This window comes from Arabidopsis thaliana, chromosome 5 (genome assembly GCF_000001735.4).
Source record: "Arabidopsis thaliana chromosome 5, partial sequence".
NCBI classification, from domain to species: domain Eukaryota; kingdom Viridiplantae; phylum Streptophyta; class Magnoliopsida; order Brassicales; family Brassicaceae; genus Arabidopsis; species Arabidopsis thaliana.
In genome coordinates this window covers 10,533,373-10,762,747 of record NC_003076.8, presented here as the reverse complement: position 1 = coordinate 10,762,747, position 229,375 = coordinate 10,533,373, and the positions used below count along the sequence as shown (strand labels likewise).

The following is a 229,375-nucleotide window of genomic DNA, read 5'->3' as shown; positions in this document are numbered from 1 at the left end:
GGAAGTGATGGAACGTTGTTTCTCATTATATGATCTTCATTTACAACCTCAATATTCTGTAAACCAAAGAAGAGTAGAGATGATGAACGAGGGTGTAGATAATGAAGAAGAGCATGTGAATTCAGACATAGATGGAAGTGATAGGGAACAAACTCAAGTTCCCGAAACACAAGAAAATGAAGAGGTGTATCGTGTTAACATTGAAGATGAATCACGTCTTTCAACCGAATCCACCCGGGATGCGACCCGAATTCCTTCTTCCATAACTCAACAACGGGGGAATGTAAGCTGTGCAAGTAATACAAAAAGAGGCAGGAAGCTCAAGAGTTGCTATCGCAAGTAGTTCCTGAGGTGCCCGTAGAAAACAAGCCTTTGAGACAACATTGACAGATACAATGACTGGATTTAGAGAATTCCAACCACAATCACATAGAGCCGGAGGATTATTCAACATTTGGGGAACCAAAGACTAGATTGAAATGAAAGTCAACAAAGTGGTTTAGAAGATGAAGATTAGTGTTAAAGCTTATGTTTTTGTTTAATTAACAAACCACTATATGTTTTATATAATGTTGTATGTTTAATAAATTTTTAATGAATGGTGTTTATTATTGATCTAATATTTCTTTTATTTCTTGTATATTGAATTACAGGCTTTTCGTATCTGTTAATTAAGATCACAAAGTTCACACACTCTAAGTTATGAATAGAGACTCGAGTTGTGGAATTTGAAAAATGAGCAATTTGAGGAGTTGCTAATTCAACCATCATTGAATTACTATGAACGATATTTTCAAAGAGGACCTGTTCAAACAAATTGCGGTCTAGGATGGAGAAACATTTGGTCTCGACTAAATGAAGATAATGCTGCTTGTCTACAGTTGCTACGGATGTCACTTGATGCGTTCACAACATTGTGTCATATTCTACAAACCAATTATGGATTACAATAACCATTGAATGTAAGCATCAAAGAGAGTGTTGCTATATTTCTCCGGATATGTAGGCACAATGAAGTTCAACGAGATGTTGGATTACGGTTTGGACGAAATCAAGAAACAGTGAAGAGAAAGTTTTTTGAAGTTCTGACAGCTACTGAATTACTTGCTTGTGATTATATCAAAACTCCAACAACACAAGAATGACATAGGATTCCTGAACGGCTGTAGTTGGATGACTGATATGGGCGATATTTTACTGGATTTGTTGGAGCTACGGATGGGATTCATGCATGCGTTAATGTGAAACCCGCATTGCAAGGAATGTATTGGAATCAACATGATATAACATCTTTTAACATCATGGCAATATGTGATCTAAATATGTTATTCACATATGTTTGGAATGGAGCACCTGGATCATGTCATGATACAACAGTTCTTGTGATGGCACAAAAAAAATGATCCTGAATTTCCAATGCCTCCGGCAGACAAGTACTATGTTGTAGATTCTGGATATCCATATATAAAAGGATTTTTGACCCTGTACAGATCTTTACGAAACAGGATAGTAAGTTATCATATGTCACAATTTAACACTAATCATCCTCCGAGGAATAAACATGAATTGTTTAATAGATGGCATGCTTCTTTGCGGTCTGTTATTGAGAGGACATTTGGTGTTTGGAAGAAAAAGTGGAGGATTCTTTCTAAGTTCCCTAGATATATTATTGAAGTGCAAAAATAGTGGTAATTGCTACAATGGGACTACAAAATTTTATTAGAATTTCAAATTTTCCAGATGAAGATTTCACTAAAAGAATGGGACACACTAAGAATAGCTACACAGACAATGCAACGAATCAAGATGAAATGGAAGCAGCAGAGGTAGAAGATGAAGATGTAATGGCAAACATCAGAGAATATATTGCATATAAACTATGGCAAGATAAAAATACTGTATAGTAGAAGTTTCAGTCATTTTCATGTGTTATTTTATATTTATTTTATTTATAATATTTCATATATAACATATACAAAACATAATTATATTTATCTTTTAATAAATCAAAGTTCGATATAATTACATCTGTCCTGAAAATATGTACATAATATTCTTATAATTAATGAAACAATCATTTTTATTTTTAGTACGAAATTGTATATTTGATATATATTAAAATAATTTTTAGTTTTAAAAAGAGAATTAATTTTTATTAATATTCTTTAATCTATTTTTTTTTAACTTAAAATATTAACTTTCAATATTTTGTAATTATTTTTACTACTGAAACCGCTTTTCTATCATTTCACCATTCAACATAGATTTTGAATTGTTTGATCCACACTTTTTTTACTTGATCCGCCTAATACGCTTGATCCACAATTGATCTGCATGAACCGCTTGATCTGCCTGATCCGCACCGCTTGATCCGCTTGCACCATTCGAAACCATAAAGTTCTAATACATCTAACATAATATTATTTATTTTATTTACAAGTATTATGGATTAGAGATAGAATACTCAAAAACCAATGGAAAACGTAAAGCACAAAACCATAAAGATTACGAGACCTTAAAACAAAAGACAAAGATGGTTTCATGTATGGAGGTATTAACGACGGAATACTTCGATTCGTGTATCACAAGACTTAGGCTGTGAGACCAAGTCCAGCAAGGGTTTTTAATGGATTTCTATAGAGCATTTCTAAGATGAAATGGGCCCAAATGAAAGAAAAACACAACAATCCGTTTAGGATCGTTCCCAAAAATGGGGTTTTTGAGATCCAATAGAAATCCTGACGTGGCAAATTTTGATTGGGTAAACAAGTTGACAAAAAAAAAAAAATATAGAAAACGCGTTTAATTTTTCTTCTTCTTCTCTCTCTTTTCTTCGTGTTTGCCGACGGAGAGACCAAAATCAATTCACTTCGTCGACGTTAATCTAGTGATTTGTTCATGAAATCAGCAACAAAAATATCACCTTAACGACTGTTTCAACCACCGGGATGATTATCGAAGATCCAAATCGGAGACAAATCAAAATTGATTCTTTGAACCAAATTGAAATCGAGGATCCAAATCGGAGACGAACTTGGTGACAATCGGAGACGAAACGGTAAGATTCCTCTCTGTTTCCTTTTGCATGTTAGTATTAGGGTTAGATTCTGTCGAAATTAGGTTGAGTTAATTTGGGATTTGATGGTTATTAAAATTAGGGTTATTGTTTGTAAACAATTTTAGGGTTCTTGTAAACGCAATTAGGGTTATGATTTTTGATCTTTGATATGATATGATCTTTGATATGATACGATTTTAGAGATACAATGTATTTTTGATCTTTGATATGATATGAATTTGATTATGATTTTCCTATAAATTTGATTATGATTTTGAAACGAATTTGATATGAATTTGATTAGGATTTTTGATCCTTTGGTAGATCGATATAATAATGTTTTTGTTTAAATTTTTTGACTTTGATCATGATACTTCTTTATCTCTCTATTTTGTGTGAGGTTGACGATTCTCAACAAAGGTGGTTGTTTCTTGATTGGATATAATGCAAGGTACAAAGGTGACAACAACAATGAGATCGAATGCAAGGTAATTTATCAATTTGTATTTATTTATGTGATCAATATGCTTTACTGTTATTTACTGTGATAAATGTTTGTTGGTTGATATAAATAGAAGTGTCATAGTTAGATAAACGTCAAATGCTTTTGTAGGTAAACATCAAATGCTAGTTCTTGTAGCATTTAAAACTGTAAAACCGTGATGATTGCTTGGTAATTGAAGTTAAGTTAATAGTATTTAGTGTGGGATTGATTGTGAGTTGTCTAACTTCACCATAATTTACCTTTAAAACACAGCACCAGAACCTTTAATTTTTAAAACACACAACCACAAACAAAGATATGGATTCAACGAATTCATATCATCATACTTCAAGCTTTATAAACCTTTTGAACAGTCAAGATGACAGTCACAATCTCTCACCAAATCCATATGAATGCTTGGAACTTGGATCAACAAATGTCCCTGTGTTTAGCACTGAGTGGTCTGATGATGATCCAAGTGAAGATGAAGCACTAATTGCTGGGAAGAAAGGGAAGAAAGCCAAGAAACCAAGGAGGAATTGGTCATCAATTGAAGATATTGTTCTCATATGTGGGTGGCTGAACACTTCCAAGGATCCGATGGTGGGCAATGAGCAAAAGGGGGCAGCGTTCTGAAGTCCAAAGCTCAAAGGTGTGGAGAAAAGAGGCCACATATGTTGTAAACACATGTGATCAAAAGTGAATGACACCGTGAACAAGTTTGTAGGGAGCTACTTGACCGCAAGCAAACAACAAACTAGTGGTCAGAATGATGATTTTGTGGTGTCTTTGGCACATCAGATCTTCTCGAAAGATTATGGCTGCAAGTTTACTTGTGAGCATGCTTGGAGGGAGCTTAGATATGATCAAAAGTGGATTGCTCAGTCTACTCATGGGAAAGCAAAGAGAAGAAAATGTGAAGCTGACTCTGACTCTGTTGGCGTTGAAGACAAGGAAGCTCGTCCCATTAGTGTTAAAGCTGCCAAAGCCGCCAAGCAAAGTCCGGTTGAAGGTGAAGAAACCAATGCTTTGAAGGAGATACAAAGTATCTGGGAGATAAAAGATAAAGATCACGCAGCGAAAGAGAAGCTAATCATTATTAAAGAGAAGAAAAATAGGACTAAGTTGCTTGAGCGTCTGTTAGGGAAAACAAAACCTCTATCTATTATAGAGATTGATCTTAAGAAAAAGTTAATCAATGAGTTGTTGGCTTGAGTTTAAGTTTTATGTTAAGTGTTTGTTTCTAGTTTATGTTTGTCTAAGTGTCTGTTTTAAGTTTGTTTTTATGTTTAGTGTCTGTTTTAAGTCTATGTTTTATGTTTAAGTGTATGACTATGTACTTTCATGTTTCAGTTTATGAGTAGTTTCAATTTCAGTTATGTTTTAATGTTTTTAGTTGTTTCAGTTTTAGTTTCAGTATTAATGTTTCACTTTATGAGTAGTTTCAGTTTAAGTTTCAGTTATGTTAACAGAACATGAGTTGTAGCAGTTTCAGTTTCAGTAATTATGTTTCAGTTTATGCGTAGTTTCAGTTTCAATTATGTTGACAGAACATGAGTTGTAGTAGTTTTAGTTTCAGAAATCATGTTTCAGTTTATGAGTAGTTTTAGTTTCAATTATGTTTTAATGTTTTTGTTCAGTTTATGTTTGTCTTATTTTTCAATGTTTGTGTTCAGTTTAAGTTATAGTTATGATTGATCTTTTTATTACATTTTGTAGGACTTGGAAACGACCACAAGTGCCGACATCATGTACTTTAGTTTGTCACAAAGGAGGGTTCTTTAGTACCGACATCAAGTACTTTAGTTTGTCACCACAAACTTGATTGTTCTTTTCATTTGTACCATTCATTATTGTTGACAGAACACTATTCTTTTATTTTGTATGAATGAATGTACACCGCATAATAAGAATCCGAACACCACTCCTTTATTGTTCTAGATATAATTCGTTCAACACAACTCTTTCTACACAATTCTATCATACTTCAATATTTCCATCAACTCTCTTTATCACAATAATAAACACTCTTTTCTATCTAATCATCTTTATCCCCTCTCTCTCTTTCTATAATTTTGCTAAAATGGCAGGTTCTTCTTCAAACTATAATCTCGATGACATGTTCGATGATAAGTTTGATCAATGTTTTGATCAAGCAGTTGAGAGTTATGGTAATTGTCAAAAAGTCAAGCCAAGGAAAAAAAAAGCATATATCAAAAGAAATCGTGAAAAAGGTCACATCCAATTAGTGAACGACTATTTTACAGAAAATGCAACATATCCTCCCCATATATTCCGACACCGGTTTAGAATGAACAAGCCGTTGTTCATGCGTATAGTTGAGAGATTCTCCAATGAAGTCCCATACTTTAAACAAAGAAGAGATGCTACCGGAAGACTTGATTTCTCGGCACTACAGAAGTCTACAGCAGCAATTCGTATGCTCGCATATGGTATTGCAGCTGATGCGGTTGATGAATACCTCCGAATTGGTGAAAGCACGTTGCTGGTATGTTTGGAACATTTTGCAGAAGGAATCATAAATTTTTTTGGGGATGACTATCTAAGAATACCCACACGAGATGATCTTATACGACTACTCCATATTGGAGAGCAACATGGATTTCCCGGGATCATAGGAAGCATCGACTGTATGCATTAGGAGTGGAAAAATTCTCCCACCGCTTGGAAAGGACAATATACACGTGGATCAGGAAAACCAACAATCGTTTTATAGGTTGTTGCTTCCCAAGATCTCTGGATATGGCACGCGATTTTTGGACCTCCAGGTACCTTAAATGATATCAATGTTCTTGATCGCTCACCAGTTTTTGATGATATATTACAAGGTCGAGCTTCGAAAGTGAAATACGTAGTCAACGGGAAAGACTATAATTTGGCTTACTACCTCACAGATGGAATTTATCCTAAATGGGCTACATTTATCCAATCAATTTCAAATCCACAAGGTGATAAAGCTTCTTTATTTGTTACAACTCAAAAAGCTTGTCGTAAAGATGTTGAGCGTGCTTTCGGAGTTTTTCAAGCTCGGTTTTCCATTGTCAAACATCCAGCTCTTTTTCATGATAAGGTGAAAATTGGAAATATTATGCGAGCATGTATAATACTTCACAATATGATAGTAGAGGATGAACGAGATGGGTACACTCAGTGTGATGTATCTGAATTTGTACATCCTGAATTTGCTAGCTCTTCACAAGTGGATTTCACGTATGCTACATATATGCCTTCAAATCTCGGTAATATGATGGCCACTAGAGCCTGAGTTCGTGATCGGATTAAACATGAAGTATTAAAAGCTGATTTAGTTGAACATGTATGACAACATTATTACCAGAATCAATCTTAAAATGTAATCGTTATTTTTTTCGCTTTTTAATATGTTTTTTTTCTTCTCTTTCTATATCATGTATGTTTAAAATTTTATAGTTCCTAATAATAATCATATTTGCTCAAATAAAAATATTAACAAATTTTCTTTTTTAAATTTTCTTTTTTTGTTTTAGAAACCCACTTAAGGATTCCACCAATGGACCATAAAATTTTCTAAAACTCTAAACAATTTCTAAATTACAAAACTATCCAAATTTATTAATAAAAAATAAATAGAAACCTTACTTAGAAATTAATCACTATGGTTGCTTTGAATGGCAATAATAAAGCGGTGCGGTTTTCAAAACTTTCTTAAAAAATGCTTTCAAATCACCAATCACAGTTTTTTTTTCTTTTTTTTTTTGCATTTTTTATAATAAGAAGATGAATTACGTGCACGATTTTCTATACCTCACAAAAGTGAAATCCACTTTTAATTTTCTATCCGTATGCAAACAATTATGGTCCAAAGAAAATACTTTATACTCTCTGGTTTTTTTTACAACAAAAGTATTATATTTACTTAATATTTTAAGAATAAAATAAAATAAAATATATATAAATATATATATATATATATATATATATATATATAAATATATTAAAGTAGGTTATCTGTATGTTGGTACACTTATATGTTTTTTTTGTTTTTTTTTAGGTTGGTGCATCTATTTATAAATAAATATTATGTATATAATAATTTAGTAAAACTAATATGTGGTGAAATTAGTCAACTCATGTAACGCTATGTATGTTACAAAATTAAATTTATATTTTTATCAATTTTTGTATTAGCGGTTTATAAATATCTGTTATTGTTTATTTATTAATACAAAAAATAAATAATTATTAATATATATATAATCTATAATCCGCACCGCAAGTAGTTTGTTTCATCAATCAAACATTATTCTATACTGCTTATTTTGTACAAACCGCACTTGTCTCCCAATTTCTTCCGCACGTACCACAGTTAAACCGAACCGCACTGTAATAACGCTTTCCCCGCAAAATAAAAACTGTGGTTACCATTCGGACCCTTAGCTTTGATATTTCAAATATGAAGGACAAGTTAAACCAACTTGCAAAAGTTATGCAAAAACAAACAAGGTACAAAGTCATCAATTTATGAAAATAATATGTATTTATTTGATATTTATGAATTTATTTTGATCCAAATATTTTGTTTTTACAAAAATAGAAAAGCAATTTGAAGACTTTTTACGATAAAGTAAAATCAGATTCTTCTGTCGAGATATTGAACATGACACCGACCAAAGAGAACAAACACACCCAAAGAAAGAAGGATACCGTTGATATGCAAATAGAAAATTATGGTTTGTTATTAGATATTGGTGAAGGGATGGGAAGAACCATAAAGGTTGTGAACTCAGATCAATATGATCCATTTGCTCTAGTAGATGAAAGCACTGCTAACTGACTTGACTGATGGTTAAAGATAGACATGTATATACTTTCGCAAAAAAATATTCTTTTTTTGCATTAATAGCCATTAAACCCATGTATAATTGATTGCTGAAATAGAATTGTCAATTTGGGCACCATAAAAGTAGACAAGCAATTTTTCGTGAAGCTTATTGATCCACAAACTTGGTTAAGTGAAGATGTAAGTAAATTGTATTTTTTATTAATAATAAAACATTTTCTTTACATAAACTAACTTACATATTTTCTGTGGTAGCATATCGATGTTGGCATGTCATTGCTTAGAAACAATTAGGAAAAGTCTCATGTCCATTTCACACTAAACGTGGCGTTTCTTGATGTTCCATTTATTGTGCACATATCCAGGAGCTATGAAAAGTTTTTGGAAAATCCAAAAAAAATTGATTGGAGCTCTGGATTAATCGACTATTACAACGGTGTTTTGCCAAAATGTAATAGGACCAACAAAAGAATGGGAGTGGATGTTGATGAAGTCTTCTTGGTGTTAAACATCAAACATGTTCATTGGATTGCTTTGGATATATCGATTCTTCACTGACACATTGATGTATACAATAATATTACTTCGATTGCTAGCGATGAAGAGATTAAAGAGTTTGTGTACGCACTTTTGGATCCATATCTTATCAAAGCTTTTGTTTCTTCTGCTGAACAAGATGACTTAAATGATGCTGGTTACAAAATCAGAAGATGTGGAGAAATATCACAAAACAAAATATCGGGTGATTGTAGAGTTTATACTTTGAAATATATAGAGTGACTTGCATTAGACGTAGATATGAAGATTGGGGTATGTGATGCAAACATCAAGGATATTCGAAAAAAGTTGGCAACCGATATGTTCATGGAAGGTAACCATTGGACGGATCTCTAGTTGATTTTCTTTTGTTTTGAATTTGGTTTTGAGGTTTAATTTTCTTTTTATGATCTTCTATTAAGCAGCTTTCTTTACTTATGATATGTTACGTTACAATACACGTTACTCTAATACTTTATGATATTGTTCTTTGTTATACGTAGATAATAGAGAAAAGAAAGATACCTTCTTATTACAAAAATAATAATATTTTTTGTGGAAGTTGTTAGCTTTATTCCACTTCACTAGTTGCTGCTGTTAACATATCTTTAATGTTATGAGTGCCACGGATCAATAGCAGGATATATTTTGAAATTGGTATTTTGTATAATCGTGAATGCAAGCTGCATAATCTGCACGGTTCCCAAATTCAATTGTTTATGGTTTTGGATATAAACAAAAACAAAACAGAGCTCAAAAGTATAAAATATTCAACCACCGAGCTCTAATTAAGCGTCCTAACCGTATCCTAATCAATCTAACCACAGTCTCGTATCAACAGTATGATAACCATTTTATCAAATTTACAATTCAACTGATAAAACTCTTTGTAACAAATTATGTCCAATCTTTAATACATGAACAACAATGGGGATCAATCATTATTGGGAATATATATCTACAATTATTCAAATATCTATGTGAGACAAACTCTTTCTAGCCTTCCAAAACATATGTTCATAGGAGAAGCTATCCAAAAAGTAAGAATTTATATTGTTTCAAAATTGAAATTCTAGTCTGGAAAACAAAGTATCTAGTTACTATAAACAAGCTAATCACAAGTAATAGCACGAAGAAAATCACATTAACATGACCTACCATTGCTTTATGCTTCCCAAGAAGGACATCTTCATGAATATAAGTCTTCGTTGTTCAATGTTTTAATCACATCAGCCTTGTTTAATTCCCCTATAACCAGCAGTCTCCTAAAACACTGCAAATGGCTTTTTGGAGAAGAGTATATAGAGGGTCAAAAATCTCAGTAACTTTGTCAACTCCATGCTAATCTCTGGTCCTTTTAAATCTATACAATTACTTCCAGGATAAACACTAGTAGATGGAAAGTTTCCCTGAAATAAAAAGAAAAACGCAAGAATCAACTAGACCCATCACACACACCAAATTAACAAAAAAAAACTATTATTGATGAGCTAAATTCTCAAAAGAAAAACAAAAAATAAACCCCAACAAGCAAAGAAGAATCCAGATTCAAATACAAAATGCCAGTTTTTCAAATAAAAACGTCATAAACTCAAAAGAAAACAAAAACCAAAGTCACATGTTGCACGATTATGTCCCAAATGATGACATTGTGAGCAAGCTTGTTGTTTTCGTGCCTTTTTCTTCGTCATGCGTTCTCCAAAACCTTGATATCTTCTTTTTTAGGTCTTCCTAGTCTTTTGTTGGACCTCTAGATGAAGACAAGTCTGACCAATAACATCAGAAGGTATCTTGCTCAAATCTGAAAGTTCATCTATACGCTTTATACTCTCAGGATATGCAACATACATGTGAGACTTTGTATAGTAATGATGCACTAATAACCCATCATCTATGTCTTGACTCATTACAGCCTTAGCAACATGCTTGCGAGGGATCTTCTCAATATCAAACACATGACACGTACAAGTCATCCGTTGTAAATCAACCACAAAATTTTGTGACCCATCAGTTACTTGGAACTCATGCAGATTTATAGGTTGCACCTCAAAATTATATGACACATCACACCTTTTATAGAGCTCTTTTTCAATTCTAGGGGTGAGAGATGTACAAAATTTTGCAACGCTTTCTCGACGATAAAAAAACTATTGTGTATGTGTATTCCTTATTACCTCAAGCAATGATAGAATGGGTAGCTCACGAGGTTTTTTTAACACATTATTTAGTGATTCTGCTGAATTACTTTTAGTAGTGTCATATTTGTCTCCGGAAAAATAAGCACGTGACCACAGTCGAACATTTGCTTCTACCAAATATACGCCCAACTTGTAATTTTCACGCCGTATCTCACCAAAAATCCCGTCAAATTCATTTGAAGTGTATGCTTTTGATGTTGTCTGTACGAGTTTAGCAATCTTACTTCCTCCCGACTTAGTGATGACATTCTTTTTGAGATGATAAGTGCATATTCCTCGATGAGCCATTGGATACACGTTTGAAATGGCTTTTTGAATTGATGATTGTTTGTCTGATATCATTACTAATCTAGGATTATTTGATACAACAAATTTCAACTTGATGAAAAACTGATCCCATGATGCATCATTCAACGAATCTACTATTCCAAATGCAAGAGGATAACTATGAGAGTCGCCATCCTGAGCCGTTGCAATCAGCAAAACGCCACCATATTTTCCTTTCAAGAAAGTCCATCAACTACTACAATTTTCCTCATGAATTCATACCCTTTGGCATAAGTAGCAAATGATAAGATAAAGTACCTAAATCTCTAGTGATTATCAATCTCAAAATATGTTATGGTACCCGGATTAGCCTGTTTAATCTTGGCAATGAATACTTGCATTTGAGCATAGTTTCTTTTTGGAGAACCCAATACCTCATCATGAGCATCTTCTCTATATTTCCATGTCTTCCAGTATTTTGAATCAATACCATATCGTTTCTTCAAAATTGTCAAGATCAAATTTGGTTTCATACTAAGACCGATATTTCTAAAATTATCCAAAATAAGCTTACTCGTTACTTTGGAAGAAGCTTTTGGTGGACCAATGATTCTACCGAGACATGTATGGTTGTCGATATACTTTGTTACCCAGAAATACTCGCATGTCTTCTTCTTTGTACATTGAATCTTCCATTTACAGTTCTTGTCAACACATTTTATAACCAACAACTTGGGCTCTGACTTGTAAATAGTAAATCTGAAATTTCGTTCACATGCAAGCATCCGTATTTTCCAAGACAGGTCTGATTTACTCTTGAACCATTGCTCCTTTTGAATGACATTCTCATCATGCAAGTTAGAAAACTCAACTTCAGTCAGCATTACTATTCTACCTGCCAACATTATTATATGATTTTCCAATCATGTTCTTACCACTTTCTCCAAAAAACCACAGAAATCTCACAAAAATTTAAACTTTGATCTTGATGCTCTTGGTTTAGAATTCTTTACAGAGATGTAAAGACGAACATGCATCGATCTGCAAATTCCAAAGGAACTATCCAATTGCCTATCATTATTCACAAAGACTGGAAGAATATCTTTCAGCATGTTTTTCATCATCGGTTCAGGCAACGCATAGCTAAGTTCTACCTCATGAATCAACTTATCTATACCAAAATCTTCGCTAACCATCTGAAAAATATCATCAAACTTCAAACCATCCCTAATGTTGAATTTTATTCACCTTGAATTTCCATGAGTCCTTGTTCACCAACAATTCTCCAAAAACACTAGTTATATGCAACATTTTCTTTCCCTAAAAAAACAAACATATAGCCATCTCATATAAGGTTGGAATGCTCTTGTTGCCTCCTCACTCCATGCAAATCCATTTTTCTTCAGAAGTTCAGTGACATACCAAGAAGCATAACCAACAAAAATAACAAGAACCATAAACAACATGGATTTTCGATAGTTTTTTTTTTTAATCCCAAATACATAACTAACAACATAATAATCCTTATCCATCACATGTTTATGATGGCCACACTTGAAAATATAACATGTTTCCCTAAAAACATACCAAAAAGAATCCTTCAACTTACCCGAGAACATGTAGAAACATACAGAAAGCCACACATGTGTTCACCAAAAAAATCACAAACACATGTTATCTTGCAAAAAAGGTTCACCCTTTCAGAACCACACTTGCAAAGATGCATAACTACCGATTTTATGTTATAACATCCCAAAAACTATCTCTGCTCTAATCCAAAAGACACACATTTATTAAGGCATTATGTCAAACCTAACCAAAACCATACGCAACCAAAATAAGGTTCTCTTTAACATCTCCGTACAAATCTTGGCTGGCTCCTACAGTAGCAATAGAAAACAAGAAAATAAACGAGTAGTAAATGTACATTCTTCATATGATACCAGAAAATAATAAAATTGAGCTAAAGAGAGAAAGATAAAGAACCCGTAGGAAATGGGAAAACAAAGAAAATAGAAACCCAGCCAAAAACAGGAACAAGTACCGCTTAAACGTTAAATATGATGCCCATATGTCCTCCACCTCTTCTTCATTCTTTTGTGGCTTAGCTTTGGTGTTTTTTACCATCGGCGGAATCAGCCTTCTGAAGTTACAGGAACCAAAGGCAAAACAGATATCAGAAACAACTTCATAAGTTTTTAATCTAGAAACTGATTAAATGTTGGAGATGTGGTAGGAAAATATTTCAGTTGCAGCCTCGGAGAAAACATCATAGGCATCTTCGGAGAAGGCTTTTCATGCTCAACCATCTTCAGGTATTCTTCTACCTCCTTGTTTAACTCATCCTTCATATGCCTTCTCTCGGTTTCTGACCTGTACAGAGAATATTTTACATAGGCCAAGGTTGGAGTAAAAGCAAGCAAGAAGGGTTACTTCTCCTAAACTCTAGGAGTGGCCTGTGGTAAACATATCATCAATAAAGAGGAGAGAGCGAATAATTCACTAAGCCAAGATTGTCCTAAATTGAAAATTCACACCAATAGTATTAATGTATGTTTCTTTATATAATTTTAAACCTCCTGCCTATATATTGAAACACTGTTTATTAATGTTATATCCATTTTGATTGCTTTGTCTTATTTGAACTTGAAGAAAATTTTTGGCCTGTTGCACTTGCTAAATAGAATAGTATCATCTTCTTACCCTGGATAATCGCCGTCGATCGCCTGAAAAGATTCATAAGTCACCAAAAAAGAGTCGTCGGTCGCTGGGAAAGAGTCCTTGCTCGTCGGAATATCAGGAGGGCTGAAAAAGTCTGATTATACGATTCATCTATTTGAGAGATTTGACTTTTAGGGTTCCACAGAGGCAGCTCAAACTCAGGATTTTTTTTTTGTTTTAAGTTCAAACTCAGGATTTGGAATTCTAGAGATCTAAATCTGATAAACCACATAGCAGATTAGACCAACAACCAAGAAGATAATAAAATAGTATATGGAACTCATCTTCTCGAGAGATTTGGGAGAACAAGAGAATTAGGGAAGAATCTAGGATTTTTAAGCTATTTTGATTTAATAATTAATTAATATAGTATTTATTTAATTGTTTAAATTTTTTCATAAAACTTAATTGACAGAGAATTTTAGTAATAAATTTTGTTGTGTTAGAAAATTAAAAGTAAAACATTTTGATAATATATCTTTAGCGAAAAGAACCGATTACTAATGAATCTAACAATCCAACTTTAACGAGAGAGCATTAGTTACTTACCTAGAGCCTCAAAATCATTTCTAACACTCCAACTTTAACAAGATATGTTTTTTTGTTTTCAATTATTTTTTCTTATAATAAATGTGAGAAGATGTCTCTTCACACCATGACCAATAGTAAACCATATATATATTTACATTTTTAAGTAAATTTTAAAAATAACCTTTTGTCTGTACCCAAGAAATTACTTACAAAAAGGGCGGGAATTAGAGACACACTTATATCCAAGCCTTAGTTTTCTCTTCACTTTTTTTTGGTGCAACCCAATTTTCTCTTCACTTTTATACTCTTCACAACCCACTTTTTTGCAACCCAGGACGTAGTTCTTCCTCCCAAAAATTAGTCACTAATGTCCTGTAAAAAATGAATACAATCTTGTTTGCACTCTTTTGTAGTTTTAGTTGTTTTCTTGTGTAGAGTCATATGAAACAACGAGGCCAATTCCAGCGAGGATTTGCTACCAAAGAGATCGTTGGCGACCTTGACTTCACTACCTCTGGCGGCGACCTCTTCTCCTACCTCTTCTCTGGGACCCCGTCTCCACAAGTACACAATAGATCTCTATTAGGCCTGAATTTTAACATTACGCTTCTCATAATCTGGTAGCTCAGGTTTCATCGCTAGCAAAAGAAACAATGATGGAATAAATACTTGATTTAGCAAATATTAGCATTGGATGCCTAATTACCACTCATTAACTGAGGTAAATATAACACCCGTCCCGCCATATAGGCCAAAACGGCATGTTATTCATCTGATCTTGCCAAAATGTTTTCTTTAAAATTCACATACGAACAAAACATTGCACATAACTCCTCACGCTTACTAACCTGAGGAAAAAAAGGAAAAAAAGGGTGAATAAAGAATACTTAGTGAGGGGAATCTACTCTGCCCACTGAAACATAGAACACTTTCTAAAGCTATACAATGATCATCATAATATATAAACGTAGACACACGCAATCAACCTAACATGTTTTAACTTCTAACAACACATTCATAAAAATTATCTTATATATATTAATATAAACATACACATCGTTAGGTCCAGTCATCCTCGTGATGACTAGAAGCTCATGAGTGGAGGCTGGCCCTCGTGGCTGAGACACTCCCATCCCGGGCTCGTCAGCTTTTCTTGACCAGGTGTTAAACTGTCGGTCCATCACTGTCCACATCACTAGGGAGACCACGGCCCATAGCTCGATTCTCCCACTCATACATTCATCATACATACATACTCATAATCATACTTAACATACACATACTTATAATATCATACATAACATCACATTATCAAACATCATACTGAACAATCATAAAGTCATATCATCATGTAATCTTATCCTATACAATCAGATCTAAGCCTACATATCATGCGTCAAGAAGCATAACAAAAGAAAATGATACCATGCTTCGCAAATACCACCCTCACCTTAGCCTAGTTGAAGATGAAGACTCCTTTCCTTTCACTTAGGCAATCTTTATTGCAACCACATGCTCATAAGCTCTAACTTAGTTCTCCTTCAACCAAGACCTGAATCCAGAAGTCATGAAAGCTCCTACAAAGCTTCAGCTCAAGCCAAGTTCATTTGCACCATCAAACTATAAAACTTTGATACGATTTACTCTCTATAAATCTGTCTCGAAAACATATGCATAAGTCAAAGACTAACCGTTATAAACGTAATCCCACCGTTAGATAGGTAGCCAGTAGTATCATGAATAAGTCCACGAAGTTTCATCCCGATCGGACTTCACATAAATCTCCCACGTTCTTCTAAATGTGCTGCATCAGAACTGATATCTAGGTTTCTACAACTTGAGATGATTTTGGGCAAACTTTCAAGGTCAAATACGGATGGATCTTAAATCCGATGGACAAGCTGTCAGCTACTCTGAGTTCCTTGAAGCAAGAGCTTTGCATAGACGTCTTGATTGTGATCTAATTATTTCTACTTCATCGGGAAAACGTGATAACACTGTATTTTACTCATTTTAGGCATGTATTTATCATCATTTAACTTAGTGATCACTCATTGTATCATATCATTTTGCATCACATTTAGCTCATTTTGCATACTTAGGCAATTAGGATCATCTTGCATTCATATTGAATTTTTTGGTGTGTTTTTAGGTGTAGAAGGAGCTTACAAGGAAATCTACTCGACCCTCTACTCTATCAAACCAGGAGGGAAGCAGCAGAGCCATCTACTCGACCAGTTTACTCGATCCAGGCAGCCACAGAGGAGGCAACAGATTCTACTCGACCCCCTACTCGATCATATACTCGACCAGTTTACTGGATCAAAGGCAACCTACTCTACAAGACTTGTTGATCATTCAAAGCGTCTTCTGATCCTCCTCATTCCCCACTCAACCAGACATATGAGCATAAGAATAGGAGAGAAAGAAGCGACTACTCGACCAATTTATCACTTGGAGCATGGAGGCAAAGGCGCAGACTTTACAGCACCCTCTTTACTCTATCTCGAAGATTGAGCATTCATCCAAACCGCCTCAAGTCTCTTGTCTTCTAGTGAATCTAGGGTTTTCAACATTTTAGTATAAATAGGTCACTTTGGGATTTGTCCAAAGGACCAAGCTTTTATCTCTTAGTTTTTCTTTGTGTTCTTGAATCTTAAAACCTTAATTACTCTTAATCTATTTTGTTTTGCATTTAGTTCTTTGAGCAAAGTTGTTTATCTTGTTTAGATCTACATTTTGATATGATTTCAGTAATTTCTGGGTTGGTGTTCTTCATTATGTTGCATGAGTAGTGATTAGGGCTCTTGAGGATGGATTAGATTAGGGAAATCTCTAGGTTAGTCAGGTGGTTAAGATTAGGCTAGATCCCTTCTGGATTCGTTGGCCCCTATGCGGTTTTCGCTGGCTAATGTGGGAATTCGACCATAGGTATCCAGCGTCCTAAAGACGTTCAAATGGATGCCTGATCTACGAATTTCAGAGATTTGTAGACTATTGCCCAAGAGATTAGATGTTTAGACTGCTTATTGACTTTGGTAGATTGTTGCTTAAACCCTGCTCTGCTATGTTTCATCAACGAGAGTTGAGATTCGAAAGTGGTAGAGTTATGGGGGTCTCTGTCACGAAAGTGGATTGACCCGGTTTTTGAATCTATCGTTTACGGTACCTGCCTTTCGCCTTTTAGCCACCTGATGAACCTTAGAGTTGCCCTTATCAATGAATCCATCCTTAGGACTTCTATTCTTCTTAGATTTATTTGTATTCATCCCCTGATTGCACTTTTATTTACCTGTTATTTTATTCACCTGTTGATTGCATTTTAGTTCTTAAATTTGTCACATGTTGGTTCTACTCGACCCAATGATCTTGACCTAGGATTGTTACTAGAAACCAACCATCATTATAATCTGGCTTGACTTAGTTGCTTCTGTACACATCTTGATTGCTAGCAATAACAGTGGACTGGATTGACACCCCCTATAACTGCATCGACATGTTAATGTTTAAGGGAAATTGAACTGAACACACCACACTTCAACACATAAGTAGGCCTAAAAACCTACTTATCAATTTGGCGTCGTTGCCAATTCATTGTTGCATTGTTACATTCAAGATATCAGAAAAAATTAAGATCAAGTTCTTTTACATTTATCAAGTTACTAACTCATCTTTTCATCTGCTTGTTTTTGTGGTACATGTACTAATCTTTGTGCATGCAAACTCGATCCAAAGGTTTTGCACACCTATTACCTTTCAAAGACAGAATTGACAGAATAGCTCGTGAGTTACAAGAAACCAAAGCAAAGGTAGCCTGTGATCAGCAAAGACCAGCTGCTATGGATCAATAGAACAGACAAGTTGATGTTCAAGACCCACCTATAGTTGATCAACCAAGAAACATTGGTGCTGGTGATGCCCCAAGGAATCATCACCAAAAACAAGGGATAGTGCTACCACCAGTTCAGAACAACAACTTTGAGATCAAGAGTGGTCTCATCTTCATGATCCAAGGAAACACATTTCATGGTTTGCCTATGGAGGATCCCTTGGACCATCTTGACAGCTTTGATAGGCTCTGTGGCCTTACCAAGATCAATGGTGTCACTGAAGATATGTTTAAGCTCAGACTATTTCCCTTCTCTTTAGGAGACAAGGCACGCTACTGGGAGAAGACTCTGCCCCTAAACTCCATAAATTTATGGGATGATTGTAAGAAAAATTTTCTTGCCAAGTTCTTCTCTATTGCTCGAACAGCTAGATTGAGGAATGAGATCTCCAGGTTCACACAAAAAACAATAGAACTTTCTGTGAAGCCTGGGAGAGGTTCAAAAGCTACACCACTCAGTGCCCTAATCACGGTTTTAAGAAAGCTTCATTATTGAGCACACTCTACAGAGGAGCTTTACCAAAGATCAGAATGCTGCTCGACACTGCCTCAAATGGAAACTTCCTGAACAAAGATGTAGTAGAAGGATGGGAGTTAGCCGAAAATCTAGCACAATCTGATGGGTGCTACAATGAAGACTATGATCGCTTCGTGTGAGGAACTAGAGGCAGTGAGGATAGACAGAGCAAAGATATCAAGGCCCTGAATGAAAAGCTAGAAAAGCTTCTGCTTGCTCAGTGGAAGCAGATACACTACATCACTGATGAAGAGCACTTCCAAATGCAAGAAGGGGGGAATGATCAAACTGAAGAGCTTTACTATATTCAGAACAAGGGAGGGTTCAACAAGGGCTACAACAACTACAAACCCAACCCGAACCTCTCCTACAGAAGCACTAATGTAGCTAACCCCCAAGATCAAGTGTATCCACCACAACAGAATCAGTCTAAACCATTTGTTTAATATAACCAAGGTTCTGTCCCTAAGCAGCAGTTCAATGGACGATACCAACAGCAGAATCCACTAACAGGATTCACTCAACAACCACAACAAGCCCCAGCAGTACAAGATCCTGAAGTTAAGCAACCTATTCAACAAATCATTCAAGGACAAGCTATTGGAGCTATGACATTTGACAAGAAATAGCTAAATTACACAACAAGATAGATTGTTCTTACAACGATCTAAATGTCAAGTTTGAAGCTCTAAATTCCAAAGTCAAGTATGTGGAGAGTCAATTGGCATCAACCTCTGCTCTGAAGCATCCTCAACAACTTCTAGGGAAAGCAGTTTAGAATCCTAAGGACTATGTTACTATTAATGCTAACAACATCCAGCAAGAAGATGAGTCTCGACCAAATCATCAGCCCCACAATACTAAGGACAGCATGGTTTAAGAAGGGGGGGGGGATTTAACTCAAATTGTTGCACCTGCCATCCAGCAATTCATCTGGACTATAGAGCACACACCTTTGCTGAATACTCACCATTCTGAAAAAAAATTCAAAATTGAAAAACTCAAGAAGGATCAGAATCAAGAGATGATTAGTACTGCCATCACCCAAGAAACTTACAAGAAGAAAGTTATCCAAGAAAAGCTTGATGATCCTGGTTCATTCCCTCTGCCATGCTCCCTAGGACCATTGACATTCAATAGGTGCCTGTGTGATTTGGGAGCATCTGTTAGCCTTATGCCTCTCTCTACAGCTAAAAGGCTAAGGATCATGGAATACAAGTTCTGCAACCTAGTTTTACTCTTAGCTGATGGTTCTGTTGCACACCCCCATGGTCTAATAGAAAATCTGTCTGTCAAGATTGGAAATGTTGAGATACCTACAGATTTTGTGGTATCGGACATAGATGAAAAATGAAAGGATCCTCTGATCCTAGATAGACCATTCTTTGCTTCAGCTGGAGCAGTCATAGATGTCAGGAATGTAAAGATTAATCTGAACCTTGAAAAATGCATGAAGATGAAATTTAACATCAGCGATGCTTCAGGAAAACCAACAGGAGAAGGGCAGAATTGCGAAGTGCATGACATGAATGTTGATGAAGAAACAGAAGCTGGAATCCCACCAAGATTCAACTATACTTCTCAACTCAGCAAGCTGAAGAGAACTTTTGACCACAAGAAGAAAACCTTAAAAGGGTTAGCTTAGACTGAAGATCCTACAGAAGATGACTGGTATGAGATGAGAAAAAAAAATAAATGTCAAAGTAGAGTCATAGAGGGGTTATCTTCAAGAGTGATGAAGCTGAAAGATCAACTTTGGGATTTTGAAAAAAGAGTTAATAAGTATTCAATGAGTATTTATCCAGAGAAGATGGAAATTGCACTAGCTATCCAAGAGGACAATGATTTTACAACAGAATGGTTTGCACCAGAAGATCAGAAAGGAGTTCATTCAGAGGAAGGAAGCTTAGAGGATGAGTTGTTCTCCTGAAGTGCCTAAACAGCCCATCAACCCCTCTACTGAAGAAGAACACTTGATTTTTGATTCTGTTGCTGGAGAACTTTTGGAACTCAGGATAGAGTACAAAGCTCAGGAGGATACCATTGGGAAGTTAACTAATAAGATGGAAGAGTTAAACAGCACCATTCTGGACCTTCAAGAAATGATTAAAGGCTACCCCAGTTTTGAAATTGAGAATTGGTCAAAGGAACGTGGTTCACAAGAAGAAGACTACTCTGCTGATCAAAAGGAAGCTTATTTTGAAGAAAAATCAAATGAGTACTCATCCTACCATATGTCAAGGGAGGATGTAGAGTATGATTCAGGCACTAAGATTCAACCACTGAAGATGAGGACTTCTCAGTTCCTCCCTTCAACCTTTTTTCTGACTAAGCTTTGTAAGAGTCAAGCTTAGTGACTTAAAATAAGCTCACTTGCGAGGAAGTCTTATGTCTATCCATGTATATAACTTTATATTTTCCTTGTTATTTTTAATGTTTTTGTTTTACGTGTTTCAGGTTTATTTCATTGACCATGAAGAAGTCAACGGTCGAGTAAACTCAAACCAAGTCAAGTGGTGATCTCCACCGTTGATCGAGTAACATTAGGTGGAGTGTCTTGAGTCGTGCGATTGAATGACGAAATAAGAGAAGCCTCATCACCATTTGATCGAGTAAATTCATGAGGTTTATTCAAGTCCGTTTGATCAAGCATTTTAAAGAATGGAGCAACCTCCACCATCTGATCAAGTATTACGCACTTCAAGGGATACTCGATCAATTACTCGAGCGGGAATGATTCGACGACCAAGGAGTGAGGTCGAGTGGCCCACATGTTCCCCTTCACTTCATTACTCGGTGGACAAACCAATTACCCATGCTCCTCACTATTTCCAATTGACTTTCCTATCCATCCAAAAGAGAGAACCAAAGACCATCCTCCTCCACCCATTGAAAACGCCAAACCATCCTTGAAACTCTCTCTTTCATCATCTCATTTTCGCGAATTCTCCATCTTTCACAAAGCTTCAAAAGTTTCATTCCAAACTCTCCCTATCACCTCTCAAGAATCCGTTCTCACATTCACCATACTTCACCAAAGTTACTCGATCATTCCCAATCCCATCCTCAAATTTTCAACCGGTTTTTAAGCTCAAATTCCATCACCAAAAACCGAATCCTTTCCAAATTGATACCTTTTGGAGAGTTGTTTTTGATTGTCTTATTGAAGCTCACCACCAATCTCCATGGATTCAAGAAGAAAGAGTTCATCTCGGGCTAGAAGATTTTGTTGATAACGAAGAAGTTGAGGCGTTTGACATGAGTGGCATGACTGAACACCAAATTCACCAAGCTCGCTGTGCTCAAAGATCAAGCTTGATTCAAGGGAGAAGTTCAAGTCGCTCAGCCATGCAAAGAGAAGAAGTAGCTAGGGGCAAGAGGGTTGTTAAGGCTGAGGAAGAACACCATGAAGAGGCAGTCTTTGAAGAAGCGGTTTCTGAGGAAGAGGTTGAGATCATCGAGGATGATACACTAGCCCCTGTTGGGAGAAGAAACCGGCCAAGGAGGAAGAGAGAGTCAACCCCAAGCGAGTACTATCAATACTTGAAGGAGTTGAAGTTTGAGGGAACTAGATACCCTCATAAGAAAAAGATGCAAGAGCTTGGTATTTGTGGAGATATGCAATACTTGATGGAATTGGCCAATCTTGCAATGTTCATGAGCTGCCAATGTGGGGGATTTAAAGAGGAGAGCTGCCAACTCCTTGCAACCCTCAAAGTTCACTTTTGTGTTGATGATTTAGAGAAAGAAGAAAGAGGAGGTCTTGGTTACATAACTTTCAAGGTTAGGGGTGTCGAGTATACTCTTGATATTAGCCACTTTGATACCATTTTTGGGTTTCCAAGTGGAAAACGAATCCGCCAAGACTATGACCAAGACGAGCTACACTCTCTTTGGACAACAATCGCCGGTCCAAAACCCTACTCGCCCGCCAAGAGCAAGACTTCTTCAATTCGAAGTCCAGTGATTAGATACCCCCACCGATGCATCGCCAACACCCTTTTCCAAAGAAGACCTGATTTGTTGATGAAGGAGAGCTATGCATGATTGATCAAGCTTTGGTCTTCATTCTGAGAGAGACCAAGGATGGGAGGAAGATGGCGGGTGATAAAGGAGACACTTCGTAGACTGTCGTTCTTTTGGATCACCTATTGAGCTATAGAGAGTATGCTGCAACCATCCATCGCTCGGGGATTCGCGGAAGTCTTTGTGTTGGTGGTCTCTTAACGCCAATCCTAGGAGCTGCAGGGATACAATTCCGAACCGCTGACGTGTTCCTCAAGTTCCTCGACCTCGATTATCTCAAGGGGAAGGATATTCTTGACAAGATAACTCCGGCGGATCACTACCTCTTCAAGTTCAACCATCCGGAGCTTGGACCTTCTTTGTTACCCCTACCTTGCGAGAACCAAACTTCTATTAAGACAAGGCGTAACATCAACTTCATGTCATCTCCCTCTGCCCTGAACATCGACATCGGAAGAGCTAGAGAAGATGAACCAGAGTATACTCAAGCTGAGTATGAGCAACAAGAGTATTATCATGTTGAGTTTGAGCAACAAGTCGAATTCGAGCAACATAGCGAACAACCGGAGCAAGAGACCAACGAATTCGAGCAAGCTCACTATGAAGAAGATGCTGATCAAGGAGGAGATGAGATAGCTGAAGTTCACAAGAAGCTCAGTGTGCTTGAAGAGCTTGGGAACCTTCACAACAAAACAATGAAAGGTTTCAAAAAGAAGATAAGAACCATGAAGAAGTCGCTGAAGAGTATGGCTGCTCAAATCAAAGACTTCCAGAGCAAGCCAAGGCCACCGTCTCCCACCCCCGAAGTAAGAATAAGCGGGTCCACAAGTTCTATTGCAAGAAGGGCTGAAAGGATCGATCAACCCAGAGCTTCATCAACCGAGTTGAGAGAGCCAAGGAGTAGGCAGAGAAGAGCATCCACACGCTCGACCAACTATTCGACTGGACAGAACGAGCAAAACCCACCCGCCTCAACATCAGTCTCTGCTTATACTCAAGAGAGTATGGACGATTACCTCTCCGTCTATTTCACCTGATTACTGATGTAACACCACCACCACCACCACCATTGTATATACCATAGCTTTTTATTTTTCTTTGTGTGTTTTGTGTTTTGGTCTTGAATTCTTTCTCAGATTTTTATTACACAAGGAACTGTGTAATTTAAGTTTGGGGGAGGGTTCAAGACATGTTTGACATTATGTTCTCTTTTCTTATTTCAAATTTTGCATAATCTAAAACATAGAACAAACCATAAAAATTTGAAAATTTTTCAGAAAATGATTTCACAAAAATAGAGTGTCATTTAGATTGCATTTCATTTTAGGATTGTATATAGAGTGTTTGCTTTTAGGATTGCTCATTTGCATAGGGGATAATGATGATTTCAAACTGTTAAGCATGTTTTGATTCAGCGAAGTAAGTTCAATGCCCAGGTTGTTAGTTCTCTGTTGCATAACCGATTGTATCTCTGTAGTAAGACCGCACCCTTCTTTGAATTTACAACTTGACTATACTGCTTTGATTCGAAACTCGCTAATCTGATGCCATTCCCTATCTATTAGAACTTGAACTGAATTTGCAATTATGATGTCTATGCATTGTTTGTGAACTAATGGCTACCATATACATACTTGGATTATCTTATTCACTTCACCACCCTTTGTTAATCCAAGTAGCTGACTCTCACTTTTAGAGCAGTTTCCCATACCCTGGGCCTAACCTTATTTCAAGCCAAAGATCATTTGTGTGTGATTGTGAGGTCTTTTTTCGATTGAGCTTGGTATAACGTGTTAGGTATGAACTGACAAGAGTAGTCTTTCATGTAGACCTAGCCCATGCTTTTTGGGTTAGCTATGACTAGGTGGAGAATTGTATTCGGGATTGGGATTGTGTATGGAATGAATGGAAAAGAGAATGGGAATCAAAAGAAAAGAAAAAATAGAGAGTAAGAGTTTAGAGTTCTTAAGGGGGATACAAAAGAAAGTGTTAGTCTAGTAAAGGGTTTGGAGTTCAAAGAAAAGGGTAAAACGTCCTCTATGCTAAAATTAGAAAAAAGCCTTAAGTTTGTCAAAGTTTAAAATCAAACCCGCTAGACTCTTGAATCGTTTTAAAGAAGCACCCCTTAGAACTTGAACCAAAAACAGAAAGAATGGGAAGAAGGATTGAGTTAGGACATCTATGGGATTGGGATCATCTTCTGAGCTATCATACTATATATCACTTGGTAGATGGGAGTCTGTACTTGTATGTGTCTGTTGGCTTTTACCTTTAGCATTCTGCTAAATCTCAATCTTTTCTATGAGAGTCCCCTGTTTCTCGACCAATTCATTAGACGGACCATTTTTGTCTCTTAGCCTAAGCCCAAAACCAAATGAGTTCATAACCATTGCATTGCTTGATCCAATGTTTGTGCTTAATAAATGTTAAAGGGAATTGGTTGATGTGAATGCTTGAATAGATTAAGGCAGATTGTTAGGTTGCATTGTGACGAGTATGGCAAAAAATTTTAAGTAAGGATCTATCACCTTGCAACCTAGAATTAGCTACCTGGACATTGATCTCACCCGCTCTATATACATGCTTCGGTTTTTGAATTCCTACCTTCAAACCTCTCCTTCAACTTAAGATTTTTTGTTTGCTTGAGGGCTGATAAATTTGATATAGGTCAAATTAATCTTAAGACCACTCTCTCAAATAAAGAGGTCAGTTGCAGCACTTAGGGATTCAATGCACAAAGCTCTCGGATCACGCAATATACTAAGGTTTTGAATTAGGCTAAGTAAAACAGTAATCAAAATAAAGAGAAACAAAAGGTAAGCAATAGAAATCGATTGGATGGAACTAAGATAAGATATTAAAAGCGTCAGGCTTAGGGTATTCTCAGGAAATAGATGATAGTAGATCTAGAAATAGCTAGGTTGTTATCGAACCGTTCTCGAACTCAAACTATGATTTTAGAGTAACATGTGGTGCTCCGCAAAACTCTCTATACTTAGAGCTAAGATAACCGGAGAAGCCGAGAAATCCTATACTAAAGTATGCATTATTATTAAGTTTGATTAGTTCACCTAGTATCTAAACCAGAGCCCTTCTATGAGCCTACCTGTTCTTTCTTAAATGCGTAGGCTCATCTATGATGGATCAAATAGCAAGTACCTATGGTGGGCATACATATTATCAAATATCAAGGTCTAGTGAGCTACTCTAGAACTAGCATTAAGAACAATCAAAATGAAGAATTCCTAGAGATAACCTAGCAAGGGGGCAATCTACTAAAATATCTAAATCCCTAATGAGAAACCCTAAACCTAACAAGTGGATTACTAAGACATGATCAAAGAAACACAAATCATAGTCTGAATAAGAAATAAATGATGAAAATAACAAGAGAAAAGAGTAAGAAAGATCTTCTCTCTAGGGAGTCTCCACAGGGTTTTGCTCCCAAAGTACAAAAGAGATAGAGAATAGCCTCTCCAAGCTTACGTCTAAACAATGACCCTAAAAACCTAATTATATGTCTAAAACATGTGATGGGCCTTCATTAAACATAGGAGAAAGTTCTGGGCCAAATTTAGAAATCTTCAAAAGATCAATAAGTTGCGTCTTCGAATTCCCGTCAGGTATTGGTGTCGCTCGACATGAGGTGGGTGTCGTTCGACACCTACGTGCATCTTCGTCTCTCCATTGCATCTGCAGCGTAAGTTGTTTGTTTTCCTCCAGAATGCTCCATAATCTCCAAATGCATCCCAAACATGTAAAGACCTGAAAAGGATTAGAAAAGACTTTAGAAATAACAATTAGACTTTAAAACCTATACCTAAAACATAGTTAAAATCGGTAAAAATAGGGATATATCAACTCCCCCAGACTTAGTTTTTGCTTGCCCTCAAGCAAAACACAAAAGCCGAACCCCTGGAAGGGGTTTGAAAACACAGGAATTCCCAACATTCTCTAGTCAGTTGCCATGATCATCCTAACCAAATCCATATGCATATAAAGTCTAATCAAATCCTAACTTACATGTACTTCTCTGCAAGCTTACATAACATTCTAGATTCCATACCTAAGTTCCACAACTATATCCACCAGGCTTTCATCGCTGGGTCTCATCAAACAAGCTAACATTCAAGATCTTTCTAAACTCATTCTTGTACTATACCATGATAAATCGACCATCCTTTATATATATATATTTTTTTGGTGTTCTTTCTCTCCTTCAGACTTATTCTTTTTAAAAAGTAAACAAATGGGAACTCGCATACTGGATCGACACCCTCAGCATTTTTCAAACTTTTGTAATTGATCATTCCAAATAATGTATAATTATGGGGTCATAGGAAACATTCCTACCCCTATACACCTTTTTAAAATTCCATTAATCTCCCATTAATCATTCATTTTTTCTTTTATAAGGGGAGATGAACACTTTCTTTATCACATTGGTCTCAGTATCCGGTATGAACAAGGAGTCAAGATCTATGAATGCTAACCGTTTGAAGAGGTAAAAGGAAGAGCAGTGAGATTAGCTCCGGCCTTAGTGGTTGTGTTGGAAAACTAGGATATCCTCAAGTCTGTTGGTTTGCCATCTAGATTTTCCAATCGTCGGATTGAGTCGAACATGCAACATTAATCACCCAGGCAATAATCTAAAGAATAGAGATCATAATTCCTAACAAAATTTTGACTCAATAAAACGACTCAAAAAGAAAAATAAGAATAAGAATAAGACTCAAAAAGAAAAAAAAACATAGTTCGTAAGCGCCTCCCCTAGACTTAAACGACATTGTCCCCAGTAGTATTCAAATCCAGAGTAAGCAAGAAAAATAAAAGAAAAACGAAAAATAAAAGAAAAAGAAAAAGAAAACCATACCAGTGGGTTGCCTCCCACTAAACGCTTGTTTAGAGTCAATACCTTGAATTTGGTGGAGTTTGGGGATGAGGTGGATCAGATGGAGGAAGTAAATACTTCCTAGTAGATCCTCACATCATCCAAGGTGGCGTATAAGCAGTCGGTGTGTGCGGTCTACCAAGGAAGTGAGGAATGTCAGCAGGGCAGGACAAATGTATGGCTGGTATACTCCGCTTTCCTGCACAATCATCAAAAGAAAGAACAAGCGCTCGACGAGAAACTCGTGGCTTGCTTAACCGTAAAACTGTTTTTGGAGATTTTAAAGTCTTATTGATGAAATCAGGAGGTTTAGGAGGGGGAGATGAGTACCTTTGCCGTTTCGGAGGTGGATCAAAAAGTGGAGGTAGAGTGGGAGACGTGACTGTAGTGCCTGGAGTATCAGCAGTGAACTCATCCCAAAAACTAGCTCTAACAAAGAACTCCGGCTCAGCCTATGTGGGGTGTCGATTGACAAAGGTGGTGGTGTCGATCGACACTATCGCTGTAGATCCATTCTCAACAATTAGATCGTGACTTGCTTTTTGTAGCTGCCAGCTTGTACCATGAACCTTATCTATCTCAACACCAGTGTCTATGGAGTGCTCTACAGAGAGTGCCTGACAATCTATGGTGGGTAGCTTCTTCAACTTGTCCATGTCAAGAGTCATAACCACATCACTCTCATTCAAAGCAATTTGACTCTCTGTAGATACACAACTATCGAGTACACAGCTTCCTGGATCGGGCATCATGGCATTGACTATTGTAGAGATAGGTACTGCCAGCTTGTCTTTTATCGTCTGTGGAGCATCATACATCAGAAGTGCAATGATTTCGGCGTTAAGCAAGCTTGCGTCCTTAGCACTGATACCTTTCGATAGCATCTCCCAGATATAATCATAAAGTACATACTCTAGGCTCATGACGTCAACATAAGGTAACTCTAATAGAAGTTGTCTACACAGCGTGAAACATCTGTAACATCGAGCTTTAAGGATATGCTGCTCAGTCATTACAACCGCTGGAATCTCAACATAATATGGTGATGTTCTTGTCCATTGTTCATCGACACAATCGTCTGTTGTCGATACTTCAGTATCGAGCCCACTCGATTTTGCTCCGTCAAACGCTGAAGCATTGTGTCTTCCAAAAGAGTGTCGATCGACATCGAGGTCATGTCGGTCGACACTGTGACTTAGTGTCGATTTGTTCTGCAAATCAGTGTGGCAAGCAGTCGTGAGTGGTTACTCTAAGGTCTGGTGCTGAATTCTACTCTCTGACTGAACTACACTAACATCCTCTATGTTGATCCGAGCATTCAAGTCCTGAACATCATCGTACAGACTATCAATCCGTTGATTCGTCATCACTTGGCCCTTAAGAATTTGTTCTAGCATGTATTCCATCCTAATCGTAGAAGTGGGTGGAGGTGTCAATCGACACAAACCCCAAATTCCTGCAGCTATTCCTCAAGCTTTGGAACCACGTCGTACTCTCGGGGATTTCAATAGGCTAGACATGTTCTATGCTAATCGTTCAGCGATTGTACCCCCACCCTTTCAGAGGAACGACTATGAGCTTAAGCCTGGCTTATCTCATGAGCAACCAATGGACCATATCGAGCGTTTTGAGGTCCTCGTTCTAAGCATCAAAGCTAATGGAGTCTCAGAGGACTACCTATTGTGCAAGCTCTTCCCTTATCCACTTGATGGAGAAGCCGCTTCTTTGCTGAAACAACTAAAGGCAGGTTCCCTCAAGACTTGGAGAAGCATCAAGATAGCTTTCTTGAACAATTTCTATGATGATGCTAAGTCTGAGGAGCTGAGAAACAAGCTGTCTACCTTCACACAAGGTCCAGCTGAAGCTTTCAAGGCCGCTTGGGTTCGCTTCAAGGAGTATCAACGGGACTGCCCGCATCATGGCTTCAGTGAGGTACAACTTCTTGGTACCTTTTTTAGAGGAGTATGATGCGGACATCCAAATCAAACCAAACCGGGAGCATACCAAACCAGCACAAGGCATAGGGTTAATTAATAAAGCGATTGATGAGGAGCATTTTGGAGGACTTTTGCCCAATTGGAGTCTCAATCAGGCACAAGGCCTAGGGTTAATTATTCACCAGCAAAATAATCCTAAGAAGACTAATGATGATTCAAGAAGGGTCAAAGATCAGTGAGCCGAGTCACCATATTGTGGGGATATGACCGTTGCACTCTTTTTCCCTTATTTAGGGTTTGTCCCAATGGGTTTACATAGAAAGGTTTTTAACGAGGCAACATCAAGTCATCAAGGAATCATTTACCAAGCAAATGATTCGAAGATATCACAAGTACATATATCTGATGTACTTGCTAACCTACTTGCTGAACTACCCGCTGAACTACCTTCTGAAGTACCGCACGAAATGAAGCCAAACAAGGAAATCTTTCTTATTCTACACTTGGACGCACCTTAAAGCTACATATGGAAACCAGGAGAACATCTAGACCACACAAGACATGTACCACACGAACTTTGGTACCTCTTACCATATAAAAACTCACGGAGTTACTACTTGCCATATATGGAGCCGAAGGAGATCAATTACCAACAACTCTTTCCTTCTTTGTTTGTGCGCTTATGTGAGAATATTGAGACCTTCCAGAACCTTCCAAGACGTCAAAACTTCCTCCCCAAGTTGACAAGATACAAGGCACACCTCACTTGCCTTATTTGGACATATTCTACAATTAATGTCCAATATTTTCATTAATGTTTTGTTTCTTTCTTTGAAGTCTTAGAACGTTGTACTCAGCTCTATATAAGCTGATTTCCGATATGTCTATAATTTGCATGTTTTACACATCCTTTTATCACCATTTTGAGTCTAGTTTCATCCATCTTTCATAGCATTCATCATCAGTTTTGTACATTTTGCATCTTTAGTCGAGTCTAGGACTAGTCTTGCATACATTCTGCTTTCTGGAGTTGTTTCAGGTACTTTGGAGATATTGGTGATCAGAAAGAGGAAAAACAGAACATAAAGTCCCATTTCCACCAACATACTCGATCACCAGTAGTAGAGAGGGAAGCAGCCATTCTGTCACCAACCTACTCGACCACCACCTCGACCCTCTAATCAATCTGCACACAACCAGACAACCTTAGCAACGGAAAGAGAAGAGAAGAGAAGGCCCATTCGAAGCCCATTCGGAAGCCTGCTTTGAGCCGACACTCTTGATCACATCGTCCATGGGCCGTTAAGTGGGCTTGGAGCCCGCTTTCTTATCCTTATCGTTTTTAGTATAAATAAGCCTCTAAGGGTTTTGCCCTAGGGAGAGACTTACACAGACTTTTTTACAGAGATTTGCTGCAACTTACTCAGTAGCCGCTTTTCATTCCTACAACTTTGTATTTCGATTTTTCTTCTAAGTTATTCAGATTTTGCTTTCATTTCCTTTAATCTTTTAAGTATGCAATCTTCAATCGTTTCTATGTTGTTGTCTTTGAGCATGTTGTCTGAGTAGTGATTAGGATTTCTGAGGATGGGATAGAGTAGTTGTGGAACCCCTGGTCAAATCTGTTGGTTAAGTGTAGATTCATTGAATCCCTTCTAGATTAGTTGTGTTTACTGCTTATTCCTTTCTGATCCACTGGAATCCGAAGTTCCAGCGCTCAGAAGGCGTTTAATGGAACGTTGGATCTACTAATTCCAGTGATAATCGTCTCTATCCCAAGGGATTGGCCGTTTAGAGCGGTTATTGGCTTTAACAGTCGGTTCTTATTTCCTGCTTAGTTAGAGATCGCTAATGGGAATTAGGTCAATGTCTAGCTATGCTTGAGGATTTCTATCACATGAGTGAATTAATCTGGTGTTGAACTTCTTGTCTAGGAATAGCTTAATTGAGATTTGTTAATCAACTGAATCGATTAGGGAGACCACACTATTCGATTACCCCATCCTTAGGAGTTTCTCATCCAATTGATTTCTCTGTTTACTTACCTGCTTCATTCACTTGCTATTAGTATTTTTCCTATTTTCAACCATTCTACTCGATCACACCCTGCTACTGGCGGTGAGACTGTGTGATAGAGTAAACTGGTCCATTTTTCCATTTTTACTCTCTATCATCCTGTTGTACTCGATCACAGGGTCCCTTCTGGCAGTCGACCCCGCGATCGAGTATATCAGTCATTTCTGTGATTTTTTATTGTTTTCTGCATCAAACACTAGGACTGTTAGAAAACCAACCAAATACTGTTTGGCTTGACTTAGCAACTTCTGATCATATCTCATCTGTTTGCATCACACCCATTTGGATTGACACCTAAAATACTACAACGACAAGATAGTGTTTTAGGATTAATTGACTAAAAACCTATTATCAATTTCTCATTCATTGTAAAACACCCTTGATCATTTTAAAGTAGTAGAAACGTTTTCTTGTCAAAGTTTGAGTCTTTGTCATCGTTCTGTAGTTCTTTGTGAGTGAGTCACTAAGTACTTCAAGATATGCGGATTAAGTTTGTTGAGTGATTCAACATCCTTCATTCGTTCATTGATCGAGTGAGTCAATTACCCCACCGATTGAGCGAGTCAATCACACTTATATCCATCAATTCCCCTTGAATCGATCCCACACAAGAGAAGCGATCGCCAGCGTGTCATATCACCACCTTCATCATCCCACCTTCCATGTGGCAAGTTTGGAACTCCTGATCATCAAGTGATCAAAGGATGGATTAGCTCCAATTCTTGCATCAGAGTAGATTGGAGATATCAGATGGCTCTCGATGTAGCAAGCAATGGTAACTTCAACACCAGGTATCCAGCAGATGCTACCGCTGTGATAGAGAATCTTATTTGCAGTAACAACACCAAGAATGCTAACTTTGAGAGGAAGAAGATTGTTGGAGCTGTTTCAGACAATCAAATGGCAGAGGTAAGTGCTAAGTTGGATTCGGTTCACAACTTGCTTACAGGGAAGAAGCATGTCTACTTTGCAGTTGAGGATGAGACAATTGAGCTTGAATCTGAGTCTGAAGAGGGAGTCTTCTATATAGATGGACAGGGCTACAAGAAGTTTGGACAGCCACATGGCAACTTCAGTGGCAACAGGTTTACAGGGAACCAGAGTTCCTCGAACTACACTCCAAAGCCTGCCTTCCAAAAGACATTTCCTCAGAGCAACTTTCAGAGGAACTATGGTAATTCAGCTAACCAAGTTCCCCCCCCCCCCCCCCCCCACTCCACCCTCATCTGAGATCAAAATGGAATCCATGCTTGAGCAGATTCTTGAGAGCCAAATAAAGATCGTTGTGGAGTTTAATGGCAAGTTTGATGCTGTTTACACAGATCTTAATGGGAAGATCGACAATCTGAGCTCTCACTTGAAGAAGCTAGATGTACAGGTAGCTCAAACTACATAATCTACTAAGAGATAAGAGGGCTTTCTTCCTGGAAATCCTGATGCCAACCCAAGGAAGAGCTGTAATGCCATCTTGATCAGAGAAGGAGATGATGTGTGGGAAGAATTTGATACTGAAGACGAGTTGGAGCTCGCAGTTGCAGAGATGATGTCGACCGACACCTTCCAGTGTCGATCGACACCCTATGGAACACTCTTCTCTAAGACGATTCCATACGACGGTGTCGATCGACACTGGGTCCGGACTGCACCATATGAGGTGAGAATTGCGATGCAGCCCGAGTCTACCTATGCCCCTCCTGTTCCTTATCCGAGGAAACGTCGTTCTAATCAGGAGATTTATGCTGCTAAGTGCACCGCCATAATGGAAAAGATCCTCACTTCTCTTCCTAAGGATGTTTCTAAGACATCTTCTGCTCCACTCAACAAGTATGTCAAGCGACTTGTTGATAATGGAATTAGCTCAGATGAAGCTAACTTGCTGACAAGGGACATCAGTGCAATCATGCTGTCTTAGGTCAAGAAAGAGAAGGCACAGAGAGTGGACATTGCTGAGTACAACCATACAATCACTCCAGATTAAACCACTAAGAAGCTTCCAGATCCAGGTAGCTTTGTTCTTGATTGCTCTATCTCCACAAGCAGGTTCAGCTGCTCTTTGTGTGATCTGGGATCAAGTATCAACCTCATGCCTAAGTCTGTTGCTGAGAGACTAGGCATGACTAACTACAGGCCGACTAGAATCACTCTCCCCTTCAAGGATCGTTCCAAACGAATCCCTGAAGGAATTCTTGAGGATGTTCCTATTAAGGTTGGTAACTCCTTAATCCCTGTTGACTTTGTGGTTCTGGACTACGATAAGGAACCCAAGGATCCTCTTATCCTTGGAAGAGCATTCCTAGCTACAGCTGGTACTAGGATTGATGTGAAGAGATGTAGGATCTCTCTCAAAGTGTGTGATTTGGAGATGGAGTTTGGCATGGATGGTTCAGAGTTCACTAAGACTATCAGTAGAATTGCCTCTAGCACACACACACCTCCTCAAACTGCTTAGAATCCCCAGATAGAGCCACACACAACGCTCCCATCAGCTCAGCTCGCCAATTAGAGTTGTAGAGCAACGGTGTCGATCGACACCACAACTCCTGTCGATCGACACCCTCGGGATTCACAAACATAAGATTCTGCACAATTTCTTCAGCCCACACCTCTTGAGGCCCTCTGTGATAAGTTCTATTCTATCTCTTCTCATGTTTTACCTTCAATTAATTTTTTAGATTCTTCAAAGTCTGCTTCACAAGATAACAAGGCTAGAGTTCTTCGAAAGCTTTTTTCTCCTGTTGTTCTTGAAGGAAACTAGGAGAGTGTCGATTGACACCTGCAGCTGCCCAGACCGGATCAGTTTACACACCGCCTTGGAAGGCGAGGAGGCAGCAACAATCTTCCACCACTACATCCACATCCTGAACTCCGTCAAGTCAAGCTATTGACTCAAAACAAGCGCTTAGTGGGAGGCAACCCACTGGTTTGATTTTTCATTCCCTTTCCTTTATTTTCTTTATTTTTGATTTATTTTTCCCGCCGTCTTCAGATTAGAATGCCACTTGGGACAGTTTCGTTTAAGTCTAGGGGAGGTTCTTACTAATATTGCTTTTATTTTTTTATTCTTATTATTTTTCGTTTTTAAGTTTATTGAGTCATTTTCCCTTCTCAAAAAAAAAAAAAAAAAAAATGTTTTCTTTAGTTTAGTTAGGAATCATGATCTATATTTCTCTTGATTATTGCATGGTTGATGAGTGCTGCAGGTTCGACTCAATCTGACTATTGGAAAATCTAGATGGCAAACCAAGAGACCTTAGGATATCCTAGTTTCCAACACAACCACTAAGGCTAGAGCTAATCTCACTGCTCTTCCTTTTACCTCTTCAAACGGTTAGTATTCATAGATCTTGACACCTTGTTCATACCTGATATTGAGACCCATGTGATAAAGAAAATGTGTTCCTCTCCCCTTATAAAAAGAAAAAGAAAATGAGAGATTGACAGGATTTTCAAATAGTGTATAGGGGTAGGAATGTTTCCTATGACCCATTATTATACATTATTTTGAATGATCAATTACAAAGGTTGGAAAAATGCCGAGGGTGTCGATCAAGTATGCGAGTTCCCCTTTGTTTACTCTTCAAAAAGAATAAGTTTAGGGGAGAGAAAGAACACCAACAAAAAAAAAAAAAAAAAGAATGATCGATTTATCATGGTATAGTACAAGAATAAGTCTAGAAGGATCTTGAATGTTAGCTTGTTTGATGAGACCTAACGATGAAAGCCTGGTGGATTTAGTTATGGAGCTTAGGTATGGAATCTAGAATGTTGTGTAAGCTTGCAGAGTAGTACATGTTGGTTAGGATTTGATTAGACTTGTTAGGCATATGGACTTAGTTTGGATGATCATGGCAATATGTTAGAGAATGTTGGGAGTTCCTTTGTTTTCAAAACCTCTTCCACGGGTTCGGCTTTTGTGTTTTGCTTGAAGGCAAGCAAAAGCTAAGTATAGGGGAGTTGATATATCCCTATTTTTACTGATTTTATCTTTGATTTAGGGTTAGGATTTTGAGTCTTTATGTTATTTCTCGAGTCTTTTTAGTGTCTTTTCAGGTATTCTATGCAATGGGACAACAATGGAGATAAGGAGACATTTTGGAGCAAAAACTAAGGAAAAGGAAGCTAAGAACGATTTCAGTTCTAGATTCAGCGAGAGTGTCAATCGACACTAGTTTCGGCCCAGCAAAGTCCATGACGCTTTCAATTTTACATAAGAGGAAATTTGCCCCAGAAAACTTCCCTATTTGCATTATTAGTCCCTAGGCGTTTATAGGGTTTTTATATAGTTTTAGAGGTCATTGTTTAGACCTAAGTGTCTTTTATCAAGTTCTTTGCAATTCCTATTTTCAGAGACATAAGCTATTCATCCATTGTTCTTCAGAGATTCCTTCAGTTCTTAATACAGTGAAGAGATCCCTTCTTACTCTAATCTTATTTACTGTATATATGCTTTCTTACTCAATTATGTTGTTTGTTTCATTCAATATGTTTGAGTAGTTTGCTTGTTAGGAACAGGGTTTCTCAATAGGGATTCATATGGTTTAGTATATCACCCCCTGTTAGGTTATCTGTAGAATTCTTCATCTTTGATTATACATAATGCTAGATCTGAAGTAATTAACTAGATCTTGAATCCAAATAATAGAAATGCCCACCATAGGTATCTGTAGTTGGATCTATTATTTGATGAGCCTGGTTTATAGGTATGTAATAAGAATCGGCCTGTCTACTAAGATGAACAATTGAACTCGTTTAGAATGCATGTTTAGGTTAAAGATTTCTCGGCTTCTCCGGTTATTCTTAGCTATAGGCATAGGGAGTTTCGTGGAACGCACCCGGTTATTCCATAATTAGAGTTTGAGTTTGAGAATGGTTCGATAACAACCTAGCTTTCATTAGATCTACTAACCAATAGTTTCCTGAGAATTCTCTATTCCTAGCTCTTTCTTTCATCGTTTACAACCAATCAATCTGCTGTCTTTTTACTTTGTTCTCTTTTATTTTCAGTCATTCCCTGCTAGCTTAATCTCGACATTTAATTCATTGTGTGAAAAAAAAGAACTTTGTGGAAATCGATCCTTAAATACTGCAATTGATCTCTTATTTGAGAGAGTAGTTTTTAGGGTAATTTGAACCTTATCAATTGTACTACTTTGGAGTCGATTTCCACAAAATTATTTTGTTAACACAGACAGTTATAATCTCAAAATTAAGCTAAATCAAATACTTATAAAAGTTAAAAGAAACAAGAAAGCAGATACCAAATTTGATTTGTAGTAAATTTAGATGATCAAAGAGCTTGGTTTAGGGAAGTTCTCAAGAAATAGATGAATAATAGATCTAGCAGTTAATCATGATTTTTAGCGAACTGTTCTAGAACTCAAATCACTACCCTAAAATCAATCAACTCTTGTCTGTTTTCCTATTGCTTAAGAAATAGGAATCTCGACTCTCATTTGTAAATCCTTAAATACTAAAACATGCATTATAAACAGGTTTGATAAGTTCACCTAAGCATTTGAACAAGATATATTCGTATCTCAATACTTAATGTCATCTATGATAGTTCAGGTAATAAGCAGCCTCTGAGATCTTACCTATCACCTATGATCAAGTTCTAGTTAGCTACTGTAAAACTAGCATTAAGAACAATTAAGATGAAGAACTCTAAAGATATTCCTAACAGGTTATCGATCTACTAAATCATTTGAATCCCTAATGAAAAACCTTATTCCCAACAAGGAGATTATTCAGACATGACCATAGAAACAGAAAACATGTTTGAATAAGATTGCATAAAGAAATCAAAAGAAGAATACAGTTTAGAAAAAATCTTCTCTCTACAGGGTTTTGAAATCTCTGATGAAGTACTTTCCAAAATCTCAAGGAATTCTAGAGGAAAAGATAAAACTTAGAATGGATATGTAAAAGGTTAAGTCTAAACAATAACCTTAAAAATCTATATATAATGTCTCAAAAACGTGCAGGGACTAATAGTACAAAAAGGGAAATCTTCTGGGGCAAATTTTGGAAACTTCAAATCTTTAAACTGTCAGACTTCTTACTAGGCCATGAATGGTGTTGATCAACACTGATGCCTTTTTTAGACTGCACATTCGTTTTTTAGCTTGATTTCTTCAATTTTGCTCCCAAATGCTTTATAATTTCCAAATGCATCCAAAAGTATAAAAAACCTGAAAAAGACTAAAACAAACTGTAGAAATTATAAAAAGAATCTAAACATTATACTTAGATTATACCTGAAATCGGCAAAATTCGAGGTATACTAATATATTTTTTTGTTTTGTGAACTGTATTACATCAAATCTGGTGTAACACCACAACGTCAAATATACAGTTCGGTTAGAGCAAGTTTTATAATATATTTGGTGGGATGAAAAGTCCCATTGGAGTTGGTCTAAGCACATCTTTCAGCTAATTGAAAGGGAGATCAATTTCTCTTGAATTGTGTACTTTTTTAGAGCAATTGTGAAGTTGGGGAAGATCCATCCGTGAATGTGATAACTCCATACTATTCGTATGATGAAAATAGATGGATATTGTGAGAGTTTTCTGCTTCGTTGTTTCTAAACACTATATATAACTTTTAAGTTTTGGTTTTAAAAGCAATATGAAAAATAAAAACACCTTTTGTTACTATTTTCTTTCCTATTGGCATTTAATTTGAAATATTATACACAAGTAAAATATTGTCAAAATAATTATGAAGTCGAATCACAAAACCGTGCATGGCATGACTCTTGGAAGGTTATAAATATGGGAAACATACCTCAAAATAATCATCAAATCCACGACCATATATTAAATGTTAATAAGCAGTACAGAACAAGAAAGGGCTACATCTTTTCATCTTGTTCCCTTTGCACAAGTATGTAGAGAGTACGGTACGTAATCTCTTACACTCTCTCTATTTTCTTTCTCCCAAAAATTCTCTATCTTTTTCTTTGTTCAGAGAGATCCTACGAAGTAGGATTCTTTCTCTGTCCTATTTCACCCACGAAAGTAAAAGAATAAGTGTTTCAAGTTGAAACTTAAAGTCACAACATATACACTCATCAGTGAGATTGCATCAAAGAACATGCAACGGCTTGTGCCCAATGTCGTAATCTTTGCTTCACTTGTTGAGGATTGTCCCCTGCACAACTCACATTCACAAGGGTTGGTCGATCATACGAATTCAAATCAGCAATACAAGAAGATAAACTTGGAACTTGTGTTTTACGTACCTGGACATAAGATCTTTAATGAATCCGAGTCGGTTTTTGGACTACAAGGTATGCTGCTTGAGGAAACAGAAGTAGAAGACAAGGATCCATCTCCTCCATTGCTGCTACTAGGTGAAGGGAGAGGCGAAAGCTGCCTATTCACAGCAAAGTAAAGGTCCAATGCTGGTAACGTGTTGCACAACTTCTGTCCGGCTTCTTCACTGAAACCAAACCCTAACTCGATCGACCCTTTAAGCTCCCTTAAATCTTCATCAGTTAGATCCGGCGAATCGTTATCGTTTTCAGAGACGCTTTTTTGTTTCTTCTCCTGAATCTTTAACATCTGACGGCGCCTTTTTTCCCAAGCAACATCTCGAGGTGTCTCACGCATTGATAACTGCTTAGATAACCGTTGTTTTGGTTTATGAGGAGCCACTGTTTTAATATCAGGTAGTGACTCGGGAAGAGATGGCGTCGAAGACGAGATTGGTAAGGTAAGACCTTCTCTTCTCCTCACCATTTTGTATCACTTTGAAGAGGTGGCTTGTAATGCAAGGCAGAGGTTTTAAGACAATAGTTGGGAAATACCGTGTAGTGCAAATTAGGGCTTTTCGTTGATGATTTTCTTGACCTCTATTCTTTATGAGAATATCAAAGCTTTGGCTTTGCTTCAGGGTCTAAATGTATGTTCTTCATCTGATGGCCGCGTGCGACACCAATTTACGCGGCCAACAAAGAAGCTTCTACGGGTCGGGTTGATCAGAAAATCTTCTGTATACCCTTTTTACCTGAAAATTTTGCCGACCCGACCACATAAACTCTCACAAAAAGAGACTTAAGATGCTTTAATGGAGGATTGGTAAAAGTAGCTTTCACCATTGATTTAAGCAATGGATGGTCGAGCTATTTTCCTCCATTGTTTAAATTTGACACAAAGACTCATCCGATATAATTAGGGACCTTTCTTAGTTTAGATTCTTGACCCCCTAAAGAAAACGAGTTTCAGATTTATCATACTCTAGAAGAATATAGATTGACCAATCTAGTTAATTTCGGAATTCTACTATCAAAATCTTGTTGATTTTCCTATTTTAAGGATCAAGTCAAATGTAGAACTTTACAAGATATTTGACACAACATAGTTTAAAAGTTTCTATATTTGAATTTAAACGAAAAATGAAAAAGTATTAAGTCATAATGCGAGTTAAAATCTCAAAAGTATATAGTAATCTCTTTTAACAAATTACTAAACATAGCTTTCTTCGGCTAATCCTCTCCTCCATAGATTCTCCAACTACTTTTTGTTTCTCTTTCCGACACAACCACAAAAAACAAGCAGTTTTTGTCTTGTTGGGGGGTTTCTGCTTCTGTTTCCATGGCTTTGATCAAACATCGTTAGGTTGCAGAAACAAGCCTCCAGTTTTCTCTATTGGTGCTTGAGGTAATGTCTACATAGAAAACTAAGCTTCTCTTTTTTTTGTTATCAATTGTTTTCATGTATGCCTAAGAAATTAAAAACATGTTTCATATCTTTCAGCCATGAACGAGAAACTCCGGATTCTGTTCTCCTTCCTCTGTTTCTTCTATGTTCTTCTAGTTTCTCCATCTCAATCTAATGGCCAAGACATCTCCTTGAGCTGCGGAGCATCAGAACCAGCTGTTGATCAAGACAAGAAAAAATGGGAACCCGATACCAAATTCTTGAAAACACCAAACACGGTTCATGCACCAGCTACTTATCAAGATCCTTCACTTCTTTCAACGGTTCCTTACATGACATCAAGAATCTTTACAGCTCCAGCAACGTATGAGATCCCGGTTAAAGGCGACAAAAGACATATGCTCCGCTTACATTTCTATCCATCAACATACACAGGACTCAACATTCTCGACTCTTATTTCTCCGTGGCTGCTAATGATCTTACCCTTCTCAGCAATTTTAGTGCAGCTATCACATGTCAAGCCTTGACTCAAGCTTACCTCGTGAGAGAATATTCTCTTGCACCATCCGAAAAAGATGTTTTGAGCATCATATTTACTCCCTCGGATAAACATCCAAAAGCGTTTGCTTTCATTAATGGTATTGAGGTCATTCCGATGCCAGAATTGTTTGATACAGCTTCTCTTGTTGGATTCTCAGACCAGACTTCAGATACTAAGACCGCGAATCTTCAAACGATGTTTAGGCTCAATGTCGGTGGGCAGGATATTCCCGGAAGTCAAGACTCTGGTGGATTAACAAGAACTTGGTACAATGACGCGCCTTATATATTCAGCGCAGGTCTTGGTGTTACTTTACAAGCAAGCAACAATTTTAGAATTGATTATCAGAAAATGCCGGTTTCTACCGCTCCAGCGGATGTTTACAAAACAGCTCGATCACAAGGACCAAACGGAGATATCAACATGAAGTCAAATCTCACATGGATGTTTCAAGTTGACACTAATTTCACCTATATCATGAGGCTCCACTTCTGTGAATTCCAGCTTGCTAAAATCAACCAGAAAGTATTCAACATTTTCATCAACAACAGAACCGCGCAAGGGGATACAAACCCCGCAGATATACTCGGGTGGACAGGTGGGAAAGGTATCCCTACTTACAAAGATTACGCGATATATGTTGATGCTAATACCGGAGGAGGAGGGGAAGAGATATCGCTTCAAATGACGCCTTCGACATTTGGTCAACCGGAATATTACGATTCACAGCTTAATGGGCTAGAGATTTTCAAGATTGACACAATGAAGAACCTTGCCGGTCCAAACCCTAAGCCATCACCTATGCAAGCTAATGAAGATGTTAAAAAGGACTTTCAAGGTGACAAAAGAATCACAGCTTTTGTCATTGGTTCTGCTGGAGGAGTAGCAGCTGTTTTATTTTGTGCATTGTGTTTCACAATGTACCAGAGAAAAAGAAAGTTTTCGGGCAGCGATTCTCACACATCAAGCTGGCTTCCTATATATGGAAACTCACACACATCTGCAACAAAATCTACTATATCGGGTAAGAGCAACAACGGAAGCCACCTATCGAATCTTGCAGCGGGTTTATGTCGAAGATTCTCATTGTCCGAAATAAAACACGGAACTCATAACTTCGATGAGTCAAACGTAATCGGAGTAGGAGGGTTTGGTAAGGTTTACAAAGGAGTTATAGATGGAGGCACAAAAGTGGCAATCAAGAAATCAAACCCTAATTCAGAACAAGGGCTCAACGAATTCGAGACAGAAATCGAACTTCTCTCAAGATTAAGACACAAACACTTAGTCTCATTAATTGGATACTGCGATGAAGGTGGAGAAATGTGTCTAATATACGATTACATGTCTCTTGGAACACTCAGAGAACATCTTTACAACACAAAGAGACCTCAGTTAACTTGGAAACGAAGACTCGAAATCGCCATTGGAGCTGCAAGAGGATTACATTACCTACACACAGGAGCAAAGTACACTATCATTCACCGTGACGTCAAAACAACTAACATCTTACTAGATGAGAATTGGGTTGCTAAAGTCTCAGATTTCGGATTGTCCAAAACCGGACCAAACATGAATGGTGGTCATGTCACAACCGTTGTGAAAGGAAGTTTCGGTTACTTGGATCCAGAGTATTTCAGAAGACAACAGTTAACTGAGAAGTCAGATGTGTACTCATTTGGAGTTGTTCTATTCGAGGTTTTATGCGCTAGGCCAGCGTTAAACCCTAGTTTATCTAAAGAACAAGTTAGTCTTGGAGATTGGGCTATGAACTGTAAACGTAAAGGGACATTAGAAGACATCATTGATCCTAATCTTAAAGGAAAGATTAATCCAGAGTGTTTGAAGAAATTTGCGGATACGGCGGAGAAGTGTTTATCTGATAGTGGCTTAGATCGACCAACGATGGGAGATGTCTTGTGGAATCTTGAATTTGCACTTCAGTTACAAGAAACTGCTGATGGATCACGTCACCGAACGCCGAGCAATGGTGGTGGTTCTGTGGATTTAGGTGGAGGAGGAGGAGGTGTGACGGTGAACATCAGCGCCGGAGAAAGTGACTTGGGTGATGACTTGTCATCTGAAGAAAACAGTGGAATATTTTCTCAGATTGTAAACCCTAAAGGACGATAAGGTAATTTCGTAACTGAGCAAAGAGTTTACTTTCTTTTGTTTGTTTTCTTATGTGAAGTAAAGGAAATGGTGATTTGGTGTATTGTTTTGTTTTGAGTTGTGTAATATGATAGGCAAAGAAAATAATAAAAAAAGGAATATGGAGACTTTTGTTTTGTTTATTAATTTGCCTGAGGCTTTATTAATAAATCAAAAGTCAAACACACTTATATGTCCCTATGTGGTGTTATATGTTATGAAAGGTATTGTTGTAATGATGTTTAAAATTTAGAGAAAAGTTTTAGGCTAATAAGAGGTTGAAACTGAATGCATTGAGCACATGAAAACAATGAATTTTGTTTATGCTTTGGTACAAAGATTTGGTTCCAAATCGAATGAAAGTAATCCGTTTTTAGTTAAATACTAGATTCTGACCCGAACATACGTGCAGGATTTCGTATTTTAATAAATGTTTTAAAATAAATTTTTAGTGAAAGATATTATAGTATATAAATTATAATGTACACAGAAAAGTGTATAGTGTTATTTATTACACAATAGCTAATTTTGTGAACCGCACATTATGCAGGTTGTAAGTATTATCATATTGCTTTGATAAAAGTTTGTACTAATATTTTTTTGTGTTAGTGAATTATATAATAGTATATATATCATAAATTTATCAGTTCTCATAATATTTGAAAATAAGATGTGTGGAAAGTATGAAAAAAGTTTGCAAAAAGTTTTAGTTAAGATTTTGTTTTCTTTTTTGTGGTTAGTTAAGATATCATAATAGTAACATTTCTTTGGATTTTTCTTTTGTCCTTAAAATTATTTTGGTACACACGTTTATTTTCTGTTTTATTAGTTTTAAAATTTGAATAGAAATTTTAGTTATTTAAGGATTTAACAATTTTTGCATCATTTATTAGTATTTTATTTATATAAATAGTTTGGTTTTCCTGCATAACAAATAATTTTAACAGTTTCAGAAGTCTAATAGTTATAAACTTATAATAGAAATGTATATTTGTGAGAATAAGATTTTAAATAGTGTAAAATTTCTATGCAAAATTAGTTTATAAATTAAAATTTGGTAACTCAAAAAACCTCTCTGACAAAATTTATTTTAGTGGCCCATAATTTAAGCCAATTTTTTTAATGTGGGCCAAAATACATGTTAATGTAAACCCAGTTTGTATCTTCTGTCTTTATCATGACCCGGACGTACGTGCACAGTTTTCTATTTTTTAAGAAATATTGTAATAAATTTTTATCAAATATAGATTACTTTGTTATTTTGTGATATATATTGTAGTGTATAAATGATAATGTACATATAAAAGTATAAAATATTATTTATGACACAATATCTAATGTTGTGAACCGCACAATATCTATAATCTAATAATAAAAAACATACAACACAGTTAAATTGGTGCTCGTAAAGAACAAAAACATCTTCGACAAGTGATCGCTTAAATGGCTTTCGCAATATCCGAAATTTGAGTGAATACCATGGAAGCGTCTTCAATTATTTTGTAGGAAAACAAAAAAAAAGGTATTAATTCATGAGAAAAGAATAACATGTAAAATGATCACATATGGAACCAAAAAGAATTAAAAAAAACTTATTTCAAGAAATCTGCAAAAGTGTAACATGAACATAATCTACAAAAGAGTGATTTCAATGAAAAGGTTTCCAATAGATTTTAAAAAACGTAGAAACTAACAAATTATATGAACATAGAGAGACATGAATTAAGAAGAGTACAAAAGTAAATATAGAGATATGGTTCATCTTTTAGTTTGCGAAAGAAGTAGAGAAAAATAGTTTTATAGTGACGTATAGAAGAGTGATAAAGTTTTATTTAGATTTTTCTAAAAGTTATACTCGTAAAAGTTTGCTCATCTAAAACCAAAAAGACTACGAAATCGAGTTTATTAATCAATTACAAATTTTCTTTTCTATTAAAAATGTTAATAAGCAATTTACGATTTTCAAAATTAAGGATAAAAAAAACATCAATGGCATATCATTAAAATAAAGTAAGATACAAAAAACTGATACTGCAAAAAAGGAAAAACTTTTTGAGTTACCATAAATAATTTTATATTCTTTGACATATATTACAAATAGTGTTGATTTTGCTATATATATATATATGTGCATTTTTTAGGTTTACATATTAAGGATTCTTTAATTATATAAAGCAATGAATTCGTTTTTTCCAATTTCATCTAGCAATCTATTATTTTAAACATGAAGATCATGACCATTGAGTACTATTTTTATTTGATCTAATTATCTTATAAAGTAATGAATAATAATATATATATTCGTTTTAAATATTATTGGTTTGTTAGGTATTGATAAGAAAAAAATATTATAATATCTTATCAGTTAATTTATTTTTAATATGTTAACACTAAAATTAAGGAATTTTTATTAATTCACGGATTTATCATGTGCACAATAAGAGATTGAATCCTTGAAGGTATCTTTTTAAATGTTTTTAAAATTATTAGTGTAGTTTCTTAAGGAAGTATATTAAAATCTAAAATATATGATGATATTAAATTGATTTTTTTGTTTCCGGAAATATCTCAAAATATATTATCAAAGTTAAATAAGTTTCTATATATACAATTTCGAAATCAATAGCCTGATTTTTATGAAAACTAAATTTATTTAGTAGTAGTTAATTTACTAAATTACCCATGTAAAAATTTATTTAGTTAATTTTAAACTACCCTCATGTAGTTCATAAAATGCTTCCCAATTAATAGTATAGATGTACAATATATATGACTGAGTTTTGCGGATTAACAAGAGGCTGTTAAAGTTTACAAATATATCATAAATTAAAACACACAAATATCTTTTCTTGATTTTTTTTCCTTCTTCAAATTCAAAAAATATGAATAGCATTATAACAAATAATTTTATAAAAAATTATATTTTAACAAATGTAATAATGTTTATTTCCTTAGCTACATTTTCAATATTCTTCTTTCCCTTGTTTAATCATAATTAATTGGATTTTTGGAATATAATTAAAATTTTGAAATACACCTATAAAAGCAATTTATTTTTGCTGGATAATATGTTTTGAATGAAAAATGTATAATTAGTTTACATTATTTCAAAAGTTTGTTCAATAATATATTATGGATTTATTTAAAAAAAGATCCGGTTGAAAAAAAGAAAAAGTAAAACCCAAAATATTTCGAAATTAGTACGTACAATTTATTGTTTAGATATTTCTAAATGTAAGGCATAATGATAATTACTTTCAATTAATTATTTTTGTTTAATTTATAGTAAATATAAATCTTTGTAACATCTAATCTTGTTTTTAGAAATTTTGAAATAAATTTTCGTTTTATATTTCAAAATACTTAACCTAAAATTCTAAAATTGAATTTATTTATCTATCACAAATTATGATTTTTTATTCATGGTATCAAGCAAGTGTTATGATTTTAAAAATTTTAAAATAAAAACTAACTTCCAAAATGTTAGTTTAATAATATAGTATAATTTGATATCAAATCTTAGTTTTTCAAATTTTATTAGTTAACAAATTTTAAGAAATAAATTTTAATTTTTCGTCCATAATTAATAGGAAAGAGAAAGTGAGTTTAATTTTGGGAAACTAATAATTGCTTAAAAGAATATTACCATTTTTTATATTTAAATCTATTAATTTTGTGATTACTATTCTATCCTTAATGAATTTATTTAAAAACAATAACAATCAATGGCATTCTATGTAATATTTTACCCTTCATAAGGTTGTTTATTTTCAATGATTCCCAATTAATAGTATAGACTAGATTTTAACCCGCGGTATACCGCGGGACGATTTATTTTTTAAAGGAAATATATATTTAAACTTGCAAATTTGATTTTTATAAAATATATATATTTTACAGTTTATAATTGTTGTTAAGTAACGCTATACCACGAATCCATGAGACAATTGTTAAAAATCTGAAGTTTATAACCCAATTCCAAAATAAAACCCGTTCTGTAATTTTTTTACCCGTCCCGTGATTATTTTTTTAAGTAGTAAATTTTTAAATTTAAGAATTATCTATTATATATAAAAGTTTTGCAAATTGTATCATTCTCTAATACATTTCTATTTTATAGTTTAATTTTATATATAGTAACATTATACATACCACATAACATTTTTGGTTTTATATAACCTTTTCTAAATTAGGATGATTTGATATGTTTAATATTAGTAGTCTTAAAAAAAAAATCAAGATTTAACCCGTATTGAAACGGTGGATTAATTTTATTTTACTTTTTTTATTAATGTTGATTCAAAAATCCGTCCCACCAAATCCGTCTTGCCAAAAAGTCATTTATTTTATTAATATTAATTTTATTTATGATATGACTCTGAATTATAATCTAAACATTTTAGCTAATGTACTCTTAAGGGAATGTACCATATGACCCGAATGCACTTTTACCCAAATCCACCAAAAAAAGCCTTGCAAAAATGCTATAGAGATAAGAAACGATAGTCGGTTTTGATAGGTATAAGATTAGCAAATATATTAGTTAGCTTAAATTAGTTAAAGAATACAAATTGAAAAGGTATATTACACTTTATTAGAATATAGTATCAAAACTTATATAACACAGAGATTTGATAACTTTAATTGTTGAATACTTTTTTTTGTGCTAATTTTTATGTGATTAAGATTTAACTGATTTCATATAAAAAATATTAAATTGTTTTACGAACTTATTTGTTTATAATTTGGTAACAGATAGATATTTGAATATTCGGTATATTTTGCTTCAGTATAGGAAATCTTTGATGACCCGTCTTTAGATCCACTAAGCCCTATAATTAAGAATGAATATTGTTATTAAATGATTTTGGTAACTTTAATGACGTCATTAAAAAAATTGTTTTTGATTATATTTTTGTAATGGAATTGTCATGTAATTAACTACAAAAATTAAGGTTACATTTAAAATGTACTTCCTAAATAATATAGTAGGATAGTAAAAAAAAAGTAAAAATTATTTCAATTATAATTTAGCATTTCTACTTATTCGCCACTCTCACCATTTCTATAGATTCAAATGTAGAACTCTGGATACATGGATTCCTTCGTTAACATACATATCTATACTTGTAGGAATGACCAAAATCTAACCGTAACCAGACCGTTTTTAAACCGTAACCGTATAAATCGGTTAATAACCGTAACCGTAAAAATATATTATTTACGGTTAAAAATATATATTAACCGTAATCGTTAATTAACCGTAACCGTATCAAAATTGTATGGTTAACCGCACGGTTAACCATACGGTTTTTACGGAAAGCTGACCAAGTTGCATTATTATTAAAAAGCTGGTCATTAGTTTTGCATAATTAACAATGATAAATGATTTTAAAAAATCCTCAATTCTCATAACCCAAAGAAGTAGTAAAGTTTTTTCAAAACTGATAATTGATTGACTAGAGATGAAATGTGATTAGGAAGAGAAAACGAGAGAGCTAAGTGTGTGATGTCATCAAATGAAGATAAAATAAAATAAAATTTATGTGGCAAAACGCACGAGCACTTGAATGTTGCCGGATTGAAATAAAATAAAATTTCAATCTTTAAAATTTTATGTGGCAATCCGTTAGTTCATTTCAATCTTTAAAATTTATGACCAAGTCCAATCCTACGTGGCAAAACTGCAGAATTAGATCGTTAAAGACTTGAGCTTGACCCAGTTTTGGAACGTAGCTGTTTATGACCAAGTCATCAATGTTTGTTTAATTTAAAAAATTTTAAAGATTTTTTCCATAAATATAGTAACCAGTTTTTCTATAAATATTATTCTTCTTGCTTCATCCAACGTTAAAAAGATTTTTTTTTCATCATATTTTTGAGCTTTATTATTTTTGTTTAAAAATGTCTTCCGATTCATTTCGATCTAACATCGGCACATCCATAAAAGATGTTCATAACTCAACACCAGCCATCAATACTCAAGAAAGTGCAATGAAGAACAAGCTAACACAAGCTCAGGAAAGCAACGTCCGAATGCTTTCGATATTTTCAAGGTACACTTTCGAAAAGAAAAAATTGATGAAAATATGAAAGCTTGTTGTAATTACTGCAATAAAAGTTTGTACGATTACGACTTGAATCGCATATCGCTAAAACTCGTTGTTCACTCTTGACTCTCGTTTGATTGCAAGAAAGAAAGAAGACACAAGACTTTTACGAGTTCAGGCTCCAAATCGGAACCCTACGTCTCGCCGGAGGCTCTCTCCGGAATCCACTAAGTCACAAAGATTGTTCCTCGGTTACAAGAATCTCTCTCTTCTCTCTCTCTCTCTCTCTCTCTCTCTCTCTCTCTTTCTGTTACAAAACGAACTACAACAGAAAAAAACAGAGACTTGGATTATAAAGCTGATTCTCAGCTTTCGTCTTTCACACTTGTGTTCTCACGTGTTAAGCTTTGACTAACCCAAAACCGAAAACCTTCTTTCTTGAACAGAAGCTTTCCTATACGTAAGGATAATATGCATTTGGGTCACTTATTCACAATTCTCTACCTTGACCCTAATGCCATGACTTAGCTTTCTGGACTCCACCTCCGGACCTGGCTAAACCCAACCAGCTTTTACCACTTGAGTAAACTCACTCAACTTCTTATCTCTTGAGTAATCCCACTCAGCTTCATATCTCCTCAGTAAACCCACTCAGCTTCATGTCTTGGGGCTTAACCCCTCTTCTTAGTTCTCTGTAACTCTGAGAAACTCCAGAGCCTCCTGAAGTTTCCCCACTGGTACAACTTTTGTGAATATGTCTGCAGGATTGGTTTCTGTAGCAATCTTCTTCACTCTTATCAAACCACTGTAGATCAACTCCCTAATGAAATGGAACTTGATCTCTATATGCTTAGTCTTGTCATGATGAACTGCATTTTTAGCTAATGTGATGGCACTCTGCGAGTCATTATAAATGTCTACTGTTTCTTGCTCAAAACCGAGTTCATTCATGAGTCCTAGTAACCAAACTGCTTCCTTTGATGCGTCTGTCAACGCCATATACTCAACTTCTGTTGATGTCAACGCCATATACTCAACTAACCACGTTACCACCAACAGTGAATATAACTCCTGAAGTTGATCTTCTCCCGTCTTGCTCTTCACCATGATCTGAGTCACAATAGCCTTGAATTATGAAATCTCCCTTGTTACTGTAACACAACTTTCTCTTCAACAAACCCTGAATATATCTGAGAACCCACTTGACTGCCTGCCAATGTTCTTTAAGAGGTTTACTCATAAACCTGCAGACAAGACCAACAAAATGTGCTAGATCAGGCCTTGTGCCTATCATAGCATACATTAGACTTCCCACTACACTCTGACATGGAACTGTTCTCATTGCCTCGTACTGAATTTTAACTTCTTCATCTGTAGCAGACCTCAATTTGAAATGTATTCCCATTGGCGTTAAAACAGGCTAAGACTGATCCATGTTGAATGTTCCCAATAGCTTCAGTAGATAACCCTCCTGGGAGATAGAAAGAGTACCTTTAAGCCTGTCTCTGTTTATCTCCATACCTAAAATTTTCTTTGCCTCACCGAGATCCTTCATTTCAAATTCAGATCCCAGCAACTCTTTGAGATCACTTACCTGCTTCATGTTCTTTGAGGCTATCAGGATGTCGTCTACGTATAGTAATAGGAACACATAATCACCACCTACAGACTTCTTAAAATACACACAACGGTCATATGAGCTCCGCTTATAATCATGAGCCTCTATGAACTCTTTGAACCTGGTGTTCCATTGCCTTGGTGACTGCTTCAAGCCGTACAGAGATCTTTGTAGCAGACACACCTTTTCTGGATTCTTCTCATCAACATAGCCCTCAGGTTGCTCCATGTATATTGTTTCATCCAAAAAACCATGAAAAAATGCCTTTTTACATCCATCTGCTGAAGCTCCATGTCAAAATGGGTTACCATACTTAGAAAAAAACTAATGGAGACATGTTTCACTACTGGGGAAAAGATTTCTTGGTAATCTATCCCTTCTTTCTGAGAATAACCTTTGGCTACAAGCCTTGCCTTAAACCTGGGACTCTCAACTCCTACTATTCCAGCTTTCCTCTTGAACACCTTACAACCAATAGGTTTCTGTTCTTTATTCATGTCCACCAATATCCAGGTTTTGTTTTTCATGAGAGATTCCATCTCCTCATCAGATGCTTTAATCCACTTATCTTGATCAGCATCTTCTAAAGCTTCCTGAAAACTTCCTGGTTCTTACTTTCCCCCGTCCTCAATGACCACATAAGCATATCCAGCAACTTCTTCTAGTTCAGCCTCATCTGTAATATAGTCTTCTAGTTTGGCAGGTCTGACAATCTGTCTTTTTGCTCTGTGTATTGCTATCTAACGATTAATTGGAGTCCCTATTCTTGCCTCTGTTGTTGTCTCATTTGTATTCTGTTCAGGTGTGTTTTCTCCACCTTGATCAATAGCTCCGCCTTGAGATAAGTCCCTTTTTGTTCTATCTGTTCCTGCACTTTCACAAACAAACTCATCAGTAGATAAATCAAACAAGTTAGAGGACATACGTGATTTTTCTTGAGTTATGATGTCTTTATACATCACTCTCTCTCTCTGAAGACAACATTCCTGCTAATCGTGCATCTCTGGTCTTCTAGAAGCCACACTCTGAATCCTTTCACACCTTCAAGATAACCTGTGAAGATACCTCTTTTCGCTCTAGGGTTCAATTTTCCTTCATCAGAATGAATGAACACTAAACATCTTAACCTTCTGAGTCCTGACAAGTCTAGTGTGGCTGAAGTCCATCTTTCTTCTGGAATTTGGAAGTCAATCGCTGATGAAGGTGTTCTGTTGATCAGATACACTGATGTTGAAGCTGCTTCAGCCCATAACCTTTGACCGAGACCACTCTCGCTCAGCATACTTCTCACCTTGTTCATGATAGTTCTGTTAAGTCTCTCAGCAATTCCATTTTGCTGTGGTGTATAGGTACACGTCCTGTGTCTCACCATTCCCTCTTGTTTGCAAAAATCATTAAACTTATGATTTCAAAACTCTAGACCGTTGTCAGTGCGTAGCCTCTTCACCTTTCTTTCACTCTAAACCTCTACCATCTTTTTCCACAGTACAAAGGCATCGAATGCTTCGTCTTTGGTTTTGAGGAAGTATATCCAAACTTTCCTAGACCAGTCATCTGTTGAGGTAAGAAAGTACTGAAACTTACCAAGACTCAAAGGCACATTGGGTGATCCCCATAAATCTGAGTGCACATAGTCTAACTTCTCCTTAGTGACATGTTGAGCTTGCCCAAAGCTCACTTTATGTGTTTTTCCGAAAACACAGTCTTCACAGAATTTAAGACTTGAGACTTTATCTTTGCCAAAACATCCTTTCTTGGCTAATTCATTTATTCCCTTCAGTTCTACATGACCGAGCCTGCTATGCCATACCTGCGTTAGATCCATATCCGAATCTCCTGACTCAGCCACCATGGCTTCTGACTTCTTAGCTTCTCCTTGCAGGATGTATAGAGAAGCTCTTCGCAAACCTTTCATAAACATTGTATTTCCCTGCATTACTTCGAGTACACCATCATTTCCTTTAAACACACACCCTTTTGCTTCTAAAGTATCCATTGAAATGGAGACATGTTTCAAGACATTTCAGGCATGTATCTTACATCATGTAACACAAATGTAGTCCCATCTGTGTTGATGAATCTCACTTTACCAATTCCTTTTACCTCTGAAACTGAGTTATTCGCCATTCTAACTTTTCCTGAAGTCAGCTCCTCAATCTCAATGAATATATCTCTTCTTGGTGTCATATGAAAAGAACAACCGGTGTCCATAATCCATTCATGCTGGTCAAGCTGATTCTCACTCAGGTTTACCTCTGATGCTACTAAACCAACCAAGTCATGAGCATCATCTTTTGCCAGTCCAAATTCACCTGACTTATTCTTCTCTAGCAACTTATAACATTGCCTCTTGAAATGACCTTCTTTCCCACAGATCCAACATATCTTCTTACCATCTTGAGATCTTTATTTTGAATTGTTGTTCTGATTTCCTTTAACGTAATGGCCTTTTGCTGTAGACTTAGAACTGGATTCTGCCTGAAACTCTAATTTCTTAGATTTTGCTGCGCTTATTACCTCTTCAAGTTGTAGTCCTTCTCTTCCATATTTGGCTGGAAGAGAACTCAGAATCAAGATCGTGTGTACCTCATCGGGGACTTGGATCTGCAAATTACTTAGGTCTGATATCATCTTCAAGAACTCATCAATGTTCTCATCTAGTGTCTTCGATTCCTGCATCCTATAGTTGTAAACCTTGAGTTGAAGATACACACAATTTGATAAAGTCTTTACCAGATATAATCGTTCTAGCAACATCCATGCTTCTGCTGTAGTCTTGCAATGATCAATCTTTCTCAGTATCTTATCACCGACATTAAGAAATATAATGACCATAGCTTTCTCACATCGTTCAATTCTCCCAGTTTCTTCTTTGATATGTTTCTCCTTCTTCTCCGGATCTGATTCATCTTCCTCTTTCAGTGGTGGGAACAGAGCTTGTTCCACCAGAGTATCCTGCAAGCCTAGGATTCGAAGATGAGAGAACATGCGTGTCTTCCAAAGTGAGAAGTCACCACTTCCGTCGAACACCGACATCTTGATCAACGAATTCGTCATCCTTGTAACAACGATCAGCTACCACGAGAACCTGGAGCTCTGATACCAATTTGTACGATTATGACTTGAATCGCAGATCGCTCAAACTCACCGTCCACTCTTGACTCTTGTTTGATTGCAAGAAAGAAAGAAGACACAAGACTTTTACGAGTTCAGTCTCCAAATCGGAACCCTACGTCTCGCCGGAATTCACTAAGTCACAAACATTGTTGCTCGGTTACAAGAATCTCTCTCTTCTCTCTTCTCTCTCTCTCTCTCTCTCTCTCTCTCTCTCTCTCTCTCTCTCTCTCTCTCTCTCTCTCTCTCTCTCTCTCTCTCTCTCTCTCTCTCTCTCTCTCTCTCTCTCTCTCTCTCTCTCTCTTTGTTATAAAACCAACTACAACAGAAGAAACACAGAGACTTGGATTATAAAGCTGATTCTCAGCTTTAGTCGTTCACACGTGTTAAGCTTTGACTAACCCAAAACCGAACACCTTCTTTCTTGAACAGAGGCTTTCCTATACTTAAGGATAATATGCATTTGGGTCACTTATTCACAAAGTTTTTTTTGGAAATCGGGTTCAGGATATGGATCATATAGATATCATTTGGTTAAAAATCATCCTGACAAATATGGTGGAGAAACTCAAAATGCTACTTCTGCTAATCTTTCGAATTTTCATTATTCTGATAAAAGAAATCGAGAAGAATTAGTAAAATGTGTTGTTGTTAATCACCTTTCATTTAGCTTTGGTGAGAAACTGGGTTTTAATAATTATTGCCAAAAAGCATTAAATCCTCAAGCTAAGAGAGTTCCTCGAACTACTCTTACTCGTACATTAAAATCACTTTATCGAAAAACAAAAAAAAGATTTAGAATGTTTGTTTTCTGGTTTAGCTAATAATGTTTCAATATGCTCTGATATTTGGAGGGATCAGTGGCAAATTCATCATTATATGGGTATTACTTCTCATTGGCTTGATAGTGATTAGATTATTCAAAAGAGAATTATTGCTTTTCGAGTTTTTTATGAAAGACATACATCCAATAATATTTTTAAATTAATAAAAATAATTTTAGAAGAATATAATTTAACAAACAAAATATTTTCTATTTCTTTTGATAATGCATCCGTGAATACTTCTTCCATTGATGAATTAATAAATAATTGTAGTCCTATTTTAGGAGGAAAATATTTTCATGTTCGATGCATTTGTCATGTCTTAAATTTATGTGTTCAAGATGGTTTATTTGTTTCTCAAAATAATCTTATTTCTCCAATTAAAACTACTTTGAATTATTTATGGGGTCATCCACAATTAATGAAAAAATGGTTTCGATTTTGTAAATTGCATAATGTATCCCCAAAAGGTTTTCTCGAGATGTTCCTACTCGTTGGAATTCAACATATGATATGCTTGTTGATTCTATTGGTTATAAAGATTTATTGTATAGTTTTATTCAACAAAATAGCAGTTCTTTAACTTTATGGCCCACTCATTGGGATGATTGTAATGCACTTTTAAAGTTATTAAAATGTTTTAATGATGCAATGCTTTTATTATTCGGTGTTTATTATCCTACTAGTCATTTACTTTTTTTATGAATGTGTTAATATTGCTGATCTGATGCACGAACATGAAAATAATATTGTTTTGTCATCATGCATAACTAGTATGAGAGATAAATGGTTAAAATACTATAGAGAAATCCCACCTTTTAATTTGCTTGCATCTCTTTTTGATCCTCGAACTAAATTTGATGGTTTATATGATTATCTCGTCACATATTATGATCTATTACATTTGTTTGATAGTATTAATTAATGTTTCAAGCATTATTTCCAACTCAAGAAAAGACACAGAAAATTTGTATGATAAATATTATAGATTATATATGCATTTGGTACCACAAGGAACTTAATCATCTCTACAAATGATATGTCATCAACTTCTACGTTAAGTCTTCCAGAAAGAATGCGACGACGTAAAAGGCAATGACCATCACAAGGTAATAATTGCTGAACTTGAAAAATATTTATATACTAATTTTGAGTTTAGTGATGCAGATGCAGGAAATAACTTTCAAATCATTCATTGGTGGAAGAGTCACCAATCTCAATATTCAATTTTAGCCATGATCGCAAAAGACGTTCTTTCTTCACCCGTTTCTACAGTTTCCATCGAGCGAGCTTTTAACATGGGAGGTCAAATACTAGATGAAACTCGATCAAGAATGAGTCCAGATTCTCTTGAAGCTCAAGCATGTCTTGACGATTGGACCAGAGCCGGATATAGACATCAAAAATTCCTTCGAGAGAATGAAGAAGAATTAGAAGATATTGATAGTGATGTATCATCAACGAGAATTATTAAAGTTTATTTTTTATTATTTGTTTTAGTTAGCTTAATAAACATTGTTATAATTAATAAATATGAATTTTTTGGTTACTTCATTTTCCTAATTACATAATTATTTCACTTAAATAGTACTTTAATCATTTCATCGTTTATTTATTTACTGTAAAAAACTAGTTTATATAATTATTCTTTTAAAAAGAAAATTATTTAAGAAAATATTCGATTTTGCTTCATATATTAATTGTATTATAATTATCAAATAACCGTAACTATATTTAACCATAACCGTATTTAACTGTAACCGTATTTAACCATAACCGTTTTAACCGTAACCGTTTTAACCGTAACCGTTTTAATCGTAACCGTTTTAACCGTAACCGTTTTAACCGTGTATTCAGAGGTTAAGGTTAAGGTTAAAGAAAATTTGTAACCGTAACCGGTGGTTAATAAACCGTAACCGTGGCCATGCCTATATACTTGATGTATTTTTTATTAATAATTAAATTGATGAGTTTATAATGGAATACTCGATACTTGAGGAGTTTTAAATCAAATTCCTTACTTGAAGCGTTTCTGTTAATAATTTAACTAAGTGATGAAAATAGATTGCAGATAATTGAGAGGTTTTGTTGATTCAAAATTCATTTTTATATATTATATGATTATTTTAAAAGACAAATTTGACATATTTGAATCGATAAATCTAAGGTCAATCCCTATTACATGGGGTAACACGATTTGGTGAAATCAAGCTCCGGTGAAAAGATAGCAGAATTAAGTGGACTTAACCATTTGATTAAAAACACATCCCAATTATTATTTATTTAAATATACTGAAAATAGAAAATCTGAATAACTCTTGTGGAATTATTATCGGATGGGTTGGTATTAGGGATGGATGATGAATGTGAAGTTACGTTTACAATTCGATTTCGGTTAATATTTCTATGTAGATATATATAGCAATGCTAAGAATAAAATTATAGGTAAATAAAAAGAATACCAAATTGTACACTCCATCTCCCCTTCGTGGCCTGGACTTTTATCATTTCCGGGTATGAAGCCCATACAAATACATTTCATACCTATGTTTTACCTCTAAAAGTTAAAAATATAAGAAACAATTTGGGCAGAATTCTATATCATTATAACGAAAATAACTCAAAAATCAGTTTGTAGTGGCTTAGGAATTTGTCATTTGTCACATAGCACGGAAGTCAAATTATAATGATTACGATAATAGGCGTGGCTTCGACTAAACTAAATTATATAACACATTTCAATGGGCCCTTCACACATTTATCTATTTTTTAACATCATACTTGTATATTATAAAAAGTTTAACAAATACATAATCGTTATTCACTTGTTGTTTGCTCGTGAGTGGGCATACTGTTGTTAAAGATTTACTTGAACTTCCAAATTAGAGTTTCTCAGTTGGATCAGAGGAAGACAATAAACATATATAGCTTATTTGTACATTAATATCTCTTTTATATAATTTCTGCATATGTCCGGTTAAAACATAACACACATACAAAATAACATCTATGTGTGGTTGGTGAATTCATAGTTTGTTAGGGAATATAAAAAATCATAGAAAATGTCTCTTTCAAGTAACTATAAAAAATGTTTTGCCTAAAAAACTAATTTTTTGAAAACTCTAAAAACAAAATTACAAACCGGATATTAGAATATATATATATATATATATATATAATTGCTCAATAATTTTGTATTTGGCATCATATTTACATTCTATAGTATAGTGGATGTGGAACCGAAGTTATACACTATCAAAGTGGACGATGAAAAAATAAAATAATTAAATATAAATCTTTCTAAGCATAAAAAATGTCATAATAATCGGACAACCCAACTTGGTTAGTCTCATTTTCTTAATACAACTGAATCACCATACGGCACACGTCATTATTAAAGTTGCACATGCACATCTATACATGTATATGATTGGGTAGGTGTAAAATCAAAGAAAGGATTGGTGACAAGTGATAAGATAATGCATCATAGGTTTGATACAAAATCCAAATCTTAAAAGAGAAGAAGGAAAGCTTCATGCGTCAGAAAGATTATTGTCAACCAAATCATTGATTTGCTTTTTGGCTTTTGCTCCTAATGTTTTTGACGTTTTCGAGTACTTTAGTGGATCCATGTTGTAACATATATTTAAATCTTACATTGGTGGAGTTGGCCAATCTAGTGTGATGCTGATAGTGGGTTTTGTAGAAAGTTGACGAAAATGAAACGACCATGTCTACTTGACCTAACTCGTAGAAGACAAACATATAACGACAGATATATAAAAACGCATATGGTACATAAAATATTGCTTTGGACCATGTGAAAGTTGAATTTTAAAAATATATACAAATATTAACTATAAGAAAATAGTCTCTGACATTCAAATGAATGCTATATGAGGACATTCAAAAATGGTTTCAGATCTTTTATATTATGAAGCATTTAATGTAAAACATTTTTTTTTTTGATTAAATTTTATATTCTTAAAAACATAATAATGATCTAACACTATAGTCACAAATATTATATTTAAATGAAATTATCATAAATACGAAATACATCAATTATTTTATCATATTTGCCTGCTAAATTAATTTATAAACATCTACAAATTACAAAGAAATTATGATAAAATTTTATTAAATAATTACGTAATAAACACATATACAAGTGTGTATTAGGTGAGATAAAACTATAGATACTAAAAAAGAAAACAAATAAGTATAGAAAAACACATGGTCACACATGCCAACTATACTATTGTATTTTCGGTTAAACAAAGTAGATGTATTGCATATTCACATATATTAACGCCGAAGTCAACCAATCGGTGTACCAAAATTGTATGTTTCTGGTGTTAACCATATAACATAGTATAGTTCATATATGTAGCTATGCAATACATATACTTTGTGTAGCTGAGAATACAACAGTATATTTTGTATGTATGACCATATATTCTCTTATACTTTGTATAGTTAGCAATATTTTTTTTATTAAAATTAAAAACTGAGAATCTTATATTAGAGATGTACTCATATATATATATAATATATTTATATATTATAACTTCTTATCATTTAACAACAAATTATTATTTTTAATTAAATTTCACAATATTATCTATTTAAGTAAACCTGTACTAATTTTTGAGTATTTTTATACTAACGAATTAGTCTAGAGGTTAAACTACCAAAAACATAAAAGTTTAGAAGTTCTAGATTCGATTCGTGTTAATAATGATTTGTTTTATAAAACATAAATAATTATATAATTTGCTCTTCATCCGTTATAGAAAATGAATTTTCTAATATAAAAGAATCATTATTTACTAATAAAACTGAAAGTACTTTTCTTTATTAAAGCAATGGGTAGGGATGTCAAAATGGGTCAAGATTTTTGCGTCAACTCAACTCAACTAAACTTATGAACCTTAATAAGTTGAAAATTTTGACTCAAATGAGTTGATGAATCAAATGAGTTAGTGGGTCAATTGGTTTGATGAATAAAATGAGTTGATTTGTAATGGTTAATGGTTTTAATGGTTTACACAATTAACCCATCAAGTTTTGGTAATTTGAATTAAACCAATTAAAATCTCTAAACCAATGTTGATTTAAGTTTAACCAACACATCTAAACCAATATTGAGAAAACCACATGTGTTCCTCAGACTCTCCTCGACACAAAATTGAGAAAATATAGATTCCTTCGTCACCGTCGAGGTCAGTGTGATCTCGTCGTTGCCGATTCTCTTCGTCGGATCTCGTCGCCGGAGATCTCGTCGGATCTATCGTCGGAGTGTAGCAGGTTTGTTTCAAATCCCCTCTCTCTCTCTTGCGCGTTTTCTCACTTTCGCACCGTATCTCTCTCGTTGTTTCTCTTTGTATCCCTATACTTTTTGCAATCACTTGTTTGTGGGTTTACTTTACTTTGTTTGTTGATATCATTGTAAATCCGTAATTTATCTGCCAAAAATGTAAATCCGTAATTTTTCCGCCAAAAACGTAAATCCGTGATTTTCCCGCCAAAAAAACGTAAAGCCGTAATTTTTCCGCCAAAAACGTAAACCCGGGAGTTTCCTGCAAAAAGACGTAAACCCGTGAGCTTCCCGCAATAAAAACGTAAACCCATAATTTTTTCGTCAAAAATATAAATCCGTAAAAAAATGTGAATCGGTAAATATCCAAAGATTGATGATAATGAATTAATGATGATAATAATTATTTATTATTATTTTATAATAATTATTAATTAAATTATTATTTAAATGGGTAACAACTTAACCCATCAAATGAAATGAGTTATGGGTTGACCCAACAAAATGAGATGGGTCAACCCATAACTCATTTAACATTAAACTCATTTGATTATGAGTTGAGTTGAGTTGGGTTAGCCATTTTGACATCCCTAACAATGGGGAAGGATGAGGTTTTCTTTCTATAACGACAATCTCGTGAAGATACAAACAGTTCATTTAATGACAAGAAGTAAAGAGAATCTTTGTGAGGGTAAACTTAGGCTTCAAATGGTAAAAGCAGTTCAAGCGTTGCAGATCATGTAGATCTTGCAGAATATGTAGATCATGCATGACAAATGCATATCATGCAAATCAAGTAGTTTAAATATGAGTTCGAATGGTAAAAGCAGTTCAATATATGCAGATTAAATTATTAAATTAATAAATAAAATAATAATAATTTGATTTGCCCATAACATATCAGCAATATTTTCTCTTATATTTTGCCATATGATTTCCATCAGGTATACCACTTCTCTTCGGTCATCTAGATCATTCTCAGAATTTATGTTGTTGATATTTGTATCTCCTATTACTTCAACAAAATTCTCGTCAAAATAATTCGACATTCTGATAAAGTTATGTAGTCACATTGTAGTCGTTACCACTGTTTTTTGGACATCAATATCATATCTAGAAAATTCATAAAGAATCCTCCATTTTTTCTTCCAAACTCCAATTTTCCTTTCAATAACAGAACGTAAAGATGCATGACATCGATTAAACAACTCATGTTTATTTCTAAGAGGAGGACCATTGTAGAGCTGTGACATGTGATACCGAAAACTCTGTTCCGCGAAGATCGATAAGATGCCAAAAAGCCTTGTTTATTTGGATACCCAGAATCAACTACATAATACTTATCTCTAGGAGGCAAAGGAAATTCAGAATCATTATCTTGTGCCATCGTTAGAACTACTGTATCGTGGCACGATCCAAGTGCTCCATTCCAAACATATGTAAACAACATATTTATATCACATATGGCCTTGATATTAAACGATGTTCTATCGTGTCGATTCCAATACATTCCTTGTAGTTAATGCTTCACCTTAACACATACATGAACTCCATTTATACCTCCAACAAATCCACTAAAATATGACCAATATTGTTGATCCATTTATAGTTATTCAGGAATTCGACGTAGTTCTTGTGTTGTTGGCGTTTTGATATAATCACAAGCAAGTATCTATGTCGCTCTAAGGACTTCAAAAAATTTCTGATTCACTGTTTCTTGCGTTCGTCCAAATCGTAACCCAACATCTCTTTGAACTTCATTGTGTCCACATATCCGTAAAAACATGGCAACACTCTCTTCAATACTAACATTCATTGTAGGAATTAATCCATAACTTGTTTCCATTATGTCACATAATGATCTAAAACAATCCAGAGACATTCGTAGTAATTGAAGATAAGCAGCCTTATCTTCTTGTATTCGACGCCAAGTATTTTTCCATCCCATCCCGCCATCTGTTTGAATTGGTCCTCTTTCAAAAGTTCGATTGTAGCAACTCAATGACGGTTGAATTATTAACTGTTCAATTTGCTCATTTTCCAAATTTCATAATTCAATTCTCTCTTCATAATTTAGATTATGTACACCTTGTGATCGCAATTGGCATATACGGAATGATGCCATATCTACAATTTTAAAATAATATAAGTAATATTAAAACAAATAATAGTATACTAAATGATGTGTTGTATGACGATAAAAAATGTAATGTAAATATTACACATTTTTGTGAGTTATTCCAATAAATCTAGATGCATATGTGTTCCTTCTATACCAAATTAAGTAGATACTCACATTAAGTTAAACTTTTATGTTAACTAGATTTGACAACTCATCCAAGAGATATGACAACATATGTCACATTTTGTTTCTTACAAAATTCATTAATTTTTGCAAGTAACCATAAAAAGCACTATAACTTCTTATTGAGATTCCAAATTCGATTGACAAGATTTGTATGGCATATAATTTTTGTAATAATTTTTAATTCTTTTTGGTAAAAGTTATATACACTAAATATTTAAAATTATATACGTACACATGTCCTAACCCATTAACGGAAAAAAGGTAACCTCATCTCTTCTTTATATCCATTATACTCACCTTCTTCATCTTTCTTTGAACCCATTAACCGTAAAAAAAAAAAAACATGTCGAGAGATGATAGAGGTGGTTACTACAAATGAATCTCATACCTCTCTCAAATTTCGCCAAAAAACAAAGAGTGGAAGGTGTTTGTTAAGACTTAAGATACTAAGTTTTTTGCCTTCACTGCCTCATGAGGGATGGAAGACATACCGCATGATCTTGTGCTACGAGATTGTAAGTCTAAACTTAGAGTATTCATTGAATCTAATCTATTAATATTGCATGATTTAAACCTTTTTTTTAGGGGACAATGATTGATGCTATTGCTCCTTCTTACGTCTATGAACATAACATCCCTAGAGTTCTCGAAGAAGGAAGTTGGTTTTTTATGGAATACATTCATGTCATCAAAGCATCCGTCGGATCTCCTCCCTTTACCGACAATAAGTTCAAGATCAAGTTTTTTTAGAACACCAAAATATCTCATGTGGGTAGATTGGTTCCAAATAACTTTTTTCGATTTGCTTCCTTCTCCATGATCGACAAAAGACGGTTAGTTCTACAATTGCTCATGGTAACCTTCTTATTTTTATTTTTTTAAAAATATTTATTCTATTTATTTGTAAATGTAAAGCTTTCATGTTTTCGATTTTTTTTGTGTATATGCTTGTGGTGTTGTCGTGAGAGTTGAAAATATAACAAGACCCGATTATGTTCCTCAAAATTTCGAAAATCCTTGACTTTCTCAATTTCTCGAGTTTGAGCTTAAAAATATTTGGTTAATATTTCCGACTATATAGTTCCGCATCTATATGGTTATATATGTTTATATTAAAACATAGTAAATATTGTTATCTTTATAGGTGTCTTAATTTATAGAACTTAGATGATTGAGAGGAATAATTTTGATGTTCTTATTAGGGAAAAATCTCTGACATGTGTTGCAAATGGATATACTTGTGATTTGTTTATGGGTTTATGGAGGGATCTTGGTCTAGATCTTGATTATGAGTGGACCTTCGGTATGAATCCTACAACCTGTGTGTTTCGATTTTGGAAGATTTCTGATCACGAAGGTAAATATTAACACTCTTCTCATCGTATCTTTAATTTATCGAGCTAATGCATATAATAAAAACATAATTATTTTAGGTCGTCAATGTCTAATCTCACATAATGGTGCTTCAAGAATTGTATTCAATCAAACTTACCCAGAGATTAACATGACTCGCATCACGTAAGAACGTTTATATTTTCATTGTTCCTTTACTGATAAGTGTGTTATATAAAATTTTAGTCTGGACTATTTATTTCTTTTTTTGTTTTCCTACTTTTTCAAGACTCAATTCCTTGAACGGATGCAACCAGCTGAGCTAGATGAAATTGTTGATGAGAATTGAAGACATAAAGACCAGAATGCTTTCTATCTTACTTTATAAATCTACTATATTATGCTTATAATTTGTACTGTTAAGACTTTGTTTATGTTTTGATTTCATTTCCTATGCATGAATTTTGTAAAATATTAACTTTAATTATGTTTTGTTATATTTAATGCTTGCTAAATCACTATAGTTCCTTAAGGTTAGATAAAAATTTCAAAGTTTTGAGATTGTTATTCTTATTTACAATTTTGATTTAAAATTTTTAGATATTTAGATGATTGTAACACAATGTATTTAAACTGGAACTTTTGATTTCAAATTTAACTAAAATATATGTTAGATATGCATGGATTAAAAAATGGAAACAAATCTGCAAAACTTAGATTTTATTAAAATATTTATCCAATGAAAGATGCCTTTAAAACGTATGAGAATCTTCTAAGTTGGAAACAACCATGGTTTCAACGAGGAGTTTCCTAATCAAGCATTCCATAATTTGTGTTAACATTTGCACAATAATAAAATATAAACTAAATTAGTTTATAAATTTCGTATGTTACGCCATAATAGTATTATATTATAGATTTTGTGTTATTTCAATACATATTGTTTCCTAATTATTTGCATTGTTATGTTTATCATATTTTCTGTTTCTGAAATATTTCGACTTTCTACTAAAACCAAATTTATATTCTTTGTTTATGTTCGTCGTTTACAAAATGAAGAAAAAAAGGAAAATGATGAAAATGATGTTGATCAACAACAAAAAGTCTTCAAATCTCAAAATGATGAAAATGTTGTTCCATGAAACCAACTTTTCTCTAAAAAATCAAACAATTGGATCAAAAAATTTGGTTACCGTCAGTTATGTTTTTGGTAAAGTGCTTAGTGACATTACAAATGTCGACCTTACAAAAAGAAGTCAGACTCCTCATACTCCCGTGTCCTTACCCTTTTATTCGGAAAATAATAATGGGAGTTCCTCACCCATTACACCCATTAATTCGATGAAATCAATTCTTACAGGTAGTATGCTCATATATCCTCATCATTACGTATTTCGACTTTATTTTCATTCATATATTATTGTTTTATAAGGACACAGAATAAATTATAATACACCAAACACAAGAGGAAATATAAGTCAATGGATCCAATAGCTCAAAAGTATTTTGTCCAACTCATCCAAGAGATGCCGCAAAAAATAGGAAATCAGGTTACTAACTTATATATTATTGAATATGTAATATTATCATACAAATTTTAAATGTAAAAATAATATTTTTTATATGTTTTTGTTTTGATATTAATAATTTCTATTGCTGGAAATTTATCCAATACTAAAAGGATATTATCATCACTTCGAGAGAAGACCAATGATAAAGCAACCAAGAATTCTGAAATTGTTAACAAAACACCTATTCGAAGGTTGTCTGTTGTTCTAAGAATGGCCAGAGAAAGATCAAACGCATCAGGTTATAAAATTTTGTTTTGTTACAATATATATTAGTTAATCTTATATAGTAATTTTAATTATCTTTATTAATTTGTTTGTTGTTTTTTCAGTAGGATCACCAGACTTCTTAACTCCTAATCAAACTACCCTAAACGTATGACTTTGGAAACGTCTTATTGGATATAACAAATATATCGAGAAGTACTATGAGTGGATCCAACGTCTCCACCATTAGATTAACGTCGAATAAGAAGAAAGAAGTATTAAATGTGCAAAGTTTGATTTATATTTGGAGATTAGCTATTTATATTATGTTTTAGTAGGTTTGTCTAATTTTGATATATAGTTTGAAATTATATAATTACTTCCTTAAAAAAATTTAAAATTTTGATTTGGTGATTGTAAGGAGTCCCACATTCAACAAAATTACAATCGAAGGAGAATTCTACAAGTATTGTACGTGTCATTACCCTCAATGATGAAGAAAGTGATCATTCTAAACCAATATATTCTGATAGTGCTATAATGTTAATCATAATTATTTAGATGCTACCCTTATATAATCAGTTTTAAATTGTTTAAGTTGTGCTACTTTCATGTCATCTTCTATTTACAGATATGTTAGAGGAATGCGACGATCATATATTTGACTGTACTAGTCAAGAAGATTATGAGTCGGACAAAGATTCACCGAGCAATCAGGTTGCTGAACCACAATATAATTTCGACATGAAAGATTTGTTAAGAAGGAATTTAAACAAAGAGTTTGCTGCTGCAGCTTCAAAAAAAGTGGCAGCCAGTTCATCAACTAGAGGTAATAATTTTAAATAAACTTTATATAGATTAAAACGAAGGAAAAACCTATTTAACATTTTATCGAATAACTTTGGTATTGATTTTGTTCGATTCAGGTAACATAAAACACGACAACGATCACATCACAACGAGTGTCTAGATCATCCTCTCTTCCTTGCCACAATCCACAATCACACTTTGCCTTTACCTGCATCAACAATACAAATGAGATGCGTGAGTATTATCATAAATACTTAGTGAGGCGATCCTCCCATCTACGAGCTATACACACAAGTAAATAAAGGGTATAACCATAAATAAAACATAACAAACCAGTCATTGAACCGTTCACCCAAAAACACATTCACCACACCTACATATCATCACACAAAACAAGTCATACAAACCAATCGCTCAGATAAGCTCATGGTCACGCACTCACCATAACAAGCTGATTCTAACAACAACTATAACTAGGAGAGACTCTTCTTACGTCTGAAACAGTCCAGAAACGTCCTACAACAAGCCACACAACCAAAAGCAAACTGGACATAAAAATCAAAAACAAACAGTCTCAAAGACGAAAACCTAAACTAAAAACCAACCGTTAACTATCAAATCCCTCCGGTGAAAAGCTAGCCTAAGACGTCACGAAGTTTCCCACGACATCTCGTGCGGATCGGAAACCAGACAAGACCAAGATCTCAGTTACAATCTCCACTGGTCCTAACTCGCGTCTGAGAAAACGTGTCTCACGAAACTGAAAATAACTCAGCGAGTTTAAATCCAAATCCACTTATGTAAAATTTAGAATGACAATGAAAGACTTGGGAATAACGCTACCAAATTTCGTTATCTTTGACAACGATTTGATATGTCGAAACTGTTTCCTCCCAAACTCTAACGATTCTGGTCCTTCTCCGTCTCTCTCTTTTTCTTCTTTACAGAACGAAAAGTGGCTAAGCAAAGCCCTAATTTCGAGTTTCCTTCTTTTATAGGCATACTCTAAGATTTCTATTAACCCAACCGATTAAACCGGGCAATTTAAACACAAATCCTAACAGATTTTCCGGTTCACGGGCGTTACAATGATGAAGGTGATGCGGATCACACATGTGTGCATTGTGGTGCAACTTTCTGGTACGATAAAAGACTAAATAGAAGAAGGAGGAGTAGCAATCCGGTTTTTACAGGATGTTGTATGCAAAGACAGATTGTTCTACCTATGCTAAAAAAATTACCTGAATATATGTGGTGATTGCTTACAAGCTACCATGAAGATGCTAAAACTTTTAGAGCAAATATCAGACCATACAACATGTTGTTTTCAGTCACATCTATTGGTGGCAAGGTATATCGCTCAGTAAAAAAGAGACGTGGTCCATCTATGTTTGCTCTACAAGGAGAAAACTATCACTTGATAGGTGCGTTGAAACCAAAGGCTGACGATTATGCAAAATTCCAACAGCTTTATATCATGGACACTGAGAATGAAGTTGATAATCAAATTGAAGTTATGAAGTAAGTGTTAATAACTTGAACTTTATGAAACAATTTATATTTTGTGTATCACCAATACATATTGTTTATTATATGTCTTTTGTAATTATCCAAAATTGCAACAAAGGTAATAATGGTGGGAACGAAGGGGGCAAAGAAAAGTTCAAGAAAGAAACAGTTACAGCTTTGCTAGAAATGTTGGAAAAGATAAACCCTCATGTTGGTGCATTTAGGATTGCCCGTAATAGATTCAATATAGAGAAAGAAGAGGAAAATTTTCATATGAAGATTATATCTAATCGCCAGAAAGATGCAGAGTGTATAACCTTCCATCCGTAGCTGAAGTTGTTGCATTGATACCTGGAGATTTCGACGAGAATCTAGATAAAAGAGATATAATCCTACAGATAAAGTCTCGTAAGTTAAGGAGAATACATGACTGTCACGTTTCATATCTAGCACTTCAGTATTCATTGTTATTTCCCAAAGGAGAGGATAGATATAGGCTTGGAATAAAAAAAACTCCTACCAAAACAACAAAAGGAAAGAAGAAGCAGGAAGATGTTAGTACGAGGAAGTGGTTTGACTACCGTTTACAAGAGAGAAAAGATGAGAAGCACATCCTCTTTCGCTCAAAGCGTTTACTTCAACAATTCATGGTTGATGTTTTTACTATGATAGAGTCTAATCGGCTAAAGTATATTAAAACAATTAAACGAAGTTGCGCAGTACTAGCAAGAAGGCAGTTCAAGATGCTTTTGATGCTAAAGATAATGATCTTTCTAATAAAGGAAAAAGTTATATCATTCCTTCATCCTTCACCGGTGGTCCAGCTTATATGTAGCATAACTACTTAGATGCAATGACGACCTGTAAACATTTTGGCTTTCCTGACCTGTTTATTACCTTCACATGTAATCCTAAATGGCCAGAGATCACAAGATTTGTTAAAGAGCGGAATTTGAATTCTGAGGACATGCCTGATATCATTCGCAGGATTTATAAAATGAAATTCGACAACTTGATGGATGATCTAACAAAGAATCATGTCTTTGGAAAAACCAAAATAGGTACTAAATGATTTCATATTTTGAAATCATATATTTCATGTATTTTCATTTACAAGTGACATTAACTCATACTTGTTATGTTGAAACAGCTATGTGTACAGTAGAATTTCAAAAAAGAGGTCTTCCACATGCTCACATCATCGTTTGGATGGATCCTAGATACAAGTTTCCTACAGTTGATGATGTTGACAAGATTATTTTTGCCGAAATTCCAGATTAATCAAAAGATCCAGAGTTATATCAAATTGTGTCGGAATGTGTGATTCATGGACCATGCAGATTGGTTAATCCTAATTCGCTATGCATGGAAAATGATAAATGTTCCAAGTTTTATCCAAAGAACCATGTTGAGAACACGTCTCTTGACAATGAAGGTTATCAAATATATAGACGCATAGATACTGGTCGTTTCATCGAGAAGAATAAGTTTCAATACGACAATTGGTATGTTATTCCATACAACGATGTCTTCTTACGAAAATACAGGGCTCACATCAATGTAGAGTGGTGTAACCAATCCGTCTTTGTTAAATACTTATTCAAGTATGTTAACAAGGACCTTGATCGTGTAACCGTCTCTATCAAGCCTCATCGAAAAGAAGATGTCACCGAGCAAAACAATGTAGGAGAAACAAATAAAGATCCACAAGAACGAAATCAAGTTCATGATTATTATGATTGCAGGTATTTTTCATTATTTTATTTCAGTTTATGGTAAACATACTTAGGAGACTATTTTTAAGATGACACTTAATGAAAAATAACTCAAAAAATCGTTTTACCGATACGTATCTGCATGTGAAGCGATGGGGACGATTAAAGGCTATTCTATAGATTACCGACAAACATCAGTAACTAAACTTATGTTCAATGAGAAAGGCCTAGCAGCCTGTTTTTATGTCAAGGACGGTGAGACTACTGAATCTGTTTTGTATAAAGTGAACATGATGACACACAGTTTATGGCATGGTTGGAGCTTAATAAGCGTGATCCTGAAGCAGCAAAATTTTTATATGAACAAATACCTAATTTCTATACGTGGAATGGGAAAGATAAGGAGTTTCGTCTTATCTTTGGCAGCATTGCAAAGTTTTGAAGTTGACGAAGAACATGAGACATCTCCAAGATATATACGTAAATGAGGCACGCGAGATTGAGGAATTTTCCAAATGGATCCTTGCAGTCGGCGAGGGAAAACTAAATGAGCTAACGATGGAGTAACTCGGATACAAATATCAGATGATATTCTTATTCCTGAAGGAGACAACCCTATAGAATCGATCATTAGAGCAGTCTATGGTACAACCTTTCCTCAAGAGAAATCTCCTACGGTTTCCCAAGGTAGAGCTATTTTGTGTCCCATCAATGAAGATGTTAACTCAATTAACGATCATATGCTTTCCAAACTAACAGGTTAGTGAATGCCCTTTTTTTTATTACTCAAAAACATACATATAACTTTATCAGCTCTTACCAATAAGTGTATATGACAATGAACTACTATTCTTTTCAGGTGAAGAAAGGATTTATCAAAGTTCTGATTCTATTGATCCTTCTGACACACGTGCAGATAAGAACCCTGTATATATATGCCTGATTTTCTCAATAAAATCAAGCTTTCTGGATTACCTAACCATCTACTTCGGTTAAAAGTTGGTTGCCTAGTTATGTTGTTGCGTAATCTTGATCCGTATGGAGGTTTGATGAATGGTACAAGACTTCAGATTGTCAGACTTGGAGATAAACTAGTGCAAGGACGTCTATTAACAGGTACTAGAGTTGGTAAACTGGTTCTTATTCCGAGGATGCCCCTAACTCCTTCGGATAGTAGATTGCCCTTTACAATGCAACGGAGACAGTTTTCTTTATCCGTTGCATTTGCTATGATAATCAATAAAAGCCAAGGCCAGTCATTACCCAATGTTGGCATATATTTGCTGAAGCCTGTTTTCTCACATGGACAGTGATATGTCGCTATGTCTAGAGTGAAATCAATGGGAGGGGTGAAGGTTCTTATTAGAGACAGTAAAGAAAAACAGAAGAAAAAAACAGCAAATGATGTTTTCAAACAAATATTTCAAAACCTTTAGTAGATTAATTCTACAGGTATGAATTATTTAGTTTAATTCTTCTAAAATAAAACCATTCTACAAAATTTTATAACATGCTAATTTAAACATTTTTGTAGTTGCAGGTTGGAATAATTGTTATAAGACTTTTGTTTCGTCATTTTTTTAATGCTTCCTATTTTTAATACCAGTGAAAAAGTATGTAGTCTATTTATATTCTTCTTTGTTTTCTTTTATAATCATGAGTTTGAACAAAGGTATTTTTCAAGTATTAAATTGTCAAATTTTATAATTAATTTACATGTTAATAAAATACACGAAACTGTACAAATACAATGTGTACAACTACATATACTAAATATACAATTACGTACACAAAAGTACATATCAATATATTACTGAGGAGACTACATATAGTAAACAAAATACAAGCTGAGGAGACTAAATATATTTAAATGATACCATTAAGATATGATATACAACTACATATTTACTGACAAAAAAAATATAGTAGATTCGTAATATATACCAAATTCAAATTTGATGATTGAGTAAACCAAGGATACCGCGTGCAATATTTAACGAAAAGTGTATTTTGAGTTGCCCATAACATATCAACAATATTTTTTCTTATATTTGCCATATAATTTTCATCAGGTATACCACCTCTCTCCATGTCATCTAGATCATTCTCAGAATTTACGTTGTTGATATTTGTATTTCTCATTCCTTCATCAAAATTCTCGTCAAAATAATTCGAAATCCTGATAAAATTATATAGTCCCATTGTAATTGTTACCACTCTTTTTTGAACATCAATATCATATCTGGGAAATTCACAAAGAATCCTCCATTTTTTCTTTCAAACTCCAATTGTCCTTTCAATTGATTTTTCATGCATGACATCGATTAAACAACTCTTGTTTATTCCTAAGAGAAGGAACATTGTAGAACTGTGACATGTGATACTTAACAACTCTGTTCCGCGAAGATCTATAAGGTGCCAAAAAGCCTTGTTTATTTGGATACCCAAAATCAACTACATAATACTTGTGTCTAGGAGGCAAAGGAAATTCATAATCATTATCTTGTACCATCGTTAGAACTACTGTATCGTGACACGATCCATGTGCTCTATTTCAAACATATGAAAACAACATATTTATATCACATACGGCCATGATATTAAATGATGTTCTATCGTGTCAATTCCAATACATTCCTTGTAGTTTAGGCTTCACCTTAACACACATGAACTCCATCTATAGCTCCAACAAATCACTAAAATATGACCAATATCTTCGATCCATTTGTACTTTTTCATGAATTCGACGTAGTTCTTGTGTTGTTGGCGTCTTGATACAATCACAAGCAAGTAACTTTGTCACTCTAAGGCCTTCAAAAAATCGCAACCCAACATCTCTTTGACCTTCATTGTATCCACATATCCGTAAAAACATGGCAACACACTCTTCAATGCTAACATTCAATGTAGGTTGTAATCCATAACTTGTTTCCATTATGTCACATATTGATCTAAAACAATCAAGAGACATTCTGTAACAACCTGTCCCGTGGGACCCGCCAACAGGATGCCACGTGGCAGAGTGTGGCCACGTGGGCGGGTCCCACGGGACGGGTTGTTACTCTGCCACGTGGCATCCTGTTGGCGCTGCAGCGCATCGACCCTAACCTCTCTCCTTGGGCCACCAAATCCACCAGGTAGGTTATTGGTGCGCTTGGCGTTCCTCGAACCAAAGACCTCACCCTTTAACAACCTTCCCACAGGACAAGCTGTTCCCAATTAATCTGCAGATCAAGCCAAGGGCAATTATCGTTTCAAAGATCCTACACCCCTTAGTAGTGAATTTATAGTTTAACAAGGAGTTTAACTGATGCAGACACACATGTAGAAACCAAATTTTCTTTGATGGCATCATCAAAATGCTTTACTGGAGGTTGCCCATTTGATGGAGAAACTGATATATGAGAGTCCACTGCTTTAGCTGAGGTCTTGATTGGTAACATTAAATTGGCGGAATTGATTTTTTTTTTGAAAAACGCACTTTAACATCAATCAAGACAATTAAATAATATTTAACGTTTTTCGGAAAAAAATGAAAAAAACGCAAATTGTTAGACAGATAATGGAGTGGAACGCGTTTCAAAATCAGACCCATGCTTTTACTTGTGGTCCAATACAAAAGCGCCAATGAGTAATAAATATATTCTTTCTTTATTTTTTTTTATTTTTTAATATAAGAGTTTTCCTATTTATACACACATTTCTCTCTTCTGTATAAGAAAGCAAAAACTTATTTTTCCTAAACTATCTTCAATCCTCAATAACTAATTCTACATTTAAGGTAATTACTTCAAGATATCTCATTAATTTCCTTCTATTTAGACTAAATTAACGCCACCACCATGATTCTCTCTCTTGTTAATTTATTTATATAGTAATAATTAATTAGAACATTCATGTATTACTAGTTTAATTAATCTATACTTATAGCTATTATTTAATAATTATATTATATCTTTGTAGAATCTTATATTTCATCATCTCTATTAGATATATATATCTTTATTTTTAAGTTTCTAATAATTGAAAAGAAATTATTTGATTCCATATCTATAAATTTATGGTTTTAAATTCAAATTTTATTATAATAATAGGTTATGTATTTACTTAATTTAGAAAGAAAGAATGTTAATTATCATAGCAATTGTTAAGACAAATATAAATCGTGGAGTTTGCATGTGTTAGTTAAATTAATATTATTCGCTGATTTGTAATCCACTTAACTTGGTTTGTCTAAATTATACATGTCCGTTAATTACGTAAGCAATTTCAATTTTGTAATGTTTCATATCATTTCTTAGTTATTTTATATAAAATACGTTTATATATATTAAATATATTTTGTACTTGAATACATATACTTGAATTTATTAATAAAACAAAAAATAAATGTTAATAGCTTATCAAATTTGTTTCAAGAAAATTATTTCGATTTAAATGATTTTAGATATGTAATCTAATCGTCGACGGAACACAAATCCTTCCACAAGAATCGGTTCAACTCATCCTGAAGTTTCAGCTCCTCCCTCCGAAACAACAGTGCGGGTAAATTTACTTTTACTTCTATTTTTTGTAAAGAAAAATATTTATTAAAATTTGACATAATAAATTACATTGTATTCACTAAATTTGTAGAATAAAGACAAGTACAAATGGTCATACATTCAAGAAAAAATATTAATACAATTGTTCGACGAAGCAATTGCCATGAATAATTATATTCTTAAGCATCTTACTTCTATCGGTAGAGTATATGGTTGAAAAGTTTAATCAAGCGTTCGACAAAAATAAAACTTATGTTTTCTTCAAAAGCAACCTTGATGAATTCAAAAAAAGTTACAAGAGATGGAAGTTTCTTACGCATAAAATTGGCATCACTGTTGATCCTGAGACATCAATGATATTTGCATCTGACGTATGGTGAAGAGAACAAGACTTTGTAAGTACATATAAATTTTTTACTCATCAAAATATCTTTTAAAATTTTGGTATAAAAATCTAATTGATTCTATAATTTTAGAGATGTAAATTAACAAAAAGTATCCTTTTTTATGTGTAAAAGTAAAGCCTGAGTTACAAGGAATGTATTGGAATGGACATGATAATGCATCATTAAACATTATGGCAATATGCGATTTGAATATGTTATTTACAGATATTTGGAATGGAGCACCGGGATCATGCCACGATACAACTGTTTTGCAAATGGCACACAAAGTGATTCTGAGTTTTCTTTGTCTCCGTACAAAAAATATTATCTCGTTGATTCTAGCTATCCAAACAAATAAGAATTTCTGGCTCCTTATAGATCATCCCGAAACCGCGTTGTGAGATATCATATGTCTCAATTCTATTATGGTCCTCCTCCTAGGAATACACATGAATTATTCAACCAATGTCACACATCTTTACGTTCTGTTATCGAGAGAACTTTTGGAGTTTGGAAGAAAAAATGGAGAATTATTTCTGATTTTCCAAGATATAATGTTCACATTCAAAAAAGAGTGATAATGGCTACAATGAGATTACATAATTTTATGAGAAGTTCAAATTTTTTGGATTCAGATTTTGTAGATGTAATGACAGAAACAAATATAAACAACCGAGATTTTGAGCATGATGTAAGCGACATGGATGCAGCATAGTTAGCAGATGGAGAACATATGACGCAAATAAGAGACAATATTGAAAATATTTTATGGAAAAATCAAAGTAGTCGATAATATTTTTGTAAAAGTGATGTAATTGTTTTCTTATTCAACTATTATTTAACAATATGTACGTTAAAAATTATATATTTTATTTTATTTTGGATTAATATGAATATTTAAAGTTAATAACTGTATGACCTATTTTTTATTAACATCAAACAAATAATAATATATAATTATAATAATTATTGATATAATAATATTTAATATGTAATCTGTACTGCTTTGTTTCTTTTTTACCATTCAAACATTTATAATGTACCGCAAATACTTTATTTCACCAATCAAACATTATTTTGTACCGCTTATTCTTTAAAAACGGCACTTGTCCCGTAAATCTATTTCTCCCGCATGTACCGCAATTGAACCGTATCGTACTATAAAACCGCTTTTCCCGCACAACTAAATACGTTGTTACCATTCGGACCCTGAAACTGAATCTGTTGTATAGCCTTTATTAATCTCAGAAGTAGGTTGTGCTAACGTCAATGGTAAGAAAGGGAAACGAGTCTTATCATGCGTCATGCGTTGACAGTGGAGGCATCTTTTATGAATTCGTTCATAATCAATCCCAAACTTCACCATTGACCCACACAACAATTGAATATCTCTAGAATTTCTTAGCCGCTTCGAACATCAAATAGTACATGTATCCTCACAAAGTCCTGAATTTGTGCCTCACCTTCATTAAGGTGAAATCAATCACCTTACCAACATACAAAGCAACCGAAGAAATTGTAGGCCTAGTATACTGATTAACGGGTATATGCGAAGTCGTATCAAGAGAAAAAAGAAAATTGAGATAGTCCGGCGGAGGATCTTCAATCTGCATGTCCATAACAACACCCTAATCATCTTGGGTCCATACCCATGTCTTAAGCACCTCGATAAGATCTTTTTCGTTTTTGAAGATGAACTGAAAGCTATCTCGTGACAAAGAAACACCCATGACTCTATTGTACATGCGCTAGATTTGAGGCATCTCTAGAATCTATTTAGACATTCGTTGGTTATCTGGATTCAGAAATCGTCCCAACACACTCCGCTTATATCAAATTGATGAACTAAACGCTGGCATATCCAAATATAACTACAGGAATATCATCTTCCTCTTCCTCAAGCAACATCTCTTGTAAAACTTTATCCAACTGAAACTCCATAACAACCCGAGAAAATGAAAGGTCACGATCTAGAAGAAATCCAAACCCACAAAACTTGTGTAGAATCTTAAACACTAATTGTTTAACCGGACATAAAACTTCTAAATCTCTGGTAGAAGCTCCACCCAAAAGGATACTATCTGAGGGAGAAGTCCTAAAACCTAAAGAAATTGGGACGGCGTAGATGTTAACGGTGGTGACTAAAACAAACGATGCAGGAGGTAAAAGAGAGAATAGAGAGAAAATATCTTTTTTTGTTCTCGCTCTTTTTTTTTTTCTTTTTTCCAAAAGCGTCCTTTTTAATATATATCATCCATCATTAGAGAATCCAAGTTGGAGAGGCAAGTACAATATACAACAGGTAAATTTACAAGCCAAACAAACAAAAGAAAGTGCAACATTGTCTATCACTAAATAGAAAGGAGTAAAATAGTAGTTTGTTAATAGAAAACTCATAACAAATCACAATAAGATCAAACATGAAACTTAAAAGTTTACATCTGATCTTATCGCTTCTATATATGCTCGCATTATGAGTGCTTTTTGCTCACTATCTCAACACCAAAACCTTGTTTAGCAAAAGAAAGAGTTGAAACACCTAACTAAAACAAAAAAAAAAAAAATAGAAAGATAAAAGAAACAGACTCCTTCTTTATTCACTATGTCACAGAAGGAAGACCTTGACATTGTTTCAATAACCATCATCTTCCAACAATTCAAGTCAAAGGCTGATTCGATCTATTAGATCCAAAATCCCGGAATTTTGTTTCAGCATCAGAGACTCGAATTCCAGTGGATTCTGGAGAGGAAGCAGTCAAAACCTTCGAGAAAGACCGATTTCACAAACAAAACCAAAGAATGGGATAAGTCGGAACAAAGCCAGTGTAAAACTGGAATAGTGACGGCAAGGTTGTGACGGCAAAGCTAGAATATTCCGTATATCAACCCGGAACAAACCAAAATGTCAGGATAAAACAGAGAAATAGACGACTAAGATCTAGAGATCCGGTAACGGTGCTGGAAAAGTCACAGGACACCGATCACGGCTTAAAACAGACAACGATAACTATAAAAAAGGACAGAAATCCGCTTGAAGAAGTCATGGAACACAAGTGAAACGGATATTTGATTCTCTCTCTCTAAAAGATTTGAGAGAGAGAATAGAGAGAAATCGACCCCCCCCCATACCCCACACCCACACCCAACCCCTTTTATTATGTATGCTTTTTTGTTTTAGATGTGTTTTTCTCAACTTTTCTTTATCAACTAGATATTAAGAATAAATAATCCAAAAAAGAACAAAATTATCTGATAAACACGAACATGAAGATGTTAAAGTTGAGGTTGTAATATATAAATAATCTAATTATATATATATATATATATATATATATATTAAAAATTGAAAAAGACGTGAAACGCCCTTTGGTCCATTGGTTGACCAAGGGTTCATTAATGCTTTTATACCAAGAGGTCTGGGGTTTGAATCCTAGATATTGCGATTTCTTAACCAGATGTACAATTATAGCTGTTCGCCAGGATTCTATACAGAGAAGATCATTGAAGATGTCCATCAAGAGCATGGAAAATGAAAAGAAGGTATCGTCTGTTGTGGATCTAATAAGGGTCACAGGAACAACCCGTCCCGTGGGACCCGCCCACGTGCCTACTCTCTGCCACATTGCGTCTAGTTGGCGCTGCAAAACTTTGTAACAGTTCTCATAATTTGCAATAAATAATAAATCTAAGATGACAAGAAAGAATTGAAAAATATTTGGGTTCATCTTTAGGGGTGAACCCACCTTTTTTAGTTTAAATCAATCATTATACCATGCAATACAATAATTAAAGGAACAAAATATGTATACTTTTGATTAAACAAGGTTAATTATATGTAGGATTTAGATTTTAAAATTAAACAAAATTATATGTCGGTTTGGGTTTATAATAGAATGGTTAGGGGAAAAAAATAGATGTCGATTTGAGTTTATTGAAGAATGTTTAGGGTTTATATTGGGGAAAAATGTTGTTTTATACGTGAACTTTCAAAAAGTGGTCAATCAATACGTGAACTCTAAGGTCGGCCAAATTAAACATATAAAAACGTTAACTAGCCATTTTAAAAAAACAAAACATTGACCTTGCCAAAATCCCGAAACGTTAACTCGCATTAAAAGACCCATTAACAGACGTTAATGAGTTCTGTTAAAGCTGAAAACAGCGTCGTTATGTACTAACGAAACAAATCAAAATTCCCAAATCGAAATCCCTAATTCTCTCAACAATCCATATTGAGTTTTCGATTTGGAAATTTTGGTTGGAGACAAGAACTCAAGCCCATCACCAAACCTCAAATTGCCACCAGAAACGTCAATGATAGTGACTTTACTACTAAGAAACCGGAGAAAGTGTGGATGACGATAAGGAATCTGTCCGGATGATAAACAATGCCGTTAAGAGAGACAAAGTTATTATACCAACCAGGTGAAGTGAAGAGAGGGCTTCTAATAGTGTACACAAGCTTTCCATTAACATCAACAATCCATATTTTACCTCCTTTTGCATCAGATACATAAGCATTCCCTTGTGTATCAACAGCTACATCGTCTGCGTATGTTATCTCTTTACTTACGTTGCTCAAATTTGGCTAAAACAGAGAACATAAATCATTTGTTTGCTTAATCAACAAATGATTAGAGAGAGCTTACTATGGCTGCTAAGCACTGTGAGGAAGAGATGACGCCACGTGGACAAATCATAGGCAACTAAAGCACTATAACGATTTCCAAGCAAATCGCCGACAGCGAGGAGAAGACGGTTTCGGTGGCGGTCGATAACGAATCCGTTGGAAGAGTTATCGGCGAGGTCAACGTCATTGACCAAAGTGACTTCCTCAAGAACATTGTCGGAATCTTTAGTAGGAACAAGCTCGCCGATACCGCCGCCGCCGTCCATGTAGAAAACTAGGAATCTCCGACCAACGTCGTCCCATTTGGCGCACTCGCGGAGGAACTTTTTTACCAATTACCAAATTGAGTTTTCGATTTGGGAATTTAGCTTTGTTTTGTTAGTACAAAACGACGCCGTTTTCGACTTTAACAGAACTCATTAACGTCTGTTAACGGGTCTGTTAATGCGAGTTAACGTTTTGGGATTTTAGCCAGGTCAACGTTTTGTTTTTGTTAAAATGGATGGTCAACGTTTTTATCATGTTTAATTTGGCCGACCTTAAAGTCACGTATAAAACAACATTTTTCCCGTTTATATTTTACAATTTAACAAAATTATATGTCGATTTGGGTTTATAAAAAATAGGTTTAGGGTTTAGATTTTACAATTAAACAAAATTATATGTCGGTTTTGGGTTTATAAAAGAGGGGATAAGATTTAGATTTTATAATTAAATATAATTATAAGTCGGTATGAATTTGTAGAAATTTTATTTTTTAATTTAAATTGTTTTTTGTTTTGATTTATTTTTAAATGTAGTATGATATGACATATTGCTGTATTTTGATTGGTTAACCAAAATGGGTGAATAGGAGATATTCACTCCTAAGGGTGAATCCAAAAATTGTTCTTAAATTTGTAAGAAACATTTAAAGATAAAAATGAGAATGTTTTGAATGGTGATAAAACCGCACAGTATAGTGCTATTTCAATAATAACAAAAATCACTATATATATATATATATATATGCATGTATATATGTTCATTACTATTTGAATCGCACTGCATTTTATTTACAGTTGAATCGTACGTCTCTTTTTGGAATCTATATCAAACTAGAATAAAAAGCTAATATAGAAATAATTTATTATTGCTAATTTATTTTAACTAATATATTTATATCGATTATAATATTGTTAAAAAAAAATTATTTAGAAAATATATTATAAACGCAAGAAAATACTTATGCAGTGCTTAGGGGTGTCAAAATGGGTAACCCAACTCAACTCAACTCATAATCAAATGAGTTTAGGGTTAAATGAGTTATGGGTTGACCCAACTCATTTTGTTAAATGGGTTGGGTCAACCCATAACTCATTTAATTTGATTGGTTGAGTTGTTAAATGGGTTAACTCATTTAAGTAATAATTTAATTAATTATTATTACAAAACAATAATAAATAATTATCATTATTAATAATTATTAATCCATTATCATCAAACTTAAAATATTTACGAATTCCACTTTTTACGGATTTACGTTTTCGGCGATAAAATTACAGGTTTACGTTTTTAGCGGGAAAATCACAGGTTTACGTTTTTGGCGGGAAAATCACAAGTTTACGTTTTTGGCGGGAAAATCACGAGTTTACGTTTTTTGGCGGAAAAATTACGGGTTTACGTTTTTGGCGGGAAAATCACGGGTTTACGTTTTTGGTGGGAAAATTACGGTTTACGTTTTTGACGGGAAAATCACGGATTTACGTTTTTGGCGAGAAAACCACAGGTTTTGGTTTTTGGCGAGAAAATTACGGGTTTACGTTTTTGGCGGGAAAATCACCGGTTTACGTTTTTGGCGGGAAAATCACGGGTTTATGTTTTTTGGTGGAAAATTACGAGTTTACTTTTTCTCAATTTCATCGCTTGTACATTTAAAAATTTTGGAAAAATATTGATTTTATTAAATTGGTTTAGATGTGTTGGTTAAGCTTAAATTGACATTGGTTTAGAGATTTTAGTTGGTTTAATTCAATTTTACAAAACTTGATAGGTTAATTGGGTAAACCATTGAAACCATTAACCATTACAACCCAACTCATTTGACTCATCAAACCAATTGACCCAATAACTCATTTGACCCATCAACTCATTTGAGTCAAAAAAAAATAACTCATTAGAGTTCATGGGTTGAGTTGAGTTGAGTTGACCCATGAATTTTGACCCATTTTGACACCCCTAGCAGTGCTACATCAATTTTTCTTAATTTTTAATTCATTAAAGAGAACATAAGTAATTGTCTACTTTTGATTTAAGAGCAACTAGCTTTTAAATTTTATTAATCATTTATGTTATTTATGTATGAAAGTTTCCATTTTCATGATAAGACAAAAAATAGACAATATTGCATATTCAGTCAACAATCTTGCTACACGAATTACGAGTAAAAACGGACACACCTTGACATGTGTCCAGATCTTAACTGTCATTTCTCCAAGTTGCATACTCGAGATTCTGAAGAATAGAGAGGTGACGGTGAAACAGTTTCTACATCTCAAGTAAATTACTGCTAATTATCGAGAAAACTAAACAAATTTTAGTTGATATGATGCGGTATTAATATTAGTTGAAAAAGTACTACTTAACATTATCACATATATTATCATTTAATAGTATGTCTTCATTGGTGATTAAAATGAGAATGTCTTTAATGTGTTACCAATAGAGATTAAAGGGTGTAAAATATCTTTCTATTTCATATATATTATCATTTAAGGTCAAGCATTAGTTTAACCATATTATTTTATCCTTTGAAAAATTTTGTACTATGAAATTAATACATCTAAAATAAGACCCATTTTTTTCTAGCATGACACATCAACTTTTTCAGTTGTTCTCAACATAATACATCATTGAAATTGTCATTCATTAAAAATATTTTGATTAATACATTTTATTTGTTTCTGTTAAAACTTATTTCATTGATTTCAAAAAAAAAGAAAAAAAAAACTTATTTCATTATCTTAGACTTATTGTTTAAGAAGTGGGCTTATTAAAGATGATCTTTAGTTCTAAAAAGCTTACCTATTATTTCATTTTTTTTAAGCTAACCTATTATTGTCTTTGTTGATATAGAATTCTTAGGTTTATAATATACGGCTGTTGTATATTTATTTTGGAAAGATTAGTTGCTTAATTATTTGTTTGAGATATGTCTATATCAAACTAATGACATTATCTCTAGATATTTTAATAAAGATAGATAATTATTTAAATGAGTTAAAAATATCATTTAGATAATTATTTAAATGAATTAAGAATATCCTATTAACTAATGTTATTTTCGTTAATAACACATAAAGATAAAAATCTATTTTTCTTAAAATATTTCCTTTCTAATTACTTTTATAAAGGAGAAATCTTATGACTTTATTAATATTATATTTCATTAAAAATAAATATTGTATTTATTTAAAGTTTATAAAATGTTTAGAATATTTAACGAAAAAACGTTTATAATATATGAAATCTATAAAATCAAATAATCATTTCAAAAGAAAACTTTTAAATTAATTTGAATTATAAATCTTTTAATAAAAATATTATTTGAACAAAAAAGAAAAAATAATGTTTAATTTTATCAAACTGAATTTGGGTCGTACGAGATTAGATGGTAGGACGGGTTTGGATCGATAGTAATACGAAACGGTATACCACGGGTGAAATCCTAAATAAAACAATCAAAATACAATTATATTATCTTAAATATTAAACAAAACAAATAATATTAGTAAAATAAATATAATTTAAATTTAAATTATTTAGTTATAATCTAAATTTTAATTTAATGAATGGTATGTTATTGTTTCTACATTTTTAATAGTAAAAATCAAATATAATAATTATATATTTAATAATATATAGATATAAGAGTTATACATTCAGAAAATACATTTAGAAAATATAAAACATTAAATCATATATATTTTTAATCAAAAAAACAAATTAAATTTTTATTCTTAAAAAATAAAATAATCATGCGGTATACTGCGAATCAAAATCTAGTTAATATATAAAGAGTTAGCTAGTATACATAAATAAGAAATAATTAAGACACATTATCACAAAACTAATATTTATGCAGAACATTATTTGGTTGTCACCAAAAATATTATTATTTCCAAAGAAAAAAGAAAAGAAAAAGTAGATGCAAAGTAGGTCCAGTAATGGAACCCACCACGAAAATCTTTTACAGAGAACTCTGTTTTTCTCTCCTTTCCTCTGTGACTGTGATGAGTGACGACCATCTCCACTCTCCCTTCTCTCACCAATCTCGAAGCTTTGCTTTATACTGAGAGAAGAATATTTGTTTCTTCTTCTTACAGTGAGAGAACAATTTTCTGCTTTTAACCCTTGTTCTTGAGCTATTATTTTGATTTTTATGGTTTCCATGTTTGAGCTAGCTCATGATGATTATTCTTTTCTTTTGAAATAGTTTTTTTTAGCGTTTGAGTTTTGAGGTTTTTCGTTTTTTAAAAGTATCCTTTGTGAAGAAGAAAATGGAAGAAGTTGAAGCTGCAAACAAAGCAGCAGTGGAAAGTTGTCATGGAGTATTGAATCTCTTATCACAACAAACCAATGATTCCAAATCAATAATGGTTGAAACAAGAGAAGCTGTTTGCAAGTTCAAGAGAGTCTCCTCTCTTTTGTCTAGAGGGTTAGGTCAAAGGAAGATAAAGAAACTCAACAACAACAACTACAAGTTTAGCTCTTCTTTGTTGCCACAACACATGTTTTTGGAGAGTCCTGTTTGCAGTAATAATGCTATAAGTGGTTGTATTCCAATTCTAGCACCAAAGCCTCTTCAGATTGTACCAGCTGGTCCTCCTCCATTGATGTTGTTTAACCAGAATATGTGTCTTGATAAGTCGTTTCTCGAGCTGAAGCCACCCTCTTCACGAGCTGTTGATCCAAAACCTTATCAGTTTATTCATACCCATCAGCAAGGAGTGTACTCAAGGAGCAAAAGTGGTTTGAATCTAAAGTTTGATGGGTCTATTGGTGCTAGTTGTTATTCACCAAGTATATCAAATGGGTCAAGATCGTTTGTTTCATCTCTTAGTATGGATGGTAGTGTGACGGATTACGATAGAAACTCTTTTCATTTGATTGGATTACCTCAAGGTTCCGATCATATATCGCAACATTCTAGGAGGACTAGTTGCTCTGGTAGTTTAAAATGTGGAAGTAAAAGCAAATGCCATTGTTCCAAGAAAAGGTTGGTTTTGTTCTTCCTTGAGAAAAAAGTGTTCTAAGAGTTTGTTTATTTCAATGTTTTGGTGTTTGTTTACAGGAAATTAAGGGTGAAACGATCGATTAAAGTACCGGCAATCAGTAACAAGATTGCGGACATACCTCCCGATGAATATTCATGGAGGAAATACGGACAAAAGCCGATTAAGGGTTCTCCTCATCCTAGGTAAAATAACATTACAAGAAGAGAAAAACATTGGACTTTGTTTATATGTTTTGGTTTATAATTTGTTTCTTGTTTTTGTTGTTTGCAGGGGATACTATAAATGTAGCAGTGTGCGCGGTTGTCCAGCGAGGAAGCATGTTGAGCGATGTGTAGAAGAAACTTCGATGCTTATTGTGACTTATGAAGGCGAGCATAACCATTCAAGAATACTCTCTTCTCAATCAGCTCATACTTGATTGATTGTAGTAACGGTCTTCAATTGTATATTCTACTTTGCAAACTCGAATTTTTGTGCATAACAATTTGGCTTCAGCTTTATCTATATATAGGTTTAAGTTAGATATGCATAATCTAGAAGTTGTTTTGGTTTGGCTTTGTTGAGTTAAACTGGTGACTCATATAATTTGGTTCCTTTCCCCAATTGATTTTAGTACTCAAAGCCCATCAGAAGGTAACCATGCAAAATAATAACAAACTCTTTAAGAATTAAGTTTAATGGTACTGTAGCTGAAGTTAATCTTGAAACTAAAGAATAACATAACCCCATAAATGAAATGTAACCATCTACGAGGAAAAGCACCAAGTTTCGATGGCAAAGACTAAAGTTTCTTAAGAACACAAGAACAAGCTTTAAAAGAATAACTCTCTTTTATTGATGATTAGAAAACTCTCTCTCAACCTAAGAGGTGTATATAGGAGGCACAACTTTGCTAATCGTATTACAATTAGGACTTAGATAACTCCTAAACCTAATAGAAACTTCTAGGCCTTTCTTAGTCTTTAACCTCCTCATTAAAGACTACTTGGGCCTTAAGTTAACTTTGAAGTTTACCCAACATTCTCCCCCATAAGCTTCAAGTTAACTTTAGAGAGGTCTTGAACTCCAAACAAACTTCTCATTGTCTTGAACTTGATCTGTGTCAATGCCTTAGTCAAGATATCCGCCTCTTGCTCAATCTTGATTCCATCTTCTCCTTGATGTTCTTCAAAGATTTCATATTGATCAATACACACGTCTTCCTTCAGCTCTCAATGTAAGAAAGATGTCTTCCCATCAAAGTGATGAATCTCCCATCCATTTAAAGTGATGAATCTCCACTTAAGACCAATCGCTTTTATTTCACTTGTTTTGTCAACAATGAACCATGTCTTGTTCTTGTTGACTGAATCAATCTCTTCTTCACATGATTTCCTCCATTGAAAGAAGTCTTTTGCTTCCTTGCTGAATCTTGGCTCGTTATTGATTGAATGTTGAAGTCTCTCACGATCGACATACGCCTCGATCACCACAGTTCAAAGTTGAAGCTTGGAGAAGATTTGATCAAGAAACTCACATGAATAGAGTATAGATTTACTATCTCGGCTTGATCAGAATCCAAAAATTCACTATCTTAAATTTTTTACAAGAGAGCATTCTACAATATGGAGGTTTGTCAAAGATGATTTCAAGTTCTCAACGATCAAAGATTACAACATGAACATACTAATAAACCGGAGTTGTTTTTTCTCGGTATAAAATCTAGTGAGATCACAGTTACTATTTTGGTATTCTCTATAACTCTCAAAAAAATCACAACAAACGTATTATTAGTCCATACATATCAACGAACGATATAATCAACACTATCTTTAGCACCAAGATTCTTCAACACATTCAATATACAGTTTCAGATTTAAACGTTACGTAAAATTAAAACAGAAATCAAGTAGAGACAGACGTGAAAAACAAAAAACAATCAATAAATCGTTGGAGGACAACGATTGTGAAATCGAACAAATACCATAAATAACCGGAAATAAAAGTTTGGTTATCTCCGGTCTAGTAAAATTAGGTTATGGAAACCTCTTACTCCGTGGAAGCTTTTTGAGAGCAATCATTCTACCACACTCTGGCGATTCTGTGAGTTCGAATTCTCTTCACCAGACGAGGTAATCGCATCGCTGCAACTCTTTCTCCTGGACAGATTGAGTTTCGGCGACTTAGGACGCGTCAGAGGAAACTACATAAAAGAGCATTTCGTAAGTTTGCTTGTCACACAAGAAAAATGTTACATAATCTTAATTCCTAACAAATATGAGAAATTTTCTTGAAAACAATTTAATACCTTCTTAAGCTCTGGTTTCACGGGAGGTCGTTGGTAATAGAAGTCAGGAACAGGATTAGCCTTAAACTTAAGGTTTTTCCGAAGCTGTTTAATAGCTGCTTCTTGTTCTTCCTGCAAAATTGAGTTCCCATTTTAGATTTTCAGAATACATTTTCTTGGTTTAGTTACTTAAAAGATTCTTGCCTTTTGTCTTTGTTCGAGCTCGATCCTTTCAGCTTCAAGTGCTTGGTGTTTCTCTTCAAGCTTTTGGTAATACTAAAACCACAAAAAGACTTCAAAGTCAGTGAACAAAACAGAATATAACCAACTTATCATAGATTACTAGTTTATGTTAACACAAATGAAGTTACCTCTTTTCGTTTCTCAGCGCGCTGAGCACTCCTAAATCGTGGAGCGGTTCCATGAGTTACTTTAGACTTAGCATTCTTCATCGAAGAAGCAACAGAACAATCATCCTCTTCATCCAAATTCTTCTTCTTCGAATCATTCTGATACAATCAAGAACCAAAAGACTCAAAAACCACTTTTAAATCTCATTCAACTACCATCTCTCTCTTTATACAATACCTCTGTGATTACATTAGAAGATTTATGATTCTGAGAGAGAGAATTCTCCTCAGTGCATTCTTTCTCCTCATAATCTTGTTCCTCTGCCGCTATTTTGGGAGCCACGTGAACCCTTTCATTAGAAGCATTGGTGCTCACCGACTCAAAAACTTCTCTTCTCATTCCAACTTACTGTCATATTTCACCAAAATAAAAACAAGATTCTTCATTAAAGTTATTCACAAATATCATTTCAATTAACTCAAAATTCACCATAATTGAAAACAAGATCCTTAATATGAATAACTAAACATACTTCAATTAAATAGTATTGCTTAAGGTATCATCTATTTTTTTTTCTTAAATCTCTTTTTGTTCATATATATATAAAAGAACAGAGATTTTGTTGATGTTTAACCGCATAATAAAACCCTTTCAAAAACAATTTGAGGAAAAAAAATTGTAACAAAGAACTGTGAGATAATTTTCTTACAGATCTTGTCTGATTGAACAATGATTCTTGATAAGCTTACTCTTTCCGATCTGTCGTGAGGTTTTTTTCAGACAAGAACAAAAGATTTTTCCTTTATCTCTCTCTCTCTGAAGGAAATAAAGATAGGTTCTGTTGTTTTTGACCGGTGACTGTTTTGGAAGTGTGTTTGGTTTGTTAAGTTGTTGGATATTTATCAGCTCTATATTTTTCTTCTTCTGTTTTTAATTATTTCTTTTAACAGCTTTTGTCTATATCTAGTAATTCCTTTTTCGAAAATATAAATTCTTCATCTCGGGAATGGCTTAAATATTCCGAAAAGAAGATTGTAATATATCCAAAATAAGTTGTCAAAAAAAGAGTTGTTGAAGAGTTGAATTTCATGAATATTTAAAACAGTCAAACAGAATTATATAACTTTTTATCTTCGACGACTACAAGTCTCTGTTATATCTTAATTTACATGTGTCGACAAAATTGAATAGAAATATTGTCGTCTAAAATAAAACATCCTCGGATAACACGTGAATCATCTTTTGCTTTTGTCGTGCTTTTAAATTTGCGTCGTCAATGTTGACGACGTTAGTTAACGCCGACACACGGGAAAGAACACCCAACGACCAAACTCTCTTATGATTTCGAATCTATCTACGGGTCCTCTTGTCTCTAGCTTTTAAAAGTTTCTATAACTTTTTGGGCACTTTCGTTATGAAATGTTTTACAATTGTTTTAGGGTTGAATTTAATGAATTGTGGCTTGATATTTGAGTTTTTAGTAACACCACGATCTCGAGTGTCTCTTATTGGGCTTCGTCGAGGCTTAAAATCTTAACGTGAGGCCCAAGTATATCAACTCTAAATAGCCTAAGCCGCAGTATTACTTTATATACGGTGTGTGTTTGTGCCGTGATGAAAAGAAAAGAAAAAAATGGTCAGAACCCTAAGCTAAAGCCGAAGCCTACGTTAATGAAAAAAACAATTTGGGGTACATCTTCGTTTTAGCGATGAGATAGTGTATATGCTTAGCATGGCCGGCTCAATTTTTTTTTGGACCTTGTGCCTAAATTTTTTTTTCCTGAAAACTTAAGGTGTTATTTGCAAAATATTAAAATTTAGGACCCTTATTACAAAATCTTAAAAACTTATGACCTTAAATCATTTGAAAAAAAAATGTAGACCTCTAAGCTGGCCTGATGCTTACAAGAAACCCCCTTTTGTTCAAAAAAAGTTTTAAAGCTTACAAGAAAACCCTAAAATTGTCATGACAAGTGGTCTTATATATTAGAGGATCCATATAAAGCCCAAAAGTTAGTCTTATATCATGAGAAGCCCATTAGTATATAAGATTAAGTCTAAGAAAGTAGATACGTATATATAATTTTGTAGTGAACATTAAATTGTTAATCTAGAGAGTTGTAAGAAACTTTCCTCTTTCCCATTTTATGAAATCAAATTTAAAGTCTTTGGTGACAAACTAAATCTCTTTTTTTTTGTCTTTACATTTCTTGTTCAATACATCTCATATGAACTATATCTTACATCCTAGCATCTATCATAACAAAGCTTGAATCTTTCATTGATTTGACTTACATGGAATCAGGAGTGTTCAAGAAATCGTTAGGCGCTAAGCGGGCAGAGACCCTCCACCTAGCGCCTAGAACACTCAGTTAGGGTCTAGACCATTTTAGACGGGTTAAACGGTTTTAGAATAAAATGATATATATTTGTATACTATTACATAAAATATTGAGAAACACATTATAAAAAGCTGAAAATTATCAAATTTTTGAGAATAAATTTAAATTTAATATTATAAAATAAGATAAAATAAAATAATAAAAAGTATAGGCTTTTTATAGAAATTTAAATATATTATTTTAAAAATTCAAAAATATTAAGACACATTTAAATCCACGTAGCATGCATGAATCCGTTTAATGATCGTCTAATCTGTTTAATGACTGCATAGTCTGCCAAATCGATCATGCCGTCTAAAAGAACCGATTTTAAGAAAGTTGAAGCGGTAAAGGAGCGCCTACAGCCTAGGCGACACCTAGATGGCCGCCTAGCCCGCTTTCTTGAACATTGTGTATTAGCGACAACCAGTTGCTTTGATTCATGAGAAGCCAAAAATATAATACTCCCTCCGGATTTTAAAGATTGATCTTCTAGAATTTTATTATTGTATCAAAAAGATTGATTTTCTATAATTTTTATTTTCTAAATCAATAAATCATTAATGCTTTTTACATTTACAATACATAATTAATTGCAGGCATTTAGAATGAGGAGGTCAATAGTCCATTAATATTAAACATAAATTTATGAGCATATTCTATGATATAGTACTCCAACAACTTCCTATCTTTTATTTTTTTTTATTTTTTCTGAAACAATATGAAACAAGAAGAAGACACGAAGAGTTAAAAAATTGAAGGAAATGGAGAAAGTGGATATTCAAGAGATGTTTACATGATAAAATTGTACACTACCCATAAGTTTGATTTAAACAAGTCACATGATGAACAAGATGAAGAAAAGTTTCATCCCAAAAACGAAAAGGAAAAAGTTATGGTGTTGGATTTGTTGAAGAACTTTTACCAAAGACCTTTTAGTTTTTGTACTTCTCATAATTTTCGGTTGGGTTATTTAACTTTTTTTCCTATTTCGCACTCTATGTTCTCTTATTTGCATTCAGATGATAATAAAAATTTAAATAAAATGAGAAAACTACAAGACGATTATTAAAACCTTAAGTTGCTAAGCAACTTATTACATCTCGTACTAAAATAGGATCACAAGCCATTTGTGAAGGTAGATTTCCTTCTTTCTCCAAGATGACCTTCTTCAAATGTGGGATTTTATACTTGTTTGAGCTTCCGATTTTCATAATTTCTTACATGCATGATTGCAACGTCAAAATTTTTTGGTTCACTTGTTTTGATGGGTATTGATCAAAAGATTGTTTTACCGCAAGAACAAGATCTTCTATCGTCTTTGGATTCACCCGGTGCTATAGTGATTGGATGGCACTAAAAAAAATAAGATCTAAAATATTCAGGTCTGGTGAGTTTGGTGATTGACACATCAAACAAAAATCAAAACCATAACGAGAAGCAGCTTCTCAGAAGTCCTCATCTCTCGGATTAACGTACGTTTTTGCATTATCTTGTTGAATAAAAATAGGTTTTCTCAAATCTTTTTGTGGCCATCTTTCACAAATTTTCGGAAGAATTTTTTCAAGTAAAAACTCTTTTATATCTTCTCTTTTGATGGAGGTCATTGGCTTTAACTCCATAGTCCCTGCCTCCCAGTTTCTACTTCGTCTCTTAGTTGGTTGCATTTTAAGAAATGGAAATATTCCTATTTTACCAGAAATTTTTTCATTTCATTCTCCATCAATCTTGGACGAGCCATGACAGCTAAAAACATTACTTTTTCAATAAAGTTTTTACTCTGACATGTACGATGCAGCGGTTCTTCATCTGGCAGAAGATAATAAGACTCTTTCTTTTTGTCATATAAAATTATTTTTTATCGATATGTACAATATTGTACATATCAACAAACTTTGGGTGATTAGGCATAGTACTACTGTCGAGCATGGAAACACAAAATGCTAGTCGAGCTCTCATATTGTTATCTCTCAAACTTGGCTTGATGACATTTGAATGACGCTTAATAAACCCGTTATTTAACATATCGAGACAATGTCGCATGACTAATATTCAAAGAAGCTGCCAATGACCTTAGAGTTTTGCGATGTTGGAGTGGAATATCAGCAACTCGAGCGAAGTCAATTTGAATTTTCTTCAGAACACAATTACCCTTTCTCCTATGTGACACATCAACAATTTCGCCGTAAGGAGTATTTTTGGCCCGTCGCCAAATTCGTTGAACCTTTTGTAAAGGTAAGGATAACAACTTAGACACTTCCCTTGTAGTGGTGTTCTTCACGTTTCCGTTAACCCTTCTTTCCAACAAAGCGTGATAAACCTCTCTTTCACTATCTGTCATTTCTTCTTATGAACCGTAGCTTCTTGAGAATCTTGTAAAATCTCAATATTTTCTCTAGTCACAAATATTAATCAAATAAATAAAATACTCCTATTAAGTGAAACAAAGCGGTATGTTTATAGAATTAAAATATAAACTCATGGATATAATAATAGGTTGAGGCAATAAAATTGAAAATTGCACGTTCTATCAAACACATAATGGTAAAAATTCAATGTACACACCTTACCTAAAAAATAAAAATTCAACGTATACAAATACCAATTCTGAAAGAGAATTATTCTAAAATGTTGAAAAATAAAATAACTCCATCAAATTACTAAGAACATAAAGTATAATAATATAATCAAAATAAATAAATGAAAATATTAACCCTTTATTTTGAAAAGTTAATCTTATCAATTTTTTCAAATAACAATTTCTGCTTCAAATCCATGGTTGCATATCCATGTGTTTCGATTTCCTTCTTTAAGGAGAGACTTTTCCCACATTCCTCTTCTGTAAAAATATCACTTCTACAATTTTACCAAATTTTCGATTGTTCTTTGAAATTAAAGACGAGAGTTTCTAACACATCAATAACTATCCCTCATAGTGAGGTGTTTTTTCTCTTAAAAAATAGGATTATCTCTTCAGATATTAGTACGGTAGGGTATCATTCTCCCTCCAAAACTAAGAAATGAGGATCCTAGCGTGGAATTGTCAAGGGACGGGTGCAGACCTTACTACTCGTCGACTGAAAGAGATGTGTCTTATGTACTCTCCAAGTTTTTTATTTCTATAGGAAACAAAGAACGATCTTTTGCGTCTTCAGAATATTCAAGTATCATTAGGCTTTGATTCTCTTCAAACTGTTGAACCTACTAGTAATAGTGGTAGTCTTGCTTTTATGTATTCGAAAGACTATCCGGTTAAATTTGATTTTCTTAGTGATCGGCTTATTGATATTGAAACAATTATTGATGGAAACCTAGTTTTTATTACTTTTGTTTATGTTGATCTGATAGTTCAATACCTAAAATTAGTTTGGGATCGCTTGACTCGTATTGGCCTCACATGCTTTGAACCATGGTTTATGATCAGTGACTTTAATGAGGTTATAGAAAACCATGAGAAGAAGGGTGGTAAAAGTAGGTCGGACTCCTCTTTCCTCCCATTCTGATGTATGATTGAAAATTGTGGGATGATCGAGGTGGGGCACCAAGAGGTCTCATCAAACAACAAGGGGAATTAGACAAGGCGGTCCTATTTCCCCATTCCTCTTAATCTTGTGTACGGAAGCTTTGGTGGCGAATCTCAAAGATGCAGAATGGAATAGCATGATCCAAGGGCTTCAAATCTCACGCGCAAGTCCTTTCACCTCGCATCTCCTGTTTGCAGATCATAGCTTATTTTTTGTCAAGCTGATCCAACTCAAGGTCAAGACATCATCAATATTTTCCGCATTTATGGCGAGACATCGGGACAACAGTTAAATGCTGCTAAGTCGTCTGTAATGTTTGGTCTTGATGTGGACAATATGACCCGGAGTACCATAAAATCAACCTTGGGTATCCACCATGATGGGGGCATGGGCTCTTACTTGGGTTTACCTGAGAAAATTCATGGCTCTAAAACCCAAGTTTTCTCCTTTGTGAGAGATAGGCTCCAAATGAGACTTAATACCTTGTCAGCCAAATTCTTGTCCAAAAGAGGCAAAGAGATTCTTATAAAGTCAGTAGCACAAGCCCTTCCGACATATGTTAAGTCGTGTGTTTTATCCCCTGTTGAGTAGTGCTATTGCAAATTTCTGGTGGAAAACTAATGTGAATAGTAATAGTATCCACTGGATTGCATGGGATAAGCTTTGCATCCCACACTCTGAGGGTGGACTTGGTTTTAGAACATTGGAAGAGTTTAATCTAGCTTTTTAAGCAAAACAATTGTGGCATCTTATCTGATTCCCAAACTCTCTTTTGAGTAGGGTCTAGAGGGGGAAATATTTTTGATATAGTGATCCATTACATATCGGCGCCTCAAATCGTCCTTCTTTTGGATGGAGAAGTATCATGGCCGCCAAACCCCTTCTTGTCTCGGGACTTCGGAGGACCATAGGTTCCGGAATGCTGACTCGCGTATGGGAAGATCCATGAATTCCCACTATCCATGCAAAGCCTGTAAAGAGCATTCTTGACATAAGAGATTCCCTACTCTATGTCAATGATTTAATCGACCAAAACACAAAGATGTGGAAATTGGACCGTCTTCAAGCATTGCTTGATCCCGTTGATATTCCACTCATTTTAGGGATTCGCCCAAGCCGCTTGAGTGATGGCTTTAGCTGGTCTTACATTAAATACGGTAATTTTACTGTTAAGTTAGGATATTAGGCTGCGAGAGATCTATCTCGTCCTACTTGTGACCCCTCTTTTCAGGGACCAGGTGTTTCGGCACTTCAAACACAAGTATGCAAGCTTAAAACTACGCGAAAGCGTATGCATTTCGCGTGGCAATGTATCTCGGGTTGTCTAGCCACTTGTCAAAGATTGACATATCGTCATATCGGTACGGATAAAGGATGCCCCAGTTGCGGAGAAGCTGAAGAGACAATTAACCATCTCCTTTTTCATTGTCCACCTTCGCAACAGATTTGGGCATTATCGCCTATTCTTTCTTCGGGGAATATTTTCCCTAGAAATTCCCTCTTCTATAATTTTGACTTCTTTTTTTGGCGTCGCCGTGAATTTGGAATCAGAGAGGAGGTGTTGGAACTCTTTCCATGGATAATTTGGTATATCTGGAAAAGTATAAATCGTTTTGTTTTTGAGAACTTTAGGGAACCTCCCCCTGAAACTTTGGCTTTGGCACTCAAAGAGACAACTGTTTGGGAACAAGCAACCCGAAAAGAAGATGTACCCATATGCTTAACTCCTTTCCTAGATTCTTCTCAGATACCGCTCACCTTGCTTCCTGAATGTCAAATTGATGCCACTTAGCATGCAGAGGACCCGTTAAGCGGGCATGGATGGGCCCTTGTTCGACAAGACTTAATCCTCCATCTTGGCCTCAAGAGTGCTCGGCGAAGCTTATCACCGCTTCGTGCAGAATTTGATTCCTTCCTATGGGCAATGGAATGCATGATCTCTGTTGGCGATACTTCTGGCACTTTTGCTTCCGACTGTTCAGACCTGATTTCTATCTTTAACAATCTAGACGATTGGCCGACTTTTGCAGCGGAATTTGCATCCTATCGATCCTTAGTTTGTTTTTTCCCTTCTTTCCGTATTAGATTTCTTCCTCGTACTTCTAATACTCGAGCTGATTGTTTAGCTAAAAAAGCTCGGGCTCGAAATAGCCTTTTTCCCATATAAGCACATCGGTTCCTGAATGGCTCTCTCTAGCGGATAGTCTCTTCCCGATAACTTAATATAAATGGTGTTTTGTGAAAGAAAAAAATGAAAAATTTATCGAAGTTCATATGAGGATCATCTTCTTCTTCTCTTGGTGGATTGTTATTCAAATAAATCAAAAATTCTCTTTCATGATTTTGAGGTTGTAAATTTAAATTAAAACTATGGAAAGCCATAGATTGATGATTTTAAGTAAATGGTCTAAATATATGTCAATATATATAGAAAATTAATGGAACTTAATTGTACTGGCAGGACCGACCCATAACTTGATGATGCCTAAAGCATAAACAAAATTTGTTGTCCATTGAATATTGTTTTTCTATACATAAAATTGATTTTTTTACGAAGTAGAATATGCCAAATTTTACTCCAAATTTTTTAAGTTAAAAAATGGCAAGATGCAGTTTTAAACGTATTACTAAAATTATGAAAACCATTAAACTGATAGCAATTAGCAAGAGTCACACGTCAATAAATTACCAAATCAAAAAGTCCTTTCTCATTTAAAACAATTACAAACCCAATAATACCTATTTAAATCAACCAAAGATAGAGAGAATAACCCAATAGGCCCATGTTGTTAATTAAACAACTCAACGGATTCTCCAAGAAAATAAAATGACGATTCCAAGATCTAGACGTAGAAGATGATTCAGTGATCAAAACTTAGTTTGGCTCCATTCTAAGAAATTGTTGCCCTAAAATTTTGAAGAAAATTTGATGCCTAAAGCTTGAGCTTTACCAGCTTTAGGTCAGGGTCGGCTCTGTGTACTGGTTTTGGCTCCATTCTAAAATTTTAATTTTTGAGAAACTTAGTTTTGGCTCTTAATTTGAAATTTTTAACAAAAATTTAAAGTTACTCCTATAACTAAATTTGTAAACGTAAAGAGTATGATTTTAGTCTCTAGATGAAATGTAAAAGACCTCATTTATTATGTGGTGTAATTATAATTATTGGAAAGCAACATCACCTGACTAGTACCACAAAAGTAAATTGATTACTCCACCATTAATTATTTTTCTTAATCTTGGTGAAAATATTAGAAAATCAATCTTTCAAAACTGGAGGGATTATGAGTTTACGACATTGGAAAAGCACAACAAAAATACATATAATTATGAGATAAAAACACTAAATATTTTCATGCCTTAACGAAATAAAGAAGGGCGAAGAACAAGATTCTAGGCATTCTAGATAATAACGGAGTTTGGGTTGATAATGAAGAAGGAATCGAAAGAGTTGCTGTGGATTATTTTAAAAATCTATTCTCATCTTCGAACATGGTTGACCCTTCCTTAGTCCTTATGGATATCTCCCCATCGGTCTCTCCAGCCATGAACGAGTTCTTAGTCAAAGAAGTTACCGAAGAGGAAGTTAAGCGCGCTCTCTAAATCCGACAAAAGTTCCAGGACCGGATGGGATGACGGCCCTATTTTTCCAACGTTTTTGGAAAATAATAAAAGGTGATCTCACCAAAATGGTGAAGATTTTTTTGAGTTTTGATATTTTTGAATGAGACAAATATTTTTCTTATCTCAAAAGGTGAAAAACCGCGCGAAATGTCAGGTTTTCGTCCTATTAGCTTATGTAACGTAAGCTATAAAGGTAATTGATATATCCCTATTTTTACAGGTTTTACCTATGATTTAAGTATAAGTTTTAGAGTCTATTTGTTATTTCTAAAGTCATTTCTAGTCATTTTCAGGTCTTTGCATGTTTGGAATTCATTTGGAGATAATGGAGTATTCTGAAAGAAAACAGAGATTTTATGCTGTAGAAGTAATCTAGAGACTAAAAATCGCGTAGGTGTCGAACGACACCACCCCTGATGTCGAGCGACACCAATACCTGACGGCAATTCAAAGACGCAACTTATTAAAGTTTTGAAGATTTCTAAATTCGGTCCAGAACTTTTCCTTATTTCTAAAGAAGGCCCATCACGTTTTAGGTCATATATATATATATATATATATTTTTAGGTCATTGTTTAGATCTAAAATTGGAGAGGCTATTCTCCTTTTCTCTTTTATTCTTGGGAGCAAAACCCTGTGGAGACTCCATTTAGAGAAGATCTTTCTTACTCTTTCTCTTGATATATTGACTTTTGATTTCTTATTAGACTATGATTTGTGTTTCTATGATATGTTTGAGTAGCTTTCTTGTTAGGATTTAGATGATTTATTAGATTGCCCCTTTGCTAGGTTATCTATAGGATTCTTCATCTTGATTGTTCTTAATGCTAGTTCTAGATTGATCACCTAGAATTTGATCTTACATAATAGGTATACCCACCATAGGTATCTGTTACCAGAACTATCATAGATGGGCCTAAATATTTAAGAAAGAACATATAGGCTCATAGAAGGGCTCTGGTTTAGATACTTAGGTGAACTAATCAAACTTGATAATAATGCATGTTTAAGTATAGGATTTCACGGCTCCACCAAGAATCTTAGCTTTAGGCATAGTGAGTTTTGCGGAACACCACAAGTTATTCTAATATTAGAGTTTTGAGTTTAAGAATGGTTCAATAACAACCTAGCTATTACTAGAACTACTAATCATTTATTTTCTGAGAATAGCCTAAGCCTGACTCTTTTCCCATCTGATTTTCATCTTGATATTTATTGCTTTCTTTGTTTCTTATTTTATAATCTATTTGGTTTAGCTTAATTCAAAACCTTAGTCTATTGTGTGATCTGAGAGCTTTGTGGAATTCGACCCTTAAGTACTACAATCGATCTCTTATTTGAGAGAGTGGTCTTAAGGCAATTTGACTTATATCAAATTTGGCGCCGTTGTCGAAGATCTCTACGATTCACCATTAGATTAGGATTAGAATTTAGTCTAAGCTTTTGTTTTTCTTTCTCTTTTTGGTTACTTACTTTTTCTCTCTTCTTTTTCTTGTGTGTTTCAGGTGTTTGTCTAATCACAGAACCAGGAACAAGCGAGAAACACGAACGAGAATAGGATTGCCGGGTTAATGGCTAAGCTTAACGCAGTCCACAATCTACTTGTGGAGGATGTCAATTATGTTGGTGGAAGAAGTTTCAATGGGAATGTTCCAACTAGCTACACTCAGAATTCTCAGTTCCAGCAACCGCTACAGAATAGCAATAGTTTTACCTTCACAAGGAACTATGATCTGGCTTCTTACCAAGCCCCCTTCCACCCGCACCTAGAAGCAAGATAGAATGAATGCTGGAACAGATTCTGGAAGGTCAGCAGAGGATCTTAGAGAGACCTATCCCTAGATGGACTAAGAGCGGCCTCACTACTACTTGGCATGCTGCTTCGATGGAAAGTGGATATGAGTTTATGAAGGTTGAGGAGAGTGACGAATTTGAAGTTGTAGAGGCAGTTTAGATATTTAGGTGAACTAATCAAACTTGATAATAATGCATGTTTAAGTATAGGATTTCACGGCTCCACCGGGAATCTTAGCTTTAGGCATAGTGAGTTTCGCGGAACACCACCGGTTATTCTAAAATTAGAGTTTGAGTTTAAGAATGGTTCGATAATAACCTAGCTATTACTAGATCTACTAATCATTTGTTTCCTGAGAATACCCTAAGCCTGACTCTTTTCCCATCTGATTTTCATCTTGATATTTATTGCTTTTCTTTGTTTTTTATTTTATAATCTATTTAGTTTAGCTTAATTCAAAACCTTAGTCTATTGTGTGATCTAAGAGCTTTGTGGAATTCGACCCTTAAGTACTACAATCGATCTCTTATTTGAGAGAGTGATCTTAGGGCAATTTGACCTATATCAGTAATCTCGAAAATCTTGAGTCTGCGCCTTAAGAGATTTCTTCTGGATTTGATATCCGAGACACAATCTGCGTTTGTCGCGGAAAGATTAATTACCGTTGATCGCCCAGGGGAACTTCCATGCACGACGCTGAACCCGGTAAACCGAAAAAAGTTTATGGCACTAAAAACGGATATGAGTAAGGCTTACGACAGAGTGGAATGGAACTTTCTTCGAGCTCTGATGGAAAAGATGGGTTTCGATCCTAGATGGGTAAACTGGATAATGCAATGTATTACCTCAGTTTCTTACCGTGTCGTGATTAATGGGGAGCCAAAAGGTCGTATTCGGCCATTGCGTGGAATCCGTCAAGGAGACCCCATTTCTCCGTACTTGTTTATCGTATGTACGGAAGCACTTATATCTTAGACTAAAAAGGCCGAGAGGGAAGGCAAAGTTCAAGGTCTTCGAATTTCATATGTGAACCCACGAGTCTCTCACCTTTTGTTTGCTGATGATAGTTTATTCTTCTGCCAAGCCAATGCCCAACAAAGTAAAGAAGTTATTGCCATTATCCGCTCTTATGGCGGGGCATCAGGGCAAGAGATTAATCTCTCCAAATCTTCCATTATGTTTGGTAATGAGGTCCCATCGCCCCTAAGACAAGAAATCAAAACAATTCTTGGGATTTCAAGGGAAGGAGGGATGGGGACATATTTAGGCCTTCCTGAAAAGATCCATGGTTCAAAAGCCCAAGTCTTTGCTTTTGTGAGGGATATGTTACAAACGAGAGTCAACTCATGGTCTTCAAAATTTCTCTCAAAATGTGGCAAAGAAGTCCTAATTAAGTCTCAAGCACAAGTTCTTCCGACATATGTAATGTCGTGCTTACTATTGCCAAAAGCAGTATGCTCTAAACTTACCAGTGCGATTGCCAACTTTTGGTGGAGTAATAAAGTTGACAGTAGAGGCATACACAAGATAGCTTGGGACCAAATCTGTAGTCAATTTTCAGACGGTGGCCTAGGATTTAGGAATTTAGAAGATTTTAATCTCGCATTGTTGGCAAAGTAATTATGGAGATTACTAAGATTTCCACAATCTCTCCTTAGTCGGGTCCTTAAAGGACGTTACTTCCGCTATTGTAGTCCATTAGAGATTACTGTCTAATCGGCCGTCGTATGGCTGGAGAAGCATGTTGGCCGCCAAAAATATTCTTAAATATGGAATCCGAAAGACTATTGGCTCTGGATTTGGAACGTGCATTTGGACTAATCCTTGGATTCCAGATTCTCCGGTTCGCCCTCCAAAGGGACTTACTATGCAAAGAGACCCATTGGTCTACGTCAATACTTTGATCGACTTTGGGACGAAGCAGTAGAAAATGGAGCATCTTCGGGAATTATTCCCTCAGAAGAAATTACCCTTCTCAGGGACCTAGTGTCACGGCACTTAAGGCGCAAGCTTGGAAATTAAAAACTACTCAAAAATTAAAACATTTCGTGTGGCAATGTATGTCAGGTTGTTTGGCTTCGTGTCAACGACTTTTTTATCGCCATATTGGTAGAGATAAATGATGTCCTAGATGTGGAACAGAGTAAGAGATTAATCACTTGATCTTTGAATGTCCTCCAGCTAGACAAGTCTGGGCCCTCTCCAATATCCCTCATCCCTAGCTTTATTTCCCTCACCTTCACTTTATAATAATCTAGATTATTTGTATTGGCGGGGTAAAGAGGTGGGTGCAGATGAGGAGAGCCTAAGAATATTTTCATGATTATGTGGTATATTTGGAAAGCGCGAAATCAAAAGGTTTTTGATAATTTGAGTGAATCACCTCAAGAAACCTTGGACATTGCAATTCAAGAGGAACCCTATAGTGCAAGTGACACCAATTCCAGCGGATAGACTGATATGCTTTATTGACGGGTCTTGGCTTGGATGGAGGCGAGGAGTGGACATGGTTGGCTTATTTCATGTGGAGGAAGATTGTTGCATATAAGACTAAAGGGATCACGTAGGAGTCTTTCCCCTTTGCATGCTGAATTGGAGACTCTTTTGTGTACATGAAGTGCTCTCTAGTGATCACGATGACTAGTATCCTTATTTTGACGGATTGCTCGGTTCTTTTAGAGATGACTTCTAACACCGATGAGTGACCTACTTTTTCTACAAAGATAAAGGATTTTGTGTATTATAGAGATTTATTCTCTATGTTTAGTATTAAGTATATTCCTCGTAATGGTAATACTTCCGCCGATCATCTAGCAAAATGTGCAAGAGTTCGCGGGTTCTGTTTTTCCCATGTAAGTTCGACGGTACCCGATTGGCTCTCTCTAGAAAAGAGTTCTTATCCGTGATTTTTTTTTTGTCAAACATCTGTAAAGTAATATATGGAGTTTGAATGTAAAAAAAAAAAAAAAAGAGAATATGCACTAGATGACTATGGATTATAAAAGAATCAACAAAATAACCATGGTGTCAGAGTACACTCTCTTTCTTCAATTGCAATTACATTTTTATCCATTTTTGTATTTTATATATATTACATGCTATTTTCCAAAATGATACAGAACACTTAGAATCATCTCATCTTTCTTTCTTCCACCACCACAACCACTACATCTTCCACCATCACAACCACCCGATCTTTTTTTCGATAAATCTAGGCTGCCAAACGTTATTTATATTGATAGATCATCTTTCCCTTAATTTGCAGAAGATTTGTCATTTTATTTTATTCGATTTTGATTCTTTCTTAGAATTTCCGTCGTTATGTTTTCTTTTTAAATTGTATGTTATTTTCTTTTATACCACGCTACTTTTTCGAATTACACGTGATAATTAGAAATCTATCTCTGTCAACATGCTACTTTTTCATATAACACATTATTTATTAAAATCACATGTAATTTCTTCTTAAAACATGACTTAAATGTTAAAACTTTCTCAAATCTATTATTTTATCTTCGTATAAGCTTGCTCCTGGCTCAACTTTTCAAATGAAACGATATTTTTTTATATAACATGCTATTTATGTAACATATATGTTATAAAATATCACTTTTTTAATATAAATATCGTGTTATTTTAACATGTTTCATGCGATTTGCTAAAAAACATCAAATATATCTGCATAAGATTTCTTTTGGTTCAACTTACATGGATAGTTTTGTATTTTCTTATACCGTCATATGGTTATTTATTCATAGAAAAACTGACAATGGTTAGTTACTCAATTCTTTTCAATTCTATAATTAGTTTCTAATATTAGCTAAAAAAAATAGGTTATCTAAGCAAGTGGGCTCTTATATATTCAAGTAACAAGAACCGTGAGACTAACCTAGTGAATTATCACTTTGAGCAACTCTCATATTTTCCGTTTTATAAATCAAATCTAGAGTTATTGTGTTTTCAGTGACAATTTAAATTGTTTATACTTATACCAAAAAAATATAAAATTAGAAAACTTCATACTATGTAATAGAACCAATAGTAATAATTTTTTAAAAAATTAAATTGGTTTTAGTGGGTATTTAAATTTTCATTGATCACAATTTTTTTTCAAAAGATATTATAGATTTTTTTTCTCAAAAGTAAAACTCAAAAAAGCCAGAAAAAGCCCTATAGCCTGGACCAAAATAAGAAATATAGGTTCAGAATTCTTAAGAATAAAACGGGATAGACTCAAATCTATGAGAGTTTTATCCTTTTTCTGATGGACTAAGTGGACTACTTTTAAAATGGGCTTAGTTCTTTTTCATTGGGTTCAATTGGAATCTCAAAATGGTAAGAACAATACAATAGATCAATGTATCAAAATCTTACCAAAAATAAAATAATACTTGGATGGTGAAACGTATAGATAGAACGATGGGTTATTAGCGTCTTTTAAATTCATCAAAGTTATAAATAAAATAAAAAAAATCATCAAAATGGAGATGAAGATGTGACGTTTCAATGAAGCTTTTACCCAAACCAACATGGCATGTGAATTTATGTACTTTTCTATTTTTCTTTTTCACCGAATTCAGTCCATGCTCCCTCTTTCCCTAATCCCTATCATAACCTCCAATCTCTTAAACAAGATAAGATTTGTCGAATTATTCTCAATTATTTTAGTGAATAATTAGGCTTTTTTTTTTATTCTAGTCTTTTTTTTAAAAATCATTGTCATATGTATTAAAGATATAAAGTCAATATATATATATATATATATAACATTTTGTTTGACTATCGAATTTGTAGTTGGTACCGTAATTTTATGAAAAGAGAGAGGTCTTTTGTGTTTAGAATAAAAATACAAACGATAAAATACAATTTTATAAAGCCAATAATGAAAATATTTATAACTATCCAAAACGAAAATACTCTTGATCTTTTAGAACATAGTAGATCGATTCAAATTGTTACTACTTACCATAGAAATAACAAATAATTATTTTGAATGAGTGATACAAAACATTACCAACTTTCATGTAAGGAACTAAAAGAAATATTTCTAAAAAATATTAGAACTAGTAAAAGTGTAAAACTGTTTGTAATTCCAGATTTGAAGTGGTTGAGAAAAATGAGATAAATTAATGTTTTAAACATCGAAGGAAAAAAAATAAAAAAATAGAATTTAGAAGTGTGAAAGAGAGGAATGGGTCGACTAGTAGGGTATGTTCTCCCTTGTGGAGATCCTAAATTGATTTGACGTAACTCACTAATCATTAATGCCTTCATACCCACCCACATGTTCCCTCTTCTTGTAATACCAATCAATTTGGTTAGACAAAACACAAACACAAAGCAATATCAATGGTAACAACTATTCTCAAAATCATTGTTTCTTACGACCCATTCACTTTCTTTACTCTTTTATCGTTACCATTACCAATGTTACTTTTCTTATTATTTTCATTACAACCGAACTTGTTTACATAACCAATGCCTCCTATGCAAGTATGGTTCAAGTTCAATATTTGTATTTTTCAAGTTATCAACATCGGTTTGTACTCTCCACAACTCACCAACCATAATCTATATACTTTTTTCTTCTTCTTCTACAATGTCGATATTGAAAAGTTAACATTATACCAATATCAGCAAAATAACGTATTAAAGGTCCGATTAGTAGTGTAAAATGGTATAAATGTTAGGATAAATAATATTGGAATAACTAGAGGAAATCATAAAGCATGGTTAAAATAAAGGTACAAAAATAATAGTGATACTATATTTGATTTCACTAACTATATATTTTTATAAAGGACAAAAGATATATATACACGATAGTTCTTTACAATTCCAATAAAAAATCATCAATCTAAATTTATATTTGCCGAGTTAAATAAAGAAAGTAGGAATAGACAAACAGAAAATTTAGAACTGAACTTTGCGAAAACAAAATAAAACATAAATTCGGGAACCTAATAAAAAACTCTCATGTATTTTCCATATGAAATGTGGAATATAAATGAGATGGAACGGGAACGAGAATTCGCAAAAAATATGAAAAATGACAATCATAAAAATAAAAATATTACTCCGACTTACTATTAGAGATACTAGTCTTCAATTGTCTGAGTCTTCTTCGTCTTCCTATCATTTGTCATACATAAATAGAACCAAATGAAAGATGTTAAAAGAAAAAGAAGAACTTTTTTTTTAATATATCATTAATAAGTTTTAAACATAGAAATCAAAGACAGCCACTATATTCTAGTCTATAAAATAAAAACCACATAGTCATTATAAAAATTTTAGAAAAATAAGCTTTCCACTTATAAAAGACAAAGTAGAATTTTAAATGATATCAAATATAATAGTATGTAACTTTGGTCACATTTAGAAACATATAAGAAATTTAATGTTCAGTTTGTGTGTAATATTCTATAATTTTATATTTTATTACTATAAAGTATATACAAAATATCATATTTAGTACATAACTTGCTTCAAATAGAATTTCAGGAATTTTCTTTCATGTTTTGTCTGGTTCGGTTCTGTTTCGAAACAAAAATTGAAAACTTATATTATACTGGAATGTATTTTCATATGGATCATAAATTTTGAAACGAGTGAAGTTCCAACGAGTAAAAAATACTTAACTCATACAAATTTTAAATTCGGATAAATACATATCCACCGTTTAATAGTACAAATATGAATGTATGTATTACGCAAAAAAGGGATGAAAGTGAAAGACTGAAAGATATGGTCTCCCTAACTCTTCCAATTTTCTTTTTACCAAAGAGACTCTATATATATAAGTCTTGAATGATAGTAGTTGTGCATATAATAATTGTGATTCCCACTAAATTTGTCTCCATTCAAGCTCCAAATATATACCGAACCACAAAATAACAAATATATATATATTTTTGTCATTATTAAAATTACACCGTACTTAATCCATAGTTGAACCGTACGTTTTTATTCATAATCAGAAAATTAGTTGACATGTATTTTAAATTAGTGTGTTTTAAAACAAAATAATAAAGTAGAAAAACAGTCATTTTTACAAAGAAACGTATTATGTGGACAAACACCATAAATAGTATGTTATCATGTGGTTAAGTGTTGTTTCATTTAAGTTTTTTAGGCAAATTTTTAAAATATTTAAAAAAATATGAGAGAGTTAATTATATGAATCAATTTCTTAGTTTTTCCTAAAAAGATTTGTTATCCAAAATACTAAAAAAGTTTAGGCTTGATAATTATTATATTTGCACTATACTGTTATAATCATCTTCAAATATTTTCCCTCGCCATTTAGTCTATACTAACCGTATTTATTTTTGTAAACTGCGTTTCTCTATAAAAAAGAATTATACTTAAACTATATTATATTATTTAATCTGTTTGTTCCATAACATCTGATCTGTTGTTATCGTTTGGAACTTATGTATAATATGTATTGGATTAATATATAAATTTGGTATGGAATACAATTTTCTCAATTTTTTAAGTTATTCCGTTTTATTCTGTAAAATAGAAAATTAATTTAAAATTGTGAGTTAAAATTATATCAAATATTATATTTGGGCGACATAAAGGTATTTTAAAATATGTACATAATCAAATTTATCATCTTATCTATTATATTATAAAAATATATATTTCAAATAACGTTTATTTCTTTGTCCAAAGACATTGCATAGAGATTTCGAAGTTGGGAGTAGTGCCATTGGATAAGTTTCTTTTATAATTCTTTATATTATTGTCTTGCTATATTTCTTAGGAATCTTATTCTAAAAGTATCAACTTTTAAAGAGGAATATTGTCGCTAGAGAAACAAATAAGAAAGAAAGAGTTTTGTCAACAACCTTGTTGCATAATGTTGAATGATGGATTGGACATGACTTTCGGAGATCATGTGAACTTTCGGGACCCAATTTCTTAATTATTGATCCTTCATTTCTCACATGTATAAATCTTCTTGTATTTGAAAATATGACAAATAGCACTGTGATTCTTTCTGCCATCGGAATTCGAATTTGACAAAACTAATATTGTTTTGAACAATGACACCGATAAATATATATATATATATATATATATATATATATATATATATATATATATCCCTTCCTGTATAATTTAGTGTATGGGTATATATATTTAGTGAATTTAGTGTATGAGTTGGTATCCGAGAAAATACATTTTGGCACTGAGAGATTTTTTTTTTCACTGAAATATTTTTTTTTTATTATAACTAAAATATCTTACAAATTTATTGTTTTTTAAATAGAACCTCAAACCGGTTAAACTAAGGGCTCCCTTAAACTAATCCTGCATTATAGACAACTTTTTTTTGTTTTTTTTTTCATCATAGACAATTTAAAGAAAGGGTGAATTGGCAACCCAAATAACTAAGGTAAACCGTAGCGGTGACGTTAACGATGGTAAGATTCTCACAAATTTTTTTTACCCATTTGTTAATCAATAGTTTAAATAGACAAACAAATCGAAATCGAATGAATTGGTTTGTTTGGTTGTAGGATAACTTAATGGAATTACAGAAACATTTTCTGGGCAAATCAAATAAGTTGGAATCTGTAATAGACTAAACATTGATGTCAAGGATATGAGCGATTGTCCGTTGGAAATTTTATGGCTTTGGTGATGCAAACGGATTTAGCGAAGAGATAATAAGTGAGTTGGGTAACCAATTATTTTCGCCAGCGAAGCCGTGGACGACAACGATAATACCGATTGGACGAGCGAAAGATCAAGTCGATCCGAATTGTTGGTGAATTGATCGAAATTATCAGAAGTAAAGTGATGGCAAATCAATGACAGTGGTACAATCAACAAATGGATTTAGGATTTTTAATGGGTAACAAAAAAAAGGGTTTAATAGGAAGAATAGATCTTTGGTAAAGTTATATAATCTAGCATTTGTTGCAGATGAAAAAGAATGAATCAAGTGAAAAAAAACAAAGAGGAGAGATAGGAGAAAAAGTCTATGTAGTTCACATAAGGCAATATTGTCATTAATACATAAAATACATAGAATATCAACCTTGTTTTTGTTTGATGTTAGTTTCTTAATTTATATTTTTTTGTTGGTTATTGTTGTAAATTTCCTTTTAAAAAAATTATTTCTCAAAGACTTTGAAAACCTGAAATCATCATGAAATCTTAAAAATATGTTAAACTTATTGTCTTTACTTGGTAAAAGTTAGACTTCAACAATGATGCATATTGCTTTCTGAAATTGGCATGACCAAGCCTCAATAGAAATAGAGATAATTCGTCAAAAATAGTCACAGCCGGTTTGTCGACTTAAATCATGTAAAGAGAAGGCAAAAACAAACTATATTTCGATCAAATCTGGTTGAAATATTTGGTGGAGGAAACTACCAAGAGACACCCAAACGACAACACCCATAACCAAACCCTAAAAAGACGGCAAATCAAACCAAAAAGGCCAAAAAGAGTATCACGGAGGAAAAAAATCTTTATCTTCATAATTAAAAGCATAGAGACTAATGGATCAAACTCTACATAGAAGCCGAATGGATCAAACTCTAGATAGAAGCCGACCAACCGTCGCTGACAAAACCGATAGGTGCCGGAAGCAAGTCGACTTACGTCAAAGCAAGGTTGTCGGAAAACAAACCATATATCTTTACTATTAAAGCCAGAGTATTTTGCGCATATAGCCGACCAACCATCATATAAGAATCATAATGAGAACTAGCGAAAGAAACACGGACAATTTTGTCATATTTTGACCAGAGGGCAGAAAAATTAGATTATTTCTCTCTTTAAAAAAATACTAGAGAAATAAGAGAGAGTCTCGTAACTTGCACAAATATTATACCATTAAAAATGTTTTGAAAATAAGAAACAAATAAAAATATATTTTTTGATGTTTATTCTTTATTTTGACTAATTAGAATGGAACTATATTACAAACTTTTATGTTGGGACAAGATAACTGTTTTTTTTCTTTTTCAGGTTTTCAACCAAAAATTTTCCTCCTCTCTTTGGTAAAGTAACGTATCGTAATCATCGATGTCCATGTTTTTCCTCTAAATTCTCTCTATTTTCTCCAATTATTCGAGAATTAATATCTTTATCACGCTCCTCTTGCTCAAGATATATAAGCCAAGATGGATTCAAGTCTACATCAAATTGGGTGTAGTCGGTGGTAGAGCTTCCCCATGTGGGCGCTTTTCGGAGAAATATTGAAGCGGTTCATCCTTTAGAATGATTTCTAATAATTCTAAATATTAATTAATTGACTAACAATTTTGATATTTTCTAAGAAAAATCTGAACCTACTTTTTTTGTCATTGAAAAGTAATTGTCAGAAACGTATGAACGAAGACAAAACACGGAAAAATATCATGTGGTAATTTGTATGATTGGTAAACAACTTTTTAAAGCCTCCAAAACATAACGGATCTACCATTGGAGAGGAATGGACCCCACGAATCCGAGAGAGGACGTGGATTCTCACAAATAGGAGTGGTCGAGACCCTACAACCGAATCAAAAAACGTGGATCCAAATGCAGTTTTTCAAAACCATAGATATGATCCTATTGGAGATGCATACATGTTAGGTATTCAAAACGAGATTGCAAATTGTTTTGGATATCTCGAAGTTATATGGTTTGATCGAGCATGTTTTTCTCGGTTTTTATAAATAGTTGGATGAAAAAAAAAAACTAGAAGAAGAGAAACATGAAGAGCAAAAGAAAAGAAATAAGGAGAAGCAAACATTATTGTGTTCTTTTTTTTTTGTAAAAAAAAATTATATTATAGTTTGTTAAAATTGGTGAGTAGATGTTGATTTATAAATATAGTTGATATATGTTTTATTTTAAAAAATATTTCTATAAGCATATATTATAAATTATATTAATTAAAAGAAACTAAAAATAATATAAGTAGAGGCTAATTTGGTAAAAAAAAAAAAATCTAATCACACTCAAATCACATCTAAATCGTTTTGCCATTTAAAAAATATGATGTAATCGCATCGCACCCAAATCGTATCTTCATTCACAATATTAACTGATCGTATCGCTCCAAATTCGCATTATTTCCACACTTAAATCACAATTGCACCTGAAACGAAATGACATTTTCGGTACCTAAAACAGGCACCCTAAGCTTCAAAAGCTTTTTGGGTATCCAAAAATGAGAAGAACAGTTGCAGGACTACACCAAATAGTCATTAGTCACAAAGTTTGTTAACTGAAATAATATTTTCTTTTATATGTTATAGTTAAAAATTTCATTACACTGTTGGTAGGTGGAATACCAAAAAAGAAAATAATAATATTTTGAGATAACAGTATTCAATATAGAGCATGTTTGCATATATTTCTTGTCAGACGTAGAATCTAACATTTGGTAAAGAGACTGCATCTACATACTAAAATACATTTAGATATATGAAAAGAGAGAGGAAAAATAGGTGGATTATTCTTGTTTTTTTTATATTAGAAACTGAAACCCAATAGCAATGTCACTTGCCATTAAGCATTTCACATTAGTTATATAAACCGACAATTAACAAAACTTGCCAAATTTTAGGCAAGAAAAGACATAAAATATACGTGGACATCACATGTTTGACACATCGGAGTTTTGTTGTTATGGTCGTTTCGTTTGCATGTAAAATGTGTCTTTCTCATTTAATTTTCGTGCTCTGCTCACTTTAAACTATAAGTCTATAATATAATGATTCTGTTTACTTTATTCTACTTTATATAGCAGAAGAAAATCTATTTTGGTCAAGTAAAATGTATACGATACAACACATTTTTGGTATAACCACGTTAATTATTTCCAACTATGTATTTTTTTCCTCGCGAGTAAAGTGAAAAAAGAAATCAGTTTCAGTTTTCTTTTTTTTTGTTTCTTACACTTTTTCTGAAAACAAAATACAAAACAAATCAGTATTATTAAAAGATAGCATAGGATGAAAAAGAAATTAAGCGCGTGGGGGTAATTAGAATCTCAATGTGATGTCATAACTGACAAGAAGTATTATTTGGACAGAAGCGGTCTTTAAAAGATCGACGCACATATTCTTGTTCAACGTGATTCCACTTTATACGTATAACATTTCATTTATTGTTACTAAGAAATTTTAGTACGTAATTTCATGTATCCCAGAACCACAAAATATCTCAGCTCAAAAACTGCAAGTTTCATTATTTATAAGTTCTCCAATATCTTGGTGAATATTCATATTAATCGGTCAAAGATAGTACAATAATAAGTTACAAGTTGCTGCAACACTTTTCTCTATGTAAGAGGATTCAACATCAACCTCACATTAACTATAAAATTTATGGCTGTTATATAGAAAATAAGGTAGTATAAAATTAATGTCGTAAAAATTTAATATTTCTTTTAGGTATTAACCAAAATGAATTGATCATTTGTAAGCGTTTCAGAATCCTACCTTTAACTTCATAATCTCAATTTACAGTATGCAAACAACTATATTGGTCTGATAAAAAAGAAGAAATGGTATTTTTAGTTTTGTTCCTAGTGTTTTTGGTTTGCTTTTAGATGGCATAGAAACACTATTGGTTTGGTTATTGTCTATAAGACATAATTAATCGGGAAAAGAAAACAATTCATTTATCCTTACAGATTACTTTAATGTTCATACATAATACTATAGTTAAACAAACAAACATTAAAAGTTGAGCCTCCGTGGTTCATATATGCAGAAGGAATATCTCGGATCCATTTTTGGTACCAACGAATAAAGTGTTAATTAATATTTAACCACATCTACAAGAGGGTTTAACGTGGAATTAAGTATAACCACGCAAAGATAATATAGCTGTTGAATCTTTTTCTTTTTAAATTACCGACCATCGAAACGTACTTCAAGAATTCGAACAAAAAGTTAATGAGACTTATCAAATAACTCCAAACTAATTATTATTATTTTCTTTACAAAAGCATTTCAAAAACTTTAGAGACCCTTTGGTTGAGAATCATCAATATTAAACATTCAAACCAAGTTAGGGCAGTGTTTTGATGGTCGATAACTCGTCTTATTGGTCGAGACAAGTGATCGAGTTAGTATTAACATATGTAAAAAAAAAGAAACATGTATTGATCATTGTTGAGGATAAATTTCATCTATTAAGATATCAGTCAATTATAATGTGTTACGTGATTCGATAAAAAAAAAAGACCAAAAAAAAAAAGAAGATAACTATTGGTAAGCGTAAGAAATGTGTTTACATTTTGGCATTTTGCCAAAACACATAAAGATGGTTAGTGATGAGACGAGACGAGTCATGCGCTACTTTTAAAACAAAATGAAAAACATCATTAAGCTAACAAACCAAACACACTTGTTTTGATAACATGTTCTAGGGAACTAGTTATGCCAAATCTAATCCGCATAAGAAGACTAAGTCACAACATAATTCAGTAATTTGGTTGAGATTAAATCCTATAAATATGATTTTAAGGTATAAGAGAGAAGAGACTCTTTTGATCAACACAATCAAACATCTACAAAGAAAATTATCTCACATAGCTACTTCTTAATCTAATTTTTTCATTAATCCATTTTATTTTAAATGTGAAGAATCGCATCTAGATGTGACCTCTCATGATAAAAAATTAAACCATTGTAAAAAAAATGTTGTGTAAAACTAAATATAATAAATTATTAAAAAAATACAAATTCAATCCACTAGGTTAAAAACTCCTATGTAGAACATTTTTTTATATTAAAATGTAAATACATGAATCTTATTTTTCGAAAAACTAAAGACATCTTTTTTTTATATATTAATTACCAAAACAAAATAAGACGACAAAAATATTCTTTGATATAGTAAAAGAAAACTAGAAAACTAGAAAACAATAAATTACCAAAACAATCTAGAAAACAATAAATCCTACTTTGCATTACTTTATTATAAAATCCCGAAATGAATCTATAAATGTAGAAAATATTATACAAAAGTTGTAAGAGATTTTAATATACATAATTACATATATATACAAGTAAATACACCGTATATACATACGAAGGAGTAAACAGTATTATTTGGTATATAGTTACGTCTCTATATACGAAGGGTTCAAACTTCAAAGTAATAATTTAATCAACAATGTGTACATATTGATAAGTAGTAGTATATATGTAAAGGTCTCACGTCTCTATAATAAAGTATGACTCGTCACGTGACCTCCTCTTCTTCGCAGAGACAGAGATAGGATGAGACAGAAAGAAACCAACAAAACCAAACCCCAAAACCCAAGAAAAAGAGAAAAACACTCTCTTCTCTTCTCTCTCTCTCTTTCTATTTAAGAGACTTCACTGTCTCTCTCAGTCTTTTAACGCAAAACAACTTTTGTGGAGGAGAGAAAGCGAGATAACACACACACAGAGATACACATCTTCAATAGTTAAGAGTTTTCTATATACAGAAGCATAGAGGAAAGAGAGAGAGACAGATACAAAAGTTAATATCTCTCTCTCTCACTTGGTGAGACTTCTCTTTTTCCTCTGGGTTTTGTGGTGGGGGTTGTCTCTATAAAAACTTATATATATAAAATATATAAATAAATAAGAAGGAATTATCAGGTTTTATATAAAATAGCAAAAGAAATGCAACAGCACCTGATGCAGATGCAGCCCATGATGGCTGGTTACTACCCCAGCAATGTTACCTCTGATCATATCCAACAGGTTCTCTTCTCCTTCTCCTCCTTCTCCTTCTTCTTCTATTATATTATCTCTTTCTTTTTTCTTTATTATATGTTTCTTTGAATTCATAAAGGAAAGTGAAGAAATCTCTCTTGCAAGTACCTTATAACTTTTTCTTTATATTATATAAAAAAGTATGTGAAACCCTTTTCTTCTGTTCTCATAACATAGATGATTTTTTTTCATTGGTTCTTTTTTGTTTGGTAAAAGAGTTCTTGTTATTCTTGTTTCCATGTCTTTTTTTTTCATAGAGAAATTAGTTTTAATACATGTGTGTTTATGTTTGATAAATTTGGTTGGTAGAGATGCTTTGGTCACTAAGATGATTCTTTCAACTTTTTTTCTTTTCCTTATAGATTTGGTGTATTATCAGTTAACTTTGATGCTAATTAAATGTCTAAAACCAGACAAAGTTAAGAAAGATTCTTTCTTTCAATGAAAATGAATGTTTAGGGTCCAGTTGTGTTTTGAGTTCTTGAAACATGTAATGAAAAATAACGTGTTCAAAACAGACAAATCTTGGGAACTGAAGATTTGTTTCACATATCTCGTTTTTTCTTCTTGTCTTGGTTTTCGGGTTCTGGAAGTTTCATTGATGGCAAAAACCACAAAGCCATTTATGTGAATATTGTGGGTGGTCCTGTTTAGATTTGTTATCATTATAAGTAGATCTATGTGTATTTTCCAGTCCAAGTGTTTCTTTTATTGCTTACATGACCAGATATACTTTGTGGTCCGAAACAACATCTGGTCCTTATCTCAGTTTTTTTTTTGTGTGGTCCTCAAAATCTTTTCGAAGAAAATCTTTCGTTACACTTTTGTGATATTTCAACATTATTGTCTTTTGAGATAAGTCGGAATTTAAGTTACTGGGGTCTCCTTTTGAGATTTTCTATGTCTTTATTACAACAAAAACAAAATAGTATGCAAATTTTTTGTTTGTAGCATTAGTAATGATTAATGAAAATGTTTGATTGTAGTACTTGGACGAAAACAAATCGTTGATTCTGAAGATTGTTGAGTCTCAAAACTCTGGAAAGCTTAGCGAATGCGCCGAGTAAGAGACAACATATCTCCTTTATGATTTCACTTGTGTTCTGTTGAGTAACAAGAAATGATGATTAAAATGGTTATAGGAATCAAGCAAGGCTTCAACGCAACCTAATGTACCTAGCTGCAATAGCAGATTCTCAGCCTCAGCCACCAAGTGTGCATAGCCAGGTGATTGTTTATACAGTGAAGTATTCCAAATTTTGTTGTATGATCAATTGAGAAAGTGATTTGTTTTGTTTGGTTATTAGTATGGATCTGCTGGTGGTGGGATGATTCAGGGAGAAGGAGGGTCACACTATTTGCAGCAGCAACAAGCGACTCAACAGCAACAGATGACTCAGCAGTCTCTAATGGCGGCTCGATCTTCAATGTTGTATGCTCAGCAACAGCAGCAGCAGCAGCCTTACGCGACGCTTCAGCATCAGCAATTGCACCATAGCCAGCTTGGAATGAGCTCGAGCAGCGGAGGAGGAGGAAGCAGTGGTCTCCATATCCTTCAGGGAGAGGCTGGTGGGTTTCATGATTTTGGCCGTGGGAAGCCGGAAATGGGAAGTGGTGGTGGCGGTGAAGGCAGAGGAGGAAGTTCAGGGGATGGTGGAGAAACCCTTTACTTGAAATCATCAGATGATGGGAATTGAAAGAGTGTGGCACAAGGAATCTTAATGATGAAGCAGCAGCAGCAGCAGAAGAAGTAGTAGTAATAATAGGAGTCTTGAAGTTAGTGTGTTTTGGTTTTAGTTGCTTGTTGAAGAAGCAAAGAACTCTTTATTTACTTCTTTTTAGTTTTGTTATTCTCTCTATGTTTGTTCCCTAAAACAGTGAACCTCTTTCGTGGTAGTGTACCATGTAAATCTGCTGGCTCCAAGTTGTGTCGTAATCTTAATATGTTATTTCTCTGAGTTAGACTCTTTTGCTTTAACCAGGACTGAAGTTTTGTAGATCATTGATGTTACCTATTTGGATTCTAAATCGTTATGTAGGCTATATTATTGTTTTTTTTTTCTGGCTGTTATACATAATTTTATTTTATAGTTGATAAAGTCCAACCGGTTCAGTCCAAGACTCATATGACCAGCCTTAGTGGTCCTCGCAAGGTCCCATACTGCTGAAGACCGGACCATAGCCACCCGAAGCTGCACTCAAACCAAAGACCATATTCGGGTCCATTTAAGATAAAGTCTCGTGAAGAAAAGAGGGTTTCAAAAATGTGTCTTTTGGTCCCTTTGCTTCGTCCTAGATTCTTCAAGTAGTATTGAGTGTGGATTTCCCTTAGTTGAGAGTTCCATCGACGATTGTTTTTCTAGTGTCTGGATTCCCCTAGGAGGCCAAGCCCAGCCCCTGCTTTTTACAACTCAATCACAAGCCAAGAGAAGTCTTCAGTTATTCTATTACTTCCTTCCCTTTGGCAAAACTATAAGCCTTGAAACAATATGTCACAAACACTAGTTAAATGTTTAGACCGCACCACCATAGGCCCCAAGTATGTATTTGACATGTTGGCTTCATGCCTGCTCTACTAGACTTCATTTTTGTCTAACTGGTAGTGCGCTATTTCGAAAACTAGATAGATTTGTCATATCTTCTTCTCATGACCAACACATTATTCTTCTTCTTTTGTTCACATTGACATGGTATTATAAAGGGTAATTTGCGGACCACACCCTTTGACCATGTTTTATTTTCAGAGATTGACAAAGTGAAAAGTGGTTTTCACGTTTTGTCTTTTCAGCTGAAATTTGACCCTTTTGCCCTTGCTGCTAGAGCTAAGAAACTGTTGAATGTACAGTTTAGTTAGTCAGGTTTAGTTAGGTACACTGTTCCGGTTTAGTTGAAGATATTTTTGTTTCACGTTGAGGAGTGCAGCTGTACAATTAGAAGGGAGGTTTTTTTTATTAAAAACGAAGTGACATAAACATTTAATGGCCCAAAAAGTTTAGACGTGACTGTTGTTATAATTAATGCAAAATCATTATTACATGTTATAATATTATAAAATTATTGATAATAATTGTTGAGTTAAAAATGAACCCAGGAAAAAACATTAATTGCGAACGTACATTGATGCTCAAGAAGTGTTTATCTTGTTTATTTACGAAGTTTGGAGCCAAGATAATCATTATCGTGTAAGTAATGAAGTTTTAAAGAATTTTTTTGTTATAACACACTATGATCTTCATTGTGTTCGAAATCAACTTTGTTTTTTATAGAAAAACCCAGAAATTTTTTATTTCCAATTTTGTTGGTTGAAAATGCTAAATGTGTAAATATTTATGTTTATAAGTGTGTATATCGAAATTCTATTTGTTTTTGTAGATATAATCATGTTTTTAGTTGCATTTAATGGGTTTCTCTTGATTTTATGATGCAGTTGGGTAATGGATATTCCCGTATTTACTATGGTCGGTGAGTGGAGATGCAAAGAAGAAGAATGGAAATTTAAACCAAAGGAAGACATGTTTGGTCGCTGTGTGCGTATTAAGGAAAACATTACATACACGGAATTTGTACGTACACTAAGCGAGGCTTTCAGTTTTAAGTCCACAGAGATCAATCCCATAATTAGTTACTAGATGTCGGGAGAGATGTTAGTCATGATAGATACTCAACGCCCTCTTGTCTTCATTGATAGTCAAGTGGGATTGGATACGTTCTTTTTGATTCGTGGTCGGTATCCTTCTCTCAACTTGTTTGTCTCTTTCATTACAACCGTCAAGACACTCGGGAATAATGTCTCTAGGACTCATGGTGACGATGCTGAAAGTGACCGTGTGTGTGATAGTGCTTCAAATGTTAATGAAAATAATGAGGCCATAGATGAGGAAGACGACGTTGAAGACGATAAAACAGATGAGGATGAAGAGGAGGGGGACAATGAAGACGGTGATGGGTATGATGATTATCAGGGTAACGATGGATCTATGGGGGGGGGGGGGAAGTACCCTCGATCCTACTATTGATGGTAGTTAAAGTAGTGGCGAAAATTATGATTACAACAAGTGGAACGATGTAGTTGTAGAAGAATATGGAATAGGGAATGTTGAGGAGAACGTCATTCTCACACAATTGACTGTTCAACATCCATGGAAATTCAGTCGTCTATTGGCAGAATGTACGTACACAAGTCAGCGTGTACCTGACGGAGATAATATTTCTCACTCGGGTGACCGTACACCAGCTGTAACTCCAAGAAGTATGTGTCAACATGGTTTGTACCAATGTACATATACTATAGATTGGGAAGTGTTTTTAACAACAGAAAAGTCATACAACAAACAATGTCTTATCTCACAATCAAACAATTTTTTTGCTACAAGCAACCTAGGTCATGTCCTACAAGATTGGAGATGGTATGCGTTGATGATACTTGTCCATGACATTTGACTGCTCAAGTCGTCAAGAATTCAGAATGTTTCAAAATTACATCCTATGAACGTCTTAGAATATATTTCAGCCACTGCCAATATTGGTTTAATATTGTATCAATAAATATTTCTTAATAATTTAATTCACAAACAAAGATATATGTATATTATTACACATGTACATACATTAATTTACCAACAAAAATGTACGTACATTATTACACATATACGTACATAACTTTTCAATATGAGGAACAAACATTACTTCACCATCTATTTTTAATTAATTATTATGTATGTATGGAGATTATTGAGATATAAGAATACGTAATAAAATAGCTTGAGTTATTAGAAATCGTACCATATACGTTTCAATAAATAATTTCGTGTACGTACACTGTAAATTGAATATACGTACACAGAAGAAATTCGATGGAGGATATAATTGTAATTTTCCAGTCATCTTCAACCTGTGTATCCTTTTCTGCAAACCTAATTTTGCGGCCGTCTTTAGCAGTTTTCTCAAAATCTCATTTTTCTTACGTTTTGGTTACTATTTATAAATAAATCTTGTAAACTTAGAGTATCTTTAGTTTGAATCTATGAGTTTTTTTTTGCATTTTGTTCATCTCGAAAACAAGAAATTTGTTCCTCAATTTTGGAGTTCAATGGAGAGATGTTGAAATATGAAGAAGTGGATAATGAATTTTGAGCTTCTTTCTACTTCTCTCTCAAATATCTCCATCTCTTTCTCTTTTTCTTCTTCGGTTTCTTCATTTCAGTTTTTTTTTTTTTCAAAACTGAACTGCATAATCTAAACCGAAACCAACTGCTGTGCGGTTTGGTTGCTCCCATTAACAATAGTTTGGTCCAAAAACGATTGAAAAGACAAACGGTAGAAACCATATCTCACTTTAACAAACTATGAGACCAATTCTTTTTTCATCAACTTATGTAAATTTTTTTTATTATAAATCACTTCCTAATAAGTAGATATCATAAATCGTTTTATCTCGATGAAAACATAGTTTCTTTTACGTGATATAAGCGACCAAATTAGTTATTTTCTTCATCTCCACATGCACGACTATTTTAAAAAACCCAGAGTTGATGTGAATCATATAGTTACCTCCAACAATATGAACCCATATCACTTCACATTCGTCTAAATTAATTTCTGATATCACTTATAACGTTATGACCGCCATTGTTAAAACCTGTAATGGTTATGATTCAATTTCTCATTGGTTTAATGGTTCAATTGGATCTTTGAGAATTGAGTCTGGTTATTGCTGGTTAGTGGAGTGGTTAAAACCGGTTCAGCAAAGTTGAAGGATCAGAGAGTCTCTAACTGCAGTGGAGGGTTTCTGTTACTTAACAAGATTCTGTTGTGAATCATCGCTTATATTCTCATTCTTTGTATCTTCTTCTTTGTTCTTGTATTCAAGTGAGAGAGAGAGCAGAGAGAGAGAGATTGATCCACCATTGTTGACATTGTAAGCTCTGGTTTTGAGCAAAACACTTCTTGATAGTGAATTTGCCGGATTGATTCGGCTCCGGACGTAAGCTTGATCACACCGATCAGCTGAACCGGGTTAACAAACTCGCCTCTTGTTTACATTTACTTCCGTGTTGATTCTGATTCTCAAGTTGCGTGTGTGTTTGTGTTGAAGACGTTGTTCATTTCATTGAGATTGATTGAAGTAAAGAGAGATCGTTTTATAACAGTCATCACCATGGTCTATGTAGAAGAAAGTATTGAACTAACTTACTTTATAAACTCACGAACATTGTGTATTTATACAAGAGGATCATTATATGTGATAAACCCAAACTCCTAAATTATAGGAACTAAAACATATCAAGAGTATATTCAACCTTATCCCAATACTCCCCCTCACGTTGGAGTGTGAAGATCCTGAACACCTAACTTGGAAATGAGGTAAAGAAACTGGGAACGACCAAGTGCCTTGGTAAATATGTCCGCTAACTGTTCATTTGTTCGAACATGATGTGTTGTTATGATGCCATCACGAACCGTATCACGAACGGAATGACAATCAGACTCAATGTGTTTTGTATGCTCATGGAAAACCGGATTCTTAGCAATGTGAAGAGCAGCTTTATTATCGCAAAACAAGCGGACATGAGTAGAGTGTTCGATACCCAATTCTTTTAACAACTTTCGTAGCCACTTGATTTCACGAAGAGCAACAGACATAGCTCTATATTCGGCTTCTGCGGAAGAGTGTGAGACAGTGTCCTGCTTCTTTGTTTTCCAAGAGATGGGGGAACCACCGAGTAACACAATATAAGCACTAAGAGATCGTCGGGTCTTAGGACATGTCTGAAAATCTGAGTCACAATAAACATCTAGCTGTAAATCCAGATCTGCTTTTAACAAAATCCCTTGACCTGGTAACCTTTCAAGAAACGAACAATTCTAATGGCTGCAGCTAAATGAGCCTCACGAGGAGCTTGCATGAACTGAGATAAAACATGAACGGAGTAACTCAATTCGGGTCGAGTATGAAGAAGATAAAGCAAACGACCAACCAGCCTCCGGTACGGCTTGGGGTCGGAAAATAGCGGACCGTCATCAGAGGCCAAATGATGGTTTTGTTCTAATGGGGTGAAAGCTGGGCGACATCCCAGGTTCCCACTGTCGGATATAATGTCAAGTGCATACTTGCGCTGTGATAAAAAAAATACCATCAGAGCCGCGACTAACCTCAATACCAAGAAAATATTTTAACTTTCCCAAATCTTTCATGGAGAAACAACGCCCTAAGTACTCCATGAACTTCTGGACCATATACTCATCGTTGCCGCAAATCAAGAGATCGTCAACATAAACTAACACACGAAATTCCATTCCTTTACGTGTATAGGAAAAGAAAGAGTAATCTTCATGGCCTTGTACAAACCCAAAACGTAAAAGAGCATCAGACAACTTCTTAAACCAACACCGAGGAGCTTGTTTTAAACCATACAATGACTTCCGAAGACGACAAACTTTGTCGGGGTGAGAATGACGAAATCCAGGAGGAAGCTTCATGTAAACCTCTTCATCAAGATCACCATGCAGAAATGCATTATGAACATCCATTTGATAAACTTCCCATTAGTTAGCGGCAACAAGACGAAGAAGAATACGGACCGTAGTCATTTTCACAATTGGTGCAAAAGTTTCATTGTAGTCTTCACCTTCAACTTGTTTGTTTCCTTGGATAACAAGACGAGCTTTGTAACGTTCAATGGAACCATCAGCATTATATTTCGTCTTATACACCCATTGACTTCCAATAGCTAACTTTCTTGGTGGCAAATCAACGATATCCCATGTCTTATTAATTTCGAGAGCATCGACCTCTTTAAACATAGCATCGTTCCATACTTTCACACGCACCGCATCCTTGAAAGACTTAGGCTCAACATTACTAGTAATCGCGGCTAAGTACGCACGATGACCTGCAGAGAACTTATCATCAGAGATAAAATTTGTTAACGAATACAATGAGTTACCTTGGGCCGATGACGAAGACTTACGATTAGAGGACAAGAGAGCGTGATGGGTTAAAACTTCACTTGTTGCATTGTATAAGACGTAATCATTGAGGCGAGCCGGTAACTGAACCGAACGCTTGCCTTGACGAGGCGGAGGGGTGACAACGCTTGGAGTCGGAGCAGCAACAGGTTCGGGTACGTTGGGAACTATACTCTTAGTAATAACAGGAACAGACGGAGTAGCCACCGGAGAAATAACACATTCCGTGTTAGGAGTAGCAGCTACATTTTCATCAGAAGGTGGAGTCGGAGAGGTTGCTTCCATTGAAGGAGTAATCGAACCTACCCGAGAAACATCAATGTCATCGTCAACAGGCAGAATTGGAGTGATCGAGAAACTCCCCCTGTCTACTGGAGGCATACACCAATCAGAATCAGAGACTATCGGGACAGCTAGCGACGGAGCGGAAGTAGGCTTCTCAGCAAAAGGAAAAACATCTTCCCGAAAAATGACATCACGAGATATGAAAAACCTATCTTGCTCAATATCGAAAACTTTCCATCCTTTTTGGCCAAATGGGTATCCGACAAAGATGCACAAACGACTACGTTCTCCAAATTTGTCTTTATCTCGTGCAACACGGTGTGTGTAGCAAGCAGATACAAACACTCGTAATTGATCATAACATGGTTTGGCCCCATAAATAACTTCATAAGGTGAACGGTTATTGTGAAGAGAAGTGGGAGTGCGATTAATCAAATAAGCAGCTGTTAAGACTGCTTCACCCCAAAATTTAATTGGGAGACTTGCTTGAAACAACAAGGCCCGAGCAACATTAAGAATATGTCTATGCTTTCTTTCAACACGACCTTTTTGTTGTGGAGTCCCGACACACGAAGTTTGATGAACAATTCCATGTTGACGAAAATAAGATGAGAGACACATGAATTCTGTTCCATTATCACTACGAACCACCTTCACATTTTTGCCAAACTGCTTTTCCGTATATGCAAAAAAAGTTTGTGAGAACAGTGCGAACTTCAGATTTTGCTAGCATGAGATACGTCCATACTGATCGAGAGAAATCATCAACAATAGTCAAAAAATAAACCGCACCACACGATGAAGGAATACGATAAGGACACCATACGTCACAATGGATTAAAGAAAAACAATCCAAAGCTTTATTAATACTATCGGGAAACACTTCACGAGTTTGTTTAGCTCGAAAACATACGTCACATGAACGAGAGCTAACAGAAGATCCAGAAGAAGAAACCATAGGTAAAGACGACAATACTAAAAAACTTGGATGTCCCAACCGTTGATGCCACAAAGCTTGATTAGAAGAGGCACTAACTGTGTGAACCTTTGCGGTAGCAACATCCGTCAAGTAGTAAACCCCATCACGCTCTTCACTGCTTCCAATCAAAGTCTTCGAAAAAGGATCCTATAAAACACAGATTGTATCAGAACACAATGCCAAACATTTTGTTTGTTTAACGAGTTTAAAGACTGAAATTAATGTGCAACTCAATGTTGGTACATAAAGCACATTGGTTAATGTAAGTTTCTCCGACAGCGGGAAACTGCCCATACTTAAGGCAAAAGTTTTGCTACCATCCGCAAAACCCACAGAACAAGGTGTAATAGGGACGATGTTAGTCAAAAGAGAAAGTCCCCCAGTCATATGGTGAGAAGCCCCTGTGTCAAAAATAACATTGCAAAGCATCGTCTTAGCAGACAACTTATCAGAGGTGCCGGTGGATGTTTTCTCTTGAATCATTAGAGAGAGAGCTTGAAGTTGATCCGATGTAAAGTCCGAGAAAGAAGTTGGATTGGCGCTTGTTGCGTGAGCCACTGGTGTTTGTCCGCCACGACCTCGACCAGCACCACGTCCGCCACGACCGCGTCCACCCGAGTTACGACCGCCACCATTACGATCTGTCCACCAATCTGGAAATCCTACAATGGACCAACAGTCTTTCTTCTCATGACCCGTACGTCCACAATGAGAACACTGAACAGGACGAGACTTGATAATAGAAGAATCAACATGATTCCCATATTGGACTTCAGACTGTGTAGAAGAAGATGCTATCGAAGAGTTCTCGCGACGAGTAACAAAACCGATTGCCTCTTGTCGCTGTTCTTGAGCCCGTGAAGAACCAAGCCTCTGTTCTTCTCTGATTACTTTGGAATAAGCAACGCCAAGGAAAGGCAGCGGATCCATGTTAATGAGACTTGTACAAAGCCCACCAAATCTTGAATCATCAAGGCCCATTATGAACTGGTGAAGCTTCTCATTATCTCGTTCCTTGACAATTGCAGACATTATCGATCCATGAGCACAAACCGCACTTGCTTGATAATTCTTCAACTCATCCCACAAATTACACAATCTTCCATAGTAATCGATTACTGTTTGTCCATCTTGATGACATGAGGCAAGTTGAGCTTTGATGTAATGAACCCGAACATTGTTGCTCACCGAGAAACGTTGTTGTAGTTCGTCCCATAGAAGATGTGCATCGGAAATAAACGTCACAGTAGATTTAACTTTGGGTTCAATCGAAGCCCGAATCCAACCTACGATCATTGAATTCACCACTTTCCAATTATCGAAATTAGGATCTTCACTGGACGGTTTTTTGATTGTGCCATTAATGAAACCTGTTTTTCTTTTAGCTTGAAGAGCATTCAACATCTCTTCAGACCATTCAATGTAGTTTTCTCCGTTCAAAAGAACAGAGGAAATCATCGTCCATGGAATGTCGGAGCTAGCCAAGGTGTAAGGCGACACAGCCGCCGTAGAAGGTTGCGCAACAAGCGCAACAGTTTGTCCAGCTGTAGCGAGTACATCGTCACCAGCCATGACTTTCTTAATTAACACGTAAGAAACAAAACTAACGAAAATATTTAGGAGTTTTAAGGTTTTGTTTGCTCTTTGATACCATGTAGAAGAAGGTATTGAACTAACTTACTTTATTAACTCACGAACATTGTGTATTTATACAAGAGGATCATTATATGTGATAAACCCAAACTCCTAAATTATAGGAAATAAAACATATCAAGAGTATATTCAACCTTATCCCAATAGTCTACACCCATTTTCGATCAGGGAATTCGTTTAACGGTCGGTACAATTCTGAAAAAGTTGAAAGATTTACCGTCTTTGTTCTAAATATTACTACGAGATTTTTGATCTATATATATATTTTTTTGTTTAAATGTGTAATTTATATATCAAACCAAAAGAATATTTACAAAAGAATAAAAAGACCTAGCAAAAAACCAGGTTTGTAAAGAATAAGAGTGTAAGAAAACAGAACAAAAACCACGAGCAAAGAATAGTGGACGTATTTGGTTTTCCTGCAGCTATGGTCGGACCATGAGTCACCGTTGGAATAACAGACGCAAACGAGGGGTGGAGGAGTAGTCAAGTGATGAAATTCTGTTGCGAATGAATTTCTCGCCATTCCGGATTAGTTGAGCCGATGTAGTGGAGTCGTTGCCATGGATCCGTGAATTCCTCTCTCGCCACAGCAAGTAAATAGCAACTTGGAAGCAAAGACGAAGCAAAATATCTCGGAGGTTATCACACGTACGACATTGAATTGTCGTTACTGTGTCACCCCAATCCGGAGTTAAACGATGTCGAAGCAGCTTTCCTGCTAGTGAGGACCAAACTGCGAAGGAGAAAGGGCACGCAAAAGAATAGGTGGTCACGAGTTTCATCTAGTTCACCGCAAAGAACGCATGGTTGATGTATATATATTTTTCACTCGTATGATACTGAAAATCACTTCAAAACAAATCACATACCTCTATATCGCAATATCTCCAACACGACTGATTGTGGAATTATCTTAATAGTTGATATGAAAAAGATAAGTGAATATTGTTGATATAATAACCATCATCATTTTTCAAAAAAACAAAAATATTACATGTAGACTTAAAATGTCAACCAGATGAAAACAATTATGTAACTACACGTCTATATGATCGATTAAACCAGACTTGAAAATAGATCTTTAAGTCAACCAAAATTAGATTAGAAACTTGAGGCTTCAACCTACAAGGTAACGAGAGACCTACAAAAGTAGACTATTGCACCCAATTTATTGATCAACTCCACAAAAGTAGATTTTTAATTAGCATAGAAAGCTAAAATCTAATATTGCGATCCAATAACATAAAACAAACGGCTGTCTTATTAGTGCTGAAGATTCGAACAGGTCGTCACGAAGTTGCATTTTTATATAACATATTTCTTTTATCTATTGCCACAAGAAAAACTCCATATATTGAGTTCCTTTCAAAAATACATATCAAAAGATTATACAGAAAATAACTTTTCAATTCAACATCCCATATAAAACATTACAAATGCTATAATTTGATAGCAAATTTGAAAAAAAAAAAAATGACAAGAAAGTGATCACAAATTAAATTTTCATTCTTCAAAGGCTTCGGCGATCATTGTAATGAAAGCACTAAACTTGCCTCCTCCCTCTTCTTCATCTCCACCACCACCTCCTCCTTCTTCTTCTTCTTCTTCCTCCTCCGATGAAGACGACTCCTCTTCTTCTTCTCCCTCCTCTTCTCCTCCTCCTTCTTCCTCTTTTCCTCCTCCTCCTCCTCTTTTTTCCTTTTTTCCACCACCTTTGTGCTTCTTCTTCATAAAAGTGGCTCCAAGACCAACCATTGCTGCAGCTATCTTCTCTCTCTTTGATCCTTCTTTCTTTTTGTCTCCATCTTTCTCATCTTTTGAGTGATGGAGGTGGAATAATCCTCTATGCTTATGAGATTTTTCCTTCTCCTTTTCAGGCGATGAGTCGTGTGATCCAATGCCTCTTTCGGTGTAAGTAGCCACCTTGGATTCATGTAACTCTTTCTCCATCCTCTTTCTCTTTTTTTATTTTCTTGGTGTTTTTAGTTCTTTCTCCCAAATCGTGAATTGAGCTCTTTTGTGTTTTTTATGCACACTTATATAAACACGGTCCATGAAACCACCACTTGCATCATTTAATATTGATCAACTACATTAGGGCCCCATTATATTATTACATTAGTGTGCTCTCAATTATCCTACTCGCTAATTTTGGCACCAAGACTTTGACTTCCTCCAACCTTGACCAAGTATTACAGATTACAACATTAACTAGTGCTACTTTGTTTTAAACATGAATTGAATTAGCTTTTAACTTTTAAATAAAACAAATGGTCTAATTTTTTAGTTTATAATTTTTCCCTTGCAAACATTCTATCCACTCAAGGCGGCAATAAAAATTCAAAGGTTCCAAGCATTTTTTTTTATTGAGACATTCAATCAATGTTTTAAAAAGCGGTTTACGTAGTCGTCTAGGTCCCGACTAGGTGCTACGCGTTCATGCGAAGCCTAGACAATTTTTTAACCCGCTTAAAATTGTATATATCTTGTTTTAGTGTATTTTTTCTAGTTTTCAACTAAATTTATATTTATATAAATAGTTATAAATGTTCATATACTGTTTAATATACTTAAATGAATATTTTTTTTTTAATTTTTGCTTACGATTTAACATATTTATTTCTTACTAGATATTTTATATAATATTTATATACAAAATTATATTAATAATATTTATATTATAAATGCTTGAACCATCTAAAATTGTCTAAACCTCGATTAAACGTTTTAGACACTAAGCATTATGTTACCATCCGCTTAGATCATAGCGCTTTCTTGCCTATTGCTTTTAATTAACAATTTTTAAAGAACAGAACAGTAAAAATAGAAATCTGCCAATGCAAAAGAGTCAAATCTGCATGAATTATTTAAATGACTCAACTAACATAATTAACATGATTTTCTAACAAAAATGGACTTCCAAAAACTCGGTCATTGTCGTATTTGAAATTTTCAAAGTCAACCTAATTCTGGTTGGAGTAAGAACCGGTTCTACCTTTTACATTGCTCCAAACATAAGGCTTAATTTCACGACGAGTAAAAGACCACAACGACAAGTTACGCGTAAGCACAAAACACATCAAGAATTAATTGAACATTTATTTGCTTACATATAAACCAAAACAAATAAAGAAACGAAACTACTACTTTAGTCAATTGCCAAGTTTTTTTAGAATTTTCTTAAATAACCTATATACCGTAACCTATATACCGTTTAAGGGTGTGAACCATGGGTCGGGAACAGATGTTATGCTCCACAACATGTGACAGTCGAGACGTTATGATCATACATGTATACGGAGCTATCAAATCATCAAGTACATCAACTTTTTTTTTAATCAACAGATATTAGTTAGGACTCAAACGAGTCAATCTTGAGGGAAGTTGTTTACATACGTGATATGAAGCGGTTCAGCACAAACTTTTTGTGCCAAATTGTCCGCCTTAACATTTACATTACGAGAAATTAAAGATAAAGAAAAAGAAGTGAACTCTTCTTTGTCGCTCTGAAACTCCTCCAAATACGCTGAAAATGCTGGCCATTCGGTTGGGGAAGACACCATCTTCACCAGGTCTGAACACTTTGTTAAAAAAGCTACTTCTTGGTTGCCGGCACCAATCATACACTTCATTGCCCAGAGTAGAGCTTCGACTTTGGTATTGAGAGGAGAAAGACTTCTACGTAGCTTAGCAGCTCCCATTGTTGACGTACCTCCATTAAATGAAGTACAAAACCAACCTAGACATGAAAACTTGTCGTTTTCTTTTCATGAACCGTCCACAAAACAACGAAAGCCACAGTACACAATGTCTTGTGAGATATCCCTCACCCGGAGTTGGTTTTCCGATTGATATGGAGACTAGGCTTTTAGTATTGAACTCTACTTGAGCTAACTGCCATAAATGAGCCTCTTTTTCAGCTAGACATAACACGTCTAGCGGGTCCTTATCCACATTTTCAAACACTTTTTCATTCCTTACTTTCCAAATATACCAAATAATCTATGGATATGCGGATGAATCAAATTCTGAAGGGATTCTTGAGAATAAATGATCCAAATTTGCATAAATTGAAGAAGTGGGAAAAACCCCTGGGACCGTAGGAATCTTTGAAAGAGCCCATATTTGTCTTGCCAGATGACACTGAAAAAAAGTATGATTTATTGTTTCCTCTATAGTGCCACATCTGACACATCCTGAATCACAATTTATTCCTCTTTTCCGTAAATTCTCTGTTACTTGCACGCAGCCTGCTAATATTTGCCATAAAAAATGGCGCAACTTAGGCGGACATTGCACTTTCCACACTTGTGCTTTCATAACTTTGATCTCTGGGCCAATAGAAGAGGAGTTATTTCCCAAGATATCCATATGTGCTGTATGGTAGCCGGATTTAACTGTATAGATTCCGTTTTTTGTGAAATGCCAACCCGAAAAATCCTCCCTTGTTGACGCATCCAAGTGCAGTGCACTTATTAGCTGGACATCATCCGGGTCAAAGAGCTCTTTCAAGAGATCAATGTTCCAAAAATTTGACCGGCTATCTATCAGATTTTGAACTTTTAAAGATAGGTCAATAGTTGAACAGAGATGGAAGCCCCTGAACCGACTCTTTTAATAAGTCTTTTACAAACTAGAGATCTAGCTGAACAAATACTTCTCCAGTCACAAGTACATCAATTTTAATACATGAGATTTTTTTTTTTTTTTTAATATATATATATATTATTACTTCCCGAATTAGGCTTTGGCTGATGGGCCGTAAGAGATTACACAGATACAAAAACGAAGCGGCCTAAAACGGAAAAAACAAGCGCAGTAAAATCTGAAGAAGGCAGTACACCGGAAAACACGAATCTCACTTTCCATATTCGATGCTAACAAGATTCCTTTGCGGACAAGATCACAACATCAGGATTTTGATCGAAGCTAGTAAATCCGGTCGCAAACTGTTGTCGAGAACATACCGAACCCAGAACTTTCCAATCAGGAAAAGTAGATCCGCCACATCTCAGACCCATGACCTCTTCTCCCAAACCTAGCAAGAAGAGAGACATCAAAACTAACCCTTACCTCTGTGAGAGTCAAAACTCGCACAATAGAATTTGTTTTAAGGGTTTCTTCAAAGAACGGATCTTTGTGAGATTCTCAAAGAACAACAGAATTCTCAATTACCGCGGACGGTGTTCTTGATTTTATTAATGAGAAAGTAATGGTTTTATCGTACAAGTGTGATAGAGTATGAGAAATAGGTGTTTTTGCCTTCAAAGTCAGAGCGTTTTTGATAGCCTGAAGTTGAGAGCGTTTTTGTGCGTGCCCCTTTGTTTGTTCTCTAAGGTCCTTTTTATAGGGTCCGAGAATATCACCTCTTTATCTTTATCTCGTTGAAAGAGATTGTCTTTATCCTCCGAAGATTCTGGGATTTTTGTACCCGGTGATATCTTCGAAGATTATCTCTTCCGGGGTTTTCGGAGATGAAGTGTTTTGAACTTACATCGGCTAAGTCTTTCGAAGTCTAAAACGAGATCGTTCCGAGCCGTGATTAAGTTGGCCTCGAGTCATGATCGAGATGCTTGGTCTGCGGTATTTGAAGGCAGGCTCCCGAGGTGTTTTGGAGCCCGCCTCGGGATGATTTTCCAAGTCTTATTCCCGAGGCGTTCCGAGGTCGGGTCGGGGGATCACTTTATGAGACTGCCCGAAGCGTTCTCGATATCGCCTCGGTATGGATTCTTGACGAGAACTCCGAGGTGTTTTGGTCCGGTTCGGGTTAATTCATCGATGGTTCCCGAGGCGGTGTGGTCGGCTCGCTATCCTGGGTCAAATCCGACCCCAACAGTTTGCCTCGACAATCTCCCATAAACTACTTCAAAAGCTAAACCAATCTTCATATCCGGCAAAGAGGAAGCCAATAACGGCGGAAGCTGATGGACACCGGCTCAAACAATCCATCAACTACCGAGATCCGGCCAAAGATCACCCAAAACTAGCCATCTAGGCTCCAGCCAAGGAGCCACCGTTAACCTCTTCACAAAGTGGTGAAACCCACCGATCCAAAAACTCAACTTCCGCTACTCGCCGGAGGTACAATCACAAATCGCCAAACCGTAATAACAAGAACCAATCCGCTGTTGTCAATAACTAGCAGAACAAAGGAACCAATTTTCAGGCCACCGTGAAGGAGAGCCACCGTCAAGCAATGAGCCTGGACCAAACCACACCTCACACCATCGGAGAAGAAAGAAGCTCACCACCGTTTCACCCTCCAACCCATCAAGCGACGATGAAGATCTTTAATTGAAAAAGAAAGAAGAGAAAAAAAGTAGATCTACGATCTGAGTTGAGGAGAGAGAAGAGAGGGTTTTCGGTGGGAACGATTGTCCCTTCGCGACTAGTAGTTGGATAAACAAAAATTTAAAGATTTGCCTTAATGGATTTAAGAATGCATGCACATTGGTAAAATAGTTATCTCATAAAAATCTAAAACTAACTCAAGATCTCAATGTAAGTAGAATTAAGTAGTACGAAAGCTAAGTATCCTAATATGGTGGGTGTATTGGTTGAATCAATTTTTGTTTTTTTACATACCAGTTCTAAATGATCACACAAAACTATTATGTGACGATAAATTTGCCTACATTGCTTCAAATCTTGCCTACAACCTTCTCGTTACCTTCTTCTTTGTTTCTCCTTCAAATCTATATATTTTTGTAGATCTTACTAACATGCTGGTATGATCAATCAATTATAAAAATATCAACAAGTTGCTGTCTCAGAATTATAGATGCAAATCACCACACATCTATATAACTACGTTTTTACGTTTTTGTTTATTGAATTAATACACGATTCTTACAAAACAATAATTTACTTGTGATCTCTTCTTCTTACGTAAATGAACGTACGGTTATAAAGGCTTGCGATATCGTAATCTCCTTAGACAAAATTTTGCCCCTACTATGGTGTAAGTAGATTCTATGGGCGTCTATCTTGTAGGATACAACTATCAATTTCTGTATTAATACCTTACACGAATTCTAACAAACTTACTTTGAGTTTCTCAGAAATTGATTTTGGAGAAGAAGAAAAATTTTCTATCGTTCTCTTCCTCTATGTTGTAATGTCTTTATATAATGACTCAAACGATGCTATTGACTTAAGCGATGCTTTTGACAACCAATCGTATATGTGCCTTTTTCTTAATCGACACATCTCTCTTGAAGAGGTGTTTAGTAGTTTACATAACTAGTGGTCTAGTTATGTAAATAATTTGTAACTTTTTAATGTATATATATATATATATATTTATGTATACAATATCTTTATATAAATAACAGTCTGTTTTTATATAATAAACTCCAACAATACCCCAAATTTTCTTATTCAAACTCAATAATACCCTACATTTGAATAGAAAATAAGCTCCACAATATCTGAGAAAATAGAATCAATATGCATCGGTAAAAGTGTTTTTTAGACTTGAATCTTTCCTAGTAAACATTTATCAGACTTACTTTGTGGGTAGTGAATTCTTGTCTTGAACTAACCACGTTTGATAGTAAACCGAGACAATAAGTGAAACACATAAATTATTAGCTCATTTCATGTTTATACGGTTGTGTTCATTTTGGTCTTGAACATATCCCGACTTCGTGAGAGCTCTAGAGAATTTAGCCATTTCAATTCTCATAGGTGCGACCGCGACACCACTCTTATATAGGTACCATTAATTAAGAATAGTCCATTCTATTCCACTTTTTTTTAAAGAAAAATATTCATACCTTTAAACATCAATGAAAATACATTTAACTTCATAGGAATAAGTAATATGTATCTCTTTCTTGAGTCTTCCTCAGCCAGTTGGAAATGTATCTTTGACTTGAGTCGTGTAATATATATCTATTTCAATTCTTGAGTCTCGGTGGGTTCTACCGAGGCAAAGCCTTTGAGGATGTATCTTCCACTTGAGTCGTGTAAAGTCCATCCAATTGCCACTTTGCTTTTAGGGCTAGTCCACGAGGCATCTGTATAACAGCAGTGAGAGGGGGTTTGACGAAGCACTTCCTGAAAAGAGGTAGGGTTATTCATTTTGGTTAGGTCCTTCGGGTTAGCATGCGAGGGACAAGAAGGATTTGCCTCCTTCCACATTCGTAAATCAATAAGAGCAATCTATTGTTATTGAAAAATAAATCATTCTTGGCTTTCCATATGCGCCATCCAATAAAAGGAAAGACTTGGCTCTTGTCTTTTAGGGCAAATAATGCCTGAATATACAAGAGTTGACACGAGCTTGGGTCTCATCCTCCAAATGTAAAAGATATCTTCTGGATGGATCATCGCCTGCAACTTCTACTCATCCCATTGGTTGGAATACGACAACATAAGTCCTACCACTTTTAAATATGGTTTAGTACTAGTAGTTTGTCAAGTTTGGTCTTGCCGGATTATCCAGCCATTGATCATGCCATATTCGTATGGTATTCCCATCACCTACTTGCCATTTTAGACCTTGTTTAATAAGAAAAGTACCTTGATATATGCTTCTCCACTCATGACTCGGTCTGCGGCCGAGCTGTGCTTCCTTCCAAAAGTGTACCTCTAGGATAATATTTAGCTTTAATCACTGATATCTAGTGTTTTTGGTTGTTTTAAAACCTCTTTTCTCTTAAATTTTTTGTTGCTTTGAATTCATATTTTGGCATATAGTATTGCATTTGCATTTGCATTTGCATTTGCATTTGGTTTTCTTAGGTACATGAGTGGAGTTTAGAGTCTTGGAAGCAAATGGAGCAAACAAAGGAGCTAAGAGAATGCAAAGTGACCAAAGAGGAGAAGTGTAGAACAATAGATCAAGTGGTCGATTGCTTGGTCGATTGGTCAGGACCAGAGCTCCAGAGGAAATTTGAATCTACCAAAATGGGCGATTGGTAAGGACCTTACCTTTAAGTGCTTTTCATACCTTACCTTTGAAAATTGTTGATTAGGGTGATTAGTGGCTAGATAGACTTGTCATTTATGCTTATTGATCATTTGATTGCCTTTGGAAATTGTTGATGATTGATTGATTAATAAAGGGATTAATATCATGGAAATGTGTTAGTCTTGCTTAGTGTTCTATGGCCTAAGGATCATTGCTTGTTAGAAGTTGTTTGATGCTCCATAATCCATCTGTTTATCATTTCTAATCGATTGCCTTAACCCGAGAATTCGTCTTTAGTTATCACTTAGTAATTTGTTAATTTCCCGCTTTGTTTACTTTCGAAACTTGTTAGTCTTTTGTTTCTTGGTTTCTTTTACTTTGTTTTGCATTGTTTGCTTGATAATGCATGGTTATTAAGATTTAGAATACTCAAATCATCTGTTAGCTTAGATTAAGCAATTGTGTGTATCTTGGTGAGTTGATTGATTGCAAATTGTGGTTCGATAAACAATTGAATAAAATGCTACATCAATTTGGCGCCGTTGCCGGTTTGCAATATTTATTAGCCTTTAGGATTTCATATTTGCTTGAGACTAAGCCTTTTACTTTCATTACTAATCCTTTATACTTGATATTTGCTCTTGTCTTATAGGTGTATATGAACCTACGAAGTCACGGCCGAGCAAATTTAATAGAAGAGATTAGCGAAATCCGCCAGTTTGAAAGAGAAAATGTTAGAGCAAGAAGAGAACAAGAAAGACTTGAACACCTTGCTTGGTTAGGCGTCATGTATGAACCCGGACTTGAAGGCCATAATAAATGGCCAAGCTAATGGGGATGGTCATATGCCACAACATCCACCAAGAGCTCATCAACCAATTGAAGCCTTTGATGAGTCAAACATCCGTGGAAATAGAAACGGTATTCAAACTCCTCCGGTTGAGAACAACAACTTTGAGATTAAATCAAGCCTCATCAACATGGTTCAAAGCTCTAAGTTCCATGGTTTATCAATAGAGGACCTTTTGGATCATCTAAACCAATTTTATATGTTGTATAGCACGGTGAAAATCAATGGGATCTCGGAAGATGCATTCAAACTTATACTCTTCCTGTTTTCTCTTGAAGACCGAGCTCGTATTTGGGAGAAGAATCTACCTCAAGGCTCCATCACCTCTTGGGATCAATGCAAAAGAGCCTTCCTTTCAAAGTTCTTCTCCACAACAAGAACGACAAGGTTGAGAAATGAGATATCTATCTTCACTCAAAAGAGCAATGAAAGGTTTTTTGAAGCTTTGGAAGAGTTCAATTTAATCATAAGGGATAGGGGAAAGGTAGCCAGGCCAGGGATACAAAATTCAATGTCCTCCTCATGGTTTCTCTAAGGAGTCTATACTAAGTACCTTGTATAAAGGAGTTCTCCCTAAATTTCGCATGTTGTTGGACACGACAAGTAATGGAAACTTCTTGAGCCAAGATATTGATGATGGTTTATCTTTGGTAGAGAATCTAGCTCAAAGTGATGGTAATTATGGTGAAGATTATGGCCGCACTCCAAGAGAAAGTAATGAGATGAGCGATCTACACCACAAAGAGATCAAAGCTTTGAATGAAAAGATAGATAAGATGATTCTTGCAAATCAAAAACCGATCCATTTTGTATCCAAGAGTGATGTCTACCAAGGGTATCAAGAACACATGGAAGGCTGTGTAGAGGGACAAGATGAGGTAAACTATGTTAGTGGACAAGGGTACAACAAATTCAACCCCAACTATAGGACATCCCAACCTTTCATATAGGAGCACTAATGTGGAGAACCCACAAGATCAAAGGTACCCACCCATAAAACCTCCTGGTTTCACACAATAACCCAACTATCAACCTAAACCCCAAGGGAACTTCCAAACAAAGCCTCAAGCCTACCACCACAACCAACACCAAGGGAGTTCATCGAATCCTCCACCTCAAGCGGATGATACAAACACTCTTCTTAGAAAAATTCTAGAAGGGCAAGGAAGTGGAGCATTCAATCTTGCCACGCAAATGAAAGGAATGCACACCAAGGTTGATGACATTTATGGTGAGCTCAATGCCAAAATAAAGCGTTTGAATGCCATGTTTTTAGCCAATCCTCATCCACTTCCAAGCGGCTAATGAGAACTTATCGGGTAAACCGGAACCAAATCCGAAAGAGTATATAAATGCTATAACCCTTAATAGTGGTAAAGAGTTTCCGAGTGGAGAGCTCAATAGAGACATTGAGCCTAAACAAAAGGAGGTTGTGAGTGAGATTGATGAAGAGGAGGTATTGAATGAGAAAGTTTGTCAAGAAGAGATTGATGTTGAAAAGTGTATTATTGACAAAGAGAAGGGTAAAATTGTTGAAGAGTCTAAAGAAGACAAAACCCAAGTAGAAATCTCCACGAAGGATAAAAGTTTTTCTAAGAAAGAGACTCTATTTGTGCCTCCACCTTATGAACCAAAGTTACCATTCGTGGATCGTTTCAAGAAGCAACAAATAGAGAAGTATAGAGCAATGTTTGATGAGCAAATGAAAGAAGTTACTATCACCATGCCTATCATAGATGTGTTCTTGTTAAACCCGACTTACAACAAGTTTCTTAAAGATGAGGTTGTAGAAAAGAAGAAAACATTGCAAGGTATGGTCCTTTTGACTCATGATTGTAGCACTATCATCCAAAACAAGATTGTAGCAAAGAAGCTTGATGATCCAGGTAGCTTTACACTTCCATGTGCTCTTGGTCCTTTATCTTTTGACCATTGCTTGTGTGATCTTGGTGCTAGTGTTAGCTTGATGCCTCTTTTGATTGCCAAACACTTATACTTCACAAGATATAAAGATTGTAGAATCTCACTTGTCCTTGCGGACCGTTCTATTAGAACTCCGGTTGGTTTGCTTAAGGATCTTCCCGTGATAATTGGTCATTTTGAGATACCAATGGACTTTGTGGTCCTTGAGATGGATGAGGAACCAAAAGACCCACTTATCTTAGGACGCCCATTCTTGAGAACCACGGGAGTAATGATTGATGTGTGAAGAGGAAAGATTAATTTGAACTTGGGTTAGGAGGTATTAACCTTTGATATTAACAAAGTGATGAAGAAGCCTACCATTGAAGGCCAAGTATTCTATATTGAAGAGATGGAAGCTTTAGCGGATGAGCTTTTGGAAGAGCTAGCAATGGAGGATGCACTTCATAGTACTTTGACTATAAAATAAGGAGAGTTTTGGTTACTTGAAAGTGATAGTGAGGGTTATGAGAAGATACTTGATTCTCACAAGTCTTCTAATGAAGATGGAACCTTCCTTTGTTGAAAGAAGGTAGTCATGAGATTAGTGTTGTTTAAATTGAAGAGGTGACCAACAAGGAGGAAACTAACAATGGTAAGTCTCACATTGATGGAGATTGGAGTGAACTCAAGGCTCCAAAGGTGGAACTAAAACCTCTTCCCAAGGGGCTAAGGTACGCATTTCTTGGAACAAACTCTACTTATCCGATTATAATTAATGAGGAGCTTAGTAACTTAGAGGTCTCCACCTTAATAGAAGAATTGAAAAAGTATAGAAAAGCTATTGGTTATTCTCTTAGTGATATTAAAGGAATATCAAAAACTCTTTGTGTGCATAGGATCCATCTTGAGAATGAGTCAATGACTTCCGTTGAACATCAAAAGCGGTTAAATTCTAACCTTAGAGATGTAGTACAGAAAGAGATCCTCAAACTCTTGGATGCGGGAATAATTTACCCGATCTCGGATAGCACATGGGTTTCTCCGGTTCATGTGGTCCCAAAGAAGGGTGGAGTCACTGTTGTAAAGAATGATAATGACGAGTTGATCCCAACTAAAACAATAACGGGACATAGGATGTGTATAATTGAATGCCACTTCTAGGAAATATCATTTCCCTTTACCGTTTATTGATCGAATGCTTGAGAGGTTAGCTAATCACACCCACTATTGTTTTCTAGATGGATATTGGGATTCTTTCAAATCCCGATTCATCCAAATGACCATGAGAAAACAACTTTCACATGCCCTTTTGGTACATTTGCATATATAAGAATGCCATTTGGTTTGTGTAATGCTCCCGCTACATTTCAAAGATGCATGATGTCTATATTCTCGGATCTAACTGAAAATGTGGTTGAAGTTTTTATGGATGAATTCTCCGTCTATGGAAACTCTTTTGCTTCTTGTCTTTCTAATTTGTGTAAGGTCTTGAAACGTTGTGAACAGGCTAATCTTGTGTTGAATTGGGAAAAGTGCCACTTCATGGTTAAGGTTGGATAGTATTGGGTCACAAGATCTCCAAGAAGGGTATAGAGGTTGATAGAGCTAAGATTGATGTGATGACCAATCTACCACCGCCAAATTTGGTTAAGGGGATAAGAAGTTTTTTGGGCCATGCCGGGTTTTATAGAAGATTCATCAAAGACTTCTCCAAAATAGCAAGACCACTTACAAGACTATTGTGTAAAGAAGTTGCTTTTGTGTTTGATGAGAAATGTCTAGAAGCTTTCAAGAAGATAAAGAAAGAGTTAGTTAGCGCCCCGATAGTGCAAGCACTTGATTAGAACCTACCATTTGAGATCATGTGTGATGCTAACTATGCGGTTGGAGCGGCTCTTGGTCAAAGAAAGGATAAGAAGTTTCATGTCATCTATTGCAAGTAGGACTCTTTCTGATGCACAAGTTAAGTATGCCACCCACCGAAAAAGAGCTCCTTGCTATAGTGTTTGCATTTGAGAAGTTTAGATCATACTTGGTTGGTTCTAAGGTGATAGTTCACACGGATCATGCGGCATTAAGGCATCTATTGGCAAAGAACGATGCAAAACCAAGGCTTTTGAGATGGATTTTGTTTCTACAAGAATTTAACTTGGAAATTAAAGACAAAAAAAGGGATTGAGAATGGTGTTATGGATCATTTCTCAGTTGAGGATTGACAATGATATACCAATCGATGACTCTCTTCCCGAGGAGCAACTATTGGCAATTCGGCTTTTGGATGCAAGTCATGAGACCTATATGAAACTTGAGGAAGTCAAGAGATTGAAAGAAAATTGTCCATGGTATGCGGATTATGCTAACTATTTGGCATGTGGAAAAGAACCGCCGAATTTGACTAGTTATGAAAGGAAGAAGCTCTTGAAAGATATAAACCGCTTCTATTGGGATGAACCATTTCTTTACACCTTATGTAAAGATAAGATCTATAGAAGATGTGTCAGACGTGTCTCGAAAGAAGAAGAAGAAGGAATTTTGCTCCATTGCCACGGTTCAAGCTATGGAGGTCACTTTGCAACTTTCAAGACGGTCTCCAAGGTTCTACAAGCGGGTTTATGGTGGCCAACGATGTTTAAAGACGCACAAGAGTTCATTTCGAAGTACGATTCATGTCAAAGAAAAGGAAACATTAGTAGGCGGAATGAGATGCTCCAAAATCCTATTTTAGAGGTTGAGATATTTGATGTATGGGGAATAGATTTCATGGGACCATTTCCTTCTTTATATGGAAATAGCTACATACTTGTGGCGGTTGATTATGTGTCAAAATGGGTTGAGGCGATTGCTAGTCCAACCAACGATGCAAAAGTTGTGTTGAACCTATTCAAGACAATAATATTCCCAAGATTTGGTGTCCCTAGAGTGGTCATAAGTGATGGAGGGAAGCATTTCATCAACAAGGTCTTTGAGAGCTTACTTAAGAAGTACGGAGTGAAGCACAAGGTCACTACGCCTTATCACCCGCAAACAAGTGGTCAAGGTGAGATTTCTAACCGGGAAATCAAACCTATTCTAGAGAAGACGGTTGGGACTACAAGAAAAGAATGGTCGGTAAAACTTGATGATGCATTGTGGGCATATAGAACCGCCTTTAAGACTCCGATAGGTACTGCTCCGTTCAATCTTCTCTGCAGAAAATCATGCCACTTGCTGGTTGAGCTCGAGTATAGGCTTTGTGGGCAATAAAGCTTTTGAATTTTGATATCAAAACCGCCGAGGAAAAGCGGTTGATTCAATTGAATGACCTTGATGAAATCCACCTTGAAACTTATTAGAACTCCAAAATCTACAAAGAGAGGACTAAGGCATTTCACGATAAAAAGATCGTTCCAATAGACTTTAAAGTAGGTGATCAAGTGTTGTTGTTCAATTCTCGCTTGAGACTATTTTCGAGAAAGCTCAAATCTCGTTGGTCGGGTCCATTCAAGATTAAGGAAGTTAGACCCTATGGCGCTTTGGTATTGTGGAACAAAACGGGAGGAGAATTTGTTGTGAATGGTCAACGCTTGAAGTCTTACTTGGCAAATGAACACGTTGAGGAGGAAACTACGGTTTCTCTCTTGGAACCTCAAACCGCCTAATTTGTGTGGAAACGTCAAGCTTAGTGACTTTAAACAAGCGCACGTGGGAGGCAATCCCATGGTATCCTTGTAAATATTTTATTTTATCTGTGTGTTTTTGTGTGCTTTTGGTTTGATAAAGTTTCACGAAAGTATTTGGAAAATTTCATATCAAGATGGGCAAGCAAAACCATTTCTGGGCAAGCGAATCGACATGATCCATTGAACGATCAACTAATACACAACAGCGTGTCCGTCAGATTTCTAATCGAGCACTCAATAGAGCATTCAATAGACAAGTTGGTCGATTGGACAGTCGACTCATTCATGTCCGCAAATCCGTCGATTTTCTAATCGACCAAGCAATCGCTCGATTGGTTTTCAAGGCCCAGGTAAGTCAACTCTTGACTTTTGTCGGTTCACTCAAATTGAATTAGAAATCTTTCGGTTTGGCCCCATAACCAACGAAAACCGATTTTCTTTTAAAAATATATATATATATATATATATATATATATATATATATATTCCTTTCTTCTTTATTCTCTCACGATTCTCTTCTTCTCACTTTCTCTCTTTTTCAAACACATTTGCTTTTTTTTAGTGATTCAAAGCTCTTGTTCACTTGTTTTTCTCCATAGAATCCGAATTTAGCATTCCATTCTCGGATTGACAAACAATGGTAGGAGGCACAAAGAGAAGAAACCCCAAACGTTCTAAGACAATGACCTCAAATGAATCGCAAAGCGAACCCGTTGCTCATTGGACTAAGGAAGATAAGAAAACTCTCAAAGTCATCTCTCCACTTCTTTCATTTCCAACGCATTTTGCAAATCGCGAGATCCTAAAGAAGATGGGTTTGCTCGAGACTATTGACGAGTTCTTCACTAAGATGGGACTTGGCGCTTTCACCTCCATGGATCACGCTACATTCAGTGAGCCTACAAATTATTTCTTTAGCACCATGGTGTACACGTTTAAGAACCCAAAGACGCCACTAGCTAAAGAAGGAATCATCAACTTCAAGGTCAAAACGAAGGCTTTCTCCATATCAATTCTCGACCTTTGTGAAGCCTATGGATTTGAGAACAAAAGCGAGATGAGCTTCCCGAAATTTAAAGGAATACACTTCCTTTGGGGCAAGCTAGCAAGCGGAAAATTCAGTTGTAACGCAAGTATCAAGAGCGTCCGCAATCTGGTAATTCGTTACACCTTGAAGCTTCTCGCGCATGCTCTTTTTGGGGGAGGTGAAACGAGTTCTACTACGGTTTCCGAGATGTGCTTTCTTTTTCAAGGAGTCAAAGAATTGTTGGTAGAAGATGCGGATGGGAATGGCGACGAAAGGATTGTCTATGATGATCTTGGAAATGATGTGAACTATGGGTGGTGAATCTTTGCTTCTTATCTAGAGGATTACAAGAACCGGCTTATCAAGGTTAAGACGAAATTCATCTACATTGGTGGTTCTCTCACACCACTTTTTGTTAAAGCGGGAGTAGATCTTTCTCCAATCAATGCTCTCCTAAAGCGTGAATACATTGACTATGAAAACTTGGTGCGTTCTTGCTCCTTAAAACATAGCAATGATGCTTTCATCTACTTGTACACGGATAGATAGGATAACAAGTTGGAATGCATACTACCCTCAAAAGAGATCACAAATCTAGAGAGTCATGATAACATTATGTTTTTGCCAAGTGAAGAATATCAAGTACCAAATGTATAGCAATTTATGGAGATTGAAAAAGAAGACTTGCCACCATGTCCACGAGATGACCCTTACAACCTCAACAAGTATGATCTTCCTGAATTCACATTTGTGCCAAAGACCAAGACGGAGAAGTTTCTTCAATCCCTCATCAAGTCTCAAAGGAAGATAAACAAGTGGCAATCTTAAGCAATAGGGAAGCTACTTAAGAAGGTGAAGAAGCTCCAACCACCGGATTATGTCTCTTCCGAGGATTAGCTTGTACTTCCTTCAAATGAGGAGGAAGATAGAGACAATATTTTGGAGAGTGATGAGAATGATGCAACACCCGCCACTCCATCACACTCGTCTAGGAGAAAGAACGCCTTGAGAGACTACTCCACCATGCCTTAGCCACTCCACCGTATCACTTGTATATACCGCTTTATTTCTTTTAGTTCTATTTCTTTATTTTCGTTAGTCTTTTCTCGGATTTTTCTTTCACACCGAGACAGTGTGAAATAAGTTTGGGGGAGAGACTAACTAACCATCTAACGTTGTGTTTTGTTTTGATTTTATTTCTTTGAGTCTTGCATTGGTAATATCTCTGTTTTGAGAAAAATCAAAAAACAATTCTGAAAATTTTGAAAAATCCAACAAAAATCATGTAGGTTTGCATATTAATTTTCTCTTTTAGGATTGAGTCTAGTAGCAGCATCTAGTTTACATTTGCATATGCATAGGAGATAATGATTTAATTACCTTGTAGAAATTCAAGATTAGGATTGAACTTAAAGCCCTTGATCACAGTTAATCGTTGCTTGATCATCATATATCATCCTTCGTATAAATGGAAAAAATGGAAAACCCATGATTAGACTTTTGCGTTTCTCGAAAGCAATTTCTACTTGTGTGAAACTTACATGACTTTTGAAATATCTATATGAATTTGGACTTAATTTGATATTGATTTCTCGCTTATGGATCTTAAATGCATTCTCATGGTAGTCTAAAAGACTCATTCGGGTTATTTTATTCTTTTTGCCAATCTTTTGTTAACCCGAATGGCCATTCTCACCTTTAGAATGGTTTTCCCTACCCTTAACCTTGAAACCTTTTCTTTCAAGCCTATGAATTATTTGTGAGTGAGGCCTCTAGTATGAAAATGGTATAGATTTTGAAATCTTGAAAGTATTGAGAACGACAAGGTTTTAGCTCTTGTTTTTAGCTTGCTTTTTGAACATCTTTGGACTAGCTATTAGGTTGGGAATGAAAGATTTAAGTGGTTAGATTGAATATTTGGAATTGGGTTTGGGAAAAAAAAGAAAAAATAAATGAATAGAAAGGTGTGATCAATGGTTTTATAGGAGTCTCTATGGAATAAGTCATAAATAAAGAAAGCTCTAAATTTCTAAGTATAAAGAGAAAGTTGAATATCAAGTTAGTTCCCCAAAAGAAAAGAAGCTTGCAAAGCTATAAGTATTTGGGAACGAAGAAAAACTTAGAAAAGAGATAGAAAAGAGCAAAGTGTTGAAAAGAATAAGTCTTTCCTAGGTGACTAACAAGAAAGGATTGATCTTGAGGATTGTGGTTCAAAAAGACCAAAGTGTCTAATGATTGGGTTGAAAAGAAGAAGAAAAGAGTTTGCAAGAAGGGTAGAAATAAGAGTTTACATCTAAGGCGAGTACTGTTGACATTTCTAAAGCAATGATATTTATGCTCAAATGAGCTTATTAAGAGAAATATAAAACTGAAATTAGATAGCTCATTAAGAGCTTTATTACTCAAAGAAACTAAAAGAGGGAAGATTAATTTGTTGTCACCAAGAACACAATAATTCAATTGATACTTTCATAAAGATGAGAAGGAAAGTTGTCTCAAAACAACTCTCAAAGTTACAATGAAAGTTCTCATTACATAACAATATATATATGAGTCACTATCTTGCTAACCCTAGGTACATGGGCTTTTGGATTACTTATGAGACACTAAATTGGGCTTCATATGGATCTTCTAATAGGTTGAACAACAAGAGCTAGACTTTGTATGCATAAGTAGTTCTCGGTCTTAGATGGATTTCACGATTGTCTAGGATTACTATTTTTTGAGACAAACCCACCAAAGTGTAAATCTTTTGAAACCACCTCTAAAAGCCTTCACCAAAACCGATTGAGAATGATTTATCTTCCATTTGCGAAACCGCGCCAAACACTTGAATGAATGTTAAAGAGATTGTAAGTCTTTGCTAATAGTTGGAGATTTGAAATAGAGCTATGCACTAAGAAGAGTATGGAGAAGTACGAAAGAGTATGATGATTGATTCAAGCAAATTTGAACTATACTTTGAGTTGAATCCTTCGTTTGATATTTTGTGGCTATGAATCCCCACCTTCAACCCTCTTTCTCTTCTTATTTCTTAGTTCTTGCTTGAGGACTAATAAGAGATAAGTTTGGGGGAGTTGATATCTAATGTTTTTGGTTCTTTTAAAACCTCTTTTCTCTTAATTTTTTGTTGCTTTGCATTTTATATTTTGGCATATAGTATTGCATTTGCATTTGCATTTGGTTTTCTTAGGTACATGAGTGGAGTTTAGAGATTTGGAAGCAAATGGAGTAAACAAAGGATCTAAGAGAATTCAAAGTGACCAAAGAGGAGAAGTGCAGAATAATAGACCAAGTGGTTGATTGCTTAGTCGATTGGTCAGGACCAGAGCTACGGAGAAAATTTGAATCTACCAAAATGGTCGATTGCGTGGTCGATTGGTCAAGACCAGAGCTATGGAGGAAATTTAAATATACCAAAGTGGTCGATTGCGTGGTCGATTAATCAAGGATTAATGTTGCGGACGATATTCAAATATACCAAGTGATCTATTGCTTGGTCGATTGCTTTCCTCAACCGGGTCAAAACCCGGTATGTTCCGGGTTGATCTGGTTTATTTTCTCATTACTATAAATACTCTTAACCTAGTTTTAGGGAAGAGAGCTTTTGTTTTGGGAGATAAAAACTTCTCTTAAGGTTCTTTGTCTTAAGTTTTTGGTATGAATGTTGGTTTGTTGAGTTTTGAATCAAAGCTTACCTTTTAAATCTCTTATCTACATTCTCTAATTATGATTACACAAAGATCAAACCCATTCCTTTGTGCTTTCATGATCATGAGTGAGTAGTTGTTTAGAGTTCTTTAGTTAAGGTAGATTAGGATGATTTAGATATTGGGTTATGGAGTTTAGGGTTAGATTACTTAAGATCCTTACTTATTGGTTGCTATTAAGGCTAGATCAACCTTGATCATGTTGATTTAGACACTAGGAATTTCATGCCCGGAAGGTGTTCGATGAATTTCTCGAACCAAAATCTTTAAGTGTTTTTCATACCTTACTATTGGAAATTGTTGATTAGGGTGATTAGTGGCTAGATAGACTTGTCATTTGTGCTTATTGATCATTTGATTGCCTTTGGAAATTGTGGATGATTGATTGATTAATAAAGGGATTAATATCATGGAAATGTGTTAGTCTTGCTTATTGTTCTGTAGCCTAAGGATCATTGCTTGTTAGAAGTTCTATGATACTCCATAATCCATCTCGTTATCATTTCTAATCAATTGCCTTAACCCGAGAATTCGTCTTTAGTTATCACTTAGTAATTTGTTAATTTTCCGCTTTGTTTACTTTCGAAACTTGTTAGTCTTTTGCTTTTTGTTTTTTCTTACTCTGTTTTGCATTGTTTGCTTGATAATGCATGGTTACTAAGATTTAGAATACTCAAAATCATCTTGTTAGCTTAGATTAAGCAATTGTGTGTATTCTTGGTGAGTTGATTGATTGCAAATTGTTGTTCGATAAACAATTGAATAAAATGCTACATCAATCACTTGGCTTAGCACATAATTCGTATCCTTAAGTATACGCCAACTTTGCTTAGCAAGTAGAGCTATATTGAACTGCTGCAGATCCCTAAAACTCAGACCTCCGTGAATTTTCAATTCGGTTAATTTATTCCAAGCAATCCAATGTATCTCCTGCTTCTCTTTTGAACTTGCCCACCGAAAGCGTCTAATCTACCTTGTAACTTTATTAATAATTCTTTTTTCGAAGGAGGAAAGAAGACATACAATAAGTGGGGAGAGCCATCACTATAGACTTAATGAGAACTGCTTTCCTAACAGGAGATAAGAATTTAATGTACCAACTCTCGTGCTTATTCCTCCATATGACTTCAGGGAGGCCAAGATATTTGCCAAAACCTCATATTTTTTTCAATGCATGTGAGAGAGGCAATACTGTGCTTAGTCTCAGCGCTAAAATTCTTACCAAAGAGTATGGCAGATTTTTGGAAGTTGACATGATGGTCTGAGGCTGCAACATAGGTGCTAAGTATATGAAGGTGTGTGCATTCTTCCTCACTTGCCTGACAGAAGAGAAGCGAATCATCAGCAAATAACATGTGTGAAATGGGAGGGCCTCCTCGACTTGCTTAAAAACCATGAATTTGTTGTGAGTTCATCGCATGAGTTAATAAATATCATAGTCCCTCTGTACAGAACAAGAAGATATAAGGGGAGAGGGGGTCTCCTTGTCGAAGACCTCGCTGCGGGATTAACTTTTGGGAAGGCTTCCCATTGATAAGGACTGAATAAGACACCGTTGTGATGCAGGTCATAACCAACTTGCACCATTGATCTGCAAAACCAAGACGTTTCAAAATAGACGCCACATAATTCCATTCAATTTTGTGAAAAGCCTTAGCTATGTCTAGTTTCAAGGCTAGAAAAGGCTTCTTGATTTTCTTGATGCAAAGGGAATGCAGAAGCTTATGAGTTATAATAACAATATCAGTAATTAAACGCACTGGGATAAAGGCAGATTGGAATTCAGAGACTATTTAATGCAGCCATGGTTTTAACCTATCTCCCAAGATCTTAGAGATAAGCTTATATGCAACATTGTAGAGGCTAATGGGGCTAAAGTCCTTAACTTGAATAGGAAATTCGACCTTAGGAACCATGCATATAAAAGTATGGTTGATATAGTGGTCTAGGTGTCCAGTTTCAAAAAATAATTGAATAAAGCTGATCACACCTTATTTGATTGCATTCCAATGGTACTTGTAGAAGCAAGCGTTAAAACCATCTGGCCCTGGCGTCTTATCCACATTCATCTGCACTAGGGCTTGATAAATTTAATCCTCCGTTACTGATTCCGTTAACTGGTGATTCCTCTCAGGCGTTACCTTCGGTTGGAGGTACTGAGGAACAGAGTCCAAAAATAAATCAATTTCCAACATTGCTATTTGTATATCAATACATGAGACAATCACACATGCAAATATTTCTGGTCACGAGAGCATTTATAGCTATGTAATCACAAAATGATTTTGAGAAAAATCATCAAAACTTAAGAAACTTAAGAAAATCATTATATTGCAATGTTTATTTGAGAATTTCTGCATCATTTCGTCAAAATAATTAATGCTAAGTTGCAAGATAATAGCATGTTCGTTAAAAACTGAAAGCTACGAGTCGAGCATGACTCACATATACCATTTGACACTCAAACTAACAAAAGCTAAAATAAATAAACGCTTCGATCTCAAATTTCATCAAGAACAAGCTAACCAAACTATAATTCAGAAAGTACAAAAACCTTCTAGCAACAATTTCAACACTAAAACCATTGAATATACCTAAACCGTAAAAAACCCCATAAACTTTCAGATCAAAAGAGATCAAATTTAACAAGCTAAGAGAACACAAATACAAAAAAATCCATCTACAATCTCCTACTATGGTCACATGATTTTAAAAAACTGGAAACAATGGTCGCATAATTTTAATCCATCTTCACAAATTTAACAATGGTCGCATGATTTTAATCCATCTACAATCTCTTATACTAAATTCATTAGCTAACAAAATCTCAGGAAGCAGTGTACTATTATTAACATACGGATGATTGCTTAGGCAAATTTGAAACCAACTTGGAGGAAATAGCTACAGAGGGAAAGCTGTTTATATTTGCAGAGAGCTTTCAAATACAAAAAGAAGCAAAAGACCTCAATTCAAAATTCAAAGAGAAGAGCACAAAGTAAACAAAATTCTCATAACCACTTTGATTTTAGCTAAGCAGAGAACTTTAACGAAAACCCAGAAATATAAGATCAAAATAGAAGAGAAGAGTCAAGAGAAGAGAACACATATCGTAAATTTTCAATCTCACAAAACAAACCTGAAGACTTCGATGAAAAGAGGAGCTTGATGAACAGAGGAAGCTCGATGAACAGAGGAAGCTCGATGAACAGAGGAAGCTCGATGAACAGAGGAAGCTCGATGAACAGAGGAAGGTGATGACCAGAGCAAATCGCCGAGAGATCGATATCACCAAGAGAAGAAGAAATTTGTTGAGAGAGGAAGCTGCGTTTGCCGCAGTAGTGTTTTAGGGTTAGTTTTTTGTGATTTTAAAAAATATTAAGGGCATTTTTGTCATTTTCCACATCGATCGCAATTTGATGCTGAATTAAAATGGCGTCAACGGTTTTTCACCGCAGCTACTTGCGTTTGCCGTAGCATTTGGCCGCATCGTCTTGCGTTCACTAAAAGAACAGCATAACCTGCGGTTGCCGCAGCCGCAAGTAGCTGTCGTGACCAAACAAACAGCCTATATGTATCTTCTTTGGCATTCTCAATCCTATATTTATATTAATCTATAGTCGGCTAAGTCATATCTTAGGATTTACTAAATTATGATTAATAAGGTATATGCTTTATTTGGTCCGATATCCATATAATTTAGTTTGTTATTGTTGGTAAAAGTTATAAATAATTCATGGATATGTAGATATTGTGTTAATTTCTGTCGAAAGTCATAATTGAAGTCGAATCTATAATGATAAGTCTTGCATAACCATCGGAAGATATGGGCTTAGATTGTGATGCAGCGCATCCTTTGAGTTTAGAGTCGTTGAGCACAAGAGTCGGAGTTGTCTTTTACGTGCTCAACAAGTTTGGTTTTTCATTTGATTTTGCGTTTTATTTTCTTGTTACACTAGATAAGCTCAATAACTTATCTAGTTAGATTTAGGATTAGATCGTATCTTTTTCCTTTCGTTATAAATAGGATTCAAGTCTTTGTATCAACATCATTGATTTGAAAGTAATAAAGAAAACTCGTAGCCTTTGCTACAAAAGAGCTTGTGTTTCAAGCCCTGAGAGGAGGACTCTCGCATCGATTCCGTCTCGCCATCACTCCATCTTCATTGATCCATCTCTCTCTCTTTCACGAACCCATCGGTTTCGTTCTCCGTTTATACCACACGTGCTCTGTTTTTGTGTCTAAAAACAGAGTAGCCGTATTTCATCTCTTTTAAGCTTCTGCCTCTACACCAGATTGGTAAGGTAATATCCGTGAATTTTGTTATTTCGGCTTTCGATTTATAACTTTGCTTGGTATGGTAATGCATTAACTGAAATTGGCTTTAATGATATATGTTTTGTTAGAATCAACGGAATATATGGGATTAGGCTGGTATACATATATTTGTAAGTCAAATTATTTTAAATTAAATTTATAGATTTGCTTGTTATGGAAATGTTCTTTTGGTATAGAATCGGCATTAATTTGAATTTATTGTAGATATGATGGTTTGATAAGAGTCGTTGAAGGCTTTAAGAGGCAGAACGTCATGAAGGCCTTAACTACGTAAGCCTAGTATGGTTACTATTAATTTCAAATTCAATTACTGCAAGATCCACGTGGTATCCATCTATGACTGGATATAGTTCCGACCACATATCCAGGATCCGCGTGTCAATGTGCAGCCAATTGTCCAAAGTACCCTTCCACAAAATACTTAATTTACTCTTGGAATGCAAAATTGTAACTGCATCCTATGTAATAAACTACCTCATAAAGTTATTTAGTTTACAATGATTACCAATTAACAGTATGGATATATATGTGTATGTATACAAAATATTGACATTAATAACAGTCTATGTTTATATAATAAACTCCAACACAAGTTTGATTCTGTTATGCTGTTACATATTTCTTTTATTACCAAAAGAAAAGATAAGTCGTCATATGCCATATGTTCTTTTCTTCTGATTTCTAGGAAGTTATGGGCTGTCCGTATATCCTCCATGACCTGGTTTAGACCATGTAATTTATTTTTTCTTTGAAGAACAGACCCTTCCTAACGTGAATTGTATATGTGACTTTCTTATATTTTTGGTAACTAAGAGGCTTAACCACTAGGCTAACTCGTCCTTAGAGCAGCCCCACCGGTGAGCTTTAATAAGTCTCTTCAAAAAAAAGTAATGATAATTAATTAAAAAAGTAAGAGAGAGAAGAGGAAAGAGAGAAATAGGGTCCTAAGAATAAGGCTTTGCTTTACTGTACTGAGAAATCCACCTCACATGTGGTGAAATATAATTGGTCAATTTTTTTATCTGTAACTAAAAATATAAATAAATAATGAAATTATACTTAAATAATTAAAATAATAGAGATAAGGGACTGAGAATGTATTTTACCGTTGAGGCTGCTCTTATGATGTTACATATTTTTTTTTTTAAGTTTTCATTAAAACATAAAACATATATGGTAGAAACGCTTAAAGAGGCCTCATGCCCAAACATACATGGTAGAAACACTTAAAATGGCCACATGCCCAACTGGAGGAAACAAAACTTCTCCAGAAACCAAGCCACCTGCAAAAGAGGGAGAAGAAAAATGGAACCGAGCCACAAAGGTGGGTTTACTAAAGAGGGAGAACTGTGTAGCAAGAAGTGATAAAGCAGGAGGTACACATCGTTGTTCCCTAGATAAAGGATCTAGTTTTGCCTTGATGGTGAGTTTTATTTCCTTAATAATGGAGGAAGCACACCTATAATTGGCGGAATGAAGACGAATGTTTCGTTCACGCCAAATGAGGTACACAGAGGCTTGGTGTATGAGATTCACAATGAGGCAAATATTCTTGTTCCTCGAAGCAGACTGAAGCCGAAGGAGACAAGCCATAAACTGGGTGGATGGAGACAATCTCGCTCTAGAGGTGAAGTGTCTCCAAATGCTAGAGTTGAAGCTGCATTCAAAAAACAAATGGTCCATGGACTCATCATGACGATTACATAGGAGACAGATCCCCGGAACTACCAAACCTCAGTTCCTCAACTTGTCATGCGTATGAAGCCGATTCCACGTCACCACCCAAGAAATGAAGGCATGTTTCAGGAAGTTACCTTTAAACCAGACGGATTTGTTCCAAGGAACTGTGGCAGCAAAGGTATAGAGAGCTAACCAAGTCTTTGCAGCAGAGAAGATGTTTGAGGGAGCATGATGGTCAGCCTTCCAAAGATAAGAGTCATCATGCTGACTCTCAATCATGTTCTCCGGGTTTGGTAGAATGTTTTTGAGCATGTTGATGATATGATTCTTGCTTCTAGAGGTGGAGAATCTCCAAGTATAACCAATAACAACGTCTCTTACCACAACATCAAGAGACAAACCAGTGAATTGGGGTCCAAGAGGGGCGGTTAAGTCGATTAAGGGACCAAGACCCGTCCAGTCATCGTGCCAAAATTTTGCGGTAATACCGGAACCTAATTTAGAAACCAGGAATGGTCGCGCAAGAGGTGTTAGCTTGCATTATTTTTTTCTAAATCCAACTATTTGAAAAAAACAAGCCGCCATATTTCTTTTATTACCAAAAGAAAAGACAAGCCGCCATAAGTTTTATTTTCTTCTGATTTCTAGGAAGTTATGGCCCCGTACATCCTCCATAACGAGGCTTAGACCATGTAATTTTATTTTATTTTTGAAGAGCAGACTCCTCCTAACTTGAATTGTATCTCTGACCTTCTTATATTTTTGGTAACTAAGAGGCTTAACCACTACACTAACTCGTTCTTGGTCATATGTTTTTATCTTATAACAAATACATACTAGCTACTATTAAAAACCAATCATACATACATGTAAACTAAAAATGTCAACCATGTATACTCAACTATATATATTTATGTTGGTATATTTTTGTGTCAGCCTCAAAATTTAAATTAGAAACTTCAAACTTCGAATCACATCGGGACTGTAAGATATATTTCTCTTATCCCCACAACAAAAGATAGGACTTTCTATCTCAAACTACTTTTACAACTACTCAAATACATAACAAATATCATTATATGTAACTATATACCATTTTATAAATCTTCAAATCAAAATAACATTACAAAGTTTGCTAAGAAGGAAACATTACAAATACTAAATTTGATAGCAAGTTTGAATAAACAAAATATAACAAATTACAATTTCTATTCTTCAAATGCTTCGGCGATCATCGAAATGAAAGCACTAAACTTGCCTCCCTCTTCTTCATCTCCACCATCATCTTCCTCCTCCTCCTCCTCTTCTTCTTCTACTTCTTCTTCCTCTGCTGCTCCTTCTTGTTCCTCTTGTCCACCACTTCCATGGTGGCGTGGATGCTTAACTTTCTTGAGTGTGGCTCCGAGACCAACCATTGCTGCAGCTATCTTCTCTCTCTTTGATCCTTCTTTCTTTTTGTCTTCATCTTTCTCATCTTTTGAGTGGTGGTGGAGGTGGAATAGTCCTCTATGCTTATGTGTTTTTGCCATCTCCTTTTCTGGCGATGAGTCTATGCCTCGTTCGATGTGAGCAGCCTCCATGGTTTGATACAATTGTTTTTCCATTCTCTTTCTCTGTTTGTCTTTGTGTGTTTCGTTTTTGTTTTCCTTCTTGAAATTTTCCTTTCACCTCTTTATATACACGACCTATGTTCCACCACTTGCATCTTGTAGTATGTATATATAATATGCACGCACTCAATCATTCTACTCGGCTACTCGCTATTTTGGCACATAGACTTTGACTTCACCCAACCTTGACCGAGCAATTTTTTTTTTTTTTTTTCAAACATGAATTAAATTAGTGTTTTAAGTAAAACAAATGAATTTAAAGGCTCTAAGGGTTGTATTTTTCAGACGTTAATATATAAGTTTAGCCAAATTTAAAAAATAAAAAATCTAAACAAATGTTCTAAAGGAGTCAAATCACTAGCTGCTTTAATGCTACGATAAGACCATCCACATCGGTTATCTTTTCAAAATGTCTTTAGCTATAATTTGTTAATAATTTAATCTAATGCTGCCACCTAAGATGTCTCAAATGGGTTAAATGTGTCTTCCCAAGGACACAATAGACACGGATCTCACTTCTTCATTCTGTTTTTTATTAACTTTTATTATATTTAATGCTAAAGACTCATCAATTTTTTGTGCAATGTCGATGTTCACTTAGCTAATAGTTAGAGTCAACTAAATATATTTTCTTACAAGAAATGGTAAAAAGAAAATAAAATCTATCGCTTATTTTAGTTTTACCTTTCACATTATTTCAAACCCAAAAACTCAATTTCGCAACCTAGTAAAGAGAACGCAACAACAAGTTTTTTTTTTTTACACAACAACCGGTTTACTGTTTACCTATTCGCAAACACAAAACACAATTAGAACATATAAGTTATAAACTACTTTGCATCTTACGTAGATTGTACAATTTAAGATTATATTTGCATAAACTAAAATTTTATATATGCATAATTATTTTCTTAAAAAATCAACCACTAAAATAAAATTACATTCCATAATACTATTGATTTACTTGGAAATAGTCGGACATGTATAAACTGAATAATGAGATTTGGTCGAGCGAGCACAATCATTGAAATAACTTTAGATATAATAATAATTTGCTTCATCCACTTGGACTTGGATATACATGTTTGGTTTTGATAATTAATATTTTTCCGTGGGTTGATAGTTGTTAGGGTGAATTGCAAAAATGACGCTTTTGGAAAAAATTATTAAATATATAGCAGTATAATGTGTGTAATTCATTTGATAGTACATGTCAGTTGTGAAAATACACTAAACTCTTTCCCACAGATGCGCTTGTAGAGAAAGAGAAGTCTGAGACAAGAGGAAAGAGAAATTTATATGATTAAAATACATTTACCCTCTTAATCTAGTTTACTACATTAGTTTAATAATATTACTTAGTTAAAGTTAATAATACAGATTTTTTTTTGTTTATCTAATATGATTTGAATTTTAAAAATCGGAAACGAATTTCTTAAAAAATGAATAGTGGTATCAAATTCTATACATATCATCAAATAAAGATAAAATAGTATATATTTGTTCAAATAGAAACGTTTGTTCCGATGAATCCAAATAATCAATTAAATACTTTTTGATGGAATGATACTAAACCCTAAGATAATATATAGGGAACCCAAGGCTTTTAATATAAAACACTAATCAAATCACTTAACATCCTTAATCAAAACAAACAATTCATTTTAAAACGTATATAGTACAAGGTATACGTAAATAGTATATTCACAAAATATAATAGTATCTCTCAAACATTTCTCAAAATCAAAATCGATTTATTGGTTCCCGATATAGTTCTGATATCTCACTCCAACATTTATGGATTGGCATTTCGTCGCCACACTTCATCTATCCAAATCCAAATTAGAGAAGAAGTAACATCCAGTTGTTAAATAAGGAACCCAATAAAAACAACAAACGAAAACCCCAACGAAATCGGAGTAAAAAAATATAATCATGTCTCTGTAAATTAAAACCCCAACGAAATCAGAGTAAAAAAATATGATCATGTCTCTGTAAATTAAAACCCCAACGGAATCAGAGTGAGTCCTACACGACGTGTCGGCAATTTACTCGACTATCTCTCCTCGAGACTTTACACGGCCTACCACCAAAAAAAAGTCAAAAGCTTAAGATTTTGTGACATTAGCTTTTCTGGACAAAAACTCCAATTCATATTTTTATAGCTACAAAGAGAAGAAGATGAGTTAAGCAATATGAGGAAGAAGAGCGTGTACTTCACACCAAGGCCAAACCTGTCTTTATTACATAAAATATAGATAATATCTTCTTCCTTTTTTTGATGTGTTAGTTTCTTAATTTATAATTTTTTTTTGGTTATAGAGTCAAATTTCTTTAATTATTACTTATTAGTCACATAGTGGTTTCGGAGGCTTAAGTACAAAAAAAATAAGGGTTATATTAATTTCTATGCTCAGAAGATTGTAAAATTAAGGAACTATGCATGATAATTCACAAATAAGACCTCTCTCCTCTGCGACAAAAAAAATCTCTCGAAATTACCCCTACCAAATCTAAATAGCTTAGCCTCCAATAACAGTTTAGAGTGTAAATACGACATCATTTAATGCCCAAGATATAATCGAAGATTTACCTAGTCGGTATTGGAAACATAAAAGATATTCTGAATTATTGCTGATATTTATAGGGTTGCGAGTATATCGCTTATATACGTTTGGCTATTTATTAGCACTGTATTCTCTTCCCTGCATCAAACTAAAAACTATCACACTAAAGAGTTTAGCTTCCGACAACTTTAATGCAAAAGGAGCTAAACACACCGAGAAATCAAGACTGAAAGGTAAAGGTAAAAGCTTTGGGTATTACGTATATTATTGTTAAGTTCCGTAAGAGTGAGTTTTTACTTTAGGGTTTCATATCGAGTGAAACAAAAGGACACTAACAAGTTTGTTATTGCGGATATTGATCCAGGTGACAGAGATGGTCTGGCAGGCATTGGGAAGGACAACAACATGGGCGTAAGTAGCAATGACCAAAGAAACGTCTAGGGGGGGGGGGTTATCATAAGAGACAACATGGATATTATAGCTGGGACAAGCGGAACGCCACTAACAGACACACAACCAGACTCCATTACAAGCTCTAAAGGAAAAGAGAAAGTTACTGATGATGATGAGAGAGAAAGGGATCGTTTGTTTGAGATGTGGCGAACTCATCAACAAGAAGAAATGTGGCGAGAGATGTGTGCAACACAAATGACCCTAGGAGTAACTCAAATTGATGCAACAAATGTGGGCGACACTCGTAAAACTGCTAGGCTCTTAATTTCGGGAGTGGCGACATTTCCAAGGGCGATCCACATGAGGATTTGCGACTCACTCTAGCAAGATTTGAAACACAAGAAGTTTGCACACAAGTGGTCGCCGTATCATCAAGCGATTCAACCTTCGGAACGCCAACCTCGCTTTCCACAAGCATTTCATTCTGTAGCGATGACCTAATGGAAGTCACTGACTCATCCAACAACAATAGCTCATCGCGCATAGGTTCGTTATCTGATAATTAATATATTATCGCCTACTATTCTATAACACTATTACCATTTGTTCACTGTTTTTTACTTTTGACTGTAGGTGACAAAACACTGTCACACTTTTATTCTGAACCGGATGGCCCACTCATTATGGCTCCATAGCCCATCACAGTGACAGATAAAGGAAAAGGTATCATGATAGAGGACGGATTATCTACTAAGGAGATAGGTACGGGTTCAACCAATACAAGATATCAGAGGTACTAAGGATTGAGTTGATCGTGAAAGATACACTGGTTCCGACAGTGTTGTATGACATAGATGCCCCACCATATTTTGACGATCCAGGGAAGGAAGGTAAAGCATAGCTATATAGCAATTTTGATATAATAAAATATTTAGCACGGTACTATCTATAGCTACCGTATTCGATAAGCATTTGTTTAACACGATAACTAACTATCAATAACTAAAGTATTACCTGCTATGTTTTCTCTGCTTCCCAGATGCTCTTCATCGAGCCCTAAAAGATGCTGATTATGAGGGAGATGATATCTACATTGGTCGGATTTAAAAAACAAAGAGGACTATGCAACGAAACTAGCGATTCACGCAATTCGCCGGAAGTTCCATTTCATCTAGGCGAAATCAGGACCGAATGTCGTGGCGGCTGTCTGCGTCAGCGACACATGTCCATGGCGGGTTTATGCAACTAAGCTGCCAGATAGCGATCGGTTGGAGGTCAGAAGCACCACCCGAACCCACACATATAGCGTGGATGCAAGAGGAGACTTCCAAAAGCAGGTTTCAACGGCTGTGATTGGAAAGTTGATCCGTACTAAATATATTGGAGTAGGCTGGGGCCTCGCGCTAATGAGCTGAGAAGAATGCTACGCCAAGAATTCAGCCTCAACGTTTCCTATTGGAAAGCATGTCGGGCACGGGAAATTGCCATGGACAATGCATTGGGGTCTGTTATGGGGAGTTACGCTTTAATCCAACCTTACTTCAAGCGTCTTTTAGAGACAAATCCAAATTCTCTGGTGGTAATGGAGACCGAAAAAGATAACTCTGGCGTAGAGAGGTTCAAGTACTTGTTCTTTGCGCTTCATGCATGTGTTCAAGGGTATGCTTACATGAGGAAAGTCATTGTAATTGATGGGACTCACCTACGAGGACAATATGGCGGATGCTTAGTTGCAGCTAGTGCACAAGACGCAAATTTCCAGGTGTTTCCCATTGCATTTGGGATAGTAAACAACGAGAACAATGAGGCGTGGACTAAGTTGACAGAAGCGATAACAGATGATCCGGAGTTGGTGTTTGTGTTTGAGAGACACAACTCTATTTACGCCAGCATCCGTAAGGTAATATGGTAACATAGAGTTTATCTCATACTAATCAAATTAGCCTCTAATATTTCATGTTTTCTAAAATTCAGCTTCCTATCTAAACATTACGCAGGTTTACCCCATGTCATCTCATGCTGCTTGCGTCGTACACCTGAAAAGGAACATTGAGGCGTACTTTAAATACGATCAGCTAGTTTTCTTGATATTGAGTGCAGCTAAAGCTTATCGACTAACTGACTTCAATAGGATATTTGCTGAAGTTCGAGCTAAACATGGACCGTACGTAGACTACTTGGAAGGTATCGGGTTCGAGCATTGGACAAAGTCCCATTTTCTTGGGAATAGGTATAACGTCATGACAAGTAATATTGCGGAGTCGCTAAACAATGTGTTAACTATGGCTCGAGATTATCCGGTAATTTCCATATTATAGTCAATTTGCACAACACTCGTAACATGGTTTGCGCTTAGGAGGCAAGCTAACAAAAGTGAGGATAATATCCTCCTGCCTAAAGTGCACGATATCGTGATCGAAAATTACGAGAAAGGAGCAGAATGTGCCGTGCTAAAGATTGGGGATGGGCTATATGAGGTTAGAGAAAAGAGAGACTCAGCATTTGCAGTTAACCTATGGGAGAGAACATGTACGTGCAGGGAGTTCCAGCTCCTAACTATCCCTTGCTCTCATGCCATAGTGGCGGCTATAGAAAAAGGAATCTGCGTGAACACGATGGTTGGAGTCCATCACACGAACCCCGAGCTTAGATTGTCATACCAAGCACTGATAATGCCAGTACCCGACACGAAAACGCTGACTCCTTCACCAAATGATATAGAGGGTGGAAAACTGGCTCCACCGTATGTGCGTCGACCGCCTGAGCGACCAAGGAAACAAAGATTATTTTCAAAAGGAGAATTCAAGGTAAAATATGGACTTAATGTGAGATAAAAACTAATAAAATATTTATATGGTAAGACTATAAGGATGTAACCTTCGTTTCCATTTGTAGAGAGCCTCCAAAAAAAGATGCTCACGATGCAAGTCATTGGGTCATAACAGGGCAACCTGCAATGGACCAATACTAGTAAGTCAAACATTATCAGTTAATATGTATATTATGGGATATTTAAATTATCCATTTTGAATGCAGGGACCGTAGAAAAAAGGTTCAAGGACGTTTTTTGACGAAGAAAGTGATGGATGCTGCCAGGATAAACAAGGAATACCATGGCGATGTGAATAAATAAGGAACCTTAAGCGATCATAAATTTTAAATGTATATACGTAAAATTATCGGAATCCATCCACCTTTCAAGTAGGAATGTTAAAATATAATGTCATATTTATTAATCGTTGTCGTCCCAGTTAAAGATTCCTAGAACGAATGTTTATTGAACATTCTAAGTAGGAATGTTAATTGACAAACAAAAGGATGCGAGTGACGGAAATAAATGTTAAGTCTATAAAACATTTATCAGATAAGGAAAATAATAACAGCGGTGAAGAAACGTAAGGCCGAACACCAAGCATGAAACTAATAAAACGGTCTGATAACAAAAATAGTAGCCGGTAATTCCTAGATATTCGATGACTCCTGCACAAATAGTTATGGTAAGCGTGTATCCACTAAGTTTATTAACAAAAAGAAATTGACATTGAGATTAAAAATCAGAATCAGAAACACATAATAAGATTAATAAGTATAACAGTATTATCTGCTAACAGTTTGAACAGGATAACCTAGTATTTAAACGCAATTAAGAGAAACCACATAATATGATAAACATGATAGTTACATGCTATTAATGTTAACTCGATAAGATTGTTACGATGACAGCTAAATAAATAGTTGGGATAAGCATGGACCAGCTAGCGTTTTTTACATGATACATTGTTATTTCAATGAAGTTCATAAAAAAACCATAATACGATAAATATGATAGTATGTTATCCACTAATAAGATAAGATTGTATTCAAATATTAATAAAATAAGACACAGAACCCGTAATATGATAAAGCCTTGATAACCTTGTTAATCATTATCGGATAAACGTGTTTATGTTTAGACAGGATCTGAAACCCATATTATGGTAAAACATTGATAACATGTTTATCTGCTACGATCGTTAACCACATAAAAATCATAACAACTTACCAATTCAGGACACTCTTAATAAAATGTTAATAAAATCAGACTCAGAAAACCATAATAATATGAATCATGATAATCTTGTTAATATCCAGATAACCTCTTATCCAAGTAACCTTAATAATCACTATCAGATAAGCGTGTTTATGTTTAGACAGGATCTGAAACCCATATTATGGTAAAACATTGATAACATGTTTATCTGCTACGATCGTTTACCAGATAAAACTCATAACAACTCACCAATTCAGGACACTCTTAATAAAATATTAATAAAATCACCAATTCCAGATAACCTGTTATCCAAATACGGTAGTTAATAAGATAAAAAATTAATAACAACATACACAATTCAGAAAACTATGATTACAAGACAAAATATAGCGAAAGCGTTTGGAGATTATCCTAGTTAGACCCAACAAAGAAGATGAGGATACATGATTTGATGAGAGAACATAAACACAAATGTAAAAATATTCGATAACACATCAGTTATCTACTAACCGCCAGCAAGGATTAAAGCGGAGACTAGCTTCTTCACTTCACTTTGAAGGCTGCCAACATCGAAATCCACACATTCAGGTACACCTCCGATAGCATGAGTATGAATAAAAAGTCTAGATTATATGCATGTGTCAAGAGGTGAAGTTACCAGTAGAATGACAGAAGGGCGCTGTATAGAAAATGGATCCAGAAGAAATTGACTCATAAGAGGATTGAAGGCTGCTTGTTTGAAAAGGTATGGCAGCTTTGCTGCGAGAGGCATAAGCTCATCCTGAAAAGCAGAATCCTTGCGGCATTGGATATTCGAATCGAAGACAATGCAATGATTTTCCGGCATTTTAGATCAACAGCTAAAGCTACCTAATGCTTTTTGTCAAAGTTAAAAGGCAGATATATGTAATCAGCCTCCGTGAATAACAGCACACGGTCAGATTCCCCAACGCCGGAAAGAATATCAATTAGAGGTAAAGAGAATTCGAACTCCGTTTTTGAGTTGCATCGGGAAAACTTTGGGAATTGGAGACAGAACAATGAAACAAACTTTCGAATCAAGGACTTCGAGACGAAGTATCTCGCCGTCCACATCATCAGTCCGCAACAAATGACGACTAAACTAATGAGAGCATCTATTACCTGTGTGCATGACAAAAATACGAAAATTTTAAGTAAATGCCCAAAACAATTTAGAACTTAATACGCATATATACCGCAAACATAATACTTTGGAAGAAAGATTTTTCTTGCGGTCAATTAAGTCCAAAATGTCTTTATTAGACAGAGCAATCCCACCACAAATGCTAATAGAATTGTAAAGAACGCAAGGTTACATGAGAGATTACCCCGAATGAAATAAAATAACAAACAATGTATAGACTAAACAATTAAAAATCTGGATAAAAAAAAACTTATCGCCTTTAGTTTCTTCAATGAGTTTAGGAATCGCTCCTCAGGGTCGACGTTGACCTGATTAATAACAGGGGATGGATGCCCAACTAACAATTTCGTTTTCTTATCATACTGGAAACGACCATCTAACTTGCTAGAGAGAGTACAAAGCCTTTTACTTCTTCTCCCACGCATACCCTCGACATTATCAACATTGCCATAATCCTGCTTGCGAAGAGTTAAAAAATGTAAAATATTAAACCAGAGCTAAAGTAAAAAAATAAAAATAAATAAATAAATGCCTGGAGGGGAGCCATCGCTTCTTTAGAAGGGGGTGGAGTTGTGAAATCCTGAAATGGGAAAACATTAATAAAAAATCTAATGGATCACCAAAGCAATAACAGCGTAACAACTACGAATTACCTCATCTGAATCCTGAGCAAAACAACCACGGTGCACGGACGAACGATTACAAAATGAAGATTTACATGAGAGAAAATTAACTCCGTAATAAATTGATTAGTAAACGAGAAAAAAAAAAAAATAACATGGCGGGGAGATGATACAGCAGAAGGGGCACTCCTACCAAAAGTCTATAAAAACAGAAACAATAGCAAAAGTTATCGAATTGGCAACGAATGATATGTTAAAGCGATACTAATAATGTTATCAAGCTAACCGGGACAATGGTTCCTGGCACATCTACCGACACACCATCGGGGATATCAACCACATCTCCATACCCAACAACACCGCCATGAGCAGGCATAGGGACCTAATTAGAGTTTTGTAAAAGACGAGATAAACAAACCCGGTGAAAAAGATGGTCCGCTTGAAAACTTTTATGGATATTCTTAATAACTATAGTAAAATCGTGACGGATATAACTAAACTTCACGCCAAAAAGACCACGACGAGATTGTATTCGAGACAAAGAATAGTCATAGAAAAACAATGTAATAATGGATTAACTTTAATATTATAGTTAGTGCGATAAACTTATCTATTTAACTTAGGCTGGTTATTGTGAAGAAATCAATTATCAATATAAGTACCTCAAAAGAAATTAGGATTAATATTTTAAAACACCAAAAAAAATGTTGAAAACAAACTAAAACCCCCGAAAAAGGTATATTTTAGGTCCTAATAAGTTATCACGCCAATATTAATCCTTACAGAAAGAGAAGAAGTGAATTTGGGAAAGGAGTTCTAAAGACAAGATAGCAATATTGATGGTAATTTAGCTGCTAACCAAGATATCTGGCAACTCCGCAGACGTCTCGTTGCCAACAAAATCTTCGCCAAACACGGAGACACCCTAGAGAACAAAGATTCAAAAGAATAAAGTCAGACAAACCAAAAAGTTTTTTATAAACTAGTCTACTTGACTAGAAGAAAATAAATCTAATACCTAGCTTTCTTCGAAATCATTTCCCAAGGGTTCCACATCGGTTGCTGTCTGCTGAGAGCACGGGAACTTAAACAAGTAATCATTAACAACTAATTTACTGCATTAAGATTATAATGATTTTGCTAAAACGAATAACAACTAACCTCTTCATTAACAATCGAATGTTTAGGAGAGGTACCTGCTTCAGTAGCTGATATAATCTCAGGCCGCTTAAATTAAAAAAGAAATAAGATTATTTGAAATTGCCAAACTAGAAAATCTGACTAGAATAAAATAGATATAATACCTTGCTTCCCTCTAAATCATTTGCCAAGGGGTCCATATCGGTTGTTGTCTACTGAAAGCACTGGACCTGGAATTATCATTTTAGAGGCCAATTATCATATTATACTCCAAAAAGGTAGCCGTTATCAACTAACTTACATCAATAAGAGTATAATGATTTTGATAATACGAATAACAGCTAACCTCCTCATTGTCACCCGAATGTTTGGGAGAAGTGACTACTTCAGTTACTGGGATAATATCAGGCCGCTTTAAAAATAAAAAGAAAAAATGGTTCCACACAATGTAAACTCAATGTTGACAAAACTCATCAAATCTAGAAAAGAAAAAATTAGAAAATCAATATTTGATTAATAATCTAACCTCATTAACATCCCCTTCCACGTTAACATCCCCTTCGGGTGCGAGGTCGTCTTGGACGGAATCGTGGTTAGAGACCTACCGACAATTTACATCAATTACAATTGTCGTGAAAAAGCGACAAAAAATTTGCTACTCAGTATGATAATTGTTAATCCGTAATCAACATAGATGCTAACCTCTACGTTATCTTCATAAACAACTTGTGGTGGTGGACTAACACCAGTCGCTACATTGTTATCGCCCTACCAAACCCATTACCCACATTATTTGTTAACCCACAAAAAAACTCAAAAAAGGACATTAATGACACATGATTACGGGCGGCATCAACTTGTTTAAACTAAATTAAACAGGATACTATGTTGGTTAAGTACGATGGGCAGTATCTTTCGGAAATAGATCATCTGGGAATCATGGACCAGACTGGGTTCGGAGGGGAGATCTTCATCAATTGGAACATTGTTCCCGCGCTATAGCGAAACCAAAAACAATTTCAGACAGCTAACACGTAAACATAGTTAACATAACTGTATAATTACTAAGAAATTTTAACTATCACTAACTTCAGAATTATCTTCAGGATTAGAATATAGAGGTGAGTCAACATCATCTGTAAAATTGTTAACTCCCTATGTTAGTTATACAACACCCACATAGAGCAAACAAAAGACTATCTATTTGAAGTTAAATTTCGATGTTATTATATAAGTACACTAACTACTAAACTATAAGTTAGCTTAACCAAATAAATCAATCTACACCTCGCTCACCTGCTGTTTATGGACGAAGTCGCCCTCAGATCGAATATCTTCATCCATAGGAATAACTTCCTCACGCTACACCACAACAAAAAAAAAAAAAAAAAAATAAAGAAAATATTAAACAACCAGCAGGAACCTTAACAGATTAGAAAATGACATATTACCTCCGCCTATTTGCAACCAGCACCACTTGAGACCATATAATTATAGAAAGATAAAATTTCATCCACACTTGCCTCAACATTAGAAGTTCTTTCAGGGCAATGAGAACGTGAATTGGTTCGGAGAGGATTAAAACCAAATTCAACCTTAGTTGCATTAGACCCCAAATCACCAGGATTTGATGCACTGACATTACCAGTAGGAACAGTCTCTTTCGGACGATTAAACCCACTATCAGGATCCTTCGAGTGGTCACCTTCTATTATAGTGTTTTTGGTAAATCAATCTGTCACCGCGGAAATGATTGCTTTCCCATGAGCTTCAAGCTTCGCATCCAACAAACGAGAAATAGCGTCCATAGAAACAACCCTAGAACTCCCAACCTCCTCAGGGATGTGTCTTTGAGTTTTTTACCGAACCCCACCATGGTTCTTAGATAGTTTGGTTGCTTTTCATTCCGAGAAACATTAGACTTAGCACCACGCTTTTGCTTTTTAGATGTCAATTGCAACTGCGATGGGAAACATCCACTCTCAAATATGTCGTTCTTGAAAATCAAACCCTCGTTTACCAACATGAGAAGATTTTCAACCCTCTCATCCTCCTCATCATCAGACCAAGACAAATATTCCGCCAGATCCAACACATAATCAGGACATATGATTGAAGCAACATGAATCTGCAAAACAAGACAAAACAACATCCGATAAGTATATTAATATAATAGACTTATTGAATAATGATCTTGTTATCGTTAATATTCTGTTAACGATTACCAAGGTTAAACGATAAGTTATAAACTAGTGTACCTTACTAGACTAAAATAGACTTAGTGAATAATGATCTGGTTATCGTCAATATTCGGCTAACAGTTAACAAGGTTAAAGGGTAAAAGCATTACCGAACATTTCTCATCCAACTCCTTCGCATTCCCGAGTTTGAAAGGGACGGACTCGCGGGTGGCCACTTCAACATCGTCTTCGGCACCTTCAGAATCGGACTCAATTGGGTTGTCGATAACATGACCATCTTGAATGGTTGGAGCGGCTTGTAAGACGACCAATTGCAAAGCGTACAACAACCCCTAAACAACAAAACAAGTACTTTCTAATTGTTCAATTTCTCTCTCTTTTATCGACTTAATAATCATCTCAAATGTGAAACGCCCCCATGGATAAGCAAGAAAGGCATCCACGTCTTCAACCATTTCGGTGTGAGACTTAACAATCTTGGGATAATGAGATGTAGGGACAAGAAACCCATCAACAATAGCTAAGCAAGCACATCGGATCCTCATACCAGGATCTGAAACAACCCTCCTCTTCAACATTGTAATAACCCTATCGATGGTGACATCCTCCTCAAGGCCAAACCACTTATTGTAGAAAGGAATCGTCTTCCCCGCAGTGCCTTTCTTCTTCTTCATCTTCAAACTCGGATACCTACCACAGGGCAATCCAGTGACGATCTTGAACTCCCTCAAAGAAAAACGAATAGGTGTACCGGCGAATAGCACCCAAATCTCGTTAGACTTAGCCACCTCCAACTGCCTACCCAAAATAAAAATTCCAAAACTAGCGGACCAAGCAGGATTGTTAGAAAACTCCAACAGTCTAGCGAAAGTAGACCGACAAAAATATTGCCGTTCACCGTCATTGAGTGCGTTGAATATACCGAAGAGGGTTTTCACTTCTGGTAAACATTGACCCTCTCACCGCAAGGTTCTTCGCCGAAAGCAATCAACCGGGGAGGAAGAGGAATCGGAGACATCGTCTATAGAAAACGAAAAATCCTAGTAAGACACAAGGAAGATAAAACGAATGAAGAAACAAAATCAAAGAGGGGGAACTAAATCAATTACCCAAAACGAATGAAGAAACCCAGATCTGAAGGAGAGGTTATCTATTGAAAATCAACCTTGATAACACAATAAATTTTTAAGTCGAGGGTTATGTTCTTCCGCCTCAATCGCAGTCTCTCTACTTCATATAGTAACAAAAGCAGACGAATGTTCGTTAACAGGAGAGAAGAAAACATAAAAAGAAAAAAAGAAACACAACTCCCGAACACAATATCCCAATAAAATGTAGAGTCCTACAGCATGCAATAATATCGCCTATACTTTAGAACTGACTAAAACGTTAACATAGGGGTACATGCGTAAAAGTTATGTTAACAGTGTTCAGGTAACAATGGATTTCGAAGGGACCTAAATAACAAGTTTTCTATGCATATGGAATGATATTTCTCAAAAAACAAAACAAAGCAAAGAAGTCTAATATATTTTCGTGAAAATATGTATTGTAAATTTGTAACTAAAGTTTAACATGTTATTTGCTACTTTACGTGATCAATAATTAATTAGTTATCTTTTTTCTTTTCTGTAAACTCTCATGAATAGATAATGTTCTTAAAAACAATGATTAAAAGAGAGTTTTTCAATTTAGACTATTTAAAAATTATGTTTTTCAGCATGAACAAACGAAAAATGCTGATTTATATCTAAACACGTAAATGTTTTAGAAAAACCTACCTAAACAGTTGATATAGTGCTTAATTAAAAGTCAACATTAACAAATTTTAGTCAACGCTAATAATTACAGACTCACCTGACATGTATGTATTGACGTAGCATATTCTTCAACTAAAATGACGTCGTTTTGCTATTTTTAAATCAATTTGTTTTTAAGAACCGTAAAAATGGATTCGAACCGGAAACCCGTTGTTATGAATTTAAATGGCAAAAAGGTCATTTTAGTTGAAGAATATGCCTCGTTAATACACACATGTTAGCTGAGTCATCAATCGTTAGCGTTGACTAACATCTATTAACGTTAACTCATAATTACACACTATATCAACAGTTCATGTAGTTTTTTAAAAAATGTACGTGTTTAGGTATAAATCAATACTTATCATTTGTTCAGGCTAAAAAACACACTTTTTAATAGTTCAGGCTGAAAAACATACTGTAAAAAAACACACTTTTTCTCAACAAAAAGACATTAGTTGTATTGGCGGTCGTTAGGTCCCGACTAGGCGCTTATGTGACACCTAGACAACCGTCTAACCCGCCTAAAATTATATATACCTCATTTTAGTGTATTTATCCAGTTTTCAACTAAGTTTATATTTATATAAATAGTTATAACTGTTCATATAATGTTTGGTGATAATAGGTTTTTTTAAGATCAATTAATCCTAAAACACTATCTTATCGTTGTATTATTTTAGGTGTCAAATCCAAATGGATGTGATGCAAACAGATGAGATGTGATCAGAAATCATTAAGTCAAGCCAAGCAATAACAGTTTTGGGGTTTCTAACAGTCCTAAGCGAACATACAAAAAACAGAAATTATAACAGAATTACTAATATCACTCGACCACAACTGGCTGATGCCAGAAGCAGGATGTGGTCGAGTAACAGGCAGGAAACGAGACAACTGTACTTGACTGCACAGTCTGTTGCCATACACTGGGTGTGGTCGAGTAAGTTGGTCGAGTAATTGCAAAAACTAAGAAACAGGCAATGAGAACGATTAAGCGATAACGATAAAACAGAGAAATCAGATAGACGAGAAATTCCTAAGGATGGGGTTCGAATAGAGTGGTATCCTAGCCTATTTGAATGGTTAACAAACGCAATCAAGCTATCCCTAGACAACAGGTTCAACAACAGATCAATTCACTCCCGTGATAGAAATCCTCAAGCAAAGGTAGCCCAGACTAATTCCCATTAACGCAATCTAACTATGCAGGCAATAAGAACAGACTGATAAAGTCAATAAACGCTCTAAACGGCCAATCCCTTGGGATATAGACGAATATCTCAGGAACTAGTGGATCAAGCATTCCATCAAACACCTTCTGGGTGCAGGAATGCTTTAGATCGAATTCAAGTTGATCAGAAAGAAATAAGCAGTAAACACAACTAGTCCTGAAGGGATTCAATCAATTCTAAAACTTAACCATTCTACAGACTAAGGATTCCACAACCATTCTATCCCATCCTTAAGAACTCTATGTCACTACTCAGACAACATGCTCAAAGACATAAACGCAGATAAATGATAATATTGCATAAGTAAAGAGATAAAGAGTACAGAAACAAGATGGCAGATGAAATCAAATGCGGAATCTAAATAACTTGGAAAAATCTGGAATTACAGGTTGCAAAAGCAAAAGCGGCGCAGCTAGAGTAAAACATAAAATAAAACTGAAGCAAAAACTCAATGTCGACTAGATGTCCCAGGACAAAACCCTCAGACACCTATTTATACAAAATGAAATAAAATGATAGTAGACGGTTCAGTAACCTAATCGCCCGGCCCATAGAGTGATAATGGGACGAGATGGGCTTCGTGATCCGATGGAGCTCCAGGCTGTTTCCAAACACTTCTTCTTCTCCTATTTTCTTCTTTGTTCTCAGCTTGTCTGGTTAAGTGCGGATTTGAGTCAACTCTGAAGATGTGATCGAATGCTTGATCGAGTGATGGTGATGATTGGTGAAGGATAACGTGGTAGAGTGAATGACCGAGTGGTGGTCAGGTGGCGTGGCGTAGTGATACTCGACCAGAGGGTCGAGTGGAGTCATCGAGTTGCTGAGCTGCTGTTACTCGACCAGGGTCGAGTAGATGGGAAGAATGGCTCCTATGTCACTAGACCAGGGGGTCGAGTATTGTGCTGGATGTAATATGTCCTCTATTTTCGGCTCGCTTCTTCCAGTTTGCTTGCCAACAGCTCCCAATCACCTGAAAACAACTCAGAAATGCAATATGTATGCAAAGCTATCCTAATCATGCAAAGTATGCAAGAATGATAAGAAATGATATAAAACAGTGATGAATAATATGAAACTACACTCAAAACGATGATGAATGAACATTGAAAACATGCAAATTATAGACATATCAACTCCTCCAAACTTAGTCTTTGCTTGCCCTCAAGCAAATAAGAAGACATAGCTGAAGGAGAGGTTTGAAGGTGGTGACTCAGAACCAAAGCACTGATAAAGCAGATAAAATCAATGTCCAAGTTGGCAGTTCTAAGATGCGATATGATCGAATTCTACTCAAAAACGTTAGCCATGTCTTGTTATGAATCAATCCGTCTCTTATACTCGACCTACACATGCTTTCAAATCTACCAATTCCTTAACATTCATTAGTTCTGGAACGTGAATCAAGCAATGCATCATCAATGAACTCATTTGGCTAAGGTGAAGGTCAAGAGACAAAGATTGTCCCTTACAAAATAAGCTTACGTAACAGGAGATCTCTCAAGAATGATTGAGCTTTAGTAGAATGCTAAAGGTAAGTCCCAAGTTATACATACAGAGATAAGATCCCATCTACCCAGAATATAACAATGAAGCTCTAATGGTAATCCAATCTCCAGTCCCAAAATAAGAACTTAACTCTACCTTTTGCATTCATGAATCTTTTAAACCATTTTTCATATCATTCTTTTCTTTTCTCTTAACTCTGGGAGAAGCTTTCTCAACAGTTTGATACATCTAGCGGATTTGGGTTTCTTTAACAACTAAAGTTCTTGTTTTAAATCTTTAAACCCAAAGGCTTTTAACCCTTCTTCTTTAGCTAACAAGAACCTCATTCTTTTCTTTAACATTCCCAAAACCTTTACTAGACCTTTTTCGAACTTCTTTAACTTACTTCCCCTAGAATTCTTTTCCTTTCCTTATCAACAATGAATTTACCCTTTTCTTTCTTTTAAACACATCCCAACCCATGATATAAGCGCCCACCTAGTCCTATCCAGTCCGAAAAACACGAACTAGAAGTACATGAGACACTATCTTTGTCGTTACGAACCTAACACTTTCTACCAAGCTCAATCGGAATAAGACCTCACAAACACTCACAAGTGATATAGGGCTTGAGAGAAAGTTTAGGTTTAAGTTCGGGTTAACTGCTCTAATAAGGAGAGTTAGCTACTTGGATTAACAAGAGTGGTTAAAATGAGTAAGAAAATCCAAGTATTTTAGGATATCAATTGGTTCAAATTCGATGCCAAGACATGATAATTTTAAATCGGATTCATGTTCAAATTGATAGGGAATGGTATCAAATCATGACAGTGTGGTCGAGTAGAGCAATCTAGGCATGGTGCATTTTTACTTCAATTTCATTTACTACGCATCAGAAAACTAACAACGAGGGCATTGAGTTTATCTAGTGAACCAAAATGCTTACAAGGCTATCTCATCATTATCCCCTATGCATATGCAAGAATCGTAAATGAAACACTCTAGACTCGATCCTAAATGTAATGCAACTACATGAACACTCTTTTTTTTGTGAAATTATTTTTTGAAACTTTTCATTTTTTTTGGTTTTTTTCTATGCCTTAGATGAATGCAGACTCAAGATTATATACAATGTAACACACACTTCCTGAGCCCTCCCCCAAACTTAAATCACACAGTCCACTGTGTGACCAAATTTGGAAGAGAGTACTCAGGACAAAACACATCATAGAAACAAAATAAAAACAGGAGATGGTATAACACAATGGTGAAGTGAGGTGCTTACCTCAGTTGAAAAAGGAGCGGATTTGGTCGTCAATAGCTGCCTGTGATTGCTCCTAGTCTATTGAAGAATCTCCTTGTTGTGTCTCAGCTCCGCCCTGTGGGTACTCGATCTCTTCTCCTTCGTTGCGGCCATCACCGCGGTCGAGTGAATTCCTGACATGGGGAAGTCGTATTGCGTCAACTATACTCGATCACAGCTTTGTTCGCTCCCCGTATGGTGTGGTCGAGTATTCTGCTCTCTTCTTCTACTGCGGCCAGCACCGCGGTCGAGTAATTTCCTGGCGTGGAGAAGCCAAAACAAGGTCGAGTGTCTTTGATTGCTCGGTGGTCGAGTGTATTGATGTTCCCTCAGAGAAAAAATCCATTTCCCTCAGCTCTTCATACTTATCTCCTGAAAACACTAACAAAATGCATCAAAAACAACAAGGAAAATTAAAAGTATGTACAAAGATAGACATGGGACTTCCTCCCAAGTGAGCTTGTTTTAAGTTTCTAGCTTGACTCCTCACACTCATTAGGCTTAAGGAGGGTGATAGAGAAGAACTGAAATCTTCTCTTCTTCCTTAGCAGATACAACATCGGACTTAGCATACTCTCTTGACAAGTCTGTAATTGAGTACTCAATGGTCCTTTCCTTGTAAGCTTCTTTTATTTCTTGTGGGTAGTCTTCTTCTTCAGGCCATTCTGAAACAAATTTCTTCTTTGATATAGCTTCAATGCCGAGTAGAGGTTGAATAGCTTCCCTTTGCATCCGACTCACTTTATCCCTAAATTCTTCAACAGTGCAAGCTAGCTTCTGGATGGTTTCTTCTTGGAGATCAGACTTCCTTTTAAGTTCTAGCCAATCAACTACACAAAGCGTACTAGATTGAGTTGTTGAGCTTGAAGGTCGTGTTGGAGCTAAACTTGGTTCCTTTACTCTTTCAGTCTCAAATCCATCTTCTGTAACCACTCCTTGGACCCCAAAGGTTTGTCCCTCTACGGTTGATCTTCTTGGAGCTTTTTTGATGTCAAACAGTAACCTTATATCCTTCCCAAGATTGAGATCAATATTTCCATCTTTGATGTCTATCACCGCTCCAACTGAGGCCAAGAAAGGTCTTCCTAAGATCAGAGGATCCTTAGGTTCTTCATCCATCTCAAGCACAACAAAGTCTGTAGGCAATTCTACTCCATTAATCTTGATAGGCATATCTTCTAGTAGGCCATAGGGTTTTCTTAAGGTCCTATCAGTAAGGAGCAAAGATAGGTCGCGCGGCTTATATTTGACAAATCCCAGCTTCCTTGCCACAGAAAGTGGCATTAGGCTGACTGAAGCTCCTAGATCACATAGATAGTTGCTGAAAGCCAGTTGTCTAATAGAGCATGGTAGAGTAAAAGATCCCGGATCTTCAAACTTTTTTTGAACAATGTTCTTCTGGATGATTGCACTACACTCGTGAGTTAACGCCATCGTTCCTTGAACTTCTTTGATCCTCTCTGTAATCATGTCCTTCACATGTTTGTGTGAGTCCGGTATTAGCGCAAGACAATCTACTAGAGGCATTGTGATTTCAAGGTCCTTCAATTGTTTTTTCAAGAGAGCTTCATACTTCTTTATCAGTTGCTTCTTGAATCTCCCTGGAAATGGTAGTGAAGGCTTGTAGGGTGGAGGAACAAAGACTTTATCCTTGGTTTTAGCAGCGGGAGGCTTTTTAACAGAAGAAAGTACTTCTTGAGCTTGGGATCGAGTACTGCGATCGAGTATGGGCTTCTCTATTGTTATATCAGCTGGAATTTCATTGTGAACAAAATCCTCCCCTTCTTGAACTTCATTGTCCCTAGTGATAGAGGTAGAGGCATGTCGAGTTGGCAGCTCTCGATCATGGCAGATAGTGATGGCGTGAGCAGTGGCGTACTCCTTAGGGTTCTGGATTGCTTTTCCTTGAAGCTGGCCTAGGTTGTTGTTAACAGATGGTGTAGCGAGGATGCCTTCCACATATCTCATCCTAGTGCTCAGTGATTCGAACTTGGTGTTAAGTTCGACACCTTGTCGGTCGACTTTGTTGTTTAATTGAGCCAGCTTCTTAGCGATTTCCATTGCTCATGTGGCTTGTCCTTGAATGAGTTGCTGGAGTATAGTCATTATATCTGAATTTTGAGGTGCAGGTGCTTGTTGTTGATGTGGTGTGAAACAAGGTGGTGGCTGCTGTTGTTGATATCCTCCTTGAAACTGCTGCTTTAGAACGAACCCTTGGCTTTGGTTGTAAGGAACAAACGATTTGGGTTGGTTCTGCTGCTGCTGAGGGTAGACTTGGTCCTGAGGGTTGGTGATATTGGTGCTTTTGTATGACAGATTTGGGTTGGGTCTGTAATTGTTGTACCCCTTGTTGTAGCCACCTTGATTCTGAACATAGCTGTCAGCACACTAATCATTCTTCCCCTCTTGTACTTGGAATGGTTCATCTTCAGAGATGAGGTGAACATGTTTCTGCTGCACTTGGAGGATTTTTTCTAGTTTGTCATTGAGAGTTTCCATGTCTCTACGGTGCTTGTCATTAGAGTCAGAACTGGTGTAGATGCTTCTGTCAAAATCTTCATTATAATTGTCATCCGACTGAGCAAAGTTTTCAACTAGCTCCCACCCTTCTTCAACATCCTTCTTCAGGAAATTCCCATTTCAAGCGGTGTCAAGCAGCATTCTTATCTTACGCAAGACGCCTTTGTAGAGTGTGCTGAGAAGAGAAACTTGCTTAAATCCATGATGAGGGCATTTGGTTTGATAACCCTTAAAGCGTTCCCAAACTTCACAGAAGCTTTCATTTTGCTTCAGAGTGAATCCGGATATCTCATTCCGGAGTCTTGCAGTTCTGGAGTTGGAGAATTTTTTTGCCAAAAAGGCCTTTTTGCAGTCATCCCAGGTCGTGATTGATCCCTGGGGTAGTGTCTTTTCTCACAGATGGGCTTTGTCTCCAAGTGAGAATGGAAACAAGCGAAGCTTGAAACCATCTTCACTAACTCCATTGATTTTAGTAAGGCTATAGAGCCTTTCAAACTCGTCTAGATGATCGAGCGGATCCTCCATTGGCAAGCCATGAAACTTGTTCCCTTGCACCATTGCAATGAGACTGCTTTTGATCTCAAAGTTGTTGTTCTGTACTGGAGGTGGAACAATGCCATGCACAGGTTGTGGTTGTGAGGAAAGTCACCAGCACCAATGTTGTTAGGTTTCTCTTGCTTATCTACAATGTCATCCACTGTGTCTGTTGTTGTCTGTTCTCTCAGTTGGCGAGCAATACGGTCGATGTTATCGTTGAATAGGAAGTTCTGATTCCCTTGTGACCGTGTATGCATGAAACAGGTAGCAACCTGGCTATAACAGACGAATAAAGTTGGTTGCTAAGTACCTGAAATACAAAGTCTGAAATGACACAATGTTAGTACTCTTATAACAAAAACGAACTTGATCTTAACAATTCTGAAATCTCAAATATAGCAAATAAGCACCCAATTGGCAACGGCGCCAAATTGATAATAGGTTTAAGATCAATTAATCCTAAAGCACTATCATGTCGTTGTAGTACTAAAGGTTGTAAATCCAAATGGGTGTGATGAAAACAGATCAGATGTGATCAGAAGTCACTAAGTCAAGCCAAAGCCAAGCAATAACAGTTTTGGGGTTTCTAACAGTCCTAAGCGAACATACAGAAAACATAAATTATAATAAAATTACTAATATCACTCTACCACAACTAGCTGATGCCAAAAGCAGGATGTGGTCGAGTAACAGGTCGAGTAACAGGCAGGAAACGAGACAACTGTACTCGACTGCACAGTCTGTTGCCAGACATTGGGTGTGGTCGAGTAATTGCAAAAACTAAGAAACAGGCAATGAGAACGATTAAGCGATAACGATAAAACATAGAAATCAGATAGACGAGAAATTCCTAAGGATGGGGTAATCGAATAGAGTGGTATCCTAGCCTATTTGAATGGTTAATGATATGGTTCAAATTACCTAGAACTACTCTGTCAAATAAGAGATCAATGGTAGTATTTTATGATTGAATTCACGGAGTTATTTTGTTCAAACAATGAGTTAAATGTCAAGATTAAGCTAGTAGGGTATAAGTGAAATAGTAAGTAAACAAACCAAGAAAACAACAGGATGTTGGGTTGTAAACGATTAGGAAAAGAACTAGGAACAAGGTAATCTCAGGAAACTATTGGTTAGTAGATCTAACGAAAGCTAGGTTGTTATCGAACCATTCTTAAACTCAAAGTCTAATTATGGAATAACCGGTGGGCGTGCCGCGAAACTCCCTATATTTATAGCTAATAATAACCGGAGAAGCCGAGAAATTATCAACCTAAATATGCATTCTTAACGAGTTCAATTGTTCATCTTAGTAGATAGGCCGATTCTTATTACACACTTATAAACCAGACTCATCAAATAATAGATCAAACTACAGATACCTATGGTGGGCATATCTATTGTCTGGATTCAAGATCTAGTTAATTACTCTAGATCTAACATTAAATATAATTAAAGATGAAGAATTCTATAGATAACCTAGCAAAGGGAACAATCTACTAAACCATATGAATCCCTAATGAGAAACCCTATTCCTAACAAGCAGATTACTCAGACATATTGGATGAAGCAAACAACATATTTGAGTGTGAAAGCATAAACACAGTAAATAGAGAAGGGGAAATAAGGGATCTCTTCACTGAATTAATGATCTGAATGAAACTCTGAAAACAATCGATGATTAGCTTATGTCTCTCAGTAACAGGGTTTTGTAGAAAACTTGATAATGAAAATTGGATGAAAGACTTGATAATGAAAACTAGGTCTAGAAACAATATATATAGACCCTAAAAACGTCCAGGGACTAATAATGCAAATAGGGAAGTCTTCTGGGGCAAATTTCCTCTTTTGTAAACTCGAAAGCGTCTAGGACTTTTGCTGGGCCGAAACTGGTGTCGATCGACACCAAGAGTGTGTCGATCGACACTTCTCGCTGATTCCTGAATCCAAATTCGTCCTTAGCTTCCTTTCCCTTAGCTCTTGCTCCAAAATGTCTCATTATCTCCATTGTTGTCCCACTGCATAAAATAACTGAAAAGACATTAAAAAGACTCGAGAAATAACATAAAGACTCAAAATCCTATACCTAAAACACAGATAAAAATCAGTGAAAATTGGGTTATATCAACTCCCCCAAACTTAGCTTTTGCTTGCCCTCAAGCATAACACAAAAGCCGAACCCTTGGAAGAGGTTTTGAAAACAAAGGAACTCCCAACATTCTCTAGCCTATTACCATTATCATCCAAACTAAGTCCATATGCCTAACAAGTCTAATCAAATCCTAATCAACATGTACTTCTCTGCAAGCTTACACAACATTTTAGATTCCATACCTAAGTTCCCCAACTATATCCACCAGGCTTTCATCGCTGGGTCTCATCAAACAAGCTAACATTCAAGATCCTTTTTCGGTGTTCTTTCTCTCCACCAGACTTATTCTTTTTAGAGAGTAAACAAAGGGGAACTCGCATACTGGATTGACACCCTCGGCATTTTTCCAACCTTTGTAATTGATTATTCCAAATAATGTATAATAATGGGGTCATAGGAAATATTCCTACCCCTATACACTATCTGAAAGTTGTCTCAATCTCTCATTATATTTTTTTTTTATAAGGGGAGAGGAACATATTCTTTTTATCACATTGGTACCCCTATACACAATCAGAAAGTCGTCTCAATCCCTCTTTAGTGGTTGAGTTGGAAACTAGGATATTCTCAAGTTTGTTGGTTTGCCATCTAGATTTTCCAATAGTCGGATTGACTCGAAGCTGCAACACTCATCAATCAGGCAATAAACAAGAGAAATATAGATCATGATTCGAAACTAAACTAAATAAAACATTTTTTTTTTTTAGAATGATATAAAAGAAATAACCAAATGAACTGCAAAACGAAAAATGATAAGAAACAAAATTAAAAGCAATATTAGTATGAACCTCCCTCAGACTTAAACGACACTGTCCCCAGTGGCATTCAAATCCAGAGAAATCGTGGAAATTAAATAAAAAATAAAAGAAAATAAAACAAAGGGAAAAGAAAAATCAAACCAGTGGGTTGCCTCCCACTAAGCGCTCGTTTTGAGTCAATAGCTTGACTTGGCGGAGTTCAAGATGTGGGTGGAGTGGTGGAGGATTGCTGCTGCCTCCTCGCCTTCCAAGGCGGTGTGTAAACGGATCAGGTTGGGGCAGCTGCGGGCGTCGATCGATAATCAGGGATGTGTCGATCGACACTCGTCTCGCTACCTGCAAGAACAACAGGAGAAACAAGCTTTCGAGGGACTCTAGGCTTCTTATCTTGTGAAGCATTCTTCGAATAATCTAAAGAATTAATCAAAGGTAAAGCAGGAGAGGAGATAGAAGAGAACTTATCACATAGGTCTTCGAATGATGTGGGCTGAAGAGTATATGCAGAATCCTCTGTCTGTGAAACCCGAGGGTGTTGATCGACAGGGGTAGTGGTGTCGATCGACACTGTTGCTTTACAACTCTCATTGGCGAGTTGAGCGGGTTGGAGCGTTTTGTGTGGCTCTATGGTGGGATTCTGATCAGTCTGAGGAGGTGTGTCTATGCTGGAAGCAATTCAACTGATAGGCTTAGTAAGCTCTGAACCATCCATGCCGAACTCCATCTCCAAATTACAAACCTTGAGAGAGATTCTCTCTCTCTTCACATCAAACCTAGTTCCAATTGTAGCTAGGAATGCTCTTCCAAGGATAAGAGGATCCTTGGGTTCCTTCTCATAGTCCAGGACTATGAAATCAACAGGGATTATGGAGTTACCAACCTTAACATGAACATCTTCATGGATTCCTTCAGGGATTCGCTTGGAACGATCAGCGAAGAGAAGAGTGATGCGAGTAGGCCTGTAGTGAGTCATGCCTAGTCTCTCAGCAACAGACTTAGGCATGAGGTTGATGCTTGATCCCATATCACACAAAGAGCGGCATAATCTGCTTGTGGAGATAGAGCAATCAAGAACAAAGCTACTTGGATCTGGAAGCTTCTCAGTTGTCTGACCAGGAGTAATAATGAGGATGTATTATGCTATGTCTACTCTTTGTGCCTTCTCCTTCTTGGCCTTAGGCAACATGATTGCACTGATATCTCTGGTAAGCAGCTTAGCTTCATATGAGCTAATTCCATTGTCAACAAGTCGCTTGACATACCTGTTGAGTGAAGGAGAAGATGTCTCAGAAGCATCCTTAGGAAGAGTATGGAGTATCTTCTCCATTATGGTTGTACACTTAGCAGCATGAATCTCCTGCTTGGAACGATGCCTCCTCGGATACGGGACAGGAGGAGTGTAGACAGACTCGGGCTGCATAGGTATTTGCACCTCACAGGGTGCAGTCCGGATCCAGTGTCGATCGACACCATAGGGGTATCGATTGACACCGTCGTATTGAGTCGTCTAAGAGAAGAGCGTCCCATATGGTGTCGATCGACACATGAGGGTGTCTGTCGACACCATCTCTGAAACTACGATCTCCAACTCGTCTTCAGTGTCCAATTCCTCCCACACATCATCTCCTTCTCTGATCAAGATGGCATTGCAGCTCTTCCTTGGGTTAGCATCAGGATTGCCAGGAAGAAAACCCTTTTGTCTCTTGATCGATTGTGTAGTTTGAGCTACCTGTACATCTAGCTTCTTCAAGTGAGAGCTCAGATTGTCGATCTTCCCATTAAGATCTGTGTAGACATCATCAAACTTGCTATTAAACTCCACAACAAGCTTTGTTTGGCTTTCCACAATTTGCGCAAGCATCGATTCAATTCTTCTCTCTGCCGAGGGTGGAGGGGGGCTTGGTCAGCTGAATTACCATAGGTCCTTTGAAAGCTGCTTTGAGGAAAGGTCCTCTGAAAGCTGCTTTGGAGTGTAGTTGGAGGAACCCTGGTTCCCTGTAAACCTGTTGCCACTGAAGTTGCCATGTGGCTGCCCAAAATTTCTATATCCCTGACCACCTGTGTAGAAGACTCCTTCCTCTGACTCAGGCTCAGGCTCAATAGTCTCTTCTTCAGCTACAAAGTGGACATGCTTCTTCCCTATGAGCAAGTTATGAACTGAATCCAGCTTAGCATTCACCTCTGCCATCTGATTTCCTGAAATAGCTCCAGCAATCTTTTTTCTCTCAAAATCAGCATTCTTGGTACTGTTGCTACAAGCGAGGTTCTCAATCAGGGCTGTAGCATCAGCTGGATAACGTGTGTTGAAGTTACCATTGCTCGCTGCATCTAGAGGTATCTGGTATCTCCAATCAACTCCTTTGAACAAGGTACCTAAAAGTTGTACCTCACTGAAACCATGATGTGGGCAATCTCGTTGGTACTCCTTGAAACGAACCTAAGCAGCCTTGAAAGCTTCAGTTGGACCTTGTGTGAAGGTAGACAGCTTGTTTCTCAACTCCTCATACTTAGCACCATCGTAGAAATTGTTCAAGAAGGCTATATTGATGCTTCTCCAAGTCTTGAGGGAACCTACTTTAAGTTGTTTCAGCCAAGAAGCTGCTTCCCCAGTAAGTGAATAATGGAAGAGCTTGCACAGTAGGTAGTCCTCTAAGACTCCATTAGCCTTGATACTTAGAACAAGGTCCTCAAATCGCTCGATATGATCCATTGGCTGCTCATGAGATAAGCCATGGAAAGGATGTTGGCCAACTAAAGCAAAGTAGCCAGGCTTCAGCTCATAGTCGTTCCTCTGGAATGGTGGGGGTACAATTGCTGATCGATTAGCATAGAACAGGTCTGGCCTGTTGAAATCCCCAAGAGTACGACGTGGTTCCGCTGCTGGAGGAATAGCTGCAGGAATCTGGTGTTGGTGTCGATCGACACCTCTGTTGTGTCATTCAATACCGATTGCATCCGCGTTCTGCTCCCGAAGGTGTCGATCGACACCGAGCCCTGCTGCATCTCTAGCAGCTAATTGTGCATTGTGGCGCGCTTGATCCTCATTGGCGTCCTCAGGTATGATGAGTCCATGATCATCCAATCTCTGACCAGCCTCATTGTAGGCTTGCCCATCCTCATCTCTCAAAACTCGTTCTATATCAGCTCTGATGACTCTGTCAACAATTGCTAATTTCTGAGTTTTTCGGTTGGTGCATTCAAGTTTTCCCAAGTCCAGAACAGATAAGTTGCTAAGCTCCTTCTTTTTTGTGCTCCTTGTTTGCCTAGGCATACACCTGAAACACGGAAAAGAAGAAAACAAGAAACGCGTAAGTAACAAAATAGAAGTAAAAACTATACGAAATCTCTAAACAAAACTCAATGATGATTCCCAAGAACTTCGGCAACGGGGGGAAATTTGATATGGTTCAAATTACCTAAAACTACTCTCTCAAATAAGAGATCAATTGCAGTATTTTAAGATCAAATTCACGGAGTTCTTTTGTTCAAACAATGAGTTAAATGTCAAGATAAAGCTAGTAGGGTATAAGTGAAATAGTAAGTAAACTAACCAAGAAAACAACAGGATGATTGGGTTGTAAACGATTAGGAAAAGATCTAACGAAAGGTAGGTTAGTGGATCTAACGAAAGCTAGGTTGTTATCGAACCATTCTTAAACTCAAACTCTAATTATGGAATAATCGGTGGGCGTGCCGCAGAACTCCCTATGTCTATAGCTTATAATAACCGGAGAAGCCGAGAAACTATCAACCTAAATATGCATTCTTAACGAGTTCAATTGTTCATCTTAGTAGATAGGCCGATTCTTATTATACACCTATAAACCAGACTCATCAAATAATAGATCCAACTACAGATACCTATGGCGGGCATATCTATTGTCTGGATTCAAGATCTAGTTAATTATTCTAAATCTAGCATTAAACATAATTAAAGATGAAGAATTCTATAGATAACCTAGCAAAGGGAACAATCTACTAAACCATATGAATCCCTAATGAGAAACCCTATTCCTAACAAGCAGATTACTCAGACATATTGGATGAAGCAAACAACATATTTGAGTGTGAAAGCATAAACATAGTAAATAGAGAAGGGGAAAGAAGGGATCTCTTCACTGTATTAATGATCTGAATGAAACTCTGAAAACAATCGATGATTAGCTTATGTCTCTCAGTAACAGGGTTTTGTAGAAAACTTGATAATGAAAACTGGATGAAAGACTTGATAATGAAAACTAGGGCTAGAAACAATATATATAGACCCTAAAAACGTCCAGGGACTAATAATGCAAATAGGGAAGTCTTCTGGGGTAAATTTCCTCTTCTGTAAACTCGAAAGCGTCTAGGACTTTTGCTGGGCCGAAACTGGTGTCGAGAAATAACATAAAGACTCAAAATCCTATACCTAAAACATAGATAAAATCAGTGAAAATCGGGTTATATCAGTTAACAAGCGCAATCAAGCTATCCCTAGACAACATGTTCAACAACAAATCAATTCAATCCCGTGATAGAAATCCTCAAGCAAAGCTAGCCCAAACTAATTCCCATTAACGGAATCTAACTATGCAGGCAATAAGAACAGACTGATAAAGTCAATAAACGCTCTATACGGCCAATCCCTTGGGATAAAGACGAATATCTCATGAACTAGTGGATCAAGCATTCCATCAAACACCTTCTGGGTGCGGGAATGCTTTAGATGGAATTTCAGTTGATTAGAAAGAAATAAGCAGTAAACACAACTAGTCGTGAAGGGATTCAATCAATTCTAAAACTTAACCATTCTACAGACTAAGGATTCCACAACTATTCTATCCCATCCTTAAGAACTTTATGTCACTACTCAGACAACATGCTCAAAGACATAAACGCAGATAAATGATGATATTGCATAAGTAAAGAGATAAAGAGTAGAGAAACAAGATGATAGATGAAATCAAATGCGAAATCTGAATAACTTGGAAAAATCTCGAATTACAGGTTGCAGAAGCAAAAGCGGCGCAGCCAGAGTAAAACAGAAAATAAAACTGAAGCAAAAACTCAATGTCGACTAGATGTACCAGGACAAAACCCTCGGACACCTATTTATACAAAACAAAATAAAATGATAGTAGACGGGCTAGTAACCTAATCGCTCGGCCCATAGAGTGATAATGGACCGAGATGGGCTTTTTGATCTGATGGAGCTCCAGGCCGTTTCCATACACTTCTTCTTCTCCACTTCTCTTCCTTGTTCTCAGCTTGTCTGGTTAAGTGCGGATTTGAGTCAACTCTGAAGATGTGGTCTAGTGCTTGATCGAGTGATGGTGATGATTGGTGAAGGATATACTCGGTCAAGGGGTCGAGTAACGTGGTAGAGTGAATGGCCGAGTGGTGGTCAGGTGGCGTGGCATAGTGATACTCGACCAGCGGGTCGAGTGGAGTCATCGAGTGGCTTAGATGCTGTTACTCGAGCAGGGGGTCGAGTAGATGGGAAGAATGGCTCCAATGTATTATAAACGGCTTAACCGCCTAAAATCGCCTACGATCCGATTCAGCGTCGCGCTTTCGTGAACATTGCTCAAATCATAACACTAAATTTATTTCCAAATCCTTAAAATAAATCGAGAAACAAAAAGAGATCAGAAAAAAAAAATGAATTTCAATCTTTGATCTTTTGATGTAACTTTCATAGTATTTGAGTTTCTATAGACACTCTTTGTGCTTACAAATGTGTAATCTATTGGAGCAGAAACTTTGTTTTGAACACATTGAAGAATGTTTCTAGTATTGCTTCATTTTGCTGATTTATGGTCTTTGTTTTGTTTAAAACTTGTGGCAGTAGTACCAATAGTTTAATGAATTCATGTTCTAGATTCAATTAATAAACTATGTGAATCGTAAATTGTTTGAGTTCTATGTGAATTGTATTAAAGTTTCAATCTTTGATCTTTCTATGTAACTTTCATAGTATTTGAGTTTCTAGAGACACTCATATGTGTTTATAAATGTGTAATTTGAGTAGAAAGTTTGTTTTAAACACATTGAAGAATGCGTAGATTCGTGTGTCTAGTGTTGCTTCATTTTGCTGATTGATTTGGTTTGTTAAAACTTGTGGCAGCTGAGTTCATGTTAAAGCTCATTTGATCACCATTGTACTCTTTCTTGCTGTTTGAGTTCTATGTGAATTGTGTTAAGTTTCAATCTTTGGTCTTTCTATGTAACTTTCATAGTATTTGAGTTTCTATAGACATTATCTGTGCTTACAAATGCGTAATGTATTGGAGTAGAAACTTTGTTTTGAACACATTGAAGAATGCGTAGATTCTTGTTTCTAGTGCTGATTGATTTGTTTTGTAAAACTTGTGGCAGCTGAGTTCATGTTAAAGATTCAATTAGGTTATAAGATCAACTGATCAACATTGTACTCGTCTTGCTGTTGTCATTTTGTGAGCTTCACATAAACATTTTTTTTTTCCAAGGAAAACTGGGCAATGTTTTACTCCACACATTGTTAATATAACTCCTGGTGAGGTGAGTATTTTTCTTTCATACTATTCTAAAGGCCTTCTTTTGAGATTATGATTTGGTTAAAACTGTGAATGTATTCATAATGCATTTGATTTTGTTGTCTTCTTATGTGTTTTGCGGATTAATTTGATAGGATGTGGCGGAGAAGATTGTTCTTTTCACTCAGCAAAGCAAGCATCAGTTATGTGTTCTTTCTGCATCTGGCTCCATCTCTAATGCATCCTTGTCTCACCTTGCATCAGGAACCAGTGTATCTTATGAGATTCTCTTGTTACTATCTAGTCCCTCTAAACTAGTTCTTGAACTGACTTTGTAAAAAATGGCTTTCTTGAATTGATTCTCTGTTAAAGAAATTGGTTTCTTTTGGGAACTGTTTGTTACAATTAAACTTCGGTTACAGCTAAAGAATTTTATTGACTTCTGACATACATGCTTGATAATTGCATACGATCATCAACTTGCTTCAGAATTACGAACTTTTATTCAGGGTCAGTATGAAATTATCTTACTGAGTGGATCTATATTCGGTGCGAGCACGGGGGTAAAACTGGTGGCCTTAGCGTTTGTTTATCTAATTCAGATGGTCAGATCTTTGGTGGAGGAGTTGGGGGACTCCTAAAGGCTGCTGGTCCAGTCCAGGTATCTTTCCTCTTGTCTTATAGTTTAATTTACATGTGTGCACAAACTCACCTAAATCTAGAAAATGGAATTCCTTGATTATTTGCCAAGTTTGATAGGGATAGTCTCTCTGCTCTTGGCTTTGGTTTCCCGTACAGGTGGTTCTTGGCACGTTTCAGCTAGAGAAAAAGAAGGATGGAAGAAATGGTGCGAAAGGAGATGATGCTTCGGGAAGTAGAAACATGTTACCTTCTCCTTCTGGTACAGAATCTTTGTTGGGCTACCATCCCGATATGGAATCTTCCGGAAGAAATCCAAACGATGAGCATCATACTATTACTAGTAGTGCATTGGGTGGTGGAGCTCATTTCATGATGAAACCACCTCAGGGCATGCACATGACACATGCCCGACCTTCTGAATGGGGCGGTACTGGGTATGATTTGTCAGGTAAAAGTAGCTAACCACTTACTCGTTTGTATCTTTTGGGGTTTCCGGTGTGTTCTCGAATATTTAGTGAGACTGATAATATCACAAGCCTTAATAAGATTCTTATTGTTTGTTGTTTGGACTGTAATGGTGGCCTTATGGATGTTATGTTGTGTAGGACTGAGAGGAAATGGGTAATCAGAAAATGGAGATTATGAGTAAATGGCAAAGATTAGTTACAGATTCAAGTTTCCGAAGAGACGAAGAGACGTGTGTAGGGTTTTAGATCAAAACTGAGGTTGAGCCTGAGTCAGGGTGAGAGTGGACGTATCATCATATAATGTCTAAAGGAATTTTTCATTGCAAAGGCAGAGAAAGAAAAGTAAAGAAGACAGTGATGCTTTTGTTCTTGGTTCAGTGTAAAATTATAATAACTTCACTTTCTTTTTCTGGATTCTCTTTGTTTTCATCCTTTTTTTTTTGTTCTTTTTCTTCATATAATCAGTTTTTCTTTTTTTGGTTAATTGTATTTTTTTTTTTCTCAAACGAATTGAAAATTTAGAAATATGGACAATCATATATATATGAAAGAAGGCAAACTCTCTACTACAACAGACTACGTTGATTGTAATGTTGTTTACTAGACTAAAGTGGTCTTTAAATCTCTCAAGAAAAACCAAAACATCTATATATACGTTATTTTCTATCCTGTAAATACTTTTAGTAACAAATACTCAAACAAACATTTTCCTCTATATCACTTAAAAGCACAATGTTTCTCATGAATGCCTCTAATCTAAATCGGGGAAAATGTCGTTTAATTGCCGAACTTTACCAAAATGCCATTTTATACACCAACTTCGTATAAGATCGTTTTAAACATTAACTTTGCGTTGACTTTCATAATTTTGTTGACCGGGCCTAAATATACTCGTCGTTAAATCCGATAACGGACCCATTAACAGCCGTTTAGATCCGTTAACATCTCTTTGTTAGTGACAAAACTGCGTCGTTTTCGACTTAATCGGCACTTATACTCAAATTAGTCGACAAAAAATCCCCAATTCTCAAACTTGATATCCCTAATTCCCAGAAACCTAAATCGAATTGGTAATTACAAATCTTTCACAAATGCCTTTGGTTCGAAACAAAGGCGTTGTATCTAGGATTGGGACAACAATGTGAGTCTCTAATTCGGCAGCTGAAGTTGAAGATCCAGCGAGATGTGAAATTGGAGGTCCACCGGCGGTAGATGGAAGTGTAGTAGCCTCACTGTCTGTAGAAGATGGAGGTTTAGCTCAACCCAATGTTCTTGGAGGTCGAGTCTCTAGACAGAGTCGAAAACGAAGAAGAGTCGTTGAAAAATATGAGGAAAAGCCTGAATTGGAAGTTGCTCAAGATATCGAAGATGACTGTGCCGTATATGGTGATGATGACTGCAATGGTGTTGACGATGCAATACGTGGTGGAGATAACGATGCTGTGGAGGAAGATGCTAACGATGCTAACGATGCTGATGGAGAAGATGCTAACGATGCTGATGGAGAAGATGCTAACGATGCTTTTGAAGAAGATGCAAACCTTAACATTGAAGAAGATTTTCATGAGGCTTTTAGAGTTGATGAAGACGGTTCTGACCACGACAGCGGTGATGATATATGGGATGAAGACAGGATTCCTGATCCGTTGTCATCTGATGACGAAGATGAAGTTAGAGGAGAAGAAGAGACAACTCGTAGAGATGAAAACGAGCCAGAGGGTTTGCTAGCATTAGAGAAAACCTACAACTCTCCGAATGACTCTTCAAGCGTGCATTATTGATGTACTCTTTGAAGACAAGGTATGGCATAAAGCTTTATAGGTCAGCATCTATGATCATTGCAGCTAAGTGAAGTTATATTGATGAAGATGGTGTTAAATGTCCGTGGAGAATTTATTGTTCTTATGAGAAGAAAAAACATAAGATGCAAATAAAAGTTTATGTCAATGAGCATTCATGTGTGAGGTCAGGGTATTTTAAGATGCTGAAGCGGTCTTCGATTGCTGCCTTGTTTGAGGAAAGGGTGAGATTGAATCCAAAGCTGACAAAACACGAGATGGTGGCTGAGATAAAGAGAGAGTACAAGTTGGAAGTAACTCCAAACCAGTGTGCTAAAGCGAAGACCAAGGTTATGAAAGCAAGAAGTGCTAGTCATGAAACCCACTTTGCAAGAATTTGGTATTATCAAGCAGAGGTTATAAACCGGAATCCAGGTACTGAGTTTGATATCGAGACAGTACCAGGGCCATTGATTGGGAGCAAACAGAGGTTTTTTCGATGCTATATTTGTTTTAAATCTCAAAAGGAGACTTGGAAACAAAATTGTAGACCAGTCATAGGCATAGATGGAGCTTTTCTTAAATGGGACATTAAGGGTCATCTTCTAGCGTGGGCAGTTGTAGAGATAGAAAATGATGATAACTGGGACTGGTTTTTGAGAAAACTCGCTGGAAGTTTGGGGCTTATTGAAATGACTCATCTAGCTATCATTTCAGACAAACAATCAGTATCATTATAGAATCTTATAGTTATATTTTGTTGTGAAATAAATGTCTCATACATATGTTTTTATGTTTTGGTTGCAGGGTCTTATCAAAGCAATCCACACCATACTGCCACAAGCTGAGCATCGTCAATGTTGTAAACACATAATGGATAATTGGAAGAGAGACAGCCATGATCTAGAGCTACAACGCCTTTTTTGGAAGATAGCCCGGAGCTACACCATAGAAGAGTTCAATAATCATATGGCTGAGCTCAAGGCGTACAATCCACATGCTTATGATTCCCTACAACTTACTAGTCTGTTGACTTGGTCTAGAGCCTTCTTTAGAATCGGAACATGTTGCAATGATAACCTCAACAATCTGAGTGAGTCTTTCAATAGGACTATTAGACAAGCAAGAAGAAAACCATTGGTTGATATGCTAGAGGACATTAGGAGGCAATGCATGGTTAGAACTACAAAGAGGTATCTCATAGTTGACAAGTTGAAGACAAGGTTCACTAAGAGAGCTCATGATGAGAAAGAGAAAATGGTTGATGGGGCTTCATGGTGCGAGAGACATTTGGCCAGAAACAATTTGCATGAGATATTTGTGAATAATGTTGGGTACTTTGTAGATATGGACCTTAAAACTTGTGGTTGCAGGAAGTGGGAAATGGTTGGGATCCCATGTATACACGCAGCATCTGTGATAATAGGAAGAAGACAAAAGGTTGAAGATTATGTAAGTGACTATTACATAAAGAGAAAGTGGCTAGAAACGTACAAGGATGGTATTATGCATGTCCAAGGGATGCCATTGTGGCCTAGATTGAATATGCTGCATGTGTTGCCCACCTTGGAGAAGAGGCAATTCCGGAAGGCCAAGTAACTATCCTAGGAGGAAAGGAAGAAATGAAACTGCCTCTTCTGCAAATCAGACCAAGATGTCACGGGCAAGGAAAATAATGACCTGTTCTAACTGCCATCAAGAAGGACACAACAAAAAAAGGTGTAATAATCCTACTGTTCTGCTGTCACCATCGAGACCAAGAGGTAGACCAAGGATAAATCAGGTTTAGACTTCTTTTAAAAAAACTCATTGAATCATTAAATCACTACTGTTTCTGATTCTCATCAACATACCACTAAATTAGGAACCTCAAGGATCACAACCGCAATACGTACAAGGATCACAAGGATCACAACCGCAACAAGTACAAGGATCACAAGGATCACAACTGCAACAAGCATAAGGATCACAAGGATCACAACCGCAACAAGCACAAGGATCACAAGGTGCAAGAGCTCAAGGATCACAAAGACAAAGAGCATCATCAAGAGCTCATGTTCGATCACAATCACAACCACAAGCACATCCTCAACCACAATCATCGGCAGCACAAACTCAACCACAATCACAAGGACTTGCTGGATGGGGATCATGGTTTAAATGTTCAAGGCGAAGTTCGTAAGACTCTCCGGTTTTTTGTTATTATCTTTCTCTCTTGTTTTCGGTTTTTCAAGCTTTGACTTGGACCAATGAATGTTTGTTGTTTGCTTTTTGTTGTAAGACATGTTTTGTTGTTTAGCTATCTAACATGTGTCTTAGATTTTGCTATAACGATAAATCTTTGTTTTCATTACCGTTTCATTACAAGATACTTCATAAAACAAGACATAACACTAAGACAAACATCAAAACAAGACACAACACTAAGACAAACATCAAAAGAAAAGACATAACACTAAGACAAACATCAAAGACACAACAAACAAAGACCAGCTAATGCACGCTAGTAACCAAGAACAAGTTTCTCTTTTTTGATATTACCGAACATTAAGATGCCAAGAACAAGAACCATGACAATAAAACCAAGACACACCAAAGACAATGTGCTCATCCATTTCCATTTCTTGATTTCCCTTTTGGTCCACATTCCTTCTTCCTTGAGTTCTTCGACCATAGCCTTTAACACTTCAATCTCGATTGTAACCTCAGATTTAGCATTGTTTATCTCACTGTCAATGATGGAGAATTTTGGTAAAGCGTCTGCAACCTTTTCATACACACCATCTTCGACCCATTTAAACAAATGGTCCTACATTATCAATCGAAAATTTTAAGATGAAACCAAAAAAGACCAAACTTAATTTCAAATCTACTTACATCTTGTTTCGTTGGACAGCGGAAGAATGGTCTTCCAGGGTTAGTCTTCGATGCCGAGGTATAGATTACGACGTCTAATCCACATTCACACTTTGAAGGAAACCCACGTTCCCAACGACCTCCGTCTTGAATACGAGGATACGAATTCCCAGAAATATAACTCATTGTTGTCGCTCAAGATGGAGAATTCGGGTATGAAGAAGAATTGGAGTTCCAATCGCGTTTAGAAATGATAAAGAAGAAGAAGATTCAGAGAATTAGGATCAAAAATTGATTTTAGCGATTTTATTGGATTTGGGGTTTCGATTAAGTCGAAAACGATGCAGTTTTGGTCACTAACAGAGAGATGTTTACGGGTCTAAACGGCTGTTAATGGGTCTGATATCAGATTTAACGACGAGTATATTTAGGTCTGGTCAACAAAATTATCAAGCTTTATATGAAAGTCAACGCAAAGTTAAGGTTTAAAACGACCTTATACGAAGTTGGTGTATAAAATGGCGTTTTTGGTAAAGTTCGGCAGTTAAACGACATTTTCCCCAATCTAAATCTAGTTACCTATGTTGCATTTGACGATTTACAACTTGGAACTCACACCCAACATGTTGGGTTGCATTGTTAGGATGTTGGAAGTTATTTCAGTACCGCCAACAACCGTCATGTATTCTTTGGAAATTCACTCCTCCTGCTTGATGAGAAGTTTGTCGGAACGCGAAATCCTAATTTAGAAATAGAAAGAAAGAACTTTATAAAAACTATTTAGAAAGACGTTTTTCGAAAACGAGTGAAGACGAGATATGATATCTCTTTCCGTAATCCAAACTAGTTCCCGCAGTGAGGCGATTTTATTGATCAGCGGACCGCATAATACAATCACAATGAAACCGATTTCGCAACACTAGATAGCGGAATCTGCGAACTTGAAATAAACAACAAAGGTATCATTGTACATTGACTAGCATATCAATTTATTTTTCTAACGGAAATCTCATATCCATACTCATCATATATCTAACTTCTCATCGTTCTAAACAAAATTCCTTAATTTGTTGTTTCATACCTACATCACTTTCTCAAAATATTAATGGTATTTTCCAAGAAGGAATGATATTACAAATTCAAGGGTTCGAAGTTAGGCCATGCACCAAACATACCAAAATCACGGACCATCCTTTTGTCATCAAATTCAACATTGATATCAAAATAATTGTGGAATATGAATTATGGCTAAAGATAGAAAAGGAGAAATTCAGAGTTTACAATTACGCTCACTTGGTTTGTTTTCCCTACACAAATCTTGCATTGCCTAGTAAATATTTACTAAACATATGATTTTCTATTTAATAATATCAAAATACTAACATTAGTCTCACCTTAAAATTATAAATATAACAGTAACAATATCGTTTTAAATTAAGCTTACATATTTACTATTCTTGTTTAATAACAAATTCCAAACTTAATACAAATGTAGTTGGGAAAATTCTTTCAATCGAAGGATCGAACCTAAGTGACCCTAATTCATAAACCAAATTATTTTCAAATTATGGCCCCAACCAAATTATGGGAAACTAAGAGCATCCACATTAACTCATCATCAATCCAAACCTTTTAGACCAAAAAGTTCAACACCGCTTGATGCTCTTCCTAAATATGTTCTTTCTAAAATAATTGGGAACGTAGGCCAAAACTCTCGTGCCGATGTTACAAATTGTCTACTTACTTGTAAGGACCTCGTAAACTCAGCGAATGATTTCCAAGTTTTCAAAAAATTAGAATGGCGTATGCCTCAAAGGAAGTCGTTGCTTGATGTTGGAAACTACACTGATCTAATGGTAAAATGCCTACTCCATGCTGACCCCACCGAACAATACGTATAAGTTCTTGATTATTTTTATTACAACAATATAATTGATGGGTTACATTTTTTGAAAAATGCTGCAAATGCACCATCACCTATCAATGAGGTTGTTTATCTCTATGAGTTGATAAATTTGTGCACTGGAGAGTTTGAGATCAGGAAAAAATATATTGACCACCTGCTGAGGAAGACAAATGAAGCTGTAGTTGAAGAATGTAGGAAATATATCAAAACTGCACTTCGTCAAATCGGGATTATGAGAAAGAAAGAAAATATTGCCTCACTATAGAAAATGATCCCACTATACATGTGTAACTTAAATGAAATGCAAAACACATGTGAAAAATGCTACCACTACAAGCTAATGGTCGAGCTTAGTTTACATGGCAAGAAAGAATTGTTATATGATATAAGTTTGCAACATGAAATCCCCAAGCGTGTGTCATCCAATAGATTTGGACAATACATGTGAAACGTGTTTTATCTACAAACAAATGGTTAAGATTATCTTATTATATAACTTAAACACATTAGAGAGTTGGAACCGATTTTAAAAATTTCACCGATAATGTTTGAGGCGGTGAACTATCATCAAACCTCAAAGTAAAATAATTTTTGTCATTTCTTTTACTTTCATGTTTTTCCTTTTTTACTGTTTTAATTTAAATAAAATCCAACTCTTCTATTATATATCTGTGCATATAGTAGTTTCAACGTATTGGTAATATTGTTAAACATCCATTAATCAAACATTATATATGGGGTGAGAAATCAAAATATGAACAAATTAAGTAGCAATCATTTGCAAAACAAAATTTACTTTTAAATACAATTTTCCAAAATAACAAAAGAGGACAACAAAGCAAATGTTAAAGACAAAATCAAATTTATAAAAATATGCATTACTAAGATAAAATGATGCTCTTCTATAGTCCTTTACAACTCTGTATAAAACAAATGCAACGGAAAAACACAATTTCTTACATTTCTTCTATTTTATTTTTTGGAAAGCAAAATGATATTTCTTACCATAACATTTTAGAAAATAACAAAACAACTATAAAAAAAACTGAGAAACATATAATTAAACTTTATTTATAGCTGATCACAAGTTTGTAAAAGTTAAACAATTAGGATTACAACAAAAGCAAACCATACATTAATACAAAAATGAAAAGCTTTACTCGGCAATATTAAGCCATATGATAGGCATAAGACACAAATGAAAAAAACATAAAAACAAAAAAGAATAACAATCACAAAAATAAATACTTAATATATATATGTACACTTACTAATATACCAAACAAAATGTATATATAAATACACCTATAAACTAGGCTTCGAATGAAGATGAACGGTTCAACTGCGGATCAAGTGTAGTGCGGTTCAAATAGTAACGAAAATATATACATACACATATATATTATGTAGATATTTTTGTTACAATTGAAACAACATCGCACCGTGCGGTTTCGCCACTACTTAAATTACCGACCATTAAAAAAAAAGTGTTATCTAAACAATACTAATCAATCACCATTACATGTTAGACATCATTACAATTTAATGCTCTTATAAATAAATAAGGGAAACCTAACATTTACCACACTCAAGGCTTTTACGTACGAGTGACAGGGCATGCACATCATTCTCATCATTATTTTCCATCCATCATTTTGTGTATATGAATTGTACACCTACCAAAGTGTCCATTCATATTGTAAATTCTAATATCTATTATTTTTCGTAATGGATGAACAACACAAAATGTATAGGATACTAAGAGCATCCATAGTAACTCACCATCAATCCTAACCTTTTGGACTGAAACGTTCAACACCGCTTGATGCACTCCCTCGAGATGTTCTTTCTAAAATAGTAAAGAATGTAGGCCAAAAACCCCTTGTTGATGTTTCAAATTGCCTACTCACTTGCAAGGAATTCGTAAATCTCGGCTGATGATGTCAAAGTTTTCAAAAAATTGGAATTGCGTATGCTTCAAAGGAAGGTGTTGCTTCCTATTGAGAACTACATTAATCTAATGGTGAAATGCCTACTCCATTTTAACCCCACCGCACAATCAAAGAGTTCTTGATTATTTTTATTACAACAATACAACTGATGGGTTACATTTTTTCAAAAATGCTGTAAATGCACCATCACCTACCATTGAGGCTTTTTATCTCTATGGATAGATAAATTTGTGCAGTGGAGAGATTGAAATTGAGAAAACATATATTGAGCACCTGCTGTAGAAGATAAATGAATCTGTAGTTGAAAAATGCTGGAAAAATATCAAAACTACACTTTATGAAATCAGGATTATAAGGAATGAAGATTATATCATCTCACTATGGGCAATGATACCACCATACATATGTAACTCAAATAACATGCATAACACATGTGAGAAATGCTACCACTACAAACTAATGGTCAAGTTTGTTTACATGATGTAAGAAGAAAGAAAACAAAACCTTAAACTTTTAAACTTTTATGAAAAATTGATGGAAACAATTATTCATGTATGATTGTTGGTTATCAAAATTCAAATAATAAAGTTTATTTCTAATATAGTTAGCTACTAGCTAAACAAGTTAATCTCGGATAATACAACAAACTAGAGTTCTCATACCAAATAAATATACAACACATAATAATTATCAGAAAATTTAATACACACATCCAAATTAAACAAACAAAAAATATACTCCAATTAAAAATCCAAAAAAACTATATTACTGTGATTTATTAATCAACAAATATATAATATTATTCGGAAAACCTAAAACATAGACGTAAAAATTAATAAACAATATATAGTGCTTATTAAATAATATTTAATAATGACACCAACTTTAATAAAAAATACTACTATTATCAATTAACGGTGAGTGTAAAATCATATATTCGGGCTATTTTGTTACACAATAATTTATAATTGTGTTATCCACACACCTTACAACTCATATTTTTTTTTTTTTTTGGGCAAAACCTTACAACTCATATTGAAACTATAATACAATGAACATAATGTGGGAACAACTATACATCATACCATTCTCAACACAATTTACACCATTTGGTATAAGTTTTTAAAAACAAACAATTAACTTACATCATAAAAAAAGAAGAAGTTACCACTTAGTATTGACATATCAGAAGTAATTATAAAAAAACAAATAAACACTCAGAGACATTGTATTGATGTTTTTTAAATAAACAAATGTAGTTTTTAAATAGTATATAAATATTCATCCGATCTGTATGTAATGTTTAGTTAGGAAATTGTTTTACCTCATTAGAATTCATATAAATAATTTAATAGTTGTATTATTTTAACTAAAATAATAAATCAGTTATTGAAAAATGTGTTCTAAAAATTATAACAAATAGAATGTATTGTATTAAATCCATTAAATTTATGTGAGGAACATTCTGAATTATTTTACACACATTTTGTTTCAATAAATGAACAACATTTTTAAAAGTTTACCACATTTATCAAATATTTAGATACTAAATCATTACATTAATTCAACGTTACTAACCACAAAAACTATTATTAAAAAGAAATATATATACTCTCTTAATCTTCCACATATATCTAAATCTATACTATATAAAAGTTGAGGCTATTTGTCTCTTATGCCGTCCACATTAGATTTTAAACAACCAATCGCGTATAGCCATCTCATTAGTTAATATTTTTGATATTATAATTATCACCAATCATTGTTAGACATTTCATTGATTAACATTTTTGAAATTATAAATAGTAAAATAATATATAAAAGTCAGAGAAATATTCGAAAATATAGAAAATTGTCTAGATATTCTTAAGTAGAAGTTTTCCAATAAAATTTGTAAAACTTTTGGAAAATTAATTATGATAGTTTGTCCAAAACATTAAAGAATAAATACTGAACTTCTTCCACACAATTAGGATTCAACACATGATTAGGATTCAGTTTCAAACGAATTTACTCTCATGCGGCTTTGATTTGGTTTTTCCATGCTACATATTTTGTGATTTTATTTTATTATGAACTTACCTTGACTATAAATCAATATTGCTTAATATTTTTGCTGATTTTTTAATTTTTTTTTTCTGTGCTACGTATTTTGTGGTTTTATTTTCTATGAATCTACCTTGACTATAAACTAATATTGTTTAACAGTTTTTTCTATGAATCTACCTTGACTATAAACTAATATTGTTTAACAGTTTTGCTGATTGTTTACTATATTATTTTCTACTTATTTTGTGGTTTTAGCAATTACAAGGTATGATTGATCCTACAATTTCAATAACGCTCGAATTGTTTCTTCATGTTAAATATATATATATATATATATATATATATATATATATATATATATATATAGAAGCTGCAAACCACTTTTACATTATTTTTTTAATTATTGTCAAACAAAAAAATATGTAAAAGTGGTATACATGGGAAAATAAAAAATAAACAAAAAATTTATTAGCATTAACCAATATCAAAAATAAAATGGAAAGCAAAGAAGAAGAAAAAAAAGCAGAAGAAACAAACAAAAACAATTTGCGATGATGATCTTTTTTTCTTTCTTTCATGACTGTAAAGTTTAATAGCATCAACCAATATCGAAAATAAAACGGAAAGCAAAGAAGAAGGAAAGAAAGCAGAAGAAACAAACAAAAACAATTTGTGATGATGATGATGATGATGACGACGAGGAGGGTAGCTCAAGACAACCATTTCCGCACATTCTTCTTCTTGTTTTTTCAACTCGTTATGTTGATTAAAGGAAGGTGAAACAATTTTTTATATTGAAGAAAAATAACAAGAGATGACAAAAAAAAGAACAAGAGAAGCAAAGAGGTGAATCTATATATTACAATCGTTAATTTGAACTCTGTTAATGAATGATTTTTTTTACCATGTAGGTACTTTACGTTCAAGGCTTCATAGAAAACCAAAGATGGATGTGTGTTTGCCAATTTAGTAATTGGTGACAACTCTAATCGATTACGATGATAACTATATTAATGATGGCATGTGACTATATATATTTATTTATTTTATGACTATTCCTATTACTTGAGTATCTTTTTATCATCAAGATGAAGCAGTATTTGGATAAGACTAATAATCTATATTAGTCTCATGAATTTTGTTAATATTTTATTTGAGAAGTTAAGTCAAATCTATCTATCTACACATCAAATTATAAATATCTTTTTTTTTTGTGCAAAGATAGTTGATTTCATTCATTTCCAAAAGGAAGAAAAGCTTACAAGGTCTTCAACCTCTTGGTTGGATACAATAACAATAACAAAGATCAAATTTGCAAGAGAATGATAGATAGGTTTAAAACAATAATTCAACATGAAAACCATAAGGCCTTGGAGACAAGAACAACCAAATGAATTCCAATCCGGGAGCTAACTATCAACCTCGATCGAGATGAGGTTAAGAATGCAAATTTATCCCCCTTCATAGAAAATATTTCATCGAGCAATGACCGGAATATATTTGTGAACATGAGAAGCCAAGGAGGGCTTAAAACCAGGCTAATGTTGAGAATGATACAAAACCAGATTAAAGAACTTGTCGAAGCAGAGATGGAATAGAGTCCACTTTCAATCCGTTCAAACTGCAGACAATTCAATTTTAGTGGGCTTGTAGAAAATTTTGGAGAAACAAACCTGGGCCAGTCTGGTAAAAAGGTTGAGACTTTATTTTTTAAGTTGGGCCGAGACTGGAGACTTTGTGGGCCTAAAAGTTGACTTCCAAATTGTGGGCTAAGCCCATAAGAGAAGAGCAACATCTGGATTAGGTTTAGGGATAACCCTTCCACCGCCATCTTCATCGCCAGTTCCGACGTGGCAGTCAGAGAGTTCCGGTGAGGGCAGTGAACGACGAGGGTCGCGAAGCATCTAAACTCCAAGGATTTAGATGAGAATTTGAGACTAAGCTCGAGTTTCAAGGCTAGAGAACATTTGGATTCGAGAGGCTTCTCTATTGCCGACTTCAGTACCAACGACCTGAGCAGATCTAAGAGATGGCTCACGGGGAACCACCACCATGTTCTATCAAGGATCTCTGAAGTTCCGTAGAAGGTATGCATGGAGAAGAAGAGTTCAAGAGAAAAAAAAATTTGAAAAAGAGAAGCTAGAAGGATGAAAAGGTTACAAAGGGATCGAAAGAGTTTGCAAATGAATCGAGAAGCAGAGAGTTCCCGACGCCGACGAGAGAGAACTCCACCGGCGCCGGAGAAAAAATTTCGAAGTTGTTCCTCGATAGTATCGTCTGGGAGCGAAACTATTTGCGTGTCTACATCAAATTATAAATATCTAATCACAATTAGTTATCTCAGTAATTAATTTGTTAAGTTTTATATATATAACCAGTCTATAAGAATAAAAGAAATGGAAAAACATCGACAATTATTTATTGGTATCATTAAATTTGTTAATATTTCAACTTCAACCACATTAGTAGCCATTACATTATAACAATTGGATCACATATTTGTTAAAATTTGTGGTTGGTACAATCACATAATGAAGTATTCTTGTTGAACGAGAACTTTATAATTAAGCCTACTAATCATACCTCCAACCCCTAAACACAGGGAAATATTGTTAAATATTTTTGGTCAAAATAGAGTTTATACTTCCGCATAAGGATCACACAATTGAGAATCATGAAGAGTAGATTTGGGAATGAAGACAAACACAATGAAAGGTTGCAAAAAGGCAAAAAAAAAACGATTGATCTATCGAGAACGAATTGTGAAGACCAAAAATTCATATACATATTGAGAAGATTGTGAAAAAACGATTTATTAAAAAGAAAGTGTAGGGATAGGAAGGGAATATGAAATGAAACTATGATTTTGGTTGATTGGGAAGAATGAGAAAAGACCTGAAATATATGGATAAAGCTTATATGTCTTATAGTAATGAGAGGATGTAGTTGTAAAATTTAGGGAAAATGAAGCTCATATATATTGAATTCATGGTTTTAGAGATTAAAGACTTTTTCAGTAGAATGTTATCTTTGGAAAAGCAGCACAAACTAAGATAAGGTGAGGAGAAAAGAAGAACAATATTGTATTTGCACATACGATGATAAGAAAGTCTCCACCTAATATATGATACATCCCAACAACTTAATTATTTCATGGGATTTAATCAAAAATATTGTTAGACCAATTAAGTTTTATGGGCTCTCACCTCAAAACCAATTGGCAACGAGAGAAGTAACCATGTCCATTATATACTACTCAAGTCTATTCCAATCTTTCAAATGGTGCATTTTTCTCCACATGATTATATCCACAAAATTTAAAGAAAGAGATAAATTTACGTAAAACATATTAATTAAGTAAATGTTATTTTTTGAAAGAACGACAAACATAATAGTTGTATGAGAGTTTTTTAAAGTTGTATATTAAATTGAACTATTTGCCATGATAATTTTAACATATATTATTAATTGGTAGATATATACAAAGTTATATCTCAAACATTTCAATAAATATTATTACTCACAAACAAAATTTTACTATCAATTCATAAAAATAACCTTAAAAATTGGATATTGTAACAACATCAACTTCTAAACTCTCTACCAGTAAAATATAATTTAATAAATATTCAAACTTTTTTAATAAAACAAAACCATCGAGTGAAGTTGGTATTAAAATTAGTAAATAAATACACTATAAACCTCATTTCCAGGATTATAACTTTTCTAACTCATTTATAATAAAACCCTAAAATATTTTCCCATCAGAATAACGTATACCAATTTCTAAAAATTAATATCTATTTAAGAAGATTAAAGAATCTTTTAAACTTCTCTATGAAAATAAAAGAAATGGAAAAACATCGACAATTATTTATTGGTATCATTAAATTTGTTAATATTTCAACTTCAACCACATTAGTAGCCATTACATTATAACAATTGGATCACATATTTGTTAAAATTTGTGGTCGGTACAATCACATAATAAAGTATTCTTGTTGAACGAGAACTTTATAATTAAGCCTACTAATCATACCTCCAACCTCTAAACACAGGAAAATATTGTTAAATATTTTTGGTCAAAATAGAGTTTATACTTCCGCATAAGGATCACACAATTGAGAATCATGAAGAGTAGATTTGGGAATGAAGACAAACACAATGAAAGGTTGCAAAAAGACAAAAAAAACGATTGATCTATCGAGAACGAATTGTGAAGACCAAAAATTCATATACATATTGAGAAGATTGTGAAAAAACGATTTATTAAAAAGAAAGTGTATGGATAGGAAGGGTAGATGAAATGAAACTATGATTTTGGTCGATTGGGAAGAATGAGAAAAGACCTGAAATATATGGATAATGCTTATATGTCTTATAGTAATGAGAGGATGTAGTTGTAAAATTTAGGGAAAATGAAGCTCATATATATTGAATTCATGGTTTTAGAGATTAAAGACTTTTTTATATATATAGTTTAAAAGGTCATTGTTTAGACCTAAGCTTGTTTTTATTAAGAGATATATTTTTGGAGAGAAGAATTCAATCCCTGCATAGAGGATTCCGAACTCCTTTTTACTTTTTTCATATTATACTAGGTTAAGCCCGCCTAAATAGGTTCAATAACAATCCTAATCTTAGCTAAATCTACAATTTATCTATTTCCTTAGACCATCCCTATACATGCCGCTTTAATCTCCTGAATCTACAACTCAATTTACTGCTTTATTGTCTTTTACTTTACTTATATTTCTTTTTGCTTAATATCAAACATCAGTAGTCTATTGTGTGATCAGGGGACTTTGTTGTATTCGACCTTAAGTACTATCGACGATCTCTTATTTGAGAGAGTGGTCTTAAGGCAATTTGACCTAAATAACTATGGTTTATTTTTAAATAAATAACGTAGACTTAGAAAAATATTATTTCATATAATTATGGGAGAATTAACAATAAAAAATGTGAAAACGAGATTACGACCAAAAAATAGTATAGAATTATACATAAAACAAAATTCAATATATATAGATATGTAAATTAGTTAGTGAAAAAAGAAAAAAAAAAGTTCAGTTGTTTGTATTACGTACTAAGGAATATTAATTTACTATCTAAAGATAAAACAAAACCTTACGAAATTTTAATTCTGTTCCATTAAATAATATTTGAAAAGATATAGTTATGAATAGGTATCCATATATGCACGTGGGAGCTTAGTTATGAACACCCAATTTAATACTTAACGCCCATTAATTGACATGATAATTTCAGTTATTATATTGCCACATAAATAGCTTTAAGGAATAAACACCATGATAACAAAATAACCATCATAGGATTTTGTTTTTTTTATCATCATCCGAAATTAATTATAGCTCAAACGAGACAATTCCAAGAAATATTATTTATATATGTGATATAATACGGTTTGGTGTGAATTTTCTGCACCAAGTTATCCGCTTTACATTACCACTAGATATTGATCCGTGGTATACCGCGGGTAAATATGTTCATTGAAAAAGTTATATATATTTTTGTAAGAATAATATATTCTTGATACATAATTTTTATCTATGTAAAGCTTGGGTAATTCATGTTTTATTTTCTGATATTAGTGTATATTAGTTTAATATTATAATTCAGTATTTTTTTTGTGGTAAGGATTTTTTAGAGTTAATAAAGATTTAAACTTGTATTATTTAGAGATTGACCCGCGGTACACCGCAGGTTGATATTTTTGTTAGAAAGTTAAAGATTTTTATTTTATTAATATTATTTATATATAAAACATAGTCAAAAGGTACATCATATGCCTATATTTTTATTAAAAACAAAAATTCATCTATAGATACATGCTATTTTGTTTTTCTATGTATGATAATATGATACACCACGGGACGATTTTTATAACATTTTTTGTTGGGATTTAAATTTTTATATTTGTTTTGTTAATATTTTCTTAGTTATTAATTATTTTTTCTTAGTTGTTAATTATGTTTTCTTAGTTGTTAATTATTTTTAATATTTACTAAGATATAGATTTGATCTGATATAAATGTTATTTTAATATAAAATTGTTATCACTTAAGATAAAGTGTGTAGAGTTAATATTGAATTTATTATGATGAAATAGATAGTTAAACTGTATAGCAAAATTGAATGTGCTAGATGAAAATTTATTTTAATTACTAAGTTAAACATATAAAAAGTATTTGTTACTATTTAGAATTGAAATATCATCAATAATATTGAGTGAGTAGGAATAAAATGTATAATAAAAATTATTATAAAATAGAATATGTAATATTATTAAGTTAAATATCAAAATTTTTGTGAAGATTACTATTTTACTATTCGAAATTCAATAATAACAATAAAATTTATATCTTAGACCCGCTTATATAGGCGGGCCTTATCTAGTTAAAGATAAAGAGAACTTTGTGAATTCTTCATTGTCGTTTTGCAATTCCTCCAAATACAAAGTGAATGTAGGCCATTCGTTTAGGGAACACACCATCTTCACCAAATCTGAACAGTCTGTAAAGAAAGCTACGTATTGGTTGTCTTCTCCAATCATATACTTCATCGCCCAAAGAAGAGCTTCCACTTCTGTATATAGAGGAGATCGACCTCTACGAAGATTAACGGCGCACATGGTAGGTGACTCTCCTGATGATGATGTACAACACCATCCTAATCCGGAAAATTGATCACTTTCTTTCCATGATCCGTCAACAAAACAAAGAAAACCTGAATAGTTAGTATGCTGTGAGATATCCCTCACCCGAGATCGAGCTCCTAAATTCAAATGATCATGGCTTTCAACATGAAGCTCAACTTGTGCTTCCTGCCATAAATGTTCCTCTTTTCCGCTAAACATAATAATCCCAAACGATAAGGATATTGTTACAAAAGAATAGTATAAAAATGGTAGGTTTGCAAATACTCCTAATATTTAAGCCATTTAAGTTGACCTAAACACCACATTAGACGACCAATATAATAAATACATATATATTTCAAAACTCAAAAGTGATTCTTAGTCTTTCTTTTCACAGTTGTAAGAGCATCATTACATGGGGAATTTTAGAGGTTTCTTAGGTTAATTAAAGATTGAAATTTAATGTTAAATGATCAATAAACCTTAGAGCAGTTCTTAGCTTAGAGGCGCTCTTAGGTTTAGTGCGGGAGCGACGTGACAACATTTTATTGGTTGTATTGGTAAATATTAAAGGTAAAAAAAATTAATCCCATGATTTTTCTTCCTCCTCTCTCTCTCACTTCGGCGACAACGCCGAGAAAAAGCAAAATCAGAACGATTTGTAATCCGTCAATGTTTCTAAGATCAGGTTGTCGTCACACTGTTAGCGCATCATCTCCACCAACTCTGGTTGTCCATGGTGTCGGCGGTTCACCAAATCGGCGTTGTGGGCTGGAGAAATTGTCAACTATTTTCACCAAATTTTCAAACTTCGTATTGGAAATAGGATTTAATTCTTTAGCAATGGGTTTTTGAAGGCAAGAATGTCTCTCTGTTGGTATGAATTGATGTGATTTTACTTTTTAGAAATAAGGGTTCACTTCTCTCTGTTTCTTGCAACATCTCTTAATAGATATATGTTTGATCCGCCTGCAGAAAATGCAGACATCTTGGCCAGAAATTTGTGAAGCTCGCTTTGCTTGGAACAATGTCAGTGTTTTCGCTTTTAGTGAATATTTTTTGTTTGGCGTTTGCTGTTTTCTGGTTTATCAAATGACACACATCGTATTTTGGGTTGGCCAAGACATTTTGGTAACTTTCGTATCTCTCTTTTTTCTCGTCACTCAATGCATCTAGAAGTCATTTCCTCTCATTATTTCTCCGATCACCGCTTTTGCTATTTTTGTTAACTATAAAACAAAAAAAATTGAAGATACGTAACATCGACCACCTACAAGCTCTAGCAAACAAAAACCTTGCATTACCAGGTAAACACTCAAATTTTATGTATCCAATTAAAAATATAAAGAAACTTAATAAAACAACAATAATATTAATTTTGGAGATGTTGTTGGACAAATAATGTTTGTCCAATGACCAAACCTTGCTGATGAGACTTCAAAAGCTTGTTTGGTCGTACGATTTAAGGTGGATAGATAAGTGTTGTAAAATTTTAAAAATATATAACAAATATTATTTAGTTGTAAAATTTTAAAAATATATAACAAATATTATTTAGAAAAAATCTTACACATCATCGAACTATATCTTTATAATTACGGATGTTATTATCTACTTACAACTTTGGGACAAGGCAGCATCAACTTTCGCTCACAACTAATCACAAAACGGGGCAAAGAAAATGTCATGGTGGTAAGAACTATTAATACAAAACTCTTTGGAGGTAACATATTCATCATTAAAAAAAAAATACACATCATACTCACATATAGATTAATAAAATTTCTGATTTATTTTCATAGGTAACCTATACTTGAACTCAACAACAGCCACAAGGATATATTTTGATTCAACTCTTGATGCAATCCAAAAATTTACAAAAGAGTAAGATTTACAAAATATTCTCAAAAACAAGCACATACGATTCCATTGACTAATTTTAACCAATTGTTTTATGATCCATATAAATGAGAATAGAAGAATGAGAAACATATGGACATGCCGACACCATGGAGGGAGTGAGGAACAAAGAATTAGTTTTGATCGCTGAAGATTTGTAAAGCTAACGAACATGTATTAAAACAATACAGTCACTAAATTAATCTGCACAAAAAAAAAACTAATCTGCACATAAAAAGAAAAAAACAATACTTACTAAACATGATATATTTACTACACTTTAAAAAGTCTTCGGATGCTGAATTTCTCTACAATGCATATGTTGTCAGCGTTTTTAAAACAAATGGATGGACATACAGATCTTGCAAAGGTTGTGAGCGGAATTTAGAGAAAAGAACAACACTTCTACGATGCAACAAATGTGTTTTCTCAAATGAGGAGAGAATTCTGAGGTATTAACAAAGTTGTGATGTTATTATTTAAGCAATTTGAAACACAAAACATTTATAAGAAATAGAAAAAAATCTAACTATTTGATACAAACTCCAAAAAGGTACCTAATGGAGCTTGCTATTCATGATGGAGAATATGGTGCAACATTTGTGATTTCCGACAAGGAAATGAGGAATCTTACTAACAAACCAGCAACTACACTCATTGTAGAGCAAATGTTTAAATTATCATAAATACTACTTATATAAATATATTTAAATTATATTTGAGACGTAGTATGGTGTGCAGGAGTTTCGAAACCATTGGGTGAGATAGCAGTTGTTTTCTCTGAGGTATCTTTTTGCCTCCTTAACATGTACTTGTGTCTCATACTGGTTATAGGATAGGATATACTGATAGCTCGACTTCTTGGCAGGGTATACCACAAGCTGATGTGATTCTAAGACTTTATTCAGCTGGACGGTCCGTCTGTGTATTTGATCTTAAGTAGAGAGAAAATGGTAAAGAAACCATGGAAAGTTTAGGACTTCGAGCTTAACTTGGTGACGCTGATATATGGAAAAGCTTAGTTTCTTTATTTGGTATGATTAACACATACGGTGGTGAGAAGACCACTAAAAGAAAGAAGAATACTAAAGTCCAAACTAAACCCAAAGCCGCGATTGAATACACTCTACCTAGCCTTGATGGTCTGAGATTTTTGTGCCAACCGCTTGCCAGCTTGATAAATTTTGAGAAGAAAAAGTTGATGTAGGAAAGAGAATTTGCATGTTATACTAGTCAGCTATGTGTATTGCAGGATATGTTTCTCCAATTTTCCTATGGTTTACGCTTCCTTAAAAGGTACATATGTTTTTCTCTACTATAGGTCTAAGAAATATCGAATGAATTCTGTCCTCAAATACTTTGCGTAACGGTTCAGATGTATTCTGGGTTAAATGTTTTGCTTACCTTTCATTTCCCTTTTGCGAGATGGACCCCTGACAAGGAATGCCTTGGAACTGACTTTGACAAGACTCTGCTAAACGTGGTTATGGCTGCTTTTATTTTTTCCATGAGAACCCTACGTAATGTAGATGTCAAACGCTTACTTGCAATTGTCACAAATCAGTGGAAGGTTTGTTCAGACTCTTGTTTTTGCAAACCAATTGCCTCAAGGTTTCCTTTTTTTCAGATCACTAACCGTCTAGTTGAGGATGTAATTGCTAGTCCGTGGATTTCACCTCCAGAGCTCAAATTTTTATTTGCTTCATTTCACGATATCAGTGTAGCTTTCTACAATAATAAGCACCTAGAAAAGGTTGCATATCTTAGTGACCTATAATTCTGTTTGCCTTGCATAATCCTTCCCTGCATATTATCTTTAGAAGATTTTGCCGCCACATTGATGATGGTGTGTACTTTGCATTGCAGGCTTCCATGGTGTTCAAGCTATGTATTAGAACAGTGTGGACTTGTGTTAGACTCCTCTGTCAGATATATGTAAATAAGTCTGACCTATCTGAGGATTGTCTTCCCAAAGAAGCAATTATTGATTTTGTGAGTGAAGCATGTAGCAAATCTGCATTTTATCTAGATAATCTCCATCAACATGGTGCACGAGAAACCGAGAAGTTGCATGTGTTTATTCTAGAAAATTGGCCTGAAGCTGAAGACCTCATCAAAAAGTTGCCAGACCCTACACCGATAGTAAAGCAATGGGTTAAGGTACCAGTTTTGGCTCTCATTCACATTACGCTAATAATTAAGTATCTACTTTCAACTTATTTGAATGCTTCTGATGATTGCGTCTTATCACCAGATACAACGCAGACATCATGAGACTCAGAATCTGCATGGCTCAGTTTTATACTCCTTGCAATGATCCTCTAAGAGAATTTCGAGGAGAGGAACCAGAAAAAGTTTTAGAGCATGATCTTTGAATTGGTGCGATAAATAATACCAAAATGTATGACGGGAAGAAGTGACATGTACCATGCATTCTAAGTTTACATCAGAGAAAGAGTTGTAATGTTAAATGCAGTGCTACGTACTGAGTTATATTAGTCTAGCAGATTTAGCTAGTACATGAGCTTTTCTTGGGATGTGCACAAAGGTGTAGCCGTGTAGGTATGATCTCCCTCAACCATGTTTTTGATGTCCCTCATATAAGTGGCATACTGTGAATATATATCACAACAATATCACTAACTCCTTGATATCCAAGTCTTGTGATTTTGTGTTAAGGCCATCCTAAGTGCCTCTGCTTCAGCTTCAGCAGACGTCTTCATGGCGCTCGCAGTAGATCTTCCTCTGACAATCTCACGAGTTTTTTTGTTATACATTATCCAACCAAGTCCGCTTGCTGGAAAGGTGAACTCCATGAAGCATCTCTTTAACGCGTGCAATCTATGTAGAGATTTCTCCTTGTTTTTGCCCACATTCTGTTTTAATTTGGATATCTTGGTTATTTTGTAAAGATACCACTTCATTCCAAACATTGAGGTCCACGATAGCCTTTTGTTAATGAGATCAGGGATATTCTATTGTTGAAGATAAGACAATTCTGAGATTTCGAAATTCTCCATTCTAAGAATGACTGTGCCATAGATGTGGGGAACTAATAACCACAGAGAGATTGGGGAAAGTTTTTTAGGTGAATGTCATGCGCATCATTCTCCTTGGATAAAACCTAAGCTCCAACAAATTAGACTTGGTATTATTCATGGAGTGTTAACACATTTTGAATGTAAAAGCTATCATCTAAACAAAAAAAAAACTCGATTTACTTCATCTTGAATGTTATCCCAAGACAAGTGAAATATGACTAGTTGTTTCAATTGCTTTTAAGTTCAGTTACTGCTATACATTCATGCTTACCCAATATACTCTAACAAACTCTCATGCTAAAACCAATATAAAACTAATCAGAGAAGTATACCAGTTCATAAGCCTTCTTTATTACCATCTGTCGCCTTTTATCCTAAGGAGAGAGCCCGCTGACACCAAAACAATAATTTCTAAGAAATACGGATATCATTGCTCACCTCCTGCGTCTTGGTTACTATACTGGTATGACCATTACTCTGCTGGCTGCGACATGCTTTATCTCTTACGCTGAGCTCAGGCCGAAGACTTCTTTTGAGCATGTATCAATCATTCATGTAAGTCCCTGCCTTTTTGTAACCATCAATTCAGGAATTGGTTCAAGTTTTGCAACAACGTTTCTTTTAATAACAGGAATCTCCATCGAATTGATGCCATTGTTGGTAGAATTACACCACCATTCAAAAATGCATTGCGTGATACTACGATTCTAGTAAAACTATCTGGTATTTCATTCGTGTTTCTCAAGGCGTCATACTTGTGTGTCATGGAAATGTTGAAATTATAACTCACCACACCTAACAAGTTGAACATTTTATGCACTCACCCATTAATTTTGGTCAATGTGAAATAGTACAAGTTTAAAACTATTAGCATATAACTAAATATCATAATCAAATATACCAAAACTATATATAATCAAGTCTAAAAGAAACCTTACGTAGTCTAATATATAAAGGCTTTAGATTAAACATGTATTCATACAAATGCATACTCATTCATTTACATTTGGTAAGGTTATTAAGGAAATATTATTTATTAAAAACATCAGATTTACGAATGTATCAATATCTACAAGAGTGTTTCATTTTGTATCATTTGAGAAATTGAAGGTATTGCTGTTGGATACTCAGACCATTCTCATTGGTAAGTATCTGAAAAAGGATATATGATGAATAAACTATATTATTTTTATTATTATTTTATTATTCAAATAAATTTAAATTAATTAATTAGATTACACCAATACAATTAATACATGTGGCAAAATAAGTGTGTCAGAGTACCTCAAGGTTTCTGGGCAGAGAAACGTTTCTCTCTCTTTCTCCTTTCTTTTCTATTTTTTTATTATTTTAATTATGAGAAACAATGAGAGATACCACCGATGGAGATGCCTTCAGAAATGCTCTACCATTCACATTTGCTAAGGTTATGTTTGTACTATATTAATATAATTTAGAAATTTGACAAAATTGTTTTTTTAATCCATCTTAAATTATATATATTAACTTAACTACTTAAGCTATATAATATTGAAGATAATCATTTATATAACTCATCAATTGTTTGTTTTATACCAAACAATTGTTATTTGTATTTTTAAACTATTATAGTGCTGTCTACACTTTTGTTAAAAATAGTTGAAATGCTTAGAAAGTTTTCAACTTCTAAATATATGCACTATTATTATTTCTATAGTGTTATAACAAACTTATAAAACTTAAAATAAACAACTAAAATCATTAATCATAAACTTGAATTTCTGTATATTTTTGTATAAGAGGCATTTATCTATAGTTTTTGTTCTTTATTGTCAACAAAATTCCTTTTGAAATAATAAATTTTCAAGTCCAAAACTACAAAATTTTATAACATCTAAAAAATTAGTTTTCTTTTCGAAAAAATAAATTTTCAAGTCCAAAACTACAAAATTTTATAGCATCTAAAAATTAATTTGTTTAGACATTTATAAAAAATTAATATCACTACAAATTTACTAAATCATGAGGATAAATGGGTGTATTTTAGACATTTACAATTTTTGAAAAAATCATCTGCATTTTATTTTAGATGAGTATGAGTTTGGCAAATCATATGGCTAATACATCTAGATGATGTCTTTGCATTTCAATATGGATTTCTTTGCTCTCAGTGTTAAGAACAACGGTTTGCCCTTTGGGCCCAAGTCTGCGAGCTTGTTGACACCAGCCTAGTACAACACGAAATATTGACCAAGAAAATATTACTTTAAAGTTGGAAATGATTTTTTCTAATATTTAATAACAATAACACCAAAAAAGAAAATTTGAAGAGTAATGAATATAACAGTCACGCATTTTATTTTTCAAATAAGAGTATCTTCTCAATTATACCCCCAAGAATCACACTTTCAACATGTCAAACATAAATTACAAAAACATGGCAAACTATGGATCAAAGGTAAATAAATACAACTGTCAAAATAACTAAAATAAATACCCGGCTACGCACGATTTATTTTAAAATTTTTATTTATGTTTTTGTATTGTTTTTAGTTCATATTTTTAAAATTGCTATATATAAATAAAAAATTAGTTTGAATTATATATTTTTATATACTATCTCTTTGTGATATTTAAAATGAAACTGAATTACTTTTTATTTGATTTCTATCTTACTAAAGATTATGTAATATAAATAGTTTTTCTTAACCCAAAATAAACTTTGGGTTTGTTTTCACTAAAACTTTTTTATTTATTCATTTTCTTTGAAGTTTTGTTTTGAATAATTATTGGATTTTTTTTGTTGAGTTTGGATCATTGGTTGGGATTACGTATAGAAAACGTTTTAAACTCAATGGGTGGATAATTTATAAAATATATTTGTAGAAGCTAATTTTGTATTATTAGATTGGTAGCATATTGTTCAATTCTGCATACATCTAATCCTTTATATAATAAAAAGAGTTTATTGTGTTTATTATGTATAAAGATTCTTATAGCATTAAAATATAAAAGGAAAAACTTAAAAAATTTTCTCTCAGGCACATTTATCGAGGTTCCTCTTTGGGATATTGGTTTTTGAAAAACAAGATCTCAACCACTCTTTGTTTCTAAAAACAGCAATTCCCACCCACCTTTCTTTACCCAAAATAGACTTTCTAAGGAAAACTCAGTCTTGAAGACTTTTCCGGCGAGCTTTCACAAAGGAGTCCGGCGTGGGAGACGCCCCTCCGTACGTGAAAAAGGCCTAGTGCTCCTTTCTTGAAGTTTGGTGGGCTGTGCTTGTGTTATGGTTTCTGTATTGTTTTCCTCCTGCTTTGAATGCTCTTCCACCAGATCTGGTAAACTATTGAGTAGTTATTACAAGAAGACAAGGGCTTTCTCTCGTCAAAGGTCCATTTAAGAAGTAGTATTTTACTTACCTCAACATTTACTTCAAGAGTCGGGTACCTTCTTGTCTGAACCTTTTTGAGAAGTTTCCTCTTTTGTTTTTGCCATGTCTTGAACTGTCTTGAACCTTCTCATATTGTAATGATGAACTGTGGTGGTTGGAAAGTGTAACGATTTCAGATCTGAAAATTACCGTTACTTTGACTAAATCTCTCTTTGAACTTTGTTGCAAACTATCTCACCTTTTGGTAAAGAACCTTTTGGAAGACTTAAAGACCACAAGCTTGTGAAGACTGATTCCCTCTTCTGGTTTGACTATGGATAGACGCATACCATATCATCTTAAGGGAAAAGGTCCTTCATCCGACTTCTCTCCACCTCCTCAGAAGAGAATAAGAGCCCCCGAAATAGATACTTCAGATCTTATCCGTTACAATGCTCTCACTGTCATGGGGAGACTTACCAACCCAAAAGTTCAACGCCTCTGGTCACTCATCCCGTTCCTATCAAACAGATGGAACCTTAAGGGAAAAGCTATTGGTTCAGACCTAGGCAATGGCTGCTTCCAATTTCGGTTTGATTTTGAAGAGGATTTGCAAAAAGTTTTAGCTAATAGACCTTACCATATTGATCAATGGATGGTTATCCTTCAGAGATGGGAACCAGTCATAGATGCATCCTTCCCGTCTCAAATCCCCTTCTGGATTGAACTTCAAGGGCTTCCTCTACATTACTGGAAACCTGAAATGGTCATTACATTGGAGAAGAAGTAGGGATCTTTCAGGGACATGAACTTACTCCCTCTTGAGCAAAGATAAGAGTTATTATTGATGGTCTCCAGCCTTTAGTTAAAGATACCATAGTGGAATTTGCGGATGGAAGTGAGGTTATGGTGTACCTAGATTATAAGAATTTGAAGAACCATTGTCTTCATTGCCACCGACTCTCTCATGAAAAGAAAGATTGCCCAGGGCTCTACGCTTCAAATGATAAACAGATTCCAGCAGCTTCAACCCGTAAAGATCCTCCTGGCTCTAGCTTCACGGCTACCTCTCCCCAAAAAGATCATCGTAGTGGTCAAAGAGAACTTTATCCACGCCAAATGAGTTCTGCCAGCTATCACTCCAATCGCCCTCTATCCACTAGAAGGTATGCAGAGCGGACTCAGCGGGAGAACTCTCCATCTAACTCTGGCTTTCACTCCCATAGTAGACCAAGATATGAAGTCTCCCAAAGCAAAGCCAGGAGCCAGGTGCCCAAGTTTCAGTCAAGGGAGACTAGAGAGTTTATCCCAGGAAAAGATAAGCATGTTAGAGGACGTGAAGATCATTCTTGGCAATGGCGTGAGAAGTCAAAATCAGTATCTTTACAGAGGCAAGAAGTCTCTGATACCTCCAGGACTAGAAGACCACCTCTAGAACGGAATCTTGATACTAATGGTTTTTCTCCAAGATTGGAATCGCCTCTACGTCCTTCGGGAGAGATTGTAGTACACAGAGCATTAGAGAGCCATATTCCACTCCCGATTCCTACCACTGAAGAAGTGATGGGTGAGCTTAGGGAAGTTACTGTCCAATATATGGCGTGTGCTGACCCAAATGAGAGTGCAGCGCGTAGAGCACGAGTGATGCAGAGTGAATCTAGAGATATGATGGCGGAAACTGCTGCTTTGATTATTGCTTCTGCTGCTGAGTCTTATGGCAACGCAGGTCTGCAGGTCTCAACCTCTGTTCAAAGAACTTTAGCTAGTCTGGAACCTCTTGAGTATCAAGAAGAAGAGGCAACTTTCCAGGCTCCAATTATTCAAAAGAAAAGGGGTCGGCCTCCTCTGAACAAGCAAGCTACTAAAAGTTCTATTAACCTGACAGGTGCAAAATCTCAGAAACGTAATTTGGTCTTGGCTCAAGGGTCCCCTAAAAGAAAACCAGGACTGGCTAGTTCCCTCCCTCCTAGTGAGGAGAATGTTGCTTCGACACCAGTTAGATCTGGTGGCTCAAGAGATCCTGCCACCCAAGCGGGAGATAACCCTGGAAGGTCAAAACAGCAAAAACCAAAAACTAAGATCATTCCTGCAATCAAAAAGGGAGGGGTGGATTTTCAGAATCCACCAAAACCCCTTCCTTAAGGGTTATTAGCTGGAACTGTTGTGGGCTGAGGAACCCCATGACAGTTCATAGACTCAGGGAAATCAGACTTGGTATTTTCCCTAACATTTTCTTCCTCATGGAGACCAAAAACAATGATGAGTTTGTGATCAATACCTTTGCTTGGATGGGTTATTCTTCACATTTCCTAGTGTCTCCTCATGCCCCAGAAGCTGGGGGACTTCTTTTATTCTGGAAACAAGAAATTGAAGTTTAAATTTTATCCTCTTGTCAGCACTTCATAGATACGCAAATCAAGGCAAAAGGGAAAGCTTTTTAAGCTACTTTTCTCTATGACGAACCTGATAGAGAGAAGAGAGCAGCAGTCTGGAACCAGATCAGGAACCTCAGACTAGATATTGATAAACCATGGTTTCTAACTGGAGATTTCAATGACATCATCAACAATTCTGAAAAGATAGGGGGTCCAGCCAGACCAGAAGGGTCATTCACAAATCTTAGAAGTTTGATGTCGGAATGTGATTTGTATGACCTTAAATACTCAGGCAACTTCATGTCTTGGCGGGGAAGAAGGCATAGCCACTTAGTGAGATGTCGCCTGGATAGAGCTATGTCAAATAGCTCTTGGGTGGAAGCTTACCCATCAGGGAGATCTGAATATTTGAGATTTGAAGGCTCGGATCATCGTCCTATTGTCACCTCCTTTGATCCTGTAAGACGAAACAAAAAGGATTGTTTAGATATGATCGTCGCTTAAGAGATAATGAGGACGTTAAAAGACTAGTGTTGTCTGCCTGGAATCTAAATCAGCTAGACTCAGTTGAGAAGAGATTAAGTAGATGTCGATCTGCAATCATTGAATGGAATAAAGAGCAGCACAATAACAGTAAGAAAAAATATTGAAGAGCTGCAGATGAAACTTGAAGAAGCTTTGTCTTCACAAGACTTAGCAGCAGAGTGTGTGGAGCTGATTAGTAAAGAATTAAGCTTAGCTTACCAAGCAGAGGAAGAGTTCTGGAAACAGAGAAGTCGCCAGCTCTGGTTAGCGCTTGGTGAAAGAAACTCTGGCTACTTTCATGCTGCTACTAGAGGAAGGAAAGCAATAAACAGTTGTTCAGTGATGGAAAATGATGAAGGTCTAATTGTTTATGAAGAAGATTAAATAGATGTAACCATTGCTGACTACTTTAAAAAGATTTTTACCTCAGAGGCTTCAGTTTGTAGGGACATAGTCCTGGAAGCGTTGCAACCTTGTATTTCCCATGAACTCAATGAATCACTCATTGCCCCCCCCCCCCTTCATCGGCAGAAATTAAAACAGCTTGCTTTGCGATTCATGCGGATAAAGCTCCTGGCCCGGATGATTTTTCTGCAAGCTTTTTCCAGTCAAATTGGGAGTCAATAGGAGCTAAAGTGGTTGATGAGATTCAAAGATTCTTTTCTTCAGATGTCTTGCCTGCAAACATCAATCATACTCATGTGCGTCTTATCCCGAAGATCACTAGTCCTAGAAGGGTTTCTGATTTTAGACCAATTGCTCTTTGTTCTGTGTACTACAAGATAGTCTCCAAGCTGCTCTCCAAGAGATTGCAGCCAGTCCTACAACACATCATATCAGATAACCAATCAGCTTTTGTCTCTCAACGTGCAATCTCTGATAATGTACTGATTACACATGAGACTTTACACTATCTAAAAACGTCAGGAGCAAAGGTTAAGTGTTTTATGGCGGTAAAGACCGACATGAACAAGGCGTATGACAGATTAGAGTGGGGTTTTATTCAAGAGGTTTTGGTTCGCATGGGCTTTCATGAAAAATGGGTCAGATGGATTATGCAATGTGTGTCTACAGTCTCGTATGCTTACCTCTTGAATGGAACAGCTAAAGGTTTTGTAAAGCCTGAGAAAGGGATTAGGCAAGGGGATCCCCTCTCCCCTTATTTGTTCATCCTCTGCAGTGAAGTTTTGTCTGGCCTCTGTAAATCTGCTCAAGATCGAGGAAAGTTATTAGGCATTAGAGTGGCAAAAGGAAGCCCTAGAGTAAACCACTTACTATTTGCAGATGATACCATGTTCTTTTGTAGGTGTGATCCTCAGAGTTGTAGAGAACTATTAGGAATCCTACAAAAATATGAGCAGGCGTCAGGTCAGAAAATAAATGAACAGAAGTCTGCCATTACTTTTTCCTCAAAAACTTCGATGGAAACTAGAGAAAGAGTGAAACGAGAGCTTAAGATTACAAAAGAAGGTGGCCAAGGCAAGTATTTAGGCTTACCTGAATTGTTTGGAAGGAAAAAGAGGGATCTTTTCACTAGCATAGTGGATAGAATTAAACAGAGGGGTCTAAGCTGATCTTCAAAGCTTCTGTCAGCGGCAGGGAAGCTTGTAATGTTAAAGTCAGTCCTTGCGGCTATGCCTACCTATACAATGACTTGTTTTAAGCTGCCAGCAAACCTTTGTAAACGTATTCAATCAGCCCTTACCAGATTTTGGTGGGACTCAAACCCGGAGAAGAGAAAGATGTCTTGGATTTCCTGGAAAAAACTTTATAAATCACTTAAAGATGGTGGTCTTGGTTTACGAGATATCACTAAGTTTAACGATGCTTTGCTAGCTAAGGTAAGTTGGAGAATCCTTACCAAGCCGGAGTGTCTTCTCAGCCGGGTCCTTCTAGGGAAATACTGTCATACGTCTAGCTTCCTCAACTGCACTGTTTCTTCGTCTTCTTCCCATGGCTGGCGGAGCATCTGTTGTGGGAGAGATCTGCTTAGAACCAATCTTGGAAAAATTGTGGGAAATGGAGAGCATACCTCGCTTTGGAATGATCCCTGGCTTTCTCTTACTACTCCTTTGAGTCCAATGGGTCCGATCAATATCCAAGACCAAAAGACGCTGGTGTCTTCACTCTTGTCCCCTATCACTAGAGACTGGGATTTGAATCAGATAAGATCAATCATTCTTGAACATGAAACTGATATCCTTAAGCTAAAGATCAGTAAAAGAGGAGGATTGGGTAAGTGGATGTGGTTACCTAATGCGTCGGGGGAGTATAGTACGAGATCTGGTTACTATACTTCTTGTGCAGGGGACGAATTGTTTAATGAGCCTGACCCTTCCCTAGTTGGTTTCAAATGGAAAGAAGAGATTTGGAATCTTAAGAGCTCCCCCAAGATGAAAATCCTCCTTTGGAAGGCTACTAGGAATGTCTTGCCAGTGGGAGAGAACCTTAAACTTAGACATATCAATCCTTTGGCTATTTCCCCTTTCTGTGGGGAGAATGAGTCGGTGTCACATCTGTTCTTCTCGTGTTCTTCTGCAGCAAATGTGTGGCAGCTTCTACCTTTACAGAGTCAGCTATTCGGAAACCAAATCAGTACTTTCAGACAAGGATTGGATGTAGTCAAGCGGCTCCTCTGTCTACACCTGACTGGTTTAGGCAAAGGTCCGATCTTCCCTTGGGTGATTGGTTCGATCTGGACAGCAAGGAACAATAAAATCTTCAAAGATAAGGTAGTGCTCCCTCCAGAAGTAGCTCTTCAATCAATCCTGCGAGCTAAAGAATGGCAATCGGCACAGCAAAATCTTGTAAAACGCTCCTATTCCCGAGTGTCCCTTCCACGGGCTGTTTTCTCGCCAGATCTGATCTTCTGCAACACTGATGCGGCTTGGATTGATTCTACCGTGGCGGGACTAAGATGGATTTTCAGCAACCAGACGAAGCAGTTGGGATTTCAGGCTTCTCGATATGTATCGTGTGTAGCCTCACCGTTGATGGCTGAATCTCTCGTAGTTCTAGCAGCCTTGCACCATGCTCTTGAGCTTGGTTTCGTTAACCTCTTCTTAGCTTCTGATTCGACGGCAGTCATCAAAGCAATTAAAGCGAAGTCCCAATCTAAGGAACTTCACGGGATTCTACATGATGTCCTTGATCTCGCTTCTAAGTTTGTGTCTATGTCTTTCAATGTTATTCCCAGAAACTCTAATCTTCACGCAGATGCGTTGGCAAAGGCCGGTTTAAGAGCCCATGTAGCTCCACTTTAGTTTATGAATGAAGTTTATTTTGGCCCAAAAAAAAAAATGTATAAAGATTCTTAATATTTTCAAAATTAGTTATTTGTAATTTACCTAAATTTGATTTTTAATTAAGATAATAAATTATATTACCTTCTTATTTGTCAACTAATGACTTATATAACCTAAAATTTATAAAAACTGTCATTGAAAAATTGGACTTTGTCATCTCAAAAATAAATTATAAGAATATTAAATTTCTTTTAAATTATTTTTTGTTAGTTTAAACAATTTTAATTGAAATCCAAAAAATTAATATTTTATATTAAGCATTTAATTTGCTTTTGTTTTTGAAGTTAAAAATCAACACCTATTTTTCCGGTAATATTTATTAAAACATTATATTTTTTTTATTTTCTAAAATATTATATTTTAATAATTTGGTGACATGGTATTTAGAGAGGGTATTTAAAAAAATCTGATGTGGCATCCTCTAGAATGATTTTTGGAATGATGATGTGGATGACTTGAGAAGCCTCAAATTGTTTCTTTTATTAGTAGTAGATTTTATAAAAACATATTTAACACATGTATGCAGCTTAGGGATTGAACACACTAGAGAGACCAAACATCAAACTGAACCAAGCAACACTAATTGAAGTCGGAAAAAGATAATGAGACCAAAAGGCAATTTACTGTAAATAAGACTTCTCTTATCAAACAGTTTTAAATTAAAGTTTAAACTTTGATGCAATTTCCTTTCCTTTTTATAAAAAAATAATTGTTGTTACAAAGACATAATTTGTCTTTTCCCAAAAGAAGAGTTAACCTTTATATAATAATAGGAATTGTAACGACCCGACCGTCTTTACTAATGGACCCCACATTCTCTCTCGGGTCCATGGGCCCACCTCTGTCCGACGATCGGTGGGCCACGTCCGGGAGGCTTTAAAGACTTGTTACCATCCCTAGAAATCACCACATGATCTTTTTCCATGCTTTGTCCTCTCTCGAATGGTTCCGACAATCACTTTCTGGAATGCCACCCATCCTGAAACTACTCCAGCCCAAACACGCTTAACTGTGGAGTTCTCTCAAGACCTTTAACCGAAAAGATAAGTGCACTTTGGTGGCATAGGTGGCCAAATCAATTCTTTTAAACCTCTTTGCATGCACCATCATATTCCTAAAATTAGGGTGTTACAGGAATACTATTACTTGAATTTTACAATTATTATCATCAATCGAATTATTTCAACATTAGAAAAAATACATAATTGATAAATATATAAAAAAAAATAAGAAACCCACACAATCATCCAACTATATTCAGTTAATATTTTATAAGTTTAATATTTTTTTAAAAACCTAAATATAACTTATAAACAAAAGAAAACTTACATAACAAAACACAAAAAAAAACCTCAAACAAGTTGGAACCATATATTTCATGGCAAGCCAAAAACTTTTGTTGATTACATGCCAAGCTTCAATATACGGCAACGGGTCAAAGAACAACAATCGGCTACAACCGGAACAAGTTCAAATCAATTCATAGTTTGATTTGAGATTTAGATCTAATAATCCAAAACAGAATAGCAACCATCCACCTCAAACTACCTTACCAACCATCAAAGATGCTTCATTTTGAGTCTCCTAAAAGTCTCAAATCATCTCTCATCATTCTCTGTTTCATTAGTCCGTCTCATGTTTTACTCACTCGTGAACGTCATTATACTTAGGTCTTGAATGGTTGGTAGGTATGGTGCGGACCGGACTAAAGTTTGGACTAATTTACCATTCAACAAATCGGATTAGTATGCAGCACTCCGGACTACAAAACTTCATATTAGTATGCACTTCAAAAAAAAACTTCTTGCCGTATCAATTCTATTATTAGTTTCAATTTTTCAGTTTACTCCTTTCAAGCTCCAGAAACTCCATACCAATAGTAAAAATCAGACCAAAGTGTGTTTAATCAACTAGTTGGATCTGAGTACTTGTCTCTCATTGGTTAGATTTGTACTTCTTTGTACTCTTTAAAACCATGTAAATATATGATCAATAATTGTAACAAGTCACAAAAAAAAATCATTCACTCCCAAAGAAAAAAAAAAGAGAGCCGAGAACATCTCTTAGAACTCTTTAAATCTCAGCAAATTGAGTTTTTTTTTTTGTTTTGAAGAATTGTTTCATCTCAAATTAATAAGAAAGTTTTATTTCCTCACATCATATTTTCTAGTGTAGATTATAGTAGATAATTGAGAACTAGTGAGATATCTTTTGAATTTGTTATGTTTGAAAATATATTTTTAGATTTTTGTTGTATAAATCTTTAATTTAATCATTTTCTTGTTGTGATTATATATATATATATATATATATATATATATATATATGGCGTCACTTGGTCGAACAAGGAATGAAAACATGGATCCTTCCACACCAAGACGGAATAGAAATACTGAAGATATTGACTCTCCAATTCGTAGAATGGTATATATCTTAAATGATTTGAGTTTATTTTAAATTGTTATTTGTATTCTAATTTTTTTAATTATGATGTTTCATTTAATTATTCAAGTATCATTTAATTCACATAACTTTAGTTTAATATTTTAAAAATATTTAGATTAAATTATTTTTTGAATTTATTTACCATTTTAGTGTTATTTAATTGATTGTAATTAATCATCGTAGAGAAAACATGATCAAAGATATATACTTGAAGAAGAAAGAACGTTGATTGAATTATATGATGAAACACTAGTTTTAAACAATTACATGTTTAAAGATCCGGGACAACCGGGACGAGCATATATTGTTCAAAAAATTCAATGAAAACATCAAGTGAACAGATTTAAGATGCAAATTCGATGAGTGGAAGAAACAATACAAAAGATGGATCCTTTTACATGGTAAGACTGGTATTAGGGTAGATACCATTAGTGGAAGAATTGAAGCTTCAAATGAGTGGTGTAATGAACGTATACATGTAAATTAATCTTCTTAAGTATTAATATGGTTTAACTATTTGTAATTTTTTTTATTATGCGGTTACAATTTTTAATATTATATTTTTGCAAGAAAACGACAGAGTGGGACGTTTTCAACGAGAACCTTCTAAGTTTTGGGAAATCTGAAACGTCCCATCCCGAATCGAGGATGTTACAAAATCATACGTATATGTTTTGCAAATCTTGATGTGGGTTCTCAACGTCAACATTCAGTGCGACAAAGAAGAGAAGAACTGATAAGAGAGAATGAAAGTTGTTTAGAGGATAGAAAGATGCATATGATGAAGAAAATGCATATAGAAAACGAGCAAAATGACTCAAATGAACAAGAGGAGGTTGAGAGAGAAGATAGACAATATATGGCAAATATCTAAGAAAGTAGTGTCAATATGTTATTTTGATTTATAATTTTTAAAATATTGTTGTAATAGTTATTAAAATGATATGTTATTAATTATTAAAATTGTTAAAATTTGTTTTGGTTTTCGGTACACACTTTTGCATACTACAGTACGTTTTTAACCATTCAAAGGATAAATTAAAGTTAGTACGCATGACTCCTTACCAAGATGTTAGTACGCATGTCTTAGGATAGAACATACCATTCAATCATTAAAGGCTTTAATGGGTCATTTCACTTGGGCTTCTAAAATTTAATATCGGTTCTATTTATTTTAGATTAGAACTAATTAAGTTAATCTCATTCTTCATAATATAATCTCATTTATGAAAGAATATTTTTTTTAAATGATAACAAAATAAATATAAAACAAATACTTTTTAAAAAATCAATAGCAAAAATAGATAGTACGTTTCTCTTTGTTAACAATGATGCTTAGGGGTAGTAGACATTCGGGTACGCAGGTCGGGTTTGGATAAAATCCGATCGGGTAAGGATCCTTTGGGTTGAGAAGTTTAGGATTCAATAGGATAAATCTAAAATCTAAATTTGTTTCCGGTTTGGGTCCAATCGGATTTGAGATTTTTTTACTATATTTTTCAGATCTTTTTTTGGAACTAATACCCAAACTATTGAGTAAATATCTGGATTTTTGGGTAAAATTCGGAATACGGATTCGGGTTCGGATTCGATTTTTTTGGATAGAAAAATTTAGGATCCAATAAAATAATTTCTCAGCTTTTAAATTTAGATTTGTATCCAATTTTTCGGATGGTTTGGATTATTCGGGTTAGGTTTTTCTTCGCAGCCCTAGTGATACTAATAGAAGAAGACTGGGCCCAACAAAAGCTCATTGTCTAGAACTAAGAAGAAGAACCGAAGTAACCAACGGCCACGATTACTCCAACACAAGACCAAATCTGATTGGTTGACATTACAAATCGTCGTAAGATAATTGGTCCACGTCATCTCTGATGACATAGTTAAATTTCTTCGTCTTCCATAAAAAGCTTCTTCTTCAAAGCTTAAAAAACAAAAGGAAGCTCTCTCTGTGTTCAAAACAAGTTCATTCGATCTATAGAGACGAAACAAAAAGAGAGATCGTACGCAAAAGTTTCCGATATGGCTCGCTCGTTTGGAGCTAACAGTACCGTTGTGTTGGCGATCATCTTCTTCGGTGAGTGATTTTCCGATCTTCTTCTCCGATTTAGATCTCCTCTACATTGTTGCTTAATCTCAGAACCTTTTTTCGTTGTTCCTGGATCTGAATGTGTTTGTTTGCAATTTCACGATCTTAAAAGGTTAGATCTCGATTGGTATTGACGATTGGAATCTTTACGATTTCAGGATGTTTATTTGCGTTGTCCTCTGCAATAGAAGAGGCTACGAAGTTAGGATCAGTGATAGGGATAGATCTTGGTACTACTTACTCTTGTGTTGGTGTTTACAAGAATGGTCATGTCGAAATTATTGCCAATGACCAAGGAAACCGTATTACACCTTCATGGGTTGGTTTTACTGACTCTGAAAGACTCATTGGTGAGGCTGCTAAGAATCAAGCAGCTGTTAATCCAGAGAGGACTGTCTTCGACGTTAAGAGATTGATCGGGCGAAAGTAATTACTTATTCTCTGTGTTTGTTTCACCTTGGAGATGATATTGTTGGTTTAAGTCTTTGTTATTGTATTTGGCAGATTTGAGGATAAGGAGGTTCAAAAGGATAGGAAACTTGTACCTTACCAGATTGTGAACAAGGATGGTAAGCCATACATTCAAGTCAAGATCAAGGATGGTGAGACTAAGGTTTTCAGTCCTGAGGAGATTAGTGCTATGATTCTGACTAAGATGAAGGAGACAGCTGAAGCCTACCTTGGAAAGAAAATCAAGGACGCTGTTGTCACTGTTCCAGGTTAGTTTGTTGTTATATATGTGGTGGAGAGGTATCTTTATTATCTGTATTTGGTGATTGATTGTTTATTTGGTGTTTTTGACTTTGCGTAGCTTACTTCAATGATGCTCAAAGGCAAGCTACTAAGGATGCTGGTGTTATTGCTGGGCTCAATGTTGCTAGAATCATTAATGAACCTACTGCTGCTGCTATTGCCTATGGTCTTGATAAGAAGGGTGGCGAGAAGAATATCCTTGTGTTTGATCTTGGTGGTGGTACTTTTGATGTCAGTGTCTTGACCATTGATAACGGAGTGTTTGAGGTTCTCTCCACAAATGGTGACACTCACTTGGGAGGTAATATACTTGTGACCAGGAATGAATTGTTTTGAATTGCATTGTGTTCAATAACAAATGATTGCTATGCCAATGCAATAAGCTAAACATAGTCAATAACATGTGTCAGAATGGAGGGATTGTTTTAGTGTGATGTTGGTGGTAACCTTTTGTTGTTATGATCTGCGCAGGTGAGGACTTTGACCACAGGGTGATGGAGTACTTCATCAAGTTGATTAAGAAGAAGCACCAGAAGGACATCAGCAAGGACAACAAGGCTCTTGGTAAGCTCCGAAGGGAATGTGAGAGGGCAAAGAGAGCTCTAAGTAGTCAGCACCAAGTCCGTGTAGAGATTGAGTCACTCTTTGATGGTGTTGATTTTTCTGAGCCACTCACCAGAGCTCGTTTCGAGGAGCTTAACAATGATTTGTTCAGGAAGACCATGGGACCTGTGAAGAAGGCCATGGATGATGCCGGTCTACAGAAGAGCCAGATCGATGAGATTGTCCTTGTTGGTGGAAGCACCAGGATCCCAAAGGTTCAGCAACTGTTGAAGGACTTCTTTGAAGGTAAAGAGCCAAACAAGGGTGTGAACCCCGACGAGGCTGTTGCCTATGGTGCTGCTGTTCAGGGTGGTATTTTGAGCGGAGAAGGCGGTGATGAGACCAAAGATATCCTTCTTCTTGATGTTGCGCCACTCACTTTGGGTATCGAGACTGTAGGAGGAGTGATGACAAAGTTGATCCCGAGAAACACGGTTATTCCAACCAAGAAATCTCAGGTTTTCACAACGTACCAAGACCAGCAGACTACCGTCTCCATTCAGGTCTTTGAAGGTGAACGAAGTCTCACCAAGGACTGCAGGCTACTCGGGAAATTCGACCTCAATGGAATCCCACCGGCCCCAAGGTTTGCTTCCACTTCTTTTACCCCTTAGTAATGGTAAATCAGAGTCTCATTTTGAACATTAAAATAATTATCCTGATCTCGTTTTGACAGAGGAACCCCTCAAATCGAGGTCACATTCGAAGTGGACGCCAACGGTATTCTTAATGTGAAAGCAGAGGACAAGGCGAGTGGTAAATCAGAGAAGATTACTATCACAAACGAGAAGGGTCGTCTGAGCCAAGAAGAGATTGACCGGATGGTGAAGGAGGCAGAGGAGTTTGCAGAGGAAGACAAGAAGGTAAAGGAGAAGATCGACGCCAGGAATGCCCTGGAGACATACGTGTACAACATGAAGAACCAAGTGAACGACAAGGACAAGCTTGCCGACAAATTGGAAGGAGATGAAAAGGAGAAGATCGAAGCAGCGACGAAAGAGGCTTTGGAGTGGCTCGACGAAAACCAAAACTCAGAGAAAGAAGAGTACGACGAGAAGCTCAAGGAGGTAGAGGCAGTGTGTAACCCAATCATCACAGCAGTTTACCAGAGATCTGGCGGAGCACCAGGTGGTGCAGGAGGAGAATCATCGACTGAGGAGGAAGATGAGTCTCACGATGAGCTCTAGATGTCTTTTGTTATTGTTAATTTGTTAAACCATAGAGACGAGTTTTGAGGATGAAACGTCGTTTTTTTTGTATTTGGTTTCCTTTTTATATGGATTTTTAGGAAAAGGGGAGAGATTAAGTAACGTCCCTTCTTTAGTCTCCCTGGACGTTCTCTTTATGTCTCTATGCATCAAATTACATCGATAAAGTTTTTAAAGAGTAAGTAAAGTGGGAAGGATCATAAGTCGCAAGTTACATTTTCACAATGAATTGGTGCCTCTGGGAAATTGCAGAAGAGATTAGAAAGATTGTCGACGAAAAGAGCACCAAACCTGTTAATGACGTACGCTTTGCCTGCATGATTTTAATAACGTTTATATGGGAGAAATGTGATGTTCAATTTCTATGTATAACCTCTTCTGTGCTTTTGATGCATACGGGATTACATAATTTGGAGTTTGGTGGGTTTTTTTCTTTCTTTTTTTAGAAATGTTGGGGATTTTTTTCTTTTTAATGTATGAACTCAATTGAATGTGTATAGGTCTAAATACAAATTGTCTAAATTTAGTATGATTTTTACTCGTCGATTGAGCTTTATAGCTATAAAATATGATAGTATATATTTGATCGATAAATTTAGGTCCGAGTTTTGTGCAAAAACCGAAATTTTGTTTAGGGTAAAAATATAATTAAAAATAATTCATAATTTAAAAAACAAAGAAAAACTAAATATTATTTTTCAAAAGAATAGATTGGTATGGTGACACTGAGTTTGGTTTTTAGTTCTGGGATAACTGAAATCGGAAGATCATCTGAAACAAGAATGTTGTATTCATCAAAGAAATGTGTACACACGTATAAGCTAAATTTGATTTATAAAGCAAAAAGTCAAGGGATGTTGATTTCAGAGATATACTCACTAGAGTTGCAGGATAGTAACAGAAGAGCAAGAAGCTCAGAGAGATGATGGGAATGATGAGACAATAGTTATATTATTGTCAAGCATGTTACATAATTACGGAGGACTACAAGGATTAGTAAGTCGGTTGGTAGGTATTCCCTTTCTCTTACCTATGTGTTACTCATAGACAAATGTGAGTTTGAATGCTTTGAATGAGCTTTGCAAGTGGAAAAGTTGATTTAGTGGGAATTGGCAAGGGAAGATTGTTCATTGTATATCTAAAATTCTTCTTCTTTGTTTCCTCGACGCAATGCAAGTTGGAAAACGCTCGATGGTTTGGTTTCGGGCGTATGGCAACATAATTTCTTAGTGTATTTAATTCATGTGCTTATACGTCTTTGGTTTGTGTTTTTCGTCTATGGAAGGTGGAAGTGTGGAACATATATCTTTTGATTCAATTAACACAACAATTTTTAACAAGGTAACATGTCTGAATATTCCGAAAGCTGCTGAATTTAACAGAATGTGAAAATTTTATATCTATTTACTAGAATTTCAAAAATTAATTAATTTATTTTGTTTTTCCAAATTATTGGTTTATTTATTTTCTTAACTAGACAATCAAGTGTTCTTGGTGAGACCACTAGTGCTAACAAGTCTTAGGCGAGGGTGTGGAGGGATGGCTTATTGCATTATCTTTTTTTTTTTTAATAAATACTATCATCTATATATCTTCTCCTAGAATTATAATTTTAGATAATTTGTTTAATTTACTATATATTTCGATTGGTATGAATTTGAATTTATGTAGTTGGTCTGAACTTTTAATGTTGATTAATTAATAGTTTGTTTGTGTTAAGATTACGAGATACGTTGCATTGGTGGATTCACAATTATTTGTCTTTTTAATGTGTGCTCGATCTTTCAACAGTTTAATAGTGTATTTAAAAATGATTAGGGATCACCATTTGACTAAACTCAATGTTGTCAATTTTGACAATACATAATGTTTAAATATTATAATTTATTCAACACTCCTTGCTATGAAGTTTGAAGAATGTGGTATGATTTTGCTGCAATGGAAATAAAGCAACTTGATACTCACATAAGTAATTGTTTCTATTGAATTGTTCATTATATTCCAAAGTAATAAACATTCAACATTTTTTTTACGTTAATAGTAGTCGTGAATGTAATTAAATTCATTTCAAAAATTATTGAGATTTTGAAAAATAATTCTCCCTTCGCAAGGCGCGGATCAACACCTAGTATATATATTATATATTTTAAAACATCTCTCTTCTTTTTATCATTTTGAAAATTAACAAATTCCGCTACAAAAACTAATAATGAAAGAATCGTGTTTATAAATAATGAAATTCGTTAAATAAAATAATTAACATGTCGTAGTTGGTTTAGATTTTGGAGATAGTACTGATCCCTATATATAAAATGGCTGTATAAAATGAGCTAAGAAAGTCACTATCAATATATGACTACAGAAGACCTTTAGAGAAAAACACATTAGCTTTAAGAACTGATACATTGAAAGTAAAAAAAGTAAAAAGAGAAGATGCCGACTGTTGCAGAAGTTGAAGTTTTCGTTGGCTTTCTTGTTTTCGTGGCTTTGCTAGTGGCTTATTACATGAAATACATTGGTGTACCCTATGCAATTTGTTTACATGTCTGAAATGTGGATCTATGACTCAAATTTCTGAGCCATTTCTTGGCATAAGTCTAAACATTTTGAAGGCAGACTTATTCGCAAGAGCGCTTGCAAGTTATACAGAGTTTCAGCCTGTAGAAGATGGTTGAAAAACATTTGGGTGTAATCTATGTAAGCAATATGTTAAGAAGCGGTTTCCGAAAATTATGTAAGCACTACAATATTTTTTTTTTGTCAACCGATATTAATTAGATAAAACTCAAAAAGCCATTCTTGAGGAATGTTCTTTACATACGTGATATGATGCGGTTCGATACAGACTTTCCGTGCCAAATTGTCTGCTTTGACATTTGCATTACAAGAAATTAACACTACAACATATTGTATCTTGATTGTACTAAAAATGTCCATCTCTTATAATTAAATTTTAAAACACAATACTAGTATAAGATAACAAGTCTTAATCTAGATATATGCAAAATAGAATAATTTAATTTTCCTAACACCACATTAACGACCAATACCTTCTAATTATGACATATTATCAACTGATTTTTTTAATTTTGAGTTGGTATTAACAAAATTAATTGCTATATAACAATTTTTTTTTGTTTTTTTGGAAATATAACTATAATTGCTACATTTTTTATATCAAAAAAGATAATATACAGTAATAAATATAGATTGACATGAAGATTGAATATCCAGTAAATTATATCACATAAATGCATAGTAAATGGAATTAAGATGTTGAAATCAATGAGAACTAGATTATAACCTGCGGTACACCGCATAATTATTTTGTTCTTTTAAAAATAAAAATTTAATTTGTTTAGTCGATTAAGAATATATATGATTTAATGTTTTGTATGTTCTGAATATACAACTCTTATATCTGTATATTATTTAGTATACAATTACTATGTTTGATTTTTACGGTTTAAAAATATAGGAACAATAACGTACAATTCATTAAGTTAAAATCTAGATTATAATTAAATAATTTAAATTTTAATTATATTTATTTTATTAATATTATTTGTTTTGTTTAGTATTTAAGATAATATAATCGTATTTTGATTGTTATATCTAGGATTTCACCCGTGGTATACCGTCTCGTATTACTATCAACCGAAACCCGTCATACCATATAATCCCGTTCAGTGAAACTAAACATATCTAATGGATTTCACCCATGGTATACCGTCTCGTGTTACTGTCTACTCAAACCCATCCTACCATCTAACCCCGTTCAGTGAAATTAAACATTTTTTTTGTTCTTTTTGTTTTAATAATATTTTAATTTAAAAGATACATAATTCAAATTAATTTAGAATTTTTCTTTCAAATGGTTATTTAATTGTTATAAAATCCATACATTATAATATACTAAACACGTCCTACCATCTAATCCAGTTCGATAAAATTAAATATTATTTTTGTTTTTTTGTTCTAATAATATTTTTATTAAGAGATTTATAATTCAAATCAATTTAAAAGTTTTCTTTTGAAATGGTTATTTAATTTTATAGAATTCATATAGTATATATATTCTAAACATTTTTTTGTTAAATATTCTAAACATTTTATAAACTTTAAATAACTATAATACTTATCTTTAATAAAATATAATATTAATAAAGTCCTAAGATTTCTCCGTTCTAAAAGTAATTAGAATTGATGGAGATATATTAGATAAGGAAATTTTAATAATTAAGAATATTAATTAAATGATAATAATTAATGCAAATGACATTCCTTGTAAATAAGTTCCAACTTAAGGATTTATTTGCTAAAATGGCTGCAAAATGTTGTAATTTTGTAACCGACCATTCCTTATCTTGTAATTGTATATGTAGATGAGTATTTAATTTAAAACTAGAATGATCTGAGTTTGTCAATTGTCAATATATTTTGTGTAGTTGTTCATAGAAATATCTATAAACAACTACAACGACAATGGTCGATATATAAGAAAAGAAAAATCCAACTTCATAAATAGCAATAGTTTTTTAAAATGTTTTAAAAAAAAAACAAAAAGTTGCACAATAGTTACCCCAAAAACTGAAAAAAAAAAAAAAATTTCCTAATACTAATCTGTCAAAGCTAACATGTTCATCACGTTTTGTACTATTGAAGCATCACAATTTACCTTAACAGGAAGACAACCTTCTCTTTTGAATGTTCTCTTTTGCATATGCAGTATTTTGTACTTGTTCGATCCTCCAATTTTCATCATTTCTTTCATGCATTATTGAAGAGTAAAAAAAAATGTGATTACCTTTGTTGTAAGATATTCAGAATATGAGTTTTCCACTGCATGAACAAGATCTTCAATAGTTTTGGGACATGTCTTATGTTGCAACGCTTGAATGGCATTGAAAAACCCAAGATCCAAAATATTGAGGTCCGGTGAATTTGGTGGTTGGCACATCAATCGGATGTCAAAGCCATTTTTTGACGCAGCTTCTTCAAACTCTTTATCATCACATTCAACATGTGTCTTTGCGTTATCTTGTTGAATGAATATGGTCTTTCCCCGATTTTCCTTTGGCCACGTTTCATGAATTCTCAGAATGACTTGATTTATCAAGCAAGCTCTTATATCCTCTCTTTTAACCAAAGTTGATGTTTTCCACTCTAGAGTTCCAGCATCTCTATGTTTACTTCGTCTAATAGCTAGTTCCAAAGAAACAAAATGAAACACTCCTATTTTTCCAGAAAATACCTCATTACCTTTCTCATCAAATCTTGGTCGAGCCATCGCAGCCAAAAACATTACTTTAGCAATAAAATTTTTACTTTGACAAGCACGATATGGCTCTTCTTTGGCCAGAAGTAGATAGTATTTCTCCATTTTATTCGTCATATAAAACCATTTTTCATCGATATGCACAATATTGTACATATAAATTTTGGTTCATGAGATAAAGTATTTGTCCAACATAGAGAAACAAAATTAGAGTCTCCTCTTTATATTTTTTTCCTTCAAAGTTGGTTTAATGGCATTAGTATGACGTCGAATAACCCCTTGCTTGAGACGTCAATGTAATGTTGTAGAGCTTACATTCAAAGATGCTCAAAGCGACCTTAGAGTGGTTCTCTTGTGTAATGAGTATCAAGAAATTTATTCAAATAGAGTGGAATTCGCTTCCGACTACAATTACCTGATCTTTTATGGAAAACATCGACATCGCCATTGTTAGAAGTTTCTTTTGCCCGATTCCATATTCTTTGCACCGTATGGATAGGTATCTCAAATAAATAGGAGACTTCGCGTGTAGCATATGTTTTCATTTTCCATTATTTGTTCTCTCCATCAGAGCATTGTAAATCATCCATCTCTCTGCGTTTGAGTTACTTTCTTGAGTTTATGTACTTGATCAACATGAGCCATCTCTGTATTTTCCATCAGAATAATTATAGATTAGCAAAAATAATCTTAAATACACTGACATATTATATTATAACCATGACAAACATATCTTTAATACATGAGTACAATTAAAAAAAACACATTACCATGCTAACATATGAATACGTGAAACATATGAGTACGTGAAACACATGAAAACTGAAGAAAAAAAACAAAACGCATGAAAACATATTCATTTGGACATGAAACACGTAATGGCCAAAATAAACAAAACAATACAGTATATATCAATATATGAATATTGTTTGTAATACTAATAAAATGAGCAGAAAAGAACAAAAGAGATAATCTACTAAAAACAAAAATTAAATAAAGTAAACCTCGATATGTATCGGCAATATGTTCGTCGTAGTCGTTTGGATCATTATCATATGGAAACTCAACACCCTCATTGTTAAAATCTTCTTCGTTGGCTGGAATTTTGTTTAAATGAAAGAGACTCTCCCTCTCATCTTCAAGATCAAAATCAAAATTCCTCTCATCGTTTAAAACTGGGTGATTCAATCAAAATTCAAAGATATGAAGGAAATTGTAATTTTAATTCTTGTCTGTCAAAGGAGTCGTTTATTCTCATTATAAAAGTGTAAAAAAAATTTAATCATTTTTTTCAGTTTGGCTCAAACACAAAATTTTAATTTTTGTTACGAAATTTTCATTTTGTTAGTTTGGCTCCACATTTTGAATTTTGCTCTGCAATGTTTTAAGTGTGTACTTAAAAAATAAGTAGTTAAAACGTGTATCTTGACCGAACAATAATTAAAATATGGATAGCTGGTTTGTGGGATTCGTGATGTGAGTGAATAATTGATTGATCATTCAACTTGGAATTGTTACTTTTGACTTGTTTATTAAACTTTCGAAAAAGGTTTGATTTGTAAGAGATTGAAAGAAAAGATGGAAGGTGAGGTTATTTTGGAGTTTTTATGTAATTCCTAAAATATTGTACAAAAACCTTAAACTACATATAATTAGAAACAAAGAGAGTAGTTTTCACCCGTTTTTTTTCATAATGCATTTATTTTCTTACTTTTTCAATACAAAACTGTCAACTACATGTATTTAATTGAATAAGAGAAACAACTCAAATATGTATCAACCAACAATTAATGGTTGCTTATCAACGGCAACAAGTCATTAACTCCATTTTTGTCAACTGTTTAAATAGTCATTAATTCCACTTGTACAACCAATATTCATTGTTGCATGTAAAACGTCAATATATTTTATTTATTTAATTAGTTACAAAATTTATCACTTTTTAATAGATTTTTTTGTAATTAGATTTTTTTTAATGTATTGAGAGATTAGT

General features: G+C 35.0%; 14 protein-coding genes, 2 long non-coding RNA genes, 2 other non-coding genes and 34 pseudogenes across 60 annotated transcripts; 27 read left to right on the top strand and 25 right to left on the bottom strand.

The window, feature by feature from the left end:
• Positions 1-677: 677 nt before the first annotated feature.
• AT5G28712 lies at positions 678-1,951 on the top strand (annotated as a pseudogene; the record flags this gene model as incomplete). Its single annotated transcript has 1 exon — positions 678-1,951.
• Positions 1,952-3,860: 1,909 nt separating this feature from the next.
• On the top strand, positions 3,861-4,757 carry AT5G28710 (annotated as a pseudogene; the record flags this gene model as incomplete). Its single annotated transcript has 1 exon — positions 3,861-4,757.
• Positions 4,758-5,625: 868 nt separating this feature from the next.
• AT5G28700 lies at positions 5,626-6,828 on the top strand (annotated as a pseudogene; the record flags this gene model as incomplete). The annotated part of the gene is made up of 1 exon: positions 5,626-6,828.
• A 3,726-nt stretch (positions 6,829-10,554) lies between these two features.
• On the bottom strand, positions 10,555-12,354 carry AT5G28698 (annotated as a pseudogene; the record flags this gene model as incomplete). Its single annotated transcript has 1 exon — positions 10,555-12,354.
• Positions 12,355-18,352: 5,998 nt separating this feature from the next.
• AT5G28696 lies at positions 18,353-24,295 on the top strand (annotated as a pseudogene; the record flags this gene model as incomplete). Its single annotated transcript has 1 exon — positions 18,353-24,295.
• Positions 24,296-29,354: 5,059 nt separating this feature from the next.
• On the top strand, positions 29,355-34,370 carry AT5G28692 (annotated as a pseudogene; the record flags this gene model as incomplete). The annotated part of the gene is made up of 1 exon: positions 29,355-34,370.
• Positions 34,371-37,739: 3,369 nt separating this feature from the next.
• Positions 37,740-40,053, bottom strand: AT5G28690 (carboxylate clamp-TPR protein (DUF1685)). Of its 3 annotated transcripts, none has more exons than NM_001344081.1 (3): positions 39,217-40,053; positions 38,760-39,125; positions 37,740-38,173 (listed from the first exon to the last, which is right to left on the bottom strand). In NM_001344081.1, exons 1-2 carry the CDS (start codon positions 39,713-39,715, stop codon positions 39,046-39,048), a joined length of 579 nt encoding a protein of 192 aa, NP_001331394.1. In that variant the 5' UTR covers positions 39,716-40,053; the 3' UTR covers positions 37,740-38,173; positions 38,760-39,045. The 3 variants fall into 3 exon arrangements, with proteins under 3 accessions (NP_001331394.1, NP_001331393.1, NP_198221.1); NM_001344082.1 differs by having other exon boundaries at positions 38,147-38,163; positions 39,217-40,024; NM_122752.4 differs by lacking the exon at positions 37,740-38,173 and having other exon boundaries at positions 38,446-39,125.
• Positions 40,054-40,386: 333 nt separating this feature from the next.
• Positions 40,387-43,621, top strand: ANX2 (Malectin/receptor-like protein kinase family protein; the record flags this gene model as incomplete). 2 transcript variants are annotated; one of them, NM_001344080.1, is made up of 2 exons in its annotated part: positions 40,387-40,636; positions 40,733-43,621. In NM_001344080.1, one exon carries the CDS (start codon positions 40,735-40,737, stop codon positions 43,309-43,311), a length of 2,577 nt encoding a protein of 858 aa, NP_001318669.1. In that variant the 3' UTR covers positions 43,312-43,621. The 2 variants fall into 2 exon arrangements, with proteins under 2 accessions (NP_001318669.1, NP_198220.1); NM_122751.2 differs by lacking the exon at positions 40,387-40,636 and having other exon boundaries at positions 40,735-43,375.
• Positions 43,622-50,066: 6,445 nt separating this feature from the next.
• On the bottom strand, positions 50,067-54,054 carry AT5G28675 (annotated as a pseudogene; the record flags this gene model as incomplete). The annotated part of the gene is made up of 1 exon: positions 50,067-54,054.
• A 74-nt stretch (positions 54,055-54,128) lies between these two features.
• Positions 54,129-56,401, top strand: AT5G28673 (annotated as a pseudogene; the record flags this gene model as incomplete). Its single annotated transcript has 1 exon — positions 54,129-56,401.
• A 4,520-nt stretch (positions 56,402-60,921) lies between these two features.
• Positions 60,922-62,363, bottom strand: AT5G28672 (annotated as a pseudogene; the record flags this gene model as incomplete). Its single annotated transcript has 1 exon — positions 60,922-62,363.
• Positions 62,364-63,060: 697 nt separating this feature from the next.
• AT5G28671 lies at positions 63,061-64,241 on the top strand (annotated as a pseudogene; the record flags this gene model as incomplete). Its single annotated transcript has 1 exon — positions 63,061-64,241.
• A 2,969-nt stretch (positions 64,242-67,210) lies between these two features.
• AT5G28670 lies at positions 67,211-71,011 on the top strand (annotated as a pseudogene; the record flags this gene model as incomplete). Its single annotated transcript has 1 exon — positions 67,211-71,011.
• Positions 71,012-71,660: 649 nt separating this feature from the next.
• Positions 71,661-72,686, bottom strand: AT5G28667 (annotated as a pseudogene). The gene has a single exon.
• Positions 72,687-74,119: 1,433 nt separating this feature from the next.
• Positions 74,120-75,484, top strand: AT5G28664 (annotated as a pseudogene; the record flags this gene model as incomplete). Its single annotated transcript has 1 exon — positions 74,120-75,484.
• A 440-nt stretch (positions 75,485-75,924) lies between these two features.
• Positions 75,925-76,575, bottom strand: AT5G28662 (annotated as a pseudogene; the record flags this gene model as incomplete). The annotated part of the gene is made up of 1 exon: positions 75,925-76,575.
• Positions 76,576-78,821: 2,246 nt separating this feature from the next.
• Positions 78,822-79,530, bottom strand: AT5G28660 (NHL domain-containing protein; the record flags this gene model as incomplete). Its single annotated transcript, NM_122749.1, has 3 exons — positions 78,822-78,958; positions 79,057-79,197; positions 79,284-79,530. 3 exons carry the CDS (start codon positions 79,528-79,530, stop codon positions 78,822-78,824), a joined length of 525 nt encoding a protein of 174 aa, NP_198218.1.
• Positions 79,531-80,690: 1,160 nt separating this feature from the next.
• Positions 80,691-81,198, top strand: AT5G28655 (annotated as a pseudogene; the record flags this gene model as incomplete). Its single annotated transcript has 1 exon — positions 80,691-81,198.
• Positions 81,199-83,543: 2,345 nt separating this feature from the next.
• On the top strand, positions 83,544-85,149 carry WRKY74 (WRKY DNA-binding protein 74). Its single transcript, NM_122748.3, has 3 exons — positions 83,544-84,521; positions 84,597-84,722; positions 84,811-85,149. Exons 1-3 carry the CDS (start codon positions 83,803-83,805, stop codon positions 84,956-84,958), a joined length of 993 nt encoding a protein of 330 aa, NP_198217.1. The 5' UTR covers positions 83,544-83,802; the 3' UTR covers positions 84,959-85,149.
• A 364-nt stretch (positions 85,150-85,513) lies between these two features.
• On the bottom strand, positions 85,514-88,036 carry WVD2 (TPX2 (targeting protein for Xklp2) protein family). Of its 3 annotated transcripts, NM_147942.4 has the most exons (7): positions 87,867-87,934; positions 87,395-87,565; positions 87,178-87,315; positions 87,011-87,082; positions 86,828-86,938; positions 86,504-86,722; positions 85,514-86,027 (listed from the first exon to the last, which is right to left on the bottom strand). In NM_147942.4, exons 2-6 carry the CDS (start codon positions 87,554-87,556, stop codon positions 86,597-86,599), a joined length of 609 nt encoding a protein of 202 aa, NP_680247.4. In that variant the 5' UTR covers positions 87,557-87,565; positions 87,867-87,934; the 3' UTR covers positions 85,514-86,027; positions 86,504-86,596. The 3 variants fall into 3 exon arrangements, with proteins under 3 accessions (NP_680247.4, NP_001154744.1, NP_001332018.1); NM_001161272.2 differs by lacking the exon at positions 85,514-86,027 and having other exon boundaries at positions 86,258-86,722; positions 87,867-88,036; NM_001344079.1 differs by lacking the exon at positions 85,514-86,027 and having other exon boundaries at positions 86,264-86,722; positions 87,407-87,565; positions 87,867-88,014.
• Positions 88,037-90,614: 2,578 nt separating this feature from the next.
• On the bottom strand, positions 90,615-91,910 carry AT5G28644 (annotated as a pseudogene; the record flags this gene model as incomplete). Its single annotated transcript has 1 exon — positions 90,615-91,910.
• A 1,161-nt stretch (positions 91,911-93,071) lies between these two features.
• On the top strand, positions 93,072-95,229 carry AT5G28643 (annotated as a pseudogene; the record flags this gene model as incomplete). Its single annotated transcript has 1 exon — positions 93,072-95,229.
• Positions 95,230-96,437: 1,208 nt separating this feature from the next.
• AT5G28641 lies at positions 96,438-100,344 on the top strand (annotated as a pseudogene; the record flags this gene model as incomplete). The annotated part of the gene is made up of 1 exon: positions 96,438-100,344.
• A 12,337-nt stretch (positions 100,345-112,681) lies between these two features.
• AN3 (SSXT family protein) lies at positions 112,682-115,281 on the top strand. Of its 3 annotated transcripts, none has more exons than NM_001344078.1 (4): positions 112,682-113,360; positions 114,207-114,283; positions 114,363-114,447; positions 114,528-115,273. In NM_001344078.1, exons 3-4 carry the CDS (start codon positions 114,391-114,393, stop codon positions 114,915-114,917), a joined length of 447 nt encoding a protein of 148 aa, NP_001332660.1. In that variant the 5' UTR covers positions 112,682-113,360; positions 114,207-114,283; positions 114,363-114,390; the 3' UTR covers positions 114,918-115,273. The 3 variants fall into 3 exon arrangements, with proteins under 3 accessions (NP_001332660.1, NP_198216.2, NP_001332659.1); NM_122747.4 differs by having other exon boundaries at positions 112,686-113,208; positions 114,528-115,281; NM_001344077.1 differs by lacking the exon at positions 112,682-113,360 and having other exon boundaries at positions 113,373-114,283; positions 114,528-115,281.
• Positions 115,282-116,654: 1,373 nt separating this feature from the next.
• AT5G28637 lies at positions 116,655-117,722 on the top strand (annotated as a pseudogene; the record flags this gene model as incomplete). Its single annotated transcript has 1 exon — positions 116,655-117,722.
• A 1,831-nt stretch (positions 117,723-119,553) lies between these two features.
• AT5G28635 lies at positions 119,554-124,914 on the bottom strand (annotated as a pseudogene; the record flags this gene model as incomplete). Its single annotated transcript has 1 exon — positions 119,554-124,914.
• Positions 124,915-125,363: 449 nt separating this feature from the next.
• On the bottom strand, positions 125,364-126,136 carry AT5G28630 (glycine-rich protein). The gene has a single exon (NM_122746.3). It carries the CDS (start codon positions 126,056-126,058, stop codon positions 125,612-125,614), a length of 447 nt encoding a protein of 148 aa, NP_198215.1. The 5' UTR covers positions 126,059-126,136; the 3' UTR covers positions 125,364-125,611.
• A 999-nt stretch (positions 126,137-127,135) lies between these two features.
• On the bottom strand, positions 127,136-127,393 carry AT5G04795. The gene has a single exon (NR_142787.1). It is a non-coding gene; the product is annotated as an other RNA (long non-coding RNA).
• An 86-nt stretch (positions 127,394-127,479) lies between these two features.
• On the bottom strand, positions 127,480-128,692 carry AT5G28627 (annotated as a pseudogene; the record flags this gene model as incomplete). The annotated part of the gene is made up of 1 exon: positions 127,480-128,692.
• A 111-nt stretch (positions 128,693-128,803) lies between these two features.
• On the bottom strand, positions 128,804-130,507 carry SADHU1-3 (annotated as a pseudogene; the record flags this gene model as incomplete). The annotated part of the gene is made up of 1 exon: positions 128,804-130,507.
• Positions 130,508-132,302: 1,795 nt separating this feature from the next.
• AT5G28625 lies at positions 132,303-132,728 on the bottom strand (annotated as a pseudogene). Its single transcript has one exon.
• Positions 132,729-133,599: 871 nt separating this feature from the next.
• AT5G28624 lies at positions 133,600-139,407 on the top strand (annotated as a pseudogene; the record flags this gene model as incomplete). The annotated part of the gene is made up of 1 exon: positions 133,600-139,407.
• A 669-nt stretch (positions 139,408-140,076) lies between these two features.
• Positions 140,077-140,787, top strand: AT5G28623 (annotated as a pseudogene; the record flags this gene model as incomplete). The annotated part of the gene is made up of 1 exon: positions 140,077-140,787.
• A 4,072-nt stretch (positions 140,788-144,859) lies between these two features.
• On the bottom strand, positions 144,860-147,504 carry AT5G00510. Its single transcript, NR_144168.1, has 3 exons — positions 147,313-147,504; positions 146,167-146,332; positions 144,860-145,767 (listed from the first exon to the last, which is right to left on the bottom strand). It is a non-coding gene; the product is annotated as an uncharacterized misc_RNA (transcript).
• On the bottom strand, positions 145,150-146,154 carry AT5G28622 (annotated as a pseudogene; the record flags this gene model as incomplete). Its single annotated transcript has 1 exon — positions 145,150-146,154.
• Positions 147,505-148,124: 620 nt separating the features above from the next.
• Positions 148,125-148,419, top strand: AT5G04785. Its single transcript, NR_142786.1, has one exon. It is a non-coding gene; the product is annotated as an other RNA (long non-coding RNA).
• Positions 148,232-149,079, top strand: AT5G00505. 2 transcript variants are annotated; one of them, NR_144166.1, is made up of 3 exons: positions 148,232-148,478; positions 148,581-148,622; positions 148,717-149,079. It is a non-coding gene; the product is annotated as an uncharacterized misc_RNA (transcript). The 2 variants fall into 2 exon arrangements; NR_144167.1 differs by lacking the exon at positions 148,581-148,622 and having other exon boundaries at positions 148,295-148,478; positions 148,717-149,009.
• A 664-nt stretch (positions 149,080-149,743) lies between these two features.
• Positions 149,744-150,219, top strand: AT5G28620 (kinase C-like protein; the record flags this gene model as incomplete). The annotated part of the gene is made up of 2 exons (NM_122745.1): positions 149,744-149,935; positions 150,019-150,219. 2 exons carry the CDS (start codon positions 149,744-149,746, stop codon positions 150,217-150,219), a joined length of 393 nt encoding a protein of 130 aa, NP_198214.1.
• Positions 150,220-150,246: 27 nt separating this feature from the next.
• AT5G28615 (RNA-directed DNA polymerase (reverse transcriptase)-related family protein) lies at positions 150,247-150,777 on the bottom strand (the record flags this gene model as incomplete). The annotated part of the gene is made up of 2 exons (NM_147938.1): positions 150,247-150,686; positions 150,768-150,777. The coding sequence occupies 2 exons, from the start codon at positions 150,775-150,777 to the stop codon at positions 150,247-150,249; spliced, it is 450 nt and encodes a 149-aa protein (NP_680243.1).
• Positions 150,778-151,175: 398 nt separating this feature from the next.
• On the bottom strand, positions 151,176-151,976 carry AT5G28610 (LOW protein: ATP-dependent RNA helicase DRS1-like protein). Its single transcript, NM_122744.4, has one exon. It carries the CDS (start codon positions 151,794-151,796, stop codon positions 151,401-151,403), a length of 396 nt encoding a protein of 131 aa, NP_198213.2. The 5' UTR covers positions 151,797-151,976; the 3' UTR covers positions 151,176-151,400.
• A 2,861-nt stretch (positions 151,977-154,837) lies between these two features.
• On the top strand, positions 154,838-157,891 carry AT5G28605 (annotated as a pseudogene; the record flags this gene model as incomplete). Its single annotated transcript has 1 exon — positions 154,838-157,891.
• A 1,406-nt stretch (positions 157,892-159,297) lies between these two features.
• Positions 159,298-164,939, bottom strand: AT5G28600 (annotated as a pseudogene; the record flags this gene model as incomplete). The annotated part of the gene is made up of 21 exons: positions 159,298-159,386; positions 159,504-159,573; positions 160,266-160,412; positions 160,578-160,622; positions 160,736-160,780; positions 160,867-160,962; positions 161,440-161,505; positions 161,742-161,807; positions 161,885-161,932; positions 162,067-162,132; positions 162,247-162,321; positions 162,423-162,488; positions 162,621-162,716; positions 162,810-162,875; positions 163,017-163,082; positions 163,316-163,411; positions 163,463-163,538; positions 163,589-163,848; positions 164,071-164,253; positions 164,365-164,715; positions 164,877-164,939.
• A 5,297-nt stretch (positions 164,940-170,236) lies between these two features.
• AT5G28596 lies at positions 170,237-173,054 on the bottom strand (annotated as a pseudogene; the record flags this gene model as incomplete). The annotated part of the gene is made up of 1 exon: positions 170,237-173,054.
• Positions 173,055-175,453: 2,399 nt separating this feature from the next.
• On the bottom strand, positions 175,454-178,975 carry AT5G28593 (annotated as a pseudogene; the record flags this gene model as incomplete). The annotated part of the gene is made up of 1 exon: positions 175,454-178,975.
• Positions 178,976-181,188: 2,213 nt separating this feature from the next.
• On the top strand, positions 181,189-183,302 carry AT5G28590 (DNA-binding family protein; the record flags this gene model as incomplete). The annotated part of the gene is made up of 5 exons (NM_122742.1): positions 181,189-181,259; positions 182,172-182,223; positions 182,354-182,470; positions 182,755-182,859; positions 182,997-183,302. The coding sequence occupies 5 exons, from the start codon at positions 181,189-181,191 to the stop codon at positions 183,300-183,302; spliced, it is 651 nt and encodes a 216-aa protein (NP_198211.1).
• A 1,302-nt stretch (positions 183,303-184,604) lies between these two features.
• AT5G28580 lies at positions 184,605-187,253 on the top strand (annotated as a pseudogene; the record flags this gene model as incomplete). The annotated part of the gene is made up of 1 exon: positions 184,605-187,253.
• A 335-nt stretch (positions 187,254-187,588) lies between these two features.
• On the bottom strand, positions 187,589-188,127 carry AT5G28570 (annotated as a pseudogene; the record flags this gene model as incomplete). Its single annotated transcript has 2 exons — positions 187,589-187,894; positions 187,963-188,127.
• Positions 188,128-195,617: 7,490 nt separating this feature from the next.
• Positions 195,618-195,902, bottom strand: AT5G28560 (uncharacterized protein; the record flags this gene model as incomplete). The annotated part of the gene is made up of 2 exons (NM_122739.1): positions 195,618-195,752; positions 195,846-195,902. 2 exons carry the CDS (start codon positions 195,900-195,902, stop codon positions 195,618-195,620), a joined length of 192 nt encoding a protein of 63 aa, NP_198208.1.
• Positions 195,903-202,968: 7,066 nt separating this feature from the next.
• On the top strand, positions 202,969-205,026 carry AT5G28550 (separase; the record flags this gene model as incomplete). The annotated part of the gene is made up of 6 exons (NM_122738.1): positions 202,969-203,078; positions 203,243-203,323; positions 203,834-203,978; positions 204,036-204,161; positions 204,275-204,568; positions 204,922-205,026. 6 exons carry the CDS (start codon positions 202,969-202,971, stop codon positions 205,024-205,026), a joined length of 861 nt encoding a protein of 286 aa, NP_198207.1.
• Positions 205,027-209,135: 4,109 nt separating this feature from the next.
• Positions 209,136-215,002, top strand: AT5G28545 (annotated as a pseudogene; the record flags this gene model as incomplete). Its single annotated transcript has 1 exon — positions 209,136-215,002.
• Positions 215,003-219,189: 4,187 nt separating this feature from the next.
• On the top strand, positions 219,190-222,625 carry BIP1 (heat shock protein 70 (Hsp 70) family protein). Its single transcript, NM_122737.4, has 6 exons — positions 219,190-219,528; positions 219,699-219,966; positions 220,045-220,259; positions 220,352-220,594; positions 220,765-221,482; positions 221,573-222,625. Exons 1-6 carry the CDS (start codon positions 219,474-219,476, stop codon positions 222,081-222,083), a joined length of 2,010 nt encoding a protein of 669 aa, NP_198206.1. The 5' UTR covers positions 219,190-219,473; the 3' UTR covers positions 222,084-222,625.
• Positions 222,626-226,722: 4,097 nt separating this feature from the next.
• On the bottom strand, positions 226,723-227,930 carry AT5G28535 (annotated as a pseudogene; the record flags this gene model as incomplete). Its single annotated transcript has 1 exon — positions 226,723-227,930.
• Between the last annotated feature and the right edge of the window lie 1,445 nt (positions 227,931-229,375).

What these genes read in the sequence shown, in the direction of transcription:
- BIP1 (NM_122737.4), top strand. Translation starts at nt 219,474, where the DNA reads ATGGCTCGCTCGTTTGGAGCTAACAGTACCGTTGTGTTGGCGATCATC. An exon ending in GTTGGCGATCATCTTCTTCG is followed by an intron (nt 219,529 to 219,698) that starts GTGAGTGATTTT and finishes TTACGATTTCAG; the next exon opens with GATGTTTATTTGCGTTGTCC. An exon ending in TGGTGACACTCACTTGGGAG is followed by an intron (nt 220,595 to 220,764) that starts GTAATATACTTG and finishes TGATCTGCGCAG; the next exon opens with GTGAGGACTTTGACCACAGG.
- WVD2 (NM_001161272.2), bottom strand. Translation starts at nt 87,556, where the DNA reads ATGAGAAGAGAAGTTTTTGAGTCGGTGAGCACCAATGCTTCTAATGAA. An exon ending in CTTCTAATGTAATCACAGAG is followed by an intron (nt 87,316 to 87,394) that starts GTATTGTATAAA and finishes TGATTGTATCAG; the next exon opens with AATGATTCGAAGAAGAAGAA. An exon ending in TGAAACCAGAGCTTAAGAAG is followed by an intron (nt 86,723 to 86,827) that starts GTATTAAATTGT and finishes TCTTTTATGTAG; the next exon opens with TTTCCTCTGACGCGTCCTAA.
- AN3 (NM_122747.4), top strand. Translation starts at nt 113,128, where the DNA reads ATGCAACAGCACCTGATGCAGATGCAGCCCATGATGGCTGGTTACTAC. An exon ending in CCTCTGATCATATCCAACAG is followed by an intron (nt 113,209 to 114,206) that starts GTTCTCTTCTCC and finishes GTTTGATTGTAG; the next exon opens with TACTTGGACGAAAACAAATC. An exon ending in CACCAAGTGTGCATAGCCAG is followed by an intron (nt 114,448 to 114,527) that starts GTGATTGTTTAT and finishes TTTGGTTATTAG; the next exon opens with TATGGATCTGCTGGTGGTGG.
- AT5G28630 (NM_122746.3), bottom strand. Translation starts at nt 126,058, where the DNA reads ATGGAGAAAGAGTTACATGAATCCAAGGTGGCTACTTACACCGAAAGA.
- WRKY74 (NM_122748.3), top strand. Translation starts at nt 83,803, where the DNA reads ATGGAAGAAGTTGAAGCTGCAAACAAAGCAGCAGTGGAAAGTTGTCAT. An exon ending in TGCCATTGTTCCAAGAAAAG is followed by an intron (nt 84,522 to 84,596) that starts GTTGGTTTTGTT and finishes GTTTGTTTACAG; the next exon opens with GAAATTAAGGGTGAAACGAT. An exon ending in AAGGGTTCTCCTCATCCTAG is followed by an intron (nt 84,723 to 84,810) that starts GTAAAATAACAT and finishes TGTTGTTTGCAG; the next exon opens with GGGATACTATAAATGTAGCA.
- AT5G28690 (NM_001344081.1), bottom strand. Translation starts at nt 39,715, where the DNA reads ATGGTGAGGAGAAGAGAAGGTCTTACCTTACCAATCTCGTCTTCGACG. An exon ending in ATTAAAGATCTTATGTCCAG is followed by an intron (nt 39,126 to 39,216) that starts GTACGTAAAACA and finishes TGAGTTGTGCAG; the next exon opens with GGGACAATCCTCAACAAGTG.
- AT5G28610 (NM_122744.4), bottom strand. Translation starts at nt 151,796, where the DNA reads ATGGAAAAACAATTGTATCAAACCATGGAGGCTGCTCACATCGAACGA.